This window comes from Xenopus tropicalis, chromosome 6 (genome assembly GCF_000004195.4).
Source record: "Xenopus tropicalis strain Nigerian chromosome 6, UCB_Xtro_10.0, whole genome shotgun sequence".
NCBI classification, from domain to species: Eukaryota; Metazoa; Chordata; class Amphibia; order Anura; family Pipidae; genus Xenopus; species Xenopus tropicalis.
In genome coordinates this window covers 14,673,880-14,919,191 of record NC_030682.2, presented here as the reverse complement: position 1 = coordinate 14,919,191, position 245,312 = coordinate 14,673,880, and the positions used below count along the sequence as shown (strand labels likewise).

At 44.4% G+C, this 245,312-nt stretch overlaps 3 protein-coding genes across 13 annotated transcripts; 2 read left to right on the top strand and 1 right to left on the bottom strand.

The window, feature by feature from the left end:
* The first annotated feature begins 42,768 nt into the window (after positions 1-42,768).
* On the top strand, positions 42,769-53,233 carry xrcc2 (X-ray repair complementing defective repair in Chinese hamster cells 2). The gene is made up of 3 exons (XM_002932495.5): positions 42,769-42,982; positions 48,461-48,542; positions 52,237-53,233. Exons 1-3 carry the CDS (start codon positions 42,935-42,937, stop codon positions 52,953-52,955), a joined length of 849 nt encoding a protein of 282 aa, XP_002932541.3. The 5' UTR covers positions 42,769-42,934; the 3' UTR covers positions 52,956-53,233.
* Positions 53,234-97,165: 43,932 nt separating this feature from the next.
* Positions 97,166-227,005, top strand: kmt2c (lysine methyltransferase 2C). Of its 10 annotated transcripts, none has more exons than XM_031904513.1 (60): positions 97,166-97,644; positions 125,212-125,300; positions 134,202-134,340; positions 146,439-146,627; positions 156,282-156,427; positions 157,813-157,922; positions 169,962-170,124; positions 170,222-170,393; positions 172,570-172,684; positions 173,078-173,250; positions 174,358-174,509; positions 175,355-175,465; positions 176,478-177,187; positions 183,889-184,008; positions 186,229-186,342; positions 186,699-186,800; positions 188,085-188,189; positions 188,857-189,038; positions 189,143-189,307; positions 190,052-190,158; positions 190,587-190,640; positions 192,093-192,305; positions 192,847-192,975; positions 193,183-193,302; positions 194,055-194,185; positions 194,413-194,596; positions 195,063-195,170; positions 195,419-195,466; positions 196,111-196,248; positions 197,935-197,967; positions 198,081-198,224; positions 199,966-200,104; positions 200,344-200,558; positions 200,653-200,726; positions 201,482-201,658; positions 201,782-204,280; positions 204,401-204,738; positions 205,090-206,822; positions 207,002-207,113; positions 207,503-207,581; positions 207,692-207,755; positions 209,071-209,303; positions 209,668-211,245; positions 211,532-211,744; positions 212,308-212,469; positions 212,836-212,974; positions 213,582-213,729; positions 214,009-214,187; positions 214,298-214,440; positions 214,552-214,801; positions 215,022-215,152; positions 215,879-215,983; positions 218,634-219,756; positions 220,290-220,426; positions 220,515-220,657; positions 220,830-220,998; positions 222,218-222,334; positions 222,996-223,069; positions 224,213-224,321; positions 225,159-227,005. In XM_031904513.1, exons 1-60 carry the CDS (start codon positions 97,478-97,480, stop codon positions 225,249-225,251), a joined length of 15,309 nt encoding a protein of 5,102 aa, XP_031760373.1. In that variant the 5' UTR covers positions 97,166-97,477; the 3' UTR covers positions 225,252-227,005. The 10 variants fall into 10 exon arrangements, with proteins under 10 accessions (XP_031760373.1, XP_031760374.1, XP_031760379.1 ...); XM_031904514.1 differs by having other exon boundaries at positions 212,305-212,469; positions 214,009-214,181; XM_031904519.1 differs by having other exon boundaries at positions 212,305-212,469; positions 218,748-219,756.
* Positions 227,006-229,252: 2,247 nt separating this feature from the next.
* Positions 229,253-244,586, bottom strand: galnt11 (polypeptide N-acetylgalactosaminyltransferase 11). 2 transcript variants are annotated; one of them, NM_001006903.1, is given in 13 exon segments: positions 229,253-231,341; positions 231,634-231,771; positions 231,894-231,998; positions 233,601-233,819; positions 234,198-234,350; positions 234,790-234,907; positions 236,785-237,034; positions 238,167-238,292; positions 238,441-238,607; positions 240,748-240,871; positions 243,677-243,787; positions 243,790-243,988; positions 244,522-244,543. In NM_001006903.1, coding segments are annotated over 12 exon segments (1,689 nt in total). In that variant the 5' UTR covers positions 243,836-243,988; positions 244,522-244,543; the 3' UTR covers positions 229,253-231,209.
* Between the last annotated feature and the right edge of the window lie 726 nt (positions 244,587-245,312).

Sequence of the window (245,312 nt, the reverse complement as noted above, 5' to 3'; positions counted from 1 at the left end):
CTCTTCACCTCTTGTATCGGTTATTGGTTGCTTTATATGTTACTCTGTATGTCCAATGTATGTAACCCACTTATTGTACAGCGCTGCGGGATATGTTGTGCTTTATAAATAAATGTTAATAATAATAATAATAAATACATCTAACACTAACATGTGCAAGTGTCGGCTGGAGTGGCGTAAAGGTTGCCACCATTGGACACTTGAGCAGTGGAAATTTGCCCTCTGGAGTGACAGTGGCAACTGATGGAAGAGTCTGGCGTTGGCAGATGCTTGGAGAACACTACCTGCCTAAATGAATCATGCCAATGGCAAAGTTAAGTGAAGGGGAACTAAAGTTCTGGGGCTATTTTCCATGGTTTGGTCAAGGTTCCATTGAACCTAAAAGGTACTTTGTGCAATTAAATTCTTCACAATTCTGTGCTTTATACTCTGGAACAACAGTTTGGGCATTTTCCTGTTTCAGCACAATAATGTCCCTATGCACAATGCAAGGTCAGTACGAAATGGATTTGCTGAGATGGGAGGGGAAGAACCTGACTGGCCTGTACAGATCCCTCACCTCAACCCAACTGAACCCCTGTAGGATGAACTGGAACACTGACTGCAAGGCAGACCGACCCCCAATATCAGTGCCCAACCTCACTAATGCTCTTGTGGCTGAATGAAAGCAAATCCCACCAACAAATTTAGTGGGAACCTTCTCAGAAGAGTAGAGGCAACTTCATATTGATTCTCTTGGATATGAGAAGTTGGGCAGACAGCCGTCTGGATACTTTTGCCCATATAGTGTATTTACCTAATGTACAGTTATGTACAGAGAAAGGTTGGTAAAAGAGAAATGTGCTAAAATGTAATGTAAAATGCCCCTGGCTACTTCAGGGGAGTTGCCTGATGGCAGCAGGACCACAGCTGAACACACTGCACTGCGGAATATGTTGGCGCTTTATAAATAAATGTTAATAATAACTGTAGAATGGGAACCAATCAGCAGCTAGGTGGCCATGATAGGGAACTGAAGCCTGTCTGCCCCTCTAATGTACTTGTACAGAGTAATCATGTTCCCTCGCAAGCGCCTCTTTTCCAGAGAAAACAACCCCAACCCTGATAGTCTAACCTCATAGTTTAACCCTTCCATCCCCTTTACCAGTTTAGTTGCAGTCTCTGCACTCTCTCCAGCTCATTAATATCCTTCTTATGTGCTGGAGCCCAAAACTGCCCCCCATACTCACGGTGAGGCCTTACCAGAAAAATTATGTTTTCATCCCTAAAGTGAATGCCTTTTTTTATGCAAGACAGCACTTTATTTGTATTAGTTGTCACTGAGTTACACTGCCTAGAGTTACACAGCTTGTTATCCACAGAAATCCCCCAATCCTTCTCAACTAAGGTTACCCCCCACCCCAACACCTTTAACTCACCAGCAGACATGCTTGGCCTAAAGATTAAGCAAACACAATTAGAAAGAAATGATGTTACACAAACAGGTCTATGGAGACCTTGGGCATACAGGGCACCATATCTCTAGCAGGGTCACGTCTGGCCGCCGGGCAGCCTTTCCTTCAACATAACAAAATGCATTAAACACATTAAGCCAAATTTCATGTTTTCATTAAAGTTTTCACTCCAAACTCTTTCCCAACACGAAGCCGCTGTATTGTGAATTTACTTCAATCCCTCATTTGAAAGGGAACTTTGTTCCTTAAAAGAAAATTGATTATTTCCCATCATCATTTCATCCGTTATTTTTGTTGGCAGCGCGAGGCTGGCTCCGCGCCCGTCCTGATGCTAATCAAAATCGAAAAACTCTGTTTCACGGGGATAAAAGCCGTTACATTTCCATCCTCTTCCCCTCTGTTGGATGAAGATTGTACTTGCTCTATATTCCAACGATATTCTTATTGCTGTGCATATACGTACTTATCTCTGCGGGAAACACTACATATCGTATTTATGCTGCAAGCACTTACAACTTCTCTTTCATCCATTTGCCGTCAATAGGATATCGCTAACTGGCTCCACAGATGTTGGGAACAATGTCGGACTTTTTAGAAGGAGGAATGAATTCTGCTTATTTATATGTATTTACAATATTCTGAAAGCAGAGGAGATGGTTAATAAAAAACCCACACTGAGAAGTGATACAACATCTCATGAAAGTCTCTGAATTGAAAAGATTGAATCCGTACCTCATAAGATTACTGATAATGTTCAAGGCAGATATTCAACCTAAAATTCAGTATTAATATGGTGTAGAGAAAGCTATTATAGGACTGGAACTGGCCTTTATTTTTGTAGTCATTGTGGCTGCCAAAGAGAAAATAAATGTGAATTTACCCAGATTGCTCCTCTGAGCATTTTGACAATTTACACTATTTTTAGTGGTTTCTGGCATAGTGGCAGTTCTAGACTGCTAATGCCAGGCCTTAGGCCAGAGGTGGGCAAACTGCGGCCCGCGGCCACATCCGGCCCGCTGGCCTTTTCAATCCGGCCCGCCGAATCGTGCCCCCTTGAAAGAATTATGGCCCCTGATTGGTTGCGCCCCGTGCACAACCATATGCAGTTGCAGCGGGGAGCTGGGATCAGAAGCAAGGGGAGGATGGAGTGAGCCGCAGGGAGGGAGCTGTAGGATGCTGGGGGTGGAGCTGTAGGATGCTGGGGGTGGAGCTGGAGGATGCTGGGAGGGAGCTGGAGGATGCTGGGGAGTGGAGCTGGAGGATGCTGGGGTGGGGAGCTGCAGGATGCTGGGGAGTGGAGCTGGAGAATGCTGGGTGGGATGCTGGAGGGAGCTGAGAGGCCCCATGATTTGTGATGCTGGCCCGGCGGTAAGCCAATGTGGCCCCTGAGCCAAAAAGTTTGCCCACCCCTGCCTTAGGCTAACCAGTTTTAGCAGGAGGATATAGCCCTGTGTGGACACACAACATTTTGGGGGCATGCCCATTCATTGGGTGTGGCTGTTGGTAATAGAGCTACTGGAAACGAAGACAGGAAAAACAAACTTCATGCATATAGTGCCCAGGTAGGTAGTGAATAACAGAAATCCATGGTTATGATAGAGCATAACCCACCTAGTGCCACCTATACACAAGAACTATGTAGCTATGAGTGTAATCCAACAGGCATTGTGCAAACCTAAACATCAGGCAAAACCAAAAGTGACGTTGGGTTGCCACCTTGTAGGTCATTTCCTGGGCAAACCCGGTCGCTAACCTTCCCTGCCCTCCCATCACCATCTTGGCACATCGGGTAAAGTCCCTACTAGCTACAGTGAACAGCACACACGTATGAATTGCAATGTCCATTAGGCAGAGCTTTCCCATAAGGCTGTGCTACCTGTGGGACTCTGAAATGTGCATCCATGGGGCCAACAACGGCCAGTCAAGACTCGTCCAGCACAGTCGATGGGAGGTTGAGGCACCAGATTTGACTTTTCATGACCTTGTTGAGCCAAACTGGACTTCCGGAATGAGTTTTGCTCTGTCCTGATTGGTTTGTACGTGCAAAAGTTTAGTTTGGCCGAGAAACCTTATGCTATAACCTTCTGCAGATGGCAGAATGTTATAGCTCAACAACAGACCCATAGCTGGTATTGGTAATGCTGTAAAATGATGCTCATTTGACTTTAACCAAGAATCCTTTGTCCCAAAATCTATCCTTAAATAATTGTATTAAGGACAGTTACTCATTTCTTAGGTCTTTACAAAAAGATGATATGATCCAAGAAGCACCTAATTTAGTTCAAATATATTTATAATTAATAGTGCTGGCGAGGGACAGTCAGGGTAACATGAATCCGATTGCTTGGAGTTTCAGTGGGACTTGGTTTCCTTTACTTTACATGTCCCACCAACTAGCGCTGCTAAATGAAATGGCACATATACGTATGGCCAGTAATGTCAGCATAAACCCTCAAAGGAGAAATAAAGCCTAAAAAAAATATGCCTAGAAATATTCTATTTTATATACAGAAGATACTGTACTAGTTTAGAGGTTTAGCAGCCCTATAACAGTTATAACCCATTCTTTCAAAGGTGTCCAAATACATCTTCTTATCTTGTTCAGCCTTCTGTGTGTCAGCGGCACTGCACGTGCTCAGTGAGTTTGGGCTGCTGTTGGGAAGCTAAGCTTAGGGCTCGTTGGAAATCATCAACACATTAGCAGAAACAGAGATTATATCTTCCTATACCAGTTCTGATGCAGAATGCTCTTATTTCATGTTATGTGAATCTAAATTAATCAATTAATACACTGTGACTTTTATATTGTATATATACATTGTATTGTGAGTGGGTCCCTAAGCTCAGGTAAGAGAAAGATGGGGGGCTACTGGGGCAGCTTCATAGGCACAGATCTTCCCTGCCAAAGGGCTGTGGGTGCCTTGGGCTGGTACAGAACCAGAACCAGTAGATCTCCTTAATTAGGGAGTCTCAGCAGCTATGGAGGAACTTCTTATGGTTAAAATGCAGTCAGTACTAACTAAATTAAAGAGGGGGAGTCATACCTAGGGATCTTCATCAGCGCTCAAGGTGAAATAGTTGGTATTTTACTTATAAACTCACCTCTTACATACATCCATTATCCTTCCCTGGCACTTACACTACTTCACATGGCACACAGTTAAGATGGCCATACACATGAAGATCGGCTCGCTTGGCGAGGCCGCCAAGCAAGCAGATCTTCTCCCGATAGGTCGCCAAGCAAGCAGATCTTCTCCCGGTAGGTCGCCATGCGAGCAGATCTTCTCCTGATAGGCCACCAAGTGAGCAGATCTTCTCCCGATAGGTCGCCAAGCGAGCAGATCTTCTCCCGATACGTCGCCAAGCGAGCAGATCTTCTCCCAATATGTCGCCAAGCGAGCAGATCTTCTCCCAATAGGTCGCCAAGCAAGCAGATCTTCTCCCGGTAGGTCGCCATGGGAGCAGATCTTCTCCCGATAGGCCACCAAGTGAGCAGATCTTCTCCCGATAGGTCGCCAAGCGAGCAGATCTTCTCCCGATAGGTCGCCAAGCGAGCAGATCTTCTCCCGATAGGTCGCCAAGCGAGCAGATCTTCTCCAGATACCCCCACTTACAGGTGGGCAATATCGGGGTAATCTAAGCTAATCTAATTAGAGCGGCGGAATAGGCGCAGTCGGTTCAGGGACCGTATCAACGAGCCGATGCAGTCCCTGATCCGACTACATTTTTTAACCTGCCCGATAGAGATCTGGCTGATTTCAGGCCAGATGTCGGTTGGACAGGCCCGTCGTTTGTGCCCCTACATGGGCCGATAAGCTGCCGAATCGGGGACCAATAACAACAATAGACATTACGTACTGAGCCATAATTCTGTGTTTTGTGCCTCTCGGAGAGACCATCTCTCTTTCCTCTCACTGGCGACTTCATTAAACTTTCCGCATGTATCAACACCTTTCTCTTTGCATTATTTGTCTGAATCTCTATACGCTCTCCGGCTTCCAGACAAGGAGGATGTTCCAAAGAATGGAAAATGGGGGGGGGGTTAAAAAAAAAACCCTAATTGAGATCAAGTCAGTCCTGGCGCAGAGATGTGGAAAATGTATTCATTGCACATAAAAGCCATGAAGAGCATCGGGGCGCCACGGAATACGGTTTTCTCCACACGTCTTGTTTACTCTTTTTTTAACACGTTAACTTTAATTAAAGATTTTATCGCAGGACGCGGCAGTACGGTATTACTCCACTGGCTTTAATGTTTATTATCCCCCTGTTTCAGCAACGCCTAAAAAACATTAATTGCCTTCGACGCCACGGAGTGATGCCCCGAGTGCTCCGAGGGCGCAAGGGTTTGACAAGAGGAAAATGATTTACTATGAATGGATCGTGGCTGAAATGCCCTTAACAAAAAAATTAGGAAGATATTTCTTTTTAAAGGGGATATTTACCCAAAAATAATATTTCTCCTGATAAAAGAAAGTGTCCTGTTTGCCAGTATCTATCTATCGGTGGTTTATATTGGAAATAAATGTGAAGCTGAAACAGCATCTTAGTGTCCCTATCTGCACTGCTGGTTCTGCCTTTGGAATCAGCTGGCTTCTGCTACATTGTTTCAAAAGTCGGAACTGGCACTGCAGATAATAGCAAGGGACCCACATTTTACATTTATAAATTCCTATAAAACCCACTGGAAATGTTTAACTTATGTATATTGTAAAGTTGCCTGATATTGCAACTTTTTCCATTAACCCAAATTGGGGTTTGCATGGGGGCTACGACGGGGCCTCTTGGGGGGCTGTGGGGCCCCTGGGATGGAAGCCCCAATGGGTCCTGCACCCCCCAGTCCAACCCTGCATACTCACACTTCCTGGACTAAGAATTCCCAGCCCCGCCCCTTTATCACATGCAATGACTTTTTCAGCCTGAGTGAACACAGCCCCTGTTTTTTCAGCTACTGTACCAAAAAGGTTTTTTCCTGGCTTGTATATGGGTCTAGATGCTTGCGGATTGTGGCTTCACTCGCTGCCATCCGATGATTAATCAGAAGCCACAAATTAAAAGGTACTGCATTGGCCAAGCATTGGGACAGAGAGCTGTACAGGCAGAACATTATGAAAATGAGGTGCTTTATCATGGCTGTGCTGCTCAGGGAAATGAATGAGGGCCGGCCCGGCACTTAGTCTCGCAGTCAGGGAATTCTGATGTACAGAATTTTAATAAAAATCAAATATTCATGGCTAGGTTTGCATATCACGGAGATGTACTGCGCTTATTATATGGCCAAGCTACCTTGGGTGTCAGGTTTTATTTATCCATGGCTGTTCTGGGGATATTATAGGTGCAAGTCTCATGCACAGAAAGAAGACCCATATTTTGAATACTGCAGAACATTTATAAAGTTGTATCCTTGCAGCAATAAGGTGATGGCGCAGTGCCCCCTGGTGTCACAATCTTGCATATTCCTGCTAAATTCTATTCCATGCACTTTACTGAGCAAACAGGTCCGGCACCTACTAATGCAGGGGTCCCCAACCTTTCTTACTCGGGAGCCACAATCAAATGTAAAAGGACATGGAGAGCAACACAAGCACCATAAAAGTTCATGGAGGAGCCAAATAAGGGCTGTGATTGGCTATTAGGGGCCTCTATGCACCCTATCAGCTTACAGGGGCTTTATTTGGTTGGAAATCTTGTTTTTATTCAACCACAACTTGCCCCCAAGTCAGGAATTCAAAAATAACTCTCTGGTTTGGGGGCACTGAGAGCAACATCCAAGGGGTTGGGGAGCAACATGTTGCCCCTGAGCTACTGGTTGGGGATCACTGCACTAATGGGACCTTAGGGCAGAGCTGAGGGGGCACCGACTGGCATTGGGACCCCGGCAGCTCATTCATTTTCAAGGAAAATATTTTTGTTTTGCAGAGATAAAAATCACAGATTCGTTGTCTTGGTTTATGCACTCGATTCACAAATAGGCGTTTAGAGTAATGATTTTAGAATAAGTGATTGATCCACAGAGTTATCCAACTGCCAGATGTGCAGCCAAGAGGAACCTTCTCAGCTCTTTAAGATTAATTAAGCAGATGTTAGCGCCATTTTATTCTGGGATAACTCGGGTTTCAGAAACTTCGGCTTTTCAGCCTCATCAACCGAGAACTGTCAGACGAGCTACAGAATTCTCAGCCATACATGGAGATGGTGCCTATAGTAGCAGTGGGGGGATAATAGCCTCTGGGAAGGGACTGGGGCTGTGGGATAGCAGGTATAGTAGGGAGAGATGGTGCCTATAGTAGCAGTGGGATAATAGCCTCTGGGAAGGGACTGGGGCTGTGGGATAGCAGGTATAGTAGGGAGAGATGGTGCCTATAGTAGCAGTGGGGGGATAATAGCCTCTGGGAAGGGACTGGGGCTGTGGGATAGCAGGTATAGTAGGGAGAGATGGTGCCTATAGTAGCAGTGGGGGGATAATAGCCTCTGGGAAGGGACTGGGGCTGTGGGATAGCAGGTATAGTAGGGAGAGATGGTGCCTATAGTAGCAGTGGGGGGATAATAGCCTCTGGGAAGGGACTGTGGCTGTGGGATAGCAGGTATAGTAGGGAGAGATGGTGCCTATAGTAGCAGTGGGGGGATAATAGCCTCTGGGAAGGGACTGGGGCTGTGGGATAGCAGGTATAGTAGGGAGAGATGGTGCCTGTAGTAGCAGTGGGGGGATAATAGCCTCTGGGAAGGGACTGGGGCTGTGGGATAGCAGGTATAGTAGGGAGAGATGGTGCCTATAGTAGCAGTGGGGGGATAATAGCCTCTGGGAAGGGACTGGGGCTGTGGGATAGCAGGTATAGTAGGGAAGGATGGTGCCTATAGTAGCAGTGGGGGGATAATAGCCTCTGGGAAGGGACTGTGGCTGTGGGATAGCAGGTATAGTAGGGAGAGATGGTGCCTACATTAGCAGTGGGGGGATAATAGCCTCTGGGAAGGGACTGGGGCTGTGGGATAGCAGGTATAGTAGGGAGAGATGGTGCCTATAGTAGCAGTGGGGGGATAATAGTCTCTGGGAAGGGACTGGGGCTGTGGGATAGCAGGTATAGTAGGGAGAGATGGTGCCTATAGTAGCAGTGGGGGGATAATAGCCTCTGGGAAGGGACTGGGGCTGTGGGATAGCAGGTATAGTAGGGAGAGATGGTGCCTATAGTAGCAGTGGGGGGATAATAGCCTCTGGGAAGGGACTGGGGCTGTGGGATAGCAGGTATAGTAGGGAGAGATGGTGCCTATAGTAGCAGTGGGGGATAATAGCCTCTGGAAGGGACTGGGGCTGTGGGATAGCAGGTATAGTAGGGAGAGATGGTGCCTATAGTAGCAGTGGGGGGATAATAGCCTCTGGGAAGGGACTGGGGCTGTGGGATAGCAGGTATAGTAGGGAGAGATGGTGCCTATAGTAGCAGTGGGGGGATAATAGCCTCTGGGAAGGGACTGGGGCTGTGGGATAGCAGGTATAGTAGGGAGAGATGGTGCCTATAGTAGCAGTGGGGGGATAATAGCCTCTGGGAAGGGACTGGGGCTGTGGGATAGCAGGTATAGTAGGGAGAGATGGTGCCTGTAGTAGCAGTGGGGGGATAATAGCCTCTGGGAAGGGACTGGGGCTGTGGGATAGCAGGTATAGTAGGGAGAGATGGTGCCTATAGTAGCAGTGGGGGGATAATAGCCTCTGGGAAGGGACTGGGGCTGTGGGATAGCAGGTATAGTAGGGAAGGATGGTGCCTATAGTAGCAGTGGGGGGATAATAGCCTCTGGGAAGGGACTGTGGCTGTGGGATAGCAGGTATAGTAGGGAGAGATGGTGCCTATAGTAGCAGTGGGGGGATAATAGCCTCTGGGAAGGGACTGGGGCTGTGGGATAGCAGGTATAGTAGGGAGAGATGGTGCCTATAGTAGCAGTGGGGGGATAATAGTCTCTGGGAAGGGACTGGGGCTGTGGGATAGCAGGTATAGTAGGGAGAGATGGTGCCTATAGTAGCAGTGGGGGGATAATAGCCTCTGGGAAGGGACTGGGGCTGTGGGATAGCAGGTATAGTAGGGAGGGATGGTGCCTATAGTAGCAGTGGGGGATAATATCCTCTGGGAAGGGACTGAGGCTGTGGGATAGCAGGTATAGTAGGGAGAGATGGTGCCTATAGTAGCAGTGGGATAATATCCTCTGGGAAGGGACTGGGGCTGTGGGATAGCAGGTATAGTAGGGAGAGATGGTGCCTATAGTAGCAGTGGGATAATAGCCTCTGGGAAGGGACTGTGGCTGTGGGATAGCAGGTATAGTAGGGAGAGATGGTGCCTATAGTAGCAGTGGGATAATAGCCTCTGGGAAGGGACTGGGGCTGTGGGATAGCAGGTATAGTAGGGAGAGATGGTGCCTATAGTAGCAGTGGGATAATAGCCTCTGGGAAGGGACTGGGGCTGTGGGATAGCAGGTATAGTAGGGAGAGATGGTGCCTATAGTAGCAGTGGGATAATAGCCTCTGGGAAGGGACTGTGGCTGTGGGATAGCAGGTATAGTAGGGAGAGATGGTGCCTATAGTAGCAGTGGGATAATAGCCTCTGGGAAGGGACTGTGGCTGTGGGATAGCAGGTATAGTAGGGAGAGATGGTGCCTATAGTAGCAGTGGGGGGATAATAGCCTCTGGGAAGGGACTGGGGCTGTGGGATAGCAGGTATAGTAGGGAGAGATGGTGCCTATAGTAGCAGTGGGGGGATAATAGCCTCTGGGAAGGGACTGGGGCTGTGGGATAGCAGGTATAGTAGGGAAGGATGGTGCCTATAGTAGCAGTGGGGGGATAATAGCCTCTGAGAAGGGACTGTGGCTGTGGGATAGCAGGTATAGTAGGGAGAGATGGTGCCTATAGTAGCAGTGGGGGATAATAGCCTCTGGGAAGGGACTGGGGCTGTGGGATAGCAGGTATAGTAGGGAGAGATGGTGCCTATAGTAGCAGTGGGATAATAGCCTCTGGGAAGGGACTGGGGCTGTGGGATAGCAGGTATAGTAGGGAGAGATGGTGCCTATAGTAGCAGTGGGGGGATAATAGCCTCTGGGAAGGGACTGGGGCTGTGGGATTGCAGGTATAGTAGGGAGAGATGGTGCCTATAGTAGCAGTGGGGGGATAATAGCCTCTGGGAAGGGACTGGGGCTGTGGTATAGTAGGGAGAGATGGTGCCTGTAGTAGCAGTGGGGGGATAATAGCCTCTGGGAAGGGACTGGGGCTGTGGGATAGCAGGTATAGTAGGGAGAGATGGTGCCTATAGTAGCAGTGGGGGGATAATAGCCTCTGGGAAGGGACTGGGGCTGTGGGATAGCAGGTATAGTAGGGAAGGATGGTGCCTATAGTAGCAGTGGGGGGATAATAGCCTCTGGGAAGGGACTGGGGCTGTGGGATAGCAGGTATAGTAGGGAGAGATGGTGCCTATAGTAGCAGTGGGGGGATAATAGCCTCTGGGAAGGGACTGTGGCTGTGGGATAGCAGGTATAGTAGGGAGAGATGGTGCCTATAGTAGCAGTGGGGGATAATAGCCTCTGGGAAGGGACTGGGGCTGTGGGATAGCAGGTATAGTAGGGAGAGATGGTGCCTATAGTAGCAGTGGGGGATAATAGCCTCTGGGAAGGGACTGGGGCTGTGGGATAGCAGGTATAGTAGGGAGAGATGGTGCCTATAGTAGCAGTGGGGGGATAATAGCCTCTGGGAAGGGACTGGGGCTGTGGGATAGCAGGTATAGTAGGGAGAGATGGTGCCTGTAGTAGTAGTGGGGGGATAATAGCCTCTGGGAAGGGACTGGGGCTGTGGGATAGCAGGTATAGTAGGGAGAGATGGTGCCTATAGTAGCAGTGGGGGATAATAGCCTCTGGGAAGGGACTGGGGCTGTGGGATAGCAGGTATAGTAGGGAAGGATGGTGCCTATAGTAGCAGTGGGGGGATAATAGCCTCTGGGAAGGGACTGTGGCTGTGGGATAGCAGGTATAGTAGGGAAGGATGGTGCCTATAGTAGCAGTGGGGGGATAATAGCCTCTGGGAAGGGACTGTGGCTGTGGGATAGCAGGTATAGTAGGGAGAGATGGTGCCTATAGTAGCAGTGGGGGGATAATAGCCTCTGGGAAGGGACTGGGGCTGTGGGATAGCAGGTATAGTAGGGAGAGATGGTGCCTATAGTAGCAGTGGGGGGATAATAGTCTCTGGGAAGGGACTGGGGCTGTGGGATAGCAGGTATAGTAGGGAGAGATGGTGCCTATAGTAGCAGTGGGGGGATAATAGCCTCTGGGAAGGGACTGGGGCTGTGGGATAGCAGGTATAGTAGGGAGAGATGGTGCCTATAGTAGCAGTGGGGGGATAATAGCCTCTGGGAAGGGACTGGGGCTGTGGGATAACAGGTATAGTAGGGAGAGATGGTGCCTATAGTAACAGTGGGGGGATAATAGCCTCTGGGAAGGGACTGGGGCTGTGGGATAGCAGGTATAGTAGGGAAGGATGGTGCCTATAGTAGCAGTGGGGGGATAATAGCCTCTGGGAAGGGACTGTGGCTGTGGGATAGCAGGTATAGTAGGGAAGGATGGTGCCTATAGTAGCAGTGGGGGGATAATAGCCTCTGGGAAGGGACTGTGGCTGTGGGATAGCAGGTATAGTAGGGAGAGATGGTGCCTATAGTAGCAGTGGGGGGATAATAGCCTCTGGGAAGGGACTGGGGCTGTGGGATAGCAGGTATAGTAGGGAGAGATGGTGCCTATAGTAGCAGTGGGGGGATAATAGTCTCTGGGAAGGGACTGGGGCTGTGGGATAGCAGGTATAGTAGGGAGAGATGGTGCCTATAGTAGCAGTGGGGGGATAATAGCCTCTGGGAAGGGACTGGGGCTGTGGGATAGCAGGTATAGTAGGGAGAGATGGTGCCTATAGTAGCAGTGGGGGGATAATAGCCTCTGGGAAGGGACTGGGGCTGTGGGATAACAGGTATAGTAGGGAGAGATGGTGCCTATAGTAACAGTGGGGGGATAATAGCCTCTGGGAAGGGACTGGGGCTGTGGGATAGCAGGTATAGTAGGGAGAGATGGTGCCTATAGTAACAGTGGGGGGATAATAGCCTCTGGGAAGGGACTGTGGCTGTGGGATAGCAGGTATAGTAGGGAGAGATGGTGCCTATAGTAGCAGTGGGGGGATAATAGCCTCTGGGAAGGGACTGGGGCTGTGGGATAGCAGGTATAGTAGGGAGAGATGGTGCCTATAGTAGCAGTGGGGGGATAATAGCCTCTGGGAAGGGACTGTGGCTGTAGGATAGCAGGTATAGTAGGGAGAGATGGTGCCTATAGTAGCAGTGGGGGGGATAATAGCCTCTGGGAAGGGACTGTGGCTGTGGGATAGCAGGTATAGTAGGGAGAGATGGTGCCTATAGTAGCAGTGGGGGGATAATAGCCTCTGGGAAGGGACTGGGGCTGTGGGATAGCAGGTATAGTAGGGAAGGATGGTGCCTATAGTAGCAGTGGGATAATAGCCTCTGGGAAGGGACTGTGGTTGTACATATTTCTATAGATTTTTTGGTTGTTATTAACCCTGTGTAAAGATTTGAGGGTAAAACCCACACTAACCCCATTGCAAGTGTAGTAGTCCCCCTGAGCCAGCACCCAGTCTGACACTCCTAGTGGGTGATGCCACCTTGGTTTCATGCTGTTTCTGAGCGACTGTCTGGGAACCAATCCTGAGCTGATTGGAGGCCATTGAGGCATAGGAGAACGAGGCTGGGGGAAGCCAATCTGGGTGGCTAGATGTTGCTGTAGCCATGACTGAGGGCTCAGATATTTTATATACAACCGTCACTGTTTAAATTATATAAACAAAACCCCTTTTTATGTCTGGGATTTAATTGGCTGCTGAAATTCGCCAGTAGCAGACGTATTTTCCTACTTTATTTAGGGAACCCCGCTCTTGAGGAAAGGAACGCACAGTGATACTATTCTATGGAGAAAAAAAGAAATATTATTGCATTTGTCTCATCTGCATGTAAATGTGGGCAAATAAAGCCATAGGTGCTGTGGGAATGGAATCCTTATTGAGGGATAATAAAAAAGATCAGTTGTTCAGCCCCCAGGGTGGGAGGACTTTGAGTCTCAATAAAATCTGCAGCAAACTGCCGGCTTCCTATGGGGCCTTGCACCCTCCCGTGTGCTGCATCTGGCGCCCACTTTGTACAGCACAAGGTAATTATCCATAGCAAACAAAATGGCAGTATATTTCTATGTGCCTCTGTATACCTGGCATGGTGCCGAGAGACTGGCGGATTGCTAATGTGGTGCCGTTATTTAAAAAGGGATCTCGTTCTCAGCCTGAAAACTATAGGCCTGTTAGTCTGACATCAGTAGTAGGAAAGCTTCTGGAAGGGGTAATAAGGGATAGGATAGTTGAATACATTGCAGTTCACAATACTATTAGTTTGTGCCAGCATGGTTTTATGCGTAACAGATCTTGCCAGACTAATTTAGTTGCCTTTTATGAGGAGGTGAGCAGGAACCTTGATGCTGGAATGGCAGTTGATGTCATCTACTTAGATTTTGCTAAAGCGTTTGATACAGTACCGCACAGAAGGTTAATGATCAAATTGAGGAATATTGGCCTAGAACATAATATTTGTAATTGGATAGAAAACTGGCTGAAGGATAGAGTACAAAGAGTGGTGGTAAATGGAACATTTTCTAATTGGGCCAGTGTGGTTAGTGGAGTACCGCAGGGGTCAGTCCTTGGTCCTTTGCTTTTTAACTTGTTTATTAATGACCTGGAGGTGGGCATAGAGAGTACTGTTTCTATTTTTGCTGATGACACTAAATTGTGCAAAACTATAAGTTCCATGCAGGATGCTGCCGCTTTGCAGAGCGATTTGACAAAATTGGAAAACTGGGCAGCAAACTGGAAAATGAGGTTCAACGTTGATAAGTGCAAAGTTATGCACTTTGGTAGGAATAATATAAACGCAAACTATCTACTGAATGGTAGTGTGTTGGGGGCATCCTTAATGGAGAAGGATCTAGGGGTTTTTGTAGATCACAAGTTGTCTAATTCCAGGCAGTGTCATTCTGTGGCTACTAAAGCAAATAAAGTGCTGTCTTGTATAAAAAAGGGCATTGACTCAAGGGATGAGAACATAATTTTGCCGCTTTATAGGTCCCTGGTAAGGCCTCACCTTGAGTATGCAGTGCAGTTTTGGGCTCCAGTCCTTAAGAAGGATATTAATGAGCTGGAGAGAGTGCAGAGACGTGCAACTAAACTGGTAAAGGGGATGGAAGATTTAAGCTATGAGGTTAGACTGTCGAGGTTGGGGTTGTTTTCTCTGGAAAAGAGGCGCTTGCGAGGGGACATGATTACTCTGTACAAGTACATTAGAGGGGATTATAGGCAGATGGGGGGTTCTTTTTTCCCATAAAAACAATCAGCGCACCAGAGGTCACCCCTATAGATTAGAGGAACAGAGCTTCCATTTGAAGCAGCGTAGGTGGTTTTTCACGGTGAGGGCAGTGAGGCTGTGGAATGCCCTTCCTAGTGATGTGATAATGGCAGATTCTGTTAATGCCTATAAGAGGGGCCTGGATGAGTTTTTGAACAAGCAGAATATCCAAGGCTATTGTGATACTAATATCTACAGTTAGTATTACTGGTTGTATATATATAGTTTATGTATGTGAGTGTATAGATTGGTTAGTATAGGTTGTGTGCTGGGTTTACTCGGATGGGTTGAACTTGATGGACAATGGTCTTTTTTCAACCCTATGTAACTATGTAACTATGTAACCTGATGGTTTTGTGCGTGAAGGTTCTGTCCCTCCTATTGGTTACAGGTTGGTACTAAAGGCCCCCATACACATGGTGATGTTGCCAAGCGAGCAGATCTTCTCCCAACATCCCCACCTACGTGTCGGCGATATCGGGGAAAATGTAGGTTAATTCGAATTATAATGGCAGCAATGGGGCAGTCAGTTTAGGGATCGCATCAACGAGCCGAAGCGGTCCCCGTTCCAACTAAATCTTTAAACCTGCCCGATCGATATCTGCCCGATTTCAGGCCAGATATCAGTTGGGTAGGCCCGTCGTTTGTGCCCCTACATGGGCCAATAAGCTGCCGAGTCAGTCTAAGGGACCGATATTGGCAGCTACAATCAGCCCGTGTATGGGGACCTTAAGTCATTACTCTGATTTTTCATACATTTTCATGCATTTTTCAAGGTGGCTTGGGGTTGCTGGAACTCAGGACAGGGGGGCTGGAGGTGACATCACAGGGACGTTGATGTCACAGGGCGGAACAAGTGACGTTAGTGGTAGGGGGGACCATGACATCAAGGGGTGTAAGTATGACATAGTAATTGGAGATTGGTCAGTTGCCACATCAATCAAGGAAAGTCCTGTCCAGATTTCCTAATTGGGAAAGACCTGCAGGCAGGGTCAAACTGGGGTGTGTCTGGGGCCCATCAGGACTGCCACCCAAGTCGTGACATCAAAGCCCTCCCCAAAAAAAAGCAAATAGCACTCAGGGCTATAAACAAGGGAAAAACCCTTAAAATTTTTCTTGCGGAGGTGCAACGTTTCGGGGCGACGTGACCCCTTTATCAAGCTTGATAAAGGGGTCACGTCGCCCCGAAACGTTGCACCTCCGCAATAAAATTCTAAGGGTTTTTCCCTTGTTTATAGCCCTGAGTGCCATTTGCTTTTTTTGTGGTTGTACTGGTTTTGGAGGGTGCCGATCCCTCCAGCAGTGTGCACCGGGCATATAATTTTGGAGTACTAGGGTGTGCGGATAAGGTCTCTGTAGTACTATCAAAGCCCTCCCCCCCACTGGGTTCTGCACTTCCTTCTTGTTGCCATGACGGGGCGGAGATGTGCCAGCACCTGCAGTTAGTGGAGGGAGTGTCCATGGGTTGGTGGGAGCTGTGGGGCCCATGGAGGACAAGGACCATCGGACCCAGTCAGACCCTGCCTGCAGGCAGTTTTGACACAGGCAGCCTGGAGAAAACCAGACAGGTGGCAACCCTAGGTGGGCACAATACAGCCATAGGGCGGGCACAATACAGTCATAGGGTGGGCACAATACAGCCATAGGGAGGGCACAATACAGCCATAGGGAGGGCACAATACAGCCATAGGGCGGGCACAATACAGCCATAGGGAGGGCACAATACAGCCATAGGGAGGGCCCAATACAGCCATAGGGCGGGCACAATACAGCCATAGGGAGGGCACAATACAGCCATAGGGAGGGCCCAATACAGCCATAGGGCGGGCACAATACAGCCATAGGGAGGGCACAATACAGCCATAGGGAGGGCACAATACAGCCATAGGGCGGGCACAATACAGCCATAGGGAGGGCACAATACAGCCATAGGGAGGGCACAATACAGCCATAGGGAGTGCACAATACAGCCATTGGGAGGGCACAATACAGCCATTGGGAGGGCACAATACAGCCATTGGGAGTGCACAATACAGCCATTGGGAGTGCACAATACAGCCATTGGGAGGGCACAATACAGCCATAGGGCAGGCAATAAGGACAGGGCCCCGTACAATGATGCGGCTGCCAGCACTCCTTTACCTGGGCATCTGAATGACCAACAAGGTATGGGGGGGATAGGAGGTTTGAGGGGGGTCATGCAGGCCCCACCTGTTGAATGCAGGCAGTGCTCTTGTCACGGGGCAGATACAGGTGTCTGCATTCTGTTATGGAGTCTAATCAGCTTTTACTTGATTACTAAATGAGCAAAAAGGTTGCTGGACATGACAAATACAAAGTAAGTTATATAAAAACTATGAGGGCGATGGCCGCTTTCGAGATTTGCCTCTTACTGGATCTCAGTGCTACCCACAGGCAACAAACCTCCCAGAACTGCCTTTCCCTTTATTAATGTGTGGGTCGTTGCATGTCATCGGCCTAATCAGAAGGAATCTTTGTAAATTCAGTGGGTGATCTGTGGGCTACAGGGGAAGCTCAGACAGGGGCTGTAATTCTGGCTCTGGCCTTGGCTGGTATTTTACTAGTAAAAAAAATCTGTCTTCTCTAGGGACTCATAGGGTTAATATGCCCCTATGGCTTTAAACCCTACCATTTCCTTCTTTATCCAAGCTTTTGTGCCGTATTGGTTTATAGGTAGACCACTCCCTTGGCACTCTAATATTGTGCTTAGGAAAGGGGTGAATCTTCCTCTTTGGCTGCATCTGGTGACTGAGGTGGAAGTTCCACTGAGCCTGGGATCAACAGGGCCCCAGTAAAGCCATTAACCCTAGAGATTAGACCTAACTCTAGTCAGGGAACAGGGACCCCGTGAACGAGGAGTAGTAAGAATCAGAAAGAGCAGTTTCTGGCTCCAACCAGGAGAGATTAGCTGGAAGTATCCTTCCCTACTGGCATTGTCGTGTTAGAGTAGGACCACGGTTCATACACAGGTATCAGGTCAGTTCCTATACCTGATCCATAGTCGGCTGTGAGGGATCCTCGACTGCTATGGTGCACATCCTGAGGACACAGATACTTGAGTAACAGGCTAAAGGGTTTCACCCATAGTCACCCACAAGTGCACCCATTGTAGGTCACCCATAAGTTCATCTAGATCAGGGATGGAGGGGCCCATTGCCCTATGATTAATGGGAAGGGTGCCCAACCCAATGAGGACTGGTTTGTTGTGTTCTTCCTTCTCTACAGAAATTGCTCTTTATTGCTCAGTTACCCCCAAATGCTTGTTCTTGGGGCTATTCAGTTGTTTCTGACAATCCTAAAATTTCATTGTTTATCTTTTGTCTTAAAGCAATTTTCCTTCTGAAACAGTGTTGCGGCCAAGGCCTGCCCTTCCCATGCTGAGTGCATATTTATTGGCCATGTTATGGGCAAGTTAACGACCAGCGTGCAGCTTTCTTATAGTTTAATGCATGGTTTATGTGTATGTAAATACTGCGCCTGGCTGGGAGAGGGTTGTTACACACATAACTAAGATGAATGAAAGGAGGGCTAAATGGGATAATGGGATAAATGCAGAGATAATTCCTCCCCAAGGGAAACTAAGACTGTAAAAAAAAAACCCTACGACGAGGATATAAAAGACAATGAACTCTTCACATTCCCATTACGCAATTAGAGAAAATGAAAGGCAAGAAAAAAAAAGTTTCCGTGCCTCTCGGTTGGCCGCATACTGGTTTTTAGCCTTTCGGGTATTGATCAGAAGGAACTATGGGAGACAAGATGAAAGGACTGGTTGATCCGAAAAGGGGAGTGAATTCCAATAATGGCAGCTGGACTTAACAACTTGGATTAACTGGGTTCTCCAAGAACTTTCCCATGTCTTACTGAAGTGTTTGATGGGGTCAGAAGAACATTATAAAGCTGGGCTATCAATGCTCAACTGGTGGTGCCAGCTACATACACATCCTACTGCCCAACTGGTGGTGCCAGCTACATACACATCCTACTGCCCAACTGGGGGTGCCAGCTACATACACATCCTACTGCCCAACTGGGGGTGCCAGCTACATACACATCCTACTGCCCAACTGGGGGTGCCAGCTACATACACATCCTACTGCCCAACTGGGGGTGCCAGCTACATACACATCCTACTGCCCAACTGGGGGTGCCAGCTACATACACATCCTACTGCCCAACTGGGGGTGCCAGCTACATACACATCCTACTGCCCAACTGGGGGTGCCAGCTACATACACATCCTACTGCCCAACTGGGGTGCCAGCTACATACACATCCTACTGCCCAACTGGTGGTGCCAGCTACATACACATCCTACTGCCCAACTGGGGGTGCCAGCTACATACACATCCTACTGCCCAACTGGGGGTGCCAGCTACATACACATCCTACTGCCCAACTGGGGGTGCCAGCTACATACACATCCTACTGCCCAACTGGGGGTGCCAGCTACATACACATCCTACTGCCCAACTGGTGGTGCCAGCTACATACACATCCTACTGCCCAACTGGGGGTGCCAGCTACATACACATCCTACTGCCCAACTGGTGGTGCCAGCTACATACACATCCTACTGCCCAACTGGTGGTGCCAGCTACATACACATCCTACTGCCCAACTGGGGGTGCCAGCTACATACACATCCTACTGCCCAACTGGGGGTGCTAGCTACATACACATCCTACTGCTTAACTGGGGGTGCCAGCTACATACACATCCTACTGCCCAACTGGTGGTGCTAGCTACATACACATCCTACTGCCCAACTGGGGGTGCCAGCTACATACACATCCTACTGCCCAACTGGGGGTGCCAGCTACATACACATCCTACTGCCCAACTGGGGGTGCCAGCTACATACACATCCTACTGCCCAACTGGGGGTGCCAGCTACATACACATCCTACTGCCCAACTGGGGGTGCCAGCTACATACACATCCTACTGCCCAACTGGGGGTGCCAGCTACATACACATCCTACTGCTTAACTGGGGGTGCCAGCTACATACACATCCTACTGCCCAACTGGGGGTGCCAGCTACATACACATCCTACTGCTTAACTGGGGGTGCCAGCTACATACACATCCTACTACCCAACTGGGGGTGCCAGCTACATACACATCCTACTGCCCAACTGGGGGTGCCAGCTACATACACATCCTACTGCCCAACTGGGGGTGCCAGCTACATACACATCCTACTGCCCAACTGGGGGTGCCAGCTACATACACATCCTACTGCCCAACTGGGGGTGCCAGCTACATACACATCCTACTGCCCAACTGGGGGTGCCAGCTACATACACATCCTACTGCCCAACTAGTATCTTCTGTTTGCTCTTCCCATGTCCTCCTCTGCCACCCTTTCTTGTCTCTTCTGACCCATTTTCATTTATGGTATTAGCTTTCTCTTCTGTCTTCTGTCTTCTTTCATGGCCGCCCATTGGGGGGAACCCTTTTTTTTCACTTTTAAAGGGGACCCAATCGTGCTACAGTTTTCTTAGTAGCTTGAGCCTCCTTTAATCAATTCCGGGCCCTGTCATTGGTGGTCAGCGGGTAATCCAACTGGCAGCGTGCAGTCCCTCTCTGTGTGGCCCCCACCTGTCTGGCTGCTGTGACTGCTTACCTTTATGGAAACATTAAATGGTATCAGTACTATGAATAACTGTCCCCCTGCATTGTTCAAACCGCAGATTAAGGCTGTAAGCTCTTGCATTGTATGGTTGCCTGTGTGTGCCATACTCTGGCTGCCCTATGCTGCCTGTGTGTGTCATACTCTGCCTGCCCTATGCTGCCTGTGTGTGCCATACTCTGCCTGCCCTATGCTGCTTGTTTGTGTCATACTCTGCCTGCCCTATGCTGCCTGTGTGTGTCATACTCTGCCTGCTCTATGCTGCCTGTGTTGTGCCATACTCTGCCTGCCCTATGCTGCCTGTGTGTGCCATACTCTGCCTGCCCCATGCTGTCTGTGTTGTGCCATACTCTGCCTGCCCTACCCTGCCTGTGTGTGCCATACTCTGCCTGCCCTATGCTGTCTGTGTTGTGCCATACTCTGCCTGCCCTACCCTGCCTGTGTGTGCCATACTCTGCCTGCCCTATGCTGCTTGTGTGTGTCATACTCTGCCTGACCTATGCTGCCTGTGTGTGTCATACTCTGCTTGCTCTATGCTGCCTGTGTTGTGCCATACTCTGCCTACCCTATGCTACCTGTGTGTGTCATACTCTGCCTGCCCTATGCTGCCTGTGTGTGCCATACTCTGCATGCCCTATTCTGCCTGTGTTGTGCCATACTCTGCCTTTTGCATTGTATTGTTGCCTGTGGGTGCCATACTCTGCCTGCCCTGTTTCACCTGTGTGTGCCATACTCTGCCTGCCCTATGCTGCCTGTGTGGGCCATACTCTGCCTGCCCTATGCTGCCTGTGTGGGCCATACTCTGCCTGCCCTATGCTGCCTGTGTGTGCCATACTCTGCCTGCCCTATGCTGCCTGTGTAGGCCATACTCTGCCTGCCCTATGCTGCCTGTGTGGGCCATACTCTGATATCCCTACAGTGAGCACCAACCATTTGGGTTTTTGCTGCGCTACCACCATTAATGTGGGTACGGCCTTCAAAGCTCTTGTCATAACATGGGAGTGGTTTAAATTGGGTGTGGCTTTAAATTGATGTGGTTTTAAATGTTAGTGGCCAAAACTGACTTCCATTAGGGATCCTCCACCACGTAGGTACCACAGAAGCAGGACAGCACCGCCTAATGTATGAGAATCCTGCCTTGTTACATCCTAGGTCCGACATGAAGAACAAGTGACAGATGGTTCCGTAGGTCCCGTTTTTAGGGAAAGCTCTTTTCCCGAGGGGCCCATTACTCTGGCTCCCGAGTGACTGCGCCATGATGAGAAGGATAGAGTAATTAAAAGGTAATTAAAAGAAAAATAAATACAATTTTCTAAATTTTGACTTGTCGAATACAGGAAATAGGGAATAACAGATCCCGCCGCTAGTAAATCAGGTTACACTGAATCAAACCTGGGTGAATCAATACAAACTCTCCTTATATATTTATAGGGAGACGGGGGGCACATCTAACTGATTGCAAAAAAGTGATTGGCCGGGGGGGGGGGGGGCAGGTAATGTATAAAATATTAGGTGCCTTGTTTGTTATTTTCTCAAGCCTCAAAGAACTGTACAGGGATCAATATGTAATAAAGCCCAACATCCCCACTGGAAGCAATAGACATAAATATACACATAAATCCAATGCAGGAGAAGCAAATGAATACAGGAATATATTGCAGAATGTCCACAACGGATGTTTTGCTGAGGGCTGCGCAGGTGTATTTGGCTATATTAATAGCTTACGGAAAATTCTACCGTTTATTTATTAAAGGCAATTCCCTGCGCTGCTTGCAGAATGGAAGGAAATTGCAATGAACTGATGGAATAACTCCTGTTACTTTCCTATGGCATTAGTGTGCCCATCCAGGGGCATTTATATGCGGGGCAAGTACGGCATTTGCAAGTGCAACTTAGAGATAGATCGATAAAGATATACAGATAGATAGATACATGGATAATTAATGGATAGATAGATAGAGTGATAGATAATTGATTGATTGATTGATTGATAGATACATAGATACACAGATACATGGAAAATTAATAGATATATAGATAGATAGATAGATAGATAGATAGATAGATAGATAGATAGAGATATACAGATAGATAGATACATGGATAATTAATGGATAGATAGATGATAGATAGATAGATAGATGATAGATAGATAGATAGATAGATGGATAGATAGATAGATAGATAGATAGATAGATAGATAGATAGATAGATAGATAGATAGAGTGGTAGATAATTGATTGATTGATTGATTGATAGATACATAGATGCACAGATACATGGATAATTAATAGATAGATAGATAGATAGATAGATAGATACATGGATAATAATAGATAGATAGATAGATAGATAGATGATTGATAGATAGATAGATAGATAGATAGATAAAAAAAAAATAGATCAAATACATAGATAGATAGATAGATAGATAGACAGATAGATAAAAAAAATAAATAGATCAAATACATAGATAGATAGATAGATAGATAGATAGATAGATAGATTGATAAAGATATCCAGATAGATCAAAGAAATAGATAGATAGATAGATAGATAGATAGATAGATAGATCAAAGAAATAGATAGATAGATAGATAGATAGATAGATAGATAGATAGATAGATAGATAGATAGATAGATCAAAGAAATAGATAGATAGACAGACAGACAGATAGATAGATGATAGATCAAATAGATGATAGACAGACAGACAGACAGACAGACAGATAGATAGTTACATAGGTTGAAAAAATAGTTTCACATGCGGTTCTCTTTAACCCTTCCTTATTTTACTTTGCATATGCAAATTAGGACTCAGATTCAGTTCGGTATTCAGACGACTTTTTCACAAAGGATTCGGAGTTCGGCCAAACCCTAAATTAGTGAATTCGGCGCATCCCTAATAACTATCTCTGTATAATACATATACATGGAAGTGTATTAAACAAAATGTATTTGTGCTATAACTTTGCTGGGCACTAGATGGTGCTGTAACACCCTTAATGTGTATTTTTTTTTGTATCCCACAATAACACTATCATATAATAACTGAACAATATTTTGAAACTATTTTCTCACAATGACGAGAGGCATAACAATGGGTAAAGCAGACCCCGCAACTAGGTTGGCATGGCTGCAATTTGGGAAGGAGAGTATTAGGGGTGCCCTGAAAACATTCTTATGGGGGAGGTACATCTGTTACATGATAGTTAGTGTTATTTTTCAGTAAAATGCCCATAAGTGTTCTTCCTGCAAACGTTCACATCACATGACCGTGCTGACATCACTACTATACTGACATCACATGTGGCATTATTATGGGTACAGCAATGCAGAGCCGGGTATCCCAGCCTTTTCTTCACAAAGGTTTCACTTTATAATAGTCGTCAATACCCAGGGTTCAGGGCTGCAAACTGGGACCATATTGGAAAGGGGGTGTCAATTTGGGGTCTCATCTATGACTTGGAAAGGTCATTTTTACTATGTGACATTGATATTCTGTCAGCCAGCGTCTCACTGGGCAGGATTAATTATCGTTTATCTGAAAGGCTAATTTACTTTTGCTGCCGGAGCCATCTGCAACTGATTAAGCTACAAGATATAAGCGTTATAACTCTTATTAACAGTGCTTAGTGATGCCGTCAGTTAATGTATCCCCTGTTGTAAAATATAAGGATATTAGAAGTAAGCTTAGAGTTCATGGAATATTTCATCCTTATCCTTTACAGTAGGGGGTACGTTATCCCTTATAATACATGAGTGATACTCAGAGTTCCCTGTATAACTCAGCCTGCAGCCTTGTGCCTTTATATGGGCACAGAACCCCTCAGTGACTGCTAATATCCTTATCATTTACAGTAGGGGGTACATTATCCCTTATAATACATGAGTGATACTCAGAGTTCCCTGTATAACTCAGCCTGCAGCCTTGTGCCTTTATATGGGCACAGAACCCCTCAGTGACTGCTAATATCCTTATCATTTACAGTAGGGGGTACATTATCCCTTATAAAACATGAGTGATACTCAGAGTTCCCTGTATAACTCAGCCTGCAGCCTTGTGCCTTTATATGGGCACAGAACCCCTCAGTGACTGCTAATATCCTTATCATTTACAGTAGGGGGTACATTATCCCTTATAATACATGAGTGATACTCAGAGTTCCCTGTATAACTCAGCCTGCAGCCTTGTGCCTTTATATGGGCACAGAACCCCTCAGTGACTGCTAATATCCTTATCATTTACAGTAGGGGGTACATTATCCCTTATAATACATGAGTGATACTCAGAGTTCCCTGTATAACTCAGCCTGCAGCCTTGTGCCTTTATATGGGCACAGAACCCCTCAGTGACTGCTAATATCCTTATCATTTACAGTAGGGGGTACATTATCCCTTATAATACATGAGTGATACTCAGAGTTCCCTGTATAACTCAGCCTACAGAACCCCTCAGTGACTGCTAATATCCTTATCATTTACAGTAGGGGGTACAGTCTTTTTAAAACTAAACTTAAAGGCTCCCTTTTGGAGCATTTGCCCAGCACCTGATCTGGGAACTAGCACTTATATTTGCCTATTTATGTCTGTAAGTTACCCCTCCTATATAGATTGTAAGCTCTACGGGGCAGGGACCTCTATCCTCTTGTGTATTTGACTCTTAACTTGTTGCAACTGTATTTATCTGTATTTATTGTTATACTTTGTATTTATCCATTATTATCTTAATAGCCCCCTGTTTGTATTAATGTATTCTACTGTACAGCGCTGCGTACATAAGTAGCACTTTATACTTGTACTTGATACTGTACTTGATACCAACTAAGATATACAGTAATTACCCCTTATTGGGGGCAGAACAGCCCTATTGGGTTTATTTAATGGTTAAATGATTCCCTTTTCTCTGTAATAATAAAACAGTACCTGTACTTGATCCCAACTAAGATATAATTACCCCTTATTGGGGGCAGAACAACCCTATTGGGTTTATTTAATGGTTAAATGATTCCCTTTTCTCTGTAATAATAAAACAGTACCTGTACTTGATCCCAACTAAGATATAATTACCCCTTATTGGGGGCAGAATAATCCTATTCGGTTTATGTAATGTTTAAATTATTTTAGTGGACTTAAAGTATAGAGATCTAAATTACAAAAAGATCCCTTATCTGGAAAACCGCAGGTGTATTGGTTCTGTACGTTCTATGAAAACCTCAGCATTTTTACTTTCTCGTGTATAAATAGTAGTATTCCTGGACTCAGAAAAATCCATATTAATACAGAGAGCAGTTAATAAAGAGCTGAGGGAAGGGGAAAATCCTCGCGCCGGTAATAACGTGGGATATGTCATGCCCTTGACTCCTTTAGACAAATCCAATTATGAAATCCCAGCAATAAAGACAAGGCTGTCATAAAAATACAGCAGTCGTTACCTTAATTACTATTGAACTGACAGATACATTTTATGGGACCAACGGGATTCCAGGGGCCATAATCTGCTGTCACGTCCTCTGCCGTTACCCAAAGCGATAACATTGGATGTGACTGCGCCTAATGGTAACTGTCTGCGCTGACGAGTTCATTCCGCTGCCGTCAGAAATAAAATTCAGGTTTTCTCAGCTTTCTACTTAGTTACATAGTTACATAGGGTTGAAAAAAGACCAGTGTCCATCAAGTTCAACCCATCCAAGTAAACCCAGCACACCTAACCCACACCTACCAAGTTTAACCCTGCCCAGGCAACAGAAGCTAAATGATTAAGATATCTATAGAAATGGAACATAAGCTAGATCCCTCCATCACCACCTCTAGAGACCCTAGAACTACCTCTAGGATGGGAGTTTGGGACCTGATGGGAGATGGGACCTGAAATACAAATAGTTGTAGAACTTAGGGCAGCTAGAGGGCCATAACCATCTGTTCTAGATCACCTTCCTGCACCCCCTTAGACCAGAGAGTGGACAAATGTGTCAATAGCCTAAGGTAGTGTAGGCCCTCGGCCCAGTTTAGATAAAAGACCCAGTGAATAAGGCCTAGCTAAAGTAAGGTTAGAAGAACTCGAGGGCTGTGGTTCCCAAACTGTGGGGCTATACCCAAACTCGTGGATGAGTGCCAGCTAGGGCGAGGTTTGAGGAGAATGCTCCTCTAGATACACCCAAAAACTCTACTTGATGGCCATAGGGTGAGAGATGGGGCAGGGGATTTTTGCTTCCATAGATATTCTATCGTTGAAGGACTTATACACCGAGATTTTCCTATAAATGTAACCATTTTATGAGCTATGGGGGGGGCGGCTGTCCAAAGGTTGGACTTTCAAGGAGGACTTCAACTATAAAAGTCAAGAACGACTGTTTTAAGAAGTCCCCTGGTGGCAGAGCCTCTATTACATGGGAGTGCATAGCATTAGCATTTCCTCAGAAGTATAGAAATATCTATTACATATATAATTTATACATCTTAAAACCATGTAGATTCCTTAATAAACCATATAGATTCCTACCATTTTCATTAAAATGTAAGCTCTTAAATGCTGATAAATGGGTCGGTAGGCATTATGCTCAACTGTACTGTCAGTATGGGTAGAAAGGCTTGAGCCTCTGTCATACACTTCCTATAATATGGGGTATCTCTGGGCTACGGGGAAGAGCAGGTCTGGACTGGGATTTGGAATAGGCCCTGGCATTTCAAGTACACAGAGACTCAAACAGCCCCCCCCAGCCCAATAAATAGTGACTATCTATGGCATCTTACAGCAGCCCCTGTGGTATTTGCCAGAACCCATAGATTGCCAGTCCTGGAAAAGAGTATTGGAATATTAAAAATGTTCTCTCTTATGACATCCCAAAATCATGGTAGGGTGAGGCTGGCCCCCTTAAAGGGGCACAATGCGGTGTAGAAGAGGCCTAATACGATGCAATTGGAGGTAGATGTTCAACTATTGTCTCAGAATTATAGGGGAATGACTATAAAGGCTAAGGAGTAGGCATATCGAATGCTGTGCAGTAAATTGGGTCCTGAACTCCTGTATTAGGGTTGCAACCTTTGAATGATCCCCAACCAGTGACTCATGTTGCTCACCAGTTCCTTCCATGTTGCTCCCAGTGGCCTCCAAGCAAGGGCTAGTTTCTAAATATTTTAGAGGCATTGGAGTTGGAGGCGTGTTTTGGACATATAAAGACAATGGGGGCACGGTTGCCTACAGGGTCGGACTGGGGGGTACAAGGCCCACCGGGGCTCCCGCCCCAGAGGCCCTGCAGGTTCTCCCGCAGCCTGCATCCCCTAACCCCCCCTCCTCGCATGGGCCTCCTTAACCCCCACAAGGTCCCCCACCCAACGTCCTCCCTTGAGCATGCGTAAATTTAACGCGTTAGGGGAGGAACGGTTGGGCATAGGGAGCACCAGCAAGGGATTCCTCCCGGTGTCCCAGCGGCCCAGTCTGACCCTGGCTGGCTTGGCTCAACTATGATTATTAGTTCTATGGGGCTGGGATCTCCTTCTTGTACCTCTGAACCTGTAGCACTTAAGCTGGAATGTAATTCCATTTATTTATGTGCTTACATTGTCTCCATATTGGCATGGCTGCCCTTGGGGTCAAAATGAGGCTGGCAATCCCGTAATACGCGCTGCCGTAGGCATCAGCCGGTGAGCCGGAGGCAGTCATTGTGGCCACAACCAGCAGCAGTGATGAAGGGGTTACATTTCCTTTCATTTTCCCATGCAGATATATGCAACAAGGCCTGCTATTCACTGGTACTGATTGCCATTCAATACCCTGCTTGGAAGCGTGCCCAGTTGCAGTACAAAGATATTTACTCTCATGGGAGCTAATTAGCAACAGTCCATATCCCACAATTGCTCTGAGAGGCTTATTCCAATCACAACCAATTAATTGTAAAAAAAAAAATAAAAAAAGAATACATAAAATAAAAACAAGGAATTATTTTCCCCATATTTACACTCCTAATAATAATAATATCTACTCCCCAATGCATTTGGCTTTCTTTGCACTCAGTATTTCGTTAAACTTATGGGATTACTGCACATTTTTGAATCATGAAAAAAAAATGTCATTTTAAGCAACATTAAACACAAATTCTCAGTGGTTTTACAGATATTTGTAAATGTAATTGCTATTGAAACCTGTATCTGTGCACTGCTGGTGCAGATAAAGAGAACTGACTCCTGCTACATTGTTTCAAGAGTCAGAACCAGAAAGTGACAGATACTACTTTCACCCATTTCCCATTTTAAGGATTTTTTTAAAAATGATTTCCTTTTTCTCTGTAATAATACCTTGTACCTGATCCCAACAAAGATATAATTACCCCTTATTGCATGCAAAACTAGCCTGTTGGGTTTATTTATGGTTAAATGATTCCCTTTTCTCTGTAATAATAAAACAGTACCTGTACTTGATCCCAACTAAGATATAATTACCCCTTATTGGGGGCAGAACAGCCCTGTTGGGTTTATTTATGGTTAAATGATTCCCTTTTCTCTGTAATAATAAAACAGTACCTGTACTTGATCCCAACTAAGATATAATTACCCCTTATTGGGGGCAGAACAGCCCTATTGGGTTTATTTAATGGTTAAATGATTCCCTTTTCCCTGTAATAATAAAACAGTACCTGTACTTGATCCCAACTAAGATATAATTACCCCTTATTGGGGCAGAACAGTCCTATTGGGTTTATTTAATGGTTAAATGATTCCCTTTTCTCTGTAATAATAAAACAGTACCTGTACTTGATCCCAACTAAGATATACTTACCCCTTATTGGGGGCAGAACAGCACTATTGGGTTTATTTCATGGTTAAATGATTCCCTTTTCCCTGTAATAATAAAACAGTACCTGTACTTGATCCCAACTAAGATATAATTACCCCTTATTGGGGGCAGAACAGCCCTATTGGGTTTATTTCATGGTTAAATGATTCCCTTTTCCCTGTAATAATAAAACAGTACCTGTACTTGATCCCAACAAGGATATAATTACCCCTTATTGGATGCAAAACTAGCCTGTTGGGTTAATGTAATGGTTAAATGATTTTTTAGTAGTCTTAAGGTATGGAGATCCAAATTAGAGAAAGAATCCTAATCCAATATATTTACTGGCATGCAACCAAGTGGGCTCCTTTTTCAGGTAGGTTTTGGTCATGATATAAGGTAATGCCTGATTTTGAACCCAGAACCTTGTGGTTTCTGGTACTTTTACCTTAAACACTAGGCAAGTAGGGCAGCCAGGAAGTATCTAGTGATTCTGATCCTTTCACCTGCCTTTCTTTTTTTTCCACTCCAGTCTATTCTGCATCTCCTCCTCCTTCAGTCTGTCCTGCTTCTCCAGTCTATCCTGCTTCTCTTCCTGCTCCAGTCTTTCCTGTTTCTCTTCCTGCTCCAGTCTTTCCTACTTCTCTTCCTGCTCCAGTCTTTCCTGTTTCTCTTCCTGCTCCAGTCTTTCCTACTTCTCTTCCTGCTCCAGTCTTTCCTGTTTCTTCTCCTGCTCCAGTCTTTCCTACTTCTCTTCCTGCTCCAGTCTTTCCTGTTTCTCTTCCTGCTCCAGTCTTTCCTGCTTCTCTTCCTACTCCAGTCTTTCCTGCTTCTCTTCCTGCTCCAGTCTGTCCTACTTCTCTTCCTGCTCCAGTCTGTCCTACTTCTCTTTCTGCTCCAGTCTGTCCTGCTTCTCTTCCTGCTCCAGACTTTCCTGCTTCTCTTCCTGCTACAGTCTTTCCTCCTTCTCTTCCTGCTACAGTCTGTCCTACTTCTCTTCCTGCTCCAGTCTAACCTGCTTCTCTTCCTGCTCCAGTCTATCCTACTTCTCTTTCTGCTCCAGTCTAACCTGTTTCTCTTCCTGCTCCAGTCTGTCCTGCTTCTCTTCCTGCTCCAGTCATCCTGCTTCTCTTCCTGATCCAGTCTGTCCTGATTCTCTTCCTGCTCCAGTCTGTCCTGCTTCTCTTCCTGCTCCAATCATCCTGCTTCTCTTCCTGATCCAGTCTGTCCTGATTCTCTTCCTGCTCCAGTCTGTCCTGCTTCTCTTCCTGATCCAGTCATCCTGCTTTTCTTCCTGATTCAGTCTGTCCTACTTCTCTTCCCGCTCCAGTCATCCTGCTTCTCTTCCTGCTCCAGTCTATCCTGTTTCTGTTCCTACTCCAGTCTGTCCTGCTTCTCTTCTTGCTTCAGTCTATCCTACTTCTCTTCCTGCTCCAGTTTGTCCTGCTTCTCCTCCAGCTCCAGTCTATCCTGCTTCTCTTCCTGCTCCAGTCTATCCTGCTTCTCTTCCAACTCCAGTCTATCCTTCTTCTCTTCCCTCTCCAGTCTGTCCTGCTTCTCTTCCAACTCCAGTCTATCCTTCTTCTCTTCCTTCTCCAGTCTATCCTGATTCTCAGCCAATATAGTCTGTCCTGCTTCACTGAAGTCTGCCCTGTTTCTTTTATCACCCCATCCCTCTCTAGCCTGTTCTGCTTCTTGGCCTGCTCTCTCCTGCCCTAGTAGGTCCTGAGTCTCTACTTGCTCCATCCCATTCCAGTCTGTCCTGCTTCCTCACTCATTCATTCCCTGTAGAGTCTGTCCTACTTCATCACCTGCTCCAGTCTGTCCTGTTCAGCCTCCCCCCTTGTCTAGTCCCTTATTGGTCCCGAACTGGTCATTGTCTGAAGGGCTCATAATCATTATGTCCCCTTTAGATATCTCTTATTCATGCCCTGTTAAGTCTGTACCATGCCCCTGGCCATGACCACCATTGTGCTCAGAGCATCAGCCCCAAACTATTTGTGTCTGAGTGGACATATCCGAGCATGGGGGAGCACATTTAGCAGGTTGTTCTCAATCTGTCCTTAGAACATTCTTGACCATGCACGTACCAACCAATCTGTTTTCTGTGTTCTAAATTGACGGGGAGCTCTGAATTCTCCCTAACTGTTGTCTCAGTTGCTATTCACTGCCCCTATACAGCATTTCCTTAGTAACTGGGGGAATCCATAGGGCACTTTTTATAGATTTACTTGCCCTGAGAAAGCTACCCATCAGGCCTCTCTAGCCACCAGCAGTTGTCACAATCTGTAGCTTTTTTTTCCTTAAACTTTTGCAAGATTTCCCAGAAACTGTCATTTTACTTTGTAGCTTTACATGGACTGCATTTCCCATGGTCTCCTTACACTTTTCTTTTTCATATTCCTTCAAGATTACACAAGAATGTTTAGCTCTTGGATTGCTGTTCTCTATATCCTAAGATCAAATTTTTATTAGAGTGAATAATGAAAAGATGTTATTACCGATTCTGCTCGCTGTAGCACAGCCAAGAGAATATCAGAAACTGGCACAAAGGGTTCTAATAATTCCTAGAAAAATACAAAAAAAGACTACAAAGAAGTAAAGCCAGGAAATAATGTAACCGTATGGGAAAATATCAGTGGTGTAAAAAGCTTTGCACTGTAAGTTTCCTGGCACGCAGTTCATAAGAAATGGGCCTAGGTGGGAATATTGCAACAATGGGGATAAGGAATATTTGTGGTTTCTTCACCTTTTTATTTAAGTCTCAGCTGAGCTTTATTCTGGTTAGAAAAAGATGTGTTACAGACCCAGGGAAATTGCCATCAAAGGGGATGCTGAGTAGTGTCTGCAAAGTTCTGGTTCATACACAAAAATGTAAGAGATGTCTAGAAGGGTCCAGTATTGCAGGAGAGGGGCAATGCCTTTGGGTGGGCAGGGGTAGTTGTATAACCCATGACAACATAGCAGGTTAGGTTGAAAAATTACATCCATCAAGTTTAACGTTTTAAGTCTATAAGATACCTGCCTAACTACTAGTTGACCCAGAGGAAGGCAAAAAAAACCCCATTTGAAGCCTCTCTAATTTGCCTCAGAGGGGAAAAATGTCTTCCTGACTCCAAGATGGCAATCTGACCAGTCCCTGGGGCAATTTGTACTGAGAGCTATCTCCCCTACCCCTGTATTCCCTCGCTTGTACTGAGAGCTATCTCCCCTACCCCTGTATTCCCTCACTTGTACTGAGAGCTATCTCCCCTACCCCTGTATTCCCTCACTTGTACTGAGAGCTATCCCCCTACCCCTGTATTCCCTCACTTGTACTGAGAGCTATCTCCCATACCCCTGTATTCCCTCACTTGTACTGAGAGCTATCTCCCCTACCCCTGTATTCCCTCGCTTGTACTGAGAGCTATCTCCCATACCCCTGTATTCCCTCACTTGTACTGAGAGCTATCTCCCATAACCCTGTATTCCCTCACTTGTACTGAGAGCTATCTCCCCTACCCCTGTATTCCCTCACTTGTACTGAGAGCTATCTCCCCTACCCCTGTATTCCCTCACTTGTACTGAGAGCTATCTCCCATACCCCTGTATTCCCTCACTTGTACTGAGAGCTATCTCCCCTACCCCTGTATTCCCTCACTTGTACTGAGAGCTATCCCCCCTACCCCTGTATTCCCTCACTTGTACTGAGAGCTATCCCCATACCCCTGTATTCCCTCACTTGTACTGAGAGCTATCTCCCCTACCCCTGTATTCCCTCACTTGTACTGAGAGCTATCCCCCCTACCCCTGTATTCCCTCACTTGTACTGAGAGCTATCTCCCCTACCCCTGTATTCCCTCGCTTGTACTGAGAGCTATCTCCCCTACCCCTGTATTCCCTCGCTTGTACTGAGAGCTATCTCCCCTACCCCTGTATTCCCTCACTTGTACTGAGAGCTATCTCCCCTACCCCTGTATTCCCTCGCTTGTACTGAGAGCTATCTCCCCTACCCCTGTATTCCCTCACTTGTACTGAGAGCTATCTCCCCTACCCCTGTATTCCCTCACTTGTACTGAGAGCTATCTCCCCTACCCCTGTATTCCCTCGCTTGTACTGAGAGCTATCTCCCATACCCCTGTATTCCCTCACTTGTACTGAGAGCTATCTCCCCTACCCCTGTATTCCCTCACTTGTACTGAGAACTATCCCCCCTACCCCTGTATTCCCTCACTTGTACTGAGAGCTATCCCCATACCCCTGTATTCCCTCACTTGTACTGAGAGCTATCTCCCCTACCCCTGTATTCCCTCACTTGTACTGAGAGCTATCCCCCCTACCCCTGTATTCCCTCACTTGTACTGAGAGCTATCTCCCCTACCCCTGTATTCCCTCGCTTGTACTGAGAGCTATCTCCCCTACCCCTGTATTCCCTCACTTGTACTGAGAGCTATCTCCCCTACCCCTGTATTCCCTCACTTGTACTGAGAGCTATCTCCCCTACCCCTGTATTCCCTCACTTGTACTGAGAGCTATCTCCCCTACCCCTGTATTCCCTCACTTGTACTGAGAGCTATCTCCCCTACCCCTGTATTCCCTCACTTGTACTGAGAGCTATCCCCCATACCCCTGTATTCCCTCACTTGTACTGAGAGCTATCTCCCCTACCCCTGTATTCCCTCACTTGTACTGAGAACTATCTCCCCTACCCCTGTATTCCCTCACTTGTACTGAGAGCTATCTCCCCTACCCCTGTATTCCCTCACTTGTACTGAGAGCTATCTCCCCTACCCCTGTATTCCCTCACTTGTACTGAGAGCTATCTCCCCTACCCCTGTATTCCCTCGCTTGTACTGAGAGCTATCTCCCATACCCCTGTATTCCCTCACTTGTACTGAGAGCTATCTCCCCTACCCCTGTATTCCCTCACTTGTACTGAGAACTATCCCCCCTACCCCTGTATTCCCTCACTTGTACTGAGAGCTATCCCCATACCCCTGTATTCCCTCACTTGTACTGAGAGCTATCTCCCCTACCCCTGTATTCCCTCACTTGTACTGAGAGCTATCCCCCCTACCCCTGTATTCCCTCACTTGTACTGAGAGCTATCTCCCCTACCCCTGTATTCCCTCGCTTGTACTGAGAGCTATCTCCCCTACCCCTGTATTCCCTCACTTGTACTGAGAGCTATCTCCCCTACCCCTGTATTCCCTCACTTGTACTGAGAGCTATCTCCCCTACCCCTGTATTCCCTCACTTGTACTGAGAGCTATCTCCCCTACCCCTGTATTCCCTCACTTGTACTGAGAGCTATCTCCCCTACCCCTGTATTCCCTCACTTGTACTGAGAGCTATCCCCCATACCCCTGTATTCCCTCACTTGTACTGAGAGCTATCTCCCCTACCCCTGTATTCCCTCACTTGTACTGAGAACTATCTCCCCTACCCCTGTATTCCCTCACTTGTACTGAGAGCTATCCCCCCTACCCCTGTATTCCCTCACTTGTACTGAGAGCTATCCCCCATACCCCTGTATTCCCTCACTTGTACTGAGAGCTATCCCCCATACCCCTGTATTCCCTCACTTGTACTGAGAGCTATCCCCCTACCCCTGTATTCCCTCACTTGTACTGAGAGCTATCCCCCTACCCCTGTATTCCCTCACTTGTACTGAGAGCTATCTCCCCTACCCCTGTATTCCCTCACTTGTACTGAGAGCTATCTCCCATACCCTGTATTCCCTCACTTGTACTGAGAGCTATCTCCCCTACCCCTGTATTCCCTCACTTGTACTGAGAGCTATCTCCCATACCCTGTATTCCCTCACTTGTACTGAGAGCTATCTCCCCTACCCCTGTATTCCCTCACTTGTACTGAGAGCTATCTCCCCTACCCCTGTATTCCCTCACTTGTACTGAGAGCTATCTCCCCTACCCCTGTATTCCCTCACTTGTACTGAGAGCTATCTCCCCTACCCCTGTATTCCCTTACTTGTACTGAGAGCTATCTCCCATAACCCTGTATTCCCTCACTTGTACTGAGAGCTATCTCCCATACCCCTGTATTCCCTGACTTGTACTGAGCGCTATCTCCCCTACCCCTGTATTCCCTCACTTGTACTGAGAGCTATCCCCCTACCCCTGTATTCCCTCACTTGTACTGAGAGCTATCTCCCCTACCCCTGTATTCCCTCACTTGTACTGAGAGCTATCCCTCCTACCCCTGTATTCCCTCACTTGTACTGAGAGCTATCTCCCATAACCCTGTATTCCCTCACTTGTACTGAGAGCTATCTCCCATACCCCTGTATTCCCTCACTTGTACTGAGAGCTATCTCCCCTACCCCTGTATTCCCTCACTTGTACTGAGAGCTATCTCCCATACCCCTGTATTCCCTTACTTGCTAAAAATCCATCCAACCCTGTCTTGAAGCTATATAATGTATCAGCCAGTACGACTGGTTCAGAGGGAATTCCACAACTTCACAGCTCTCACTGTAACAAACCCTTTCCCAATATTTAAACAGAACCTCCTTTCTTGTAATTGGAGTAGGTGCCCTCGTGTTAGTTGGAAGGACCTACTGGTAAATAAAGCATTAGAGAGACTATTATATGTATATATATTTAACTCTGAACTGTCACCTGAAATCCTTTGCACTCTCTGGTTACCTTGAAGTCGGAGTATATAGTAGGTGACACTTTAAGCAACCCCCACCCAATACACCTTTGGCACACTCATTTATGCCCCCACTCTGCTCTGCTTTTGTAAGCCCTGGCCCCCTGGCCCTTCGCGATCGCGATTTCATTACCTAGTCATTGGTATCAAGTGGAAAATTAATCAATCCCAGGACATTATTGTCCTTAGTGCAGGAGTAGAACCATTAAAGAGTAAATTGTGGAGAGCCTGAAGTGGTGGTTAGATTATTAATCCAGCCTATCCCTATCAAGTCACATCCTGGGGTTACACATCCACTTATCATTCTTCTAGACTAGGCCTAACTCTAACTACTGAGGTATACCCCTTAGGGCCGTGATTCCCAACCAGTGACTAAGGGGCAACATGTTGCTCCCGAACCCCTTGGATGTTGCTCCCAGGGGCCTCAAAGGGGCTTATTTTTGAATTCCTGGTTTAGAGGGAAGTTTTGGTTGCATAAAAACCATGTGTCCTGCCAAACAGAGCCTCCTGTAGACTTTATATAGGGCAGTGTTCCCCAACCAGTGGTTTGTGAGCAACATGTTGCTCACCACGCCCTTGGATGTTGCTCCCTGTGACCTCAAAGCAGGTGCTTATTCTTTAATTTCTGGAGGCAAGTTTTGGTTGCATAGTCCACGTAGGGGCTATTAAGTAACCAATTATAGCTCTTATTGGCTTGTGTTGCTCCCCAACACTTTTTCCATTTAAATGGTGGCTCATGGGTATAAAAGGTAGGGGCCCTTTTTTGGCCATGTTTGTATTGCTCCCCCTCTCTTTTTACATTTGAATGTTGCTCATAGGTAAATATACATATATATAAGCAACAAGATGGAAAATATGTATTCACACATTTGAAGTCATGTCGCCCAGGGTGTAACACACACAAGCAGAACATGTAATGTGTCAGTAGGTGCTGGACAGTGTAACCACCCACATACATTCCCTCTGGTGCTGTGAGCCCCCGCACTGTAGCCGCGGCGTTGTCTGAGAGCTGCTACAGAGGCACAAGAACAGGGGAACTGAATTAATGAGACTCGTCGTACATCATTTACTCCTCATACCTGTGAAAAGGGACTGGAGCAGGCAGATCTACCTAGAATGTGCACAGCCAATGACTTAAGCAAGGCAACCCTACTGTCTGGTACATTTCCAATTCCCCCAGCCCCTGGTTGTGCCGTAAAGGGGAAGTAAAGCTAAACATAACATTTTGCAAATAATGAAAACAAAACGTCATGCTAATGGAAATGTTATTTGCAATGATATTCGCCATTACTGACGTATCGATAGTTACTATCAGTTCTTAGCTATTCTCTGCACTACTGATTCTGACTACATGTACAACTGAAACAAAGCAGTAGTCAGCTCCCCTCCAGTCAGAGCCATATTTATATATATATAGGTACCCAAGGTGCCTAAGGCAGCAGCTTTAGGCGGGCAGCCCTCGGATGCCTATATATTTGATAACATTTAAAAAAATAAAACACCCCCCCCCCCCAGCCACTTTCAGATGATACCTGGCAAATCTGGCAGCGGAGCTGGGGGGTGAGGGTGCAGAGTACGATGTCTTCCAATAAGTGGTGGTGGTAGAAGTGATGTCACGCATAGCCAAAATGACATCACACGCACCAGTGTGTGTGACATCACTTCCACGACATGGGGGCGTGTTTAGGTGCAGTGCCTAGGGTGGTACAGGATCTATATACAGCCCTGTCTCTAGCCAAGGCCCCAGTTCACACAATGCTTTGTATGTTCTATGATTAAGAGAAGAATCCCAGAGTCTTAGCTAGTATTACCTTGTCTCAGTGGTACATGTAGTCAGAATCAGCAGTTGTTCACCTTTAAATTAACGTTTAGTATTGTAGATAATGCTATTTTAAGACAATTTGCAATTGGTCTTTAAAATTTATTATTTGCCGTTTTTTTATTATATAGCTTTTTGTTCAGCAGCTCTTCAATTTGGAATTTCAGAAGATATCTGGTTGCTAGGGTCCAATTTAACCTAGAAACCAGAGAGTGGTTTGAAAAAGAGACAGGGATATGAATAGAGGAGGGCTTAAACAGAAAGAGTAGAATAAAATGTTACAATAACAATAAAATGGTAGCCTCACAGAGTAATAGTTTTTGGCCCATTTGAAAGCTGGAAAATATCAGAAAAGAAAGGCAAATAATTAAAAATCTATTAAAAATAAAAAATGAAGACCAACTGAAAAGTTGGTAAGAATAGATCATGCTATAACATACTAAAAGGTAACCTGAAGGTGACCCATCACTTTAATTTAAAAACACCTTTATGATGGCAGTGATTATTGGCTCTAATAAGCCATTGGCCCAGGGCAGCAAACCCAAACCTATCTCTACCATGGCAAGCTTACCTTATTGTATCCATGGAACTTTCATTTTTAGTCACTATTCTCTATGCATCTAAAGAAAACACACATATATACACACATATAACAAGATAAACTGAAAAAAAAGGGGAGAAGTAGGTGAAATTCCATTTTCGATGCACTTGGCTAGATTCCTGTGATCTCACCCCACTCAGCTAAAATAGATTCACTTGTGAAACACATTCTGTAGAGCTGAATTTCTCTGGCATCACCGGCACGTATTTTCAAAGACTTTTAAAGGCACCTTACAAATAATATGCATTTTGTGTTGCTGCTAAATCAATATTACTGATCATTACTTTGTAGTAGCCACTCACATACCCTCTCCTTGCCTTTTGTGTAGATAGTAGGGATGCGCAGAATTCTTAATTGTTTGGCAATGTCCTCAAACAAGCAGATCTTTCCACTGATGTGCTACCTAAGGTTGGGCGATTTCAGCCGAGGGCCAAAATATCGAATTACAACAACAGGAATAGGACCTGTCGGAGCGAGGAACACATCAATGGGCCTATGCAGACCCCAATCCAAGGGGAAAATTAAATCTGATCAACATCTGGCCAATTTTAGGCCAGATATCAGTCAGGGTGGCCTGTCGAGGATCCCCATACAGGGGCAGATAAGCTGCCGGATCACTCTGAGGCACCTTAAATCTGCCTGTGTATGGCCACGTTAACCCATAGCAACCAATCTGACCAGTGAGCTGTGGGTTTTGTGGCTTCTTTTCTTGCATTGCCCCAGGGCCCCTATTTCTCCAATCCCAATCCTCATCTGCCTATGTTTAGCTGATAATCTTTGTTTATCTTAACAAAAAAAAAAATTCTGCTTGTTCTGATGTGGGGTCAGAAGCAATAAATCACTAAACATGATATAAACTGCCCCTTGTTATAGAATGACCTATTCTAGACAACTTTTCAATTTGTCTTTATTATTTATATGTTATAGTTTTTAAATTATTTGCCTTCTTTTGACTGACCCCGGCAGCCAAAAAGCTATTGCTCTGTGAGGCTACAGTTTTATTGTTATTGTTACTTTCTATTGTAAACTTTCTTTTATATTCAGTTCCTCTCCTATTCATAAACCAGTCCCTCATTCAACCTACTCCCTGATTGCTAAGGACTTGGACCATAGCAACCAAATAACTGCTGAAACTCCAAAACGGAGAGCTTCTGGATTGAAAATTAACTAAAAAACAACAAATAATAAAAAATGAAGACCAATTACAAATTGTCTCAGAATATTACTCTCTATATCATACTAAAAGTTAACTCAAAGCTGAACAACCCCTTTAAAGCTGTAAAGCTTGTGTATTGAGGAATTGTTGATTATACAAGTATACCTGTGAGTATCTTAAAAAAGCATGGAAACTGATGGGATTTCAGACAATAAAATGGCCAACCAATCAGCATTTTTGAACTGAACAATACGTTAGAAAATGACAATTCTGCTGTGCCAGTGCTTAGATATTGATGTACAAGGCAGCTTTTTATTTAGACCGGTGGGACATTGCAGATAGTAAAATGCAGTGTAACATAAATAAATGGAAAGATGAAAGCCTGGAATGAAAGAGAACCTGACGTGCCGAAATCAATATGTTGGATTCACAAGAGAGGATAAAGGAAGTATAATACACACAATCTATGCTTGACAAAGGAAGCATTAAACAGAATTGTGTAGGGTCTTGACCACTAATTAAAAAGCAAGAATGGTATTAATAGGCTTTTTTATCATTTGCCTGCCGATAAGCTGGCCACAGAGGCGTGCAAACTGGCCTTATATAAGTTGGCCCGATCCGGTATGTTGGCTGTCAGGTCAGTTACCTGCTTTATGGTTCTGGTTTCTATCACTGATACTTGGACCCTGACATAAAGAACGACAAGAACTGCAGGGCCATTATTAACCGAAAGCGAGCACCTCAGAGACACTTTTGGGATATTTCCCCCAAAGAGATCCCAGATAGGGACAACAGCTACAAGGATTGGGCGTAAGGTTATTGGCTGGGTCTCCCCCATTAATAATGTACAGGCCCCCCCTGTCAGTCGTGCATGGCCCTGCTCAGCCGCACAAACCCCTGCACACCCCTTTCCTGTTCACTTGTTGTATACTGCAAATGGAAGGGGGGGTTCCATACAGCAGACCCTACAACTATCCAAGACCCATGGTCGCTAAATATGCTTCATGATAGTTACAACACTAGTTTGTATGTTTTCCCTTTGCCTGTGTGGGTTTCCCTTGGGTGCTCCAGTTATTTCCCATGGTCCAAAACATACTAGCTCCTGATGAAATGGAACAACGCTTTAGGGTACTAATCCAAACCCCAGAGTAGTTTACTATCCCCCAGATTATGCTCATATTGTTTCCTCTTTATTTTTTTAATCTGACATATGAAATTCAAAGAAAAACAAAACTGCCAATTGTGTGCCTCTTTTATCCAATTCTGAGTAGGAAATGCTCTATTACCTTTAAATCACAAGACTCTGGGCTCACTAGCTGAAGGCTGCCAGAAGCTGAAGACTTCTAAACCTCTTACACCCCTCTTACACCTGGTTACCAAGCTGCTAACCTCTATCAGGCCTCAGTCTACAAGTGAAATCCCTACCTCCTCCATGGAGAGGTGAGGGAGGACTCCTGCGGGATGATATGGTGTAGCGTAAACACTACATTTTGGGGGCTACAGCAGCACAATAACAACATATCATATATTTGGGTGCAAATTACAGGCAGTGGGTGACTGGATTGTTACTGTGGGTGACTGGGTGATGGGCAGCAGCAGAGTGACTCCTAAAGTATCCATGTGGGCTCTGTGTCTCGTCTTATCAATCTCCCTTTTTGTTAACATCTCCATTGGGGGTACTTGTAAAATAGGGGGATATCAAAATAAATGTGGCATGATGCCATCCCTAATTTTGACATCAGATATATGACTCCAGTCATTTATTCATTCCTTTTTCCCAGAATAAAAAGTGTAGGACCCTGAGACTAAAAAACTACTCCGAAATATTAATGTACATTATGTTTCCTAGGTCATATAGATGTTTTTTCACTGACACGTCGGCTTCTGTAAATTATTGTTACTTGGTATTTCTAAACTTGTTTTGCCAGTCTGACCGTCCCTTCTCAGCCTGTCAGTTATAGCTTCTAATGCTAATGGCATACTGCTGCACTAATAACACCCCCCCCCTCATAGAGTAAGGCTGATGCCACACGTGGCGTTTTTACGCTGCGTATTTTCTAATTCTCTGAGCGGCTGAAAAACGCCCGATATCATCATCCATAGAAATAACTTGAAAAGACTCGAAGCAAACCACACAATGCGGAAATATGCTAGAAAACGCCTTAGGCTGATGCCACACGTGACGTTTTTACGCTGCGTTTTTTCTCAGCCTAAAAACGCCGCACAAACCACACAGCCCCTGACTATGGCGTTTTTCAGCCTAGTACTGGTGACGTAGCAAATCCCGTTTCCATGGTGCTAATAGTGAGAAATAGCAAAAAACACCGCGTATTTCAGCTAGGTCTGGCAGCTACCTTTGTGTATACATAGGAATAGCTTGCTGTGCAAATACTGGCGTATTTCAGCCAACGCTTGAAAAATCCGTGCTAAGGCGTTTTCTAGCGTATTTCCGCATTGTGTGGTTTGCTTCGAGTCTTTTCAAGTTATTTCTATGGATGATGATATCAGGCGTTTTTCAGCCGCTGAGAGAATTAGAAAATACGCAGCGTAAAAACGCCACGTGTGGCATCAGCCTTAGCACTGATTTTTCAAGCATTGGCCGAAATACGCCAGTATTTGCACAGCAAGCTATTCCTATGTATACACAAAGGCAGCTGCCAGACCTAGCGGAAATACGCGGCGTTTTTTACTATTTCGCACTATTAACACCATGGAAACGGGATTTGCTATGTCACCAGTACTAGGCTGAAAAACGCCATAGTCAGGGGCTTGTGCGGCGTTTCTAGGCTGAGAAAAGACGCAGCGTAAAAACGCCACATGTGGTATCAGCCTTACACGGGGTATCAGACAGGTAAAATAATTTTATTTGTAAAAAAAAGGTTTATTTTCTGGTGTCAGTATTTAGGAAAAGCAACACAATAACCCTAATACACAGGTAACACACCCAACACTTGCTGAGTAACGTGTAACTAAGATTTAGCAGCAAAGTTTTTTTCAAGTCTAGTAACCAACGAACAAGGGGCATTTTCTGGTTTGCAGTATCGACCAACTATCTGTTCGGCTGCTAAAAGTTACTTGATGAGGGAAAACTAAAGCCATTTCATGACATTTCCCAGCAACAAGGAAGCTTTAGCAGCTCAAATGCTCTCACTTCCGGCCTGAGCCTGACAGAAACCCTCAGTCATGTGATATCCCCGCCCTGTCCCCTCAGGCCCTCTCTCTCTTGACACTGACAGGCAGCCTGACGGCAGATGGCATTACGCCACCGCCCCTCCCCTCCCCTCGCCGTGACGTCACCGCAAAACCCGGAAGAGAGCTGTAAGCGCCGTGTGGCGGGGATTCCTCAGTCGCGCCTGAGCGGGTCACATGATCAGTATGAGCGATGGCTCCCGTCAGGCGGAGTCTGGCACTCAGGTAATTCCCACAGTCTTGTGGCTGGGTATGCTGGAATGGAGTCTCCCCCAGGGATTCGTTAGTGTGTGCAACCAGGCGGGAAACGGGGGAAGCCGGAGGTTGTGCTGCAAACATTGGTACGGGCGGGCCCATGGCAATGTAGAAAGGAATTATTCCACAGCCGCAAATTAAAGGGGAAGTATACAGCTATGTGCATCTGTGCTACACAGGAGGGCAATAAATCGGGCTGTTGGCCTACCCAGCCTACCAGGGTTGCCAGATTTATTTTTCCAAATAGCCATAGTCAGTTCGAAAACCAGCCCAAAACCAGCCAAAAGCCCCTTTGAAAGTAGCCCAATATGTGCAATGAAAAAAAATTCTAAAAAAATAAAAGTATATGGGGAAAACATGCCTGGGAATTATAGCTTAATGACCAACTGCAGAACTGCCCCACATCCCAGTAGAAAGTAACAGTACAATCACATACCCTATAGAGCAGGGAGCAGGGGGTAGAACTGCCCCACATCCCAGTAGAAAGTAACAGTACAATCACATACCCTATAGAGCAGGGGGTAGAACTGCCCCACATCCCAGTAGAAAGTAACAGTACAATCACATACCCTATAGAGCAGGGGGTAGAACTGCCCCACATCCCAGTAGAAAGTAACAGTACAATCACATACCCTATAGAGCAGGGAGCAGGGGGTAGAACTGCCCCACATCCCAGTAGAAAGTAACAGTACAATCACATACCCTATAGAGCAGGGGGTAGAACTGCCCCACATCCCAGTAGAAAGTAACAGTACAATCACATACCCTATAGAGCAGGGGGTAGAACTGCCCCACATCCCAGTAGAAAGTAACAGTACAATCACATACCCTATAGAGCAGGGAGCAGGGGGTAGAACTGCCCCACATCCCAGTAGAAAGTAACAGTACAATCACATACCCTATAGAGCAGGGGGTAGAACTGCCCCACATCCCAGTAGAAAGTAACAGTACAATCACATACCCTATAGAGCAGGGGGTAGAACTGCCCCACATCCCAGTAGAAAGTAACAGTACAATCACATACCCTATAGAGCAGGGGGTAGAACTGCCCCACATCCCAGTAGAAAGTAACAGTACAATCACATACCCTATAGAGCAGGGGGTAGAACTGCCCCACATCCCAGTAGAAAGTAACGGTACAATCACATACCCTATAGAGCAGGGGTTAGAACTGCCCCACTTCCCAGTAGAAGTAACAGTACAATCACATACCCTATAGAGCAGGGGGTAGAACTGCCCCACATCCCAGTAGAAAGTAATAGTACAATCACATACCCTATAGAGCAGGGAGCAGGGGGTAGAACTGCCCCACATCCCAGTAGAAAGTAACAGTACAATCACATACCCTATAGAGCAGGGAGCAGGGGGTAGAACTGCCCCACATCCCAGTAGAAGTAACAGTACAATCACATACCCTATAGAGCAGGGGGTAGAACTGCCCCACATCCCAGTAGAAAGTAATAGTACAATCACATACCCTATAGAGCAAGGGGTAGAACTGCCTCACATCCCAGTAGAAAGTAACAGTACAATCACATACCCTATAGAGCAGGGAGCAGGGGGTAGAACTGCCCCACATCCCAGTAGAAAGTAACAGTACAATCACATACCCTATGGAGCAGGGGGTAGAACTGCCCCCACATCCCAGTAGACAGTAATAGTACAATCACATACCCTATAGAGCAGGGAGCAGGGGGTAGAACTGCCTCACATCCCAGTAGAAAGTAACAGTACAATCACATACCCTATAGAGCAGGGAGCAGGGGGTAGAACTGCCCCACATCCCAGTAGAAAGTAACAGTACAATCACATACCCTATAGAGCAAGGGGTAGAACTGCCTCACATCCCAGTAGAAAGTAACAGTACAATCACATACCCTATAGAGCAGGGAGCAGGGGGTAGAACTGCCCCACATCCCAGTAGAAAGTAACAGTACAATCACATACCCTATAGAGCAGGGGGTAGAACTGCCCCACATCCCAGTAGAAAGTAATAGTACAATCACATACCCTATAGAGCAGGGGGTAGAACTGCCCCATATCACAATAGAAAGTAACAGTACAATCACATACCCTATAGAGCAGGGAGCAGGGGGTAGAACTGCCTCACATCCCAGTAGAAAGTAACAGTACAATCACATACCCTATAGAGCAGGGAGCAGGGGGTAGAACTGCCCCACATCCCAGTAGAAAGTAACAGTACAATCACATACCCTATAGAGCAGGGAGCAGGGGGTAGAACTGCCCCACATCCCAGTAGAAAGTAACAGTACAATCACATACCCTATAGAGCAGGGAGCAGGGGGTAGAACTGCCCCACATCCCAGTAGAAGTAACAGTACAATCACATACCCTATAGAGCAGGGGGTAGAACTGCCCCACATCCCAGTAGAAAGTAATAGTACAATCACATACCCTATAGAGCAAGGGGTAGAACTGCCCCACATCCCAGTAGAAAGTAATAGTACAATCACATACCCTATAGAGCAGGGGGTAGAACTGCCCCACATCCCAGTAGAAAGTAATAGTACAATCACATACCCTATAGAGCAGGGAGCAGGGGGTAGAACTGCCCCACATCCCAGTAGAAAGTAACAGTACAATCACATACCCTATAGAGCAGGGAGCAGGGGGTAGAACTGCCCCACATCCCAGTAGAAAGTAACAGTACAATCACATACCCTATAGAGCAGGGAGCAGGGGGTAGAACTGCCCCACATCCCAGTAGAAAGTAATAGTACAATCACATACCCTATAGAGCAGGGGGTAGAACTGCCCCACATCCCAGTAGAAAGTAACAGTACAATCACATACCCTATAGAGCAGGGAGCAGGGGGTAGAACTGCCCCACATCCCAGTAGAAAGTAACAGTACAATCACATACCCTATAGAGCAGGGAGCAGGGGGTAGAACTGCCCCACATCCCAGTAGAAGTAACAGTACAATCACATACCCTATAGAGCAGGGGGTAGAACTGCCCCACATCCCAGTAGAAAGTAATAGTACAATCACATACCCTATAGAGCAAGGGGTAGAACTGCCCCACATCCCAGTAGAAAGTAATAGTACAATCACATACCCTATAGAGCAGGGAGCAGGGGGTAGAACTGCCCCACATCCCAGTAGAAAGTAATAGTACAATCACATACCCTATAGAGCAGGGAGCAGGGGGTAGAACTGCCCCACATCCCAGTAGAAAGTAACAGTACAATCACATACCCTATAGAGCAGGGAGCAGGGGGTAGAACTGCCCCACATCCCAGTAGAAAGTAACAGTACAATCACATACCCTATAGAGCAGGGAGCAGGGGGTAGAACTGCCCCACATCCCAGTAGAAAGTAATAGTACAATCACATACCCTATAGAGCAGGGGGTAAAACTGCCCCACATCCCAGTAGAAAGTAACAGTACAATCACATACCCTATAGAGCAGGGGGTAGAACTGCCCCACATCCCAGTAGAAAGTAACAATACAATCACATACCCTATAGAGCAGGGGGTAGAACTGCCCCACATCCCAGTAGAAAGTAACAGTACAATCACATACCCTATAGAGCAGGGGGTAGAACTGCCCCACATCCCAGTAGAAAGTAACAGTACAATCACATACCCTATAGAGCAGGGAGCAGGGGGTAGAACAGACAGGTTGAGCCTGAAAGGAATAGAAAACGGAGCCTCTGTCTATACTGCCCAATTGCATGCTGGGTATTGTAGTTGTATATTAATCCTAGCTGTAGGGTAATTGTTAGATACAAACTACATACTATTAACCAGCATGCAGTGGAACAGGGACACTAGGGGGGAAAAAAACTTTGGCTAGTTTCCAAACTACAAACCCACCAAGGCTTCAAAACATAGCCCAAAACCCGCCAGGGCTTTAAATTAGTAGCCCAATATCTTGAGAAAACTCGCCAACCTGGCAATCCTGCCGTTGACCTACCCAGCCACATGCTATTATACCAGAACTCTTCCAGTGATCCACCCTGCCCCGCCCACTCTCCCAAAAGCCCCGCCTCTTTGCCAGCTACAAATGGCATCTTTGCTTCTCTTGAGTCCCTTGACTGGATCACCTGTCTGTACTCCCTGGTGGACTGGTCCTGTATGGGAAACTGTATTCTTGCTATTGTTTTCATTAAAAAATATAAATTCATATTTTACTAACTTTCTCTTCTGGAAGCGGGGGCTCAGTAGAACCAGGAACTGGGAGAGGAATTTAATGCAAGGAATACTGTCATGGAAAGACATGTTTTTTTCAAAACCCATCAGTTAATACAGCTTCTCCAGCAGAATCCTACACTGGAATCTGTTTTTCCCATGGGGCTAGCCATATTCCTCATTTCCCAGGGTGCCACAGCCATGTGACCTGTGCTCTGATAAACTTCAGTCTCACTTTACTGCTGCGCTTTAAGTTGCAGTGATAGCCCCCCCTCCCAGCAGCCGATCAGCAGAACAATGGGAAGGGAGCAAGATAGCAGCTCCCAGTAGGTATCAGAATAGCACTCAATAGTAAGAAATCCAAGTCCGGCTTGGGACTCCTCCAGTTACATGGGAGTAGGAGAAACAATAGGTTAGCTGAAAGCAGTTCTAATGTGTAGCGCTGGCTGAAAGCTCAGACTCAGGCACAAATATTACAGCTACAAATACATTTGTTGGTTCAAGAATAAAAGGTTAAATGGCAGAGGGAATTATTTGCTGTGTAAACAGTGTAATTTAGAAATATAAAGTATACTAAAAAAAAACACATGACAGTATCCCTTTAAATGGTTACCATTACTCTGCTATTCATTTTAGTTCTCACTTGCTAACTGCCGGCTGGTCGCTAGGGGAATTAAGCGCAAGCAACCAGATGGCTGGTTAAATTTTTAAGCCTGGCCGCTGAGCAGTACTGAGTGGTACAAAAATGTTAATAATTAAAAACCCAAAAACTATAAAAATGCCCAGTTGCAAGTTGTCAGAACACAACACAGTCTAACTCAAGCTAATGGATAATTTTAAGGTGACTTGCCTGTTTCAAGTAATGCTGACATGTTCTAGATATTCAGTGTCCCTGCCTGGCCCCCCTCCGGCCCTCCATTACCTTTATGTGCCATCCAGCAGCACCAGTTTAGCCATGGCTTCTGCACCAGTGATGCTGGGCTTGGCAGCAGGATACAAATACAATTGCATGCTGGGTATTGTAGTTTTATATTATTCCTAGCTGTAGGCTAATTGTTAGATATAAACTACATTACCCAGCATGCAGTGGAACAGGCACACTAGAGGAAAACAACTTTGGCTAGTTTCCAAACTACAAACCCACCAATGCTCCAAAAAATAGCCCAAAACTGTACCTTGGCAGGTTTGTACTTTGGAAACCCCCCAGGGCTTTAAATTAGTAGCCCAATTTGGGCAGCACTGGTTCAGAGGGTTCCTTTAAAATCATATTTTCGGGTTTTTTTCTCCCCAAGCTCCTCGCTAGACTGGAAGGCCGTGCTTCCCTGAGCAACCTTGAGCCACTCCTATTCGCTGATGAAGGGTGTCCAGTTCATGGTAAGCACACATGGTAGTGTTTAAGCTGATTATTTATGATAAAGCTGCCATGGGCAAGCCTTTGCCGTTCAGATGTAGTTGAACTGCAGCTCCCTGGCATCTCAAGGATATCAGTGGGTGTTGTAGCCCAGCAATATCCATTTCCTGTGGACTGTTCAAAGGACGAGGTAAAGCTCAATTATTGGGGAGTGATTCCATCCCCCCCACCCAGTGATGGTCCCTTTTCCCCATGCCTATCTGCTCTAAAGCAATAGCAGTATTGGGGAGCTCAACCCTCTGTTAACTTACCCAAACGGGTATCAGGTGCAAATACTGGAAGAACCTCACCTTGCATGGGGGTCAATATCCAACAGCAAAAAAATCCAGTAGCACACTGAAGATGTAAATCGTGAAAAAATTGTATTTTATTTGCCCAAGTACATAAAAACAAGCAAAGAGCAACGTTTCGGGACCCTCCGGACCCTTTCTCAAGCTCAGCTTGAGAAAGGGTCCGGAGGGTCCCGAAACGTTGCTCTTTGCTTGTTTTTATGTACTTGGGCAAATAAAATACAATTTTTTCACGATTTACATCTTCAGTGTGCTACTGGATTTTTATCTGCTCTAAAGCACATCAGGCCATTCTGTTTTTTTTAAAGAAGAGACAAATCAGCTGTTAAAGGGTAACAAAAGAAAACATAATCTAAAACTGTCCAATTGTTGTACTTCGATATGCAAGATCCCAACTGTCCAGTCCAGGTCTGTCTCTTGGGCAGCACCTCATCTCCTGTAGTGTACGGCATCTCATTCAGCCTGTGTCGGTTCTTCCCTTTTTACCTGCAGGGGAGCAGTCTGTATATTTTGACAAACTAAATGGGGTGATTATTGCTGACTATTGGATATTTCAGGTCCAGATTTAATGGAAACGCCTCCTACATAGCTCTTTGCTCAGTTTTCTCTTAGACTTACTGGGGGTCATTTATAAACACTGGGCGCATTTGCCCATGGGAAGTAAAGGTGCCCATACGTGGGCTGATTCTAGCTGCAGATATTGGTCTTAAATTGGCCAGATCTCAGTCAGGCAGGTTTTATTTTTCCGCTGGATCGGGGACTGCATCAGCTCGTTGATGCGGTCCCCGAAACGACGGAACCTATGCCCTCCATTTTAATTCGATCATTTGGCCCCAAACGACCAAATTAGCCCAATATAGTCCACCATGGGTTGGCCAGGCCAGACCTTACCATGTATGGCCACCTTAACCCATAGCAACCAATCAGTCATTGTCGTTTTTCAGACAGCTTCAGGTTGAACAATGAAATTGCATATTTCATTGGTTGCCATGGGTTACTGCTCAGGGGCAAATTTGCCCAGTGTTTATAAATGAGCCCCAGTGGTACCAGTTATCCCATATACTTGTTCTAAGGCAAGTTTATATTAAAATGATATCATACAAAGAAGTAAGTGGTGCCTCTGGGAAGACTGAGGCTGCATAAAGCCCCCGGGCCTCCACTTTATAATGCTAAATACTCTTTTCTCATGCAGCCATTTAGAATGTACGTACTTGTATTGTTTATATTTAAGCTTTCCCTCCTTTCTCTGCTAGCAGGAGAGTGAACTGCATGCTAGGGAGATTACATGCATTTTATAAAGCAAGAAGGAGATCAATAATCATTTATGGTGCTTTGGATACAGACAAGCAGGGGTGGAGGCTCCTTCAATAAAAAAAAGTCAGAAATACCAGGAAAAAAATAATAGAAAAAAGAAAAATATCGCAAAACAGCTCAAATGGCTGTTATTCTCAGTACCTTTGTAACATAGCAGATCCCATGAAAACCCATTGTTTAAATGAGCACAGGCTTTGCAGACCTAAGTCGTTTCAAAATTTGTACAACAATTACTTTAGTTGCTTGCACAATACTTTCAGTGCTGCACTCTCTAAAAATCACGTCGGCAATGGGTAGTATATGGTAGGCAGACAGCCGCCATCTTTCTCCTTGATCCCAGCAGTCCTTCATACCAGGTCAGCTTTGGTGCAAGAATGAAGACTCTTTGGAAAAGTTTGGGTTTCCACTTGCACCAAGGATCTCTGAGGAAGAAGATGGCAGCCAGCTGCCCTGCCATAAACAATCACAAGTGGGTGCAGTTATCCGTTACTTAAAGGACAAGGAAAGTAACTGAGGGTGCTTATTTGTTGCGGCACGACTAATCATCTAAGTCAGTGCTGTCCAACTGGCGGCCCGCGACCCCCCTCTGTGTGGCCCCCCACCTGTCTGGCTGCTTTGATGGCTTACTCTTATGTAAGCTTTGAATGGTATCAGTACTGGGATTAACAGGGGGGGCCTGCATGGTTCTCACCTCAGATTCAGGCTGTAATCAGGCTGTATTGTTTAAATATGTAATTCCCTGTACTGTTCACAACTTTTAATCTCTGCATTGTTCACCCCCTGCAGTGTTCACACCTCAGGAGCAGTAGAAACCCACAAATAATCCCTGCACACTACAAAAAGAACATATACTGAGGTGGTACTGCAATTAAAAAGTTTTTTAATATATAGTTATTGTGCAGACTGTAGGAGCAGTGCCAGCATTGTGTCACTGTATGCTGCCTGTGTGTGCCATACACACAGGCATCATAGGGCAAGCAGAGTATGGCACACACAGGCAGGGTAGGGAAGGCAGAGTATGGCACACACAGGCAGGGTAGGGCAGGCAGAGTATAGCACACACAGGCCAAGTATGGCACAAACCAACCAAGAATGGCAAACACAGTGAAAGTATGGCACACGCAGGCAGGGTAGGGAAGGCAGAGTATGGCACACACAGGCAGGGTAGGGCAGGCAGAGTATAGCACACACAGGCCAAGTATGGCACAAACCAGCCAAGTATGGCACACAGGCAGGGTAGGGAAGGCAGAGTATGGCACACACAGGCAGGGTAGGAAAGGCAGAGTATGGCACACACAGGCAGGGTAGGGAAGGCAGAGTATGGCACACACAGGCAGGGTAGGGAAGGCAGAGTATGGCACACACAGGCAGGGTAGGGCAGGCAGAGTATAGCACACACAGGCCAAGTATGGCACAAACCAACCAAGAATGGCAAACACAGTGAAAGTATGGCACACGCAGGCAGGGTAGGGAAGGCAGAGTATGGCACACACAGGCAGGGTAGGGCAGGCAGAGTATAGCACACACAGGCCAAGTATGGCACAAACCAGCCAAGTATGGCACACAGGCAGGGTAGGGAAGGCAGAGTATGGCACACACAGGCAGGGTAGGAAAGGCAGAGTATGGCACACACAGGCAGGGTAGGGAAGGCAGAGTATGGCACACACAGGCAGGGTAGGGAAGGCAGAGTATGGCACACACAGGCAGGGTAGGGAAGGCAGAGTGTGGCACACACAGGCAGGGTAGGGAAGGCAGAGTATGGCACACACAGGCAGGGTAGGGCAGGCAGAGTATGGCAGGTTTTTGCTGTACTACAACCATTAATATGGGTATGGTCATGTGATAACATAGGTGTGGTTTCAAGTGGGTGCGTTTTCAAAAAGGGGAGTGGTCAAAACTGGCTTCCATTATCGGCCCTCCACCACGTAGGTCGGAAAAATTCCGGCCCTCGGTACAACAGAAGTTGGACAGCACTGATCTAAGTAATGATAAATGCACAGTGTTAAAGAAAGAAAATATTAGTGTGTGGTTCTTTTTGTATTTGTCTCCGTAGGTGAAATCACTGAATTCTATGGGCCTGAAGGCACGGGAAAGACGGAGATGCTTTGCCATCTAATATCACGCTGTATTCTGCCAAAGTCAGACGGTGGTCTCCAGGTGGAAGTGATCTATATAGACACAGACTATCACTTTGATATGCTCCGCCTGGTCACTATACTAGAGCACCGGCTGGCACAGAATACTGAAGAAGCTGTAAAGCAGTGCCTTGGCAGGTTTTTCCTGCTGTACTGCAATAGCAGTGTCCAACTGCTGCTGACGCTCTATTCCCTTGAGAACATGTTCTGTAGCCACCCGTCTCTTTGCCTCTTGATCATAGACAGTATATCCGCCTTTTACTGGATAGACAGGAATAATGGAGGGGAGACCTTTGCGAAGCAAGAAACCAACCTTCGGAAATGCACAGAGCTGCTCCATAAACTGCTCAAAGAATACCAGCTGGTTCTGTTTGCCTCGACCCAAGCCATCATGCAGAAGTCTCCAAACGAAGCCGGCGAAGGACCTTCGCGTTCGGGCAAGCAGAACAGCTCCAGCATGGACTACAAACCCTACCTTTGTAAACTGTGGCAGCAGGGGGCAACCCATAGGGTTTTGTTCTCAAAAGAGCTAAGGAACAACGAGCAGATATATTCCATCACGTCCTGCCACCTGAAAACCAGAAATGGTGTCAAGCGTTCTTTTAGAATAGCAGAATCAGGGGTTCAGTTTCTCTGATGATTGTATAAAGCTAAAGGAACACGTGCGTATGAACAGGGATGCTCTTCCTATGGCAGAGGTTGGTTCTGTCGGGCAGAGGTTGCTCCGCTTTCCCTGAGACAACACAGCAGATAAATGGTCCTGTGTTCTGTTAGCCTTTTATTCACAGTATCTGTGAGCTTCTTTGTTACTTTTGTAGCTAAAAGTCCTTTTATAAGTAGAATAACTAATATTAAATTATGTATTTCTTACCTCTCTTAGTAAAAGTCATTAAAGCTTGCAATTGTTTTTTAAGGACAACTAAAGGTCTTGGTTGAAGATATTCCACCAGCTTTAGTCCATCTCATAGGGCTGATGTAGCGTAGCTAACGTCAGCTGTAGTGGTCAGTAAAGCAGGCTGATGAAAGCTGCTGACTCCGCCCTTCCAGACATGGCAGCTTATTGGCCTATGTATGTAGCTTTCCCAGATATTGATTGGTCAGGTTAGATCTAAGAGATCTAATTAGAGGACTATGTCAGAGTGTTGATATGGTCTTCTCCAACAGTCTCCCTAGGCCCTCATTATGATCCAACTGGTTGAACTAAATTGGGATGATCCAATTATTTGGCTAACAGTTGGTGGCCAAATTGCATACAGATCCACTCATCTGGAGACCTCGTCAAATGAGTGGATTTTACAGTAGTGCAGCTTCAGCTTATAGAAAAGGAACAGACAACCTGACACAGAAGTAGTAGTAGCTGTCAATGGGTTTACAATCAATCTGCTGCCTGGTTGCTTGGGCCACAATCCCTAACAACCAGATTCTACATTTTATGTTGAAGAAACATAGGCTCGAAAGGTAAATGCTTAAAAAATAATGTGTAATAAAGTGGGGTAAAATGACTTTATATTGCAGGATATTAATTCCATGGTTAAAGTGGAACTATCATGAATGGGAATCTGCTTAAAGGGATACTGCCATGATTTTTATGGGGTACTTTTTATTTCTAAATTACACTGTTTACATTGCAAATAATTCCCTCTGCCATTTAACATTTTATTCTTGAACCAACAAATGTATTTGTAGCTGTAATATTGGTGTGTAGGCGCCATCTCAGTGCATTGTGCCTGAGTCTGAGCTTTCAGAAGGAGCCAGCGCTACACATTAGAACTGCTTTCAGCTAACCTATTGTTTCTCCTACTCCCATGTAACTGGAGGAGTCCCAAGCCGGACTTGGATTTCTTACTATTGAGTGCTAATCTGATACCTACTTGGAGCTGCTATCTTGCTCCCTTCTCATTGTTGATCGGGGGGGGGGGGGGGGGGGGGGGTTGGTATCACTCCAACTTGCAGTGCAGCAGTAAAGTGTGACACAGGTCGACTCCATTCTTTTACTTTCCCTTTGCCCATGTTTGCTGTTGAGGGGTGTGGCCTTATGACATGCTACAGCAAATCAGCTTTCACTCTGCTCTGTCACCAACCCAGACCAAGGAGCCAGAGATTCTGGAAGGGGGGGATGGGAGGCTGCTTCAATAATTAGCCATAATTTGTAATGGTACAATTTTTTTACGCTCAGTCTAAATTGTAAAAATGTTTGCTTTGCCTTTATATTTTAAGTATTATAAAACATTTTCCATGATTGGTCCCCTTTAGGTTGAGACTAGGAAAAACTTTGGTCCCAACCAACTCAGACCCCCAATGGTTGCCCAAATCACAGTCCTAACCCTAATCATAGATTATGTTTTGATTATATAACTACCTATGGCTATCACACCGCATACAGAACCAAGGTAGGAAAGGGTGACCATAACAGTAGTTACCAGCTATTCCTAATGGTTGACTGTTGACTCTTGAGTAGAGTCTGTGCACATTTTTGCCCCGTTACGACCAACTGCTCAGAAGTATTCGGTATACTGTAACCTATGGAAAAGAGCTGGCAGTTGGACGGCACTGAATAAGGCGTAAATGGAATTTAGGAATAAAAGCGGTGCACACACACATATATATATATATATATGCTTCTCTGTTTATTTTTTGCAAAACTTTATTAAAGACCTGATCACATTTAAAGCAGCAGAGGACTGACTGAAGCAAAGAATAATGTTGGAAGTGAGTGCCATCAGCAGGGGACAGGGTAAGACAAGGACAATGGGCATGTAAGTGGGCACAGAAAGGAGGAGAAACCAGGCTCAGTACTGGAAGAAGAGATAGGAGCACTTTAAAATCAACTCTCTAATACTTTTCCATCTATACTTTTTTCCATTAAGCTGCTGAGGGAACCTGAAGAGCTTGCCTGTGCTATTAATGTACCTTTGTTTCCAGTAAATCCATTCTCATTTGAAGGAGAACGAGCCGAGCTCGGTGCATTACAGGAGTGGGTGTTAGCCCTGGAGTGGCACTTAAGTCAGTAAGGGGTTACAACAAGTACATAAGAGCTCTGCTCGGCCTTCGCTGTGACACCGTAACCTTATCGTAGACTCAGACAAAATCATCGGACGCTTTCACGTCTACGAGGAGAAAATTTACTGAAGCCCAAATGTTTCCCGTTTAACTGTTCCATCAAGTGCTGTCAAGGAAAGCTGCAGTTCATTAGACGGAGCAATGAAAACCAGGCAAGGCCCACAAACGCCCTAGCGTGGCGCTTTCTGCATTCTCTTATTAATATCAGCAGAGACTTCATAAAAGCAGCCTCAATACTGTAAAAACATGCTAAAGCCTATTTAATGGCACCTCATAATACCCTATTAGTAAATAAACCCTTTTCCATGACTAACGATGGCCTTGGTAATGTGCCAAGTAGTTCTCTAGCAGACTGCTGAACGGATGACGGCTTTAGACCTTTAAAAATGGCTGCCTTACGTGGACGTTGGTGTCCTAAATAGTTAATGGGCAGGAAAATAAGGAAACCACAATTATTTAATCACCTTTTATATGAGCTGGCACATTACAAGGCAAGGTGACATTTTTCCAAGAGCGATGGTTGGCAGCGTCAATCTGGAACCGATCTTTCGCTTAGCGGCAGCCATTCTCCCTTCGTTCTGAGGCCAATTCGTGTGGAAAGGGTGACACAACTTCCCTAAGAACATTTTTATGCGTGCATAAATATTTTATTAATGATGTAGCTGCTTCCCTCGTTACAGACTATTGCTTTATAACAGGGCCGCCGATAAAAGAAGCCCCAGCAATTATTTCCACACTTCTTCTAGAGAAGGTCCAAAACCACTTGGCATTTATCTCTGCTACGTGTAAATCACAAGTCTAGCCAGTCTAGTACCCAAGAAAATGATAACTGTATATATTGCACGGTGAAATTCTCATCATCTGACCACTCACGATACTGGGAGTTTGTGCCAGCATGGTTTTATGCATAATGGCAATACCCTGCCTCCGCACTACAAGAGTTCTTAATGCTGCACTTATTGTTATGGCTCTTTCTCTTCTAATACCAACTTGCTTCTGCAAGAAGAGGAGCAAAGTGTCCGGTCACCCATTGTGACATTAGTCAAAGTTGCATCCCTTGGTGTCAGTGTTGATACCCAGCCCTCCGTGCCTGCCACTGCATTTCAAAACTGTCATTACTTTTTTGCTAGCACCAACTTGCTTCTACACAAAATACCAATTCGTTTCTGCATAATAGAAAGTCACATGAAGTGACCAGTCACCCATTGTGACATTAGTCTAAGCTTCCTTCCTTGAAGTCAGTGTTGATACCCTTCCTCCTTACATTCCACTGCACTGCACAGCTGCCTAATTCTGTGGCTATTGGCACCAACTTGCTTTTAAACAAAAGCAAGTCACATCAAGTGCAGGCCCGGATTTGTGCCACAAATGCCCGGGCCTAGGGTGGCATGCCGCCCAGCCGCATCTGTAATTTTTTGTTCCTATAGACACCCAGAGCATTGCATTCCGCAGTGCTGTGGGTGTCTATAGAAACTAGTGCTGCACGGGGAGGGGGAGAGGCTTCAGGCAGCCAGCCAGCCTAGGGGGCATGCTGTATTGAAATCCGATAAAGTGCTTAGTCACACATTGTGGCATTACTCTCAGCTGTCAAAAAAGGAAAATGGGTTCCCCCAAAAATTAAGAATAATAGAGATTAAGTAAAATACATTTATTTAGGACAAAAAAGGGGGCCTAACGCATTTCGTGCCTGTTGGGGCACTTATTCATGGTCCTTGGTTAAACCCTGCCTTCTTTCCAGCCATTGCACTACAAGACTGCCTAATTCTGTTTCTTTTGCCTTGAGTCTTTACGTAACACAAACTTACTTGGTTGAACAGTCACCCATTGTGACATTAGTCTTAGGAGCAGGTTATAACTGCAATTTATTATTGTCCCCAATGTAGATTTTGCATTATCATCCTATTTTCCAGCAGATGTGAGAATCAAACACATAGAGGTGTTTTCATTCCAGTGAATTCTCGGCACCAAAAAATCAGGACAGATGTTGAACTTGGGATGTAGTTTTCCCTAACTAGAAGCAGAACTGTTCCGCCAAATTTGGATCGGAGAAACAACAACAATGCAAAAAAGCCCTTTCATCAACACCTAATACAGCTCCCAGCCCAAGCTCACATTGCAAAACTCTAAGCTTTCAAGTGCTGAGGCTTCCAGCACCACTAACTGCCTTACGGACTGCTTGCCAGGATTTTATGAGAAAAGCCACGCCTCCTGTATCCTAGCGAACAGCCAATAGGGGATGGGCATCTGTCCAAGGTGCTGCAAGGATAAACTGGTTCCAGGCAGCCATGGGAGAATGTAGGAGTGCTCTGTCTGGATCAAGGAGGCGCAGCCTGTGCTTTCACCAGTTCTCTCCTGTTTTTCTTTCCTAGCAAAGTCCTTATTGCACAGAATGGACTGTAATATTCAACAAAACCTCACTCCATTCGATAACATGGCAAGTGGTATATAGCAGTGTTTCTATGGATTCATCTGCACTACATTGACAGGATAGAACAAAACTTCTTAAGGGGTTGTTCAACTTCAAGTTAACTTTTAGTATGATATTTAGTAGAGAGCAATATTATGAGACAATTTGCAATAATTTTAAATTATTTTATGTTTTGTTTAGCAGCTCTGCAGTTTGGAATTTCAACAACTGTCTGGTTGCTAGGGTCCAAATGACCTTAGCAACCAGGGAGTGGTTGTTAAGAGAGACTGGAATATGAATAAAGGTGCCCATACATGGGCCAATTTCAGCCGATATCAGCCGTTTAGACTGATTCAGCAGCTTAACTGCCCGTGTATGGGCAGGTTTGATTTTTTGGTCAGCTCGGGGACCACATTGGCTTGTTAATGCGATCCCCGAACCGACGGCACCTATGCCCGCCGTTTTAATTTGATCGATTGGCCCTAGGGTAACAATAAAACTGTAACCTCACAGAGCAATAGTTTTTGGCTGTGGGGGGTCAGTGACCCCCATTTGAAAGCTGGAAATAGGCAAAAGAGGAAGGCAAATAATTCCACTTCTGTCAATAAATGGAATATAACTATAAACAACAAATAATAAATACCAATTGGAAAGTTGCTCAGGATTGGCCATTCTTTAAAACACTAAAAGTGAATTTAAAGATGAACCGCCCCTTTAAAGTCTACGGAGCTGATTTTTAACGCTCCACCTGACATGTCAGTATCACTTTAATAATGTTTCTAATTAGCAGGATCTTGGGATAACACATTAAATGATCTGCACATCTTGGAGCGAGTCGAGGGAAGAAGATTATTAGCGCCGTTAGACTGCGAGTCATCGAGAGCCAAAGCCAATGCAAGCCAACTAGGCTGATAGCAGGAACCAGCACAGACATGGCTCTAATAAGAGCCCAGAAAAACGTACTAAGATGAGATTATGTACTAACATGGTGCGAATTTGTACCAGCGAACAACTCCATAGGAACCAATCAGTGGCTGCCATTATTCTCTCTCCAGCCGCATTGCATTTTCTCACATCTGTTTCATCTGCAACACAAATTTCAGCTGGTGGCACCCCTCTCACACAAGTATTTTCATAAGGGAGAAGACTTCCCAGTTCAGTTGGACCAATTATATTTTTCTGGCTGCCAATGCTTCCCAGTGTGCCAATGTGCTAATCACAGCCAAGTGCAAGGCATCTTACTGAGGGATTAGCGCCTGATTGGTGCCACTTGGGACTGTACCATTATTTCTCTGCTGGGGCGGACACGCATAGCAGCAAAGCAGTCCAAGTAACAGAAAATGATTTGCCCAATTAGTATATATTTTTTTTTTTGGTGGGGGTAATATTGGTATATTCAGAGTCGGACTGGGGTGTTTCAAGGCTCAACATGGCTGCTACACCAGCCCCTTCCCCCCACGGATACAAGTGGGGGAGGGCAGGCAGGGATAGGGTCAGCATCTTGCAGTTGATGGAGATTTGTGGGATGCACATCCAGGGCACGAAGCTCCCGTTCCACCACATCCTAAAGATGCTCTATTGCAGGGGTCCCCAACCTTTCTTACTCGTGAGCCGCAATCAAATGTAAAAAGACTTGGAGAGCAACACAAGCCCCATAAAAGTTCATGGAGGAGCCAAATAAGGGCTGTGATTGGCTATTAGGCAGCCTCTATGCACACTATCAGCTTACAGGGGGCTTTATTTGGTAGGAAATCTTGTTTTTATTCAACCAAAACTTGCCCCCAAGTCAGGAATTCAAAAATAACTACCTGGTTTGGGGGCACTGAGAGCAACACCCAAGGGGTTGGGGAGCAACATGTTGCCCCTGAGCCACGGGTTGGGGATCACTGCTCTATTGAGTTGAGATCTGGTGACTGTGGGGGGCCATTTTAGTACAGTGAACTCATTGTCATGTTCAAGAAACCAATTTGAAATGATTCGAGCTTTGTGACATGGTGCATTATCCTGCTGGAAGTAGCCATCAGAGGATGGGTACATGGTGGTCATAAAGGGATGGACATGGTCAGAAACAATGCTCAGGTAGGCCGTGGCATTTAAACGATGCCCAATTGGCACTAAGAGGCCTAAAGTGTGCCAAGAAAACATCCCCCACACCATTACACCACCACTACCACCAGCCTGCACAGTGGTAATAAGGCATGAAGGATCCATGTTCTCATTCTGTTTACGCCAAATCCTGACTCTACCATTTGAATGTCTCATCAGACCAGGCAACATTTTTCTTCAGCTGTCCAATTTTGGTGAGCTCGTGCAAATTGTAGCCTCTTTTTCCTATTTGTAGTGGAGATGAGTGGTACCCGGTGGGGTCTTCTGCTGTTGTAGCCCATCCGCCTCAAGGTTGTGCGTGTTGTGGCTTCACAAATGCTTTGCTGCATACCTCGGTTGTAACGAGTGGTTATTTCAGTCAAAGTTGCTCTTCTATCAGCTTGAATCAGTCGGCCCATTCTCCTCTGACCTCTAGCATCAACAAGGCATTTTCGCCCACAGGACTGCCGCATACTGGATGTTTTTCCCTTTTCACACCATTCTTTGTAAACCCTAGAAATAGTTGTGCGTGAAAATCCTAGTAACTGAGCAGATTGTGAAATACTCAGAACGGCCCGTCTGGCACCAACAACCATGCCACGCTCAAAATTGCTTAAATCACCTTTCTTTCCCATTCTGACATTCAGTTTGGAGTTCAGGAGATTGTCTTGGCCAGGACCACACCCCTAAATGCATTGAAGCAACTGCCATGTGATTGGTTGATTAGATAATTGCATTAATGAGAAATTGAACAGGTGTTCCTAATAATCCTTTTGGTGAGTGTATATAGGGATGGAGTTGGTTGGACGGTTGGGTTGCCACCTGTCCGGTTTTGACCCGGACAGCCCATTTTCTCACTGAGATTGACATGGTGATCAGCCAGTCACAGATCGCCGTATCATAGCCCCACCCAGTGATGTTGCAGCCCGCCTCTTTCCCGTCCCTTGACATCACGGTCAGGCGACAGATGAGGGCAGAGGTGGCAACCCTACGCACCTGCCACAAAAGGGGTGGGGTGATGATGTTAAAGGGGCGGCACAGGACAGATCAGGCTTTTGTAGCAGGAATTGGGACAGAACAACAGGTAACTACAACTTTACCGGCAAGTATATTGCCAGTTAAATTGTAATACCGGCCCCAGCATTGGCTGGTATTTAACTGGATAGGCCTTAGTTGCCAGAGATGGCAGCTGCCAAGCCCGCTGCACAATTGTGCATTATAGTAACATGTATGGAAATGGGGCAGTACTGGTGTTCGACAATGGTGCGGTATTGGACAAGGGATTGGCACTTACTGAATTTATCTTTATTCTCTGCCAACACCAAGACATACAACACATGGCGCCTGTACACAAGAAATAAATTAGAATAAATTATATATATTATTATATTCTTTCCTAACTTATGGAATGAACCGGAATGATCTAATAAACATTTAAACATCCTTTTTCCGCTCTTATTTTCTGCCCGGCCGAAACAATGTGGCAGAAGCCGGCTCATTAACCAACCGCGGGGAGAACTGGCTTCTGTTACCTTTCAATTTTCATCCCATTTACAAACTACTAAAACCTTTATCTCTAATAATTGGAAAAGTGCTCAGAAATCCACTTTCTGCCCAGATTTTGGGGCGTACAGCCCCTTTCTCTTTACAAAATAAACCTTCAGACCGCACAGGGAATATTTTATTTTTTTTTTTCCTCCTCTCCACATTTTTTTTACTGCCACTTTACCATTTCAAGGGCACTTAATGCGAAAGAACAAAAACACCGCCCAACCTAACATTTTTCGAAAATCACTATGCCAGCGCTCCTGTTCCAAGTCAGTAAAAATATAATTATAGCGAATGTGTTCTTGTGAATTGCAAAGCCCAGTGACAGGTCCAGACTGGCAGGCCTGCCTATGTCATTAATTCCGCTGCATCCCCTTATTTTCTTGCTTTGGGGAGAGTGGCCAGGCTGCAGTACATTTTCTCAAAATTTCATTTTTTTTAAAAAAAAATCTCCTTTTTGTGTCTAAATTAAAATTTTCTTAAGTCTATCAATTTGGAAACGGTGTGCAAAAAAAAAATACTGTTACATTTTAGATGTCACAAAAACTATCCTTAATGGACCCCATGGAGAGCCATTAAAGGGCCGTTTTCTTCTTTGACTCAATAAAGCCTTGTACTGCATTTATAAACGTCTTTTGGCATTGACAAAATACTGGCAAGCGTTCTAGCGAGCGGGAGACAAGAACAGTCTCTGTTTTTGTAGGGAGTGAAGTAAGATTAAGGACTTTGGCCGGTGACTCCTGTCAAAGTGAATGTGACCAATTATTTGGGGGATGATGTCACGCTCGATGGCTCAGAAAAGCATTTCCTTCTCCTTTCACTTCATAAACAGAACCATATTTCCCAGTATTTTACATATAATGCCCGGGGTTTAACCAGCGAGAGGCCGGAAAGGAGCCCTAAACAGTGAGGCAGTGTGTGGGTGACACTGGGCTCTATCTTGTCCGGCTATCGGCAGGGAAAGAACAGTTGCCATTAGAACAGATTCATTGTGAGTCGAGGGACAAATGTGATGCTGCATTAATGTGCTTGTTAGAACATTCCCAGGGACGCAGAGCTTCTGCATTTATAGATTGCAATTCTTCATTTTAGCAACTGCTATACCCTGATTCCCAAGTCAATGGCGTGCACCACAGGCATCGAAGAAGTGCCACCCAGTGCGATTATATCCCTTAAACGGGATTAACTGGTGCGAAAGGGCAAGAAAGGGAGAAGTTCTACAGATGTAAAAAACTATTCAACATACTCATATATATACATATCAAGATAATAGCTGTTTTATTTGCTTCATGTCCACCCTAAGGGCAGGGCCATATTTTCTACATAGGCACCCAAGGGTGGCAGGTTTAGAAACGAGGCCTTCAGATGCGTGTATATATTTAAAAATACTATACCTGCTATCCCATAGCCAGAGTCCTTCCCCAGAGGCTATTATCCCCCCACTGCTACTATAGGCACCATCTCTCCCTACTATACCTGCTATCCCACAGCCCCAGTCCCTTCCCAGAGGCTATTATCCCCCACTGCTACTATAGGCACCATCTCTCCCTACTATACCTGCTATCCCACAGCCCCAGTCCCTTCCCAGAGGCTATTATCCCACTGCTACTATAGGCACCATCTCTCCCTACTATACCTGCTATCCCACAGCCCCAGTCCCTTCCCAGAGGCTATTATCCCCCCACTGCTACTATAGGCACCATCTCTCCCTACTATACCTGCTATCCCACAGCCCCAGTCCCTTCCCAGAGGCTATTATCCCCACACTGCTACTATAGGCACCATCTCTCCCTACTATACCTGCTATCCCACAGCCCCAGTCCCTTTCCAGAGGCTATTATCCCCCCACTGCTACTATAGGCACAATCTCTCCTTACTATACCTGCTATCCCACAGCCCCAGTCCCTTCCCAGAGGCTATTATCCCCCCCACTGATACTATAGGCACCATCTCTCCCTACTATACCTGCTATCCCACAGCCCCAGTCCCTTCCCAGAGGCTATTATCCCCCCACTGCTACTATAGGCACCATCTCTCCCTACTATACCTGCTATCCCACAGCCACATTCCCTTCCCAGAGGCTATTACCCCCCCACTGCTACTATAGGCACCATCTCTCCCTACTATACCTGCTATCCCACAGCCCCAGTCCCTTCCCAGAGGCTATTATCCCCCCACTGCTACTATAGGCACCATCTCTCCCTACTATACCTGCTATCCCACAGCCCCAGTCCCTTCCCAGAGGCTATTATCCCCCCACTGCTAATATAGGCACCATCTCTCCCTACTATACCTGCTATCCCACAGCCCCAGTCCCTTCCCAGAGGCTATTATCCCCCCACTGCTACTATAGGCACCATCTCTCCCAACTATACCTGCTATCCCACAGCCCCAGTCCCTTCCCAGAGGCTATTATCCCCCCACTGCTACTATAGGCACCATCTCTCCCTACTATACCTGCTATCCCACAGCCCCAGTCCCTTCCCAGAAGCTATTATCCCACTGCTACTATAGGCACCATCTCTCCCTACTATACCTGCTATCCCACTGCCACGGTCCCCTCCCAGAGACTTAATATATATTATTTCTGTTATTAAGACATGTGTGCATAGTAAGACACACTCTGTTCTGAAGCCAGTTAAACAGTTTTCAATTTTGTTTTTATTTTTGCTTCCCAACAACAAAAGAGAAATTTCACGCTCCAGAGCAAAATAATCCTATATTGCACAGATGGCCCTTTTATGCAGAGTGCAAGTGTCTCTTCCATGCTGCCTCCTACAACAATGTGTTAGTCACCTGTTTCTGTAGCCGTTCCAAGGAGCCACGTCTGACAGTATGCGCCTGACTCCAGCACTTGTACAGAGAGCGCTCATTGCTGCTTATATGTGGGACTGAGCCTTCAGTATTTCCCAGTGTTACTAGTAAATTCTGCTAGTAATGGGGTGTTGGCTTTGGGAGAATGGAGGGGGGACTAAATTGAGGGCTTTTTATTTCTTCATACGATGAAACAGAATTTCACAAACACACAAAAACGAAGATTCGCCCATTGAGGGCTGTGGGGTCAGTTAATAGTAACATACAGGTATTGTTAGCAGCAACACAAATTGCCCTACTATGTGCTTTTGCCTTTACAACAGGTGAGTAGACTGCAGGGGAGGGTTTTGGATCCAGTCTAATCACCTGGAGGGGGAACTAAGGTACAGCTGACCCCCAGCGGTCTGGGCCCCCCTGCAACCCCGCTGGATCTGCTGTATATATTGCTACATATGGTTGGATCCATTAAACAGGTGCGATTGGAAAAGTAAAGCTGGCCATATACGCACCGATAATATCGTATGATACCTCGTTTCGTACGATATTCGGTGCGTGTATGGCATGTCGGGTAGTCGAACGATATTGCAGGAAGCTACTGATATCGCTCGACTCGCCGATCAGGCGGGTTAAAAGATTTTGATCGGGCGCCATAGAAGGCGCCTGAGCAAAATTTGTCTTCAGGGCTGAATCGGCAGAAGGAGGTAGAAATCCTATTGTTTCTACCTCCTTACCTGCCGTTTCAGCCCTGAAGGTTAGTGGCGGGTCTGACGATCTTTTGCGCGACCGATGGTCGCACGAAAGAACACAGATCGCCACATGTGTGGCCACCTTAACCCATAGCAACCAATCCGCAATTATCTCTGATTATCCAAATCCAAAACAACCTGATTTATCCAGGATTTTATCATAGATGTTCACATATTAATAAATACAGATGGAAAAATCCAGAAACACATCAGGCCATGCATAGCAATGCAGCCCCCAAATACTCATAGTCAAAACTATACCCATGAACAATGTAAAAAACATTTTCATAAAAATATACTTATTTAGTAGTATTTGCTGTTGGGTAATCCTAAATAGAAAATTGCCATTTTAAGTTCTAATGGCCGCTCCCCCGGGATCATAGGATTCACAGTGCACACAAACAAGCCAAGGCACACATACATGCTAGGCCCCATCAGCCAATGAATGGGCAGAGTTCTGCCTTTTACTCCCACACTACTACCTGTTACAGCTAGAGCTGCATTATTTCCTGTCAGGTGATTTCTGAGGGAGCACACAAAATGATAGCTCAAGGGAAAGAATGTAAGAGTGCATTATTGGGGGTTGGACTGGGCCGGTGGGATACTGGAAAAAACAGATAGGCCCCACTAACCCAGTCCTGCTTTTGATCCTCGCTCCATCCCCAATAGTGTGTGGGCACGTGTGTGTTGAGAGGGTGGAGTCAGGGTCGGACTGGGGGGTGCAGAGTGCAGGTGCCCCCGCCAGCCGCATTCCCCGCACCCCCTAATCCCCCACAGAGGCCCCAGCTGAGCCTCCCTAACCCCCGCAGGGTCCCCCACCCGCGTCCTCCTCTAAGTGCGTATAAGTTTAACGCGTCAGGGGAGGAAATGTCGGCTGGAGAAGCACTGGCAAGGGTCGGGTCAGTCTGACCCTGGGTGGAGTTATGCTGTGAGAAGCAATATTTACTGATATATACATTCCAGTTTGGTAAGTTACTTAATAGTAATAGGCCACTTAATATGATATACAGGAAGCCATCTTTTGGTTAAGAATTCATTCTAGGGGTATAGTTTTCCTTTAATTGATGTTTATGGAAATGACTTTATGTCTTGGCCACTGTTTGAACACCATGTTCATTTCATTCAGAATTTAAATGGAGATTCTTCTATAGGTTAATGGGACTTTCAGTGGTGAAATCTGCAATTTGTCCTACTGCGTGATCTGCTTACAGTACTGAATCCTTGTTAATTAAACATGCCTTTTAACGAAATCTAAATCCATCTTCAAATTAATTAGTACAATGCAGTCAGTTGCCCTTTACTATAATTTGTGGTCGGGCTTAATGTGTTTATTTTTCAAGTGATTCTTTGTTTTGTAGCTCAGTGTGGCATGTTATCTACCATACAGGGCTGCCATCGGTGGGGCCCAGGCACTGCTAGGGGCCTCGACAGTGACAGGTGATACCACAATTTGGGTATTGTGAAATACAGCTTCAGGGGCTGGATGGGGTTTTGGTGGATTATGGGCATTTTATATAATGTAATGATATGGGAACATGGCTGGGGAGATGGTGGCATAGTCAAGCATGTTCTGTTGGGATTATATTTTTATTACATTGGGGCCCTGTTCTACTTAGTTGGCAAAGCCCACCCTGCAAGAGGGCTGAAAGGGCAGTGGGCTACTGAGTAGAGCGCTAATAACTAAGTAGTATTTGCCCTGTCATTTTTTGGATGCAGTCCTGGTGCACTGTTGTTAGGGTCAATGACCCTGGGAGCTTGTGTTTCAAATGTTTTCTGGTCTAATAATATCTAATCCAATGGTGTAACTACTGGGGGTGCACCCAGATCCGTGGGCCCGCCGGAGACACCACAGCACACAATATTGGAACTGGTACAGTGGGGAGACAAGACAGAATGTTATCCACGCAGAATGTGTGTGATTCAATATTTTTGGGACACCCCTACTGACAGTATACTTTCTGGTTTACGTTGCGCTGTGGGGTGTTCTTATAGGCTAGGGTACTGTTTACATTTGTCTACCAGCCTATCAGAACATTGTCCCACCCCCAAACACGCCATCACTCATGACGCTCTTCCACTTCAAGCCATGCCAGGGCCCGATTCAAGTTAGTAAGGGGGGAGGCAGGGGGACACATACATTATAAAAGAATAGCAGCGCTAGGGTTTATGTTGGCATAGTGATATGTTAAAACCTGGAACGTGTCACTGTGTCTTTAAGTATTCTTGGGAACACAGCAGGATAACAAACATGAGAATGTTTTAATATATTTATGACCTTTTTGTGAGATCAAGGCGATGCAAACCAAAATATTGGTCTATAAAAGCAGCTTGAACCTAAAAAGCTCTGCCTCAATATCCCCCCTCTGCCCAGTATTCCCCCTCTTTCCCAGTGCCCTCCCTCTGCCTCAGTATCCCCCCTCTTACGATATCCCCCTCTTTCCTAACGCCCCCAATCTGCCCCAGTATCCTCCCCTCTTCCCCTGTATCCTCCCCTATCTTCCCCAGTATCTTCCCCTCTCTTCCCCACTATCCTCCCTCTCTTCCCCACTATCCTCCCTCTCTTCCCCAGTATCCCCCCTCTCTTCCCCAGTATCCTCGCTCTCTTTCCCAGTTTCCCCTCTCTTCCCCACAAACCCCCCGCTCTGCCCCACTATCCTCCCTCTCTTCCCCAGTATCCTCGCTCTCTTTCCCAGTTTCCCCTCTCTTCCCCACAAACCCCCCTCTCTGCCCCACTATCCTCCCTCTCTTCCCCAGTATCCCCCTCCTATTCCCCACTATCCCCCTCCTCTTCCCCAGTATCACCATTCAAGGAATTTAGTGAAGGAGCTCACTGCACAACTGGCATTTATTTCTATAAGTGAATGCTATTCCAATCACGATTTACGAAGGCTAATGAATCATTTTCTGACCACGGAATTTTAAGAGATCTCTAGAAAATGCAGCTCATTAATCAATTAATTAATAATCAAGGGTTGGAAAGAGAAAAGCACATTATCCGCTAGATATTGCAAAAAATCTTCTTCTTAAGGATTGAAGCAAGCAAATTAATTGCATTTAATGTTACCATGGAAAGACCTACTTCTTATATGAAAATCTCATCTTGTCAGCAAGAGAACATATGGCTGTTATGGGATCTCATAGCGCCTTCTGTTACCAATGCTAATTTTCTGCATTGGTTTTCCTTGCTCTTTATATATATATATATATATATATATATATATATATATATATATATATATATATATATATATATATATGCTGAATAGATTCACTTGTTCTCTGTTTCCTTTACCCCTTGTACCATATCCTACCAAACAACTCATATATCATATACGAAGATGAGAGTTTGTTTCTACTGTATCTGTCTGTGTTGTAGATAGATTTCAGAATGCTATGACCAATTGCAACTGAACTTTCCTCAGGCTATTTTCCTCAAGTATGAGTATGTCGAAAGTGACTTTTTGTTTAAAAAGAAAAAAAGAACAGCCTTCATTGTGCAGTGACCCATAGGGTTTTTCAAAGATGCTGAAGTTGGTATAGTAGGGATAAGTATAGTAAGGTGAGATGGTGCCTATAGTAGCAGTGGGGGGATAATAGCCTTTGGGAAGGCACTGGGGCTGTGGGATAGCAGATATAGTAGGGAGAGATGGTGCCTATAGTAGCAGTGGGGGGATAATAGCCTCTGGGAAGGGATTGGGGCTGTGGGATAGCAGGTATAGTAGGGAGAGATTGTGCCTATAGTAGCAGTGGGGGGATAATAGCCTCTGGGAAGGGCTGGGGCTGTGGGATAGCAGGTATAGTAGGGAGAGATGGTGCCTATAGTAGCAGTGGGGGGATAATAGCCTCTGGGAAGGGACTGGGGCTGTGGGATAGCAGGTATAGTAGGGAGAGATTGTGCCTATAGTAGCAGTGGGGGGATAATAGCCTCTGGGAAGGGCTGGGGCTGTGGGATAGCAGGTATAGTAGGGAGAGATTGTGCCTATAGTAGCAGTGGGGGGATAATAGCCTCTGGGAAGGGCTGGGGCTGTGGGATAGCAGGTATAGTAGGGAGAGATGGTGCCTATAGTAGCAGTGGGGGGATTATAGCCTCTGGGAAGGGACTGGGGCTGTGGGATAGCAGGTATAGTAGGGAGAGATGGTGCCTATAGTAGCAGTGGGGGGGATAATAGCCTATGGGAAGGGACTGGGGCTGTGGGATAGCAGGTATAGTAGGGAGAGATGGTGCCTATAGTAGCAGTGGGGGGGTAATAGCCTCTGGGAAGGGACTGGGGCTGTGGGATAGCAGGTATAGTAGGGAGAGATGGTGCCTATAATAGCAGTGGGGGGATCATAGCCTCTGGGAAGGGACTGGGGCTGTGGGATAGCAGGTATAGTAGGGAGAGATGGTGCCTATAGTAGCAGTGGGGGATAATAGCCTCTGGGAAGGGACTGTGGCTGTGGGATAGCAGGTATAGTAGGGAGAGATGGTGCCTATAGTAGCAGTGGGGGGATAATAGCCTCTGGGAAGGGACTGTGGCTGTGGGTTAGCAGGTATAGTAGGGAGAGATGGTGCCTATAGTAGCAGTGGGGGGGGGGGGGGTACTAGCCTCTGGGAAGGGACTGGGGCTGTGGGATAGCAGGTATAGTAGGGAGAGATGGTGCCTATAATAGCAGTGGGGGGATCATAGCCTCTGGGAAGGGACTGGGGCTGTGGGATAGCAGGTATAGTAGGGAGAGATGGTGCCTATAGTAGCAGTGGGGGGATAATAGCCTCTGGGAAGGGACTGGGGCTGTGGGATAGCAGGTATAGTAGGGAGAGATGGTGCCTATAGTAGCAGTGTGGGGATAATAGCCTCTGGGAAGGGACTGGGGCTGTGGGATAGCAGGTATAGTAGGGAGAGATGGTGCCTATAGTAGCAGTGGGATAATAGCCTCTGGGAAGGGACTGGGGCTGTGGGATAGCAGGTATAGTAGGGAGAGATGGTGCCTATAGTAGCAGTGGGGGGGATAATAGCCTGCTGCTGCACAGATTAGAATACACAGTGTTAGTAACCCTTCCCTTTGCCCTGCTGCCAATAACAGAATATACTCATCATCTTGAATTCAGAGGCTGAGACCTGTCAGAAAAAAATGTCCCTGATAATCGGCAGAGTCATTTTGCTGCTGGCTCTTGGGCTAAGGGTTCTCTCCAGGGCCTAGTGCAATGAGCTGTGCTGAGAGTAAGACAAACTGGTTTGGCTGTAGCTGCCAGCACTGTGTCGCATACTCACACAACTGCCAGCACCTCCCAACCCCCCCACCCCCACCCCCAGTGATCAGGAGCACTAAGCTAGAATGAATTCTACTGTTTGCACAATACTTGCTGTGGTCACTGTGCGGGACTCTTCCTTGTGTCACCCAGTGGCGGAAGGTAACAGCACCGCAAACGGATCAGTGCTCACCTACAGATGGAGAGGATCTGTATACTTCATGTGTACATTCAACATTTAAAACTGCTGCTAAAGTTGCAGGGCTGTAAATTTCTCCGCGGTCAATTGTGCAAAAAATTCTATGTAATAAAAGGGCAGTTCAGTGTAAAATGAAACTGGGTAAATAAATAATAAAAAAAATGTTTGCAATATAGTTTGGCAGATGTCTAACATAATAGCCAGAACACTACTTCCTGCTTTACAGTTCTCTAAGCTGTTAGCAGTCAGTAACCAATCAGTGACTTGAGGGGGGGCATATGGGACACCAAGGTGTTTTTTTCCTCTATCTTTGTACAAAGGCAACGCAATTAGAATATTTTCCTTGGGGGCTCTTGAATATTTTTTGTCTTTTCTTCCTCCATCAATAAACCTGTTGTCAAGATCATAGCCATAAGGCAGAATGTTCAGACTCCAAAAGTAGGTACAAATTCCTGCATGATTTATGGTTTGATGTAGGGTTACCTTCTCAAAGATTGTGTTGTTTGGCTATGTGCTGCATCTGGCTTTCTAGGGAAAAGAAGGCATTGGGGATGTGTGTCAGGTGTTTGGCAACAGGTGTTGTGCCTTTATTGTGTTTTACACACAAGCTAATTAGTGTGGGGGGGGGGGATGGTCTCCTATGAATGAACAAAGAAAGACCTGTGAGGGTCTGAAGGTTTTATAGATATAGTAACACAAAGTGGTGCTTATGGGTGTCACACCTGTGCCATGACTCGCTGAAACTTCTACATTATTTAATATAAGAGCATATAACAGGACACCTTGGAGTTCCATGACCTGTATAATAACATGTGCCCAGTGGCCTGCTTATGGTCATGGAACTTGTTGGCCTCTAGGTTCCTTTTATTTTGCAATAGGGAACACTATTTTTGTTTAACAAGAGGGGTAACATTATTTTATATAATCCATAAGGTTTCCTGGTGTGGATTTGTGCCGAAACAAGGGTAGAGTCATAAAGAACTGACTGACCCATTGGCTTTCCAGCCAAATAACACTGCACTAAATGTAAGTGGTGCGCTGGTAACTTACTAGCCATTGGCTGCAACTCTACTCAGACCTCTTTGTGCCACTATCTGTATATGGTAGCCTATTCCCAGAGACACCAGCAGTGGTGGTTCCCAATCTGTGATGGGGCTGTGATAAAAGACTCACTTCCACACCAGAAGAACATAAAGTATGAGGAACGCTAGGGCATAATAGCAGTTTCTGAAGTGATTATTAAGGGCAACCCTAACTTCTAACTGATTGGTGCACAATATCTTAAACATCATAATGGGCCAATCCCGGGTCTTCTCTTACATCACACTAGGAACACATAAGGACTTATCAATGGTAAAGTTGCCCCCGATATGCGTTACATTGCTTTCTAGGCACAGCAAGATTAAGGGTACATTTGAATGAGGGTAGCTTTGCATTGTAAAACCTTCCCACTTATAGGGTGACTACTCCATTCTATATTACAAAGATACAAAGGAGTCTACAGAGTCTGTGCCCGTATCAATGGTAAAGTTGCCCCCGATATGTGTTACATTGCCTTCTAAGAACAGCAAGTTTGAGGGTACATTTAAATGAGGGTAGCTTTGCATTGTAAAACCTTCCCACTTATAGGGTGACTGCTCCATTCTATATTACAAAGATACAAAGGAGTCTACAGAGTGTGTGCATCCTGGAACCATATTAAAAGGGTTGTTCACCTTTAAGTTAGGTGCAGTTGATTTTTATTATTTATTTTTTTTGTAAATTATTTTGCCCTCATCTTTCAAATGGGGGTCGCTGACCCTGGCAACCAAAAACTATTGCTCTGTGAGGCTACAATTTGTTTTGTCATTATTACTTTTTATTAATTGTCTTTTTATGTAGGCCCTCTCCTATCATATTCCCGTCTCTCAATCAAACCACTGGCTGGTTGCTAAAGTAAATAAGACCCTAGCAACCAGACAGCTGCTGAAGTACCCAAATGGACAGCTGCTGAACAAAAAGCTAAATAACTGAAAAACCAGTAAAAACTGGCTGCAAACTGTGTTAAAATATCAATGTCTACATAATACTAAAAGTTTTTTTTAAGGTGAACCAACGCCTTTATTGCCTTTGAGGCCTCATCCAGACATAAGCCCTTCTGATTCAATTTCATAACTCTTATGTTACTCGCAAGAGCCAGGCAACACAATGATGGCCGTAACCTTTGGACTCATAAGGCAAGTTCAGCATCACATTAACTACTAGCTGATCAATCGCCACAATCTCGGAAAGGCAACATTGATTATGTCCCTGGCGCTCATCTACTCACCTTCTTATTGAGTTGTGTAAAGTCATTGGGTGACTAATGTGCTCCATAAATCCATAGGAGTTGTTATGGGTACAAACACACTGTGTTTTGCTGCTATATATTGAGCTATGCGGCAAGTTAAGGTAAGTTCATACTGGGTTAGAGTCCACCTTACAACAAAAGCAAAACGTTCAACGATGTGTTCCACCCATGCAGTATCCGGATTAGAAATCCAGAGCTGGAATTGTCACACAGTAGAACATGTCCCCAGACACTTTGTAGATGGGAGGGTTTGAATTCCCATAGCACTTAGCCCAAGATGTCAATATCCTGCTCCTGTCATTCCCACCTGCGCCCAAGTTTGGCTATCCTGAAAACATGCACTGGGGAAGGGTTTGTTATGCCGAGGTAGAATTCTATAACTGCTGTTATTTTATGAATACCCTTGGGAGAATGATGCATAACAGATAGTTACAACTGGGAATGTGCAAAAAATGGCAGCATTTCCTTGCACACTGCCTTCCTGGAAAAATTGTCAAAGGTCCTTGCCTTCTGTTACCGAGCACAAAGACCTGCGGCCTGTCCCATGAATGAGCAATAATGGGCTCCTGAACTTGCAACAGAGGCAGCCATAAACAACCTCCATGGACTCTTCCATGTAAATAGTATTGATCAGGTGCTGGCTACATGGTACAGAGTGAGTACAGTGAGTGAGTACAGTGAGTGAGTACAGTGAGTGAGTACAGTGAGTGAGTACAGTGAGTGAGTACAGTGAGTGAGTACAGTGTGCCTCTGGTGTTCATGAAAGTGTAGCCCCAACAATGTGCCTGCTGATATCAGAAGAAGACCATTATAACTGGCTGCACCACCAAGTACTGTAGTGCCATCATCCCTCGTGGTTTGATGGTCAGTGGTTATGGGCCATCAATAAAAATCAGTTTTCTGTTTTTCCTGATGGATCACAGGGATCACAAAATCCACTCTGATTTTTTATTGACTCTGTGCACAAAAATAATCTTTTTAGCCCACACTTTTCAAAAACTGCATACATGTTAAATTTGTGCACTGACCTGAGAATTGTGTGTGTGCAGGAGCACAAGTGGGCACCTTACAGCAGTGGTGCCCAAGGTGTGGGACTGAAGCACTGGCAGAAGGAGCTTGGCCAAGCCGGGACTGGCAATCTGTGGGTTCTGGCAAATGCCAGAAGGGCTGCTGTAAGATGCCATAGACTAGGGGTGGGCAAACTACAGCCCGCGGGCCACATCCGGTCCTTTTGCCAACTCCAGCCCCCTTAAAGCTGGGCCCTGATTGGTTGCGCGTGACGTCAGCACGCACGGGGCGCAACCATATAAAAGGATGCAGCGGGGAGCCGGGGGTACAGAAGCAGCCAAGGACGGAGAAAGAAAAATGTCGCTGGAGGAGGAAGCCGCAGGTCGCTTGGGGGGGGGAAGATGGAGGATGCTGGGGGGAGCTGGTGGCAGGATTTTGAGGAGGATGCTGGGGGGGAGCTGGTGGATGCTGGAATGGGGAGCTGGAGGATGTTGGGATGGGGAGCTGGAGGATGTTGGGGAGGATGCTGGGGTGGGGAGCTGGAGGATGTTGTGGAGGATGCTGGAGTGGGGAGCTACAGGATGCTGGGGAGTGGAACTGAAGGATGCTGGGGCGGGGAGCTGGAGGATGTTGGGGAGGATGCTGGGGTGGGAAGCCGCAGGATGCTGGGGAGTGGAGCTGAAAGATGTAGGGGAGGATGCTGGGGGAGAGCTGAGAGGCCCCATGATTTCTGATGGCGGCCTTGCGCGTAACGCTGGCCTGGCCCATCTGTAAGTCAATGTGGCCCCTGAGCCAAAATGTTTGCCCCCCCCACATGCCATAGACTATTAATTGGGCTGGTGGGGGGCAGTTTGGACCACTGCTTGGAATGCCAGGCCTATTTTGAATCCCAATCCAGGACTAGGCTCAGCCTGAAGAATTCCTATTTGTTGTTATATATATACAAACCTCAAGGCGCTGCTTGAAAAGTAGTTATGGTAAGAATGTGGGACATATTTGCTGTTCTAGATACACGTGAAAGTCCAGTTTGAAAGGGATATTTGGATGTGTGCTTATTTGCTGTTCCACATATTCTTAAAACTGCGGCTGATTGCCCAATATACCAATGTTTTCCTATAACTATATGCTTGTTATAAGCTAAGGGAACCCTGGCAAATGGGCCTCCAAAGGGAGCCTGAACCAAGGTTGTTGGTTACTGAATCTGGGCAGACTGTTGTTTGGCAGCTCCTGGAGTTGGGATGCAGTTTTGCCAGGCACTCCCCATTTACAGAGGTATACCATCACATGATAAGGGAATATAACTTGAAAAGAACAATTTGTCCTTTATTGGCCAACATAGTTTTAGGCATAAATATGGTGATGCCACTGATGATGTTGAAGATACTCTGTCAAGGGAAGAATCCTTCATTGGCTCATGGTCCCAACTACAGGAGTCTTTGAATTCCGTATACACGCAAATGGTGTGTACCCTCTTACTAGTGTGCTTGTTACATTAATAAATGTATGGCATGCAGAAAACATCTGAGCAAATCTCTAAACTATCATGGGATTGCATTTAATATACTGAATATTATCTACTCCATCATGGACCTAAATGTAATCTTCTCCGCTTTAAAAACTGCATAAAATCTACACCATAATAAAACTAAAAATATTCTACTCCATCTTGAAACTGGAACTGAATATAATCTTTAAATTGCATCCATCTTGGAACTGCACATAAACTACATCTTTTGAGAACTGAATATAATCTACTCCATCCTGGAAGTGAATATAATCTACTCCAACCTGGAACTGCATGTAATCTACTCCAGGGATCCCAAACATTTTATACCCGTAAGCCACATTCAAATGGGAAAAAGTGTTGGTGAGCAACGCAAGCATAAAAAAGTTCCTGATGGTGGCAATAAGAGCAGTAATTGGCTATTTAATAGCCCCTATGTGGATTTGCAGCCTACATTTGGCTCTGTTTGGCATTATACTGGGTTTTATGCAACCAAAACTTGCCTCCAAGCCAGGAAATCAAAAATAAGCATCTACTTTGAGGCCACTGGGAGCAACATTAAAGGGGTTGGGGAGCAACATGTTGCCCCTGAGTCACTGGTTGGGGATCACTAATCTACTCCATCCTGGAAGTGAAAATAATCTACTCCATCTTGAAACTGCATAAAATCTACTCCAACCTGGAATTGCATAAAATCTACTCCATCCTGGAAGTGAATATAATATACTCCAACCTGGAACTGCATATAATCTACTCCATCCTGGAAGTGAATATAATCTACTCCATCCTGGAACTGAATATAATCTACTCCATCCTGGAAGTGAATATAATCTCCATCCTGGAAGTGAATATAATCTCCATCCTGGAACTTCATATAATCTACTCCATCCTGGAACTTCATATAATCTACTCCATCCTGGAACTTCATATAATCTACTCCATCCTGGAACTTCATATAATCTACTCCATCCTGGAACTTCATATAATCTACTCCATCCTGGAACTGCATATAATCTACTCCATCCTGGAACTTCATATAATCTACTCCATCCTGGAACTTCATATAATCTACTCCATCCTGGAACTTCATATAATCTACTCCATCCTGGAACTTCATATAATCTACTCCATCCTGGAACTTCATATAATCTACTCCATCCTGGAACTTCATATAATCTACTCCATCCTGGAACTTCATATAATCTACTCCATCCTGGAACTTCATATAATCTACTCCATCCTGGAAGTGAATATAATCTACTCCAACCTGGAACTTCATATAATCTACTCCATCCTGGAACTTCATATAATCTACTCCATCCTGGAACTTCATATAATCTACTCCAACCTGGAACTGAATATAATCTACTCCATCCTGGAACTGCATATAATCTACTCCATCTTCAATCTACATAAAACCTACTCCATTTTAGAACTGATTTTAATCTACTACATCTTGGAACCGAATATAATGATTTATGCATTTTTTCTTTGTGTGCCATTGCTCTTAAAATCTGGCAGGGGGGCTGCACACCACAATTATATCATGCATGCAGTACTGAATGCGATGAATAAAAGAGAGGGGAAATTATAGTATATGATGATAGCATCCCTTACCTTTTCTTTTTTTCCCCCAGGCAGCAGGGTTGTAAAGCAATCATAGGTAATTTAGATAAGGACCACTTATGCCTAATTGTCTGCTCCATGCACAGCCAGAATGCTGTGACTGAGAGGAAATAGAAACGCAATATATATTCCTTATGTAACAAAAGAAAAAAGGGGACAGTGTATATAGGGAAAAATATACATAGATATGTTTCCACAATAATGTTTAATCTAAATTAAATATGGTGTAACTAGATATATAGTAGTCCCGCAGGGTCATAGGGGGGCCTGGTCTGCTGCATTAGTGTCTTGTAGGTCTCTATAAAAATATATTGCATAAACAAGCTGATATATAAAACCCTGCTTCATCTAAATAAACCATGTTCATAAAAATTTACTTACTTAAATTTTATACAGGTATAGGACCCATTATCCAGAAAACTCGGGACCAAGGGTATTCCGGAGAAGGGGTCTCTATATCTTAAGTCTACTAAAAATCAATAAAACATTAAATAAACCCAATAGGATTGTTTTGCATACAATAAGGGGTAATTATATCTTAGTTGGGATCAAGTACAGGTACTGTTTTATTATTACAGAGAAAAGGGAATCATTTAACCATTAAATAAACCCAATAGGGCTGTTCTGCCCCCAATAAGGGGTAATTATATCTTAGTTGGGATCAAGTACAGGTACTGTTTTATTATTACAGAGAAAAGGGAATCATTTAACCATTAAATAAACCCAATAGGGCTGTTCTGCCCCAATAAGGGGTAATTATATCTTAGTTGGGATCAAGTACAGGTACTGTTTTATTATTACAGAGAAAAAGGAATCATTTAACCATTAAATAAACCCAATAGGGCTGTTCTGCCCCAATAAGGGGTAATTATATCTTAGTTGGGATCAAGTACAGGTACTGTTTTATTATTACAGAGAAAAGGGAATCATTTAACCATGAAATAAACCCAATAGGGCTGTTCTGCCCCCAATAAGGGGTAATTATATCTTAGTTGGGATCGAGTACAGGTACTGTTTTATTACTACAGAGAAAAAGAAAATTAGTTTTAAAATTCTGTATTATTTGTTTTAAAATGGAGTCTATGGGAGACGGCCTTTCTGTAATTCAGAGATTTCTAGATAATGACTTTCTGGATAAGGGATCCGATACCTGAAGTATGTGCCATTGGGTAATTCTAAATAAAAAATTGCCATTTTAAGAATTAAGGGCCGCCCCCTGGGATCATGGGATTCACAGTGCACAAAAACAAGCCAAGGCACACATACATGCTAGGCCCCATCAGCCAATGAATGGGCAGAGTTCTGCCTTTTTCTCCCACACTACTTCCTGTTGCTGCATCACTTCCTGTCAGCTGATCTCTGAGGGAACACACAGCCCATCACTAAATGGCGGCTCAAGGGAAAGGATGTAAAAGGGCAATATTTACTGATATATTTATTCCAGTTTGGTGAGATTCTTTAATAGGTCACTTAACATAATATAAACTATCTGTTGGCTAAGAATTCATTCTGGGGGTATAGTTTTCCATTAAGCAATAATGAATTGACCAGACTTTGCTTTCAGGCCATTGTGGTAGCAGGCTATTTTGGGAAATTCAGCACTGCCCCAACTACTTAAAAACATAGGTGTTATGGTGCCTAAAACCATTCCAGGTGCCATTGCCCTAACTACAACTCCCGCTTCCCCACATTTGGGGTCTTCCCCTTCCATAAAATTCTTATGCCAAATCAAGTAAATCTTTTTTTTATTTTTTTAGTATCACTGCTCCTTTAAATCACGAGGCTCCCTCAACCAGCCAAAGGATATTTACTGCCTCAGAAATATATGTGCTTCATGTTTAATTTCCAGCCATTAGAGGTTGAGCATTAATTAAGCCATTGTCAGCCCCGGTGAGGATATAACAAATTTCCAGCCTTCCGTGGAGACCTATGAAAATGTCATTCTTCAGCAACTACAATTAATTCTAGTGCAAAACGAGGGGAAGGGATTTTTATAAATGAATCCATCTGGGCAAGGCTGGAAATAGGGCAATGTAATAAAGAGAAAGTGCCATCCCCCAGGATATTGGTCAATGTCAGAAATGGCGCTAGGATCTCTTTCAGCATGGGTAGCGCTCAACTTTCACAGATATTTCAAATATATTAGTATCATTTTCAGTTATGTTCACTATTGCTTTGTTTGGGTTTGTAGACAGGCATCAGAGCAATCTGCTGAAAAGAAAATTATCCCCCCAGAGTGAATACGTAACCAACAGATAGTTTATATTATGTTAAGTGGCCTTTTAAAGAATCTCGCCAAACTGGAATATATATATCAGTAAATATTGCCCTTTTACATCCTTTCCCTTGAGCCGCCATTTAGTGATGGGCTGTGTGCTCCCTCAGAGATCAGCTGACAGGAAATAATGCAGCTCTAACTGTAACAGGAAGTAGTGTGGGAGCAAAAGGCAGAACTCTGCCCATTCATTGGCTGATGGGGCCTAGCATGTATGTGTGCCTTGGCTTGTTTGTGTGAATCCTATGATCCCAGGAGGCGGCCCTTAGTACTTAAAATGGCAGTTTCCTATTTAGGATTACCCAATGGCACATACTAAAAAAAAAAGTATATTTATATGAAAATGGATTATTTAGATGAAGCAGGGTTTTACATATGAGCTGTTTATGCAATATATTTTTATAGAGACCTACATTGCTTGGGGGTATAGTTTTCCTTTAACAGGACATCAGCTTGGAGAAAGTATTATAGAACGTGAAAGCACACTTGCCCTTTAAAACTCCTTTCCCAAGCAGGTACACATAACATTTTAACACAGATATGAGAACCTTTACATTTATTCCAGGTAATATTAAACACGACTCTTCTATTAAAAAAAAAGAGATCCCTGCTTTACAGTAATTGCCCTTTTAATTAACATCCAGACATGCTATGAACCGTGGAGCACAAGTCAATGTAATATATTTAATATAAGAGCCAGTGTTAAGAGTTTCATTAATAAGGCATCCCGCTCCCGAGAGTGCGAACAGAAGGAAAATCAAAGGGCCCGATGCAATCTCTCCGTTTCTCTGTTCTTCACAGTGAATAGAGATCTAAAAGGGAACGATATAAATGATAAGTAAAAGACCGGTCTATGGGCAGCTTATTACTTTATACAGAAGGTTCTCATCATTAAATCTCCAGTCCCAGCCAGAACCTGCTAACCCAATTGCACTAACATCAATATACAGTTCTGGCCTTTCTGCCATTATATCGTCTGCAGCAAGTGCCCTTTTAGCCAGTGTTCTCCAGGGAAAAATTAGCAATGAGCGACCTTCCAATGTACATTAACACAACTTTTTAGTGGTTTTGCTATTGAAAGCAAAAGCCATCTGCCCCCTTTCTAACATTTTAAATACTTATCATTACACAGCTAGAAAAACTTGTATCCAATCAGAGCATCAGAATGATCACAGGGCTAGACCAACCTGTATCCAATCAGAGCATTAGAATGATCACATGGCTAGACCAAACTGCATCCAATCAGAGCATTAGAATGATCACAGGGCTAGACCAACCTGTATCCAATCAGAGCATTAGAATGATCCCAGGGCTAGACCAACCTGTATCCAATCAGAGCATTAGAATGATCACAGGGCTAGACCAACCTGTATCCAATCAGAGCATTAGAATGATCACAGGGCTAGACCAACCTGTATCCAATCAGAACATTAGAATGATCACAGGGCTAGACCAACCTGTATCCAATCAGAGCATTAGAATGATCACAGGGCTAGACCAACCTGTATCCAATCAGAACATTAGAATGATCACAGGGCTAGACCAACCTGTATCCAATCAGAGCATTAGAATGATCACAGGGCTAGACCAACCTGTATCCAATCAGTGCATTAGAATGATCACAGGGCTAGACCAACCTGTATCCAATCAGAGCATCAGAATGATCACAGGGCTAGACCAACCTGTATCCAATCACAGCATTAGACTGATCCCAGGGCTAGACCAACCTGTATCCAATCAGAGCATCAGAATGATCACAGGGCTAGACCAACCTGTATGCAATCAGAGCATTAGAATGATCACAGGGCTAGACCAACCTGTATCCAATCAGAGCATTAGAATGATCACAGGGCTACACCAACCTGTATCCAATCAGAGCATTAGAATGATCACAGGGCTACACCAACCTGTATCCAATCAGAACATTAGAATGATCACAGGGCTAGACCAACCTGTCTCCAATCAGAGCATTAGAATGATCACAGGGCTAGACCAACCTGTATCCAATCAGAGCATTAGAATGATCTCAGGGCTAGACCAACCTCTATCCAATCAGAGCATTAGAATGATCACAGGGCTAGACCAACCTGTATCCAATCAGAACATTAGAATGATCACAGGGCTAGACCAACCTGTATGCAATCAGAGCATTAGAATGATCACAGGGCTAGACCAACCTGTATCCAATCAGAGCATTAGAATGATCCCAGGGCTAGACCAACCTGTATCCAATCAGAGCATTAGAATGATCACAGGGCTACACCAACCTGTATCCAATCAGAATATTAGAATGATCACAGGGCTAGACCAACCTGTATCCAATCAGAGCATTAGAATGATCACAGGGCTAGACCAACCTGTATCCAATCAGAGCATTAGAATGATCACAGGGCTAGACCAACCTGTATCCAATCAGAGCATTAGAATGATCTCAGGGCTAGACCAACCTCTATCCAATCAGAGCATTAGAATGATCACAAGGCTAGACCAACCTGTATCCAATCAGAGCATTAGAATGATCACAGAGCTAGACCAACCTGTATCCAATCAGAGAATTAGAATGATCACAGGGCTAGACCAACCTGTATCCAATCAGAGCATTAGAATGATCACAGGGCTAGACCAACCTGTATCCAATCAGAGCATCAGAATTATCACAGGGCTAGACTAACCTGTATCCAATCAGAGCATTAGAATGTTCACAGGTCTAGACCAACCTGTATCCAATCAGAGCATCAGAATTATCACAGGGCTAGACTAACCTGTATCCAATCAGAGCATTAGAATGTTCACAGGGCTAGACTAACCTGTATCCAATCAGAGCATTAGAATGTTCACAGGGCTAGACTAACCTGTATCCAATCAGAGCATTAGAATGTTCACAGGGCTAGACTAACCTGTATCCAATCAGAGCATTAGAATGTTCACAGGGCTAGACTAACCTGTATCCAATCAGAGCATTAGAATGTTCACAGGGCTAGACTAACCTGTACCCAATCAGAGCATTAGAATGTTCACAGGGCTAGACCATCTGAGAACATTATATTTATCCAAGGAGATAACTATAACAGGTTTGTAATTTAATGTTGAATCTAAGTACCAAGCAGTGGAACAGATATGGGATTATTTACGCTTTCCAAGCTGGCCATATTTGGGCATCTTTAGCCATCTTTAGAACATCCATAAGCTAGGTAATAACCTGCACCCAGAGAGTTAGAATGTGCCATTACAGTAAGGTATTACAGCTCCGATGGGTGGTCTCCATACCTGCAATCAATCCAACCCCCACCCTGAGCTCCGTGTTGTCAGGATATGCCCAGGGGGCACAGGTGGATCAGTAAGTATCAGTGTAATTACCAGAGAGGCACCTGTGCTCCTGAGTGGAAACCAGCAAAACACCCATTGCTGAGGGAACAGGCTTTGAATCCACTGGGGTAGGGGGGCTCTATTTCTGCAAGTATATGTAATTTTGGGGAAAATAATGAATACTTTTGCCTATCCTTAATATTAAGCAGCCGACACAGGCTTTTGACTTTGGACTGTTTCTCTTTCATCCATAATGGCTTAAAGCTTCTGTAAGGGCTAAGGGGTACAGCAGCTCTATGCACTTATCCGCAAACAGAAATAATTAAAGGCTTATCTGCCATTTAAGTTCTGTATTGATTTTTCTATTGTGCCTATTTTTGGATTACGTGTTTCCCTTGGGTACGGAGCATGTGGCAGGTTGTCCCGGCTCCAGTGTAAACTCCCCCACCAGAAAACTGACTTGGGCAGATAATCCAGGGAATATACCAGGGTGATCCTCTACTTACAAAGCCAACTCAGAACTATTGCCGGCTGGAATGTAGATGCAAATTTAGATGTAGGTACAATGATTTAAATCCAGTAGGTGGAACCTACCCAAGATCTTCCGGTTCTGCACCGCTTATATCTGCTACATGGGACTGGCACGGAAGGCAGAACTGCTCAGATCAATAGCAATGTATACTCATTACTTGCATCAGTACCTCGTAGGCACAAATAGGAGAAGGAAAGTTACAATCACTGGGTGTGCCAAAATGTTAGGCACCCCCCCCCCCCAGTCATTATAATCGCTTACCTGAAATGCCCGGCCAGTAGTGTGTTTTGGCCGGCCCACAACCTGCGGGTTTACCCGTGGATGGGGAGAGTTGTGCTGACAACGCAACATTAAAAGCGGGCCGTAGGTGGGTGCGGCTCAAACCCTTCCGCCTCCCTCCCCACCCGCAACCTACCTGAGCCCCACTTTTGGGTCTGGTGGAGTCTATTTTTAGGCGTGTGCCTGCCCTGCCCCACCCCCTCCATGATGTTATAGGTGGGGCAGGTCCGGGTCTATAAGTAGACGTAAAGCCGCGGGCAGGGCCGGATTTGAAGTTAGGGCGCCCCAAGGCCGACCCCTTTTGATACCCGCCCACCTCCTCCTCCCTCGCCACAAATCCGGGCCTGGCCGCAGGCTGGGTCGGGTGGAGAAGGGGCGGGTTAGGGTCGGGTGTGGTTTGACAAAAAGTTGACCTGCACATCACTACCTGCCGGTGCTCCTGTTAGGAGAAAACTGCATCGGCTTTTGTATGACATAGACATTGTTTTTCTGAGACAATTTGCAATTGGGTTTTATTTATTATCCTTTTTCGGTTATTTCACTTTTTGTTCAGCAGCTCTCTGGTTTGGAATTTTAGTAGCTCTCTGGTTGCTAGGGTTTTCTTTACCTTAGGAACCATGAAGTAGGTTGAATGAGTGACTGGGATATGAATAGGAGGGGGACTGAGTAGAAAGATCAGTAATATAAAGTAACAGTAATAATAAGTTAAATTAAAGGTGAACTACCCCTTTAATAAGAGCCCAACATCTGGGACCCTTCCTGTGGAATACGATGGGTCTGGGCCAAATACAATTATTCTTGTTGTAGATATTATAATCCTGCTTCTTTTTCTAAATCGTGCCTATTTACGCTGAGGAACTACTGCCCCCCCCCCCCCCGACTGGGAGCAGCGGTGATTCTAAGGCCCCTGGGGGGGTTACATTGCGCTGAAAGAATGGCATGATAGAATTGTGTTTGGTGAAGAGGGAAGAGGAATCATAATCGATTCTGATGGCTGCAAAATACATGAGTGATGAAGAACAGACCCTGATCGAGGGCGTATTTTGGGCCAAGCAGTGCGGCAGAATGAAGGCTGGCGGAGCTGCTTTCCCATTCAGGCACGTGGTAGCTCTGAGCTGGGTGCTATTGCTTAGGGATCTGCTTGTGATCTTGGCTCGAGAGGCCTGCAATTTGGCCTTCACCGCTCTTATCTACACCCAGTCCTGCATTTCAGCAGCTCGTGATCCTAAAACTCAACAGAAAAAGTCTCTGCTTCTCCCAGCAGATTCAACATTTCAGCACTAAACCTCCTACAGACTGCAATACACAGAGGCTATAGAGGGAAATTGTGTTGGCTGCAGAAATCCCAAGAATGAATTCAAATATATATACTGAATCATTACAGGGGTTGTGCACCTTTGAGTTAACTTTCAGTATAATGTAGAGAGTCATATCCTGAGACAATTTGCAATCGGTCTTCATTATTAATTATTTGTCGTTTTTTCAATATATAACACATAGTAAACTTCCCTGATTTTACATTTTCCTGGATTGTGCACCATTTTTTTCTGGTCCCCCAAAAAACTTAAAATGGGGGTTCTACTGTATTGCATAAACAAGCTCATATGTAAAACCCTGCTTCATCTGAATAAACCATTTTCATAAAAATATACTTTTTTAGTAGTATGTGCCATTGGGTAATCCTAAATAGGAAACTGCCATTTTAATTGCCATTACGGATTAATTATATCTTAGTTGGGATCAAGTACAGGTACTGTTTTATTATTACAGAGAAAAGGGAATCATTTAACCATGAAATAAACCCAATAGGGCTGTTCTGCCCCCAATAAGGGGTAATTATATCTTAGTTGGGATCAAGTACAGGTACTGTTTTATTATTACAGAGAAAAGGGAATCATTTAACCATTAAATAAACCCAATAGGGCTGTTCTGCCCCAATAAGGGGTAATTATATCTTAGTTGGGATCAAGTACAGGTACTGTTTTATTATTACAGAGAAAAGGGAATCATTTAACCATTAAATAAACCCAATAGGGCTGTTCTGCCCCCAATAAGGGGTAATTATATCTTAGTTGGGATCAAGTACAGGTACTGTTTTATTATTACAGAGAAAAGGGAATCATTTAACCATTAAATAAACCCAATAGGGCTGTTCTGCCCCCAATAAGGGGTAATTATATCTTAGTTGGGATCAAGTACAGGTACTGTTTTATTATTACAGAGAAAAGGGAATCATTTAACCATTAAATAAACCCAATAGGGCTGTTCTGCCCCCAATAAGGGGTAATTATATCTTAGTTGGGATCAAGTACAGGTACTGTTTTATTATTACAGAGAAAAGGGAATCATTTAACCATTAAATAAACCCAATAGGGCTGTTCTGCCCCCAATAAGAGGTAATTATATCTTAGTTGGGATCAAGTACAGGTACTGTTTTATTATTACAGAGAAAAGGGAATAATTTAACCATTAAATAAACCCAATAAGATTGTTCTGCCCCCAATAAGGGGTAATTATATCTTAGTTGGGATCAAGTACAGGTTATGTTTTATTATTACAGAGAAAAGGGAATCATTTAACCATTAAATAAACCCAATAGGGCTGTTCTGCCCCCAATAAGAGGTAATTATATCTTAGTTGGGATCAAGTACAGGTACTGTTTTATTATTACAGAGAAAAGGGAATCATTTAACCATTAAATAAACCCAATAGGGCTGTTCTGCCCCCAATAAGGGGTAATTATATCTTAGTTGGGATCAAGTACAGGTACTGTTTTATTATTACAGAGAAAAGGGAATAATTTAACCATTAAATAAACCCAATAAGATTGTTCTGCCCCCAATAAGGGGTAATTATATCTTAGTTGGGATCAAGTACAGGTTATGTTTTATTATTACAGAGAAAAGGGAATCATTTAACCATTAAATAAACCCAATAGGACTGTTCTGCCCCCAATAAGGGGTAATTATATCTTAGTTGGGATCAAGTACTGGTACTGTTTTATTATTACAGAGAAAAGGGAATCATTTAACCATTAAATAAACCCAATAGGGCTGTTCTGCCCCCAATTAGGGGTAATTATATCTTAGTTGGGATCAAGTACAGGTACTGTTTTATTATTACAGAGAAAAAGGAAACTATTTTTAAAAATGTGAATTATTTGATTAAAATGGAGTCTATGAGAGATGGCCTTTCTGTAATTCGGAACTTTCTGGATAATGGGTTTCCGGATAAGGGGTCCAATACCTGTATATATATATTCCAGTTTGGCGAGATTCTTTAATAGGTCACTTAACATAATATAAACTCCGTTGGTTACGTATTCATTCTGGGGGTATAGTTTCCCTTTAATAAGCGGCAGTGCAAATGCACAGTATGTTCCCCTGCTGCCCTGCATAGCTTACTTATTTACAGTACAAATGAAGTCCCTTTGAGCAGCGCTTTGTCATTTAATGATTATGTGCCAAGGGGGCAGTGCATGGGGGTTGTCGGCGAGTTGAAAGAGGACCCTGCTGGGCCAAAGAGACTCAGAAGCCAAGGGAACCACTGTGCATAGGGACTGACAGTGAGGGACAAACTCTTCTATAAATAACCAAAGTAAGGCAGAGACAGGGGATCGCTGAGGTTAAACAAACTTGCATTGCGCATCTCTATAGGGGGAGGAAGCAGCACTAAGATCACAATCTAGTTAAACAGATGGGCATTTTTCTGTTCATGCTTTCATTGCTTTTTAACTGTGCTCTGTAGGCTATTCCCCAGCTTACTTAAAGGGGTGGTTCTCCTTTAAATTAACTTTTAGTATGTTATAGAATGGCCACTTCTGAGCAACTTTTCAACTAGTCTTCATTGTTTATTTGTTATGGTTTTTGAATGATTTGCCTGCTTCTTCTGACTCTTTCCAGCTTTCAAGCAGGGGTCACTGACCCTGGCAGCAGGTTAGGTTTTATTACTTAGTTTTCTATTACTCAGTTGTCTCAATAGTGCCCTTAAGTCTCCCTATATTTTGCCTGTTCAGATGATCAGAAGCCTCATAAGAAAATAAATGCTGAGCTGTGAAAAGAAAGTTCCGATAATGCCTCACTCCTGCACCAAGACCAAGACCGGTGTACATGCTCAGTTAGTAAGACTATGGGGGACATTTACTAATCCACGAACGTCCGAAAAGTGTCCGAATGCATTTTTTTCGCTATGATCTGTATTTTTGCGATTTTTTTCGTCGCCGCCGCGACTTTTTCGCGAATTGTCGCAACTTTTTCGTCGCTGTTGCAAAATAATCGTACTGTCGAACAGAGTACGAAAATTTCGGATTCATTCAAGCTTGGGTATCGTGACTTTGCTTGGGCCAGGTTGGAGCTGCAGAGTGCCATTGAGCCCTATGGGAGACTTTCCTTGGGCCGGGTTGGAGCTGCAGAGTGCCATTGAGCCCTATGGGAGACTTTCCTTGGGCCGGGTTGGAGCTGCAGAGTGCCATTGATTCCTATGGGAGACTTTCCTTGGGCCGGGTTGGAGCTGCAGAGTGCCATTGAGCCCTATGGGAGACTTTCCTTAGGCCGGGTTTGAGCTGCAGAGTGCCATTGAGCCCTATGGGAGACTTTCCTTGGGCCGGGTTGGAGCTGCAGAGTACCATTGAGCCCTATGGGAGACTTTCCTTGGGCCAGGTTGGAGCTGCAGAGTGCCATTGAGCCCTATGGGAGACTTTCCTTAGGCCGGGTTGGAGCTGCAGAGTGCCATTGAGCCCTATGGGAGGCTTTCCTTGGGCCAGGTTGGAGCTGCAGAGTGCCATTGAGCCCTATGGGAGACTTTTTCTTGGGCCGGGTTGGAGCTGCAGAGTGCCATTGAGCCCTATGGGAGACTTTCCTTGGGCCAGGTTGGAGCTGCAGAGTGCCATTGAGCCCTATGGGAGACTTTCCTTGGGCCGGGTTGGAGCTGCAGAGTGCCATTGAGCCCTATGGGAGACTTTCTTTGGGCCGGGTTGGAGCTGCAGAGTGCCATTGAGCCCTATGGGAGACTTTCTTTGGGACGGGTTGGAGCTGCAGAGTGCCATTGAGCCCTATGGGAGACTTTCCTTGGGCCGGGTTGGAGCTGCAGAGTACCATTGAGCCCTATGGGAGACTTTCCTTGGGCCGGGTTGGAGCTGCAGAGTGCCATTGAGCCCTATGGGAGACTTTCTTTGGGACGGGTTGGAGCTGCAGAGTGCCATTGAGCCCTATGGGAGACTTTCTTTGGGACGGGTTGGAGCTGCAGAGTGCCATTGAGCCCTATGGGAGACTTTCTTTGGGACGGGTTGGAGCTGCAGAGTGCCATTGAGCCCTATGGGAGACTTTTTTTGGGACGGGTTGGAGCTGCAGAGTGCCATTGAGCCCTATGGGAGACTTTCCTTGGGCCGGGTTGGAGCTGCAGAGTGCCATTGAGCCCTATGGGAGACTTTCTTTGGGATGGGTTGGAGCTGCAGAGTGCCATTGAGCCCTATGGGAGACTTTCCTTGGGCCGGGTTGGAGCTGCAGAGTGCCATTGAGCCCTATGGGAGACTTTCTTTGGGACGGGTTGGAGCTGCAGAGTGCCATTGAGCCCTATGGGAGACTTTCCTTGGGCCGGGTTGGAGCTGCAGAGTGCCATTGAGCCCTATGGGAGACTTTCTTTGGGCCGGGTTGGAGCTGCAGAGTGCCATTGAGCCCTATGGGAGACTTTCCTTGGGCCGGGTTGGAGCTGCAGAGTGCCATTGAGCCCTATGGGAGGCTTTCCTTGGGCCGGGTTGGAGCTGCAGAGTGCCATTGAGCCCTATGGGAGGCTTTCCTTGGGCCAGGTTGGAGCTGCAGAGTGCCATTGAGTCCTATGGGAGGCTTCCAAAATCATGCAAAGTCGGAAAGGTTTGCCCGCCGTTTACGAGCGCTCAATACGAAAAAAGTCGCGACAATTCGCGAAAAAGTCGTAACGATGACGAAAAAGTTGCGACGGCAACGAAAAAATACGAAAAAGTCGCAAAATGTTCGATTCCAATCCGTTTTTTTCCCATTCGGGATTCGGATTCGTGGATTAGTAAATCTCCCCCTATGAGTCAGCTTCCTGCTGATTGGCTCAGATCCACATTCCTAAGGGGGGAGGAGGGAGTTCTTAGCAGGAGAGGAGAGAGAGGAAAGAGCTGCACAGACTCTGGCACAGGAAAATGGAGACAAGGAAGACGACAAGAAATCCTGTGTTTCTTTTGATAGAGGACTCTGTGAGTGCTTATGGCTGTATTTACATAGACCTTTTTGATAAAGCTTACTGAGTTTTTACCTTTCCTTCTCCTTAAATATGAAATAAAGGAACCAATCTGCCAGGCACACCCAGTCACCACCCATAACCCTGCCCTTTTTTTTTGGAAATCCTCCTTTTTTCAGTACTGCCGAAGGAAATCTGGATCATTGAAAGTGTTACAGCCCATTAAATGTAAATTCCCACTTTGGGAAACCTCTTAGCACCAAACTCTACAATGGGTGTCCTCCAATTTATGTTTCCTATTAATAACACTGTTCAATGGCAAATAAAGCAACAACCACAGGCATCCAAATTGGATGGGTGCTCAAGCGGCTTCACCCTTTCCAGGGGTGTTACGTCATATAAGGATAGACATGCTGTGATACTTCTATTAGCAAAGTGAAAATAGTGTTTATTTGGTCAAAGACCAGACCTACAGGCTGCAGCATGTCTTTCCCTATTAATAACATTTGTATCCTATCTGACCGTACCTGATTTGGTCAGAAATTTTGGCTGAATCTGATCTTTGCCAGACGATCCTCTCATACTCATACTTTGCACTGGGAGTTGGTGCTGAAGGCCGGCTGGATGACTGGAAGGCTGGCCTAAGGTTTTGCAGGATAATGATTCTTGAATCATATAGTGGAACAGGGCTCTTTTATGAACCTGGGGTTCCGAACTCCGAACCCCCCCATCAATCAAAGCAGCCTGCCAGGGGATACTGGGAGTTGTAGTTTATCAAGAGAAGTAAAGACTAAATTACATATATTTTCAGTATGCAGTCACACATGAAATTCTTGCATTATCTGAACCTCTGGGACTACTAAGCAATGCTGCACAGGTGTCCGAAGTGGTAAGTGGGCATATAGCGGACTAAGCTACACATATAGCGGACTTAGCTACACATATATAGCGGACTAAGCTACACATATAGCGGACTAAGCTACGCATATAGCAGACTAAGCTACGCATATAGCGGACTAAGCTACGCATATAGCGGACTAAGCTACACATACAGTGGACTAAGTTACACATATAGCAGCACATATAGTGGACTAAGCTACACATACAGTGGACTAAGTTACAGATATAGCGGACTAAAGGTCCCCATACACTATAAGATCCGCTCGCTTGGTGATGTCACCAAGCGAGCGGATCTTCACCCGATATCCCCACCTACGGGTGGGCGATATCGGGTAGGAAGTAGCTTAAAAAAAAAAAATCTGATCGTTCGGGGACCGCATCAACGAGCCGATGCGGTCCCCCATCCGACTCGATTTTCTAACCTGGCCGATCGATATCTGGCCAATTTCAGGCCAGATATCGGTCGGCCAGGCCCCTCGTTTCTGCCCCTACACGGGCCGATAAGCTGCCGAGTCGGTCCAAGGGACCAATATCGGCAGCTTCTATCGGCCCGTGTACACAAGCTACACATATAGTGGACTAAGCGACACATATAGTGGACTAAGCGACACATATAGTGGACTAAGCGACACATATAGTGGACTAAGCTACACACAATTGTGGTCCCCATATTTCCCAGTTACACGGCACTACTAGTGCTGGAATATTGATGGGAATGGCGTAGTGATAGAGAAGGGTGCCGGTGCCAGGGTTGGCAGTGTTTGGCACTGAAGGAGTCAGCCTTCACCTCCCCCTCCTTCCTGCTCGCCTCTGAGCTGGAGCAGCAGCAGCCGGGGAGCGGGGCTGGGCTCAGCCTGCTGTTATGTAACCACAGACACACAAGCCAAGAGCAGCCCCGGGCTCCTTCCACCTCCCCTCTTGTACAAGCCAATTATCAAGTATCAGCAGCATCACAAGGGGAGGCCAAGCAATAATTAAAGGTCCCTTTCCCCTCCCCTCTCCCACTCATTAATAACATAGTTCAAGGCTTAGGGTAAGCAGAACAGCTGTAGCAAGTCCCCCCCACCCCCAGTGCTCTTCTCCTGCTCTGGGGACAGACTGAAGGAACAGCCCCTGGGCCCACCATGCCCACTGTACTGCCAGGAGGGGCACAGCTTGCTGTCACCCATAAACCTACTCCTGACACTCTCTCATACACTAACCCCGCCTTCATCTGATGGCCCCTCCCCTTCTCCTCCCCACCCACCCATACAAACACAAAAACAAACTAACCACTCCTGTCTATACCGGAGCAAACAAACACCCCCTCAGCACTCTCCCATAATACATATATACATATTATATATCACTGGTGTTACTTGCCCCACTGCACAGTAAAGTGTAGAATATAAAAACAAATAAGACCACCCAGGGGTCTTTTGTGCATATTGAAATCTGTATTCAGTGCATGTAAATCAATGGCTTAGTCCTCCTTGGGGCCTTTATCAAATGTTAAAAACAATACATGCCCAATGCAATATACTCAGTGTAAAAAAAAAGTGCACATCTCACATGTTTTTCCTAAATTTATAAATATACCTTAATATGACTTTGATCATCATAGCACAGTATATTTATGGATTTTGGAGCAATATGTGAGATATATAATTATTCTAAATTGTATTGACATATTTATTGCAACCTTAGGCTCAGCCACTTTGGTAAGGGGAATGTGATTGAAATTGCTGGCACTGTCACTTTAAATTTTGTGGAGGGGTATAATGAGCTCAGGGTCGGACTGGGGGGTGTAGGGCCCACTGCTGCCCGCCTAACCCCCTCCCCCACATACATTATATTTACAATTGGAGCTTCGGGGGAGGGAGATCTACGGACCGGGGGGAGTGCCGGCCGGGATTGGGTATGGGCCAGTGGGGCACACCAGGGCTGGGGGCCCACCGGGTATTTTCCCGGTAACTCACTAGTCCAGTCTAACCCTGAATGTGCTTGTATATGCACCTTGATTAAGGTCCCAAGGAGGACTGAAACAATGGTTTTCAATATGCACGAAAGTTCCCTGATTTTATATATATTTATATATCTCTCTCTCTCTATATATATATAAAATATAAGAAAGCCATGAATATCTTGTAAACTATATAGTGAATAAAGTGTATTGTATCATGTCACTGAGAAGATCTTCCGTATAGAGGTCATGGAACGCAGAGTTGCCTTCTAATATCCTCATATTTTACAACAGGGGGTACTTTATTTATTATAATATACACATTTCAGTGAGTCACGTGACATTACATCACTAAACTCTGATAGTACCTGATGACATCACTCAGCACTGTTTATAAGGATATAATATACAGGATATATATGGCTCTTATTGTGTTTTATATACCTATAAATGTTATTTAGTGATGTCATCAGTTATAATTAGTGCTTAGTGATGTAATTTCTGTCACATGACTGAAACCTGTGTATTATAATGAATAAAACTCCCTGTTAAAAAATATGAGGATATTAGAAATCACTTCGGAGTTTAGTTAAGTACCAACACTCTCTTTATTAGACTTAAAACCATAAAATATATTTCACATATCACTTGTATCCAACGTTTCAAACAGAATGTTTGGAGACGTGTGCGGGCACACTTTCTTTAATATGTATATCTCACTGTACTTCCCAGTACTCTCTCGTCTACATACTCAGCACTTCTTATAATAGTGTGTATCTATATATGTGCATGTATATATATATATATATATACACACACACAAATGCTTCCAGTTAGCATTCTCACATCTGCACACACATGTTCACACACACACACACACACACACACACACACACACACTCTTACCTACACACATACTCAACTCTGCCCCATATATAAACGCACACACATAAACAAAAGCAGGTACATTCATCGGGTATTTGCTCACTCTCAGGTAAGCACGCTCCCACTTGTACGTGGTGCAAATGGAAGAGAAGGAAATCAAGGCTGGCTCAAGCAGTGGGACAGCAGACACGATGCCCGGCACACGTACAGTGAGATTTGCACCCACGCACAAACTCACACACAACACTGGCTGCTCAGGAAGGGACGACGGATCATTTCCCTATGGATGAGAATAGGAGGGGACCTTCACACCACAAAGCTCTTCCATCTGCTCACAGGAATATCCCTAGTATAAACATACGTAGAGCTGAGCATTCCCCATGTCTGCGTATGGCACACACCGGGACACCACACTCATGTCCAGCACATAAATATCTATGTATTTAGGATTGGTCTTAGCATGACAGAACCCTGAACAAACACAACCATGCATTCCTGCTCAGAATAGGAAACCACTCTGACACACAGGACTCTCCCATCTACATACCCAGAGCAGGAAACTCTGCCCATACCCAGCTCTTTCATGCGCACACACACAGCAGTACACCCCAACCACACTCGCTGCTTATGTACCTGCCATAGCACTGCTGTATGCTCTCATGTTCCTGCCCAGAGTACCACATGATGATTTCTCTCTAACATGCACCTCCCAGGAAAAGAAACAGCACATACATGATAACTCTCCTCCATTGTATTTATCAACTCTGTCACACTCATGTACCACAAGCAGCAGTCTGCCCCGTGCACTGCTCTGGCAACGCTGATTCCAACAGTGCTGCCTAACTGGCTGGGTGCCCTAATACTGCCATATCAGGCCACTTGGTTAAGCTGTCCATGCTGGAGGCAAACACTTGCAAGGAAGGGAAAGAAACACGGCTGAACGGGGTATTGGTTCAGAACAGTTATATCTGTTACCCAGCTCTCCCAGAATACCCAGAATGGCAGGAACCCCACTACCAGGCTACGCAATAGGTGCACTCTACCTAAGTACTTCTGACTCATCCCTATCTCCATGGTCAGATAGGCAAACGATCCCCATTCTATAATTATACACATCTGCTACAGGAGAATCTTAATGGCAATTACCCAACTGCCTCACCTTCTAGGAGGTAGCTCATAGGCTGCCCTAGATTATGTTCTCTTCATGTCCAGATTGGCATATATACATGTACACCAGGGACTGGCAGCCCTGAGTGCCACAGTGTGTACACTTTGTCCTGGGTTGGCACAAAGAGGTTAGTTTGCAGTCATTCCCTGGGGGCAAGCTGGTTTTAAATAATTCCTGTGCCCCATTCTTGAGCATATTATTCTACTTTGCAAATAAGCCCTCCCCTGAGATAGCCCCAAATCACCCACCTCATTAAGGTGCATATTTATATAAAAATGGTAGGACTCCCAACACCCTGTTCTATCTGTTGCTATTCCTGCATCAAATCTGCCTCAAATGAATAGTCGTTGCACCTATATAGGCTGTCTCTGTGGGGGGTAGCATTAAAGAGAATGAGGGTCAAATTGAGGGTCACTTGGGTAAGAATTGGGTGATGTTTTCATATATATTATAAGTGGTTTACTTGCATCAGATTGTCCCATTGAGGCCCATCGTTTGGTGTGTGTGTCCCCAGGGGCCTCAATGGGACAATCTGATGCAAGAAAAACACTTAGATGTACCCTGACAGCAAGAGCTGTACTTGGTGGGCGAGTGATAAAATGTATTACCCATGGGCAGTTTTTGGGGTTATACTTTGCCTTTAATCATTAGGTACGAAGAAGTGTGCAATATTGGGGAAAACAGGTGGCGTAGATTATTAGGGGGAGTAAGGTCTATGCAGTGGTATAAAGTGTTTAGTGCTCCTTTAAGATATAAAGTTGAAAGAAATTCCTACATACATATAGGGTCTATATTATCAATACTGAATCATCCCTATATCTAAACATGTAAGGCCAACTTTACTCAAGTTATGGAAACAATCCCCCAATGCCCACCCCACTGTATGTTGCACAATTTCTCTTTATATATTGTGACTGTGAAGGCTAATGGGGTGAATACATAAATCCAGGGCTGGAGTTACAGAAGGGGACCATGGGGGTCTGAATTATAATTATCACAAAAGTCCAACCTAGATAAGCTCAGCTACTGAAATACAATTCAGTAGGTTGATAGGAGTTACATGTCAAGAACAGATGGGGGGCCTCAGGCTGGACAGGACTGCTATCTGAAATCATGGGGCCCCACACTAATTAGTGAGCAGAGCCCAGCCCCCAAAAGGAGCTAGATAATGAGTCCAATGATCACCTGACCAATGGATGAGTGGGCCCTATCAACTAGGTAGAATAGGTCCCCAATTTTAAAAAAAAAAAGTTATATAAATATATATATACCCAGTATTACAAGCCCCCAAAACACCCTGACAACCCCCTATTATGCAGGATATATCCTCATTTGGCCCCAGACCAAGTGCAATCTGTGGAAAGCTCTATCAGGGCCCACAAACCTTGCCATAATAGCTTTCTAGACCACAAACAGGGCACCTGCCTGCCCCCACTGAGGATAGTCATCTCTGATGTAGACTGTGTCTTCGTACCCTAGGGCATCTTGATGTTGAGGGCTCAGGGCAAATACCCACTTTGTTCTTCCATAAAACCAGCCCTGTAGGAAAGGATAAGGCGTATTCCTCCATGTATACCTGCGATGTATCTGAAGGGCCCAGATGTAACCATGGCTTAAGGTGCCCATACATGCACCAATATTATTGTAGGAAACAAGTTTTGTATGATATTTGTTGCGTGTATATCGGATTGCCGAGGCGACTGATATTGCAAAAGAACTGGATATCGGTTGATTGGGCGGGACAAAACATTTTTGATCAGGTGCTATTGAAGGCGCCCTAGCAAAGGCAAGGTGTAGAATTCCTGTTGTTTCTACCTCCATATCTGACAATTCAGCTCTGACCAGGGCCGGAACTAGGGGTAGGCAGAAGAGGCAGCTGCCTAGGGCGCAACGATTGAGGGGCGCCAGGTAGGAGCCTCTCCTGCCTACCCCTAGTGCTACTTTGTCATTGCCTCCGCCGCTTGTCATTAGCGGCGGAGGCAATGACCGATCTAATCGCCCCGCTCCCCCCCTGCACCGCCTCCTGTGCTTTGGCGCTCATGCGCTGTTCGGGGGGGCGGGGAGGTGGGCGGAGTTGGCCGACCGGGTTGCCTAGGGCGCCCGGTCAGCTTGGCCCGCCCCTGGCTCTGACCATAAAGGTGGCCATACATGAGCCTATTTTGAGCAATTTAGCAGCTTATCTGCCCATGTATAGGCACCGACTGTCCTCCCCGACCGACATCTTGCCCGATATCGGCCACATCTCGACAGGGCAGGTTTGATTTTTCCATTGGATTGGGGACCACATCGCCTCTTTGAGGCAGTACCCGAACCAACGGCACCTATGCCTGCAGTTTTAATATGGCTCACCCTTAGGTGGCCATATCAGGAGAAAATCCGGGTGCTTGGCGACCCTACCAAACAAGCATATCTTACAGTGTATGGCCACCTTTAGTGGAGGGTACCTGCCATCTTCTGTGTGACCAATGGTCGCAGGAAAGATCCTAAGTCCAAGGTGTATGGCCACCTTGATGCCATCATTCCATTGATCTAAAATCTCATAAACAAACAGCAACTTTTTTTTTTTTTTTTTCTATCCTACACACCGCTTCCCCTCACTGTTACAGACAGCCAATAGGATCGCGAAGCCGTCCATATTGCTAGAGCAAGACAGCCAATAGGAAAGCGCTAAGAGCGCCCCACCGCCCGCTCCCGTCAGCTGACCGCAATCCAGACCGCCATGTTTTCCAGGCAGCCCTTAAGCCGCCGCCGCTGTAGCTGCGGGAGAGGGCGGGGCCGTGACGTCACTAGGACGCGCGTCAGCCTTCCCCTCACCCAGCGCCGCGCATGCGCCCTGACAGGTTTCCCGGCGGGGACGCGCGTAGCCCTGTCGCACACACAGTGACTCGGTGTCGGAGCTGCGGTGTTCGGACTAGTGAAGCTGTGACGGTGGGGCGCAGGGTGAGGAGAGGCCGCGGGGGGGTTTCCTTGCTGCCCCTGCCTCATACTCTACTCCCCCCACCTTTTGTTGTTATTGCCCTCCCCGGGGGGAACCGGGGCCTTTCCCAGTCCCTCCCCATTCCCCCCCTCCCCCAGTGTCATCAGCACCAGCCGAGGATGCGGCCCGATCCCGGGGAGGATGAGTGCGGGCCCCTTCCCTAGGATGTCATCCGAGGACAAGAGCCTAGAGTCCGCCTGTGAGCAGCCCGGGCCCCAGGGCCCCGCCAGCCCCGCAGCCACGGACAAAAGACCCCGGGGCCGGCCCAGAAAGGATGGTTCCTCCCCCCTACAGAGGGCCCGGAAGAAGTAAGTCCAAGCAGAGCAGCTATTGGGGGTAGGGTTCCTGACCCGAACAGTCACCGGGTCCCCTTGGGGGGGTCCTGTTTCTCAACATTCTGTCCCCAACTGTTGCTGAAAGCATGCTGGGAGTTGTAGTCCAGCAACATTTGGAGACCCTCAGCTTAACTAACAGGGCCCTTCAGCTCACTGACACACACTGGGAGTTGTAGTCCAGCAACATTTGGGGACCCTGGCTAAAGTAACTGGGCCCTTCAGCTCACTGACACACACTGGGAGTTGTAGTCCAGCAACATTTGGGGACCCTGGCTAAAGTAACTGGGCCCTTCAGCTCACTGACACACACTGGGAGTTGTAGTCCAGCAACATTTGGGGACCTCAGCTTAACTAACAGGGCCCTTCAGCTCACTGACACACTGGGAGTTGTAGTCCAGCAACATTTGGGGACCCTGGCTAAAGTAACTGGGCCCTTCAGCTCACTGACACACACTGGGAGTTGTAGTCCAGCAACATTTGGAGACCCCAGCTTAACTAACAGGGCCCTTCAGCTCACTGACACACACTGGGAATTGTAGTCCAGCAACATTTGGGGACCCCAGCTTAAGTAACAGGGCCCTTCAGCTCACTGACACACACTGGGAGTTGTAGTCCAGCAACATTTGGGGACCCCAGCTTAAGTAACAGGGCCCTTCAGCTCACTGACACACACTGGGAGTTGTAGTCCAGCAACATTTGGGGACCCTGGCTAAAGTAACAGGGCTCTTCAGCTCACTGACACACACTGGGAGTTGTAGTCCAGCAACATTTGGGGACCCTGGCTAAAGTAACAGGGTCCTTCAGCTCACTGACACACACTGGGAGTTGTAGTCCAGCAACATTTGGGGACCCTGGCTAAAGTAACAGGGCCCTTCAACTCACTGACACACACTGGGAGTTGTAGTCCAGCAACATTTGGGGACCCCAGCTTAACTAACAGGGCCCTTCAGCTCACTGACACACACTGGGAGTTGTAGTCCAGCAACATTTGGGGACCTCAGCTTAAGTAACAGGGCCCTTCAGCTCACTGACACACACTGGGAGTTGTAGTCCAGCAACATTTGGGGACCCCAGCTTAAGTAACAGGGCCCTTCAACTCACTGACACACACTGGGAGTTGTAGTCCAGCAACATTTGGGGACCCCGGCTTAAGTAACAGGGCCCTTCAGCTCACTGACACACACTGGGAGTTGTAGTCCAGCAACTTTTGGGGACCCCGGCTTAAGTAACAGGGCCCTTCAGCTCACTGACACACACTGGGAGTTGTAGTCCAGCAACATTTGGAGACCCCAGCTTAAGTAACAGGGCCCTTCAACTCACTGACACACTGGGAGTTGTAGTTCAGCAACATTTGGGGACCCCGGCTTAAGTAACAGGGCTCTTCATCTCACTGACAGATCCCCCCTTTCCTGCTTAGATGTGCAATTTGCTTTCTCTTGATTTTCCTCTTCAATCAAAATGTAAACACTGTTGGCTCAGTACAGGGTCCCTTGGTTATGTGAATATTCATATTTATTATATGTGGTGCATTCACTACTGCTTCCTCTGCCATAAAGTGTGAGATAACTGTCAAATCGGCTGCCAAGTTGTCACGTGCAAGTGCAGAAATATGGCGTTGCTGTGGCCAACTTTTAAAGCAAAATATAGCCGCTTGGGTGTCTCTGTTCCACTCATTAAGGGGGTATATAGAATTTTGAGCATCAAAAAATTGTTGGTGTGTTTCCTTAAACGTGACAGTTGTGCCTGTAGGGATAGTCAGTCTGAAGAGGAAATGATGTTGTTGGTAAACTACAAGTCTCAGTGTTACTGGGGGATGCTGAGCATTATGGTGCAACAGGCTGGGTGTGTGCAGGCTCAATGTCTCTAGAATATCTGGTTGTTTCACAGCATTCATAGCATTACTGTTTTGCTGCACGGGGTCCAAGGTGTTGATGCCACAATGGCACTCTAAGCTAAGAGTATGTATGCTGTCCCGCTGAGTATCTTTGATACTATACTACTGTACATCTACTTTGCACCTTAGGCCACTTTGATGTTGAGGTCCCAGGGCAAATGCCATCTGGGTATTGTGGGTTTCTCCACACACAGGTAGTTTAGTTGGCTCCCGATAAAATGAAGCATAGTGTGTGTGATTGTAATAAAAGCCAATGCCTGTACTTCCCAACTCCCTACAACATCTGGAAGGCTGAAGGTTTTACATCACTCTTCAGGAGGTGTTTAGTAGGATGCAGGAAGTGTACTTGTCATCACATTGCCAACATGTATTTGCTCTGTGCTTTGCCTATTTTATTTATTTATATCTTTTTATATAAAACCCATATAGCCACTGTGTTGTTTTGGGCAAAAGTTTTGTGCTGAGGGGAAAAATGTATGTATATAGGAACCTTGCATACAGGGTCCTAGTGCACTGCATTTTTCATATGTTCATTATGTATCTGTTATTAACTAAATGTTCACCATAAGTTGTCTGTGAAGAGCCCTTGACTGACCTATATATATGCGCACACACACACATATCACTAATAAAATGGTTTTTATTTTCTTTTTGGGGCTGCCAGCTGGAAATCTCTGAGAATGTATATTCTCTTTACACAGAAATGGTAGCTACAGGTGCTAGCATAGTCATGCAATGGATGGCACTGTTGCCTTGCTGCACTGGGGGTTCTGAATTTGATTCCAGCCAGTACACTAACTGCAATGTGAGTGTGTATGGTCTCTCTGTGTCTGTTTGGTGTGGATTTGCTCTCTGTACTCTCATTTCAAAAACGTATGGGCAGGTTTATGGGCAACTGATGAAATTGTCCCTAGTGTGTGTGAATGGGATAGGGATCTTTGAGTGTCAGCTCTACTGGTGCTGGGAATGATGAGCAAACTGTGTAAAGTGCTGCAGAATATGTGCGCTATAAAGAATTAGATTGTGAAAGAGAAACTTCATAATTATCATTAAGTACCCGTCACCGCCTTTTGACCTGTGTTGCTTTAGTGATAAGGCCTCCTTATGTCTCTATTTCAACTACTGGACACCCTCCTTGCCACCTTAAAACAGGCTTTGTCAGCAGTATATAACCATATCCTGGCGTCTGAATTAAATAATACTCTGTTTATTCATACAAAATGCCTTCTTCGCTGTAGTCTGAAGGCCATTTAGCATGCAGAGTTGGCATCGCCCCCTGGTATAGCGCATTACACTGTTAAGTATCCTGGGCATCTGAGGTTAGCTGTTAAATACAATACTGTGCAATAAGATGCTAATTATGCTGCCCATCTCTGCCAGCCAGTAAGCGACTTTCCCTTATGTGCGTAATACTAAATGTGCATGTAAAAGTATTATTTCAGCCCAGATAACACATATACATTATATTTAGAATGTAACTGTGCAAGCTTTATTCCTTTCACTAGGTTATGAGCCTTCCTATGTGTTCATACCCAGCCGTTGTAGGCACAGTGCCTGGCTCCTGTTTGTGTTACTGTAAATGGTATAAGGTGCAGAGTGCTTTTTTTTAACATTATTTCATATTCTAAATTTATAAATGTCTTTTTTATTTTCGTGTAATAGTTTTCAAGCTTCAAAAACATAGAAATATCACAGTTAACTATAAACTGAGGCATTTGTGTCCAAGTACTGGTTTGTAGTTGCTTCCATATAAACTGACGTATCTTTACGATATGCCCACTTGTCATAGCCAGACCCTACTAACATTGTATAATGTGAAGCTCTGCATTGTGTACTGTCCCTTTAGTGTTGTGTGCAAGCATTTGTGCAAATAAAACAAAGTCTCTTCCATGTATTTTGCTATGCTTGCTTAGGTGTGACTTATTGCTAATGATGGCAGGAACAGCATCTCCGGTTTTCCAAGCAACACCTTGCTAATTTGTTAATACATGTCCTTTTAACCCCTGTACTTTTGGTCAGACACATCTCTCCCCTTTTAACAGGAACCCCATTGTGAAAGGAACAGACCATTCTGTGTTCAAACACAGATTCACTTGTACTGAGATTAGAACACTCAGGCCTACTTTTAATGTAACCCATGTAACTCCTCCTTGGCTTGGACCAGACCTTTCTTATACTGTGAATATAGACTTCTAAACAGGGAGGTTCTATTAAGCCCTATACAAATGTGCTTTTATGAGAGGTGGTTAGAATGACAAATGATATGTCTGCACCGATGATCATGCTTTCTGTGCATTTTATTTTCCTTCAACATATATCTTTTTGGCCATTGATAGAGCAAACTTGCTATAGGTTTGAGTTTACTTACCCTTCCCCCTGTAAAGATACAGAATAGACAATGTTCTATTCAGTAATAAAATAACAAGCGGATACAGAAATAGTATGGCTATAGTAATGGTATAAAATGGGACCTGTTAGACTAGTGCTGTACCCATACAAAGGGCCAGTTATACTTTATTCCATATGATTAGGGGCCAGATTATATAAAAATGATGTTACCCAAAAAGGGATAATTCGGAGAACCCTTGAGCGTACTGAGGCCATAGGAATCTCTTGGAGGGCCTTATTATGCCCTATTGCCTGGCCATGTATCTTCCTATAAGGGTGAAGACACACGGAGCTACTAGTAGCAGCTACTTGTAGTGGTTACTAAAATAGACTGCTGATCATTTACTGATAACAGTCTCAACATGTGTTTTAGCAGAGACAATTCTCAGTATTGTCTATGGCAGGGGATTTTCTGGAGTTCAATAGCTGTGAAATAGTAGCTGCTACTAGTAGCTCTATGTGTCTTCACCCTAATAAAAACTTTGTTCTGATAACATTCATATTCCACTGAATATTCACAACAGGACCTTTTCTAAAATGGATGCAAACTGTCTGTTCTACTCAACTACTCGGTCAGTGTTCTAGATCAGGGGTTGTCAAACTCGATCACATAAGGAGGCTGAAATCTAAAACACAGGCTAAAGGTCCACATACACGGGCCGATTCTAGCTGCCGATATGGGTCCCTTTGACTGATTCGTCAGCTAATCGGCCAGTGTATGGGCACTACCGACGGGCCTGCCTGACCAATATCTGGTCTGAAATTGGCCAGATATCGATTGGGCAGGTTAAAAACTCTAGCTGGGTCGGGGACCGCATCAACAAGCCGACTTTGTCTATACCCGTCGTTATAATTTGATCTTTCGGCCCCAGGGCCGTAGGTGGGAGATATCGCCAAGAGAACGGATCTGAAGGTGTATGGGGACCTTAAGTCGCACTGTACAGTCAGGCACAGTCACCAGGGGCCACATAAGACAGCCAGAAGGGCCATATTCAGCCTGCAGGCCTTGTGTTTGACACGTGTTCTAGATGGTTGTCACCCGAAGTTCCTTCTAAACTAAGTGTCACAGTAGACGCCAACTTGTCAGAGAGGTTCATTGCAAGAGAATGAAAAGAGTGAGGGAGACACAGGAAACCAGAGGCCCATGTTAGATGAAACCACGTTATAGAAGGGAGTGAGACTAAGGCCTTATTCTAGCTACTCTCTCTATATGAGTGGGGACTGATCCAGTCAGAACAACAGCTTCACTCACCCCTTAACCCAATGGTACTCAGTGGGGCCTAAGCCATCAGCTTATGATTTCTGCATGCCAGTATGTTGGTGGGTAATAGGTGCATCCAGTATAGAGAACATGCATAAAAACGGAGTGTTCACATTAAAGAATTTGGTAGTCAAAAGATGAGAACATAGATGGTATCAGATCATTATTTTCCTGTTATCTATAGATCCCCACATTGCAGATGTAAATTAGGCGGTGATGTATACGTAAGAGCATGGCTGTCAGACTTCAAACGGTTAAACTAGTTTAATCAAAATGTATTATTGTGTAGACAAATGCCTGTGAGTTTGAAAAACCCTCTGAATGTTATTAATGTTAAGCAGAGTATTAGCTCAGCACTGAGGGCTGCCTTTGCTAGGCACTCCCAACATGTATTTATATCCCACACTACATTTGAAGGAACCAGTCCCCTTTACTATTTAAAGAATAAATAAATAAATAAATTTTTAAAGGTGTGGTTCACTGTTAAGTTTACTTTTAGTATGTTATAGAATGGCCAATTCTAAGCAACTTTTCAATTGGTCTTTATTTTTTATCTGTAATAGTTTTTGAATTATTTGCCTTTTTCTACTGCCTCTTTCCAGCTTTCAAATGGGGGTCACTGACCCCGGCAGCCAAAAAAAACGATTGCTCTGTAAGGATACAATTTTATTGCTATTGTTACTTTCTTTTTATTCAACCCCTCAACTATTCCTATATCAGTCATTCTCTCAAACCACTCCCTGGTTACTAAGGTTAATTGGACCCTAGAAACCAGATAACTGCTGAAATTCCAAACTGGAGAGCTGCGGAACAAAAAAGTAAAATGATTAAAAAAACTACCAGTAATACAAAATGAAGACCAATTGCAAAATGTCTCAAAATAGCACTCTCTACATCGTACTCGGAGGTGAACAACCCCTTTAAGTTAGCAGCGCAAGGCTCCCACATCCCTGTAGCAGTGAAGATCTGTGAAACGTCTCCACTCGCCCCCCATCCTTTTCCGCTAATTCACAACAAATGCCCTGGGCTGCTGTCAGTGAAATGAGTTTAGGGACTGGCTCGCAACATAAGATTCATAATAGAAATCTGATTAGTAATTAAGAGTCACATTGCATGACTGTGAGGAAACCGACGGTTTCTGCATGTGAATTAATTATCAGCCCTGTAGCGTCAGGTACTGTGACAGAAATTCTGTAATAACTTTTTTTTTTTCATATATTTTTGTAATTCCCAAGATTCTGTAAGCTTAGCATCTCGACAAGTGCGCTGAGCCTGTGCAGTGTCACTGTTCACAAGCTGCGTAACTTTAAAGGAACAGTTTATTGTAAAAATGAAACTCGGTAAAATGGATATAGTTAGGCAAAAATGTCATCTATAAAGGCTGGAGGGGGCAGATGTCTAACATAATAGCCAGAACACTACTTCTTGCTTTTAGCTCTCTAGCCTCTTAGTCAGTAACCAATCAGTGACTTGAGGGGGGGGGGGCATATGGGACATAACTGTTCAGTTTGTGAGCACGCAGGTCTGATGCAAAGGCAAACTAACTGACAGTTATGTCTCATATGCCCCCCCCCCACCCTAAAGTAACTGATAGCAAATCCTTGTCGCCGCTACTAAATGCCAGAAAATACCCTACCATAGACAATACTGAGAATTGCCAGAACACACACAGAAACCATTATCAGTAAATGATCAGCATTGTCTTTTTTAGTAACCACGACAAGTAGCGGCTACTAGTAGCTCTGTGTGTCTTCACCCTAAAGCTGGCCATGCACGCACCGATAATATTGTACGAAACCTCGTTTCGTACGATATTCAGTGCGTGTATGGCAAGTCGGCGAGTCGACCGATATCGCAAGAGGCTGCTGATATCGGTCGACTCGCCGATTGGGCGCCATAGAAGGCGCCTGAGCAAAATCTGTCTTCAGGGGTAAATTGGCCGAAGGAGGTAGAAATCCTATTGTTTCTACCTCCTTATCTGCCGTTTCAGCTCTGAACGTTAGTGGCCGATTGAACGATCGCAAATCGCCATGTGTGTGGCCACCATATATATGGTATAAAAGTAAACTGCAATTAAAGTGTAATTATGGTGGTCTGTCAGTGCAAATGAAGGCTGTGGGTAGAAGCTTGTACCCCTGTAGCAATCTTATGGAACAATTTCCATCAACAGTTTCCTACTAAAGTTAATCGGAATGTTTCCGTCAGGTCCCAAAACTGTGCGTGATGGTTAAACAGAAGAAAATTGTAGAATCTGCTTCTTTTCTATAGACACAATGAGTGCAAATGGTGATTTTTGTCTCTTAAGATTAAAATTTTCTGTCAGGTTTTTGTTCAGTCAGTTTAAATCTCTGCTTGGAGTTCCAGCAGGGCCCGTAATGTGTTACTTTAGTATCTTGTTGGATTGCCGTTAAAAGCAGCAAATCTATACACCTCCCCGGTGTGCGCACCTTGACAAATGTCTTCTGCCGCTGAATGGGTTGCCATCAATGCCACGCTGCCTTGTGACATGCAGGCTCCTGCTGCTTTAAGGTACAGAACATTTATGGCAAATTTGCCATGTTTTGTTTTGTCCTTTTTCTTTTTTTTATAACAAAATTCAAAGTAAACCATTGCGTACAATATCACCGCTTGTCTGAGCCAGTCTGTAGTGCTGTTTATTGGTTGCAGTTTGGCTGCTTAGCATTCCCCAGCAACAAGGTGTATCTATTATTATTATTCATATGGGGTCAGTATATTCTGTTGAATTTTATAGATAGGTTAATAACTCACATTGGTCCTTGCCTAGTCAGGCTTACAATCTAATTAAGATACACACTGACACATACAAACTAAGCTCAAGCTTATGATGCCAACAGTATATCTTTGTGGATACGGTTGAATGATAGCCCTGATTAATTAAAAATAAAGAAAATATCTTGTCCTTTTAAATATATTTAGTTCAGAGAAGGAGCTGCATAGTTTCTTGATTAGGTTAAAGGTGGCTTACACAGGCAGATTTTAGCTGTGGAGTCTGTAGCTGCCATGTTAAGGGCGCTCTTACAGACATGCCTGACTCATATCTGCCTGAAAATTGCCCAGATATCGATTGGTCAGATCTTAAAAATCTGGCAGCGGCAGCAGCCTGTAACCCCGTCACTAAAGCTGGCCATACACGTGGCGATCTGACGATGTTTTGTACGACCATCGGTCGCACGAAACATCGTCAGATCCGCCACACACCATTCAGGGCTGAATCGGCAGGTAAGGAGGTAGAAACAATAGGATTTCTACCTCCTTCTGCCGATTCAGATCTGAAGGGAGAATTTTGGTCAGGCGCCTTCTATGGCGCCCGATCAAAATTTTCAAACTGGTCCAATCGGCGAGTCGGACGATACCAGCAGCTTCCTGCGATATCGGTCGACTCGCCGATATACCATACACGCACCGATTTCGTACGATAATATCGGTGCGTGTATGGCCACCTTTAGATCCAAAAGTCCAGTAAGCTTCACTGGGGAAAGATCTACCTGTTTGGCAACCTCTACAAACCTCTACATACAATGTAGCTTTAAGACAGGGGCGGGCAAACTATGGCCCACGTCCACTTCCGGGCCGTTGGCTTTTTTAATCCGGGCCGCTGACTCTGCGGCCCCCGTTAAAGAATTACGGGCCCTGATTGGTTGCGCTATATAAACTATAGTAGGGTTTCTGTAGCAAACACCCCAGTTGTACCAGTGCAGGAATGGTTGCCCCCGGTGCTACACAGCGGGGTATTTATATAAACTATAGTCGGGTTTCTGTAGCAAACACCCCAGTTGTACCAGTGCAGGAATGGTTGCCCCCGGTGCTACACAGCGGGGTATTTATATAAACTATAGTCGGGTTTCTGTAGCAAACACCCCAGCTGTACCAGTGCAGGAATGGCTGCCCTCGGGGCTAAACAGCGGGGTATTTATATAAACTATAGTAGGGTTTCTGTAGCAAACACCCCAGCTGTACCAGTGCAGGAATGGCTGCCCCGGGGCTACACAGCGGGGTATTTATATAAACTATAGTAGGGTTTCTGTAGCAAACACCCCAGCTGTGCCAGTGCAGGAATGGCTGCCCCCGGGGCTACACAGCGGGGTATTTATATAAACTATAGTAGGGTTTCTGTAGCAAACACCCCAGCTGTACTAGTGCAGGAATGGCTGCCCCCGGGGCTACACAGCAGGGTATTTATATAAACTATAGTAGGGTTTCTGTAGCAAACACCCCAGCTGTACCAGTGCAGGAATGGCTGCCCCGGGGCTACACAGCGGGGTATTTATATAAACTATAGTAGGGTTTCTGTAGCAAACACCCCAGCTGTGCCAGTGCAGGAATGGCTGCCCCCGGGGCTACACAGCGGGGTATTTATATAAACTATAGTAGGGTTTCTGTAGCAAACACCCCAGCTGTACCAGTGAAGGAATGGCTGCCCCCGGGGCTACACAGCAGGGTATTTATATAAACTATAGTAGGGTTTCTGTAGCAAACACCCCAGCTGTACCAGTGCAGGAACGGCTGCCCCCGGGGCTACACAGCGGGGTATTTATATAAACTATAGTAGGGTTTCTGTAGCAAACACCCCAGCTGTGCCAGTGCAGGAATGGCTGCCCCCGGGGCTACACAGCGGGGTATTTATATAAACTATAGTAGGGTTTCTGTAGCAAACACCCCAGCTGTACTAGTGCAGGAATGGCTGCCCCCGGGGCTACACAGCGGGGTATTTATATAAACTATAGTAGGGTTTCTGTAGCAAACACCCCAGCTGTACCAGTGCAGGAATGGCTGCCCCCGGGGCTACACAGCGGGGTATTTATATAAACTATAGTAGGGTTTCTGTAGCAAACACCCCAGCTGTGCCAGTGCAGGAATGGCTGCCCCCGGGGCTACACAGCGGGGTATTTATATAAACTATAGTAGGGTTTCTGTAGCAAACACCCCAGCTGTACCAGTGCAGGAATGGCTGCCCCGGGGCTACACAGCGGGGGTATTTATATAAACTATAGTAGGGTTTCTGTAGCAAACACCCCAGCTGTGCCAGTGCAGGAATGGCTGCCCCCGGGGCTACACAGCGGGGTATTTATATAAACTATAGTAGGGTTTCTGTAGCAAACACCCCAGCTGTACCAGTGCAGGAATGGCTGCCCCCGGGGCTACACAGCAGGGTATTTATATAAACTATAGTAGGGTTTCTGTAGCAAACACCCCAGCTGTACCAGTGCAGGAACAGCTGCCCCCGGGGCTACACAGCGGGGTATTTATATAAACTATAGTAGGGTTTCTGTAGCAAACACCCCAGCTGTGCCAGTGCAGGAATGGCTGCCCCCAGGGCTACACAGCGGGGTATTTATATAAACTATAGTAGGGTTTCTGTAGCAAACACCCCAGCTGTACTAGTGCAGGAATGGCTGCCCCCGGGGCTACACAGCGGGGTATTTATATAAACTATAGTAGGGTTTCTGTAGCAAACACCCCAGCTGTACCAGTGCAGGAATGGCTGCCCCCCGGGGCTACACAGCGGGGTATTTATATAAACTATAGTAGGGTTTCTGTAACAAACAGGACAGTACATTATATTTTCACCACTTAAAAAAAAAAAAAAAAAAGCCTTTTTTTTTTTAATATTACTGTTCCTTCCTAGGCCACCTAGACATTTGAAATCTGGCTGCTGTGGGCAAGGCATTTCCAGTTCTAAATAGTGCCCAGAATAACATTCCTTTTCTCCTTGTATTTAGTCTCATGTAGATTCTGTACCACAAGCAGCTCTACTGCAGCTCTCTCAGCAACTTCCTAGTCTAGCAAAAAGCTCCACCCCCTTTTCTTTGCTGAGCTCTCCTTCTCTTTCTGACTGTGAAGATGGTCGAAGAGGCACCTACTGTGCATGCTTGATTGTTTTCCATTGGAGCAGAGGCAGCAAGCTTGCCCAGTAGGCACCTCTTCAACTATCTTCACAGTCAGAAAATAAAACCAATTTTAGTACTTTATTAAAAAGTAAACTTCCACAGTAGCAATTACAAAGTCACACAAGCCTTTTTTATAATTCACCTGTATTGTTTTTCCATACTGCCTAACTGTTTTTCTGGCTCCATTGAATACTGCTTCCTAAAATAGCAGTTAATGAGCCAAAATTGCATTAAAATCACTCTCTGTGAAAGGAATGGCGAGAGAGACAATATTGCACTTCAGCTTCACCACTACCATGAGTGCTCGGAAAGAGAATGATTTTGTTTTTTTGATGATTTTAGAAAAAAAGTAGTATGGGAGTATTGGGAAACTGTAGCCCTTGGCCTTCCATATCAATGAATTTAGTCATGGCTGGATTGGGGCAAACTTTGCCTTTTACTTTATAATTCCTTAATGGCGCTTTCCCTTTAAAGAATCAATAAAATTACTGTTTCGCCTGAGATGAGAAGACCATGGAGAAATCCTGGTGTGCTTAGTGGGCTTTGATGGCTGTTAAGGAACACTGCCATCAGCCAAATAGCCCCATCAGTGCAGATTTACTCACCTGGTTCCGGGGAGCAATTGGTGCAAGTTGTTAAATTGCCCCTCCCAGGTTTTAGTTCAGTGTCACACAGGGCCCTCTGATCCCCACCCTTTGTAGGGGCTACCACAGTTCCTGATGTCGTTATAAGTTGTATATGATTACTCGTATGAGCTGTTCCTATCTTCTGTAAGGGTGGCTAATGGGCCACAGGGAGGTTAATCCCCCATGTTTAATCTTGGCTACTGCGGGCAACTAATCTCCATCGGTGGTGGGAATACATTTTGCGATGTGAATCGCTGGTGGGAAGGCATAGGCATCGCTTCGTTTTCTGAAGTCGCCCGAAGTTTCCTTGTGTCTGTATGCCTTACTACTGGAGATTCACATTATTGCTGGTGGGAAGGCATTTGGGGAGATTAGTTGCCTACGATAGCCGAGACTAACCACAGGTGACAAGTTCCCCATTGGCCATCACCCTAATCCAGGGGTGGCCAGGACGTCGGTCGCTTTCCACCAGTTGATCCCCCGTGGATTTCTGGTGGACCGCGATCAAGCCGGGGATGCAGAAGTGATGCATGAATGCTTATGAGTCGTGTATGTACGCATTCACGCCGCACTTCCGCATCGGTCTGGTCGACCGCAACTACCCCTAGTGAATTGGGTTTTGATGTCCTTTAATGGCATAAAATTGATGTAAAAAGAGCATCATATTCACAAAAAGGTGCAGTTTTATTATCTGTTTGGTGTTTACAAAAATACAGTAAAGCTCCCAGAAAGACAACCAGGGGAATACACAGTAATGCAGCTACAAAAGCCCATGTGTAGGAACCCACATCTCCTCATTAATAGAGGTTTTGGGCTTATAGAGCATAGGAACAATTACTGCTCTGCTGCTCAGAATACAGGAACAACTCGTATGAGTAATCAGCCACCCTCCTAGCTGATGAGAGATAACGTGAAGCAACCAGGCATTTTGCCCAGACAAATGGTGGTGGGTGGTGATTGGAAGGCCTTTTGTGATTGGTGCAAATTTTAGTTAGAAATTGCCCTATCAGTGGCCAGGCAGGGAGGGCTGTGGTGTTGGTACATAAATCCTTCTCTGACTCCTCAGTTTATGGTACCTCAAACTCCCAGGTACCCAAAATTGCTGCCAATTCCGACTCCACGGGTTACAGGTTACAGGTCAGTATGGTAGGTGCGGAAATGACTGGTTACAGGCCAGTGTTGCTGAACAGCCAACCAGGATTTCACCATCTCAGCTGAAACAAAATAACAGGCAGGTTCCTAACCACCCCCCAGTGAATTGGGCTTTGCTTGTCCTTTAATCTTACTTAATCCAATCTTTCTTTATCCCACCTTTGTGAATAACGCATGTAGTGCACCGTTAAATATCCACTTGTATAATAGTTGGCTTACACGTGTCCTGCTTCTCTATACAAACACATATTTCCATTACTAGATTGAATTAAGGATAATAGATATTTTATGTAAAGTATAGACCATTTAGCTCATTCACACGCAGGCTGGCATCCGATTCTGGGAAATGAAAAATCAGTGCCCGCCAAATCTGCCTGCAAATCTCCCCATTTTCTTGGAGAAAATGAAAATAATGAAATTGAATCCTACCAGTTGCATAGGAAACGGACATTGGGGGATGAATAAGAGACTTGTATGTCTGTCTGACCCCAGCTGCAAGTGCTTCCCGCCCACTCACAGTGGATTTTATTGCATGGCACAATCAGATTGGCTGGTTTGCATAGATTTAATTGGTGCAGTTTGTTCCTGCGCCCCCCTTCAGCGGCATTCTCCTGTATTCCCCCACAGGGGAGCGCAGGAAGAAACGCATCCCATTCTTCCTAATGGGGCTGTACTCACACAGGAGAGCGCCACCAAAGGGGAGCGCAGGAACGGACACTCGTGAGTATGAGCCCTTAGGCTTCTTGGGTTCCAAGCTGTGTCTGGCCTTAAAGGAACAGTTCAATGTAAAAATGAAAGTGGCTAAAATAGACTGTGCAAAATAAAAAATGTTTTTAATATAGTTAGTTAGGCAAAAATGTAATCTATAGGCTGGAGTGGGCGAATGTCTAACATAATAACCGGAACACTTAGCAGTTAACTGTTAGCACTCAGCAACCAATCAGTGACTTGAGGGGGGGGCATCTGGGGACATAACTGCTCAGTAAGTTTGCTTTTGAATCTGACCTGCGTGCTTACAAACTAACTGAGCAGTTATTTCCCATGTGGCCCCCCCCCCAAATCACTGACTGAGAGCTATAAAGGAGGACATAGTGTTCTGGCTATAATGTGAGACATCTGATCACTCCAGCCTTTCTGTCTATTTTACCCAGTTTCATTATTACTCACTGAACTGTTCCTTTAACATATGGACTGCTATAGCAGTCTCCTTTGTATAGTTCCAGGATGGCAAATAAGCAGCAACCCCTAATTGCCCTTAAATTCCCCTTTAGGGCATTACTTCGGTGTGGGAGATGGTGGACTAGGTGAACTTGGTCTGCTTTCTGCACCCAAAGGAGAGAAACAAAAACAGACAAAAAATTATGCCCAAAACTTGAATCTTTCTTTTTAGATGTGTAACAGTTTTCACCTATAATGTTACCAGGGTGCGTGCTGTTGTTTATAAAGTATTTACACAATATACTGGTTAAGTGCTTGATAGTCCTAGGTACAGCGCTAGGGGCTGTTTGCCATAGCTCATGTATAGATTAAGCTGGGAGATGCCCATAGCTGCAGGCCTGCATTAGGCACACAGATACACAGCACCCATCCCCCAGTGAGTTCCTTTGGGTGGCTCATAAAGAGTGAGGATACTGCTGAGGCACGTGCCAAACTCAGGCTTTGCAATGGAGGGCTGCACTAACCGGCAGCTTCAGCCTACTCAGGCCCATCGGTAGCATTATATACCAGCAAGTGGAGTGTTTGCTAATGCCGAACTGCAACTCTCCTCATACTCAGCTAGAGCTGTTGGCTCTGCTGTACAAATATAAGAGAACAGGCACGTGCAAATTAACCCAATAAAGAAGCATTTATAATACTGCCATTTTAACCCTTTATATATAGATTTCATTAGCAGTCGCTTTATTTAACAGAAAATCCTTGTTTACATTTAGCTGGATGGCCGTATATTTTTATAAACTGTAAGTTTAGGGCTATGACAGGGTCGCCCGCGATAAATCTCCACCACGACTGGCTGATCTGCTGCAAATGCCTTTCCGCCAGGGATATTGTAAATCGCAAGTGGGAAAACATACGAGTCGCTTCAGCTTCCCAAAGTCACCATGAAAACTTTGTTGACTTCGGCAAGCCAAAGCGGCGCATATGTTTTCCCACTGGCGGTGTACATTATTGCCGGCGGGAAAGCATTTCAGGAAGAAAAGTCCACTGTAGCGAAGATCAGGAGAGACTAATCTGCCAGTGCGCCCCCATTGGCATTGAGTTTTGCTCTCTACAAGCAATATTGCTGCATTTTAAGGCTTTAGATGAGTAACCCCTTCCTAACCCCAGGCCTGCATGATCTGTAACGGATAGCCGAGGGTAAAGATTGTAGGGAGTGTTTCCCATTGATTGGACCATTGGAATTTAGGGACAAATCACCCAGAAACCATTCATCTTATTGCAGTTTTCTCACTGTGTTTTGAAGGGGAAATGCTCCGTTATACATACCAGCTGATTGGCAGGCTTTTGTAAGTCCAATGAAAGCAAAAGTTTGGTTGCCATGGGTTACTAGTCTGGAGTAACACTGACCCTTGTTTTGGTAACCCCCCCACCCCCCCATTCTTTAAAGTGCAATAAATGTCTTTTTATAGAGGCGCTGCTGATTTAACCCATTACACTGAAAGCAGACAAAGCTTGGGGCTAAAGGATGCAGCTTCTCCCCGCTCCAGTGAGGATCAGAGGGGTGTATTGCAGTACAGGCAGCATCGCATCCTGTTGGTCTTTGTAAAAAAATAAATACACATGTACATTGTTTTCCAACCCGGAGCGCTTCTTTTTTTATTTCCCAACCCCTGTAAGTGGGTGGATTTTATTCTCCAGTGCCTGGGAATGTCCCTTTAAATGTGCCGAGCAGGGAAGCGACTCGTCAGAGAGGAAGTGCTGGCTCCCTGCCCATAGGCTGACGTATCTCCATATGAAAGTGAAAGGCTTTCATGTTGCTTTGTGGGATTTCACGTGCGCCGCTCATCCAATGACACGCAGCCTGTACGCTTTGTCACATCCCCTGTGCGCCTCTCATCTGTCACCGTGGGTACAGCCGCCCTGTGCCCTTTGCACCAGGCCTCCCTGCCTCTCCCCAAATCTCTTTCTACCTTCTACTGAAAAACATCTTATTATAAGCAAAACGATCATAGAATGGATTGACTGCATCGGCTATAAGATGGCTAGGGATTAAAACAAACGATACATACTACAGGATCTGTTATCAAGAAAGCTCTGAATTACGGGATGATCATCTCCCATAGTCTGTTTAAAGCAAATCATTCAAATTCTTAAATCCCCCCCCCCCCCCCTTGTACTTGATCCTGACTAAGCTGCGTGAAACCATATTTGTGGCAAAACAATCCTATTGGTTCTACTTAAAGGGGTGGTAGTTTACCTTTAACTTATGTTATAGAATGGCCATTTTTGAGCAACTTTTCAATTGGTCTTTATTTATTTTTGATTGTTTTTTCATTATTTGCAGCCTTCTTCTGACTCTTTCCAGCTTTCAAATGGGGGTCACTGACCCCGGCAGCCAAAACCTATTACTCTGTGAGGCTACAGTTTTATTGTTATTGTTACTTTTTATTACTTATTTTTGTATACATGTCCTCTGCTATACATATATCAGTCTCTCATTCAAATTACTCCCTGGTCGCTAAGATCATTTGGACCCCAGCAACCAAATAGTTGCTGAAACTCCAAACCGGAGAGCTGCTGAACAAAAAGTGAAATAATTAAAAAAAAAAAAAAAAATTTAAAAAAAAAATCAAGACCAATAGAAAATTGTCTTAGAATATTATTCTCTGCATCATACTAAAAGTTAACTCGGAGGCAAACAATTTAATATTTAAATGATTTCTTTGCAGACTTAAGGAATGGTGATCCAAATTACAGAAAGATGCCTTATCTGGAAAGCATTACAGATATATCTATATTATGGAGATATATAGTTACTTCTTGAGAAAGATCTGAATTAAGACTGAAATGTGGAACACAGAGTAAAGCTTTATTATTTTTGAAGTTCCTGTGAGTCCTGGTGTTATTTATTTATTTTTTTTATCTCGTTGAACTACAACTCTGCACCCTGGCTGGTGTTTTTCGTTTGGTGTGTGCCTTTCTGATTTATTTGAACATGTATCTGCAATGGGTGCAAGTGAGAACTAACCATTTGATAAATACACTTCTAAATAACCCGTAGGAATAAATAGAATGTGGGTGAGTTTTTGATGTATTAAGCTCTAAATTCACATGTTGAGAAATCTGCCCCATAGTGTGTGTATAAAAACAATGCAGAAGGACAGGATTTGCTGAATCAACGTTCCAGAGGTTTATTTAGCTTAACATTTCGGTCCCCCACAGGGACCTACATCATGTGTATAAACATATAGAGATAGAGATATGTGTATATATGTAATTTTCCAGTAACTTCTTTTAACTGCTCAGGGTAGTGGCAGATAATCAAAGAGGGTAGGCTGGGGCTTCTTTCAGGGAAAAAATACACCGCCAGGGGCATTGCGCTGGCACTTTGCCGAAGCTGTTGATTGTCAGAATGGAAGCTGTGTCTCATTGGGAATAAACCTAGCAGTTTAGATTTTTATGTCTTTTAATACTCCTAGCTGTTGGATGTCGTTAACCAAGCATTATTTGTATTACTTAATTTAGATTTCAGAAATATATCCGTAAACTAAAACTGGATAACTTAATTGCTGGCTTTTCCTAGCAGCAGTATCTTTTCCCCCTAATGCCCTGCAATTAGGTGCCAGTGGTACCCTAACTGGGGTACTTGGATGGGGCACTGTAGGATATATATAGAAATATAAAGGTGGCCATAAATGGTAAGATCCCACCCAAGGTGAATTGTAATTGAATTACAATGGCAGGCATAGACACCGTCGGGCCGAGGGCAGCATCAACGAACCAATGCGGTTCCCCAATCCAACGGAAAATCAAACTTGTTAATGAATTTGTTTAATTTCTTCTTGAGTCTTTAAGTAGCCAGCCAGAATTTGGATTTATACAGCTTAGTTACCATCAATACAATCTACTGTTTTATATTACAGAGAAAAAAGAAATCATAAAAAAATGTCTAATATAATATATATTTATATAATATACAGTTTGGTCATTTCCCAGTGGGACCAACCTATAAATGATATCCTTATAAACAGTGCTTAGTGATGTCATCTGTTATAATATATATTATTTTAACAGTAGGGGGTACTTTATTCACTATATAATTAATGATTGATCTAATTATTTACAATGATATAATTACATTAATCATTTCAGTAATTCAGAGCTTTCTAGGTATAGGGGATCTGATACCTGTAACAGCTTCATGCAAGTATCAGTATCCTGATACTAAAATAATGCTTTATGATAGTAAATATATGCCTATAACTGTCTGCTTTCCTAGCTGCCCGTGATAGATCTCTGCCATCGCGGGCGACTAACTGCTCCAAAATACCTTCCCACCGGCAACCGGAGTTACGAATGGAAAGGCCTTCAGAAGGCCTCGGTTTTCTAAAGTTGTAGGAAGACTTCAGGAGGCTTTTACTTTCCATATATTCCATAAATCCGTAGTGTCCTTTAGATTTGGCCCATGCTTTGCCCTTATTCAGGATACTCTGCTGCTGGTATATGGAGAAGGCAGCTTTTATCTGTGGCAACCAAGAGGGCCGTTATAGGCAAAGGGTTAAACATATGCCTTCGGCTGAGCTCATTGGTGACTCAGATGTTTTGGGTGACTCACCGGTGCTCTCCGAGCAAATGTAATAGCCAGACTGTGTGGCTTATGGGACATGGGGCTGTAACCAAGCCACCCCCCATCCTCCTGTCACTGCTTCCCATAGTGATCTGTAAATGGGGGCCTGTGTTTATCTTGGCACAGATTAACATGTTTATCCTTTGTACCAGCAGCTATTTGTACCCACTGCTGGTTTTACAAGAGGCCTTTAAGGCTGGCGCTAAACCTTTGTTTTCTTTAGAGATCATTTGGCAGTTGGGGGTTTAATGTACGTATATTGATATGCCTGCCCATCAAATACACAAAAATGCAGCATGTTAAGTTTTTAAAAAAAAAAATAATAGGCAACAAGTGTATTAAATTATTAAAATGTGGATCTAAGTGCTTATGTGTAGAACCACGCAGAACTGTGTATAATTATCCTACCCAATTAAAATCCAGCTTTCAAGAACCAGCATTTGCCCAAATGGGATTGGTTCAGCTACATTCAAGTCAGGCAGAAGTACCGGGATTTTGTCAAACCCTGAACTGGATTCTGGCTTCTGTGCATCCCTAGTTGTGACATCCATGTCAGCACGTGAAGAGTATGCCATGTTTGGGATTGGATAGTGTGTATTGGGAAGGGAAAATCTGCAAACATAGCAGTGCCATTTACTCACCTGGTTGTGGCCAGCATTAGAAAAACATTTGTAAAGTAAAGGAAAATATGGCAGTGGGAATATAATTGTACATTCCTCCTCAAGGGATAGTTCTTCTCTAATTTTCATCTTTAAAGTAACTTTTAGTATGAAGACACACAGCGCTACTAGCAGCAGCTACTTTTTCATGGCTACTAAACACCAGAATATTCCCTGCCGTAGACAATACTGAGAATTGCTTCTTCTAAAACACACGTAGAGACAGTTATCAGTAAATGATCAGCATTGTCTATTTTAGACGCCACAACAAGCTGCTACTAGTAGCTCCGTGTGTCTTCACCCTTAGTATGATCTATCAGCTGTCGGGTTGCTAGGGTATGATTTCTCTTAGCAACCATGTAGTCTGAATGAGAGACTGGAAAATAAATAAATAGGGTCCAAACAGCAGGAAAGTTAAAGGTAACTATAATAACATTGTGGATTTACGGCAATAGTCTCTCCTCCCCCCCACCATTTAAAAAAAAAAAAAACTGGGAACAGTCAGAAGCGGAAGGAAAATCATTCAGAAATGATAAAAATAAAAACTGAAGGCCAGTTGAGAAGTTGCTAAGAATACCCAATTCAATAACATACTAAAACTGAATTTAAAGGTAAACTAACCCATTTAAATTTTCTAAATAAAATGTGAAACTTAAACAGGAAAGGGTTAGTGTGTCTCTTGTGAATGAAAACAAACGTTGGACATGTCTGTAAGAAACACGAGGGCAGTGAATCATGCTTAGCATATCCAGCTAAATGGGTCGGATACCAGAACCGCTGCACTTTAACTACAACATTTCCCTTTATTGGGTCAAGGCTGTCAAAGTAAATTCAATCCTAAACAACTGACCAGTATACATTCATTACAAATGGTCACTGGTTTAAGGCGTATACCACATGGGCTAATGCCACAGAAGCGGGCACACAGAGTAGATTCTTATTGGCCAAATGCATACTTGCTCTGGGTGTCGGCATAAGGAAAGGCCAATGCCATTGTAGGGGATGAGAATCCGCTCCGTGTGGCTTACTTGCCAGTATAACCGCTGTAGAAAGCAGTAGGTCTCTGTCCCTTTCTGTTCTCTGCCCTGCTGGTTCTGACCTTTGAAACAATGTAGCAGAAGCCACTGATTAACTCCATTGTTAGGAAACATGCCAGGTTGATTTCTGCTACATTGTCTCAAGAGACAGAACCCACAGTGCAGAAAGGAACAGACAGATACTTCTTTCAAAAGCACAGTTTAAACTTGTTAATGAATTTATATTCATGAAGGCTGCTTAGAATGATATTCTATTATTTCTCTAATTTCCACCTGTGTCCCCAGTGCCTACACCTGATAGATACTGAGTGCAGGGTTTCCTGTGTGTAAAATTAGCCTTATAGATGTGAAAATGAAACAAAAATGTGAGAAATGCCCTGGCATGTAGACTCTTTGTGTTGCAAGTAGTTTAGACTTTAGCAATAATTGTTTCCATGTCTTCTGAACAAGGGTTAACTATGTGCATGCCAGTCTGATTGTGTATGACGTCTGGTTAATGGGAATAGGAAGATGATAAATTGTTGAATAACATAAGTCTCTGTTATAGTCACAGTTCAAAACTATTTTGTGCCCTAAATCATTTATAAGGAACCTTTAAAAATCAGACAAAAAATCAGAATGTAAAGTTCAGTTTAGCTGAGCTATATTGGTGGTAGTGGCCCAAAGCAATGACAAGGCTAGCCCTTACTATTTCCATTTATTAGTCCCTTAGCACTCAAAGCACTAAAAAAGTTAATATAGAAGTCTCCATGTTTGCACCTACATTCTAATACAGGTATGGGACCTGTTATCCAGAATGCCTGGGACCTGGGCTTTTCCAGATTAGGGATCTTTCCATAATTTGGATCTTAATATTTTAAGTCTACTTACAAGTTATTAAAACATTAATAATATATAGCAATAATTATTAATATATATATATTGGGATGATGATAATGTTCATATAGTGATAGCAACCTTAAATGAACAGTTCAATGTAAAAATGAAACTGGGTAAAATAGACAGACTGCGCAAAATAAAAACAAAAATTCAATATTGTTTGTTAGGCAAAAATGTAATCTATAAAGGCTGGAGTGGGCAGATATCTAACATAATAGCCTGAAATCTACTTCCTGCTGTACAGCTTTCTAAACTGTTAGCAGTCAGTAACCAATCAGTGACGTGAGGGGGGGCCATATGGGACATAACTGTCAGTTTGTTTGCTTTTGAATCTGACCTGCGTGCTCACAAACTAACTGACAGTTATGTCTCATGTGGCCCCCCCTAAAGTCACTACTAACTAAGACAAACTAAGAGGTTAGAGAGCTGTAAAGCAGAAAGTAGTGTTCTGGCTATTATGTTAGACATCTGCCCACTTCAGGCTTTATAGATTACATTTTTGCCTATCTATATTACAAACATTTTTTATTTTGTGCAGTCTGTCTATTTTACAAAGTTTCATTTTTACACTGAACTGTTCCTTTAAGGTTTGTTGTTCCAAATTACAAAAATATCCCTCATCTGGAAGCCCCCAAGTCCCATGCATTCCAGACAATAGGTCCTATACCTGTATGCTGAACCTACATATGCTTATGAATTATACCTACTTCAGGGCTTCCTATGGATCTACAAATTTTACTTATTCTTTTTCCCTAATTGGCAACTCTGTGTGTTTATTAACTGCTATTTAGCTATGCAGCATGCTGGTGGTATTCCAGTTGGGTGGATCCTTCTAGCTCTGTGGCTTAATAAAGTCATGCCATGGGTGTGTTGGAACCTCAGCCGGGTAATAAACTATAAAATCTGCCTTTCTCTAAAGTAAATATCTGATTATTGCCAGTTGATCACCAGATATAACTTCTGGAGGGAGTGATGCTTTATTGAGATGAGAGATGGGTGCCACGTCATGCAATAAGCACAAGCTGCCTATGAATTCCACAGGCTCCATTGCTACTCAGTACATGTATGGGATCCATTATCCGGAAACTCGTTATCCAGAAAGCTCTGAATTACAGGATGTCTATCTCCCTTTGACTCCATTTTAATCAAATAAATCAATTTTTTAAAATTGACTTCCTTTTTTCCAAGGGTATTCTGGATAATGGGTCTTTCTGTAATTTGGATCTCCATACCTTAAGTCTACAATAAAACATGAATTAAACCCAATAGGATTGTTTTGCATCCAATAATGATTATTTATATCTTAGTTGGGATCAATTATAAGGTACTGTTTTATTATTACAGAAAAAAAGGTAATCGGTTTTAAAATTCGTTATTATTTGATTAAAATGGAGTTTATGAGAGATGGGCTTTCCGTAATTCGGAGCTTTCTGGATAATTGGTTTCCGAATAAGGGATCCCATACCTTTAATAATAAAACAGTACCTTGTACTTGATTCCAACTAAGATATAATTACCCCTTATTGGGGGCAGAACAGCCCTATTGGGTTTATTTAATGGTTAAATGATTCCCTTTTCTCTGTAATAATAAAACAGTACCTGTACTTGATCCCAACTAAGATATAATTAATCCTTATTGGGGGCAGAACAGCCCTATTGGGTTTATTTAATGGTTAAATGATTCCCTTTTCTCTGTAATAATAAAACAGTACCTGTACTTGATCCCAACTAAGATATAATTAATCCTTATTGGGGGCAGAACAGCCCTATTGGGTTTATTTAATGGTTAAATGATTCCCTTTTCTCTGTAATAATAAAACAGTACCTGTACTTGATCCCAACTAAGATATAATTACCCCTTATTGGGGACAGAACAGTCCTATTAGGTTTATTTAATGGTAAAATATTTTTTTAGTATACCTAAAGTATGGAAATCCAAATTACAGAAAGACCTGTTATCCAGAATACCCCGGATCCCAAGCATTCTGGATAACCGGTCCCTTACCTGTACACAAACACGCACTTAGTATAGGAAAAGTCCAGTGTGACCCAGTGTGACTTGCTGAAGTGAAAGCAGTTTCCCTGGGAGAGATCCCATTGGCAATTCACTAAACTAAAGGTCCATGTATTTGACCAAGTTGCCAAGTGAGTAGGAGTTTAGCTAACTTTTTGCCTCATCAGAAGGTGCTTCTACCAGTCAGATCACATAGCTGTTCATTTGCAGACCCGGAGGCTGCCCCTAGGCTACACGGCTATTTACTATAGTACAGAGATGAACAGTCAGCTCTTGGACTGCAGTTTCCTTTAGTCATTGAGACAGAAATGCCTGGCCTCTTAAACTTCTATTTCCTGTATCAGTTGTTTTTATATAGACTTGTCTGTGCCATTTTGTGTGACTGAATTGCATGGGTGATGTGTGTATTCGCAAGGCCTTGATGCGCTCATTAAAACCAGGCAGATTATTTATTTATAAAGTCTCTCCATGCTGTTCTGGCCTTATCACCAGGAAACCCGCCAGTTCAGGAAATAATTCAGCTTGTTAGTCTTAACATAGCTCTTGTACATATACAGATATACTGTCATCCCCCAGTGTCCCTTTCTTAATATATCTGTCATTTTTGGCAAATTCTAATTAGCGATGGCCAATTTTCTCTACAGCAGGGGTGGGCAAACTACGGCCCGTGGGCCACGTCCGGCCATTGGTCTTTTTAATCCAGCCTTTTAATCCGCCGACTCCGCAAGTCTCATCACGCAAGACTTGGTGTCATGGAAGTTGTTCCATGGCTTGTGAAGGGGTCTGATCTCAGGACCCTGCCATATAATCCTACAGTGGGGTATACAAAGCGTTTAGCAGTTCTGTTCAGCTTTTACATATAATGGGCCAATTATTACTCGTATTGCATATTCCAGGGACAGATCATATTCAAATCATATCTTACAAAAATGTCTAAAGCCATTGAGAAGGGTCATAGAATTTTCAACGGAAGGCCATGGAAATTCTCTTGGACGGATTGCAGAGATTTCTTTTTACATTATTACTTAGTTATTGTGGCTATTAAAATGTTGACATTCTTATGGCCAAAGCAGTGACCCAAGCAGCCATCACAATCAGAACTTGCTGTTGGTTTAGTAGTAGAGTTGCCACTTGGTCGGTACCAACTGGTTGGTAAAATAGCAGCCAAGGCCAGGGCTGGTATTACAAATTTACTGGCTATGTACTTGTAATAACTAGTCTTTCGACCATGGCACACTTCCGATCCTCAAATCCTCTCCTGCTGCACCCCAAATCCCATTCTGATCTGCCCCAAACCCCTACCCAAATTCCCCTCTACCTTTTCAACTTAAATTGCTCTGATCTGCTTATTCTTGATGGCATCGCCCACCCCATTTGCATCCTTGCCATGCCCCTCACATACTATACCTGCTCCACTATGTACCTGCTCCCACCCCAGCCAGTAAAGTATTGGCAACCCTAGATAGTAGGGGCAGATGAATAGGTCTTGTATGAAGATACCCATGTGTAATAACAGTTGTAAATAAGTGCGATTGGTTTAGGGAAGAGGCAGTAGGGCTGCACGGGGTAGCCTAGTACCCCCCTGAAGCTTGATGGCATACCACCAGCTCAAGAAATATGTGACTGCCAATCTAAACACACACAAGTCTGTACAAAAATATTTGCCCTGTTAGTCATGCTGGTAAATAATTATTAATTATAATGCACATTTCCTGCCAGTGCCGTATTTATTTAATAAGAGTCGGGACTTACAGAGTGGCTTGTTTCATGTTGCTCTAAATAAAAGCCCGCTGTGTTGTTTTGTACATATGGTGCCTGACACCTGTTTGGTGAGCAACTGCAACTTAAAGCGAATGTCACACTTGGTTACTCCCCACAGTCACCCACTGTACTCAGCCAGCTATAAGTGATGCCACAGCTCAATGGGTTTGCTTGCTGCCCCTAACATGTCACTTCATATCTCTAGCCCATACTCACGGCACACCCATCGGCTTGAATCATGGTGGAGTCCTGTTGACATGTCTCTTCTGCCAGCCTGCCCAGTTCAGGTTTATTGCTACGTCCACTTACCTGTAGCAACAGTAAATGTCTGTGAATGCACTAAGCCTGTGCCTGTAGACTGTAAGCTCTTTAGAGCAGGGCACTCCCATGAATGTCTTTTAATACTATGGGGTATCTTTATCAAAGGGTGAAGTTAGAGCTCGTCACAGTCCACTAGAGTGAATTTTTTTAAATTAAAGATCAGTGCATTTAAAAATACCATAGAAATGTATAGAGAGTAATACAGGTATAGGACCCATTATCCAGAATGCTTGGGACCAAGGGTATTCTGGATAAGGTGTCTTTCCATAATTTGGATCTCCATACCTTATGTCTACTATAAAAACAATAAAACATTAATTAAACCCAATAGGGCTGTTCTGCCCCCAATAAGGGGTAATTATATCTTAGTTGGAATCAAGTACAGGTACTGTTTTATTATTACAGAGAAAAGGGAATCATTTAACCATTAAATAAACCCAATAGGGCTGTTCTGCCCCCAATAAGGGGTAGTTATATCTTAGTTGGAATCAAGGGAAAAAGGAAAAACATTTTAAAAATCTGAATTATTTAATTAAAATGGAGTCTATGGGAGAAGGGCTTTCCATAATTCGGAGCTTTCTGGATAACGGGTTTCCGGATAACAGATCCCATACTTGTAAATATACCCTGAGCATTAAAAAGGCACATATGGGTTATGTAATAAAAGGCCCTAAGTTTGCCCAGAAGCACAACCCATAGCAACCAATCAGAAAATAGCATTTACTGGTCACCTGTTTAAACGCAAACATCTTATTGGTTACTGCTCCTGGGCAAACTCAATGCCTTTTATTATATATGGGGGATTAGTAGCTACTGTTGAGTTTACGGTCTGTTTATATAGAGAGATTGCCTTTGTATCACCTTTGTGACAATATCCAGTAAATGGGCACGAGACCGCCATATTTGCACTTCAGCGTTGCATTATCTGTTGCGTTTTGGTGCTATTATTCATGTTTGTGGTGATTAAGCAGCTGGAACATAGAGCGTGTCCCTTCCATTTACTCTCTAAATGAATAATAATTAGAGAATGGCTATAACCGCATAGAAGCAGCGTTCACACCTCTGCCCCCCCCGGTACAGTCAGAAAGGTTCCTAGCAGCCCGGGTGGCCTACATTGTGGTCAGACACACATTAGTCACAAGCAGCGGATACACGGTGCTCTGATAATAGCAGCCTGGAGCTTCTGCTAGCGACATCAGGTATTTATAGTTCAACTACAGGGGCCCGGAACAACTCACTGTGGGGATAGGGGATTCCATTTACCCCCACCAAAAAAAAATACCCTCACATTGCTGGCTATGGCAATCGCTGTGTTCTGCAGTTCCTTATGATACAGCTGTAACTTATTGTAGGGGCAGAAGCTGCTGCTAAGGGAATGCCAGCAACGGATTGGAACAGTGAGCAGAGTTGCCATCCTGGCTTGCTATTTGGGAAATATGGGAGGAAATATCAAACCAGGGTACTTTTTTAAACAATTTTAGGGCTAAAGTTAAGGTTGAACTGAAGATATTTGCTGCTTATATGTAATGATGGCCGTTAGTGTGTGTGTGTGTGTGCTCGCTGTATAGGTATTTTTGTTTCTATTCATCCCTGCCCGTAGCTTTATTTGTATTCTGTTTGCAAAGCAACGATATTAGCTGTTGCTCTGACAGAGCCTGTATGCTACAAACACACAAGAACCAATGTTTCAACTGATTGTGGGTCAGAACCTTTTGCCTCTAATTGATTTCCGATTTGTTGATTGAGCATATTATAGTGAGATAATGGCTATGCCATAAAGAGAATTATCTTTATTCAATTCTAAAGGAGGGATAGATAGAAATGCTGACCGTTTCTTTTTTCTATTTATTTTAGGCCTCGTAGTAGAGGAAAAGCTGCTTTGGAGGATGAAGATAGCATGGATGGGCTTGAGGGAGCAGAACCTGAAAACTCTGCAGACACAGGTAAAATACGATAATTCGGGTATAAAAAAACAGATGTTTTCCCATATTTAAACATCCCTCAGTTCTAGGTTGGCTGATTTCAATATCAGGCAGTGGTGCAATAAGAGTAGTGCCCCCTCTAGAACTAATATAAATTAAATAGCTAAATAATATGAACAAACCGTGCAGTAGAAATGGCAGTCAGACTTGTGCCTAGATATTGTTCCACAAGCACCAGTATTGCGGCACGTAAATAAAGGACTCTCTCTGACATGCACAGAGAATATAAGCACCTTCTTATGAACAGATCCTTCCCCAGAATGACACAGCACCCAGCACCCAGCCCTGGCAGCACGAGTGGCCCCTGCAGAATTAGGTGAGAGAAGGAGAGACAGAGCCAACTCTTTTACTGTTCCTTTAACGCTGCTTTTACAATTGTAATCCTTTGTTAAACACGGACTTGTTTTACTGCTAACTCAGAGCTATTAAATGTGATAATGGAGATTTTATTGCACATACCTAGTATTCTCTTACAAGCACGGGTGTAAAACATAACAAGTTGTCTCTTTTTATAAGAATTAGGCTAAGGCTAATGTCCCATGGAGAGATTTAGTTGCCAGCGATACAGCTGTAGCGGCCACTAATCTCTCTGAAATGCCTTTCCCCCGGCAACAAAGGCAATCGCTGGTAGAAAGGCCTACTTCAGTTTTCCGAACCAGTGCAAAGTTGCCTGCAGAAGGAAACTTTGCCCGACTTTTGGTGACCTCGCCAAACCAGCAGATCTTACCATGTATGGCCGGGCTTAGGGAACTGTTCCAGACCCGATTATTACTCTAAATTCATGAAAAGGCTAAATATTTTTTAATTGATGTATATTGCAAAGTTGCTTGAAATTGTTTTCTTTTCAAAAGCTTCAGTTGTGTTTGGGTGGCGTTCCCCTTTAAGTTGTCTTACATGGTCCATAATAAAGGGCAGTGTTTGAATAATATGTGCATTTGAAGCTAGGATGGGGAAAACTGTCTGGCTGGCTGGCTTATTTAACAAAGACTGGGTAGGGCTTGGCCTATACTTATGGGCATTTCAGCTGTTTGAACTAAAAAGTTAGGTTTTCACATGATCAGCCTGGGTAAGGCCTAAGGCAAGTGGAAAAAAACACCATGTCCCGTCGGCCAATGAAATAATGTTCTGACCCATGGCCAATCTATGGAGGTTTCATTACTAAGGTGCATTTTTGGATTCTGTTTATGGTCCAAAACTTTTTACATGAGACAAAGCCCTAAGAGTGGGATATTGGCAATGTGACTGGCCAGTAGCTCTGTTGTTCTAATCTCCCCGCAATGCCATCCCACTGGCAAGAACGTAAATCGCCGATGAGATGGCATACGTGTCGCTTCATTTTCCCAAAGTTACCTCTCAAGGAGTTACCTTTTACTATATTATAGAATGGTAAAGTCTTAGCAGCTTTTCAGTTGGTCCTTTTTTATTTTAATAGTTTCTGAATTATTTGTTTACTTAATTATTACTACTTCTGCCTCTTTCCAGCTCTCTAAAGGGGGACACTGAACCAGTCAGACCAAAAAAATAATATAGCTCTGTGAGGCACCAATTATATTGTTATTGTTGCTTTTTATTGCTCATCTTTTTATTCCGTCTCTCAAGAATATATATTCAGGTCTGTTAATGCCTGGTGGCTAGGTTAAATTGCACCATAGCAACCAGATAGCTGCTGAAATTCCAAACTGGAGAGCTGCTAAACAAAAAGCTTAATTCAAAAACCACAACGAATTAAAATGAATACCAGTTGCAAATTGTTTCAGAATATCATTCTCTGCATCATACAAAAAGTTGAGTTAAAGGTGAACTACCCCTTTAATAAAGCTTGGTTGAAATGGTAGCTGCTGCTAAATGCACCAGTGCAGTTGCCCATAGCAACCAGTCAGATATTTGCTTTGAATTGCTAACTGGTAGCAGACGAAGTAAAACTAATGGCTGATTGGTTGCTTGGGTCAACTGCCAGTGTGCTGTATAGTACCAGTACTCCAGATCCATTTCCCATGGATACACTTTCCTGCTGTAAGACGAGAAATCCCTCAGATCCTGGCATTTAAGAAGCAGAATCACGAGAAATAGAATCTTGGAAGGAAATGAATGCGTTTGAATAGTATGTAAGCAATTTCTGGCCTTAAGGCACTCTATAAACTGTAGGAGCTGAATGTGCAAAGGGAACATAATATAATGGTTTGATCCAGTAGGGACCTTTAGGCTTTGGTTTTAAACAACTCAATGCTATGTAAGCAGGAGTAGATTAAAAGACAATACATATCATAGGCTAAAACACAATGGAAAACAGGGAGTTATGGGTTATGGCAGGGGTTTGAATAGGGCTTCTTCTTGTGGATCAGCATTGGTCTATGCACTCCCTATTCTGTAGAGGATATAAGTGCCACGGCTGTGAGGCAAAATGGTGTGACTCTTCCCTATAAAATTGCTTTTTGTTGGAATTATGTTCTTGTAAATGTACTGCGATCATTTTTCTACCGCAAATGATAGAAAGTAATGATTGGCCCTAGTGCACTTTACCTTTTGGGTTTGTTTCATTACAAGGCATATATGTATTTTCCCGTTTATTTATATGTAAAGAACTGGATATTAGTATAGAATCTAGTATCCGGAATGCGTGTGATTGGGATTTTCCAGATAAGGCATCTTTCTCCAGTTTGGATCAGCATACCGTTAAACGTTAAATGTACCCAGTAGAAATGGTTTTTCCGCCAATATGGATTCATTTCAACTTGGTAAGAATCAAGTACAAGGTGCTGTAATGTATTATTACAGAGAAAGGGGTAATCATTTTTTAGCAATTAGAATTATTTGATTAAAACTGAATGTCTAAGAGATGACGGTCCTGTAATTCAGAGCTTTCTAGATAACAAGTTTCCATATAGGGGATCTCATACCTGTACATTTTAGTGATATTGCTTTATTTTTATTCAGATGTGTCGGGGCCAAAACCTTGGTTAAGAATGGCATACATTTCTTTTTTTTTTTTTTTTTTTTTTATACACAAAAACATTGCATTCCCAGGATGAGCTTCCCATGCTAAATAGATTTGTACTGAAATTTGAAGTGACTGGACTGAGCCAAAAGCATGAATGAGCCTGAAATTGTGTTTATCAGCTTGTATTTACAGCATAAAAATGTATTTTATGGGAATAGATGGGGTATTCTAAAGCTGGCCATACAGGGCGTATGGAGTGTTTTTCCCAGAAGATGAACAGATGGGTACAGCTCAGCTGGCCAAAGACATAAATGGCCATATTTTATTGGTTTCCAATAGGCCTAATGATAGTAACATGAGTCAGTGAATAGGATCTATACCCCCTATCTTACCTTCAGCCATTGCTCTGTCATCCTTGGCCAGACTGTATGCAGTATGCTTGAAATTTTTCAAACTGGCCACCTCACTCTTGCTATATATGGCCAGCTTTAAAGGAGAAGGAAAGTCATTTTGGTATTTTACTGCCAATAGTTTAGCCACCATATTTATTCTGCAGAAAGCTTTAAGCTCCCTTTGTCTATTTAAGATTGCAGCTGCCATTTTAGCTTGGTCTCCCTAGAGGCTGGTAGCATAGATCACACATTTTTATGGGGGGGGGGGAATGAATTCTTATGGGAGGGGAAGCAGGAGATGGGAGAGAGGAGAGAACTGTGCAGACTCTGGCCCCAGGAACGAAGGATTTTTCTATGACGGGAAGTCAGACACTAAAGGACATGTTTACAAAAAAGGAGACAAGAAATCCTGTGTTTCTTTTGATAGAGGACTCAGTGCAGCGTTTCTGTAAGTGCTTATGGCTGTATTTACATAGATCTTTCTGTTAAAGCTTCCTTAGTTTTTACCTTTCCTTCTCCTTTAACCGCTGCCCCATTTTAGTTGCCCTATAGGCACACCTTACTGACCCATTATAGATTTAATTACATTACTTTAAATGTTATGTATTCCCTGTAAGCACAAAAACCATCCATACAAATAAAAAAAAAAAAATAATATCCTCTACTGAATTATTCTAATTCCAGGCTTTCCCATTTACTTTTATTTATAGCAGTTAATTTAGCTTTGCGTTATTTAGTACAGACTGTGTCCTTGACTGATCATCAGTACAAACAGGTAAATATTTAGATAGGATTCTTGTGCCGCTAACAAATGGCTGGGCTGTAAATCAGAGTTAATTTATAATTAATAGACACTTTGATGTGTAGAGAAAATTTGTGCAAAGGAGAAAAAAAAAAAGAAATTTGTGTTGAGTCTGAGTAATTATTTCAGGGAATAGAATGCATAAATGAGGCCGTATTTCATGTCCTTTATCTGCCACCTTGACCCAAAGGGCATTGTAAAAATGCAAGACATTTAACCCATTATTGCTGGCTATACAGAGCCGCTTAAACTGGCAGGTTACAGTCCCACCTGGTAGAACTAAGGGTATAAACTTGATACAGGTATGGGATTCGTTATCTGAAAATTACATTTTCAGAAAGCTCTGAATTACGGGAAGGCCGTCTCCCGTAGACTCCATTATAATCAAATAATTCACATTTTAAAAATTGATTTTCCTTTTCTCTGTAATAATAATAGTACCAGTACTTGATCCCAACTAAGATATAATTACTCCTTATTGGGGGCAGAACAGCCCTATTGGGTTTATTTAATGGTTAAATGATTCCCTTTTCTCTGTAATAATAAAACAGTACCTGTACTTGATCCCAACTAAGATATAATTACCCCTTATTGGGGGCAGAACAGCCCTATTGGGTTTATTTAATGGTTAAATGATTCCCTTTTCTCTGTAATAATAAAACAGTACCTGTACTTGATCCCAACTAAGATATAATTAATCCTTATTGGGGGCAGAACAGCCCTATTGGGTTTATTTAATGGTTAAATGATTCCCTTTTCTCTGTAATAATAAAACAGTACCTGTACTTGATCCCAACTAAGATATAATTACCCCTTATTGGGGGCAGAACAGCCCTATTGGGTTTATTTAATGGTTAAATGATTCCCTTTTCTCTGTAATAATAAAACAGTACCTGTACTTGATCCCAACTAAGATATAATTACCCCTTATTGGGGGCAGAACAATCCTATTGGGTTTTTTAATGTTTAAATGTTTTTAAGGTATGGGGATCCAAATTACAAAAAGACCCCTTATCCAGAATGTGTGGGATCTGGGGGACAACACACCTTAGATTGTAAGCTCCACTGGGGCAGGGGCTGATGGGAATGTAATAGGGACATTAGATTGTAAGCTCCACTGGGGCAGGGACTGATGGGAATGTGATAGGGACCTTAGATTGTAAGCTCACTGGGGCAGGGGCTGATGGGAATGTGATAGGGACCTTAGATTGTAAGCTCCACTGGGGCTGGGGCTGATGGGAATGTAATAGGGACATTAGATTGTAAGCTCCACTGGGGCAGGGGCTGATGGGAATGTGATAGGGACCTTAGATTGTAAGCTCCACTGGGGCTGATGGGAATGTAATAGGGACATTAGATTGTAAGCTCCACTGGGGCAGGGGCTGATGGGAATGTGATAGGGGCCTTAGATTGTAAGCTCCACTGGGGCTGGGGCTGATGGGAATGTAATAGGGACATTAGATTGTAAGCTCCACTGGGGCTGGGGCTGGGGCTGATGGGAATGTAATAGGGACATTAGATTGTAAGCTCCACTGGGGCAGGGGCTGATGGGAATGTGATAGGGACCTTAGATTGTAAGCTCCACTGGGGCAGGGACTGATGGGAATGTGATAGGGACCTTAGATTGTAAGCTCCACTGGGGCTGGGGCTGATGGGAATGTAATAGGGACATTAGATTGTAAGCTCCACTGGGGCAGGGGCTGATGGGAATGTAATAGGGACATTAGATTGTAAGCTCTGCTGGGGCAGGGACTGAAGGGAATGGTGTATAATCTCAGTACAGCACTGCTGAATATGTTGTTGCTATATAATTAATAATGATGCAAATGCAGTACTTTTGCTGTGTTTACTATGTGCTGCCTGGTTGCATGGACTCTCTTGCTGTAAAACAAGGGTGCCCAATAATGTTGGCAAAATGAATTGTTTGCCTATGACCCAGAATGGTGTGCAGTGCTATTTGTGCATATATTGGAGATTGTTTTTCTCCTCTTTGTCTGCATTCTTCCAAGTAAAATCAGATGTGGCATTTTGCTTTATGACAGGGATTTTAGATACACAATCTGAGGGCAAGGGTCTCACAGACTCTGCTCATTTACTGCAATGACGTCTGGCAAAGGGAGAGGAAATCTTAGAAACCCCCGGAATAGCTTGGAAACCTTTTTATTCTTTTCATTCAGAAATGTATGTAGCCTAAAATCTCTAATTTAGAAGATGCCAAACTGTGGAGTTAAGAGGCCAGACTGCAGCTAAGTGAATGTGGTGGTAGTATGGCAGCCTGAAGGCCAGTGAGGGGGGGGGAAGAGTAGTCTTATTTCCCTGGCTAGGGGCATTAACTATAGCGTTTTCATGTACCTGTTACTTTGCTATAAGCTAGAGGGACTTATCCAAATTGGCCCACAAGAGGGGTTGGAAAATATTGTAAGGGACAAAAAAAAATAAAAATATAACATGCTCCATACATAGTAGTACTACCTACATAAAGATACAGATACCTACATACATATGGGTCAAGCAAGCATTCTGCATGTTCATTGCAGTTAATAGAGCTTTTCCAGCACAAACAGATAATTTATATTTAATTTTGAAATTTCCCATGGGGCTAGCCATATTCTTCATTTCCCAGGGTGCCACAGCCATGTGACCTGTGCTCTGATAAACTTCACTCACACTTTACTGCTGCGCTGCAAGTTGGAATGATATTACCCCCCCCCAGCAGCCGATCAGCAGAACAAGGAGCAAGATAGCAGCTCCCAGTAGGTATCCGAATAGGAGTCAATAGTAAGAAATCCAAGGTCCGGCTTGGGACTCCTCCAGTTACATGGGAGTAGGAGAAACAATAGGTTAGCTGAAAGCAGTTCTAATGTGTAGCGCTGGCTGAAAGCTCAGACTCAGGCACAATGCACTGAGATGGCGCCTACACACCAATATTACAGCTACAAATACATTTGTTGGTTCAAGAATAAAAGTTTAAATGGCAGAGGGAATTATTTGCTATGTATTTATTTATTTGCATGACAGTATCCCTAATGAATAAGCAGCTGGGTTGGGGAAGTCCAATGCTAAGCGTTGAAGAAACATGAGCAAGAAAGCATGCAGTGTAAAATCTATTTAGTCAACCCAATTTTGGAGCTTCTTGGGTGCCTTCATCAGGCTTAGGACAAGGCTAATGGCAGCAGAAGATAGAAGCAGGGTCCCAGCAATCAGGCTGCCCTTTCCACTCTCTGAGCCAAGCTCCTTCCCCTTTTGCTTTAATGAGAAATAGCTCCTGGGTGTCACACTGCATTACTATTAACCTCTTATTCACTATAAGCCTGCTGCCGGTGGCTTTCTGCAATTTTTGGGTTTGACCTTTGTTTACGGCCCAGCTCATAACAAGGGTGTATATGTATGCGAATGCAGTTCTTTATCAGCTATTTATGTGCCTGTCTGAGTAGCCGAACCACCCAGCAGCAAAGTCTTCCTGTTATTCACACCTTGGCACTTGCTTTGTCACCTAATTCATATTATACTGACTAATATACCCACTCTCCTTATAACGGGAAACTCTCAATCATTACAGTTATCGTATTGAGACCCAACTTCTTATTCACATCAGTTATAGGAAGTCCCTGTCCCTTACAGGTAATAACATACATTTGGGGCCTGCAGCTCAGGGAGGACAGAGGGAAATAAGTTTTTGGAATGATGTAATAGGTAGGTGTGGCTTGTGTGCAAGCGCTATATGCATCACTCTATATATTATACCACATACAGAAACAATCGGGCAATTTCAAGTACAAATATATTCTGCTGTTTTAAGTTTTGCAACGTGTATTTGACAATGCAACGGGCCACTATACCTTTATTTTCAAAACCTTTCCCTTTGTAGTCATGTAATGGAATTACATGGTTTCAGTAATATTAACATGTATTTATAAAGCGCCAACACGCTGTACGTGCTACTGGACTCGGCATAGAATTTGCCTTGTCCTATTGTATTGTACTGAGTATAGCAGCCAAGTGGGTGTGGTCTAACATTTGGCGGCATGCATTGGTGGTTTTTTTTTTTTTTTTTTAAAGGATACGGTCATGATATTTATGGGGTACTTTTTATTTCTAAATGACACTGTTTACATAGCAAATAATTCACTCTACCATTTAAGATGTTATTAAACCAACAAATGTATTTGTAGCTGTAATATTGGTGTGTAGGCGCCATCTCAGTGCATTGTGCCTGAGTCTGAGCTTTCAGCCAGCGCTACCCATTAGAACTGCTTTCAGCTAACCTATTGTTTCTCCTACTCCCATGTAACTGGAGGAGTCCCAAGCCGGACTTGGATTTCTTACTATTGAGTGCTATTCTGATACCTACTGGGAGCTGCTATCTTGCTCCCTTCCCATTGCTCTGCTGATTGGCTGCGGGGAGGGGGATATAACTCCAACTTGCAGCACAGCAGTAAAGTGTGACTGAAGTTTATCAGAGCACAGGTCACATGGCTGTGGCACCCTGGGAAATGAAGAATATGGCTCTGCCCAGGCCACTGGAATACAACTAATTGTGCCCAACTGGAAGCACAGTATGTTGGTGCCTTTAGTTAGAGCTTAGTTAATTACACTCAGCATTTTTCCATTACTTGTCATTAAGGTGAGAAAGAATGAATAGTTCTAGTCATGGAAAGGAAAGAAACTTAGGGACCACTATAGCCTTGTGTCATGAATCCATCTGAACTGTTTCTAAATCTCTATTGTAGACATTAAAGAACAACCTGTGGAGGAGGGAGCAGCGAGTGACGCAGCCGGCATCGCACAGCTAACACCCGCCCTGCAACATTCGTTATTGGAGGAGTCCGAGCGCTCCACTGCCTCTGTTGGAGTCCAAGCCAAAACCAGGTCTGTGTTATTGTCAAAACTGCTGCTGAGTCAGGGCTTTGGGGCTAGGGGAAATAATAAAGCAGAGAATTCTGGGAGTTGGAGCTGCGCTACAAAGCAATAGCAGCCTGCACGAGCAGCTGACAACGAGAGCTAGATGTCTTAATTAGTTAGATATTGGGTGGGGGTGAAGAGAGACACCCTCCTACACTCTGTCTCTTAGTTCACAGTTGGGTGTGTTGTACATTGTTACATTATTTCTTATGAAATCTATACAACATTGGCCTGAAAGAATCTGATTATATATAATATCTCTAATAATATCTATATATGACTTGCCTTTTCTGTAAAGAGGTTTTTTTTATCTTGAAATTCACTTTGAGTTAGAGGGGCAAGACAGCCCCTTTGGCCGCCTTTACAGTAATACATGTTATTGATCATTCCCTACATTGAAATTAAATGCAACACAAGGAAATAAGGCAATAGACTTTGTGGTTTGCAAAAATGAGCAGTAAAATATACAGAGGAAAGGAAAAGTTGCACAATAAATAAAGCAATTTTTCTGAATTAACTTTAAAGCACTCTGTCCTTTCATGTATTTTGTTTTGATTTTACTCGTTTAATTTTCTTAAAGAAAACATTGATTAATTACCATCAGCAGAAAGGGAAAGGATCAGGAGCAAATGATTCCTCCATTCATTACTAGGTTGCGCAACCATCAAAGCAACAACGGAACCCACCAATTGCATGACTTAAGAACAGGGGCATCAACCTTGTGGCCATATGTGAAGTCGCTGGGGGTTGCAGCATACAGGCTGAAAGGTTGGGAGCCTGAAATCCTTGCTATGCACTCTCACACAAGGGCTGCTAGATACTATCTAAAGTCCCTTTATATTGATTTCTACAAGCAGTGGGGAAATTCAACCTTGGTTAATTTCCCATTCCAGACAAATTTAACCAAAGTTTTCTGTATGTTCCCTATGGATCACTTTGTTGATGTGACTGGGAGTATACGGAACTGATATAACAACACAGTGGGAGCAGACATGTCGAGTCCCCAGCCAATAATATTTTAGATTTTTCTCAGTGCCATTCCCTTTTGTGTAATTATCAAGTGCTAATGTTTTATGATCCGGAACGGTTCACCCCTAGATGTTTTGCTTTACCATTTTAATTTGAAATTGATCTCTAATTTTTTGTATGGCGGGGAAGATTTATATTAAAGGAAAAGTAACACTAAAAATTTTTAACTAGAAAATCTATTCTACCCTCCCCCAATAATTGCCCTATCCTGAAAACCATTAGTTATTTTGAATGCTTTAGTAGAAAATACCTGAAAAAAACTTGGCTTCCTGTCATTTGAACAAAGGCGATACCGGGGAAAGTATCAGGAGATGCATCAACTATGCGGTGATCGATTGATCGAGCCTAGCCTGACTTCTGTAGGAAGGAGTCAGGCTAGGCTCGATCAATCGACCGCCGAATTTTTAGTGTTACTTTTCCTTTAAGGGCTTCGGATTTATCCCTCAAATCAGATAATTTAGCAAAAGTGGTCAGTGTTTCATATACGTGTGGGTGATATGGGGAAATCCAAATACTGCTAGAACCTTCTGTAAGTATGGCCGTGATAAAGTGCCAAAGGCCTTTTTTGGGAAGAGGGACAATGGCCCTTTAAGATTTTTACTTTGTCTGTTTTTGAGCCTTTTTAACTGCCTGCTGTAGGATGAGTGCCAGCTATTTTGCTATGGCTATATGCTATAAACCAGGGGTCCTCAACCTTTCTTACTTGTGAGCCTCAGTCAAATGTAAAAAGACTTGGAGAGCAACACAAGCACCATAAAAGTTCATGGAGGAGCCAAATAAGGGCTGTGATTGGCTATTAGGGGCCTCTATGCACCCTATCAGCTTACAGGGGCTTTATTTGGTAGGAAATCTTGTTTATGCGTACGGCCCTACCTGTCAGTGCAGGACGACTGGGTTAAGTTCTCCTCTCTGGAGGCAGGACAAACTCTAATGAATGAATGAAACTCCTCCTCTTCCTGTGTCTCCCTCTCTGGTCAGTTTTTAGTTTGTCCTGCTCGGAGATAGGACGCATTTTCAACCTCCTCACAAGAATTAGCAATATTATCAACCAGTAAGGATTTCCAAGGTGAGCCCTGTTAAGAAAGTGTGCTCCCTCAGAAATCACCTCAATACTTCTATCATTCCATTTTGGAAACCAACTACTTCCAAATTGAAGCAGCTACAGCTGCCTAAACGTGAGCCCCCACTGGTGTGTGCTCCGTTAATCATCTGGCCAGGTTACACCTGCTAGTGTGAGCCCCCATGGAACGTGTGCCGCTCCACTGCCAGCTCCAGCGCGTCTATCAGGTAAGACAGCGCTAGCAGCGTGAGCCCCCCTCCTTCCTACTGGGCGCGTTGCTCCGCTGCATACTCTGCCTTAGTTGCATTTTCCTGGCGTTGAGCCCCTTCGTGGCGCGCTCCGCACTAGGGCTACCGGCCGCCTCCAAGGTCCCCTGCCTTCTGGATAAGGCGCTCACGTCCTGGCGCGTCTCTCTGCGGCGCGGGAGGGTGACGTCATCAGACCGCGCGACTTCGCTTCGCGCGCTCTGCTGGAAGGGGATGCAACGGCAGGTAACACAGCAGCCAGAAAGTTTATTCTGCACACTGTTTAATACAGGATTCCTCTATATGTTACCTGACCATATATAATTCATCCACAGCTTAACCACTTATCACCATAATGGCATCCAAAGAGCTGTTGGAACTTATAGAGGACCTGTCCTCTCAGAAAGAAGCAGATAATGTACCTAAGCATAAACTGGCCAAAGTCCCTAAAAAGAGACTCAGGAAGAGAGATCCTTCTCCTCCTAAATTACCTAAAATGGCAAGGCGGCAGCAAACTATTGAGTCCGACACAGACACAGCCCTGGCTCACTCACTCACCACTACTGCCTTAATTCATGCCACACAGGACTCTCCTAGTCCCCATCAAAATTCTCCAGGCCCATCTAGTCCTACTACTAGCCCTCGGCCCGAGCCACACTCTATTCCACCTAATCCTGAAGCTGCGCCAGTAAAAGATTTTTATCAATTTATAGATTGGCTACAGGATCATATAAATACCTCGGTACAGCAGGCAGTGTCTGCTCAAACCCAATCTAAGGTACAACCAAGTACTAGTGCCCAAACCGCATCAGTCACCATATCTTCCCAATCCGATTCAGTATCTGACTCAGAGTCTAGCAGAAGTGCCTCTTCGCAATACAGTGACTCCCAATCAGATGAGGAATCGACTATCAAACAACCAGACGATATCAAAGCTATTTTAAGACATCTATATGACACACTCGAAATTAAACAAGTCAATCCACCTCTTTCAAAGATAGACAAAGTGTTGGGCAATGCCCCAAAAAAATCCAGATCTTTCCCCACTAGCAAATCCATTTTACAGTCAATTACGGAAGAATGGTCAGACCCAGATAAACACAATTCCATTTCCAAACAACTAATATGCAAATTCCCAGTAGCAGACGAACTCGCACAAGTCTGGGACAAGTCACCTAAAGTAGATTCTGCCATTGTACGCCTCTCTAGGAATACCACACTTCCTTCAGAGGATGCGGGTTCCTTTCGGGACCCCATGGATAGGAAGATAGAATCAGCACTAAAAAGAGACTTCCTACACTCAACGGCAATATTGCGCCCAGCCTCGGCAGCTCTCAGCGTAGCCCGCACAGCCAAATTCTGGTGCCAAGAATTAAAAAAATCGCAGGATTCCGCAGAATTAGACAAGTTAGGACTGGCCTTCTCATTTCTTGGCGAAGCATCCTTAGAAATGGCAAAAATGGCGACCAAAGCTTCGGCGGCGGCAATAGCGGCGAGGAGAGCCTTGTGGCTCCGTCAGTGGTCAGGCGACACGGCCTCCAAAAACAGACTAGTGTCCCTCAAATTCGAGGGCACTCAACTATTCGGACCAGAACTGAAAAAGATAATTTCAGACGTGACCGGGGGAAAAGGCTCCTTTCTACCTCAAGCCAAAAAGAATAGAAGAGAAAGAAACCCACAAACGGAACTATCATCACCGCTCCTGGACCCCCTACAACAGATCATCCAATCGAGGTAGACAGAACTCCAACCAGTTCAACACGAGGCGACAGAAGACATGGCAGCCTCACTCCAAAACCACCAGGAAAGGTGGACCACCTAAATCACAAGATTCCTGACTAACAACTCAAACAGATCCAGCGGTAGGGGGCAGACTCAAACAATTCACCACAGCCTGGCAGGAGTCCACGAAAGATCCCTGGGTTCTCAGAATCATCTCAGAAGGATTAAGAATATACTTCACCAAATACCCACCGGTCACAAGAGTAGTGCCTTCCAAATTATCCACGGACACCGCAAAAGCGTCAGCAACACTACTCATACTACAGGATCTCCTACAAAAAAACGTCATCACTCCAGTCCCCACCGAGGAATACTTCCAAGGATTCTATTCGAATCTATTTTTGGTTCCGAAGAAAGACGGCGGATATCGCCCAGTCCTCAACCTTCATCCCCTCAACAAATTCGTCAAATATCAGAGATTCAAAATGGAAACCATTCGCTCCATAACCGCGGCACTACCAGAGGCAGCCTTCATGACAAAGGTAGACCTCAAAGATGCATACCTGCACATACCGATCCACTCAGTCCACCAGAAATTCCTCAGGTTCTACTTGAATCATACACACTACCAATTCCAGGCCATGCCATTCGGGCTGACCTCAGCACCCAGAGTCTTTACCAAGGTTCTGGGAGCCCTGGTAGCAAAGATCCGTTCTCAGGGAGTGCACATATATCCATACTTGGACGACATTCTCATCTACGCGAACACGGCAACCAAAGCAAGGAGAGACACAGAATTATGCATCCAACACCTGACATCACACGGCTGGTTAATAAACCACCAAAAGAACATCCTGATCCCACAACAGGTCATGCCCTTCCTGGGAATGATAGTGGACACAGTCCAACAACGAATTTTCCTAACACAGGAAAAGATATCAAAGATCCAGTCACTTACCGGTCAGATTCAACAGCGACCGACCACTGCTTTCATGATACTACAGCTATTAGGACTGATGGCCACATCCTTAGATGCAGTACCCTTCGCACGATACCACATGAGACCAATGCAGAGGGAATTCTGAGATTATGGAACAAAGACCACAAGGATCTGTCTCAAAAAATTCCCCTATCCAATCGGGTTCACATCAGCCTTCAATGGTGGTCCCTTCAATCCAACCTAGCACAGGGCAAACCGTGGCGCCTACCGGACCCGGAAGTGATCTCAACAGATGCGAGCCTCAAAGGTTGGGGAGCAACCTGGAAGCACCTAACTTGTCAGGGCCTCTGGTCTTCACAGGAAAAGAAGCTACATATAAATGTCCTGGAAATTCGGGCCATTTACAGAGCAATCACTTATTGGTCAATAGACCTACAACGGTCTCACATCAGAATACAGACGGACAACAGCACAGCAGTAGCTTACCTCAACAGGCAAGGTGGTACACGAAGCACTGCAGCCATGCAGGAGATTTCCCACATCATCCAATGGGCAGAAGCCAGAGCGACCCACATATCAGCCATATACATCCCAGGTCTCCTGAACTGGCAGGCGGATTACCTGAGCCGGAATACGCTAGACCCAGGGGAATGGCACCTCCAAACAACGGTGTTTCACAACCTAACAGACAAGTGGGGCACCCCATCAGTGGACGTCATGGCGTCCAGGCTGAACGCACAACTACCACGCTTCTTCTCCAGGATCAGGGACCCAAAGGCAGAAGCTGTAGACGCCTTGGCTACTCCCTGGTCTTTTCCAATGGCGTACGCATTCCCACCGATACCAATGATCCAGAGACTTCTCAACAAAGTCCGCCAGGAAGGAGTCCTCACAATCTTGATAGCACCGAGATGGCCGAATCGCACTTGGTTTGCGGACATAATGACAATGTCAGTGGACCATCTCACACTGCCGCTGTCACCAGACCTACTCACACAGGGTCCAGCTTGGTTTCCAGACCTCCACAAGCTACATTTGACGGCTTTTCTCTTGAAACCGACATTTGGAAACAGAAGGGATTCCATCCGTCAGTAATCACAACTCTCCTAGCGGCCAGGAGACCTTCCACAAACAGAGCTTATTACAGAGTATGGCGAATATTTCTTTCATGGTGTACCTCCAACAACCTTAATTGGAAGAACTGCACCTCTCCGCACATTCTCCAATTCCTTCAAAACGGATTTGACATGAACCTCAGCATTACGTCCCTTAAGGTCCAAACTTCGGCCCTAGCAGCCCTTTTTCACAAACAGTGGGCAATGATACCAGAAGTCAGACTCTTCTTCCAGGCACTACAACGGATCAAACCTACAATAAGGGATCCTACTCCATCTTGGGATTTAAACCTGGTCCTAGCCTACTTACAGCACAAGCCGTTTGAACCATTAGAATCCACGAATCTAAAAGATCTCACACTAAAGACGGTATTTCTGATGGCAATAGCTTCCGCTAGACGGGTCTCAGAGCTCGCAGCACTCTCTAGCAAATTCCCTTGGTTAAAATTCCATCAAGATAAAGCAGTACTTCGTACCAATCCATCCTTTATTCCCAAAATGGCAACTACCTTCCACCTGAATCAGGAAATAGTAATTCCAGCCCTCAAGGTAGACCATAGAGACAATGAGGGTACTATAGCAAACACTCTGGACCCAGTCCGAGCCCTTAAGGAATATATCCACAGAACCCAAAGTACGAGACAGTCAGACTCTCTATTTATTCTCTTTGGAGGACCAAGAGCCGGGTTTCCAGCCTCAAAACGCTCAATAGCGAGATGGCTCATGCTACTCATATCAGAGGCCTACAAAAAGGCGGGTAGACCTACCCCTATGACAATAAGAGCACACACAACCAGGAAAGTCAGTACCTCCTGGGCACTTTATCACGAGGCATCCCTAGAGACTATCTGTCAAGCGGCCACTTGGTCGTCTCCGCATACTTTTACAAAGTTCTACAAATTCGACGTTTTCAACTCTGCACCTGCTGAATTTGGTAGAAAAGTGCTACAATCTACAAAGACACCTTAACTACCCACCCTTTTTCATTTTAGGACGGCTTTGGGACATCCCCAGTCGTCCTGCACTGACAGGTAGGGCCGTACGCATAAAAGGAGATTTTCTTACCTGATAAATCCCTTTTGCGTAGGCCCGTACTGTCAGTGCAGCATCCCACCCTTGTGGCGGTGCCATATTAACAAAGTTTAAAAAGTTGACTGTTAATACACAAGTTGAATAAAAAGTTAAAATTGTTCATGCACCAGTGTCTCCAGCACAGACGTTACAACAAAACTGACCAGAGAGGGAGACACAGGAAGAGGAGGAGTTTCATTCATTCATTAGAGTTTGTCCTGCCTCCAGAGAGGAGAACTTAACCCAGTCGTCCTGCACTGACAGTACGGGCCTACGCAAAAGGGATTTATCAGGTAAGAAAATCTCCTTTTTTATTCAACCAAAACTTGCCCCCAAGTCAGGAATTCAAAAATAACTCCCTGGTTTGGGGGCAGTGAGAGCAACATCCAAGGGGTTGGTGAGCAACATGTTGCCCCTGAGCCACTGGTTGGGGATCACTGATATTAACCATGCCTCCCAAGCTTTACACTTGTACATATTTCTTAATCAGTACAGGGTATGTTTTACCTTTAAGGAATAGCAGGGCCCCGTTTATGCTGTGAGGAGGGAGACGTTCAGATGCCCCTGCTACAGCAAATTCAGTGTGTGTGTGTATATAAAGTGTGTGTGTGTGTGTGTGTGTGTGTGTGTGTGTGTGTGTAGGGGGAAAGAGGATTCAGTGATCTCATGATCCTTGTTTTCCGCTGGATCTCGCTAATAATGAAATGTGTTTAGCTTATAAAATATTTACAGATTTACTTAAACTGCAGCTTCCATAAACAAATGACATAATAGGAGTTCATTTTCCAAGCGTTTCACTATTTGCCATGATAACTAACAGCTGACTCAACATAGAATATGTTATTAAATGCTTCATCTTCATTTTCCATAATTGCTTAGCATTTTAATCAGAAAAGGATATTCTAGGACAATTCGCCATTGCTCTTCATTTTTTATCATTCGTGTTTTTTTTTTTCATTATTTGTTCAGCTTTGTATTTCAGCAGCTGTGTCATTGCTAGGGTCCATATTACCCTATCAACCAGGGAGTGGTTTGAGTGAGAGACTGGAATATGAATAGGAGAGGGTCTTCTTTGATTTGCCTTCATCACAATTCATCGGCCCTTTGTTGGTCATCTTGTGCTCTTGTGTGTTATGTATGTTTATAAAGGAATTGCAATGCATCAATAAATACTCATGCATTTAGGTAATTATATCAAGCTTAGTGTATGTATGTATATCTTTATTTATAAAGAGCTACTTATGTACGCAGCGCTGTACAGTAGAATTCATTAATACAGACAGGGGGGTTAAAGATAATGGATAAATACAAAGTACAACAATAAATACAAAGTGCAGTTGCAATAAGAGTCAGAAACACAAGATGAAGGAGGTCCCTGCCCCGTAGAGCTTACAATCTATATGGGAGGGGTAACTAACAGACACAAATAGGCAAATATAAGTGCTATAGGTCACAGTGGGTGACATTACAGTATAAGTATGTAGTGCAATAGGATAGCTTTCCGATTGTAGGTAAGTTTGTCTGGATCTGTATTAAACAGAACAGTTAAAGGAATACTGTCATGGGAAAACATTTTTTTTCAAAACCCATCAGTTAATAGAGCTTCTGCAGCAGAATCCTGCATTGAAATCTGTTTTTCCCATGGGGCTAGCCATAGTCTTCATTTCCCAGGGTGCCACAGCCATGTGACCTGTGCTCTGATAAACTTCACTCACACTTTACTGCTGCGCTGCAAGTTGGAGTGAAATCCCACCCCCCCCCACCCCCTCCCAGTAGCCGATCAGCAGAACAATGGTAAGGGAGCAAGATAGCAGCTCCTAGTAGGTATCAGAATAGCACTCAATAGTAAGAAATCCAAGTCCGGCTTGGGACTCCTCCAGTTACATGGGAGTAGGAGAAACAATAGGTTAGCTGAAAGCAGTTCTAATGTGTAGCGCTGGCTGAAAGCTCAGACTCAGGCACAATGCACTGAGATGGCGCCTACACACCAATATTACAACATACCTTCTGTATTAGCATAGCTGACCAAGTAGAGAGCTAATTGTGCACAATGTATATCTGTAAATAGGTAGGACTTGGGGATAGATGACGTTCATGCCTTGTTGACATAGTTGACCAGATTTCTATACATTGTTCATGAAAGGCAAGAGCTGGGCAGAGCTTGGGTGTACAGCCTAGCCCATATGCTGTCAGTGTTCGCATCATAGGCCAGTACCACTGAGGCCATCTAAAGGCTGCCGTACCTGATGTGGCTGCTACTATAAAGTCAGTTGAAATTATAATTACTCTTGATTTCCAGCTAGCTTCTGAGAAGGTGATCGGATTGTAGTCATAGCTTTGCCTAGTCTCAGGTTAGCTGCCCATAGCCTCCCTCATTAGTTCCCATAACCATCCTATTATGTTTGTTATAAGAAACCAGAAGGGTCCATGAAATAGTAAACAGGGAGCTGTGGTTTGATTTTATTGGTTGGCATGGTCAGATAAACAGTGCTGAAAACTGACTACTCCATGTACAAAGACAAACCCCCCCCTAAGCGACAGCCTAGATATTCCCTATACTAAACACAGTTGTAGAGGGTAATGCTATGGGTATAGATGGGCTTTTAGACAAGAACATTCCCATAAGGTTTTGTTGGGGCGTCCCATTTCTGTTGCCCAATCTGAATGTTGCCTGTCCTGCCAATAAATGCTTTAAATTGTGCCCCAGTCAGAGTAAAGAAGTGGAGCCCCCTATTCTGCAAACTGCGTATCCTTCTCTGCGCTGGGGGCTTAGAGCCATCACTTCCAGTCACTCATGCTAAAAACAAGGCAAAGGGTCCTTCTAATGGCAGTGATTTCCCTGGGGATTTGTCTTCTTCATCATGTGCCTTCCAAAATGTATTCTATGCAACAAGCTTCTCGTATGACCAGTGACCAAAGTCTCTGGCCCTGTGCTTAAAAGGCCAGTTACATAAATTAGAAATGCATTTATTCATGCTTAGCACTACATTTTGATAGCCAGAGTATATTTTTCATAATTTATAGCATACATAAATCCTTATTTCAAACATTTTGCTCGTCTTTGGGGTTTAGGTCATCAATATTTATTGTCTAGAATGAAGGAAGGCAGTCTGTTACTGAATGGATGGGGATTTTCTGTATAAAGCAGGCCAAAGATGTCTGCCGTTGGATAACTGATAAGCACTGAGAATTAGAAATCCAGTTAGACAGAAAACCTTTTATTCAAGCACTGGGTATGAGTAAATTAGTTGGGATCAAGTACAGGTACTGTTTTATTATTACAGAGAAAAGGGAATCATTTAACCATTAAATAAACCCAATAGGGCTGTTCTGCCCCCAATAAGGGGTAATTATATCTTAGTTGGGATCAAGTACAGGTACTGTTTTATTATTACAGAGAAAAGGGAATCATTTAACCATTAAATAAACCCAATAGGACTGTTCTGCCCCAATAAGGGGTAATTATATCTTAGTTGGGATCAAGTACAGGTACTGTTTTATTATTACAGAGAAAAGGGAATCATTTAACCATTAAATAAACCCAATAGGGCTGTTCTGCCCCAATAAGGGGTAATTATATCTTAGTTGGGATCAAGTACAGGTACTGTTTTATTACCACAGGGAAAAAGGAAATCATAGTAACATAGTAACATAGTAAGTTGGGTTGAAAAAAGACATACGTCCATCAAGTTCAACCATAATGCCTATATATAACCTGCCTAACTACTAGTTGATCCAGAGGAAGGCAAAAAACCCCATCTGAAGCCTCTCTAATTTGCCACAGAGGGGAAAAAATTCCTTCCTGACTCCAAGATGGCAATCGGACCAGTCCCTGGATCAACTAGTACTAAGAGCTATCTCCCATAACCCTGTATTCCCTCACTTGCTAAGAATCCATCCAGCCCCTTCTTAAAGCTATATAATGTATCAGCCAGCACGACTGATTCGGGGAGGGAATTCCAGAACCTCACAGCTCTCACTGTAAAAAATCCTTTCCGAATGTTTAAATGGAACCTCCCTTCTTCTAAACGGAGTGGGCACCCACTCCGTTTAGAAGAAGGGAGGTTCCATTTAAACATTCGGAAAGGATATTTTACAGTGAGAGCTGTGAGGTTCTGGAATTCCCTCCCCGAATCAGTCGTGTCCGTTGGAAGGACCTACTGGTAAATAAAACATTAGAAAGGTTATTATATGATCCCTTTATATATTTATACATAGTTATCATGTCACCTCTTAAGCGCCTCTTCTCCAGTGTAAACAGACCCAACTTGGCCAGTCTTTCCCCATAACTGAGACTTCCCATACCCTTTACCAGCTTAGTTGCCCTTCTCTGGACCCTCTCTAACTCAGTAATGTCCCGTTTGAGCACTGGAGACCAAAACTGAACAGCATATTCTAGATGGGGCCTTACCAGCGCTCTGTAAAGGGGAAGAATAACCCCCTCCTCCCGTGAATCTATACCCCTTTTAATACAGCTCAAAACCTTGTTTGCCCTTGCAGCTGCTGCCTGGCATTGCTTGCTACAGCCAAGTTTATTATCTACAAGGACTCCAAGATCCTTCTCCATTATGGATTTGCCTAGTGCAGTCCCATTAAGGGTATACGGGGCTTGCATATTTTTACATCCCAGGTGCATGACCTTATTTATCCACATTAAATCTCATCTGCCACTTATCCTATACCTGTAATGCCAAATGGAGAGCTGCTGAAGAAAAAGCTAAATAACTAAAAACCCAGAAAAAATGAAGACCAATTGCAGATTGTCTCAGAATATCAATGTCTACATCATATAATAAGTGAATTTAAAAGTGAACTACCCCTTTAAAAAGCCTGGTCTTTGCTTGTTCTCTGCATCTAACGGTTTATTTTCCCTTTTATTTTAGTGAACAACTTTGCGCCTTTTGTTATTGTGGAGAAAGAAGTCTCTTGGGTCAGGGAGAACTGAAGCTGTTTAGGCCAACGCCAGGCTTTCCTCTGCCATGGAAAACACATTCAGAGACGACGGACACTGAGAGCAATGATGAGACATGCAAAAACAGCGGAAGGACAGAGAAACAAAGAGGGCCAAGAAAGTAAGCACTGCTTATTCACCCTGCCAAAAGCTACATTAGAATTGGATTGGTCACTCAGAGCTGCTACTTGCAGCTGCCCAGATAGCGTTCTTGTTGCTTTCTCTGGGGTCACAACAGACTGCAAATAGGTTCCATTGCTTCTAATGACATAAGCAGCCACTACTCACCCCATGTGACATAGAGGGACAATAAACCTGTGTTCAACCTGTGCCAGTAATGTGTGAAGACACACACAGCTACTAGTAGCAGCTACTTGTTGTTGCTACTAACACAGACACTGCTGATCATTTACTGATAACTGTCTCTACATGTGTTTTAGCAGAGGCAATTGTCTATGGCAGGGTATTTTCCGGTATTAAGTAGCTGTGAAATAGTAGCTGCTACTAAGTAGTTCTGTGTGTCTTCACCCTAAATAGGGTTTTACTGACAGTGGGTTCTGCTTTATCTTACATGTTACTAAAATACACAATGATTAATGAATAATACCATGAGTCTTCTATTATGTATATCCTTATAAATGGTGCTCAGTGGTTTTATCAGGGTGCTTAGTGATGTCACATGACCCGCTGACCCTTGTACATTCTGACAAATAATGTTCTTTCTACTATAAATTATTATGTCACCTATGATTTCCATGGCCTCTAAAACTCAGCCTGCAGCCTTATATTATTATTCCTTTTAATAAATGAGTGATACTCAGAGTTCCCTGTATAACTCAGCCTGCAGCCTTGTGCCTTTATATGGGCACAGAACCCCTCAGTGACTGCTAATATCCTTATCATTTACAGTAGGGGGTACATTATCCCTTATAATACATGAGTGATACTCAGAGTTCCCTGTATAACTCAGCCTGCAGCCTTGTGCCTTTATATGGGCACAGAACCCCTCAGTGACTGCTAATATCCTTATCATTTACAGTAGGGGGTACATTATCCCTTATAATACATGAGTGATACTTAGGGGCAGATTTACTAATCCACGAATGGGCCGAAAGTCCGAACGCGTTTTTTTCGTAATGATCTGTATTTTTGCGACTTTTTCGTATGTCCCGCGATTTTTTCGTTGCCGTTACAACTTTATCGTATAGTTTCTGCGACTTTTTCGTCGCCGTCACAAAAAAAAAAATCGGATTTGGTTTTTCTGCCGTTTACCATTGCTCAATATGAAAAAATCACAACGGCAATGAAAAAGTCACACAAAATACGATAAAGTCGTGACTGCAACGAAAAAATTGCACAAAATAGGAAAAAACGCGGCGGCGACGAAAAAGTCGCAAAATTTTTGTTTCCAATCTGATTTTTCCCATTCGGGATTCATGGATTAGTAAATGTGCCCTGTAGAGTTTCCTGTTTAACTTCCCTGCAGCCTTGTGCCTTTATATGGTCACAAAGCTCAGGTGGAGGAAAGTGGATTCTCTGCTTAGTGACTCTTTACCTGAATAGAGAGAAAACAGAGGGTCTTGTTATTACTATTATTACTACCGCGTTGTGGGACTGCTTGTTTTTGTTGCTCTGGTAGTAGTGTGCTTTGCCCCATAGAAATGCATAAACTAAAGTTGTGCCAAACTATTTTTATTTTCTGTGGTTTGATAGAAGTTTTTGGTGGTTATTACTCTTACAGCTGATTCAGTTTCTTATCCGTTTAATGTTCCATTCATTAATCACAATATAATCCTGATACCCATGTTTGGGGGGGAGAGATCTAAGTAGTTGTCTGAAAGCCAAATGCCTGACAAACCTTTTCTAATTTTTGTGTTGATGTTTCCTGAATGTGCGGCTTCCCCTTTACACGCCTCTAATTAGAATTAGACTTCGGGACAATCCCGGGGATTTAATCACAAAACACTATCCCCTTGTGGTTTTCAAACACCAAACTCCCAGCGAATGTTGAAGCAGTGCCAGTTTGCCTGGTAGCTGGGAAGAACCCACTGGGCCCCCTGCACACTGAGAAACTGCACGTCGTGCCTCCAGCTGCCACCAGTCTGGTGTTGGTATTTAACCATTATGATTGGGAGCCATTAGTCTGCAATCAGCGTCCCGGCTTCACTGCCTCCGCTCACTGCACAGGGGAATAAAAATCAGACTCTTGCCAGACTCTTAATTATCAAAAACATAAATCTCCCGACTAAGGATTCTTCCTTGTGACAGGGGAGGGGAGAGCCCACATCCAGCAGAGTTGTTTAGTTAATCTTTTGTGATGATAATTGAAAAACTCGATGGGGCAAAATCATCAGCGCTTTCTGCCTACAGTGAAATGGTTGCCATCAGCGTGCCGTGGGACTTTGCTTTAATTTATTGTGTTTGCACTAACATTTAATTAGCCGGGGCTGTATTGCGACACACTGGAGTAAATCTCTGCAAACTGGGGCCCATCTCGCGCTCTGACAGCTAAACTACTACCCGGTGCTGCTGATGGGAGCCGCTTGTGCCACCGCCCTGCTTTGCACTTCTTTCATTGGATTCCAGTCCCAGTCAGCAGGTTAGGCTTGGTTTGTTTTGCTTTCCTTGGACATGGGACAGGAATTGTAGTTCAAGAGCATCTAAGGGGCAGCAGCTTCTGCTTTGCAGCTTTATACTGTGGATATATTTAGTATGAGCCCACTTATTGGGGTATCTGTGACCAGGGGCTGGTCCTACCTAGCACTAACCGTTTGGGGAGAGAGACAAGGTAATTATAGAGACAGTTTCATCCATTGGCTGAGAATAAGGAAAGTTTAGTGATACCTAAGCTCCCACCCAAAAGAGACCAACTTCCAATTATAAATATATAGCTACAGGTATGGGATCCCTTATTCGAAAACCCGTTATCCAGAGAGTTCCGAATTATGGAAAGACCATCTCCCATAGACTCCATTATAAGCAAATAATTCTAATTTTTAAAAATAATTCCCCTTTCTCTGTAATAATAATACAGTACCTGTACTTGATCCCAACTAAGATATAATTACCCCTTATTGGGGGCAGAACAGCCCTATTGGGTTTATTTAATGGTTAAATGATTCCCTTTTCTCTGTAATAATAATACAGTACCTGTACTTGATCCCAACTAAGATATAATTACCCCTTATTGGGGGCAGAACAGTCCTATTGGGTTTATTTAATGGTTAAATGATTCCCTTTTCTCTGTAATAATAAAACAGTACCTGTACTTGATCCCAACTAAGATATAATTACCCCTTATTGGAGGCAAAATAATCCTATCTGGTTTAATTAATGTTTAAATAATTTTTTTAGTAAACTTAAGGTAGGAGATCTGAATTATGGTAAGACCCCTTATCTGGAAAACCCCAGGTCCTGAGCATTCTGGATAACAGGTCCCATACCTGTATAGATATAAGCTTTTCCATGGTATCTGCTAGTAGCCCCCCAACCCCATTTAATTCTCCCCACTGCATTCAGGGCATTGTGGGAAAAAGAATCTGGCTGGAGGAACACTGACTTCTACAATCTTCCGTAGTCAGGAAAGCAGTGAAGGACAGACAGATATTGCTTTCAATAGCACTGATTTTGGCTTGTTTCATACAATGTTGCAGTTTTATTTCAGAGGTTGTTTATTTTCCCCTCTCCATGGTCACGCACGTTGGCCCTGAGTAAATAATGATTGGTATAAATAATCAGTGGCAATATGTACACTCGGGGTCTAGTTGTGATCCCTGAGGCTTTGTGACTCCCACACACCTGCTAATAAATACCTAGAGAGTTAGTATGAGCTTACAGGGAGAACAGGAAGAGATTTTCTCTCTCAGACTTGGCTCCCAATGTGCGTGTCTGGCTGTGGGTCAAGCCCGGCGCTGCAGGGAGTGGGGATGTGCCTGACATTGCCAACTATGTGTGTGTGTGTCGGTTTCTCTCACCTGATCCCCAGCGGCACTCACTCACTCACTCATTCATTCAGCGCAGGTGGGTGTTGGCGCCAGTAGCTTCCCATTATAGTCGATGACAGGTGGAATGGCAGGCTGTGGGCAGATAGTACTAGCGGAGAGAATGCCACACGTTCCAGCAAAGCCCCCCTGTCATTTCACTAAATGTACATATCTGTTAATGTTGCATATGGCTCATATTGTAAATTGATTGATTGCTCTGGCAAGGAACAGTCAGTATGGCAGCCCCCAGGAATTGCAATAAAGCTCACTGTGCTGTGTAACCTGCTGCAATATATTGTATTTAAAGGAATACTGACACGGGAAAACATGTTTTCTTCAAAACCCATCAGTTAATAGAGCTTCTCCAGCAGAATCCTGCATTGTCATCTTTTTTTCAAAAACGCAAACAGATTTTTAGGGATGCACTGAACCCACTTTTTTGGGTTCGGCTGAATCCTAATTAGCGCTTAAAATTTTTTTCACCTGGCAATTTAACCCTTTCTGAATGCTAATTAGGATTAGGTTCACACGGAAGCTCGAACCGAATCCTGGATTTGGTGTATCCCTAGAAATTTTATGTGGGGCTTGCCATATTTTTCATTTCCCAGGGTGCCATAGCCATGTGACCGGTGCTCTGATAAACTTCAGTCACACTTTACTGCTGCGCTGCAAGTTGGAGTGATACCCCCCCCCCCCTCCCAGCAGCCAATCAGCAGAACAATGGGAAGGGAGCAAGATAGCAGCTCCCAGTAGGTATCAGAATAGCACTCAATAGTAAGAAATCCAAGTCCGGCTTGGGACTCCTCCAGTTACATGGGAGTAGGAGAAACAATAGGTTAGCTGAAAGCAGTTCTAATGTGTAGCGCTGGCTGAAAGCTCAGACTCAGGCACAATGCACTGAGATGGCGCCTACACACCAATATTACAGCTACAAATACATTTGTTGGTTCAAGAATAAAAGTTTAAATGGAAGAGGGAATTATTTGCTGTGTAACAGTGTCATTTAGAGATAAAATCACGACAGTATCTCTTGCTTGTAATGACAAGTTTCAGTTCTGTATGTATAGCATTACAGGGCAGTTATTAGAAGGGATTTCAGTGGTTTAATGGCGCGCTTGTGGGCTTTAAGCACACACTGTTTGGCAAGCTTGCGTATGAGTGGGTCACAAGGGCTTTTTTGGAAAGAGTGAAATTGATTTATCTGTGGGACCTGCCTAGTGTCCCTGTGTGCAGCTGATGTAATAGCTCTGAGCGCTGACATGGCTCTGGGCCAGTGCTGAGCCCCGGGGGCTCTCTTGTGTTGCTCACATCTGATTGGTTGTTAGGGCTGGAGTGGGGCCAGGGTTCATGATCAAGAGGGAGGTTGAAAGCAACAATAGCAAAAAAAAAAAAAAAGGGGATATTTCTTGCAGCGGCTCGCTGTGCCTGAGAGTGCTGTGTCATAGCCGGGAAAGGGCTCTGCTGCAGGCCACTGATTGGTGAATCTGGAGGGAGTGCATTCAGATGTATGTAAGCATCCCTCTCATTGGTAGGTGTTACACATTGTGTTTGTGTATAAAGCATGTCCTTACAAAGGGGATTCTGACCATAAACTGAACTTTTCTTGCCTTAAATGAACTTAATTATGAGGCAGAGAGCAGTGTTATTGGATAATTTGCAGTTGGTCTTTTTTCACTTTTAATTTTTTTTCTCGCATGAAACCCTGCACTACTGATAATCAGTCTCCTGTGAAAGTGGTTGCTTGTACCTGTTGGCTCCAGCATGGGAGTCCTTTGGAAATCAGCCTGAGCAAACTGAAGGCCGGCGGCTGGCTATGAATGCGGGTTGGAATGCAGTGTGCTCATCGCAATGTTTGCCGTACCAAGGAACTCCGGCGCTGTGCCCGGGATAAGCCCTGAAAGTGAAACTCGCACTTCTGCATCAGCGTACTGGTGTCGCAAGGAATCTATAGGGAGTATAATACACACAAACGTGCCATTTTATTCCAGTAAAATAGTATATTTGTGCTTTTCCTGCCTGCATGCTGTGGGATCTATTATCCAAAGTTTTATGGGACCCGGTATTTTCTGGGGAAGGGGTATTTCTGTAATGTGACCAAAAGGCTACTTAAAAAATAAATTTCAAAATAGTAGAATTTTTTAGCCACCAGCATAGATGTATGGCCCTTGGTTATTAACAAGTACAATATACTGGTTTATTATTATGGGAAGAAAGGTTAAAGAATGTTCAATAAATGATGGAAAACCTATTTTTGATGACAGAACAATCAATCTTGTGTTTTGGTTTATGGTTTAAATTTGTTTAAACCATATATCTTTAAAGGGAAAGAATAGGTGCAATCACTGGGGGGGGGGGAAGTAGGAAGTAGTGTTCTGGCTGTTATGTTAGACATTTGCCCTGTCTGTCTGTCTATTTTACCCAGTTTCATTTTTACACCGAACTGTTCCTTTCATGTCTTCAATGTGTTTCAAGCATTGCATTATGGAAAGGTCTTTTATCCGGAAGATTCCAGCCCCCTTGCAATTCTGTTGTTTCCCATTTCTCTAATGTTAAGTGTAAGCAATAGGGGAATATTGAGGTTAAGCCCTGTATAGGATGCTGTGGCTATTATAGCCTACTGGTTTTGTTCTAGTGAACTTAGTCTGTCTGAATTAACCCCCTGTGACTCCTTCCCTAGACACATGTTATTTTGGGGGAAAAAAATAATGAAAGCAGTGTTGGTATCTAGTAGCAATGCTTAGGAACATCGGGAATATGTGTGTGTGCCGAGTGCGTGTTACATTCACACCCCATAATGAGCAGCAACAGAGCAAAATGGCAGCTAATGTGCTTTCCCCAGACATCTGGATCATCCGGAGCCCACAGAGCAAGTGCTAACTGCCTGCTTGCACTCAGTGCCCCAGGCTGGCATGGCACAAAAGGTGCAAATGCTCATTTAACTAATGAGTTGGATAGAATGGAGGATGTGCTTTTCTACTGTTGAGAACTGCATGAGTCTAACCTACCCCTCCCTACAGTGAGCATATGGCATTTATTTAAAGGAAAACTATACCCCCAAACAGTGTAGGTCTCTCAAAAATATATTGCATTACCAAGCTCATATGTAAAACCCTGCTTCATCTAAATAGGCCATTTTCATATAAATATACTTCTTTAGTAGTATGTGCCATTGGGTAATCCTAAATAGAAAACTGCCATTTTAAGAATTAAGGGCCGCCCCCTGGGATCATAGGATTCACAGTGCACACAAACAAGCCAAGGCACACATACACACTAGGCCCCACCAGCCAATGAATGGGCAGAGTTCTGCCTTTTGCTCCCACACTACTTCCTGTTACAGTTAGAGTTGCATCACTTCCTGTCAGCTGATCTCTGAGGGAGCACACAGCCCATCACTAAATGGCGGCTCAAGGGAAAGGATGTAAAAGGGCAATATTTACTGATATATATAGCTTCAGCCTGCTTTCCCCCAATCCCACAATTCCCTGCACAAGTGATGTCAACAAGGAAAGAATCATCACAGAGCAATGCATTGTGGGTTATGTAGTTCCTGCATGTTGTCTGTAAGCTGTGGAGAAGTTGTTACAATCTGTAACATCAGTGTTTTAGTCCCTCCTCCCCATCCAGGATTTCAAGTGATGCAGAAAGAGAAGAACTGTTTTGCAGCTGGATTTCAGCATATAAAAATGGTATTTATTCATACTTTTTGAAGGAACAGATTACAGTGATAGGGATATTAGGGGTTTCTCTGTTGTGGGGGCCCTTTAACACATATTGCTTAGGAAGGGGAGTTCCCCTTTAAGCTCATTGTTGAATGGTATCTATGGGTTACTGCTTTTGAGCCCCAGTTTGATTGACAGCTTGCAACAGGACTAACATTCATTACTTGTAGACAGTAATCCAAGGTATTTTTATTGTTTTTAAGCAGGCAAGTGTCCCACTTGGGCAGTCGGCGGGCACCTCGGCTCTATAGTGCTTTATGCACTTGTCTGGCTCTTTCTGCCCCTATGCACAGTGACCGCGCTCCATCCTAGCAAAGTGACAGTGACTAACTCTATGTGACAGCTTGATGAGGTTTCACATGAGAGAGCAGAAATGCTGAACAAAAACGAATTTCTCCTTAATTGAACATTGCATATAAACGCTGATTAATGGCATTGTGTTTGTAAAGATTAAATGCAATATTAGTATGAGTAATGGGCCCAATTACTGGGGCTGCATCCTGACGTTGGGAAACCATTCTGGGGCGTTCTTTGTTTGTTCTTATGGAAATGACATTTCATTTATTCACCATTGCACTGCCACATTCCCATCTCATTAAACGGTACTTTAGCTTGAACTGTTTTAACTAGGAATGCGCCTAAATTGGGATTTTGTTCTGGATATTCAATTATAGCAAGTACTTTTGCAAACTTGGTTTCCTTTTGTAAATATCTATGTAACTAGCTGGAACTGTGTAATATAATAAAAGGTATATTGATATTCACTTTATTTCTGTATAACAACAATTATTATAAAAGGAGACACCTGCTATATAAATTACAATATCTGTGTACAGGTATCGGACCCCTTATCCGGAAACCCATTATCCAGAAAGCTCCGATCTACGGAAAGGCCATCTCCCATAGACTCCATTTTAATCAAATAATTCACATTTTTAAAAAGGCTTTCCTTTATCTCTGTAATAATAAAACAGTACCTTGTACCCCATCCCAACTAAGATATAATTACCCCTTATTGGGGCAGAACAGTCCTATTGGGTTTATTTAATGGTTAAATGATTTCCTTTATCTCTGTAATAATAAAACAGTACCTGTACTTGATCCCAACTAAGATATAATTACCCCTTATTGGCGGCAGAACAGTCCTATTGGGTTTAGTTAATGGTTAAATGATTTCCTTTATCTCTGTAATAATAAAACAGTACCTGTACTTGATCCCAACTAAGATATAATTACCCCTTATTGGGGGCAGAACAGCCCTATTGGGTTTATTTAATGGTTAAATGATTCCCTTTTCTCTGTAATAATAAAACAGTACCTGTACTTGATACCAACTAAGATATAATTACCCCTTATTGGGGGCAGAACAGCCCTATTGGGTTTATTTAATGGTTAAATGATTCCCTTTTCTCTGTAATAATAAAACAGTACCTGTACTTGATCCCAACTAAGATATAATTACCCCTTATTGGGGGCAGAACAGCCCTATTGGGTTTAATTACTGTTTAAATAACTTTTTTTTTTTTTGTGGCAAACTTAAGGTAGGAGATCCAATTTACGGAAAGACCCCTTATCCGGAAAACCACAGGTCCCAGGCACTCTGGATAACAGGTCCCATGCCTGTATATGCAAGTGCAAGAGAACGCACATTTTGGCTTAGGAGTCCTAGCGTTAAGCAGAATCAACATCGTAACTAATGGTTAAGTGTGATCCATAGCTCTTAATACAAGTTGATCCAGGGACGGGTCCGATTGCCATCTTGGAGTCAGGAAGGAATTTTTTCCCCTCTGCGGCAAATTAGAGAGGCTTCAGATGGGGTTTTTCTCCTTTCTCTGGATCAACTAGTAGTTAGGCAGGTTATATATAGGCATTATGGTTGAACTTGATGGACATGGGTTTTTGTTTTCAATTTAACTTACTATGTTACAGTACATTTGGGTTTGGGTTCTTTTAATGCTGTTTGTATCACCTGCCCTGTTAAGAGTAGAGTTACTTTTGGTATACACCTACCCTTCAAAACCAGAACTGTAAGTTGCCATTTTTGAACCCATTTATCCTTTTCTGCCACAGAGCAAAGTCTCCACAAAATGGCGGCGCATGCGCAAATGCGAGTACCCAGACCTCATCTGACGAACCAGCCGGCAAATTCTGGGATGAACTGTGTCAAGTTGGTCTTCTGGATGATTTCCATATTCAAGCCTTATTCGAGCCCTCAGGTAGGATGGAACTAATCCAATAGATTTATAAGTTAATGTACACACAATGTACCTGGCATGTCTTAAACCCAATGGGCAGTACATTAGAACATTGCCCAAGAACTGAGTAATCAGAACCACTAATGGGTTGTGTTGCAAGTGGGAAAAAAAAAGCAAAATGCCAACTTCTCAAAATGCCTATTGCAGTTGATTTGCCTAAGTGCCTCTTGATACCCAACCTGCTTTTATTACATCCTTAGATATGGTTGCATTCATTCAGATAGTGGCCCATGGGCACCCATATATACATGTCACAGGGCCTGTGTCATGCAATGAGATTAGTGTCTGGTAGGATCTTAATTTCATTATTTTTAGTGTGACAGTGGGTTAGTGTGCACAGCAGAACCATGCAATACCACTTTAAGCATTTAATGGGCAGACTAGATTGATTGGCTGGGCTTTTTCTGCGTCAAATTCTATATTTCTGTTTTGAAATGAGGGAAAATAACATGTTAGCTCTGCTTCCTGCCCCCTTTAACCCCTTGCCTACCAAGTAAAAGATATGTCCTTGGCATAGAAGTAAGGGCATGGCAGCTATATAGATTTTGCATTTAAAAGTCAGAAGGAAAAGTGAATTGGTTAGCAGCACACTGTTCTGGGGCTGTTTCCTGTTGATGTCGTTACAGGGGTAATGTTAATTAGCAGTATCCCTTTAACAGCAGCCGGCTAGATTTATATCATTGTTTCCCCTCTCACTTAAATCTCTCTCTCACACACTCACACACCTTTAAATGAGCTTTATTTATGTTGTAGAATGGCCAGTTCTAAGCAACTTTTCAATTGGTCTTCATTTTTTTTTTTTTTTTTTTTTTAGTTATTTGCCTTCTTTCAACTTTCAAATGGGGGTCACTGACCCCTGCAGCTCAAAAATGATTGCTCTATGAGGCTACAATTTTATTCCTGATGTTACTTTTTAATAATTATCTTTATATTCAGCTCCTCTCCTATTCATAAACCAGTCTCTCATTTAAACCACTCCCTGGTTGCTAGGGTAATTTGTACCTCAGGAACCAGGTAGCTGCTGGAATTCCAAACTGGAGAGTTCCTAAACAAAAAGTGAAATAATGAAAAAACTATACATAATAAAAAAAAAAAAAAAGAAGACCAATTGCAAATTGTCTCAGAATATTACTCTCAGCATTGTGCTAAAAGTTAATTCAAAGGTGAACAACCCCTTTAATGAAATATTTATCTGTGGTTTTAAGTCCTAAATGTATCCAGTGTTATTTACTGCAAATGGATAAAGGTTACCCTGACGCACTGCTGTTATTAACCATACGCATTACTTACTGTTACAGCTCTATGCTAACATTAACCCTGTTCTCTCCCAATTTGCCTTGCTTCAGGTCACTGCTGGGCTCACCTCCGCTGTGCACAATGGTCACCGGGCGTGCACCAGAATGAAGAGCAAGAGCTGGTCAGTGTGGACAAAGCAGTTCTCTCAGGGAGCACAGAAGTGAGTCCATCATGAATACACACAATCTCCCACTCAATCCCCTATAAATGTAGTTGCCCCTGAATAAATCTGCTGCAGATTTCTTCTTTTTGTGTCCTCTTAGTCTAACATATTATTTATTGGTGCAGCCAACTTGTTTTCTGCTGTCTGGCAGAATGGATTATTGATTGTAAGGATGCTGAGCATGGCAGCCTGTTACACCAGGGGCTCGACTGCTTCACTCAATGCCCCATCAACTTCACACCATTTTCCAGTGGCAACATCTTGATTCACACTGTCAGGAACAGTTGCACCAGAAAATCATTTGTTGGGCTGAGGGCGTTTAGAATAAAAAGCAGCAAACATCTGTTGGTCAATGATAAACCGTTAAAGGGATACTGTAATGATTTTTATTGGGTACTTTTTACTTTTAAATGACACTGTTTACATAGCAAATAATTCACTCTACTATTTAAAATGTTATTCTTGAACCAACAAATATAATTTTTTAGCTGTAATATTGGTGTGTAGGCGCCATCTCAGTGCATTGTGCCTGAGTCTGAGCTTTCAGAAGGAGCCAGCGCTACACATTAGAACTGCTTTCAGCTAACCTATTGTTTCTCCTACTCCCATGTAACTGGAGGAGTCCCAAGCCGGACTTGGATTTCTTACTATTGAGTGCTATTCTGATACCTACTGGGAGCAGCTATCTTGCTCCCTTCCCATTGTTCTGCTGATCGGCTGCTGGGGGGGAGGGGGGGGATATCACTCCAACTTGCAGCGCAGCAGTAAAGTGTGGCTGAAGTTTATCAGAGTACATGGCTGTGGCACCCTGGGAAATGAGGAATATGGTTAGCCCCATGGGAAAAACAGATTACAATGCAGGATTCTGCTGGAGAAGCTCTATTAACTGATGGGTTTTGAGAAAAACATGTTTTCCCATGACAGGATTCCTTTACATAGTGTTGTGATCTGTCTCCATGTATGTCTAAATAAAATCTGTGGGCTATATCAATTTTCAATGTGAGTTCAGAGAACAAGGCTTCTGTTGCAAATGCAGCCTGTTGTAATTAAAGAGGTAATACACCTTTAAGTATGATGTAGATGTGGCCCATGGCCAGCAGGAGGAAACTTTGGGCAACTTCAGAAAATGAAGGCATTTTAGGGAGATTAGTAGCCCATGGTAGTAAGCAGCCCAGTCAGTAGTCGCTTATGTTTTCTATCATTGCATTATAATAGTTCCTAAATACCGTCATCTGCCCTGATAGATTGTGCAAATAAGGAACATTTTCTAAAGCCTTCAGGATCCCGGCTACACATGTAAATCTAATCTTTCCAGTTAGTATGTTTATTTGTGGGGATAAAACCAAGCTGGATAATGGCAGGGAAATGTGTCAGCAGCTTTAGTTAGGAGACTGAGAGGAGCCACGTCAAGGATGTGTGTAATTAAGGAATATTTGGAGCAAATGCAGCGTATGGAACGGTATCAAAGCTGTATTTGTAGCAACACTCCACAACCTGTGTTTGGCTGTAAGAGTTTTAATGAGTTAAGGACTTGGGAATGTTGTTTTTATGTGGCGATCATAAAATCCCGGAATGGTGGCCACAGAGTTTACTGCCCATGTTTAGCATTGACACTGCCCATTAGCAAAGTCAAAAGAAAAAAAATAATCTCCTTATTTGCCTCTTTTACTCATTTTACATATAACTGTGGTGTTCAATTCAGATTGTTTGGCATGGGCCCCATGATAGGATTGGACCTAGCTAGCTACAGTACCTCCAACTGTAGATGGAGCCCAGGCACATACATTGGGGGTGTAATGGGATAGATATGTTTTGTTGTCATTAAAAGCCAACTTTGGTTAATGGGGAAAACAATGGCTTTAGGTTGGGTATACATGGTAAGATCCTTTTAGTTGGTGAGGTCGACAAATTAGTGTCTCCTTACTTAATTGGCTGCCAACTTTACAGGCCAAATCGGGATGATTCAGTTGTTGGGGCCTAAGGTGACACATCAGCAGAAAGACATCAACCAGCACAATTGCCCCATATACATTACAGATCCATTATCAAGAAACCTGTTATCTAGAATGCTCTGAATTATGGGAAGGCCATCTCCCAGTCAGAGTACAAAACTCCCTCTAATATTAATGCTTCAGAATCCAGAAAGTTGAAATATAGAAATAAAGTGACACACATGAGTGATGAGCGAACCTGTCCCTTTTCACTGAAATATTCACAAAACATGAAAATTTGCCAAAAACATTGAGATCAATGGGCCATTCTCTAGGTTTCTGTATTAGGCAGCTGCACATGAAAACCCCTGACCACCCAGGCTAGGGCATCCATTTATCCCAAGCTGATAGACCATTGAGGCTAGGGCATCCATTTATCCCAAGCTGATAGACCATTGAGGCTAGGGCATCCATTTATCCCAAGCTGATAGACCACCCCAAGGCTAGGGCATACATTTATCCCAAGCTGATAGACCATTGAGGCTAGGGCATCCATTTATCCCAAGCTGATAGACCATTGAGGCTAGGGCATCCATTTATCCCAAGCTGATAGACCATTGAGGCTAGGGCATCCATTTATCCCAAGCTGATAGACCATTGAGGCTAGGGCATCCATTTATCCCAAGCTGATAGACCACCCCAAGGCTAGGGCATCCATTTATCCCAAGCTGATAGACCATTGAGGCTAGGGCATCCATTTATCCCAAGCTGATAGACCATTGAGGCTAGGGCATCCATTTATCCCAAGCTGATAGACCATTGAGGCTAGGGCATCCATTTATCCCAAGCTGATAGACCATTGAGGCTAGGGCATCCATTTATCCCAAGCTGATAGACCACCCCAAGGCTAGGGCATACATTTATCCCAAGCTGATAGACCACCCCAAGGCTAGGGCATACATTTATCCCAAGCTGAGTATTGGCACCAGCGCTAATATTAATTAAGTACGCTTTATTTCCCCTTTTTTATATGAAATATTTAGTATATTTATATTGCCACAATTGCGCTGATGATGAATCATGTTCTGTAGGCTTTAATGGAACAGCATTCTATTTCGGCAAAAAATTCTTATAAATAATGTGTGTTTCTAGGGCAACTGAGTGCCACTGCATTACTGAACGAGAGCTCTTACTCCGTAAACATGTTTCATTATAAATGGTCAATATTGTATCCCTTTCAGACCTCAAATTAAGACAGGGAATCCGCTTTGTGGCCCAAAAAATACTTAGAAACAGTCGTGGACCCCATTTTAATTGCTGTTTTTTTGCTGTAGAAAGACATTTCTTAAAGGGTTTGTTTACCTTTGGGTTAAATTTTAGTATAATGTAGAGAATAATATTCTAAGACAGTTTCCAATTGGTCTTCATTTTTTATTATTTATAGTTTTTTAATTCACTTTTTGTTCAGCTCTCTAGGTTTGAGTTTCAGCAGCTATTTGGTTGCTAGGGTCCAGATTATCTTAGCAACAAGGGAGTGGTTTAAATGAGAGACTGGTATATGTATAGCAGAGGACATGAATAGAAAAATAAGTCATAAAAAGTAACAATAAAATTGTAGCTTCACAGAGTAATAGTTTTTTTGGCTGCCGGGGTCAGTGACCCCCATATGAAAGCTGGAAACAATCCGAAGAAGGCGGCAAATAATTAAAAAACAATCAACAATAAATAAAGAAGACCAACTGAAAAGTTGCTCAGAATTGGTCATTCTGTAACTAAAAGTTAACGTTATTATTAAAGGGGACAGGGAAACCCCCACCCATAACAACATAGGGACCCAGTTTTGTCTGGCTTCAGAAATTCTAAGCAAAGCAAAATAGGTAAATGCTTGGTATTGAAAACAGCATTTGTCTTTCCCTTTCTGCACTGCTGCTTCTGTCTCGTGAAACAATGTGTCAGAAGCCAACCCTGCATGCTTCTTAGGTTAATCAGCTGGCTTCTGCTACATTGTTTCACAAGTCAGAACCCCCAGGGCATAGAACAGAAATGGACAGGTGCTGCCTTTACATCGCAGTTGCACAAATAACTGTAAAACCAGTTAAAATAGTAATTAACCCAATATTGGAACGTTGCCTAGAAGTCAGGAATAGATGGTTTCATAATGTAGGCTGTTATTGGGAATAACCGAGACGAGGGGCTGCGAGGGATCCCTTAGGCAGCGCTGCACGTATTTCTGTATTTCAACAGTGCTTTGATCAACCCCAGACTGTCGGCAGCCCTTACAGAGATGCTCCCAACGCAGGGCAGCCCCTATTATATTTTCCTTTGTGCTGTAAGACCCGGGATTAACAGAAGCTCATTGCTTGGCGCTGCCCTCGGGCCTGAGTAGCTAACCATAGCACTGCATTGGCTTCAAATTATGCATTACAATACAATAATGTTATTGCAGCCAGTCCAGTCCGTTTAAATTGTAGCTGATATCCTTATTAAATGCACATTTGCAATGTAAGTCACATTCTGTTCATCGGGTATAGCCTTCCTCCTTCCTCAGTTTCATTCCGCTGTGTAGTTTCCAATTGTAGGAACTTATTCCTTATTATTTTACATTTGTGTCTGCCTGCTCAAAACTACAGCTTAACAAATAAGTAGGCTAGAAATGCTGCACATTAGGTTTAGGGCTTCTGTACCAGCCCGGGGTCCCCAATGGTTAAATGATTCCCTTTTCTCTGTAATAATAAAACAGTACCTGTACTTGATCCCAACTAAGATATAATTACCCCTTATTGGGGGCAGAACAGCCCTAATTGGGTTTATTTAATGGTTAAATGATTCCCTTTTCTCTGTAATAATAAAACAGTACCTGTACTTGATCCCAACTAAGATATAATTACCCCTTATTGGGGGCAGAACAGCCCTATTGGGTTTATTTAATGGTTAAATGATTCCCTTTTCTCTGTAATAATAAAACAGTACCTGTACTTGATCCCAACTAAGATATAATTACCCCTTATTGGGGGCAGAACAGCCCTATTGGGTTTATTTAATGGTTAAATGATTCCCTTTTCTCTGTAATAATAAAACAGTACCTGTACTTGATCCCAACTAAGATATAATTACCCCTTATTGGGGGCAGAACAGCCCTATTGGGTTTATTTAATGGTTAAATGATTCCCTTTTCTCTGTAATAATAAAACAGTACCTGTACTTGATCCCAACTAAGATATAATTACCCCTTATTGGGGGCGGAACAGCCCTATTGGGTTTATTTAATGGTTAAATGATTCCCTTTTCTCTGTAATAATAAAACAGTACCTGTATTTGATCCCAACTAAGATATAATTACCCCTTATTGGGGGCAGAACAGCCCTATTGGGTTTATTTAATGGTTAAATGATTCCCTTTTCTCTGTAATAATAAAACAGTACCTGTACTTGATCCCAACTAAGATATAATTACCCCTTATTGGGGGCAGAACAGCCCTATTGGGTTTATTTAATGGTTAAATGATTCCCTTTTCTCTGTAATAATAAAACAGTACCTGTACTTGATCCCAACTAAGATATAATTACCCCTTATTGGGGGCAGAACAGCCCTATTGGGTTTATTTAATGGTTAAATGATTCCCTTTTCTCTGTAATAATAAAACAGTACCTGTACTTGATCCCAACTAAGATATAATTACCCCTTATTGGGGGCGGAACAGCCCTATTGGGTTTATTTAATGGTTAAATGATTCCCTTTTCTCTGTAATAATAAAACAGTACCTGTACTTGATCCCAACTAAGATATAATTACCCCTTATTGGGGGCGGAACAGCCCTATTGGGTTTATTTAATGGTTAAATGATTCCCTTTTCTCTGTAATAATAAAACAGTACCTGTATTTGATCCCAACTAAGATATAATTACCCCTTATTGGGGGCAGAACAGCCCTATTGGGTTTATTTAATGGTTAAATGATTCCCTTTTCTCTGTAATAATAAAACAGTACCTGTACTTGATCCCAACTAAGATATAATTACCCCTTATTGGGGCAGAACAGCCCTATTGGGTTTATTTAATGGTTAAATGATTCCCTTTTCTCTGTAATAATAAAACAGTACCTGTACTTGATCCCAACTAAGATATAATTACCCCTTATTGGTAGCAAAACAGTCCCATTGGGTTTATTTAACGTTTAAATGATCTTTTTAGTAGACTTAAGGCAGGAGATCCAAATTACGGAAAGATCCCTTATCCGGAAAACCCCATGTCCCGAGCATTTTGGATAATGGGTCCCATACAATCATTGCCACTTCTAGCTCTTTAAGAGAAAGTCAAAATAAAACTTAAGCCTTACCCAGTTTGCCTTAGAGGAGCGATTGCCGTTAATGTGGCCGTTGGCCAAGAAGCAGGGTATATACTGCATTAATCTTAACTAGTGCCTGTTCCCATGAATCTCACCTAGCTGTATCTGCCCCACCCCATAATGCAGCAAGTACCCCATGTCCTGTAACTGGGGCAGTTGGTATAGCCGAGTCCCCCCTATACCGTATGCTGTTTCCATGGCACACGCCCAGCTCACTGCCAGCTGCACAATTTGACGTGATTTCAAGCCATTTACTTCTGGGCCAATTACGGCAAGTGCTCACAAATCACACTTTGTTTTTCAAGTATTTCACTTGTTTTGAAGTATATTTGTTTGTCATGGCAACACCTCGAATAAGGAGAAAAACAGCCCAGGGACCTGCTGTCCTCACAAATACCGAGAAAATTCTGGGCTGACCTGCTGAGTCTGTTTGTATATTCATTAAATGGCCCATTGTTAGCAAATTTTCAATTGGTCTTAATATATATATTTTATATATATTATTTATATCATATATTATTGTTTACTATTTTTGACTCTTTCCAGCTTTCAAAAGGGGGTCACTGACCCCGGCATCCAAAATTATTGCTCTTTGCAGCTACAATTTCATTGTTTTTGTTTCTTTTTATTATGCATTGTTCTATTCAGACCCAGTCCTATACATTTTCCAGTTTCTCATTCAAACCACTACCTGGTTGCTAGGGTAATTTGGACCCTAGCAACTGGAATGCCAAACTGGAGAGCTGCTGAATAGAAAGCTAAATAATTCAAAAGCCACAAATAATAACAAGTGAAGGCCAATTGCGTTGTTTTAGAATAGCAATCTCTACAACATACTAAAATTTGTACTGGCGACTTCTATTGTTGGCGGTGGAAAGCATTTTCGGAGCGGATAGCCCTCTATCGCGGGCGACTAACTCACTCCATGGGTTGTTTCCCTAAGGGCGAAGACACACAGGGCAATTAGTCCACTAGTTGATTAGTTGACTAATCTGCGTGACAAAAATGAGCACGTGATTTGTTGCAGCAATGCAATTATAGTCTGTGGATGAAAAGTCGCAACTAGGTTAATTAAAAGTCACGGCGACTAATCGCCCCGTGTGTCTTCTCCCTAAATGGGAGACAGGGGACAGACAAGATCCGGTTATATTTACAAATAAACACACTGGAAGCTAGGAACGTAAGGTAGAAAGGTGCTTAGAATTCCATTTCTTAGGCATAATTTTATGTTTGGGTTTACATCCCCTTTAAATATTTCCTAGGATTCGTAGATGGCAGTTAAAAGATAATCGATATTTGCAGAGCACGGAGTATCCTTGTATCACTCAGTAAGGAAGCCCCTCTAGCCCCTTTGTCTGCGTGCCCTATAGATGGCCCTTTAACATGCAGAGCCATAGCCCTGGCTGCAGATTGCTTGCTCTCTCATGCAGGCAAGTGTGATGGATTGGCCCCTCTGCAAAGGTCAGACACCCTGCTCGCTCATGTGTGAGACATAAAGGTTAGGGATGGCGAGAGGTGGGCAGAGCTGGAAGCCAAACACGCCACTTGCATCCTTTGTATTTCTGTCAGTCTCCTGCATGAAGTCAGATTGGCAGCCACTTAACTGCCGTGCTGCGAAATGTCAGCCAGTGTGGAGCTGTCGCGCTAATGTGGCAATCCTTCTCCTGTCTGCGCCGCTTAACTTTTAATTGGCACCGAGGCAAACTGCGGTCATCTCCTTCCACTCAACCGAGTGGCTCCCCGGATCAGTATCATTAGCATCTGGGTTGTGCAGTAGCCCAAAGCGAATTATCAGCCTGATAGCCCTGCGTAGCCTGCTGGGAGTTTAACCCTCTATAGGGCCCCTGCTCCTTATATTGTGTGCTGCTGCCTTGCGTAATAGGGGAAAATGGGGAGGGTTAGACAGTAACGTCTTCATCTATAGATATTTATTTTCTACTCTTTTATCAGTCACATGAAACTGACCCCTCAACCCAGCAGTGCAGTAATGTGAGGTTCCTAGCATTCCTTTGCCAGCCAACATTGGCTTGGTACTTACGGGTGCTAGAAAAAATAGGGAGCTTTGCCAGCAACGTAGGGGGCCGATAGGGTCCACAGGCAGGTAATGGGGGATGGGGACATTCTTCTGCCTTGAAATAATGTAAAAAAGACATATAGTTTTTGAATTATTTGCTGCTCCTGACGCTTTCCAGCTTTCAAATGAGGGTCACTTATTAGTAAATGTAATTGCTGTTGAAAGCATCATTTGCTGAACTCCTGGTTGTTACTTTTTAAACAACGTTGCAAAGGTCGGTCTCCTCCAGCCAGTCAGGTCTGTCAGGCTGCTGCCTTGTGTTACATTGTTTCAAGTCAGAGCCACCAGGGCAGTTAATAGATAAGGACTGGCAAACACTATTTCTAATAGCAGTTATTTATACAAGTAAATCAAAAACCATTGCAGTTTTGTAATGAATGTATATTGCAAAGTTGCTTAGAATTAGGTTTTCTGTTATTAGGCAAAAAAATATATATTTTGGGTTGACTTGTGTCTTAAAGGAACAGTAACACCAAAAAATGAAAGTGTATAAAACTAAAATATAATGTGCTGCTGCCCTGCACTGGTAAAAGTTGTGTGTTTACTTCAGAAAGTCTACTATAATTTATATAAATAAGCTGCTATGTAGACATGGAGGCAGCCATTCAAAGGAGAAAAGGCACAGGCACATAGCAGATAACAGATAAAACACTATTGTATTCTACAGAACTTATCTGTTATCTGCTATGTAACCTGTGCCTTTTCTCCTTTTTTTCCAGCTTGAATGGCTGCCCCCATGGCCACACAGCAGCTTATTATATAAATTATAGTAGTGTTACTGTAGCAAACACACCAGCTGTACCGGTGCAGGAATGGCTGCCCCCGGGGCTACACAGCAGCTTATTATATAAATTATGGTAGTGTTACTGTAGCAAACACACCAGTTTTACCAGTGCAGGGCAACAGTGCATTATATTTTTATTACTTTAAAGCTCTTTTATTTTTTGGTGTTACTGTTCCTTTAAGAAGCAATTATGAGAAATGCTTTTTTGACTGGAGGAAATCTACTTAGTTGCAAGAGTTGGATCCAGCAGTACAGCGCGTATCCCATCCCCACTGCATAAAGGCCTCATTCCTATATGAATGTGAGTTTGTAATGTCTATTCCGCAGCCATCACACCCCGCCGAGCAGGGTTACACATGTATTTGCTGTTTCTGTAATACAGAAAGTTAAACAATATGGTTGCGGCTCCGTCCCAAGCCGAGCCATTGTCAGCCGCGCTAATGACTCAAATTACTGTTTCTCTTCTCCATTCACTGCTTTGCATAGACACATTGATCCGCTGGCTGTTCCTCAGCCCCCATTCCCATGCACGCACGCCACCAAAAGGCGCTTATTCCTTTATCACGCCGAGGATCTGAATGCGAAATTAAAAAGCAGATGGCAAGAAATTATTATGTTTCCTCCTAATACTGGGGGAGCAAATTATGCATAATTGTAAAAATGTCATCACACTTTGTAAACACGAAGGCTAAGTGAGTTCGCAGGGCTGCACATCTGTTCCGGGACGTTGTTAAATGGGTAGTAAAACCCGCGCTGATCGGCGCCGAGCATATTAATCGGCGGCATCTCATTAGCCGAGCAGTTACGACTCCTGCTAGGTACATGACTCACACACCATAAAGGAGCTGATAAGCATTTGGCAGGTGATGCACTCAAAAGCGCCAGATTCTTCACGGGGCAACAATCGTACGCTTCTGCCGAGCATTCTACATCGTCAGCAATGGGAGCGTTGCACTGGGTGTTACAATGGGGAGAAAAGCCATTGACGTGCCCTTTATGGGCAACCTGTTAATTCAGAACTAAAAGGTCAAGTGTAAGATTAGTGGGAAACGAATGTCGCAGTCAAACAGGGTAATGTAATTAAAGTTTTGCCTGCATCTAGTAACTCATAGCAACCAAAGAGATGTTTGGTTTCACACAGCTGATCAGCAAATGCGAACTCCTGATTGGTTGCTGTGGGTTACTAGACAGATAGCGACCTTAACCCCTTTATGTAATAAAGACACTAAGTTTGCCCAGTAACATAGAGCAACCAATGAGATGTTTGGTTTCAGACAGCTGACCAGCAGATTCTACCTCCTGATTGGTTGCTGTGGGTTACTAGACAGATAGCGACCTTAAAGGACCTTAACCCCTTTATGTAATAAAGACACTAAGTTTGCCCAGTAGCAGTAACACGTAGCAACCAATGAGATGTTTGGTTTCAGACAGCTGACCAGCAGATGCTACCTCCTGATTGGTTGCTGTGGGTTACTAGACAGATAGCGACCTTAACCCCTTTATGTAATAAAGAAACTAAGTTTGCCCAGTAGCAGTAACACATAGCAACCAATGAGATGTTTGGTTTCACACAGCTGATCAGCAGATGCTACCTCCTGATTGGTTGCTGTGGGTTACTAGACAGATAGCGACCTTAAAGGACCTTAACTCCTTTATGTAATAAAGACACTAAGTTTGCCCAGTAGCAGTAACACGTAGCAACCAATGAGATGTTTGGTTTCAGACAGCTGACCAGCAGATGCTACCTCCTGATTGGTTGCTGTGGGTTACTAGACAGATAGCGACCTTAAAGGACATTAACCCCTTTATGTAATAAAGACACTAAGTTTGCCCAGTAGCAGTAACACGTAGCAACCAATGAGATGTTTGGTTTCAGACAGCTGACCAGCAGATGCTACCTCCTGATTGGTTGCTGTGGGTTACTAGACAGCAACCTTAAAGGACATTAACCCCTTTATGTAATAAAGACATTAAGTTTGCCCAGTAGCAGTAACACATAGCAACCAATGAGATGTTTGGTTTCAGACAGCTGAGTAGCAGATGCTACCTCCTGATTGGTTGCTATGGATTACTAGACAGATAGCAACCTTAAAGGACATTAACCCCCATATGTAATAAAAGACGCTAAGTTTGCCCAGTAGCAGTAAACCATAGCAACCTATAAGATATGTGCTTTTAAACAGGTGACCAGTGAACTCTACCTGCTGCTTGGTTGCTATGTACTACTTCCGGGCAGACTTGGGGCCTTTTATTACATAACTCCCATAAAGTCTATTTCACCAAAATATTACGCACCCCTCCAGTGAAATAGACCCCATTTCTGAGCAAATTCTGGTATGTTTATATTGTGCACATTCCTGAAGCGAAGTAGTTGTAGTCAGGTGCTTAACAGAGTTGTGGGGGGATAAATGGCTTCTGCTAAATTGTAACAAAATCAGAAACAGCGAATACAACAGATCAGACAGATACGGTTTCCAACACCAGTTGTATCGGTGTATAATTAGTGCACATTTTTGCTTAGAATTCCATTTTTTTTTTCTTTCCCATTTATGGGTGAAGTTCCCCCATCCAATTTTACATTTGACATCCATTTTTAATAGGGATATATCAGAGATAATTGCAGCATCATCACAGTTCACATAGATTTGCTAAGTGACACCTCCAGGCTTGTCTCTGGGATCATTTTAGGGGTAAATCTTGTTGCTAGAGTCTAATGATGAAAATAATAAGTTAATACAGGAGCGATTTAATTGGGCAGACAGCGGAGTTAATGAAATAATTATTGCTCTTATGTTTTAGATAATTGCTTTATGTCTTAGCCAACGTTTTTGTATTAATTCCTTTTGAATGTGACTTTTTCCTTTGCGGTTGATGTTAGAATTGTATGATTTTGTGTGTTTCAGAGATGTGCATACTGTAAGCACCTTGGCGCTACTATAAAATGCTGTGAAGAGACTTGTACGCAGACCTACCATTACCCTTGTGCGGCCGGTGCTGGCACTTTTCAGGATCTGAATTGCTTAACCCTTTTGTGTCCGGAGCATATCGACCAAGCACTTGAGAGATGTGAGTATTCTGTGCATAACTCCTCGGTGTTTTACATGGTATGGGGGCGTATGTGGGCATGTTGTCATCTTCTTTCTCTCTCTCCCCTTACCCTTAGCTAAGGAAGATGCAAACTGTGCGTTGTGCGACAGCTCTGGAGACCTGTTGGACCAGCTCTTCTGTACAACTTGCGGGCAGCATTACCATGGCATGTGTCTGGATATTGCAGTGACGCCGCTGAAGCGAGCTGGCTGGCAGTGCCCAGATTGCAAGGTCTGCCAAAACTGCAAGTAAGTCTGAGGGGGCTCTTACATTTCATGTTATTCTTCAGTTTGTACCAGGTGGGTACAAACTCAGTGGGTTTCATGGGCAGCTTTGAAAACAATTGCAAGTAAATGGCAGGGTAAGCCCTACCTTTCCTGCTTTTGTTCCACTGGAAATATCAATATGTATTTTGAGATTGATTTTAGGGGCATCATTGGGAGTATCATTGGGAGATACCATCTTTAGTACTAAAGGGCTTAAATGTATTTTAAAAGAAAAAGCTTAGTCCCATTTAGTGATCACACATCATTTGCAGGTTGCGGGCGGCTTTAGGTTAAGCTCTTCGGCCTTCTCTCCCCGCCCATGACCTAAAACTTTTGGTCTTTTGGCTTCTAAATTTATAGGCCTGCCCCTTTTGTGACATCATTGCAGGGTGGGTCTATAAATACAGGGGAAAAGCGGGGTTGGGAGCGGGCGGGTGAGAGAAAAACTCAACCCACACATCACTAGTCCCAGTAACTGCTAATCACAAGAGCTCCTTTATTAGCCATGTAGGTCTAAATGCCATTGTTTTTGCTTCTAAAGCCCCCATGTTAAGGTCGCCATACACAGCCAGGATTAAAGGAACACTGTCATTAATAGAGCTTCTCCAGCAGAATCCTGAATTGTAATGTTTTTCAAAAACACAAACAGATTTTTTTATGTTTAATTTTGAAATTTCACATGGGGCTAGCCATATTCTTCATTTCCCAGGGTGCCACAGTCCTTCAGACCAACCAAGAGATCCTCTGGTGTTTTGGCAGACCAATCCATCCCTGGACTTTTCCATTTCAAGCCCACCCCCTGTCATTTTGTGAAGCATTAACCTAGAAGAATCTAATATGGGAGGTGGCAGTCAGAGACCAGTGAATATGTGGCAGGCAGCGTGGAGTGGCTGTACATGCCAAATAGCAGGCAAAGCAGTGCCAGAAACAGCTACGTCTGGCATGTGGCATGCAAATATCACAATTTAGGGTCCCCTTAAAGCCCTTTCCAGACATTTGTACAAGCATCTGCCGCTGATACAGAAAAGTTTTGAAATCACCATCTGCCGTGTGGCCTGTGGCACAGGGGGGCAGATGCTTTGACTGGCAGAGTGGTCTGTTCAGATATTACATAGAATTCGCTTGCTAGGGGAGTATTTCATTCTTGCTAAATGAGATGTGTTAAGTTGTGCGCTCCCAGACACAGCCCTTCCAAACTTTCAGGCGGAATTATAATGCGTTTACTGCTCCATGTTCTTGGCTGCAATATCTCTGTGCTGGAGTTTAATGCTCTGTCGCTTCATATACACAGTAAACCAAGTATTGCCTCTATACTGATGGGATCCAGGTCTACTTGTGCGCAGACTCTGTATAGTAATTTGTGACTTGGCTTTCTGGCTATTTCCTTCTGGAAGGCCCATTGATCCTTAGCAAAATATAATTTTACCATTTTACATCTAGTCTGGGCCCGAGACCCGGGTTGCTCATCCATAGCTCTGTGGTCTAAAGCTGCTGCTCTCATTTGAGCTTCCCTTCAAGATTAGATCTTAAAAAACTTAAATGCAAAAATGCAGTATCTAAAAGCTGGGGAGTTTAAAAGATACAGGTATGGGATTAATTATCCAGAAACCCATTATCCAGAAAGTTTTCAAATTACAGGAAGCCCACCTCCCACAGACTCCATTCAAAGCAAATCATTCTAATTTTTAAGAATGATTCCCTTTTCTATGTAATGATAAAATAGTACCTGTACTTGATCCCAACTAAGATATAATTACCCCTTATTTGGGGGCAGAACAGCCCTATTGGGTTTATTTAATGGTTAAATGATTCCCTTTTCTCTGTAATAATAAAACAGTACCTGTACTTGATCCCAACTAAGATATAATTACCCCTTATTGGGGGCAGAACAGCCCTATTGGGTTTATTTAATGGTTAAATGATTCCCTTTTCTCTGTAATAATAAAACAGTACCTGTACTTGATCCCAACTAAGATATAATTACCCCTTATTGGGGGCAAAACAGCCCTATTGGGTCCCTTACCAGGCAATACAATTTCAGAATACAAATACAATTTTATATTTGATCATAGTGACCAATGAGTAAAAACATGTAATACGCTGAGTGGCTCTGTAGGGCCTGCAAGCCTACTTACACCTAATGCTCTGTTCTCTCTAGGCACTCTGGGGATGATAACCAGATGCTTGTATGTGACACTTGTGATAAAGGATACCATACGTTTTGCCTGCAGCCCGTAATGGACTCTGTTCCAACAAATGGCTGGAAATGTAAGGTGAGTAAGACATGAGCTTATAGGAGACATAAAATGGGAAAAAAACCTAATCCTGTAGGCAATTATGAATAATATACGGTGCTGGTTTCACTTTGGGCTAAACATTAATCCTATTTGTAAAAATGGCCCCTTTATTGGTGCTCCCTATAGATCCTATCGGTGGGCGGGACTAGTGGGGTTTTGGTGAAATTTCTCAATAAATCAGTCCGAAACAAGGCTGCTGCCTTGTCACATTGTTTCCTATGCCAGAGCCCCCAGGGCAGGGAATAGAAAAGGACAGATAAACACTGCTTCTAATAGCAGTTACATATACAAATAAGTCAAAAACCATTGCAAATTTGTAATGACCGTATATTGCACATTTTTAACATCTCTGTCAACTCTTCCCTGCAGAACTGTAGAATATGTACAGAGTGTGGGACCCGGACGAGCAGCCTTTGGCACCTCAACTGTTTGTTATGTGACCCCTGTTTCCAGCAGCAAGTCAGCTTGCCGTGCCCAATCTGTGACAAACCCTTACAGCCTGAGCTACAGAAAGACATGCTGCATTGCCATGTGTGCAAAAGGTAACCTTCTCCTCATCTCCAAATAATGCAGGGCTGGTAGCAATATACTATACAGGAGAAAAGCAGGACTATACTGAGGGTGAAACCTGCACATTATAGTAAGCTTCAGTAAGCAGAGGGGAATGCCAGGTATAGAGATATTGTATTTCTTTGTACAGCAACTTAAGGACTTTTCTGCTGAACTGAAAAGTACAGGGTATTGCCTGAGCTGCCATAGATTTTTAAGCTCTCTCTCTGCACAGAGACATACCATAAAGCTACTGGCATTGGGCATACTGATGTTTTTTTGTACATATAATGAGCAGACATAGGGGGCTGTTCCTGCTGAATTGTGCTTAGTACAGGGGAATCCCTATGCTGCCATAGTTTTATGGTATCTCTCTGTACAGGCTATGAGCAAACTTAGGGGGCTGTTCCTGCTGAATTGGGCTTAGTACAGGGGAATCCCTATGCTGCCATAGTTTTATGGTATCTCTCTGTACAGGCTATGAGCAAACTTAGGGGGCTGTTCCTGCTGAATTGTGCTTAGTACAGGGGAATCCCTATGCTGCCAGAGTTTTATGGTATCTCTCTGTACAGGCTATGAGCAAACTTAGGGGGCTGTTCCTGCTGAATTGGGCTTAGTACAGGGGAATCCCTATGCTGCCATAGTTTTATGGTATCTCTCTGTACAGGCTATGAGCAAACTTAGGGGCTGTTCCTGCTGAATTGTGCTTAGTACAGGGGAATCCCTATGCTGCCAGAGTTTTATGGTATCTCTCTGTACAGGCTATGAGCAAACTTAGGGGGCTGTTCCTGCTGAATTGGGCTTAGTACAGGGGAATCCCTATGCTGCCATAGTCTTATGGTATCTCTCTGTACAGGCTATGAGCAAACTTAGGGGGCTGTTCCTGCTGAATTGTGCTTAGTACAGGGGAATCCCTATGCTGCCATAGTTTTATGGTATCTCTCTGTACAGGCTATGAGCAAACTTAGGGAGCTGTTCCTGCTGAATTGTGCTTAGTACAGGGGAATCCCTATGCTGCCATGCTATATCCAATTATCTACTTTACCCCACCCCCATGGACACTTCTATGTACAGTTCATCATACACTGATACATTTATAGGTGGATTCATCTAGACTGTGAAAAATGTACAGAAAATGATATAGATGATCAGTTAAAAGAAGACTATGCGTGCACTTTGTGTAAACAACTTGCCGAGGAAGCTGAGCCTGGTGATCACTGTGTTGGAATGGAAGTAACCGAATCAAACAACGGTTAGTGCACTTGATTCCTTTTTTTTTTTTTTGGAGGGGGGAGGGAAATAATTGCTATGGAGTTACAGTTTTTAGTTCTCTTTTTCATTTACACTGTTAGTTAGATTTATGAATTTAGAACAGTTCTACTCTTTCTAATTCTTTTTTTAATTTAATTATCCATACCTGTTATAAATGTATTTAAAAATCTGAGCTGTCAATCATATATTGTCTGCCCCGCCTCTATGCCTCCGGCATAGAGGCGGGGCAGGAAATATATGATTGACACTCACTCATCTGAGAAGGCCTCTGTGTTAGTGATGCATGGATCAGCCTGAAACCTGTGAGTTTAACTGTGGCTCATATGTATTCAGTGCAACACTTTTTTCTAGCAGATTGTAGTCTTATTCTACCCACAGCCCTTCCTGACCATGTTGCCAGTTTACCTCCTTCAACAGCCAACTTCTATAAATGTAATTGCCCCTTCCCTGTCCCACCCCTGTAGTGATGGGTGGGTTGGGTGCTGGCGTATAAGGCATGATGGTGCAGTGGATTGGGTTGGGTCCAGGTTAGGGTTAATCAATTACTCAATGCAGTTGGACAAAATATTATGCATTGTAATTGTATTTATTGTTTTGTTAATATTTTCCATATAAAGAGCATTATATGTTAAACATACTATTTGCTGCCTTTTTGTGGTTAGTAGGTGTGCATTGAGTAATTGATTTTCTATTAATATTCTGTTTGCCCCTATGTGGGCTTGGGGAACAGATTCTCAAGGAAAGAAGAAATGAATGTGTAAAGCCACATATAACTGTAGGCTAAAGGTGCTTTGTGTAGATACTAACAGAATCATGTATGTTAAGTTTGCACAGGAGAAATGGAGATGGATACTGGTAGAAAAACGACATTTCAAGATAAAGCACTTAATCACAATAATATTGCTCCGGATTCAACAACTGTTTGCATCACTGAAGGTATAATAATACTCCTTGACTTCTTCACAATAATATCTCTTTGTGTGTTTGTGTGTACACTGTGCTATAAAGAGAAGGCTATTCACCATAGACAGCGATTAAATGTTTTAATGATGAGTTCCCACGCTCTTTACTTACTCTACTTTATTTAGCCATGTATCCATAGTTTCTAAAATATCTATGTCGTCAAATGGTTCACCCCAAATCTCCTCCAGTTGACCAAGATTGGTTTCTAGGAGTATCTAGGGGAGTAATTAGGCATTCTACACTTTCTCCAAGTGGCCTTTAGGCTGTGTGCCCCTTAGGGGTTACTATGTTATAGAATAGCCAATTCTAAGTAATTTTTCAATTGGCCTTTATATTTTTGTAATTCTTTCCCTTCTTGTAGCTTTTAAATGGGGGTCACTGACTCTGACAGTCAGAAATCTATTGCCCTATGAGGCTACAGTTTTATTGTCATTGTTAGTTTTATAACTAATTTTTATATTTAGACCCTCTCCTATTCACATTCCTGTCTCTCATTCAAACCACTCCCTGGTTGCTAAGGTAGTTTGGACCCTAGCAACCAGATAGCTGCTTAAACTCCAAACTGGAGAGCTGCTGAACAAACACTAAAATAATGAAAAAACTACAAATAATAAAAAAAATCAAGACCAATTGCAAATAGTCTCATAATATTACTTATTACATCATACTGAAAGTTAACTCAAAGGTCTCTTCAGGCTTTCTCAGTTCTACTTTGGGTGCATTTCCCAAATGAAATTGATTGTTTTCAAGGTAATTTTCTTTAGATCCCAGCAAAAAGAACTTTTATGCACTGTAATATCCTAAATGTTTAAAATAAATAAATGGCATTGTGTCTAGTTTATTCCCAATAAACCTTGTGGTTAGGGTGTAATATATGGAAGTACTGCAGGCACTATTGCATAGGGCAAAGTACTATGTCTTTTGGATGAGAACTTATTATGACAACTTTCTTTGCCGACCCTTAAAATGTACCGTTTTATTGCAGAGACACCATTGCACAATGAAAAAGCTAAATTGGAAAATGATTTTTCCCACTCAGACGATCCAGAAGAAATGGAAACCTCTCATGCTGAAATTGAAAACCCAATGCCAGAAGGGGTCAAGGAGAAGGCTGAAAGGGAAAGACACTTGCTACTACCGCAGTCTGTTTCCCGGCACGACGGGCCAAAGTCTGTTCTGCCGCCAGAAACGGAGGCTTCTGTAAAGGATAAAACAGCATCAAAAACCCTGGAGGTTTCTCATAAATCTCCCATGTCTGAGAGCAAGGTGGAGTCTTGTTCAAAGATGGCTGAGCACTTTGATTCAACTGGGGGTCACGAAGGCACTGCGCAAGAGAACAATGATCCTCTTGTTCCTGAAACCCCTCATGTGGGGGAAATGGAGGCCACCCCTACCAGCGAATCGTTAACGGAAGCCGGTTCACCCTTCGTCGACAAAGCTTTAAAATCGCCCGCGGGCATGGATTCTCCCGTCACATCTGTTGACACGAGTAAGACCAGTGTGTCCTCCTCCCCAGCAGTTTCCATAGACTTTCATCCTTCCCATGACCTCTATCAAAGCCAGACTCCTGTCACTTCGCATAGCACAGGGAATGCCTTTCCAACCACCTTTATCTCTGTGACTCCAAAAATTGGCATGGGTAAGCCAGCTATCACCAAAAGGAAGTTTTCTCCCGGCAGACCCAGATCGCGACAGGTAACTATTTTCAGCTGTTTTGAGGAGAGATTTGCCTTTTTCTAACCATGAATGTTAAAAGAAAACTGTCAATTCTGTATTTTGTTCTCAAGTTGCTTCTTGTACAGCGCATGCGATTTCGGATATCTCTGGTTCCAAAGGAAAATTGGCCCCTCTGGATTCCTGAGAAACTTCTGCTGATATTAATTTGGTCATTATGTTGGCTTGGTTCTGGGCATATGGGCTTATATGGGTCATTGTGTGACTGCTGCCTTCAACACTGTCTGGGTTTTTTTTCCTGAGTTGGATGGCTTTTTGATGTATTTGGCTTCTTACATATGGAGTTGTCCTGTGTCTCTTGCCTCAGCACTGCTATGGCGTGTTGCCTTCTCTTTGGGATAGAGAACTGGTTCAGAAAGCAAAAAATGACTGAATAAAATATGTATGTACAAATACAATGCATAACTAAGTGCTTAAAGTGGTTGTTCACCTTTAAATTAACACTTGTAGACCAGGGGTCCCCAACCTTTCTTACTCGTGAGCTACAGTCAAATGTAAAAAGACTTGGAGAGCAACACAAGCACCATAAAAGTTCATGGAGGAGCCAAATAAGGGCTGTGATTGGCTATTAGGGGCCTCTATGCACCCTATCAGCTTACAGGGGCTTTATTTGGTAGGAAATCTTGTTTTTATTCAACCAAAACTTGCCCCCAAGTCAGGAATTAAAAAATAACTCCCTGGTTTGGGGGCACTGAGAGCAACATCCAAGGGGTTGGGGAGCAACATGTTGCCCCCGAGCCACTGGTTGGGGATCACTGATGTAGAGAGAGCTATTGTCAGAGAATTTGCAATTGGTCTTCATTTATTTGCGGTTTTTGAATTATTTAGCTTTTTATTCAGCAGCCCTCCAGTTTGGAATTTCTAGTTGCTAGGATCAATTTAACCTAGCAACCAAGCAGTGGTTTAAAAGGCAGAAACATGAATAGAGGAGGGCCTAAATAAAATAAAGGTAGCCATACACGTAGCATTAATGATCTTTCATGCAACCATTAGGCTATTCTGTAATATACTAAACGTTAACCTGAAGGTGAACCATCCCTTTAAGTGTCAAAATGCCACCAAAGTGTCCCAGTTTTTATTGGAGTGTTAAACTGATGGCATGGTATAACCTGAGTGTAAACAGAAGGCTATAGTGGTAAAACATAGTACCGCAGAACTACAAAGCTCTGCATTCTTCTACGCTTTTGCCTATGTCTGGACTGAGCCACAAAACACAAATGAGTGATCTAACCAGGCCAAGGTGTAAATGCTTTTCACTTTCAATATAATTCCTGGAAGAATCACAAACTGTTCAGATCTGAACTATTCCATTTAGGGACCAATTAGGTAATAGCTGCGCCATAGTATAATATAAAAACATGCATTTTAGACCACCGGGCCAGGTAGTCGGCAGCATATCTTCTTGTTTTTTTTACTGCCCCATTTTTGACCATCATTTATTAATGATTATGTTTTATATCTGGACTGTAGCCTCTTTCATAGTAGCCTCAACAAATCTCTTATTGGTGTTTTTGTTTAAACAGAGGTCAATGTGCCTTTTGCCTTGGTCAGTCTCAAACATCTTATACTTATATAGATATTACAAAGGACTCTAGATTTATAATACACTTATACTCTTTTACTCTTGTCCTTACCGAGATTTATTACTTCTGCCTGCTAATCTGCTGTGTGGTCTTCACGGGTGTTAACCTCCACACACTTACCTTTAGAATTTAACTTTGCACAGAGGAAGCCTATTGAGGCATTTATGGCACCTCTCTGTACAGGCTATGGGCAAACGTAAGGCGGTCGTACAGAGGCAGATTTAAGCTGCCGAGTCAGCCCCTTTAGACCAGTTGGCGGCTTATCTGTCTGTGTATGGAGCCCTGCGATGGTCCTACCTGACCGATATCTGCCCAAAAATCACCCAGATGTTCATTGGGCAGGTTTCATTTTCTTGTCAGATTGAGGTCCATATCAGCTTGTTGGCCTGATGGCCGGTATCCCTATTGTTGCCATTCAATCATTTGGCCCAGGGCCAGATATTCAGATCAGCCTATTGCCAACCCTAGGTAGGCATTTTGGGGAAAGATACACTCATTTGGCAACCTCGCCAAAGAGCAGATCTTATAATGTATGGCCAGCTTTAGCGGCTGCCATTTATTATCGCTAGATCTCGCCTGTAAGACTATAAGAATGGAACTAGAGCTAGTGGTGGCACCCTGACAGTTATAGTTTAAGTCTGGGCCCCTCACCCTTATGGCATAGCCGACTTACATTGCAAACCGTTACTGTACCCACAGATTATTAAACCTGTACAGTCCCTTGGGAGTATACCTGGAGTATAGCTGTACTTATGCCCTGTACATATTATCATTGGTTCTTAGAGTCTCTGCAATATTAGGCATATTCTATCCACTGGATAAGATCAAGGTGCATCGTACAGGGTGCAGTGCTTATTTAGGGGTTTATGAAGCAAATGAGAAGGATTAGCCTGATTATAAAATATTTAATTGCAGCTCAGGTAGAGTTTTCTGTGAAATAGATTTGAATGCATCTGCACCTTTAAAAATCTATCATTAATAACCCATGAGAATGACACGAATGTGCCATGGTGTCTTTACTGGATGTCTCGGGCGGCTCGTGCTGCAGTTGTTTAACAGCAAGGCTATTGTCATTCTGCTTTTAATGTGCTTTTGTCATGAGAATCCATTATCTGGTTCTGTATGAAAGAGCATTCATATCGGCTTAGTTTTGTGGAGCTCCAATTTGGCGAATAAACCCCTTTCTGTGCTGAAATTCAAATGCAGGTGAAGGTTTTCAGCCATTAAAGCAGACCTGTCACCCTAAGAAATAATTCAAAATTGATCTCTGTTGTGTTTGTCAAACAAAATCAACTTCACTTACACTATACACATTATTTTAATCATATTTTCTTCAGCCTTGGAATTCACAATTGCAGCAAGCAGGCATGCGCCATTTTGTGGGCACTGTTAGTAAGGCAAGCTTTGTATCATGCCAATATCTTGTTTCTGTGGCATAATCGGGGGGCTGATGCACCTAGATGGTGAGGGGGGGGGGGAATGTGAGGAGTGTAACAACATCTAAGTTCTGAATTGAAAGTGAAAGTAAGGCATGGAGGCGGGGCAGTCAGTTTGATTGACAGCTGGGATTTTGAAATGCCTTTATAGTGGGTATAAAAAAAATGAGTTTGAGTTTCATGTTTAATTTTAAAATGGCTTTTATTATACAACTTGTTATCTCTGGGTTACAGGCCCCCTTCAAAGTTTTAGGAGGACTGTAGGGACTTGTCCTTGTAGGTTCACTGATGGCCCTAATGTCCAATGATGAATTGGTCTAGACTAGCCTCATTGTATAGGTTGTCCCTAATCAATTCTGGGAAATGTAGAGTAAATGATGACTTTTTCTTGCCGAACTCCACTGATTATGGCTGGTATCATGCCTGAAGAAGAGTCGTAAGGAGCCCAAATAGCTTGCGTTTTGCAATCTACATATCAAGCTAATGCGACGTATGACTCGGCCAACATGATTGTAATTTCACAGATTGCCACTTACATCCATGGCTTTATCATTTTAAGATGTACCCATTCGTAGGTTTAAAGGAGACATAAAGGATAAACAAAAAAAACCTCTAATCTTGTAGGCAATAATGAATAATATATGGTGCTGGTTTCACGTTGGGCTACAAATGTATAATATCTGTAAAAATGAAATGGCCCTTTATTGGCGATCCGTATAGATCCTCTCAAGTCCCTGTTTGTGTTTCAAATGAAAGGTGGGCGTGTCTAATGGTCACTGCCAGAAGCACAATAGGAGGAGGATAGCCAATCACAGCCCTGCAGGTATATAAGCAAAGAAAGGCTTAAGTACCCTATCAGGCCAGTCTAGATGCTGATTGGTCCCCCCCTCCCTGCACAGCCTGGGAAAGGAGGCAGCAGGAAGTGGAAAGAATGGGCGGGGCTAATATGATTTTTGCAAAAACTTTCGAAAGAATCGGCCCAAAACACTACTTTTTAAAGCCCATTCTTTCTGTAATTAGATGAGTACAATACATTTGCACAGTATTGGTTTTCACACAATGTCCCCTTTAAATGAGATGGAAAGGCTAATAAAGAGTTAATCTCAAGCTGCAGGCATACCTTCAGTTCTCTCAATAGTGCCCTTAAGTCTCCCCATATTTCACCTGTTCAGATGATCAGAAACCAAACTGGAAGAAAAAACGCTGAGCTGGGTAAAGAAAGTTCCCATAATGCCTCACTCCTGCACCCAGACCGGTGTACATGCTCAGTTTGTAAGACTATGAGTCAGCTTCCTGCTGATTTGCTCAGATCCACATTCCTAAGGGGGGGGGGAGTGAGTTCTTAGCATTCTTGAGGGAGGGGGGAGCAGGAGAAAGGAGAGAGCTGTGTGTCTCTGGCAGAGGAAAACAGACACAAGAAATATTTTGACGGAGAACGTTTCTGTGAGTGCTTCTGATAATGCTTATTTAGTTTTTACCTTTCTTTCTCCTTTAAAGAATAAGCCTTGCTTTATTATAAAGAGTTAGATGTTCCTTTTCTCTTTAAAATTGGATTGCTCCCATTGCTGGGCAACCCAATAATACAGAACTTTTGGGGATAGTGCAAGTAGGAAACGGCCAACTGAACTCTCCATATCCACAGTGACTCTCCTCCCCTATGGCTTCCATCTGAGCGAGACCTCTCGTTGCAGTTTGCCTGGTCCCCCCCGCATTAGCTGCACGCTTGCATGTGTATACCTGCGTGCCAGTGTCGCTCCGCTTGCCCGCGCCATTCACGCTGCTTTCTGTTTGCATTTTAGGTATTGTCAAAGCTTTAATAAAGGCATATCTAGGCTTATTATTAGGAACAAATATATGTAATAATGTTACAGCTGTGTAATTCTGCCACAATTGAACCTATTATTGGGAATCGGAGCAGCAATTAGTACGTTTCTTATATTCATTCCCGGTTTTATTATCCTTCTCAAGGGAACCCTGTCTGCCTCCCCTTTGTCCCTGAAGGAGGTTAATGCCTGTTTTATTGGGCTGGCTCCACTCCCTTCCAGCTATCGATCCAAAGAGTTCACAATTACGAATGGAAACCTGCCCATTCTAAATGTGTTTCTGTATATATAATAAATGTCACTGGAGTTAATTTGTAGCAGAGATAAGCAGGCTTCAGGTTTGGTATAGCTGCAGGCCGCAGTGCTATAGATACTGCTCTTTGCCTGTTACCCTTATACCAATACACAGTGTTTTGGGTTGCAATTATATAATAAGTTGTTTGTTCAATTAACCACACAGAAGTACTGAAACTTAGTTATACAGAATATGGCAAGAGTAAAGGCTGCAGAGGAAAAAATGGCAAAGGGGGCTATAATAGGAGGGGAACTGAAGTGCACCTTAAGGTGGCCATACACGGGCCAATTCTAACTGCCGATATCAGTCCCTTAGACCGACTCGGCAGCTTATCGGCCCATGTAGGGGCACAAACGACGAGCCTGCCCGACCAATATCTGGCCTGAAATCGTCCAGATCTCGATCAGCCGATCAGCCCATAAAACCCTGCTTCATCTAAATAAACCATTTTCATATAAATATACAGTTTTATTAGCATGTGCTATTGGGTAATCTTACTAAGGCCCGCCCCCTGGGATCATAGGATTCACAGTGCACACAAACATGCCAAGGCACACATACATGCTAGGCCCCATCAGCCAATGAATGGGTAGAGTTCTGCCTTTTGCTCCTGTACTACTTCCTGTTACAGTCAGAGCTGCATAATAGAAAATATTTGCAATATAGTTAGCAAAAATGTTATCTATAAAGGTTGGAGTGGGCAGATGTCTAACATAATAGCTAGAACACTACTTCCTGCTTTCAGCTCTCTAACCTCTTAGTTAGTCAGTGACTTTAGGAGGGGCACATGGGACATAACTGTCAGTTAGTTTGTGAGCACGCAGGTCAGATTCAAAAGCAAACTAACTGACAGTTATGTCCCATAATCCCCACCCCTTGCATCACTGATTGCTTACTGACTGCTAACCGCTATAAAGGAGGAAGCAGTGTTCTGCCTATTATGTTAGACATCTGCCTAATCGAGCCTTTATAGAGTACATTTTTGCCTAACTAATTATATTGAAGTCATTTTTTATTTTGCGCAGTCTGTCTATTTTTACAAAGTTTCATTTTTACACTGATGGGCTTGCTGTTGGGGAGCTGTGCAGGGGAGCTGGGGGTTCAGTGAATGTGCAGTTGGGGAGCGCATTGGGATGCTGCTCTACATGTCGCTTCCTCCATGGCGGGGGGTTTTAGCAGGAGCCGTTTTATCCACCAAAGGGATAAGGCTGATTCCCTCTACCCCCAGTTCAGCTTTCTGGGGAGAATGTTCAGTAGTGCTCCATCCCTTAATGCTTAATGCTTTCCATAGGCGTTGCATGCAGCCCTCCTGAAGAGACGGCGCCATTCTCCTTCCCTCGCTAAACATGCTCATCCCCAACAGTTGCAGCGTCTCTTTGTGGCACCCTTTGGCCGTTTGTCCTAAATGTCTTTATTGTCTTACATTTTGCTTTGTTTAACCCTTTTTTGTTGCTGGCTTTGATTTTTTTTTTATTTTCTGTTGCTGAGTTTACACATATATATTTTTTCACCTGCCATATCTTAGGGGGCTTGGAGTTCCCATAATACAGTGAGCCCACCTTCCTGGTCCCCCGATGGCTCAGAAGGTTGGGACATTTTAAAAAGCAGACAGCTTCTCGGCAATCCATATTGGAGCATCAAAGTGGTAAATAAGCCTTTCTACTACTGTCATTTGCCTTAATCTGTTACCTGTGGCTCACGTGTCTCCTGTAGCTGCTAGATGTCTTCCTTGCAGTGATTGGCTGAATGATGCAGATATCCTTGGTTTCTCTTTCTCTGTCTCAACTACTTTTTCATAAGTATTTAACAACAATAAATGCTATCCTTGTTAAATGGCACGGGGATCTGCCTCCTCTGGCTCTCCAGCCCTTGCCCTGCATCTCCCATTGGCTGCTGCCGTGTAGCAGCAGCTGAAGAGCCATTGGCTGCCGATCTCTTGCACTGCCCTAATTTGTCTGTCATGGCTTTCCCTATATGTGCCGTTCTCTGTGGCTCGTCAGAGTAACGTAAGTATTTTCTCTTCCTCCATACTCATGTACATTCTCTAATGCACCATGGCTGCACTTCATCCCTAGCAATTTGTCTAGAATTTCCCAGTTTTAAGACATTGCCCTTTAAAAATAATCCTGCCAATTTGCACATTTTGGAAATGTAATTTAATGTACAATTGGTTGTTTTTTATGTTTTACGTTTCTGCACCTCCCCTAATTTTTCTCCAATAAGTGTGAAGGGTTTCATTCATCCAGGCCATGAAATACTCTGTGATAGGTCTAAAGCAATAGGACTTGCTAAGTTATCACCACTCAAATGAGTGGCTTCTTCAGTTCACCTGAGTGGCTTCTTCAGTTCACCTGAGTGGCTGCTTCAGTTCACCTGAGTGGCTGCTTCAGTTCACCTGAGTGGCTGCTTCAGTTCACCTGAGTGGCTGCTTCAGTTCACCTGAGTGGCTGCTTCAGTTCATCTCAGTTGTGAATTCTAAATCTGGCTATATACAGACTGGGGGGGCAAGCCACTGACTTGTGTAAGGGGCAAACCTTGCTCTCCATGATCAGTATCTGATTGGAGTCCTTCAAATATCAATCAGAGAGGTTGGAAATCCCATGGAGTAGGCAATGACGGGCCTGGTCCCCATAATGTAATTCTTCCCATCTTGGGTAGCCGCGTAATTATTGGAGATCCACAACCTTTTTTTTACTTGTGAGCCACACTCAAAGGTTGGTGAGCTATACAAGCTTGAAAAAAAGTTCTTTGGGGGGGCCAAATAAGGCCTGTGATTGGCTATTTGGTAACCCCATGTGGACTGTTGGCCTGCAGGAGACTCTGCTTGGAGTAAAACTGTCTCTGTGCTTCCAACACTTGTCTCCAAGCCAGAAATGTACAAATGGGCACCTAGTTTGAGGCCACTGGGAGCAACATCCAAGGTGAGTAACATGTTGCCCCTGAGCCACTGGTTGGGGATCACTGGCCTAAATGATGGTGTCCCTCTAAGTGACGCTAAAACCTTCTTAAAAATACACACATAGAGATATTGTGCTTCAGTATGGTACATGCCCAAAGAACACATGCCCTTGGATAATTTTCCTTCAGTTTGACTGAAGCTCAGGATTGTCCTTATTCAGTCTGACAATAGCAATAAGAATGATGCTGCGGACTGTTCCACACTGGTAAATGATCTTTTTTTTTAAGGTAATGGTCTTAAAGTTAATGATTCAGCATTCTGTATATCAAATGGTTGGTCTTGTCATGATAATATCTATATGTGTGTCCCACTTTATGCTCCTTTCACTCTGTATAGCCCAGGCTCCATTCCTGCTCCAATCTTTTATAGAAGGCTAGTGGGAGGCTTTTCATAGTTAGCCCATCAAGTTCTACCCCTCCAAACTAACCCCAGTGCATATATATTTATATAAAGGGCTGATTTCTTTATTTTTCTGGTGAATTGTGTTCGTAACAAATAATGCTAATGGCATAAATAAGAAAATATATCTTTATCTGTTAATCAGCTGGACTCTGCTGCATTTATGTTGCAAAATAAACTTGTGACACTAGGAGGTGATGTTGCGGTTATGTTGGGTAGGCCTCTTGGTGCCAAGCTGGCCAGGCTGCAGGCTAATGGTCTGGTCTCACACATTGGTGGCCACATTACACTGGTCAGGTTGTTTGGTGGCCGACTCCGTTGTGGGTCGTTGTTTTTTTTTCATTTCAGGTTCGTATTGCGTGCCAGTCACTCAGATTGAGTGACTGTGGGACATCTAGGTTGGGAGTACTTGGTCTAAATTTCAAAATGAAAACATGAGGTTCTAATGTCTTCTCTGTTTATTTGGAAAACGTAAAAAAACACATCTTTTTTCCCCCCCCTCAACAGGGACGAGGCTCAGGATTTCCTAAGAGAAGACCACGTGGTTCGGGGCTCTCAGGGCGCGGCGGGCGAGGGCGCGCAAAATTAAAAGCTCCAATTAACAACTTCATATTTCCAGGGGTAACTATATTCTAAGAGATCTATTGCTGTATGTTCTATACATTCTGACTTTATTTTGTTTTCATAACATAATCAGCCACCCTCCCCACACTGGGTTTAATTACCCCTTTATCCCATTGGCATTGGTTTTTCTCTTTGCTGTACAATATTGTGGTTGGTGCATCCCGCCGTGGGGAACATGTGCCCTTGGTTGTGCTGTATCTATCGTGGTGCTGCTCCCATGTATAAAATATCTGATACTTTTGTTCAGCCAAGGCCTTTCAGAGCAGGAATAGGCAGGAAGCACATCCGCTTTAATGTAACTGAGCCGCTTGGGAGCCCATTGACACACACTGACTATCGCCTTTCTGTCGCAGATAACCACGTTTGATGTGTCATCGTACAAAGAGGAGGAAGAAACTTCAATGCACAATACAGTTGTTTTATTTTCCAGAAGTGACAAGTTCACCTTAAATCAGGTTCGAAACGCAGGCCTTAAAGGGGAAATTAAGCTTTTATTCAGTATTCATTTTTCATGTGGGGGGGGGGCGGGGCTTATAATTTCATCTTTAAACGAATGCAACATATGAAGGGGGTGATTAATCAACGGGCGAGTTTGATTTAAATGAGATATTCGAGATTTTATTCGAATGAGTTTTAAATAAGCGACCAATAGATACGCAAGTTTATTGGATTCGGAAAACCAACTCGAAAATGAATAAATAAGCCCATAAGGCTGGTAACATATTGATAAATATAAGTGTAAAGTCTATAGTATACTAGTCACTTCTTCTGTAAGAGAGGAAACTATTGTGAACTATTTAATATAAGCTTCATCTTTAAAGGAAAACTATACCCACAAACAATGTAGGTCTCTATAAAAATATATTGCATAAACAGCTCTTTTTTAGTCTGCTATTGGGTAATCCTAAATAGGAAATTGCCATTTTAAAAATTAAGGCCCGCCCCCTGGGATCATAGGATTCACAGTGCATACAAACAAGCCAAGGCACACATACATGCTAGGCCCCATCAGCCAATGAATGGGCAGAGTTCTGCCTTTTGCTCCCACACTACTTCCTGTTACAGTTAGAGCTGCATCACTTCCTGTCAGCTGATCTCTAAAGGGAGCACACAGCCCATCACTAAATGGCGGCTCAAGGGAAAGGATGTAAGGGCAATATTTCCTGATATAAATTACAGTTTGGCGAGATTCTTTAAAAGGCTGCTTAATATAATATAAACTATCTGTTGGTTATGTATTCATTCTAGAGGTATAGTTTTCCTTTAAGAAATAAGCTTTGTGCAAACATCCAATTATAAATGCAGTACCCCTTCTGTTACTTTTCATTATATCAGAAGTCTCTTTACATGCAGACTTTGTATCCTGAACCTGCCCAAGTGAGCATTTATAGGGAATCATTTCAGGCCCAGGCCTAATCTCTGCGTATCCTATTGCCGTCAGTAGGGACAATCCATAAGCAATGAATTCCCTGCTGTGCTGTAGCCCTAAATATACTTGATATAGAGCTGTGGCACACAAGGAATTTGGCCGCTATTCCTGTTAAAACACCCCTAGCTCGCTCACTACATGGAGCTTACCATTGAGGTCAGTGGGAGTGGTCCAAGTAGCAGTAGGTGGAGCTTCCCATTGCTCTTGGTTGCAATATAAATGTAAGTGCCTACTGTAGTATAGACTTTTCCTAGGCAATGCAATGCAGAACAGGTATTCAGCCACCTAATCTCCTTTTGATCTCTTCTAGGATATGTGTGTTGTATGTGGTAGCTTTGGCCAAGGGGCCGAAGGAAGGTTACTCGCTTGCTCCCAGTGTGGACAGTGTTACCATCCCTACTGTGTCAGTATTAAGGTCAGTAGAAGAAATGGAGTTTACTTTCATGACGTAAGATTCATGGAAATCCCCCCTCTTTGCCTATCCACAAATCACTCTTTCATGCTGGCATTAAATCCATTTAGCCGACTGTTTCTTTGTGCATAACTCACTGTACTATTCCCTAAGCCACTAAATATTCCAATGGTTTGATCCCCTCCTGCCACAGTCAGCCTATCAAAGCATTTAGAGTATTTAAAGCATTTGCTATCAAAGCCTTATAAACTCCTTTGAAATTGATATCATTTTATTTATCTAGCGCTGCTTGTGATAATCATTCTGTATAATGGGCATAATCACTATCTCAAGAAATGGCTGTGGCAGCTTGTGGGTCCAGTCCATAAATATATAAATATTTTACAGCAATATTGAAATTGGATTGCTCTAATACTGAATTGTGGGTTCTGGCAGAGAAGAACACAAGCAAAGTCGGTACAAAAATATCTGTCACCGGTGCCCCTAGTGGACATAAATGGATTAACAGTTTACTCTCTAGAAGTTTTGAAGGAAAGCATGGAACGAAACTACAGAATGTTTATTTTCATTAAGAACAGTAACAAATAAGCTTCTCTGACATTTCGAGCACTCTCAGCGTGTATATTTATCCCTCATTATTCCTTGTGTGTGTTTGTGGCCCTCCTTGTAGATAACTAAAGTGATCCTGCGCAAAGGCTGGAGGTGCCTGGAGTGCACCGTGTGTGAAGCCTGTGGGAAAGCTACAGACCCTGGAAGGCTGCTTCTCTGTGACGACTGTGACATCAGTTACCATACGTTCTGCCTGGATCCTCCATTACAGACAGTCCCCAAGGGAGGCTGGAAGTGCAAATGGTGGGTTTGGCTGCTGCTGCCCGTTATATATTTTATTATGAGGATTATTGAGAAAGCCTTATACAATTTGCCTCCATACGGACTGACTTGTTACTGTCTTCTAGGTGCGTCTCTTGCACAAACTGCAAAGCAATAACTCCAGGATTAAGGTGTGAATGGCAAAATAATTACACACAATGTGCCCCTTGCGCCAGCCTGTCTGCCTGTCCTGTCTGCTGCCAGAACTACATCGAAGAGGAACTTATCCTTCAGTGCAGACAGTGTATTAGGTAAGTACCCCCACACACATCCCTTCTTATCAGGCTTGCATGGGGAAGCCTGGAAGGTTAAAGGAATACTGTCATGGGAAAACATGTTTTTTTTCCCAAAACCCATCAGTTAATAGAGCTTCTCCAGCAGAATTTTTTTATATTTTGAAATTTCCCATGGGGCTAGCCATATTCTTCATTTCCCAGGGTGCCACAGCCTTGTGACCTGTGCTCTGATAAACTTCAGTCACACTTTACTGCTGCGCTGCAAGTTGGAATGATAATCCCCCCCCAGGACTTAAGTCCCTCTCCCCCGTGTCCTCATACTATGGCCCACTCCCTCCCAATCCTTGCTGTGTCCTTGAGTCAGATCGTAGTGGGGGCCAGCTAAATTACCTTGAGGGGCCTTAGTTTGAGGATGCCTACTTTAAACCAATTCAGCAGCTTATCTGTCCATGTATGGGGACCCCAGGTGGTCCATATAAACCGATATCTGGCTGAAAATCGGCTAGGTGTCGATCAGGCAAGTTTGATTTTTTAGTTGCAGCATGGGACACATTAATGAGCCGATTCGGTCCCTGATCTGACTAAAATAATCAAACCTGTCCTATTGACATCAGGGCCAAACAATCAAATTAGCCCGATATCACTCACCTTAGGTTGACATATTAGGGAAAGATCCGCTTATTTGCCGATCGCAGCAAACGAGCAAATCTTATAATGTATGGCCACCTTTAATATTTATTCTTCTATACTTTGTTTCAGGTGGTCCCATGCAAGCTGTCAGAACCTGAACACAGAGGCAGAGGTTGAACTGGCTGCAGACAGCGGGTTTGACTGTGCGGCATGCAAGCCATTTGTAGTATCACATGGTAAGATAAATGTGCTCTGTGTCAGTTTTCTTATACTCTTTCTGATTTGTATGCCACATCATTTCTAGCAAATGTCAGGTGTATACTTGCTGCCCCATAAGAGCTTGAAAAGCGTATTTAATACCAGTTTATCTGATTAATATCGATCCTGTCGCCATGCAACATATCTGCTCTTTTGTGTTTATACAGCAGTGCCCTCCATTGTCTGTTTGATTTTTATTCTGTAACACTAGTTTGTTAAACTATAGTAAGACCCCTGTTTGTTAGAAATTATATGTAAAGTGCTGTGCAACTTGCTGGCACTATATTAATATACAGTGGTGATGATGTGTATACTACATACAAAGTTTAGAATGGCCACTGTGATCTAGATTTATTGAGATAACGTCAAATACTTTATTTAAATTGTTCCTTTTCCTTTCTTTTAGAAGTCATTGAACCAACAATTGATGCTCAGATTATTCCAAAAACAAGAGATTCTGGTAAGAATAAACACATGCAAATACATATATATATATATATTACACAATGTGTGTAGAACTATGTAAATATGTGTGTGCAAATCAAGTATAAATTGCTCTGGGTTCTGCTTTATGACCCATTGCTGTGAGACGATCTGCAATGTATAATGATTCCTGTTACAGCTCAAACACTTATTGGGCCATATATGGAGCCCTTCTAACAACCTGCTCCAACAATATCTGACCAAAAATCAGCCACATATAAATTGGGCAGGTTAGAAAAATCCCAAATCAGATTATACAAATTTGGCCCGGTGGATTTGGTGGCCAAATTGTTTCAAAGTTCTGCTTGTTTGGCTTCCTCCCCATAGGAGCAAATGTGATAGTGTATGCCCAGTTTAACTCCTACGCTCTGAGTACTAATTGTGTTTAGCTATCTTTTCTGTAAAATCTTATTACAATCGCACGTTATAAGCAGAATCTACAATGCCTCATGATGCCAAAAAAATATGACTTAAATCATCTTACTAGCTGTACATATAGCTTCCTGAAGCAGACCTGCTATTATGCCGTTAAAGGAGGAAAAAGATCCCCTTAGAAGTTACAGATATGGGTCTCGTTATCCAGAAAGTTACAAACTACGGAATTGCCATCTCCCATAGACTCCATTATAAGCAATTAATTTTAATATTATTTTTTTCTCTGTATTAATAAAACAGTACCTGTACTTGATCCCAACTAAGATATAATTACCCCTTATTGGGGCAGAACAGCCCTATTGGGTTTATTTAATGGTTAAATGATTCCCTTTTCTCTGTAATAATAAAACAGTACCTGTACTTGATCCCAACTAAGATATAATTACCCCTTATTGGGGGCAGAACAGCCCTATTGGGTTTATTTAATGGTTAAATGATTCCCTTTTCTCTGTAATAATAAAACAGTATCTGTACTTGATCCCAACTAAGATATAATTACCCCTTATTGGGGGCAGAACCGCCCTATTGGGTTTATTTAATGGTTAAATGATTCCCTTTTCTCTGTAATAATAAAACAGTACCTGTACTTGATCCCAACTAAGATATAATTACCCCTTATTGGGGGCAGAACCGCCCTATTGGGTTTATTTAATGGTTAAATGATTCCCTTTTCTCTGTAATAATAAAACAGTACCTGTACTTGATCCCAACTAAGATATATTTAATCCTTATTTGAGGCAAAACAATCCTATTTTAACTATTGTTTAATTGATTTTTTTTTTAGTAGACTTAAGGTAAGGACATCCAAATTACATAAAGACCCCTTATTCGGAAAACCCCAGGTCCCAAGCATTCTGGATAACAGGTCCCATACATGTATAATATAATGAAGCTATAAGAAAGGTATATTCCCCAAAGTAATTACACAGAATGGCCCACCATAAGCCTCTCTCCCTAAATCAGTTAGGTAACCATGTTTTATAAATCATTTTAGATGTGCTGAAGACATTCACACAGGATGGAGTTTGCCTGACAGAGTCAGGGCTCTCACAGTTACAGAGCTTAACAATCACAGTCCAGCGGAAGAAGAGATCTAAACCAAAGCTGAAGTTAAAAATAATTAATCAAAACAGTGTGGCCGTACTGCAGACACCCCCCTATCCCCAGTCCGAACACTCCAGAGATGGAGAAATGGACGATAGCAGAGGTAAGCGCTATGGAGTTTCATATGGTGTGTCACTTGGCTTTGTGCTCTTCCTGCTCTCAATGGGATCTATGTCAGTGGCACTTGCAGATCAACAAATTGCCATTCTGTGCTAAGCCTGACCTAGGAACAATATGGATACAGCTTGCTCCTTACAAGAGGCATGACATTTGTGCCCATACAGTTTAACTGCCCATCTTGGGTTGTTACATTTTTGTTGGCCCCAATGAGGTGGGGTGGGGGTGGGGACCAAGAAGGGGTGGGTATGTAATGCAAATGTGGGCAGAGCTTCTATGCTATTGGCCAAAGCTAAGAGAGACAGGGTGAAAGAGGTAATGGTAAAGCACAGCATTCGGGTTGATCAGTTATGGGCACAGGGGGATTATATATTTACCAGCCAGTACATTGCCAGTAAATTTGTAATACCTGGCTGGTATTTTACAGACTAGTCTGGTGAGATTATCAGAACAGAGATGGGGGGCACTATATTCTGCCACTGGAAAGCTGGATTTTTACAGTGTTGTTGTTAAATTTTGTGCTGTAGAAGTGGATCTTATGGACTGTGATGTAAAATCAGACTCCAGCCCTGAACGGGAACCTATAGATGATGACTCTAAGAGCACAGAAGTAATGGATGGATTGAAAAAACGCAAGAGAAAGCCATACAGGCCAGGTACACTGTTATTTTCTTGAACTTAGGCTTTTATATAGCTACACTTGTGTTACCACAACTCCAGATAAGATGAACATGAGCCTCACCAGCTATCTATCCCAGAAATGTCCCATTCTAGTGTCTTCTGCATAATTGCACTTTTATTCACTGGCTAGTCTGTAATTCCAACTAAGCTGACTGGGTACATTCTGGTGTCCTTCCTGCCAGGTATTGGTGGATTTATGGTGCGCCAAAGAAGCCGAACTGGTCAAGGAAAATCTCGAAGGTCACTTTCCAGGAAAGATTCTTCAGGTTCCGTTTCTGAGCTCCTTCCAGGCAAAGATGAAAGTACGTTCATATAAAACAAGCGTTTATTAAGAGTATGAGATGTGGCCTTAGTACGGCACACTCTAGTTCCCCATTGTAGGCTCTGGTTTAGACCTGACATCAGTAATCTGCCTGATATATATCCAGAATACCACTGGTCGGGTGTTCATATGGAGAGAAGAGACTTGATAGAACCAGGTAGAATAATGCAGATTGTGATTGTGACAAACAACATGGGCACCAGGCCCAGACTGGCAATCTGTGGGTTCTGACAAATGCCAGAGGGGCTGCTGTAAGATGCCATAGACAGTCACTATTCATTGGGCTGGGGGGCTGTTGGGCCTCTGTGTACTTGAAATGCCAGGGCCTGTTTTGAATCCCAGTCCAGGTCTGATTGGCATTGTAGACTTCTTGCCTGCTTACTCTTTAATCTCAAAAGTCAGAAGTGATCTACGTTTATGTCAGACTGCATTGGGACAAGGACACTATCACCTTAATGCTGCTGTGGGAGTTTTTTTTTTTTAGGAGGCTGCCAATTGTGCCCAACACAGTCTGCACTTAGCTCTCCCTATTTGTAGGCATAGTTGTTGAACCATGCTAATGGTCCAAACAAGAACATTTTGAATCATGCTCATTGGCACTGAGTGCCCACTGCAGTAATTGGGACATATATAATGTCTTTTTGGAAGCAGCAGTATGGTAGATAGTGCCCCATTTAGTGGCTGGATTCATACTCTGGTAGTGGTATAATATCCATTTATCTCTATCTGAAGGCTGGAGTGAACAGCTGCCAGAAACTCCCTTGGAAGATTGTATTCCTGGCTCCGACGGCACAGAGAAAATAAAGAAACGATACAGAAAAAAGAAAAACAAACTGGAAGAAACCTTCCCTGCATATTTACAGGTAATGGCCACTTTCATATTATAGGCGTCTGTATAGAAATGAAGCCAGGCACCCCACAAAGAGAGTTGATCAGGAGAGAGTCATGATGTTCATGGGGAGGGGAGTATTGATTGTATATAAGGCACATACAGTCCGTATAACCAACTGGCACCTGTTTGCCTTTGTTTTCCTCTCCTTTATTGCACGTAAGCTACTTTTGTTGACGTAACTGTTTCTTTTCATTTTAGGAAGCGTTTTTTGGCCGCAATCTTTTGGATACTAGCAGGCAAAGCAAGGCAAGCACTGAGAATCTGACTGAAGATACGTCGCACATTTTGTACAGAGCGAATGTCAACACAAGCTTTCTGGATCCTTCTTCAGATCCAATGCTCAGTTCCGCTGCAACTTTTACTCCTTCTAAGCAATCTGAAGGTACTGTGTGTGCTTAAGCTTGTCATGCATAACATTTTAGTGCTGTTTAAATAAATTATAATAATTCAGTACCAAAAACTTGGGGTTAGAAGAATGAGTCTGGCTTATTTTTTTTTAAGCTTTTTATACATGCCTACATTTGGTTGGAAAGTCTAGGTGAGTGTGCCAGCTAGGCCCAGTTTGCCAGTCATCTGGGTTGTTTAATTTTGTTGGGTATTCTCTGTACCGTGTATTGCTCTTTTTTTATTTTAAAATCATGTAAAATGGACTATAACACTCAGCTGGAGGTTGAGCAGTGGGGGTCCTGTTCTGTACGCACTGCGCTATATTCCTATGCCCATCTTATGGTATACACTAGACTAGAGCGTCTGACAGATGTAACACTACATGTCTGCAGCCAAGACTGGCACTACAGACAGCAGAGATCCAATCGCCTTAGCTGAGGTGTGATATTATTATATTTTAGGTAGCACGCGGGATCCTCTTGCTGACCTGTCTGAGGTCTTAAACACAGAAGATGATATATTTGGGATTCTTACAGACGACACAAATCCAACTGGTATGTCCACAAAAGGTTTGTCGCTTCTTTGCTGCCTCCTATAGATATGCCCTTTTCATGCCAGCCTGTCACTGCTCCCTGTTGCGCCTGTCATTTCATTGGCTGAGCTTTCTTATCCAATCAGGATTTTGATTTCACTTGTGTTGCCACCGGTTGGCACCCTTGTTAATTTTGCACAGCTCCTGCAATTTTCCACTTGCTGCTACTCATCCTTTCGTTCCCTTACTCATAATCATCCATTTTATCTGGTTTGGGTCCTGTAGGTCTTGATTTATGCACTTTCCAGGTGGAAAATTCACCCTCTCCTTTTGGTAAGAGAAACAGAGTTAAACCTAATTCCCTAACTATGTACTAACCTGTCCCTTTTTTGTCATTGCTGTGATGATGCTTGTTAGATTGTGCATGGTTCCTTCTCAAACTAATTCTCTTTATAGCAAAGTTAATAGCACCTTTATTCTCTTTCTCTGTGTATCTCCTTACTTCTTCTGTGTGCCAGTAGTATTAACCCAACTCCTAAAGAGTTGCCTTACTGTACTGTGTGTCTCTTCCCATCTCTCTCAGCCCAGGGTTACCTCTGACCCCATCCATTTAAATGTCATTTATTCTGATTATTTTGTACCGCTATTTTATGATAGAATGACTGCTGGGAGCTTTGCTTTCAGATCATGACTTTTAATTTGATATTTTCAGTGGAAGCGGTAAGACAGCTCCAGTTATATCTGTTTAATATCTGCGGATACATCATTTTCTCTGTACCGTGTTTACAGAAAAGCTTAATGTTAACATTTCTAATAAACATGGTCTATTTTGTGTTTAGGTGTTTTCAGTTAGTGGGGAATCCAATGATTTTAGCATGTTCAGCAGAAGTCTGGGTGTCCTAGGACAGAACCAGCACTGAGTATGTTCCTATTTGTTGTATTTGGGAACACTTATATCTGGCTGTTTTCCCCCTCAGCTGGCCTTGATATTGGTACCATGTCGGACGATTCGTCGGCTCTGACTCAATCCAGTGTCGCACAGACCTCCCGTCCTCTAAGTGAGGATCAGCTGGATGGGATCCTGAGCCCTGAGCTTGACAAAATGGTTACAGATGGTAAAATATATATATTTTTTTTCATTCAGCTGCACGTCCTTGTTGAAAACTCATTATAAGCTTGCCAAAACTTAAGTACAATGTTACGGACTTAGGGCCAACAATAGGATCACATTATGCGCCTGCAGCCAGATGCTGTCCACGTCTGAAGCCAGTTCAGTTAATAAGTGGGCAATCTCCAACCTGAGATCAGTTGGTGGAGGCAGTCATTTTGGCCCCATACTTGGGCCAGTAAGTTTCATAGTCGTTGAGTGGCTTAGTCGGCATCTACTGCCGGCCTCTGTCTGGCCAGCTTTAAGGAAGACATTTGGTGGCTTTAGCAATACATTTTTTAAAGAATATCTTTCCTTTGTTTGCGTCCCCCTCAACTGGTACTGCGTGGTTCAGCACTGGAAGGGTTAAGGTGCTATTAATGGCAAGGGTAGATGTGCTTTTATTTGATATAATTACATTTTTTTTTATAAGTTATAAACATACTTGCACCTTTTGAGGTTCTGCAGGTGATCCATAAAGCCGAATGCAGCCTAACGAAGATTATAATTAATTGCTGTTAAGTGTTAAGATAGAAATTCTTGTCCTTGGGAATGTTCCTTTATACATTATTCTTGCTGATTTCCCTGCACAGACAAAAAGACACTTAAAGGGATACTGTCATGATTTTTATTTCTAAATGACACTGTTTACACAGCAAATAATTCCCTCTGCCATTTAACCTTTTATTCTTGAACCAACAAATGTATTTGTAGCTGTAATATTGGTGTGTAGGCGCCATCTCAGTGCATTGTGCCTGAGTCTGAGCTTTCAGCCAGCGCTACACATTAGAACTGCTTTCAGCTAACCTATTGTTTCTCCTACTCCCATGTAACTGGAGGAGTCCCAAGCCGGACTTGGATTTCTTACTATTGAGTGCTATTCTGGCTCCCTTCCCATTGTTCTGCTGATTGGCTGCTGGGGGGGGGGGGGGTGTATCTCTCCAACTTGCAGCACAGCAGTAAAGTGTGACTAAAACTATTTAATTGAAGCAAAAGTTAGCAAGTACACTGATCCATGGTCGCACAGTTTCGCAGTTCCCACTCAGTGTACATTCACAAACAGGAGGCCCACTATGCTGCCACTTGCCCTAGTCTATAAATGGAGAAGAGACTTGCCAAGCAAAGTATAAGACTACACCTTGCTATTCCTTCTTCAGGCCTAAGCTTGATGGCTTCCATTTGACCATTATTACCTGTTATAATGCAGTAATGGACCATTGGTTTATTTTTAAACTTACAGCCCTCCTTTTTTTAAACATGAGAGTTTGTTTAAGCAGTGATGATAATGGGACCCTTCCTCCGTGCAGCTTGTGTTTCAGGCTTGCAGATAAGGAGTAGTCCATTATACCAGGATAATGTTAATATGAATTTAACTAATTTTAGTTTCTGGAGTTATCTCTTCAAACCTAGTGTTTTCCTATAGCAAAATCTGAATGCTGCCCTGTAACAGTACTTTAAGATGGAAGTAGTAACCTATGGGCCCATCCAGTCTCTGTTTATTGGTGCAAATTAACACTAGAGGGGAATAGAACTGACTGACTTGTTCCTCATCACAAGGATACAGACGTGAGACCTCACTATAATGGAACTTTTCGTTTCCTGGTTGCCATAGTATTTCCCCCAGTTTGCTAATCATTCTTTGTTTTTCCATCAGGTGCAATTTTGGGGAAAATGTATAAAATTCCAGGTAATTATACCCATCCTCATTAAACTCTGTAAAAGTCATACCAGTGGGTTTATTTAATAGAATTGTAATAAAAAAAATGTTTGGTTCCTACCGTTTTTTTGTTGGGTTTACAGAGCTTGAAGGAAAAGATGTTGAAGATTTATTTACAGCTGTGCTGAGTCCTCTAGCCACCCATCCGCCATCTTTGCCACAACCGCCACCACCTTCAGCTCATCCTCATCCTCCACATACACAGCTCTTGCCTTTGCACAACCAGGGTAAGTTCCAGTCCTGGTTCAACCTTTGCTCTGTTTAAGGGCTTGGGTGAAGGTTATTACGCACAGTCACTATTCCTAAATAGAGCCTGTGTAATCGGTGTGCCAAGTGCCCAAGCTAACGGAGAGGCACCACCCTAAAGCCTTCAGGTGTGTCATTACCTTATGATTGGTGCATATTGATTTATAGAGGGTGCATAGGTCGCCCTTCATTTCAACTACATGTAGAATTTGAATAGGTATGTAAAATCCATGTCAAATAAACCACTATCTTCAATGTGTTATTTGCCCAGAGCCCATAAGATCTTGATACTTGTTTCCATCAGCATTTGGGTTATATGCAGTATGTTGGCTCCCGAGCTTGAATATCCTTTATTATAAACAAATGTAATTGGTATTCCCTTATGTAGCTTTTATCCTGGGCCTTGGGCTGTCAGTACAGGGATTGCCAGGCCTGGCAATTGAGATAACCAAGGGTACAAATAATTGACAAAAATAATTGTGTTGTAAAGTAAGGGAAGTAGTTTTCTACATACATGGTTTGGGTGACATGACAGATGAGTGGGTCGGTACTAAGAAATTGTAGCTGGTTGAATATATCACATGGACATATGGGTACTGGTATTTCTGCAGTGCCCTAACCCCAGTAACCTCTGACTCTTACCCAGGCCTCCTTTTCCTTTAAAGGAACAGTTCAGTGTAAAAATTAAACTGGGTAAATAGGCTGCACAAAATAAAAAATGTTTTCAATATAGCTAGGCAAAAATGTAATCTATAAAGGCTGTAATGAGCAGATGTCTAGCATAATAGCCAGAACACTACTTCCTGCTTTACAGCTCTCTAAGCTGTTAGCAGTCAGTAACCAATCAGTGATGTGAGGGGAGGGGCATATGGGACATAACTGTTCAGTTAGTTTGCTTTTGAATCTGACCTGCGAGCTCACAAACTAACTGACAGTTATGTCCCATGTGCCCCTCCTAAAGTAACTGACTAACTAGGAGGTTAGAGAGCTGAAAGCAGGAAGTAGTGTTCTGGCTATTATGTTAGACATCTGCCCACTCCAGCCTTTATAGATTACATTTATGCCTAACTAACTATATTAAAAATATTTTTTATTTTGCACAGTCTGTCTATTGTACCCAGTTACACTGAACTGTTTCTTTAAGACTAATAGCAGGACTGCCCAATACAGCCGATTCCTGCTAGGAAAGGAAAGGACAGTCCCTATAATAGACTTAAATCTGTGCCATAGTAGAGCATTGTGTCTTTGCAGCCCCCCTACAGTGCAGGTTATCGCTCCTTTTCTCTTGTAAACACCAGCCTCAGTACGGATTTGCTTTATTACCGCTCTTGGCATAGGCAACAGCGCAGCATAAAAATCTGCTCCATTAATATCTCTTCATTGATTGAGTTCCATTTCTGTATGATACGTCAACCATAATGACTGTTCAGTTTGCTACTTCTGTGGGGTTTTTTTTGTATTTTTTGTATTCCGGTCACAAGCAAGTTTTACAGGCTGCTGGTAGGTTGGGGCCTGGTTACTTTATGTAATGGCTTCCCTTGTGTTCACAACTGAATGGCAGCAAAAAAATGATTTGTACAAAAGAATTAATATTCAGCATAAGTGACCTAAATTTTTTTATATATAATATGTTATTCTCTGGCACCGTTTTATTACACACCCATGTCCTTTCACTGGAGAGGTAGGATTTTGTACTGAAACTGTACATTTCTGTTTTTAAAGGCAATGGCTTTTTTCCAAGAATGCCTATGGTCAACGGCCTGATGCCACCCAATTCTCATCTCCAGCACAACCCTTTGGCTCCCGGAGCTGGACTGGGCACTTTCTCTCCTTTAGCACATCCACCTTATGCGGAGAGCAGGTAAGTCACCATGCCATGCTATACATGTTATACAATGGCGTAAAGGGCCACCGGTTGCATGTAGTGGCTCACTACTTAATCACAATATGCGCTGGGAGCTCTGTTACCATACATTGATTTATTATACAAGGAAAAGATGGGGTAAATAATTCCCAGCTGCAAAGCAGTTCTGTATTTGGCACAACAGCCGGATGTTTATTTCTATTTAAGTCTGACAAATAAACCTTTTAATTTACTAGGGAAAAGGCCCCGCTGTTCCGTAGCATGGGAAATGAGCCCGCCGGTTCCTGGCCTACTCAGGCACAAAGCTTGGAGAGTGAAGGTGATACAATGTCCAATGCACAGCGGAGCACATTGAAATGGGAGAAGGAAGAAGCACTTGGCGAGATGGCAACTGTCGCACCCGTGTTATACACAAACGTCAACTTTCCCAATCTCAAAGATGAGTTTCCCGGTTAGTCTGTTCAGCTTAACTTGTCCTTGTTGATTAGCTCGGATTTAACTCATGTCCTAAACTATAATGGGTATTATCTCTGCTTTTCCAACAGACTGGGCTACTAGGGTGAAACAGATTGCTAAACTTTGGAGAAAAGCCAGCTCCCAAGAAAGAGCCCCATATGTGGTAAGCGTGCCAGTTAGCTAGCCTAAAAAACCTGAGGACTGCCTAACTACTGTGAAGAGTTACCATAACTGCAATTTTAGCTTTGCCTAAGCAGCTGCTCACTTATTGTCCACAATCTTTTTATCAGCTTTCATAGGCAGCCTCTTGTAATATAATTCCATTACCAGGAGCCCGAAGGGGAGGAAGGGGGGCGGCTATCATGTCAGTGGACGTATGGTTGACCAAACAGGGCTGCAAGGCCTATGGCACCCAGCATTTTCTCTGTTGGTGGAGGCAAATCTTCATTCCGTCCCATTTCCCAAGAGGAGAGAATGAGATCTACCTGTTACTGAGCACATGTGGCAGGTTCTTTAAAGGCAGAAAACACTGCGATTCCTATTGGCCTAAATGGCAGCCTCCATTGCAGGGTTTCCCTATTTTTGCTAAAAGCATTAACCCCCACTTTCCCCAGTTTAATATAAATCACTGGCACATAAAATTGCTCTTAAGTAAATCATCCGATATACCATTGACAATGATTTCCCCTCTTATTAAGCACAGTGCAACAGAAGCAGTCCTCTAGGTTAGTTGCTATCCTTCTTTTTTTTTTTTTTTTTTTTTTTTAATATAAATTTTGTGTTTTTCTACGCATTAGATGCACAGGACAGTCCTGTTAGGAGCTATGGCTCATACTGAAAACAGAACAGAACATTTCCTAACAGGCTCCTTTACTTTGTGTCCATACCAATTAACTCTCTGCTATCTTTGATTTTTAGCAAAAGGCCAGAGATAACCGGGCAGCGCTGCGCATCAACAAAGTGCAAATGTCAAACGATTCCTTGAAAAGACAGCAGCACGAAATCTTGGAGCACAGCAGGATAGAGTCGGATCTTTTCAAGGATCCACTGAAACAACGGGAATCTGAGCATGAGCAGGAGTGGAAATTCAGACAGGTACAGTCCATGTTATACTGAAGAGCGACGGCATTCATTTTAATGAGATATATATATTTATTTCTCCTAAATTCAGATCAATTGATAATTGTCTCATCTCTGATTTTGATGTTATTTTTGCAGCAAATGCGTCAGAAAAGCAAACAGCAGGCTAAAATTGAGGCCACGCAGAAACTTGAGCAGGTGAAGAGTGAACAGCAACAGCAGCAGCAACAGCAGTTTGGGTCCCAGCAGCATCTGAGCCAGTCTGGAAGCGATACCCCAAATAGTGGCATTCAGAGCCCTCTGACACCACAACCGGGAAGTGAGAACATGTCCCCTGTTCAGCAGGGCTTTAATAAAGACATTTTTTCCAAACAGCCAATGCCTGGAACACCAACGTCATTTTCAGATGATGTTTTTCTAAAACCACAAGCTCCTCCCCCAACCCCAACAAGAATACCTTTACAGGACTCCTATCAATTCTCTCAGTCCTCACAGCCACCATCCCCACAGATGTTTTCTCCAGGTTCTTCAAACTCTAGACCTACATCTCCCGTTGATCCGTATGCTAAGATGGTTGGGACACCGAGGCCCCCTCCAACAGGTCAGACATTTCATAGACGGAACTCTAGGTCACCTGTGGATGTTTGTCCTTCCAGAACAAGCTCAGGGTGTGAGATGAACGATAATCGACCATCTCCTGTAAGAGACTCATGTTCATCTCCTGTCGGCAGTGATCCATCTCTAAAGATACCTCATTCTCAACGATCATTGATGTCCTCAGAATCCCTTTCCAAACTGACAGGAGTAGGGAGGCTGCCTGTTAATGCCGACCAGGCTTTAGAAGGTTCTTTAATGCTTGGAAGCAATGATTCTTTTGCAAGACTTCCTTCTAGGTCAGATGTGTTTCAGAGACAGCAAATGGCACATTCTAAAGTTGTTGATCAGTATAAAAGACCGCCTTTAGCCCCAACTCCTGGCATTGCTGATGGCAGTTCAGCTCCGTTTAAAACTCCCATGCGCCCGCCTCAGTCCCCACAAGAATCCTACGGTTTGTCCATTACTTCTCGACGCCTATCTGCAGATCCATACGAAAGGCCGCCCTTGACACCCAGGCCAGCTGAAAATTTCTCACATGATCCTTATAGCCAGTCAGCCCTAAGCAGTCATCCTGCATTAAATGAACCATTTGTGCATCCACATAGGGTTGTGAGACTGCATAACGACACCATTTCTAGAACAAATACACAGGACCCATATGCTCAGCAACCAGGGACGCCACGCCCTGTAAGCAATCCCTTTTTACAATCTCCTAGATCTGCAGTTATTGACCATTACATTCAGCAGCCTTCCAGACCACCTGTACAGCCAGCTGACCCATACAGCCAGCCTCCAGGTACACCAAGACCTAATATGGGAGATATGTTTGTTCCGCCTACTATGAGTAAGAGACACCATGATCCATTTTCACCTGGAAATTCAAGGCAAGTTGTGGATCCATACTCTCAGCAGCCAGGAACTCCGAGGCCTGTCTCTGTAGATCCATATTCTCAGCCTCCTGGAACTCCAAGACCAGTCCCATCTGATCCTTATGCTAAGCCTCCTGGAACACCAAGACCAGTCCCTTCTGATCCATATTCCCAGCCTCCTGGAACACCAAGACCAGTCCCTTCTGATCCATATTCCCAGCCTCCTGGAACACCAAGACCAGTCCCTTCTGATCCATATTCCCAGCCTCCTGGAACTCCAAGGCCAATCCCTTCTGATCCATATTCTCAGCCTCCTGGAACTCCAAGGCCAATCCCTTCTGATCCATATTCTCAGCCTCCTGGAACTCCAAGGCCAATCCCTTCTGATCCATATTCTCAGCCTCCTGGAACTCCAAGGCCAGTCCCTTCTGATCCATATTCTCAGCCTCCTGGAACTCCAAGGCCAGTCCCTTCTGATCCATATTCTCAGCCTCCTGGAACTCCAAGGCCAGTCCCTTCTGATCCATATTCCCAGCCTCCTGGAACACCAAGACCTGTCACTTCCGATCCATATTCTCAGCCTCCAGGAACACCACGCCCTGTTGCATCAGATCCGTATTCTCAGCCTCCAGGTACACCAAGGCCTGTTCTCTCAGACCCTTATTCACAACCTCCTCGAACACCTAGACCTGTCCTCTGTGATCCTTATGCTCAGCCACCACGAACACCAATGCCAGGTATTCTGGAAAATTGTTCTCCTGCCATTAGAGGTGGTTTGCTTCCAAATCAGGAGCATTTCAGGCAGACAGCACATTTACGGGGGCCTTCTATGCTTGTCCCTTTCGTGAGACCATCAGACCAAAATCCACGACCTGCAGGTCCAGGTCCTTCTGATATGTTTGGCCATTCTTCAGCCGGTCTATCTCATGATCCCTATGACCAGCCTCCAATGACTCCTCGAATGCAGGCCGTGGATGGTTTTGGCGATGCCACTGAGGTTGTTGATCCTCAAAGACCAATAATAGAGGAAGCTTTTGTTGCACCTGCAGGAATTAATGCCAACCCTCAAGTCCAACCATTTCCTAGCATGCAGCAAGGCTTGGCTGTAATCTCAGATGCACAGAACTCCCTGACCTTGACACAAGCAGAATCGGAAGAGAAACTAAGACAGGTGACCACAATCTCAGTGTTTTCTTTAATGTGTATGTTTATGATCCCAGAGGCTATTTAATGTGTTCTTTAGAGATAAACATTGTAACTGTGTTCATGTTTGTTTCTTTCATTTAAATAGCGTCAGAAGCTACGAGAGCTTATTCTGAGGCAGCAGCAAAGCAAACATTCAGTGCGTCAGGAGAAGGCCTTGCTGGATCCGCTGCAGATACCCCAAGGTGGCCATCCTACCCATTGGCAACCGGAAAATCCTCCTCCTGTCCAAAGCGAAGTCTTCAACAGGCCACCACCTCCTTACCCAGGGAGCATAAGAGTTTCGTTTGGTCCAAAAGGAAGCCCTCGATTTCCTGTATTCCCGAAAGATCAGCGCGGGCCATTTCCTGGCAATGGACAGTTTAACAGACCACCATTTTCAGGGGATATGTCAAGCATGCGAATGAGGCCTCCTCAAGGCAACAGGTATTTTTAATTTTTTTTTTCTGCTGTAAATATTTTTGCCACCTCATATATATTATAATAGTCGTTATAATTGCTTACTGGGGCCCCTGGATTGGTGCCCTTTTTGCTGAAAACTATATAACAAAAAAATGTTAACACTGGTCAGATCTTAAGTATTGTCACTTTACTAAACAGTAAAAAGCAGTAGGAACAAACTTCTGATTGGCTGCTATGGGTCAGCAACTTCCAAAACCAAACTTCTTTTGCCCACACTCTGTTCCCACTGGGCTGCTCCAGTTTTGCCACGTTAGACCAGCTTGTGACTCTCAACTGGAAACCTTTTTCATGTTTCTTTTTCTTTTCTCCCCACAGAATGGCTTACCCAATGGTTGGCCCCGGTTCTGTTTTAGGTCATGAGCGCTTTGTAGGAAATCCCTTACAAATGCAGATGACGGGCATGCAACCACAAATGAGAAGGGATATGTCCATTGAATTGACCAGACCCGTAGGCAGCACACAAATGAGCAATTCTGTTGGTCTCCCTCTGCATTTTCCTCACCAAGGGATGCAGCAGCACAGTATATCAGGCCAAGCATACATTGAACTGCGGCATAGGCCTCCTGATGGTAGACCAAGAATTCTTTTTGCACCTCCAAATTTGATGGATGGCTCCCAAAATATTAGACACGGAGGCTTTTTCCCCAGGTCAGATTGCCATGGTCAACGGTTGATGGATCCATCTCGAGTTCCACATCCGGATCTTCCCAATCCGATGCAAATTCCACCAGATTTGGATCAGTTAATACCTGCTACACCACAGGGACACCTACTACCTTCAGACCATCAGCCTGTCCTTGTAATGGGAGGGATGGAGCCTCCTTCAGGTACTGAAACCTTCTTGCAATCCTCTTTGCCTCCAATGAATTCACACGAGGAAGCCGATAACCTGCCAATTGATGGTCAGACCAATAGTGGTTTAGAAGTCAAGCTTGACCCAGACGATCCATCTGTAAAAGACCTGGATGTAAAAGATTTGGTTGGAGTTGAAGTTAAAGACTTGGATGACGACGACTTGGACAATATAAATTTAGATGATGCAAAAGGGGATGAATTAGATGCTCTAGATAACCTGGAAACCAATGACCCTCAGCTCGACGACCTTTTAAAGTCAGGAAAATTTGATATTATCGCTTACACAGACCCGGAGCTAGACCTTGGAGATAAGAAAGACTTGTTTAACGAGGATTTGGACTTGGGCGTGCCAATTGATGATAAGCTAGACCTCCCGAGCAAGAGCGATGACATCACAACAGAACAACATGGCAGCCAGGCTACGTCCACTACTTTATTATCTGTTCCTCAGGCCAGCGGTGTTTCCCTAGAATCAAAAGGAGATCTTATGTCATCAAATTCAAGCGACAGACCATCCGTCGAAGTCAAGTCTGAACTTGGTGTGGAGGCCAGAACCCAACAGCACGATGAAAACTCTGCTTCTGTGCCATTGTGCAGCACCGAGTGCTCGGTTAAAAGAGAAAAGGAAGCACATCCCAGTGCTCATATATCTGAAGATGCAATAGCGCTGCCTGAACAAGATATCGGCAGTTCAGGTAACCTTCCCGAATCAACACCAGTACTTGCAGGCTTGTTATCAAGTGACAAATCAGGCAATGCGGAGGTAGAAAGCTTAGATTGTGCTCCCGGAGCTGTGGTAGCAACTGAACCATGTATTCCTCAAGATGTAAGAACTTCTGAACAGCTAATGGAACAGGCTTTAAACCCATCTATGACACCAAGACTTAACCATGGCTTTCCACAAGGGTCCCCCTCTAAATCTCCCTTTGTATCCGCTCTGCCAAGTGGCCATAATTTTGTCAGCGGGGAGAACCCAAGTCAAACCATTCCCCTTCCAAATCAACCTTGTGCTGCCGGCTTGCCTAGTGCTCAGCAACTAATGCTTCAGCAGAGCCGCGAGAGACCCCTTCTACTGGAGGAGCAGCCGCTTTTACTGCAGGACCTTCTTGATCAAGAGAGACAGGAGCAGCAGCAGCAACGGCAGATGCAAGCGATGATTCGGCAACGTTCAGAGCCGTTCTTTCCAAATATCGGTACGTATAAATATGCTTTCCCTATATCCATACTTTTCCTTTCTTTTGTGTCCATATGTGAGATTGTCACGCACATAGGGTTTCGGTTTGAAGTAGTCGTGAGGACAATTACACAGTCGTTTCTCTGTAGAGCAGGTCATGTGATGTGCGCATATTTTAACATTCTTATATCATTTCAGATTTTGACGCAATCACCGATCCCATAATGAAAGCAAAAATGGTGGCGCTTAAAGGCATAAATAAGGTTATGGCACAAAACAATCTGGGGATCCCGCCCATGGTGATTAACCGGTAAGTGATCGTAGCATGAATGTCTATTGAAAATAATAAGAACTGTCTGATGTGGACTTTTGTAGATCTGCTTTACTCATAAGGAGATAAGGAGTTCATGAAAGAGGGTGCCATATAGGGTGCCGTGTGATCTCATTGCCACCTAGCGGCAGAAACATGCTGGGAGAAGCAGCAGCCATTCAAGGTTTAAAAAGAATTCTGTTGTGTCCCAGGGAAAGCCACAAAACCTTTTCCAACTTATTTTGGTCAGGTCACCAAACCTCATGTGCCCATATGGCCACCTTAAACCTTTCAAGCATCAAGCAAACCTCTGCATTACTAAGTCCATACTCCATGAACCGTATTGGTGTTACATTGTGCTGTCTAACTGCTGTGTATTCCTTCAATAGGTTTCCCTTTATGGCACAACAGATGTCTAGTGCACAAGCTCCGGACAGTCAGAGTATTGTCCAGCAAGCAATAACTCAGGTAATTCTCCCCCCCCCCCCCCTCCAAGCAAGCCTGTTCCATTCAGCTGGTGTGCTCATACTGATCTATACATGTATTTTCATTTCAATACTATCCTATATCTTTTGTAGGATGGAAGCCTCGCTCCACAAATGACACGGCCCAATCCACCAAGCTTTGGCCCAGGCTTTGTCAGTAAGTATGACCTTCATCAGTCAGACAGCAACCCCGGCATAAATCATGACGGACTGTTACATAATGCACAGATCATTCCCATCTTTCCTGTAGTTTTTTTCTAAGGGATTAAAGATATAAATATGGAGGTAAAAGATGTATTTTAGCCATAATATTTTTAATCTAAAGGGCAAAGATACATATTGGATCTTAATAAGTAACTCTTGTGGTGACAAGGTCTTCTACACAGTTAGTTACTTGATGTATTAAAAGGTACAAATTAGTGGCTGGTTTCTCTCTGTATTGCGACTCAGCGTAGAGAAGGGACGTGAGCTGGTCACACACGAACCGACAAAAGCTGCCAACACCGCTCCATCGACAGCTTATTGGCCTGGGTACAGGACCCTCCAGATGCCTGCCTTACACGTATAGTTCAAGCAAGGTCTCCGTTGGCCTGTGTTAGGATCTGATTGGGCAAAGTCTGTTTGGTGCCCCCGCTAAACCAGTGGGTCTATTAGGGTATTGCAAGCTCTTTAGTGTCACTTAATTTCCCTCTGTGATCAGCTGCGCATTTATAATGGCCAAGATCCCAGAGGGGAAGGAAAGATAAAAACTAAGCAAGCTTTATCAGAAAGTAAATACAGCCATAAGCACTCACAGAAATGCTGCTCTGAGTCCTCTATTAAAAGAAACACAGGATTTCTTGCCTCCTTTTTGTAAACATGTTCTTTGGTAACTGACTTCCTCTCTCAGAAAAATCTTTAATTCCTGGGGCCAGAGTCTGTGCAGCTCTCTCCTCTCCCTCCCTCCCATTAGAATTCATCAGAATGTACTCCCCCTCCCATAAGAATGTATAATCTGAGCTACCAGTAGCTAGAGCTGCAGCAGGAAGCTACTGAGCCCAAGTTAAATGGCAGCTGCTATCTTAAACAAACAGAGAAAGCTTCTAGGTCTCTTTACTCAGGTATGGTAATGCTTTCTGCAGAATAAATATAGCGTTCTAGGTGGCACTAATGTGGGTAATCTATTGACAATAAAATGCCAAAATACTTTTCCTTCTTCTTTAAATACTTTATTAAAGCTTATTGCAGTGGGTTGGTGATTGGCATTATGCGGTATTATAGTTACATCTTTCAGACAGAACTACAGCACCAGGTGGCAAGTTATTGTGGGTGTTACTGCCCCACAGACATGAATTCCGTGCCAAGGTTCCACACAATAGGGACACCATACACACACGGGTGCAGCAAGGTGTGCTGTCCTAGTGCCACATATTTAGTGAGCTTTATATGAAAGTCTGGATTTCTAAGGAACAATGTGCTTTGTTTTCCCGCAGATGATTCTCAGAAAAAGAAGTACGAAGATTGGCTCCAAGAGACCCAGCAGCTCCTCCAGATCCAGCAGAAGTTCCTAGAAGAACAGATCGGAGCTCATAGAAAATCTAAGAAGGCCCTTTCAGCCAAACAGAGGGCTGCAAAAAAGACAGGCCGAGAGTTCCCAGAAGAGGACGCCGAGCAGCTAAAACAAGTTACTGAGCAACAGAGTATGGTGCAGAAACAACTGGAACAGGTGAGCCGTGTCATGGTTTCTGTGAATGCACTGCCGATAGAGGCTTGGTGCCATAACCAGCACCTGGTTGCTAGGGTTCAGTTATCCTGGTAACAGGCAACTTTTTGAAAGAAAGATTAGCAAATACAAATTGGACTAAATAAAACTGAGGCCTCACAGTCAGTCTTTTTTCTCGGTCACCAGGGTCAGTGACCCTCTGACAATCCCATACAACATGCAGAATGATAAAACTTTTCATTCAGGATGAAATAAATAACAAAGACCAATTGAGAAATTGCTGAGAATAGATCTGTAACATACAGGAAAAGGAGTCCTTGTTGGGTTGAGCTTGTTCTTCTAAACACACTTTTTTCTCTACACGTAGATACGAAAGCAGCAGAAAGAACACACCGAACTCATCGAAGAATATAGAACTAAGCAACATCAGCAGTTTTCAATCACCCCGATGATTCCTGGGGGCCAACACCAACAGCCTGTGATGCCTGGGGGAGCTCCAACCTCTGTCAATCCGCAGAACTTCCCTCTGGCCCAAACACTACATCCCCAAGCACCGGTGATACTTGGCCAGGCCAACCCGTCCAGAATGCCAAGTTTACCAGGATGGCAGGCTCCCAACGCTCCCCGAGCTCTTGTCCAACCTAACGCTCCTCGGGCGCAGCGCCCCACGAATGCCGATGTGGCAAATTCTAATCCCAATGCTCCGCCTAGGGTGGAATTCGATGACAACAACCCTTTTAGTGAAACCTTTCAAGAGCGGGAACGCAAGGAGCGCCTGCGGGAGCAGCAAGAACGCCAGCGTATTCAGCTCATGCAAGAGGTGGATCGGCAAAGAGTTCTGCAACAGAGGCTGGAAATGGAGCAGCACGGCATGATTGGGCCTGACCTCAATAATGGATCTTTGTCTCAAATGCCTTTTTTCAGTTCTGAATTGCCCAGTGATTTCATGCAGCTCCCACAGCCTTCACAGCAGCCGCCACAAGCATCTCATACGATGCCACAGCAAAACCTACAGCAGGGACTTGTGAATTCTCCCCCAGCCGCCAATTTTATCCAGACTGCTGAGAGAAGCCCAATGGGATTGTCTCCCTTTGGGCAAGGTGCCCAGCCCGTTCAGTCCGTTCAACAATCTCCTGGCAGTATTCTCAGTACTGGGCATGCAAAGCCTCCATTTGCCTCAAGTGTTCCCTCTGCATCTCCTGCAGCTGATAATGGTCATTCCTCTGAGCAGGACAACTCTAACACGTCAAGCCACCAAGCTCCCAGTCAGTCCCTTATCCAGTTATATTCAGCCATCATTCCTGAGGAGAAAGGCAAGAAGAAACGACAGAGGAAGAAGAAGAAGGATGATGAAACCGAGTCTGTTAAGTCCCCTTCCACTCCCCGTTCCGACATGACCGCTCCTCTCACGCCAAGTCTCTCAGAAGCATCCACGCCAACGGTGACCGCTCCAAACGATCTCGCTTATCAAGCAGAACACCCCAACGATTTCATTCGCTCCTCAACTCCAAATGTGACCGGTAACACCGCCGTGGAATTGGAAGATCCCCTGGTTCCTGCTGATGTAAAACAAAGATTATTTCAGGAGCCCAACCCTGAACGTACAGCGGCAGGGCAGCATCACACAACAGAGGCTCTCAAAATCCAGAACATTAAATTGGAACGGGCCGACGAAGATCAGGCTGTTGAAGCGGCACAGGAGGAGGGGAAAATGGAAGAAAACAAAGCCACATCGCACAATGCACTTTCAATGGACATTACTTCTCAGCCGGCAAGCGGCCCCTCAGGAAAACTGGAATCTGGAAACGAATTGCTCAAGCACTTGCTGAAAAATAAAAAGGATCCATTCATGTTGCACCAGAAATCCGAAGAAAGCCTAAGGTCAGAAGAGCACTGCCCCCTCAATGTTAAGGTGCCGGAGATGCAGGGCCACTTGAACTCTCTGGTAAGTGCCACTGGGTGGGGTAATGGCTTTCTATTTGTATCATTTGATAAAGGAAACATGTAATGAGCAAAATGCTAACTATTGTATGTGCACTTCCATGTACAGTGTGTATTCAGTCAATGGCCATATAGTTGTGTATTTATTTACCTATTTCTGACTGGCTAACTATCCCCTAGCGTTATTGCATCTTGCCCAACGGGATTATTGGCCACACAGCTATTGTACAAGAACAACAGGGGCTTCATCTCTTTCATTGTTAAATGACATTTTTTTTTCTCTCTTTTAGCAAATGCCAGAAAATAAAGAACCCGGCTGTTTTAACCTCAATCAAAGCTTGTTCCAAAAATCAGAATTTGAGATGGAAAAAAAGAAACCGAGGAACAAACGAGTACAGAGATCAGAGGGGAAAGCCACCCCGCGCTCAAAAAAGAGGAAAAAGGATGAGGAGCAGAAGTCAGCTATTTATGCCAATGCCGAGACGTTCACCCAGATCAAACAGGTAACCCTGCCAACCCCGAGTTCTGGAACACCTCATTGATGAATGTTATGCCACCTAGTGGCCAGACCTAATACTGCAGTAACTTCATTTCCTTATGATCTCTAGGAGCAAATGTACACGTTTAGGCTTAAGTAGTATTATGTGAGACTATGGGGCCATGGAGGGAGATGTATTATCTTTATAACCTTCACCTGCTTTAAAGTGGTCATATGTTGGCCAGCCTGATGCTTATTTGACCAGTGATGAGGCATATAGGACCATCTATGGCAGTGGCCAGATAGCATTGTTCTGTTACTAGCAGCCCACCTGAACAGCTAGCACATCTGAATGGGTGAGTGAGAATGATCTGTGCCTCCTTTCTGCCAATCTGGGCAGATAAATGTGGGCATGGCTGGCTTTACACATAACTGCTTGCTTCCATGTTGGCAGAGCAGTGTTTTTATTTTAACCCAAAGTCATTTATAGGCACCCAGGGGACTATGCTGTACATTCCTTGGTAGTACCTGGAATCTGCTTATAATGTGTGCTTTAATTGGTACAATTTCTGTGTTTCTTTTCAGCAGCTGTCCCTTCTTCCGTTAATCGAGCCCATCGTAGGAATGAACATTGCACAATTTCTTCCCTATGGGGCTGGATCAGTTTGCACAGGAAGCCGTCTCCATGGTACCTTTGGCAGTGCCTCCCTAGAAGGGGTGTCAGACTATTATTCCCAGCTAATATTCAAGGTTTGTAATGGAAAATTCTCTGCGTGCGTAACTTTGTTATGGGATACACCACTTGTAACTGGTAACTAGTTGGGTTCCCTCTTCACAAATAGGTTACCTGATACTGTGCTGAAATACAAAATTCATCCAAAATAAGCTGAGTTTTTAGTTTCCAGGGCCAGCAATGCGCACTCTGCTTCCTGTTTTGCAATGTATTTAATTCCACGTTATTTGCTATTCCGAGAGTTAAAGCCATGTTCAGTTCAAAGCCATGCTCCATTGCCATTTATTATTCATATACACAGAAGGCTGATGGGCTTTGGCTTAAAGCTTAATCAAAACTAGTTTATTTAGATAAATAGATCTAAATCTTGTGTTCCTTCACAGCAAAATAATCTGAGTAATCCGCCTACACCGCCAGCCTCCCTTCCCCCTACTCCTCCGCCCGTGTCCTGTCAGAAACTGGTGAATGGATTTGCCACAACTGAAGAGCTGGCAGGGAAGGCAGCGATTTTAGGCGGGCACGGTAAGCAGCCTCTTTATCTCTATAGTGGCTCTGGTTTGCCAGCTGTTTTGATGCTTTTTGTGTTAGCCTTGTAGCAGGCACTTTGATTGGAGCTGCATTGTGCGTCCTATGAGAATGTCACCCACACAGGGTTTCAGAGATGCACCTCTTGGGAACATGTAGACACAAGAACATTGTCCTATCAGAAGGCAGGGCACCGGAACCTCCTAGCCATCTGGGTTTTAGTATCCCAAATCATGGAATTTAGTTCTGACATTAGACTGGGGCTGATTTATGAACACTGGGCAAATTTGCCTGTGCACAGGAACACATAGCAACCAATCGGGCTTTTTCAGCCAGCTGCAGGTAGAACAATGAATGCAAAAATTTGATTGGTTGCCATGGATTACTGGGCAGTGTTAATAAATGGTCCCCAGGCTACTACTGATATCAAGGAGGACTGTGTGCTCAGATGTATCCATCCCTATATAGTTGCTTCAGCAGGGATCTCTCGTGCTGTATGGGTAAAGCAATGAAAGCTCCTACTTGAATGCATGAAAAGGGAATGCTCTGTTCTGTAGTCTCATATACTTGCCTTAACTGAATAGCAATTCATTTCCATTTTCAGTTACCAAAGCCCTGGGCCCCAAACAATTTCAGCTGCCTTTCAGGACACAGGATGATCTGATAGCAAGAGCCATGACCCAGGGACCAAAATCCGTGGATGTCCCTGCATCCCTGCCCACCCCGCCCCATAATAATCAGGAGGAGTTAAGGTAATGCCTGTCCCTGTCTGGGCCACTATTGCTTTGGAACCAAAGGACAAGTATCTGTGTGTGTTTGTTGAATGAAGCCAACTTTCTCATGTAACTGCTTAAATACTAGGATAATTTTTAAAGATTTCCTTCGGGGACCCAGTACTTTTTGCAGGAGTTTTATTTGTCCAAATCAAGGCCAGGAAGTTTTGCAATGTACATATATCTTGGTTAAATGCTGTGTTGCCATGTACCTGTTAGACCATACAAGGCGCCACTCATGCCTGTTTATTCTTACAGGGCTCAGGATCACTGTGATTCCAGGGATAGCCCTGACAGCTTTGTGCCCTCCTCATCACCTGAGAGTGTGGTTGGAATAGAAATCAGGAGATACCCCGACTTGTCCCTTGTGAAAGAAGAGCCGCCGGACCCCGCTCAATCTCCTATCATTCCCATCCTTCCTAGCAGCATGGGTAAAGGTATCCTAACCTTATCATTACATTACTACTCCATTATACTAACTACTCCATAATACAAACATCCAACTAAGGTTCTCCCTTCTCAAGTGCCACATTGTGTTTCCCTCTAGGTTCTGTGCTCCGGGATTGTGCGTTTAAGACTGAACCCCCACCAGGAACAATGTTCTTTGGACCACAGTTTGTTCAGGCGCCCAGTGGCCCTAAAACGGGTCTGATCTCCGTGGCCATCACTTTACATCCTACAGCAGCTGAGGTAAAGTATCTCTCGCCATGTTAGCCTTTTGTGATATTCTAACGTGATCCAAATACATTCAGTAGATCATATTTACACTGTTGTATCATAATCCTTATTGGCAATCTCCAGAACATCAGTGGGGTTGTTGCTGCCTTCGCGGACCTTCTGCAAGTCCAGATTCCCACTAGTTACGAAGTGAGCAATGCCCGCGAGCCTGGCTCTGTCATCTTGATGAACGGCCACAGACTGAATCCTAATATGGACTACAGGCAGCAGTTTTTCCGCCAACGGCCAAGACCAGGACCCCTGCCCCCAGGAAGACTGATTGGTCCCTATGGGCTGAGACCGCAAAACCTGCCTTTTCTTTCATCTGATAATGGTGAGTCCCAAGCAGATCAGTTTCTTATAGTGCAGTGACAGCGCTGAAGAGGATGATGTGAGAGGAGACAACGTTTTGGCCAAAAAGAATAGTGAAGTCATACATATATCTAAAGAGACTAGCAGGAAGGCTTGCTGTGGGAGGGCAGTAACACTGAAGCCAAATGTTCTACAAATGTAATTGCAGGATCCCTAATGTGTGTTCTTTTGTGTGCTCACAGGGTTCAGACATAACAACTCAAACATAGAATCATCTCCAGTGCTTAAACCTTCCTGGTGCTGTCACTGCAAAGTGGTCGTTTTGGGATGTGGCGTTAGAAAATCCATGAAGGACCTGAGTTTTTTTAAGCAGGTATGCGCCTACTATATGTAATACATTACACCTACACTTCTTGTGCTCTCTACCAGAGCTCTCTGTGTATATGGTGTCTTGGACCCACTACACAGTGTGTTGTGTGATGAGAAAAATGGAAAGATAGTCCTATGAATCTAAACCAGTGATCCCCAACCTGCTGCTTGGGTATTGCTCCCAGTGGCCTCAAAGCAGGAGGTTGGATAAAAACCCCAGTGTACTGCCAAACAGCCTTCCATAGGCAGCCAGTACACATTGGGGCTACAAAATAGCCAATCATAGCTCTTATTTGCCAGCCTGGGAACTGTTTTCATGCTTGTGTTGCTTCCCAGCACTGTTTCCATTTGAATGTGTCTCGTGGGAATAAGGTTGGGGATCCCTGGTCTAAACAAAACCGTGGGGCTGTGGGCTTGGAGCAGTAGCAGGGGGAGATCAGCCTGCAAGGGTAAGAATTGGGCAGAATGGGTATTTGCTCTGCTAGAGTCCAATTTGAAGGTCAGCTATGGTGAGTTCTGGGGAGAATATGTATTTGCTGCCTTAGATATTCTTGAAGCTATGCCTGACAGAGAGATATTTCCCTGTACTCATTTTGTCAGCTAATAGAAGGTTGGGCAATCACTGGTCTCAACAGTACAATTTGGCCATCGACAAACGGTGCCCAGATTATAACAAATGACATGCAATCGAGACAAAGGGAGCACTGACTGTATTTTTCTGATTGTTCAGGAGTGTCTGCGGAGCCCAGGGAGAATGGATGGGAACCTGGTGTTCTGTAGTAACAACTGCTTCCTGCTCTATTCAGCTGCCCAATCAAAACACCTGGAGGCCAAGGTAAGACCTTTGTGGCTACTGTCATTGTTGTGGCACTGAAGTTTGTTTGTATGTGTTGTGTATGTTTGTGTTTGTTTTTAGCTGCTCCAATATCCACAGCTTGAAGGTTAAGCAACTTTCACATAGGGCACCATTCCTTTAAAGGGGAACTAAAGCCTAACTAAAGAAGTAGGGCAGAAATGTTACACATTATGTATGTTGCTTCTGTACCAGCCCAAGGCACCCCCAGCCCTTTAGCAGGGAAGGTCTGTGCCCCTGAAGTTGCCCCAGTAGCCCCCCATAGTCTTTTCTGCTGATTCCCAGTACATGCTCTGTGCTGCTGGCAATTACCTGAGCTTAGGGGCCGACACACAATATACTGTATATATACACTATAAATGTCACAGTATAACCTGAGCTTAGGGACCCACTCACTATATACTGTATATATACACTATAAATGTCACAGTATAACCTGAGCTTAGGGACCCACTCACTATATACTGTATATATACAATATAAATGTCACAGTATAACCTGAGCTTAGGGGCCCACTCACTATATACTGTATATATACACTATAAATGTCACAGTATAACCTGAGCTTAGGGACCCACTCACTATATACTGTATATATACACTATAAATGTCACAGTATAACCTGAGCTTAGGGGCCCACTCACTATATACTGTATATATACACTATAAATGTCACAGTATAACCTGAGCTTAGGGGCCCGCTCACTATATACTGTATATATACACTATAAATGTCACAGTATAACCTGAGCTTAGGGGCCCACTCACTATATACTGTATATATACACTATAAATGTCACAGTATAACCTGAGCTTAGGGGCCCACTCACTATATACTGTATATATACACTATAAATGTCACAGTATAACCTGAGCTTAGGGTCCCACTCACTATATACAGTATATATACACTATAAATGTCACAGTATAACCTGAGCTTAGTGGCCCACTCACTATATACTGTATATATACACTATAAATGTCACAGTATAACCTGAGCTTAGGGGCCCACTCACTATATACTGTATATATACACTATAAATGTCACAGTATAACCTGAGCTTAGGGGCCCACTCACTATATACTGTATATATACACTATAAATGTCACAGTATAACCTGAGCTTAGGGACCGACGCACAATATTCTGTATATATACAATATAACCACCACAATATACTGTATATATACAATATAAATGACACTATATACTGTATATATACAATATAAATGACACTATATACTGTATATATACAATATAAATGACACTATATACTGTATATATACAATATAAATGACACTATATACTGTATATATACAATATAAATGACACTATATACTGTATATATACAATATAAGGCTGATTAGTAATTAATACAGATAATTACTACATGGCAGCCCAGAAACCAGTGCACTTAGCATCAGAATTTAATAGTCACACCTTTAACATCAGCTTATATTACAGACAAACCCCATTTTCTGCTGGATAATTTGCTATGACCCCCAAGCTCCGCTTCTCAACAGCTGCTCACAGCACCCGAGTATGTGAATGTCACAGACACATCCAAGATGGTGACCCCCATGACAAGTTTGAAGTCCTGGATTATTGCTGCTATTGAGATGCTGAATCTTTAGGCTGGGGCAGTCAGTTCAGTATATAAAATATGGCATTTTTAGCCATATTCATTTTTAGGGTTTAGTTCTCCTTTAAAGCTGATGCTGACAGAGAAGCACCTGAAACTACACTGGCCATCACCTATTCCCTTGGATGGGAAGTGCCTCACAGTGCCAGCGTTTTCAGTCTATAAAGCGCCAGTCAGGGGTTTCCCATTCAAATGAATAGAAGCTGGAAGGGTCAGTTTCAGGTGTTTTTCTGCTGGTCGATCAAACAGCCCACATGTCATGAGCCTTGTAGGTGCACAAATCCTAGTCTGGTACTGGCGCCCTTAGTTTCCTCATCTAGATGCTTTGTATAACTGTTCCACCCACTTATAAATGGGCCACTTAAAGGAGAAGGAAAGGAATTTTGGCATTTTACTGTCAATAGATTCACCGCATTAGTGCCACCTAGAACACTATATTTATTCTGCAGAAAGCTTTACTATACCTGAATAAACAGCCCTAGAAGTTTGTTTAAAATAGCAGCTGCCACTTTAGCTTGGTCTCCGAGCTGCAGTTTTAGCTGCTGGCAGTTCAGATTACACAGAGTTGGGCGGGGGAGTGAATTCTGATGGGAGGAGGAGCAGGAGAGGGGAAAGAGGAGAGAGCTGGGCAGACTCTGGCCCCAGGAATGAAGGATTTTTCTGAGAGAGGAAGTCTGATACCAAAGAACATGTTTACAAAAAAGAAGACAAGAAATCCTGTGTTTCTTTTGATAGAGGACTCAGTGCAGTGTTTCTGTGAGTGCTTATGGCTGTATTTCCATAGACCTTTCTGATAAAGCTTACTTACTTTACCTTTCCTTCTCCTTTAATATAATGCAGTCGGTAAAGGTTAAGTGACAGATAAGATACAACCACTCCATGTAGTTACCCACCATTTTGTCACATGATAGAACATTACTCACCACTAGATACGAAAGAGGAGCCTTAGCAACTACTAAATGTGTATTCTGTTTATTTGTCATGTGTTAGCGCCCGGATCCATCCTTCTTGCCACCATCTGTAAAGGAAGCACAACCCAAATCATGCCATCAGTACAACACCAACACTTCCACCCTAGATGTTCATTGCCTTCCTTTGCTGCAGGAAAAGAGCTCGCCGCCCACCTCCCCTCCAATATCATTCCCTCCGGCTGCTTTCCAAACCGCCAAAGTCGAGGCGAAACCAGACGAACTGAAAGTGACCGTGAAGTTAAAGCCGCGGCCCAGAGCCGTTCACGGCGGCTACGACGACTGCCGTCCCGCCAGCAAGAAGTGGAGAGGAATGAAGTGGAAGAAATGGAGCGTGCAGATCGTGATCCCCAAGATGCCTTTCAAGCCTCAGTGCGAGAACGAGTTGGCGGAAATGTTCCGGCGGCTGGGAACGTCGCTCAAACCCCACCCGCTGTGCAAAGACTACCGCAAATGCTGTTTCTGCCACGAAGAAGGGGACGGGTTAACGGACGGGTCAGCGAGGCTCCTCAATCTGGACCTCGACCTCTGGGTCCATTTGAACTGCGCCCTTTGGTCAACCGAGGTCTACGAAACGCAGGCCGGCGCTTTAATTAACGTGGAGCTGGCATTGCGGCGCGGCCTGCAGATGAAGTGCGGGTTCTGCCACAAGACCGGGGCCACCAGCAGTTGTCACAGGTTACGGTGCACCAATATTTATCACTTTACCTGCGCCATTAAAGCACAATGCATGTTTTTTAAAGATAAGACGATGCTTTGCACCATGCACAAGCCGAAAGGGCTGCACGAGCAGGAACTCACCTACTTCGCCGTCTTTCGGCGGGTTTATGTACAGCGGGACGAGGTGCGACAGATAGCCAGCATAGTCCAGAGAGGGGAGCGAGACCACACTTTCCGAGTCGGAAGTCTCATCTTCCACGCCATTGGACAGCTGTTGCCTCAGCAAATGCAGAACTTCCATTCGGCAACAGCGCTCTTCCCCGTCGGGTTTGAAGCCAGCCGGCTGTACTGGAGCATGCGATACGCCAACAGGCGGTGCCGCTACCTGTGCTCCATCGAAGAGAACGACGGCCTGCCCTTGTTTGTGGTGCGGGTCATTGAACCTGGCCATGAAGAACTGGTTCTCATGGATTCCTCACTCAAAGGTATGTGTTTGCGCATGGAAGGTATGTGGCTTTCAGGCTCAGAGGTGTGGGGAAATGTCATTAGTCACAAAGTGGGAGTGGTGTTGGTAGAAAGTGGGAGTGGTGTAGGGAAAGTGGGTGGCGTAGATAGAAAGTGGGAGTGGCGTAGATAGAAAGTGGGAGTGGCGTAGATAGAAAGTGGGAGTGGCGTAGATAGAAAGTGGGAGCTTTATAGATTAAAAAAAAAAGTGGGAGTGGTTATAGATTAAAAAATGGAATTAATAGCATAGCAATACATGGCATGGCAATTTAGTAGGTGCTAAGCCGGAAATTGTTCACAGATTGTTGAAGTTTCCAGGCTTGTCTGCTTCCCTACCCACACTGTGACCCATGGAAGCCCCAGTCAGTCAAAAATGGCCGACCTGAGCTTCTGAGGTGTCTTTCTTGGGTCAGTGTTGGAAGGTGTGAGGCTCTCAATATGAGTTACAAAATGTGTTTAACCTGCAGCCCCCGGTGCTACAAGAACTGTAATTAACCTTCCCCTCCTCATTTAGGTGTTTGGGACAAGATTTTGGAGCCGGTTGCAAACTGCAGGAAGGGTTCGGAGATTCTCAGGCTGTTCCCAGTGTTCTTGAAAGGGGAAGATCTTTATGGGTTAACGGCCTCCGCTGTGACAAGGATAGCAGAGTCTGTAAGTCTGTCATTACCCTAATTCCCCCCCCCCCCCCCAGCTGTAACCAGAATGGGCTTTCTGATTGTTCCCCTTCTCCCCCACTCAGCTTCCTGGCGTGGAGGCCTGCGAGAACTACACATTCCGTTATGGCCGAAATCCGCTAATGGAGCTCCCCTTGGCTATCAACCCCTCCGGCTCCGCCCGCTCAGAACCCAAAATGAACTCTCATGTCAAGAGGTTTGTGTTAAGGTATTTTGCTTTCATTACACATTGTACAGCCCGGGCTGTGAGGCAGCCGCGCTCTATCTGTGCCTGTCTGTATATCTGTCAGTGTGCTTCAGCTCCCTGCCCCCTGGCTAATCGCCAGAACTGACTGTCACTTCCATTTCTGTTTGTCTCTTTGCCACGGGATGCCCCACAGGCCTCACACCTTGAATAGCACCAGCACTTCCAAGTCCTTTCAGAGCACAGTAACCGGAGAGCTGAATGCGCCCTACAGCAAGCAGTTTGTCCACTCCAAATCTTCTCAGTACCGGAAAATGAAGACTGAATGGAAATCTAATGTGTACCTGGCCCGATCTCGCATTCAGGTGGGTGGTGGCCCCATAGGCTAAACTAAGGAATATCCCTCAGGGCTCATACAGTGCTACCCCAGAGGCCTTATATGGCACCTCCAGCTTAACTGCGCACAGCTATACCAGCGCCGGGAGGTAACGTTCCCCGCGTGTTACTGGTTTGGTACACAGGTTGCCTTACTCTCTAGAACAGGGGTCCCCAGTGCTGTGATTGGCTATTTGGTAGCCCCTGTGTGGACTACAGAAGGCTCTGTTTGGCAGTACACATGGTTTTTATGCAACCAAAACTTTCCTCCAAGCCAGGAATTCAAAAATAAGCATTTGAGTCCACTGGGGGCAACACCCAAGGGGTTGGGGAGCGACATGTTGCCCCTGAGCCACCAGTTGGGGATCACTGCTCTAGAAGGAAGCCCTGCACCTAACGTCGGCCTATTCCATGTGCTGGGTACAGGTCTTTCTTAGCAGCTTGTGCCTACTGGGGCTCAGCAGTAGGTGCAGTAGGCCCTGGCCTTTGTGTGCCCCACCGTGCCAGACTCACTACTGTACATGCTCTATCCCCAACCCCAGTCATGGCCGCAAGGAGGAGGTAAAAGGTAAAACGTGTGTGGGGGGTGTTGGCTGGTGGTGGATTTGACGCATGGAGTCAGTTGGAGCCCATGAAGTGGCAGCCATGGCACCAGTCTGACATTGGTATTCTGTGTTGCCCCTTCCTGCTGAATCATACAGACATGTGCATTTATGTCCCACTCACATGCAGCCCCCTCCCTTCCCATTTGTGTCCAACTTGCTGCACATTTTTACTCCTCCTTATAGTGGCACAGATAGGCTGGACTTCTGGAGAAGAATGTGCTGTTGTGAGTAAACAAATCCGGGTCATTGCTTTTTCCTTGCACTCCCTTAGCAGATAGACCCTTGGATACTGCCAGTACTCCAGGCATAAATATTATATACTATCTATATATAATTCTCTTGTCCAGCTTTGGGCAAAGTTACTATGACATTTTGTATGATAGATGATATGATAGATTTTTGCTTGGGCTCCAGGCTATAACATGATCCAGGTCTGTGTCCACCCACTGGTACTTATATATGTATGTATGGCATGGTTGGCATCTAATAAGGTAACTTATTATAATATGTGTATATGTTATCTGTATGTACCCACGTGTTGGCATGGCTCGCTGGGTGCCCAGCTTGGTCAGCCTGTGCCTAATGGCTTCTATGTCTCCCCTAGGGTCTGGGCTTATATGCTGCTAGAGACATTGAAAAGCACACAATGGTCATTGAATACATTGGAACAATTATACGCAATGAAGTAGCCAATAGAAAGGAGAAGCTTTACGAGTCACAGGTAAGCTGAGTGCTCTGGGGGCGCCGGGGGGGACCCTCCTGCTGTGCCCCTGTGTTACAGCTAAAGACTCTCGCCCACCGTAGCATATAGTGCCTCCCCTGTTGTGCTATTAGTGTCAGGCCCCCCGATACCTGAAGTCCCCTTATACTGTACCCAGGGTCCCCATCCAGTAGCCCCTCCCACCAGCAACACTTTGTATCCCATAAATTAAAGGGAAAGTCTAGATACACGCGCTGGGCATTATTTGTTTTGTTAAGTTGTTGAACTATTTCATTCTGCTGTTTTTCAGTTTGGAATGTGAGCCGCTGCCTGGTTACCGGGGTCACTGCCCCTAGCAGCCGCCATTGGTTTCAAGGTCCAAGTGAAGGATACAAATCAATTAGGCATTAAAATAAAAATAGTCACAAAAGTAATGTAGCTATAAATCTGAATTGTGTTAAAAATCTCCCATGTCCTGCATGTATCCAGGCCTTTGGCGGTGCAGTCATTGGGATGCAATTGATGTTGCCCCCCCCCCGTGTCCCTTACTGCCCAAGGAGCAATAACAGGTGTAGGGAAATGTCCCAATGGGCAGGAGCGGCTAACTAGAGCGACTAACTAGAGCGGCTAACTAGAGCGACTAACTAGAGCGACTAACTAGAGCGCCCAATGTTTCTTTCAGAATCGCGGTGTGTACATGTTCCGCATTGATAATGAGCATGTCATCGACGCAACCCTGACGGGGGGACCTGCAAGGTATGTATCTACTCTCTGTGCCAGTCATGTTACCCAGGGCCGCTCTGTCTCTGCCCCCCCCCCCCCCCTTCCTTTTCCTACACACAAAGTTGGCGCCGGCTTTAATTGTTTACTTATAGGGGCTGCAAATACTATGGGATGTGGCACTGACAGTAGTTGGTTCTGGGCCCTCCAGTTTGGGCAGTTAGTCCTGGGGTTCGGCCATTTCTCCTCTGCTCCTTGTGCAACCCATGCAATACATGGTATAGTCACTCTTGGGAACCAGAGGGTACAGGTATGGGTTTTCCCTTTTCTCTGTAATAATAAAACAGTACCTGTACTTGATCCCAACTAAGATATAATTACCCCTTATTGGGGGCAGAACAGCCCTATTGGGTTTATTTAATGGTTAAATGATTCCCTTTTCTCTGTAATAATAAAACAGTACCTGTACTTGATCCCAACTAAGATATAATTACCCCTTATTGGGGGCAGAACAGCCCTATTGGGTTTATTTAATGGTTAAATGATTCCCTTTTCTCTGTAATAATAAAACAGTACCTGTACTTGATCCCAACTAAGATATAATTACCCCTTATTGGGGGCAGAACAGCCCTATTGGGTTTATTTAATGGTTAAATGATTCCCTTTTCTCTGTAATAATAAAACAGTACCTGTACTTGATCCCAACTAAGATATAATTACCCCTTATTGGGGGCAGAACAGCCCTATTGGGTTTATTTAATGGTTAAATGATTCCCTTTTCTCTGTAATAATAAAACAGTACCTGTACTTGATCCCAACTAAGATATAATTACCCCTTATTGGGGGCAGAACAGCCCTATTGGGTTTATTTAATGGTTAAATGATTCCCTTTTCTCTGTAATAATAAAACAGTACCTGTACTTGATCCCAACTAAGATATAATTACCCCTTATTGGGGCAGAACAGCCCTATTGGGTTTATTTAATGGTTAAATGATTCCCTTTTCTCTGTAATAATAAAACAGTACCTGTACTTGATCCCAACTAAGATATAATTACCCCTTATTGGGGCAGAACAGCCCTATTGGGTTTATTTCATTGGGCGGCTCTCCCGGTTCCTGGCTGACTCTCCCGGTTCCTGACTGACTCTCCCGGTTCCTGACTGACTCTCCCGTTACAGGTACATTAATCACTCGTGTGCGCCTAATTGTGTGGCTGAAGTGGTGACCTTCGAGAAGGGGCACAGGATTATAATCAGCTCCAATCGCAGGATACAGAAGGGCGAAGAGGTATTTCCCTGTCTGTCTGTCTGTCTGTGTGTGTCTGTGTGTGTGTGTGTATATATATATATATATATATATATATATATATCCATTTATTGTCAGTGCTTGTTTCAGCACTGGAGCTTTAACCCATAACCCTGATGGTACAAGCCACACTCCTTTATGGCACTGCTGGGAAAATGAAAGGTTTATGTTACTCATAGCAGCCAATCAGATGCTTTGGTTTTCTAAGCGTTGAAATCTTAATTGCTGATTGGTTGCCCTGGGCAACATCACCGGTAATGCTTCCCTCCACTTTATACACAGCGTGATAAATATACCCCTAAGTATGATGTAGACAGTGAACATGCAATTGGTCTTTGTTTTATTTTTTGAGGCTTTTCAGTTATTTAGCATTGTGTTCGGCAGCTCTCCAGTTGGAATGTCAGTATCTGGTTGCTGGGGTTTTGTTTACCTTAGCAACCAGGCATTAGTTTAAATGAGAGATCGCTAGGAGAGGGACCGAATATAGAAAGATAAGCAATAAAAAGTAACAGTAATAAAACTGGAGCCTCACAGAGCAATAGTTTGTGGCTGCCGGGGTCAGTGACCCCCATTTGAAAGCTGCAAAGATGTAGAAGTGAAAGGCAATTGGAAAAAAAATGAAGACCAATTGCAAACTTTCTAGAAATAGGACATTCTTTAAACTTCAGGGGCCACCCTGGGAAGGTGTCACAATCCAGTCCAACCAGCAGCTGCCCCAGTAAGGTGAGAGGGGGAGGGTTATGTTGCTATAGAGACCCAACCCCCCCCCAGTTTGCTAAAAGCCAATGTGAGCCCTGAGCACCTCCCCTTCTCTTCCAGCTCTCCTACGACTATAAGTTTGATTTTGAAGACGACCAGCACAAAATTCCCTGTCACTGCGGTGCTGTCAACTGCCGGAAATGGATGAACTAACGGCATTCCTTGCTCCTCCCCTCGTCCCTTATATGTGAAATACCAAGTCAGTCGTCGCCGCCGCCGAGGGAGGAGCAACATGGCTGCCATCCGCGGAGCTTCCCGTTGGCCGGCTGCTCATAGAGCACTTCTCTGCTTTGAGCTCACTGAAGAATTTCGTTTTTAGCTGGGTTACGGAAACAAAAACTAAAAAAAACAAAAAAAAAAAAATAAACAAGATGGCGGGTGGGCTGAACCCATGAATGTAAGACTGAGATCACCAGCGACGCGAGACGCCCAAGTGCTATCTGAATAAAGGGGCAGGCCCTCTAGTACGTAGGCACCACTGAACAAGGAATGTACTGAAACTCGATAACTTGCACTAAATACAAATACTTGATTCCATGAGTCAGTTTATTGTAGGCTTTTGTTTTGTTTTTTCTTATTTCTGTAATATAAGAGCAACTTTTTGTATTTATTATTATCGGAGAACTGAATGAAGCTATTTTTTAAACAAAAAAAAAACGAGAAAGAAAGCCAAGCTGCTGCTGTTACCTGCAGAATCGCCCGAAATCATGTTACTTTGTACATAGGTGTAAATATTTTGCAAATAGAAATTGTATAAAATTTAAGAAAAAAAAAAAAAAAAATTTAGTGATTGACCAAATGCAGCCCAACCCCCTGCAGCCGCTTTGGGGATTTACGTAGGGATGTTACAATACGACCTTAACGCCATGTTCCTTGGTAACTGAATAACCAAAACTTTCTACGAGAAGAATATTTTTGTTTAGACGGAAACGGAAGTAACTGAAATTTGTGTTCGAAAAAAAAAAAAAAAAAAATCGCTTCTGGAAGCGGCGACGGCGCGTCTGTTTCTTTCCCGTCTCAGCGCAGCTTTGATTTCACATTTCATTTCACGTCGTGACGTCCCTTTTCCTTGTCGGGTTTTTGTTGGCGTTTTTGAATTTTATTTTTTTTTTTTTCATAATTTTTGTAATAACTGTGAATGACCCCCCAAAGCGCCGGGGCTTTTTCTTTTCTCCCATTCAGCGTGATTATTAGGTCACCCACGTAGTATCATAAAAACCTCATCAATGACGTCGCTTTCCGGTAAAAAAAAAAAAAAAAAAAATAATTTTGAAATAAAATGATTTGTGCAAAACTAGAAAAGTTTTTGTTTTTTTTAAAAAAATCTATAAAATTAGATTTAATGGAATTTCTAATTTAAAAACAAAAAAAACCCGTTTGGATTGTTTTTTGTTTACATTTTATGAAAAAAAAAGATAGTTTTGTGTTTGCTTGACCTTTAATACAGACTTTTTTTTTTTTTCCTCATGCGTTTTATTTTGTTTTTGTTTTTTCTTAAAAATTCCGGTACTGACAACGTCACTCGCTGAATATAAAACGAAGCTTTTTATTTGTGTGCACAATACGAGTGGGCCGTGTGGGTTGGACGGACCCGGTCACATGGTCTGGGGACTGTAATGTAAATGGCATGATGTATTTTTTATCTTTCAGAGGAAATCAATTGTATATATTTTTCTCTTGATAAATCGATGTATGAAATTGTTTCTGAATATTTTTCTTCTTGTAAAATATCCCAACATGCACCAGTATTTGTCCTTTTTTTTTTTCCTGTCCTGTAAAATAGTATCTAATGTTGGCAAACAGATTTCTTTTTTTTGGAGTATAAAGAGTGTTATGGGTTTTGGAATTTGTGGAAACAGATTTAGAAGATCGGCATTTACAAATAAAAATATTTTACAACTATAAAAGCAGATTCTGTCTGTGATTGTTTTGGAAGTTGAATCTGTGGGAAATGAAACGTCAGTCGGGAAGATCATTGGCGCCTTTTTCCTCTTCAAGTTGTCGGAATTGAGTTCAACTTTTAAGAAAATTACCCCCCCACTTATACCCCCCTCCCACTTATACCCCCCCTCCCACTTATACCCCCCCACACTTATGACCCCCCCCACTTATACCCCCCCACACTTATAACCTCCCACACTTATACTCCCTCCACCTATACACTCCCACTTTTACCCCCTCATTTATACCCTCCCATGTATACCCTCCCCCAATTATACCCCCACCCACTTATACCCTCCCTCACTTATACCCTCCCACTTATACCCTCCCCCACTTATACCCTCCCACTTACTGTATATACTCGAGTATAAGCCTAGTTTCTCAACGCCCAAAATATGCTGAAAAAGTCACCCTCGGCTTATACTCGAGTTGGGTGCCATGTGTCCCTCCAGACTAGCACCCTCTGTCCTTTGTGTGCAAGTTAGGCCCCCCGCAACCAGACCCTCCAGTGCCCTGGCCTAGGCTCCCACTAGCAATGCTTATTCCCCCTTACATCCCTCCGGTATCGGGTCTGCTGCCAGTTTGCCAATGTGCAATGAGCGTGGGGTAGTACTCATATTCTTTTTGTTGCCCCTTTTCTCCACATACAGAGCTAGTTTACTGTTTTTCTATGAAATAAATCTTGAAAAACATATACCCCACTGATGCCTCAATTAATGTCATTTTACTGGTATTTATTTGATTATTGAAACTTAGCAGTAGCTGCTGCATTTCCCACCCTAGGCTTATACTCGAGTCAATACGTTTTTACAGTTTTCTTAGGTAAAATTAGGTACCTCGGCTTATATTCGGATTGGCTTATACTCGAGTATATACGGGTATACCTATTTATACCCTCCCACTTATACCCCCCATTTATACCCTCCCTCACTTATACCCATTTATACCCTCCCCCACTTATACCCCCCCATTAGACACCATTTTGACATTTGAAACCATTCCCACTGCCTGAGCAAAAATCTCCCAGAGTGCTCTGGGCCCCCGACGCTGGAACCCAACTGATTTACTCCCAGGAATTAACATTAATGGCAAAATTCTAAAAAAAAAAATTCTGAATTTGCTGATGATTTCCCTCTAGTGATGAGCGAATCTGTCCCGTTTTGGTTCCCGAAAAATGAGTGAAACTTGCAAAAGATTTGCAAAACGGGAAAAATGTTGTGCGTCAATATTTTGCCGCTTCGCGAGCCTTTTGAAATATTCACTAGTTTTATGGCAGAGCAAAATGTGTGCAACAATTTCTTTGTCGTGCAACAAATTTTGTTGCTCCTTCTGCGAAAAAATCCACCAATGGCGAAACGAGGAAATTCACCACAAATCCACGCCTAATTATTTTGCCCACCACTATTTGCCTCTCATTCAGAAAAAAACCCCAAACTGAATCGTATGCAAGAAGCGGCCGAACTGCCCAATCAGTCTGTTGTTTAAATATATTTCCTTTCTTATTCCCATAAAACTTCCTGTATTTGGCTCGGGATTCAACCCAATCGAAAGCTTTTCCAGCCGGATTCCAAGGCGGCCTCCCGGAACGGCTCCCAAGCAAATTACTTTAGGTCACGTGATTAAGGAAATTGCAAAAACATTTACAGAAACGCAATCCCCCTGTGCTAATTTGCATATTCAAATTAGGGGTTGGATTCAATTAGGGTTTCAGCAAATCTTCTTTCTTTAATATGGATATTAATGAGACTTAATTTTCCTTATTTCGGCTCTGAAATGTCCCTGCACGACGATTTTTATCATTTTCAAACTGAAAAGGGGCAATCAAATGGCCTGTATGGGATACAGAGAGTGGCTTTATAGGAATTTCTGGCCCTACAGACGCAGATACGGAACATTTGCTTTTGGCCACCCCCACCCTGGGGCAGCCCCTAAGCACCCTCTAGTTCCTTGCACTCAGCCTACGTGCTGCCATGATATGGGAGGGGCTACAGGCCCACTATGTTTGTTGTCCAGTTATGTGGCTTCTATGGCCTATATACCTGCCCCTCCCCCACACGCCAGATATCTCTTGTGTCGGCACAGGCCATTGGCTGCCTATAAATCATACAGGGTACAATGTAACGTATGCCTTGAGCCTGATGACAGTTCACTCCGGGCTTGTGTATGTTGTCGCTGCACAATTGTGTGTGGAGTAAAACACTTCCAACAAGGAGTAACACAAGATTTGTTGCACCTGATTGGTTGCCTTTTTTATTTCAAACTTTTACATTTTATTGAATTACAAAGAATAGAGTTTTCTTCTCTTTCCGCCGTGTCTGTTACTCTCTGCCCAATATCGGCCGCCATCGCCTCGTCGCTCCCATAAAACACAGAGTCTCAGATATACAAGCAGCTCTATAGCAATATATATATTTTATGTATAAAAAATATTTTCCACACAGTTAGTTTACAGAGACGCTACACACTGGCTAAATGAGAAACCGCGCTGGGCGGGAATGTTTAAATAGGCAAACGGGAGTCACTTCCTGTTGTGCACATCTCACTTCCTGCTGTGCCCTATAAAGGCTGATGAGCTATTGACCAGAGTAAAAGCACAAGCCTGACTTGCTGGGGGCCCTGGTTAACGCCCCCCCCCCTTTTCCTATATTACTAAAGCATTTCAGGCAGGGGTGTAATAGTCAGGGAGGCTCGGAGACATTGGGTTTTAGTCAGCTGTTGGCTACAGGCTCCTTGCCAGTGATTGGCTGCACCTCAGTGATAAAGGTGTAGTGGTTTCAGGGAGAAAATGGCTGCAAGGTTGGAGTAGTTACTAAACTAGACACAGGTAGGGGGCAGCGGTGAGAATACTGTTGACAAAAGGTCAGATAGGGACCTGGGCATAACGGGGGTTGGGGAAGACAATACAGGAGGCTGTAGGACTGGGATATTGTATGATACAAGGATACGGCTATTAAAGGGCCAGTACGCCTTTGTACTAAACCCGCCTATTCTTTCACTTACATTATTTGTATGGTTTGTTATTTTGTGCACCAAAAAGGGCAAGACTGTAAATTGAAAGTAAAATCACATGCCACACCCTGTTCTGAGCACAATCAAAACAAATCAGCAGCGCATGGAGCCCCCTCTGTATAATGAGCTGCTCCTTATCGAATGGCTGCAGTTGGGAGGGAGGGGTTTGTTTATACAGAGGCCTAGTCAACTGCTCTGTTTTGATTGCATTTTCATTGTACAAACCAGGTACAGGAATGTGACTTTAGTTTAAATTTTATATTTTGCTCTGTTTAGTGCAAAAAGTAACAAATCATAGAGAGAAACGCATTAAAATAACAGCACCAGCTCTAGTCACTGCTCAAATGTGGGAAAAAATGGACTCGGCTATATTAGGGGATCCTTTTACTTTCTCTGTGAGGGGAGTTGTTCTCCTTCATGTGACACATACAGGAAGTACATTCATTCTGCTGCGACTCACACTGACTGATCCAACATGAAAAAATGGATCTTGGCTCTGTGATTGGTCAATGGCAGCCAACTTACTAACAAGGGGAATGTATGGGGATGTCCCTTCCCCTCTCTCTGCATTTCACTGAGGAACCAGCACATTATATTCCATGGGGGGTCCTTAAGTGTCTGATCTGGCAGCCAATGGGGAGGGACTCGGGGGGCGGGACAAGCAGACACAAGGGAAGTGGTTCTTCCCATGAACCCAATGGAGATTAGAAGAGTTTATTAAGCGAGGCCCGGGCAGCGACAGTGCCAAGTACCGTAAAACCACATAAAATACTGTCAAATAAAAGATTCCAATGTAGGATTTGAACTCAAAATGAGCTACGGTTTAAAATAACACTTTTTTAAAATTAATAAAAAAAGCTAAAAATGGTCAAATTATTTCTTAAAAACGGTGAATTCTGTCTCAGAAAACATAAAATCTCTCTACGCGTATCCTCCTGCAGTGCATGTGTGGCCCGTTGGGGGCACTGGTGGGCTCCTTGGGGGGAATCAGCAAGTGAATAGCCTTACGGAGCCGCCGCCGCCGCCATGCACAGGGTACCAGTAGAACCGGATCAGGCTCTGCAGATAAAATAGCAGCTTAGGGCCAGTAATGCCTCTCAGAACCTGTTACCCATCAGGCCGAGTTCTTGCCGGGGTGGGTGGGGCTCTAGGAACGGTGAATCAGTTCTCCAGGTGCCACTGCTGGGAAGGGGATCCGTCGCAGATTGCCATGGAAACGTAGCCTTTACGGCTCATCGGATCCACAAGCTTCAAGCATTGGCCAACGGAAACCTGGTACAGACGGTTGCTCTTCTATGGGGGGAGGAAAGAGATTCATGTCAGTTTGTCTGTCCTTATTGCACCGATGGCCCCCCACATTCACCCAGCGGCTGCCCCATCATGAACAAATAAGCAAGTGGGGCAGCAAAGTGCCCTGTACACTGGCAATGCCCATTAGCTGATCTGGGCACATGTGTGATGCCACCAACAAGATTGGTCAGTTAGACTGGCGAGTATGCATAGTAGTACTGGGGGCACATAAGTTTGGTTTACTTGCCCTTTAAAATGAATAGAGACTCCTATTTAGCATATAATGGTGACCTACCCCAAACACCCACTGCTGCGATCCCCCCGAGCCGTGACATTTCATAAGTCGGGGGGGATCGGACGAGCGGGTCTCTGACATATCCAGGCACAGGAGGTTGCTCAAAATCAGCTCGTGCTCTTCATTGTAGCTCCATACCTGAAAGGGTTACAGGAGGCGGAGACATTTATGGTCATTTATAGGCAATGGGTTTCAGCAGAACTATAGTACATAATGGGGGGGTATTGATACAGTGGGGAGAGACACACAAAGGCACCGACCTGTTCGGAATCGTTATAGTCGCACTCTTTTGCCACCACCAATCCCCCTTTCTGGCTGGGGTGCCCCTGCGCCACGAGGCATCTGTTCGTCTGCATGTTGATCAGCTGAGAGAGGGAAAGGGCGAGGTGTTAGGAAGCTGCCATGTTTAGTAAATCTATAACACGGCGGGGCATTGCAGAGAGTGCCCCCTGGAGGCAGAATAGGTGGGTGAACTAGGTCTAAGCTCAGGAAGGTAGGAAGGGGTGGGGGATAGGGAAGCTCAGGGGGCACAGAGGAAGGGGTGAGGGGGTAGGGAAGCTCTGGAAGGTGTGAGGGGGGTAGGGAAGCTCTGGAAGGGGTGAGGGGGGGTAGGGAAGCTCAGAGGGCACAGAGGAAGGGGTGAGGGGGGGTAGGGAAGCTCAGGGGGCACAGAGGAAGGGGTGAGGGGGTAGGGAAGCTCTGGAAGGGGTGAGGGGGGTAGGGAAGCTCTGGAAGGGGTGAGGGGGGGTAGGGAAGCTCAGAGGTCACAGAGGAAGGGGTGAGGGGGGGTAGGGATGTTCTGGAAGGGGTGGGGGGTAGGGAAGCTCAGGGGGCACAGAGGAAGGGGTGAGGGGGGTAGGGAAGCTCAGAGGAAGGGGTGGGGGGGGTAGGGAAGCTCAGAGGAAGGGGTGAGGGGGGGTAGGGAAGCTCAGGGGGCACAGAGGAAGGGGTGAGGGGGGGTAGGGAAGCTCAGGGGGCACAGAGGAAGGGGTGAGGGGGGGTAGGGAAGCTCTGGAAGGGATGAGGGGGGGTAGGGAAGCTCAGAGGAAGGGGTGAGGGGGGATAGGGAAGCTCAGGGGGCACAGAGGAAGGGGTGAGGGAGGGTAGGGAAGTTCTGGAAGGGGTGGGGGGTAGGGAAGCTCAGGGGGCACAGAGGAAGGGGTGGTAGGGAAGCTCTGGAAGGGGTGAGGGGGGGTAGGGAAGCTCTGGAAGGGATGAGGGGGGGTAGGGAAGCTCAGAGGAAGGGGTGAGGGGGGATAGGGAAGCTCAGGGGGCACAGAGGAAAGGGTGAGGGAGGGTAGGGAAGTTCTGGAAGGGGTGGGGGGGTAGGGAAGCTCAGGGGGCACAGAGGAAGGGGTGAGGGGGGGTAGGGAAGCTCTGGAAGGGATGAGGGGGGGTAGGGAAGCTCTGGAAGGGATGAGGGGGGGTAGGGAAGCTCTGGAAGGGGTGGGGGGTAGGGAAGCTCAGAGGGCACAGAGGAAGGGGTGAGGGGGGGTAGGGAAGCTCAGAGGGCACAGAGGAAGGGGTGAGGGGGGTAGGGAAGCTCAGGGGGCACAGAGGAAGGGGTGAGGGGGGGTAAGGAAGCTCAGGGGGCACAGAGGAAGGGGTGAGGGGGGGTAGGGAAGCTCAGGGGGCACAGAGGAAGGGGTGAGGGGGGGTAGGGAAGCTCAGAGGGCACAGAGGAAGGGGTGAGGGGGGGTAGGGAAGCTCAGGGGGCACAGAGGGCAGGGTGAGGGGGGGTAGGGAAGCTCAGGGGGCACAGAGGGCGGGGTGAGGGGGGGTAGGGAAGCTCAGGGGGCACAGAGGGCGGGGTGAGGGGGGGTAGGGGAGCTCTGGGGGCACAGAGGAAGGGGTGAGGGGGGTAGGGGAGCTCTGGGGGCACAGAGGAAGGTAGGAAGTGGTAGGGAAGCTCAGAAAGGCAAGTGAAACACAAACCACAGACCGGTTGCTTAGTGGTTATTTTTTACCCTGCCGCGCTGCAGTATTTTTGGTCTTTTTTGGCCTTTATTCATGAACACGGGCGGCTGTGGTTTGGCGTTGGGCCCGGAGACCTGCATCTCGGGGTAGATATTGTCCAGATACCACTTGAAGGATTTGCAGTTCAGTCGCCTCCTCAATGCCAAACGCTCGCGGATATCCCCGAAATCCCTGTTCCGCAGCTCAGGCCTCAGGGCAAAATACTGATCCTACGGGGGAAAGCGGCCAAAAAGGGTAAAACACACAGATTGGTACGTTCCTGGCAGCACAGCGCCCCCCGGGAGTTTCCTGCACTTCTCTAAACCCAGTGGAGGGGCCCATCCTTCATGCCCCATGGTCTGCACTGAGGTGGGGGTGGAAAACAAGCAAAGGAGACATAAGTTGGGGAGGCATTTGACCTCTGCACTTTGCCCACTCTGTGCAGGGGCTGAAATATAAATAGGTACATACAAGATGGATTCCAGTAGTAGATGGAGATCCTGCACCAAAGTTACGTGAGCCCCTCGCCTCTGTAGAGTTACCCAGTCTATGGAATCCCTCTATGCTCATATATCCCCAGGATCTGGGGGGGTCCCAGTGCCCGACACCTTATACTCATCCATCCACACGTGTGCCAGGCGCAGGGAGTTGTGGGCCATCGTGTCATGCCCTCCAGGTGAACCATATGGGCGCCTCTTACGGAAAATATGGCCGACCCGCGAGCAGGGGACAATGAGTAAGCTGCCGCCACACATCCAGATCTGCCATAAACACATTGCAAGTGAAGTTTAGTTACAGGTCAGAACCACTCTCGAAACTGATCCGCCAAGTACAGAACCCTCCCCAAGAGAATTTCTACAGACACTGAGCACCAACTGGACCTGGTTCTTGTTTGCAGAACCATTATTTGCCTTAACCTAGGTCTAGGGCAGGTCCAGTTAGCAGTGCCCAACACTGGCCATTCAGCCAAGTACCAATGGGCCGAGCTCCTAGACAGACATTCCTTACACCCAACGGAACCGGAGCAGTGGGACCGGCAGGGAGTGGCACAGAATCCCAGAGACGGACAGACGGGAGGGACAGGGGGCCTTTCTCAGGCTTCTTATACTTTACTAAATATGATTTATTGAACTACAAACAGATGAAGTTTCTACAACCCCCATCCAGTTACCCCGTATATAGGGGGGGCACATTATTTACCCGGAAAGAGATTTCTAGGTTTTCCCCGCCCCAGATGTCCATGCCGCTGTCGTACTGCCCCAGCATGTTGAAGTATTCCCTGTCCATCGCAAACAGACCCCCGGCCATTGTGGGCGACCTGAGGAGAAAAGAAAGAATAGGCTTCACATCAAATGGGGACCCAAACCCAACGCTCACTTGGCTACTGACCCCCCTGACTGAGCACAGAGTGCAGATAGCCACATAGGCCAGCTGGGTTATGCTGTGTTAACAGCTGATCAGTTATTGGCTAAGCTATTGGACCCCTAGTGTTCTATAATATCCAGCTTGGCAGCACCCATGGTCATAGAAATTTCCTTTTTGTGTTAATGACACTTTATAGGGTCTCACAGGCTGCCCCACATACTAACTAGCTCAGCACTGGCTACTAAATTCTATATAATCAGTGCTGTGGTGCCCTATGGCATCTCTCAAAGCTGGCAGGCCAGCACCCTAGGGTGAGGTAACAACAGAGACTGGAGGCAAAGGCTCAGGAATATAAAGTTCAAGTGAAAAAGATCATGTTCCCCAGATGTTGAAGGGTTGGAACTGCCTTGGGGGATTCTGCTACAGCACGGACTATAAAAATAAGCAGAAAATAACAGGCATACTTCCCCTTTAAAAATAATGACCAGCGTCCAAAGTTTTTGGGAATTACACATTTATATGGGGCTGTTCTGGAAAGTTACACACAGTCTCTCCCACACTGCAGAGCTGCAGTTTATAGGCCCGCCGAGAATGGAGCCGGCCCAACCACAAGGCGCTTTCCAGCACAAATGCAAGTAGCAGGCTCAGCCGCTCTCCTTCGCTCTGGCAGGATAATCTCTTGGCCGCTACAGAGTCGGATTATTTACGAGCGGTGCTACGAAACAACGGGTTGCCAGGAAAAGACATTCGAGTTCTTGGCAGCTCCGGGGCCCAATGACATTCCGTGCATCTGTGATTGGGCTCTGGGAGCGGTGGAGATATTGGGCTTGTGTTTTGTACAGACAAACAGACACACAGCTATGGATGTATCATAACTTGCCCCTATGCCCACATTACTAGCCCTGCACTGTGTGGCCCATGTGTGGTTCTGGCTGGCCCAATACATTGCATTAATGGGACTGTGAGGAACTTGGCTGCCAGTGTAACACATCAGAACCGAGCAGTTTGAAGGGATATTAGGACATAGTGAGCTAAAGTTGGCCTACCTGCCCAGATTTGGCAGATACTGACCATGTCCCATCACAGGCCGGCCCAACAAGTAATGCTGCAACTCTTAGGGTGAAGACACACTGAGCTACTAGTAGCAGCTACTTTTTCATGGCTACTAAACTCCAGAAAATCCCCTGCCATAGACAATACTGAGAATTGCCTCTGCTAAAACACATGTAGAGACAGTTATCAGTAAATGATCAGCATTGTCTGTTTTAGTAACCACAACAAGTAGCTGCTACTAGTAGCTCTGTGTGTCTTCACAAAGGGAACAATGCAAAAGATGTCCACACACACATATGGCTCCTTACATGGCACGTATCCATTCAGACTGCAGGATGATTAGACGGAGTAATGTAAGGGTCAGTGGGTGCCAACTTTACCAGAATGGGAAGCTATTCTATTCCTTTAATCCTGCCCAAATAACAGTCCCCGTATATTATCTCACAAGATGCCCCTGGTTATGGATCAGGTTACCTGATGAAACATATACATCCATGTAAGCATGTAACCTCTGTGCTGCAGGTGTCAGGCTTGCAGGACTAGTGCTTCCTTGCTAGAACCTGTTCCCTTTCAGCACAATGGCTCTACATCTACAGAGTGTCTATCTTTGGACTTTATCAAAGTTGTTATTCAGTCTTTGGATCTTGATAATACTCATTTTATGGTTGTTCTGATCCGTATGGCACCTCTAACTCAATAAACATCAGCAGACAAACATGGCTGACTAGACTTCAGTGTGCAATTCTGCATATTTATAGAACAACAGAAACTACTTACCTAAACGGTGCGCTAAATCCCTCAGGGCCTCCCAGCTCTGCGAGAGGAACAGGATCCCACTTGAAGTGCAAGCCCCAGTTAAACCCCCCGCGTACAACAGGGGAAGAGCTGTAGATAAGGGTGTCGGCACTGATGATATCTATGACAGGACACACCACTGTTCTGGGGTTCTCCTTGATAGGGGCAAGAAGGGGCTGCAGCCACATCTCATTCACCTCACAGTGACTGTCCAAGAAGACGAGTACGTCGCCTGCAGTGCAACAGCGAGAAAGGTAAGTGGGTGACAAACTGAGGAGGTTCTGAATAGGGACCACCCCCCCCCCCCCACACACACACACACACACAGGCCTCTTTGCACTAATCCCACCAGCAAACCCTAATGTGGGGGGGTCCTGCACTGGCTTGGTTCCTGCAGAACTCCCACCAAGGGGCTGAGTTTGAATGAAAATGCCCCAATTCTATGGAGATGGCCCATGGGAACCCTGCGATGGGACTTAGCAGGTACATACATTATCTTTAACTTCATAGCAACCTGCACCTCAACTAACTTAACCCCCAGAGTGACATCAATGCCGGTTTATAGTGACATCACTTCTGGATCATGCAGCCGCAAAGGGGGCACATAGCTTAGCTTCCCTTTAAAGCTTAGGTAAGTGGGTTGGGCATGAACACCCAGCTATGCCCTCTTGCCCAGGTGGTGCCCCTACAGATACCCAGCTATGCCCTCTTGCCCAGGTGGTGCCCCTCAGATATCCAACTAGGCCCTCTTGCCCAGGTGGTGCCCCTACAGATATCCAACTATGCCCTCTTGCCCAGGTGGTGCCCCTACAGATACCCAACTATGCCCTCTTGCCCAGTTGGTGCCCCTACAGATATCCACCTATGCCCTCTTGCCCAGGTGGTGCCCCTACAGATATCCAGCTATGCCCTCTTGCCCAGGTGGTGCCCCTACAGATACCCAACTATGCCCTCTTGCCCAGTTGGTGCCCCTACAGATATCCACCTATGCCCTCTTGCCCAGGTGGTGCCCCTACAGATATCCAGCTATGCCCTCTTGCCCAGGTGGTGCCCCTACAGATATCCAACTATGCCTTCTTGCCCAGGTGGTGCCCCTACAGATATCCAACTATGCCCTCTTGCCCAGGTGGTGCCCCTACAGATATCCAACTATGCCCTCTTGCCCAGGTGGTGCCCCTACAGATATCCAACATTCTCTCCTACCCATTAGGCACAATTAGAGGCTTCAAAAAGGAGAGTGATTTTCAGTAAGATACTGATAAAGCTGTAATGAAGTGCAAGCTTTGTTGGCTAGCCTGAGAATAACTAGCACCTCCATTATTACCAAATACAATGCGATGACATTACTATTTGGATGGCTTTACCTGTCGCATGAGAAGCTCCGACCATCCTGCCGCGGATCAGCCCCTCTCGCTGTTTGTTTCTCACCAGTTTCACCTTCTTGGACAGGTTCTCCTGCATGTAACCATCCAGGTCTTTCTTCAGGTCGTCTAATGAAAAAGCACAATTGGATCTTCACTCACAGCCAATCAAACTGCCCTGTTAGCTAAGGATACGCACAACGAATACAGAGTTTACCAGTTCCCCGTTTCTTGGTGCCAAAGGGCTCCCCCTAGTGGAGGAGCATTGAAAACTTACCCAGTTCACTATTATCATCCACTAGTATTATCTCGTGGAGCAGCTGGGCCGGTGTTCGGTCCAACACGCTATGGACAGTGCGCAGCAAGGCAGAAAAGGCTTCATTATAAAAGCATATAACAATGCTGGCCATGGGCAGATCCGGGGGGTAAGTCTTCTTGGCGCACCTGGGGAGGATACAGCACAAAGGGGACTCACACATGGGCACACTCTGTAGCCAGAGGTACTGGAAGGAGCCAGCGCTGTTATTTTAGGTCTAAGGCCCCTTTAAAGATTTAGATGGGAGAATCCTGGAAGGTCCGATTGCATTCATACCAACACCCACTTAAGTATGTGAGCAATTTTACTTTGAAATGAGTTTCTGTTGAAAGCAAACAGCTGAGTAAGAAGCTGCCGGCACGCTAGCGAGTAAACAGCGAGTAATGTGATGCCAACAGAGCCCCCCCCTGGCGCCCCGCGGCACAGCCGGGAAACGTTATAGCGCGGCACTTACATCATATCTACAGCTGCTGCTCAATGTCTCACAGTTCAAAGGATGCTGGGAGTTGTAGTCCAAAAGCATCTGGGGGGGGGGGGTCACACATTGCAAGGGGGATTGATTAGTTATTCTTTAATTATATAACACCAACCTCTACACCAGCAGAGCTTACAATCTAAGGTCCCCATTTCCCTGCCTGTTTGTTTATGGTGTGTGGGAGGAAACTGGGGTACCCAGAGCAAATAAGGAGAATATCCATTGCATGTAGCTCCCAAGTCACAACTGGACTCAGCACCCCAGCACTGCAACACCCCAGGGTAACCACTGCGCCACCCACAGTTAGGGCACCCATAGGCTTGCAACATTTATTCATAAAAACACCGAGTTATTTACACAATGTTTATTTCTGTTGCAGACGTGGGTAATGACTGAATGTTTTCATCATTCCTTGGCCTGTGAGGTTTCCTTATGGGGCATTACTCATCCTCAGAGCACAAGTGGGCTATTTAGCACAGTATAATCTATGGCACAGGTTATGGAGACATGGGGCTATAGCTATAGTGTTCAGCCCCTTTGTGTATGGGGGGCACAGCAAGGGGGGCACTGGGGTCCTAAATCCAATCCCAGACAGGGCACTAACTGCAATAACGGTGTGTGGGGTTCCTCTGGGTACCCGGGTTTCCTCCCACACTCCAAACACATACACACAGGCAGGGTAATTGGCTCCTGATAAAAGGGACCCTTCTGTGTGTAAGAAGGTACTAGGGACCTTAGACTGTAAGCTCCACTGGGGCAGGGACTGATGGGAATGTGATAGGGACCTTAGACTGTAAGCTCACTGGGGCAGGGGCTGATGGGAATGGGATAGGGACCTTAGATTGTAAGCTCCACTGGGGCAGGGAATGATGGGAATGTGATAGTGACCTTAGATTGTAAGCTCCACTGGGGCAGGGACTGATGGGAATGTGATAAGGACCTTAGATTGTAAGCTCACTGGGGCAGGGGCTGATGGGAATGGGATAGGGACCTTAGATTGTAAGCTCCACTGGGGCAGGGACTGATGGGAATGTGATAGGGACCTTAGACTGTAAGCTCACTGGGGCAGGGGCTGATGGGAATGGGATAGGGACCTTAGATTGTAAGCTCCACTGGGGCAGGGAATGATGGGAATGGGATAGTGACCTTAGATTGTAAGCTCCACTGGGGCAGGGACTGATGGGAATGTGATAAGGACCTTAGATTGTAAGCTCACTGGGGCAGGGGCTGATGGAAATGGGATAGGGACCTTAGATTGTAAGCTCCACTGGGGCAGGGACTGATGGGAATGTGATAGGGACCTTAGACTGTAAGCTCCACTGGGGCAGGGACTGATGGGAATGTGATAGGGACCTTAGACTGTAAGCTCACTGGGGCAGGGGCTGATGGGAATGGGATAGGGACCTTAGATTGTAAGCTCCACTGGGGCAGGGAATGATGGGAATGTGATAGTGACCTTAGATTGTAAGCTCCACTGGGGCAGGGACTGATGGGAATGTGATAAGGACCTTAGATTGTAAGCTCACTGGGGCAGGGGCTGATGGGAATGGGATAGGGACCTTAGATTGTAAGCTCCACTGGGGCAGGGACTGATGGGAATGTGATAGGGACCTTAGAATGTAAGCTCCACTGGGGCAGGGACTGATGGGAATGTGATAGGGACCTTAGATTGTAAGCTCACTGGGGCAGGGGCTGATGGGAATGTGATAGGGACCTTAGATTGTAGAATTGCGAGTGCAGAATTTACATTTCGAGTGGCGAATCAGAAACAGGTCAGAGAGAAGGGCACCTACTTGGAGTCCCTGGTGTCGGGCACGTCTCGGTGGTAGCCAAGTCTATTGCTTATTAACAGATTGAAGGCGTGCTTCTGGTAGCCAACGTCTCTCACGTCTTGATCCTGTTCATTGAATATCATGCCTGAAAGCGGAGATGCGAGGGTTAAATCCTATGTAAATCAGTTATCACTATCAGCAGTCACTTGCAGAAGAATGTCTGTGCTTCTCAGCAGCATCTGGGCTACATCTGCCCCCGCGCCATTACGGATTTATTGGCTGCATTGGGGCAGATGCACTGTATATAAACCCGGCGGTGTGATCAGGCCAGAGACTATGTGGGTGTCTATAGCTGGGGGTTACAGACAGTATGTGGGTGACTTTAGCTGGGGGTTACAGACAGTACGTGGGTGACTTTAGCTGGGGGTTACAGACAGTACGTGGGTGACTTTAGCTGGGGGTTACAGACAGTACGTGGGTGACTTTAGCTGGGGGTTACAGACAGTACGTGGGTGACTTTAGCTGGGGGTTACAGACAGTACGTGGGTGACTTTAGCTGGGGGTTACAGACAGTACGTGGGTGACTTTAGCTGGGGGTTACAGACAGTACGTGGGTGACTTTAGCTGGGGGTTACGGGCAGTACGTGGGTGACTATAGCTGGGGGTTATAGACAGTACGTGGGTGCCTTTAGCTGGGGGTTACAGACAGTACGTGGGTGCCTTTAGCTGGGGGTTACAGACAGTACGTGGGTGCCTTTAGCTGGGGGTTACAGACAGTACGTGGGTGCCTTTAGCTGGGGGTTACAGACAGTACGTGGGTGACTTTAGCTGGGGGTTACGGGCAGTACGTGGGTGACTATAGCTGGGGGTTACGGACAGTACGTGGATGCCTTTAGCTGGGGGTTACGGGCAGTACGTGGGTGACTATAGCTGGGGGTTACGGACAGTACATGGGTGCCTTTAGCTGGGGGTTAAGGGCAGTATGTGGGTGACTATAGCTGGGGGTTACAGAGAGTACGTGGGTGCCTTTAGCTGGGGGTTACACAGAGTACGTGGGTGACTTTAGCTGGAAGTTCCAGAGAGTACGTGGGTGACTGTAGCTGGGGGTTACAGAGAGTACGTGGGTGACTTTAGCTGGGGGTTACAGAGAGTACGTGGGTGACTTTAGCTGGGGGTTACAGAGAGTACGTGGGTGACTTTAGCTGGGGGTTACAGAGAGTACGTGGGTGACTTTAGCTGGGGGTTACGGGCAGTATGTGGGTGACTGTAGCTGGGGGTTACGGGCAGTATGTGGGTGACTGTAGCTGGGGGTTACGGGCAGTATGTGGGTGACTTTAGCTGGGGGTTACGGGCAGTATGTGGGTGACTGTAGCTGGGGGTTACGGGCAGTATGTGGGTGACTGTAGCTGGGGGTTACAGAGAGTACGTGGGTGACTTTAGCTGGGGGTTACAGAGAGTACGTGGGTGACTTTAGCTGGGGGTTACGGGCAGTATGTGGGTGACTGTAGCTGGGGGTTACGGGCAGTATGTGGGTGACTGTAGCTGGGGGTTACAGAGAGTACGTGGGTGACTTTAGCTGGGGGTTAAGGGCAGTATGTGGGTGACTATAGCTGGGGGTTACAGAGAGTACGTGGGTGCCTTTAGCTGGGGGTTACACAGAGTACGTGGGTGACTTTAGCTGGAAGTTACAGAGAGTACGTGGGTGACTGTAGCTGGGGGTTACAGAGAGTACGTGGGTGACTTTAGCTGGGGGTTACAGAGAGTACGTGGGTGACTTTAGCTGGGGGTTACAGAGAGTACGTGGGTGACTTTAGCTGGGGGTTACAGAGAGTACGTGGGTGACTTTAGCTGGGGGTTACGGGCAGTATGTGGGTGACTGTAGCTGGGGGTTACGGGCAGTATGTGGGTGACTGTAGCTGGGGGTTACGGGCAGTATGTGGGTGACTTTAGCTGGGGGTTACGGGCAGTATGTGGGTGACTGTAGCTGGGGGTTACGGGCAGTATGTGGGTGACTGTAGCTGGGGGTTACAGAGAGTACGTGGGTGACTTTAGCTGGGGGTTACAGAGAGTACGTGGGTGACTTTAGCTGGGGGTTACGGGCAGTATGTGGGTGACTGTAGCTGGGGGTTACGGGCAGTATGTGGGTGACTGTAGCTGGGGGTTACAGAGAGTATGTGGGGTGACTGTAGCTGGGGGTTACGGGCAGTATGTGGGTGACTGTAGCTGGGGGTTACGGGCAGTATGTGGGTGACTGTAGCTGGGGGTTAGGGGCAGTATGTGGGTGACTGTAGCTGGGGGTTAGGGGCAGTATGTGGGTGACTGTAGCTGGGGGTTACAGAGAGTATGTGGGTGACTGTAGCTGGGGGTTACGGGCAGTATGTGGGTGACTGTAGCTGGGGGTTACGGGCAGTATGTGGGTGACTGTAGCTGGGGGTTACGGGCAGTACGTGGGTGACTGTAGCTGGGGGTTATGGGCAGTATGTGGGTGACTGTAGCTGGGGGTTACGGGCAGTATGTGGATGACTATAGCCGGGGGTTACAGAGAGTATGTGGATGACTATAGCTGGGGGTTACGGGCAGTATGTGGGTGACTGTAGCTGGGGGTTACAGAGAGTATGTGGATGACTATAGCCGGGGGTACAGCTGTCAGAAATGTGACACTAGACCTGTGTGTCTGTTTCTTTCTGCACTGCCGGTTCTGACTGACCGTGTGTGCTGGCTCCTGGGCAGTCGGGGGAATCCCAGCCCTTCAGCCCCAGCTGAATGATCCATTTGCAGCCCCAATCTCTGCATGTCCCATCCGCACAGTCACACAGGGCAGTCGGTCAGAACTTGTCACCATTCCCATACTCAGCTGGCTTCAGCTACATTGTTTCATGAGTCAGAACCAGCAGTGCCAGCATGACTATATAACGACTATAATAACGAACACAGCAATTTGGCGGCTCACCCAGTTCCGGGGAGAGATCTGCGTTGGCTTCGGTTTCCAGCTGATTCCCATTGTGGCCCTTGCGAGGGTCACTGTGCTGCCCCATGGAGTCCCTGGAGAAGCGGGGGTAGATTTTTTTGGGAAGCGGCTTGTAGGGCTCCAACCCCTTGACGGGCACATGTCTGAAGCCTTGGCTTTCCTCGCTGAAGTTAAAGTAAATGAACAGGAGAAGCGTCCAGGTCACAGACGTGAAGAGGCAGCCATAGCAGAAACAGCGAAGCGCGGCGCTGCCCATCGTCCCCCTAGCATCGCCGTCGGCCCATCCTCAGATCCCTGGGGGGCAAACAAAATGGTGCATAAATACATTGCAGGCACAGTCCTGCACATAAACTGCATGGGGGTGAGGGTCCTGCGGCTGCCACTACTCTCCCTTCTTGCCCACATAACTCCCACTCTGAAGCTGCTGGGAGTTGCAGTTCATACAGAGACAGGAGGGCTGCATATAAAGTCCCTGCTCTGGTACAGTGTAGCCATACAGCATTAAATAGGGGGGGGGGGGGGCAGTTTATTTGCTGCAGCAGCACAGCTACTGGCTCTGCTGAGGATTCTGGGAGCTGTAGTTCTGCAAAGGCTTCCCGTCCCTGGGGCACCAGATACACAGCACTGCCTTCTGCATAGCAATTCCCTACGCACCACAGAGCCCCTTCCATAAGTGGCAGCCCTGGCATGTCCGCCTGGCACAGCTATACCCCAGCCTGGCACTGAGCAAGAGAGGCAGCCGGGAACATACCCCCCCTACCCCCGGGAACAGCCCCACACAGGCACCCACCGGCAGCTCTACCCCCGCAATCCCAGTCCGGCGTTACCTGGGCCCCTGCTACAGCGGCTTTGCGGGACAAGTATTTACAGCAAGCTCCGCCCTCTCCGTGACAAACCATGTGGTTCTGCCCAGCCAATGACGCCCATTAGGCGAACCCCGCCCCTCTTATGACGCGTAATTAAAGAGCCCATACAAAAAGAGGAACAGTCGCCCATAGATGTTATTGCGCTGTATTAGTGTCAGAGCGCTGGTGTGGGCTCCCTGTATTGGGGGTACAGGGGGTACAGGGGGTACAGGGGGTACAGGGGGTGATTGGATCGGTAGCCCTCACATATCCCAGTGGGCTCCCTGTATTGGGGGTACAGGGGGTGATTGGATCAGTAGCCCTCACATATCCCAGTGGGCTCCCTGTATTGGGGGTACAGGGGGTGATTGGATCAGTGGCCCTCACATATCCCAGTGGGCTCCCTGTATTGGGGGGTACAGGGGGTGATTGGATTAGTAGCCCTCACATATCCCAGTGGGCTCCCTGTATTGGGGGTACAGGGGGTACAGGGGGTACAGGGGGTGATTGGATCAGTGGCCCTCACATATCCCAGTGGGCTCCCTGTATTGGGGGTACAGGGGGTGATTGGATTAGTAGCCCTCACATATCCCAGTGGGCTCCCTGTATTGGGGGTACAGGGGGTGATTGGATTAGTAGCCCTCACATATCCCAGTGGGCTCCCTGTATTGGGGGTACAGGGGAGTGATTGGATCAGTAGCCCTCACATATCCCAGTGGGCTCCCTGTATTGGGGGTACAGGGGAGTGATTGGATCAGTAGCCCTCACATATC

What these genes read in the sequence shown, in the direction of transcription:
- xrcc2 (XM_002932495.5), top strand. Translation starts at nt 42,935, where the DNA reads ATGATCAGTATGAGCGATGGCTCCCGTCAGGCGGAGTCTGGCACTCAG. An exon ending in AGGCGGAGTCTGGCACTCAG is followed by an intron (nt 42,983 to 48,460) that starts GTAATTCCCACA and finishes TTTCTCCCCAAG; the next exon opens with CTCCTCGCTAGACTGGAAGG. An exon ending in TGAAGGGTGTCCAGTTCATG is followed by an intron (nt 48,543 to 52,236) that starts GTAAGCACACAT and finishes TTGTCTCCGTAG; the next exon opens with GTGAAATCACTGAATTCTAT.
- kmt2c (XM_031904512.1), top strand. Translation starts at nt 97,478, where the DNA reads ATGAGTGCGGGCCCCTTCCCTAGGATGTCATCCGAGGACAAGAGCCTA. An exon ending in GAGAAAGCCATACAGGCCAG is followed by an intron (nt 192,976 to 193,182) that starts GTACACTGTTAT and finishes CCTTCCTGCCAG; the next exon opens with GTATTGGTGGATTTATGGTG. An exon ending in TCTCAAAGATGAGTTTCCCG is followed by an intron (nt 200,559 to 200,652) that starts GTTAGTCTGTTC and finishes CTTTTCCAACAG; the next exon opens with ACTGGGCTACTAGGGTGAAA.
- galnt11 (XM_031903318.1), bottom strand. Translation starts at nt 243,950, where the DNA reads ATGGGCAGCGCCGCGCTTCGCTGTTTCTGCTATGGCTGCCTCTTCACG. An exon ending in AGATCTCTCCCCGGAACTGG is followed by an intron (nt 240,872 to 243,676) that starts GTGAGCCGCCAA and finishes CTCCGCTTTCAG; the next exon opens with GCATGATATTCAATGAACAG. An exon ending in GGATGATAATAGTGAACTGG is followed by an intron (nt 238,293 to 238,440) that starts GTAAGTTTTCAA and finishes CTTTTTCATTAG; the next exon opens with ACGACCTGAAGAAAGACCTG.